This window comes from Saccostrea cucullata, unplaced genomic scaffold (genome assembly GCF_032062105.1).
Source record: "Saccostrea cucullata isolate Sc308-1 unplaced genomic scaffold, CSIRO_AGI_Scuc_v1 ctg276, whole genome shotgun sequence".
NCBI classification, from domain to species: Eukaryota; Metazoa; Mollusca; class Bivalvia; order Ostreida; family Ostreidae; genus Saccostrea; species Saccostrea cuccullata.
Window position 1 is genome coordinate 1 of NW_026930478.1, and position 288,358 is coordinate 288,358.

At 33.8% G+C, this 288,358-nt stretch overlaps 14 protein-coding genes and 1 long non-coding RNA gene across 22 annotated transcripts in view; 8 read left to right on the forward strand and 7 right to left on the reverse strand.

Annotated features, from left to right (window-relative positions):
• Positions 1-3,043: 3,043 nt before the first annotated feature.
• LOC134228739 (uncharacterized) lies at positions 3,044-54,191 on the reverse strand (the record flags this gene model as incomplete). Its single annotated transcript, XM_062710439.1, has 17 exons — positions 54,138-54,191; positions 50,203-50,256; positions 50,054-50,083; positions 48,523-48,555; positions 47,341-47,400; positions 40,642-40,701; positions 40,180-40,257; positions 39,932-40,006; positions 39,611-39,809; positions 31,979-32,050; positions 31,768-31,833; positions 31,450-31,521; positions 10,841-10,921; positions 10,680-10,739; positions 10,484-10,488; positions 3,982-4,113; positions 3,044-3,206 (listed from the first exon to the last, which is right to left on the reverse strand). Coding segments are annotated over exons 7-17 (928 nt in total), but the record flags the coding sequence as incomplete, so codon positions are not given.
• A 13,035-nt stretch (positions 54,192-67,226) lies between these two features.
• Positions 67,227-68,776, reverse strand: LOC134228720 (uncharacterized). Its single transcript, XR_009984058.1, has 3 exons — positions 68,704-68,776; positions 68,297-68,356; positions 67,227-67,454 (listed from the first exon to the last, which is right to left on the reverse strand). It is a non-coding gene; the product is annotated as an uncharacterized LOC134228720 (long non-coding RNA).
• Positions 68,777-82,289: 13,513 nt separating this feature from the next.
• LOC134228723 (AP-2 complex subunit alpha-2-like) lies at positions 82,290-98,652 on the reverse strand. Its single transcript, XM_062710408.1, has 22 exons — positions 98,573-98,652; positions 94,837-94,905; positions 94,452-94,594; positions 93,296-93,489; positions 92,821-93,052; positions 92,250-92,358; positions 91,915-92,137; positions 91,541-91,637; positions 90,914-91,051; positions 90,389-90,496; positions 90,139-90,213; positions 89,934-90,031; positions 89,593-89,722; positions 89,326-89,427; positions 88,943-89,122; positions 86,286-86,476; positions 85,771-85,933; positions 85,309-85,442; positions 85,070-85,186; positions 84,889-84,958; positions 84,544-84,678; positions 82,290-84,327 (listed from the first exon to the last, which is right to left on the reverse strand). Exons 1-22 carry the CDS (start codon positions 98,634-98,636, stop codon positions 84,250-84,252), a joined length of 2,850 nt encoding a protein of 949 aa, XP_062566392.1. The 5' UTR covers positions 98,637-98,652; the 3' UTR covers positions 82,290-84,249.
• A 4,390-nt stretch (positions 98,653-103,042) lies between these two features.
• LOC134228724 (doublecortin domain-containing protein 1-like) lies at positions 103,043-122,676 on the forward strand. Of its 2 annotated transcripts, XM_062710409.1 has the most exons (40): positions 103,043-103,152; positions 104,825-104,990; positions 105,229-105,486; positions 105,580-105,668; positions 106,122-106,163; positions 106,986-107,107; positions 107,235-107,397; positions 107,714-107,819; positions 107,955-108,054; positions 108,154-108,247; positions 108,490-108,656; positions 108,819-108,911; positions 109,036-109,125; positions 109,277-109,363; positions 109,465-109,563; positions 109,690-109,864; positions 110,092-110,200; positions 110,506-110,644; positions 110,980-111,090; positions 111,292-111,471; positions 111,646-111,788; positions 113,256-113,379; positions 113,534-113,618; positions 113,782-113,867; positions 114,059-114,223; positions 114,311-114,557; positions 114,775-114,952; positions 115,274-115,426; positions 116,038-116,229; positions 116,402-116,625; positions 116,849-116,919; positions 117,027-117,180; positions 117,407-117,666; positions 117,852-118,035; positions 118,176-118,307; positions 119,231-119,476; positions 119,761-119,990; positions 120,341-120,490; positions 120,632-120,817; positions 121,024-122,676. In XM_062710409.1, exons 2-40 carry the CDS (start codon positions 104,830-104,832, stop codon positions 121,123-121,125), a joined length of 5,697 nt encoding a protein of 1,898 aa, XP_062566393.1. In that variant the 5' UTR covers positions 103,043-103,152; positions 104,825-104,829; the 3' UTR covers positions 121,126-122,676. The 2 variants fall into 2 exon arrangements, with proteins under 2 accessions (XP_062566393.1, XP_062566394.1); XM_062710410.1 differs by lacking the exon at positions 106,122-106,163.
• A 712-nt stretch (positions 122,677-123,388) lies between these two features.
• On the reverse strand, positions 123,389-130,816 carry LOC134228731 (resistance to inhibitors of cholinesterase protein 3-like). The gene is made up of 6 exons (XM_062710424.1): positions 130,473-130,816; positions 130,130-130,239; positions 128,175-128,321; positions 127,685-127,874; positions 127,043-127,164; positions 123,389-125,099 (listed from the first exon to the last, which is right to left on the reverse strand). The coding sequence occupies exons 1-6, from the start codon at positions 130,636-130,638 to the stop codon at positions 124,833-124,835; spliced, it is 1,002 nt and encodes a 333-aa protein (XP_062566408.1). The 5' UTR covers positions 130,639-130,816; the 3' UTR covers positions 123,389-124,832.
• A 33-nt stretch (positions 130,817-130,849) lies between these two features.
• Positions 130,850-140,522, forward strand: LOC134228734 (CCR4-NOT transcription complex subunit 11-like). The gene is given in 14 exon segments (XM_062710426.1): positions 130,850-130,933; positions 131,788-131,897; positions 131,944-131,948; positions 132,220-132,369; positions 132,577-132,693; positions 133,487-133,519; positions 134,575-134,628; positions 134,751-134,866; positions 135,626-135,779; positions 135,901-136,107; positions 138,296-138,375; positions 138,590-138,659; positions 138,800-138,959; positions 140,259-140,522. Coding segments are annotated over 14 exon segments (1,425 nt in total). The 5' UTR covers positions 130,850-130,895; the 3' UTR covers positions 140,390-140,522.
• Positions 140,523-144,080: 3,558 nt separating this feature from the next.
• LOC134228725 (uncharacterized) lies at positions 144,081-153,404 on the reverse strand. The gene is made up of 14 exons (XM_062710411.1): positions 152,228-153,404; positions 151,830-151,936; positions 151,557-151,706; positions 151,360-151,449; positions 149,984-150,162; positions 149,016-149,208; positions 148,371-148,551; positions 147,977-148,273; positions 147,731-147,775; positions 147,521-147,607; positions 146,741-146,845; positions 146,369-146,527; positions 145,525-145,712; positions 144,081-145,160 (listed from the first exon to the last, which is right to left on the reverse strand). The coding sequence occupies exons 1-14, from the start codon at positions 153,333-153,335 to the stop codon at positions 145,002-145,004; spliced, it is 3,048 nt and encodes a 1,015-aa protein (XP_062566395.1). The 5' UTR covers positions 153,336-153,404; the 3' UTR covers positions 144,081-145,001.
• A 1,393-nt stretch (positions 153,405-154,797) lies between these two features.
• Positions 154,798-186,069, forward strand: LOC134228726 (nuclear pore complex protein Nup160-like). 5 transcript variants are annotated; one of them, XM_062710415.1, is made up of 34 exons: positions 154,798-154,899; positions 158,577-158,673; positions 158,921-159,128; positions 159,533-159,758; positions 160,463-160,541; positions 160,701-160,815; positions 161,123-161,195; positions 161,342-161,430; positions 161,535-161,864; positions 168,623-168,712; positions 169,046-169,150; positions 169,263-169,328; positions 169,425-169,506; positions 169,689-169,854; positions 170,331-170,458; positions 170,775-170,935; positions 171,549-171,679; positions 171,872-171,945; positions 172,407-172,722; positions 174,977-175,109; positions 175,506-175,601; positions 176,294-176,388; positions 176,598-176,694; positions 176,793-176,898; positions 179,174-179,310; positions 179,459-179,488; positions 180,149-180,209; positions 180,345-180,455; positions 180,740-180,866; positions 181,216-181,335; positions 181,982-182,123; positions 182,890-183,027; positions 183,235-183,339; positions 185,782-186,069. In XM_062710415.1, exons 1-34 carry the CDS (start codon positions 154,809-154,811, stop codon positions 185,860-185,862), a joined length of 4,206 nt encoding a protein of 1,401 aa, XP_062566399.1. In that variant the 5' UTR covers positions 154,798-154,808; the 3' UTR covers positions 185,863-186,069. The 5 variants fall into 5 exon arrangements, with proteins under 5 accessions (XP_062566399.1, XP_062566401.1, XP_062566397.1 ...); XM_062710417.1 differs by lacking the exon at positions 179,459-179,488 and adding an exon at positions 179,639-179,668; XM_062710413.1 differs by lacking the exon at positions 179,459-179,488 and adding an exon at positions 179,759-179,788.
• A 5,822-nt stretch (positions 186,070-191,891) lies between these two features.
• LOC134228737 (uncharacterized) lies at positions 191,892-202,704 on the forward strand. Its single transcript, XM_062710438.1, has 12 exons — positions 191,892-191,910; positions 192,004-192,042; positions 192,698-192,774; positions 193,454-193,525; positions 193,743-193,875; positions 194,771-194,865; positions 195,533-195,581; positions 196,040-196,120; positions 198,108-198,563; positions 201,086-201,309; positions 201,747-201,894; positions 202,274-202,704. The coding sequence occupies exons 1-12, from the start codon at positions 191,892-191,894 to the stop codon at positions 202,660-202,662; spliced, it is 1,782 nt and encodes a 593-aa protein (XP_062566422.1). The 3' UTR covers positions 202,663-202,704.
• Positions 202,705-205,305: 2,601 nt separating this feature from the next.
• On the forward strand, positions 205,306-215,845 carry LOC134228727 (protein aurora borealis-like). 2 transcript variants are annotated; one of them, XM_062710419.1, is made up of 14 exons: positions 205,306-205,412; positions 206,339-206,593; positions 206,844-207,046; positions 207,307-207,455; positions 208,233-208,315; positions 209,662-209,783; positions 210,168-210,257; positions 211,797-211,853; positions 212,066-212,210; positions 212,361-212,481; positions 212,698-212,824; positions 213,089-213,349; positions 213,865-214,686; positions 215,100-215,845. In XM_062710419.1, the coding sequence occupies exons 2-14, from the start codon at positions 206,400-206,402 to the stop codon at positions 215,216-215,218; spliced, it is 2,493 nt and encodes an 830-aa protein (XP_062566403.1). In that variant the 5' UTR covers positions 205,306-205,412; positions 206,339-206,399; the 3' UTR covers positions 215,219-215,845. The 2 variants fall into 2 exon arrangements, with proteins under 2 accessions (XP_062566403.1, XP_062566402.1); XM_062710418.1 differs by having other exon boundaries at positions 205,316-205,438.
• A 4,117-nt stretch (positions 215,846-219,962) lies between these two features.
• Positions 219,963-226,565, forward strand: LOC134228728 (uncharacterized). 2 transcript variants are annotated; one of them, XM_062710421.1, is made up of 10 exons: positions 219,963-220,309; positions 220,418-220,503; positions 221,223-221,478; positions 221,857-221,965; positions 222,353-222,407; positions 222,526-222,727; positions 222,979-223,112; positions 223,918-224,059; positions 225,437-226,113; positions 226,342-226,563. In XM_062710421.1, exons 1-10 carry the CDS (start codon positions 219,976-219,978, stop codon positions 226,360-226,362), a joined length of 2,016 nt encoding a protein of 671 aa, XP_062566405.1. In that variant the 5' UTR covers positions 219,963-219,975; the 3' UTR covers positions 226,363-226,563. The 2 variants fall into 2 exon arrangements, with proteins under 2 accessions (XP_062566405.1, XP_062566404.1); XM_062710420.1 differs by having other exon boundaries at positions 225,437-226,565.
• A 413-nt stretch (positions 226,566-226,978) lies between these two features.
• Positions 226,979-234,872, reverse strand: LOC134228729 (arylsulfatase J-like). The gene is made up of 9 exons (XM_062710422.1): positions 234,794-234,872; positions 232,877-232,996; positions 232,462-232,621; positions 231,583-231,695; positions 231,310-231,426; positions 230,920-231,042; positions 230,566-230,698; positions 229,753-229,906; positions 226,979-229,172 (listed from the first exon to the last, which is right to left on the reverse strand). Exons 2-9 carry the CDS (start codon positions 232,991-232,993, stop codon positions 228,455-228,457), a joined length of 1,635 nt encoding a protein of 544 aa, XP_062566406.1. The 5' UTR covers positions 232,994-232,996; positions 234,794-234,872; the 3' UTR covers positions 226,979-228,454.
• Positions 234,873-235,813: 941 nt separating this feature from the next.
• On the forward strand, positions 235,814-250,819 carry LOC134228730 (uncharacterized). The gene is made up of 6 exons (XM_062710423.1): positions 235,814-236,118; positions 236,235-236,323; positions 236,550-236,637; positions 237,434-237,564; positions 237,732-237,879; positions 250,302-250,819. The coding sequence occupies exons 1-6, from the start codon at positions 236,034-236,036 to the stop codon at positions 250,559-250,561; spliced, it is 801 nt and encodes a 266-aa protein (XP_062566407.1). The 5' UTR covers positions 235,814-236,033; the 3' UTR covers positions 250,562-250,819.
• Positions 250,820-265,653: 14,834 nt separating this feature from the next.
• On the reverse strand, positions 265,654-274,726 carry LOC134228721 (metal transporter nramp1 homolog). Its single transcript, XM_062710405.1, has 15 exons — positions 274,576-274,726; positions 274,231-274,353; positions 274,010-274,088; positions 273,669-273,816; positions 273,349-273,487; positions 273,074-273,229; positions 272,553-272,622; positions 271,453-271,559; positions 271,112-271,201; positions 270,988-271,017; positions 269,758-269,978; positions 268,917-268,992; positions 268,506-268,583; positions 266,157-266,189; positions 265,654-265,763 (listed from the first exon to the last, which is right to left on the reverse strand). The coding sequence occupies exons 1-15, from the start codon at positions 274,687-274,689 to the stop codon at positions 265,659-265,661; spliced, it is 1,569 nt and encodes a 522-aa protein (XP_062566389.1). The 5' UTR covers positions 274,690-274,726; the 3' UTR covers positions 265,654-265,658.
• Positions 274,727-286,506: 11,780 nt separating this feature from the next.
• Positions 286,507-288,358, forward strand: part of LOC134228733 (signal transducer and activator of transcription 5A-like) — a 30,268-nt gene continuing 28,416 nt past the window's right edge. Inside the window, 1 exon segment of the mRNA XM_062710425.1 lies at positions 286,507-287,333. Coding sequence (XP_062566409.1) covers positions 286,944-287,333 — 390 coding nt within the window. The 5' untranslated portion in view covers positions 286,507-286,943.

A 288,358-nucleotide genomic window follows, 5' to 3' on the forward strand; every position in this document is an offset into this window, starting at 1 on the left:
AACGTCTCTTTTCTTAATATATCAGTATATGTCTATACATGTATATAAGACTTAATGTTTCACTGTCTAAATGTGTGATTTACGTACACATAGTGAGAGGGTGTAATAAGTTTTCAGAACTTGTCCCAAACCCCTTTGTAATTTTGAATAACAATCAAATCTGTTCAAATCAACTATAATAATATTAATTATTTTTAATCATTTTTTATACCTTTGATGTCTAACCTGTTCCTTAACTTCTGGATTAAATCATCCTTTCCTCACAGAAGGTAAAGCTCAACATCTGACAACCAAAAAACAAGAAATGCATATCAGGGGCCTACAAACACTCTGAGTTTAAAAACATTTTGGGAATTTTAATGAATGAAAATCTCCTTCACCTGAAAATCGAAAACACAGAGAGAAAGAGACAGACACACACACCCTCACAGAGAGAAAGTCTCTTATTTGAAAGTCTTGCTATATTAGTTTGTAAGAGATCGGTATTTGGAAACATGATTCATAATATTGATCTGTAAAATCCAGCAATCCATGGGAAGAAGAGAGATGAGTCATACGTTCTCTGTGTATTCCATATCGATCTAGAGATGAAATTTAACACCAATATTGAATCAAGATATAATATGATGTCCAATAACTACCGTATTGTGCCACTGGCAAAAGCATTGTGACATAGTTAGTAGAAAACTAATTTTATAACAAAAATAAATTGCATTCTCTGTTTTCCTTATAAGAAACATGTTTACAGCTGGAATTTTTTTTTTGGATTGTGGAATATCACGACTTTGTAAAATTGCAATTCATGTACGTCCATGTAACATTATTAACTATACGTCAGCAGAAGTACACAAGAATTTTTTACCAGATGGTAAATTAACACTTATTCTTTTGTACTGACAATTTTTATGCCCTATAAGACAATTTACCGTACAATTTGGCATGATTTTCCTTGGAACTGATATCTCTTATCTGAGAGATATTCCACCTTCAGTAGAATGCTTAAAAATTAGGTCATTAGCTTCACACTAAATGGTGTTCGGATTTCTCGTTTTTCCGATAATGACAAGAGGCACACGGCGGGTGTGACCAGTTGATAGAGGGGATGCTCACTCCTCCAGGGCACCTGATCCAACCTCTGATGTTTTTGGAGGTCCGTGTTAGCTCTGCTCCTGATTTGTATTGTTTCAATGGATTATTTAGCTTGATTACTGTTCGTTATCTCCATATTTCACACGAAGTCAAAAAGGGAAAGGGGGCGTGAAGGTTATTTTTAAATAATATACATCTTATTCAGAGTTAAAATCACAGGTATAGAAATCTGATGAAAAATATAATTATTACATAAAATTTGAAATCGTTATACATTTATTGAAACCATTGCACTTAATGTATACTGAACATACATTTTATGCAGTTATAAACAATTTTTTTTATATATGCATGTAGTGTTATGTTTCTTCTCCTATAGCTTTTTAAAGACAGACAAGACAGTAATTTGTTTGCGAGCAATCTATTTGGAAGGAAAACATTTTTTTCCCGAACATAGACATTAAACATATGTTTCCATAATAAAATGAAGTTAATCAAAACTTCTCAATTACGTCTTACAAATTGAATAGGTTTATGACGAGAATTAAGAACATCAAAGAACTTATTTTATTTACAATTTCTATAGCTAATATTTTAGGAATTTAATATTTGCAACAGTTACAAAAACATGCCCAAAAGTATTTTTTTTACTGTAGAAAGTGTCTATAATATTTCAAGATTTTTGCACTTTAAGACACATCTCCTGCACGCAATGACTTCTAACTGTACTACCTTTATTATAAACCATTGTATACATGACAATTAAAAAAAGGTGAATAGAACGAAGATCGATCTATCCTATAAATTCTACAAAGAATATATTTACATCTGTGAACATAAGCAGAGATCCCCGGACTTTCCTGAGGTGTGATCAGGTGACTATGAGGTGTGATCAGGTGACTATGAGGTGTGATCAGGTGACTATGAGGTGTGATCAGGTGACTATAGAGGAGTAAAGATCCCCTTTAGTTCGACCACCAGCACTGAGCCCTTAGCATCGATCAGGTAAACAGAACATTCTGTGGCCAAATTAATTCGACCAAAATGCAATCGAAGGTTAAAATCCAAATCCAAGGCTGATTTTGAAACAAGATTTTTGAAATTTCTGTAACATCAACTTATCTGTCAGTACTTTGCCTCGGTTTAATCTGATTTTTCTCATAACATGCTATATTAAGTGCCAATTTTAAATAAAATATGCAGGTGATGGCGGGAAATTAGTATATAAATAAAGGAAGTTGATGAAAAAGAATTCATCTGACACGGCCTGAAGTCATGCAATCAAGTTATCTCCATATAATTCAAAATATATACCTATGATATTTATGACTCTTGGTTTTAATAAAATCTGAAATCCGAATTTAGGACACTAATTATCCTTCATATGTCAGTCCTTATTAAAATTTTATTTCTACCCAGTTTTCACAATGACTTCACATATGGTTGCCATTTATATGTACCGAGACGGAGTACAAGTCAATAGCAGACAGCGTATATAGGATCGTGTTCTTACAGTTATGCGCAGAAAACATTCATCCTGATTCGACTGATAAGAAATTACAGTTATTGAAACAAAGGTCGTTGCATTTCATTTCTGAAATATTGAAGCATATCTTCGCAAGATTTAATATCTTTTTTTTATTTCAGAAAATTCTGTCAGTTAAGAATCAGCTCAAATAAATTTGCCCTTTGCTTAAAAATTAGATTACAGAATTCAAGCAAAACTAAGAAACTTAAACCAAAATTTTTTTTAAATATTTAGGAAATTTCAGAAGTGGTAGGCTACAAAGGCTAGTCACTAAAACATCTATTCAAAAAGTAATTGATTTTTGATGTCAAAATTACCTACAAATTCATAGATGCAATTTAAGCACATCCGCACTCGGTGAAATTACCTGTAAGTGAAAAAAAGTGCAAGTGTATACATGTAAATCACTGTACCTGCGCAACTTACTTGTCTGCATCTGATCGGAGTCTGCGAAATTCCGAAGCACTGGAATGTCATCTCCAAGCTGTTGCTTAAGTGATTCTGTGCAGGGCCGATTCCTGGAGCACTGGGCTCTGTTACATCCTATATTGATCCGTGGAGCCCGGCGACCATTACCGCCATTGTTTTCCTAGTATTCCGAAATCAATATGGTAACTGTAGTTTATTAATTAGTCAGCGGATTCCGTAGAAGTATGCAGTGTAACTGGGTGACAGGATTGACGAGTGAATGAAAGTTATGTGGGACATTAATGAGTATTTGTAACAGAAAAACTGTAACTGTAGCCGTAAAGTTGTAACCGTTTTCATTATGTTCATCACATCGAAGAAGGATAACAGAGTCGATGTCCTTTTAAACTAGATACTGTAAGAATATATTTGTCAGGATCTATTAATTTTTCCTCCATTAGAATAATTCTAAAGAAGGTATTCCATAAACGAAATCCCAAAAATCTATACATTGTCCCAATTAGATAAATATACTAAGTAAGATCAAACATTCCTGTGCAAAAGTTTGAGGGCATTGATTTTTTTGGGGGGTGGGGGGTTTCAACGAATAAAAAAAAATGAATAAAATATTTTCAAGTTATTTTTTAATTAGTATATAAACATTACTATGAAGTCCTCAGTCTATTTCTGGATATAAGTAAAGAGAAATTAAAAAGCATTCTGAGAGTATCGCATTATCAATTGTTCACTACCAGCAAGTATAAACTAGTTTCCATTAAAAATTGAAAATTAATGCCAATGTTCGTTTAAATACATTGAGGCAGATCATACAAAAATCAGGGCAATATCTGCATGATTTTGGATAAAAATGTGGAAAACCTTGTGGAACTATCTGACAGACAGGTGATAATCATTAGTAGTTTAGTACTAAAACTATTGAGGAAAGGGTTCTCCACGAGACGCTGTGTCCGCGCATCCGGGCGGGGACGCTTGTTTCTCCCCTTCCCTTTAGCTGCTGACTCAATTTCTTCCCTGTGCCGTTTATTGGCGACTGGTGTTCTTTTATCCTGTACTGGTGGCATGATGCTCTGGAAATGTATGAGGAGGACGGATTAGCTTTTTTCTGTCTTGCTATTCCTTGCAAGAGCATGCTCTTCGTATGAATAATTTCTAAAACGAGTTAAGTTACTGACAAACAAGTTGATGAAGCAAGCATATCAACAGTCTCGTTTTAAGCCATATTTGATAAGTTCTATGGTCGATACAGCGACCTTATCAGCAAATAAAATCTATAATAAAGTCAAATGCTGACTGACTTTTGCATACTGTTTGTTAATCCACTATTTATACACTGAATTTAAGACGGATTTCCCCGTTCTTTCCTGGTCATGACACGGAGGACATAGCGGGTCGGGTGTGACCCGTCGGCAGGGAAGACTCACTCCTTCATGGCACCTGATTCTACCTTCAATGATTCAGATATTCGTGTTTGCTCCGCACCAAAATTTGTATTGTTTAATGGACTTTTCAATATTATTTGTTATCTCGATACATTTCGCTACAAACATGTGCCACAAAACAATTTTGAATTATCTGGAGTTGAGAGACGTCTAAAAACGTGTGTTTACGCCAATTGGTTATTTTGTCTGTCGTTGGTCTGTCTTTCTTTTATCCTGAAGAAATTCTTCAAAAATCATACGTCATTTTTGAATATTTTTTATATACCAAAGAACCAAAATGAATTTTAACTACCATAAATACAAAGATACATGTACATAGCGGGTTCCAGTAAATGTTCAACCAAGCCTTTTTCTTTACTCCTCACTAAGATATTAACAGTAGTGAATGAGAAACTTCAAGAGTACTGTGCAGCAATATATTCAAGAAGCGGTTTAAATCAGATCTGGGTACTTAAAATTCCATGGAACATTTGGACAATTTGAAATCACAAGACTTTACCAAAATCAATGCCTTAAAAACTTACGACTTTTCAACTTTATACACAACCATTCCCCATATCATAGTCCAGGCTTTTTGATATCATTGACAGCTGCTTTTTCAATAACAAGAAGTTCATGGGCCTTATAGGTCACCTGAGCATCATGCAACAACTTTCCAACAATTGAATTTGGTTCATGTTTTAAACTAGACGTCATGGCATTCACAATTTTGAAAGAGGCACCATTACTTTTCATAGCTATACACTTTGCCTGCTTACTTTAGTTACTTAATACCCATAGACAAAGTTATGGAACAAAAAATGCATTTCAACTAATCAGTAATATTCAGCAATAATCAGTAGTGACACTTCCACACATGAATCCCTGACCCTTGTTCCACACATTTCACAATTTTGGAAAAGGCACCCTTGCTTATCAAAAATGCTTGAATAATACCAAGGAGCAGATTTCAAACAACTCATTTTCAGTATATAAGTAGTCCAGGGGGGCAGGGACCATGACATTCACAATTTTTGTTCCCCTTCACCCATGAATGCTTTTTGTCAAATTTAATGGAAATTGGTTGAGTGGTTGCAGAGAAGAAGCTAAAAATGTTCAAATGTTAACACACGACGAATGATGCACACCGCATGACGACGGACGAAAACAGATAGCAATAGGTCACCTTAGTTTACCCAGGTGACCTAAAAATGGAACTCGTAAATTACTTACCTTGTCATTGGTCATTTGTAAAAATATTTTTTATTAAAAATATTCTGATTGTACAAATTTGTGCAAAGTCTTATAGTATTACGTGAAAAGAAAAAAAAAGCACTTGCTGCGGCCTTCAACTCGACATTTTGATATTTCGACGACGTATTGTCAATGAACAATGGTAATTTCCATTCTTATTTCGATACGATATATCCTGGTGAGCTTGAAATAAAAGATACCACAGAGTCTGACACATTTGTTTCATATTTGGATATTTAACTTGAAAAAGACGCTAATGGTAATCTAACAACCAAGCTCTATGATAAACGTGATGACTTGTATTTTTCTATCATCAGCTTCCCTTACTTATGCATCAAAATACCTTCATCACTTGCATACGAGTTTATATAAATTGATTTGATACGCAAGAACATGCTCTACGTATAAACAATTTCTAAAACAAGCTAAATTTTTAACAAACAATTTGATGAAACAAGAATATCAACAGTCTCGTTTAAAGTCATCATTTTGTAAGTTCTATGGTCGATACAATGACCTTGTCAGCAAATACAATTTATCATTGGTTCAAAGTAGGGGATGCTCACTCCTCCATGGCTCCTGATCCCACCTCTGATGTTTTGGTAGTCCGTGTTTGTTCTGCTCCTATTTTGTATTTTATTATGGACTTTTGATCTTAAATACTGTTCGTTATCTCCATATGTTTCATCTCAGAGGCAAAACGATATCTGAAAAGGTGATGAATGCAAAACGATTTCAGAAAATGTTATCATGCAAAGCGATATCTGAACAAGAGGCCCAGGGGCCACAGCGCTCACCTGAGCACATCGGGCTTGAATTTACCCCCCCCCCCTTCCAGGCCTTCATCATTTGAACAAACTAGAATCTACACTACCTGAGGATGATTCCATATAAATATCACTAATCATAGCTTTGAAGTACTTGAAAAGAAGATTTTAAAAGGTTTCCCTATATATCCCTATGTAAAACTTGGGTCGGCCATTTTGGCCCCACCCTTGCCCCGGGGGTCATGATTTGAACAAACTTGAATCTACACTACCTGAGGATGATTCCACTTGAGTTTCATCTTTCCTGGCCCAGTGGTTCTTGAGAAGAAGATTTTTAAAGATTGTTCCTATCTATGTAAAACTTGGGTCAGCCATTTTGGCCCCACCCTTGCCCCAGGGGTCATGATTTGAAGAAACTTGAATCTACACTACCTGAGGATGATTCCACTTGAGTTTCATCTTTCCTGTCCTAGTGGTTCTTGAGAAGAAGATTTTTAAAGATTTTTCCTATATATTCCTATGTAAAACTTGGGTCGGCCATTTTGGCCCCACCCTTGCCCCGGGGGTCATGATTTGAACAAACTTGAATCTACACTACCTGAGGATGATTCCACATGAGTTTCATCTTTCCTGTCCTAGTGGTTCTGGAGAAGAAGATTTTTAAAGATTTTTCCTATATATCCCTATGTAAAACTTGGGTCGGCCATTTTGGCCCCACCCTTGCCCCGGGGGTCATGATTTGAACAAACTTGAATCTACACTACCTGAGGATGCTTCCACATGAGTTTCATCTTTCCTGGCCCAGCGGTTCTGGAGAAGAAGATTTTTTAAAAATGCCATTAATTTTTAACAAATTCATGATTATCTACCCTTGGAAAAGGGCGTGGCCCTTCATTTGAACAAACTTGAATCCCCTTCACCCAAGGATACTTTGTGCCAAGTTTGGTTGAAATTGGCCCAGTGGTTCTTGAGAAGAAGATGAAAATGTGAAAAGTTTACGACGACAACGACAACAACGACAACGACAACAACGACAACGACAACAACGACGACAGACAACGGACAAATTTTGATCAGAAAAGCTCACTTGAGCCTTCGGCTCAGGTGAGCTAAAAAGAGTAATGAATGCATTTTGATACATTTTGTTAGAAATATTTGCCTTGGAACAATAAAGAACTAGTGCTAATTGTAACGGGGACCGTTACAGATGTTCCCCAAACGCTCCCCATCTCCCTTTTGGTGCCATATTCCCTATAAGCTTCATTAAATAAGACAAACTTTATGCATTTGAGACTTTAACAACGTTTACCCAGAAGGGTACCAAGTTCATTAAAATTTTAGCATTGCACGCGTGCGCATGTGAATGCATGTGCGTAATGACCATATCATCTTGTCTACACAATCTATATACTTTGATACACTAAATATTTAAGTATTTAATCCAAAAGAATTAAAGAATACGCTCATTCAAGAGTATTTTTGATTTTACTCATTTCACATGCACGCACGTGCATACATGAGCATGGTGACATACCTTCTTGTAGAAGTTCATTACATCTATCTATGTTCAAAATCCCATTCCGTTTGGTTGAAAACCAAGGGAGTTATAGCTGATTAAAGTTTCAGCCAATCAGATTGCAGCGTACGTTCACGTACGTGTTTTGATGTGCATGGTGATCATACCTTCTTGTAGAAGTCCAATATATCTATCTATGTTCCAAATCTCATCTTGTTTGGTTGAAAACTAAGGGAGTTATAGCTATTTAAAGTTTCAGCCAATCAGATTGCAGCGCACGTACACGCACGTGTATGGATGTGCATGGTGACCATACCTTTTTGTAGAAGTCTATTATATCTATCTATGTTCCAAATCCCATGCTGTTTGGTTGAAAACCAAGGGAGTTATAGCCATTTCAAGTTTCAGCCAATCAGATTGCAGCGCACATGCATGTACGTGTTTTCATGAAAATTGTTATAGATCATGTTGTAGGGTATCCTAATGCATGGCTATGTTCAAAATTTCAAAGGATTTCATCAAAAAACAAGAAAGATTTTGAGACTTTAGTTTCAGCCAATCAGAGCAAAGCACACGTGCATGCGCGTGAGATCTTGCTATTTTGACCATGTCATATTGTCTATGCTACTACTATATCCTTATATTATGAGTTTCAAAGCATTTCATCAAAAAGGTAAAAATTTACGCCTATATCAATTAAATCGGTCATTTCACGTGATGCTCGTGCGCGCTCTTGCACGCACGTGCACACAAAATGGCATGTTGACAATGTCATCTTATCTACATTTATAATATGTATATATATTCTAAATATCAAAGCATTACATCGAAAAATGTAAAAGTTACGGCAATTTCAAGTATATTGGTCATTTCACGTGTTGCACGTGCGCGCTCTTGCAAGCACGTGCGCGCAAAATGACCTTCGTTCCGCAAATCTACATAACATGTCTACTTACCCTAAAAATATTTCACCTTAGTCAGATGTGTAGTTTACAAGATCATTCGCGGACAAAATTTTCCCGAGAAGAAAAATAATAATAATAAGAAACAGAGTAAAAACAATATGTTCCCCAACTTCGTTTGGGGAACATAAATATTAACATTTTGGATAAATCTAGCGAAAAATGACTCTGTCATTTTCTAGGTCTTTACCTCTGACGGGATTCTGATTTATACTTTATACTTTAACAAAACTTTAAGAAGAAAAGAAGAAAAGCGAATCAGGCGCAAAGAAAACTGGATTGGATATTTGGAGTCATAAAAAGACCGACCGTAATCAAAAATAAAAAAAAATAAACTTAAAGAAATGATACAATGTGTTAATAAAGGTAAGATTTCCATGATTCTTGAATTTCACAAGAAATCACATGCTGTGTATCAGTGTAAAAGATAAAGATTACGATCAGTGATCAATCTCCATAAAATGTTGATAATAACATTTGATTTTTAAAGATTTTACAGTTGTTGGGTCATTACCTATGGATCAGCTCCGTAGTATACCATTTTTTTCTACATTTAACTGGTCACATGTTATTATTTCTTTACTTCTTAAATTTGATCATGCACAAACAATATTTTATTAATCTAATTTTCGTAGGGAATATGATAATTTGAGAAACACACAATCCAAGCAGTGTTAGAAAAATAAAAGGAGAGAATAGTTTGGATCTTAGTTATGATCCAGGGGCCTGTTTTACAAAAGAACTTACTAGTACGACAACGACCAAAATTTATTCTGCTTATAACTTACTTAATTGCATTAAATTGAAAATGGCTTTTAATTTTTTTTTAAAGGAATGTAGAAAGATATTTTCATGATAGCAGTTTTAAACTCAATCATTAATTTTGCAAAATTTTACAATCAACTAAAATTTTGGTCTTGGTCGTAAGTTTGTAAAATGGGCTTCAGAATTTTAACTTTTTCGGGATAATTTCATTAAAAACCCTCTCTAACATAAATAAAATTCTAAAAAAAAAAATATTCATCTTTTAAAACATTTTGCAAAGAAATTGTTTATAAACATCACTAGACGAAAAAGTATTATTCATTTTTTTAATGTAACACTGAATATATATTTGTACTTGAATAGATCATCAAAAAGAATGATCATCTTTGTGATAGGCACTCAATATTAAGATATGCTGGACTTAAGTGAAGAAGCAATATCTCTTCGAAAGTAATGTCATGCAACTTCTTCACAATATAAGCAGATACATGAAATCATCTCGAAAAATAAGGACTCTTTGGTACTTTTTAGGTTGTTTGTTACAAAAAATTAGTTATTTTAAATGTATAAGATGGATCACAGGTGCGCGACTTATATTCACATCGTTTTGTAAAATCATCCCAGTAGAGTGTAGTAGTATTTGTTGGAGTACAGTCTTCAAAAACCAAATCACCATTTCTATGACATTTAACAAATTTATCACAATAAAAACATGACTGGTAGTCTCCGTCTCTACGGTCATGACAGTCAGTTACACATCCTGTAGGAAAAAAATAATCCGAATATTTTTAATAATCCCATTTTTGATCGCAGTTTTATTATTACTGATTTAATCATTCTGTAATAAGAAGGGATGAAGACGATAAGTAGGTTTTCACAATATACATTAACTTTATGAGATGCCGATATTTCTCCATACTCTTTTTAAAAAGAATAAACATTTTAACTTACTGATTGCATGATAAATTCTTTGTAAAATCCTCTTGTCTTTCCCCGTCCAGACGTCAAAGTCTGCGAATATTCCATAGAATAGTAAAACAAGACTTTTCCAAACAAGATTTTAACAAATAATCATCTTCAAGATCTTGATCGTAAAACGAATTTGTACTTACCTGCTTTATTTGGCAAAACTTTAAGAATCCATTTGAGGTTTTTATCTATCTTTTTTGACAATTCCTCAATATCTTGTCTCACTGATAAATAGAGAGAGGGAATATATGGAGATATTTAACAGTATTCAAACTCCCAAAGCCCATTTAAACAATACAATTCAGGAGGCGCCGAAACATGGCTGAAATATTGCCGACTCGGCGTTGAAAAATAAACAATCAATCAATCAATCAAATAAGGAGCGGAGCAAACACAGACCTCTTATACGAGGGCTGTTCAATGAATAATGTCCTCTGTGCTCGGAAAGAAGCATCGTTGGAAACCCACGGGTGATCTCGTCTTTACTTATCACCCGTGGGCAAACTAGCTGAAATATCGCCGTAAAATATGCTAATTTGTTGTTTTTAGCCGACCAATCAGAAAGTTGGAACTCTTCAATTTTGAAAAATACGTTTATTACTTTGCTATTTATGGTAAATATTTTGACGCTCGTTAAAACGTGCGAAGTTTGATTTAAAACAATGAAAGTCAATTCGTACAGGTCACTGACATTAATATCCGTCAGATATTATGAAGGAGTACCTCTTTCTACATGTAACTGTAAAATGCACCGGTGAGTGGATTTATCAGCTGTGTTAACTACGGAATGAGTTTTTCATGTTTTTGGCAATGCCGAACATGCATACGTAACGTGAACTGTAATTCGTTGTTTCGCATCGCGACTCTGTGATGCGGCCCATCAAATGACCCATGCATATTTAATTACATACGATGATTTTTCGGCGAGTTTGCCCACGGGTGATAAGTAAAGACGAGATCACCCGTGGGTTTCCGACGATGGGAAAGAAGCAAAAGACGCTTTTCAATGATTACGTCTTAATTATATAACTTAAATATTCTCTTTAATTAAAACACATGTCCGTAACATTTTTATCCAATTTCTGATTGTTGTTAGAAATCATTTTTGAGTATGGCCCATCGTATGTACTGGAATATGACAGATCCTATGATTTCCTGGACTTGTTTCTTCTTTCTCAAAAGTGTTGTTGTTTTTTTCAAGTTTAGAAATGAACCATGTCATAGGGTGACAGACCTGGCGAATAGTGCTGGTGTGACAAAACATTAACTTTCTGTTTATCCCAAAAACACTTTAAAATTTACTCTTCAGGGAGTGTGTTTGAACGCTGTCATGAAGAAATTTAATGTAGTGGATTCCTGTTTCTAATTCCTTCCTCTCATAAACCTTTCGATTTGTTGGCAAGATTTTTGATTTCTAGACTCCTTCAGATTGAACTGCGGCCCCCAGTAAGAATTTGAACAACAAGACCACTAAAACTTAAGAAAATGGCATATAAAAATGTCTTTCTCTTCTTAATTCTTATTTTTACTCTTTTCAGATCTTTGCTGTTTTTGTCAAGTGCATCTTATTGTAAATTTGTTCTGAGGGTTTAAAACAATGGGTTCAAGTTTCATTATTTGTTTGAATTTCACACAAACGTCAATGAAAAAAAAAGTCTGCATTATAATTTTGACATCCCTCCTTTTTTTTTTTTTTAGTTTTTAGGCCAACCTCTTAAAATTACTGTTGTGTTATCATTGACAGTTTTTAATTTTGTTAAAAAATAAAGAAGTTTATCCAGCTTTTTTTTTAAATCTGCCTATAATTGTTGCCCGAACCCCTGGGACCTGTTTTACAAAAGAACTTACTACTAAAACCAAAAACTTATGTTGATTATAAATTTTTGAAAATTAACTGTTTTGGAAATTGTTACCATAGAAACATTCGAAATTCTTTTCAAGAAGAATAAAATTGCAGAATTAAATTTTGGTCTTAGGTGTAAGTTCTTTTGTAAAACGGGCCCCTTTATTACAAAAATGTCGAATAGATGCATATTGATTCACTAATAAAAATTATTTTCTTAGATTTAACAATCGCAGCATAGATATGTCGTGTTAATTACCTTATGAAGTTAAATTATTATTATTAATAATTCAGTTTTAAGATAATTGCAGGATCAAAAGTGAGAGCACTGACAGTTTCATGCATATATTACAATGTTATCTTATAAATATGGAGGTCGGGTCTCCAGAACCAACCGATTCTTTGTTTACAATAAATGTTATAAGTATATAGAAATTACCTTTTCAGCCTTTAATTACAATCGTAATAATTATTGAACAATTTCATGCGAATTTAAAAAAAAAAAAAATTAGTTGAAATATTGAACATTATTTTTACAGACTCAAAATTAAAATCCACAGCCATGTAAGACCATGAAATAAACACATTAGCTCAAGTTTTCTTACCAACCGGCGTCACATTTTTTGGTAAAAGTATATGTCTCTCACATCCTATGATTAACACGATACATGTATTAATGAAAAATGTCAGCTATGGTACTTTTCAGACCAATTATTATACCCCATGCAAAATGTTACGGGGGAGAGAATACAGGCACGTAGCAGCTGGTGGAAGCGCTCCCCACACTTTTTTTCCCCCAAACATCTCTTTACTTTTAAAAAATCTTCATTGAAAGACCACCGATAGCTTCCTCTCCCTTTTTGTTACAGTTAAGCCAAGCAAGGGTGAAGTCGTCTTGTATGAATAATATTTGGTGCTGAAGGAAGTGGGACCTACATCCCCCTCCTCTAAATAAATAGGAGTTTTGTTATTTTTTTCTCTGGCCTGCCCCCACCCCTTTCAAAAACGATGGTATGTCACAATAATATTTAATACTATTGACATGTTTGTATGTGAAGACATTCTCATTCTACTTTTTTTTTATCTTAATAAGAGGGATGTTGCTAAAACGCGTAACGGAAAACGGAAAATAAATCATTTAAAATACACAAATTTTATCAGAAACGGTAAACTTCATCGTCTCAAGCCACGGTCCGGAGTCCGCATATAGCTCTCTCCTACCCGTGGCTGCTTGATCACAAAAAGTGTCATAGTCTTGAATATTCACGCCTCTCTATTGTGACGTCATATTCAGCCAGTGGCATGTTTTGTTTCCATCGCAATTGAAATCAACAACTGACGTCAACAGTATACAAAAAAAAATTCCTTTACTGCGATTGGATGTTGAAAGGTCGGGATAAAGTTCATCTTCCGACTTTGCTTTACTCGCATTGGTCAAAATTTTAATGAGCTACGAAGAATTCTCTCCTCGTTCAACCACGGCCAGAATGGGAGAGGATCGTACATTTTGGCCGTGGTTTGCGACGATGGGTAAACTTATGCATATTTAATCCCTCATTAATAAGTGCAAGTTGATTATAGCCATAATAAGTCTCTTATTCACGAAAACCACTGACATAGCAGTGACGTAGCATCCCTTTCGAAGGGGGGGGGGGGGTCGTCGGAGAAGAAATAATCAATTTACTAGTACCTGAAAAGAACTGGACAAGCGAAAAAAAGAAAACGGTTGTTCTATTCGGAAAGGGGGGGGGTAAATTACAACTCAAACTTCTTTCAGTACTTATTTTTACACTAACTTACTACATCAATTTAACAGAAATTGTTGGGGGTTTCAATGAACATTTCTATAGTGAAAACCGTATGTCTGGAAAAAGAGAGGCTAACATTTGATATCTAAATGAATCATGTTAATTGGTAAGAGAAATAAAAAATCTAAAAAAAATATCTTAAGATTACTGCTAGAGTATCCCTCTCCAGCAAGCTCGGATAAACACCTAGAGTGTAAAACTGTTAAAATTTTATACAAATTAGATCTGCTTTCTATCTATTAAAATCCTGGATACATAGATAGAGTCATAAATCTTAACTGTGGCAAAATTTACGTATCATCTGTACAGTCAATACAGTGTGTTTGGAGGTGGGGGTGGGTATGAATGACCCCGTAAACATTTTGAGTTTCCCAGTTTTTTCTCTCATATTTGAAAAATTGCAACGAAAGAAAACAGTTGAACACGCTATTAAATTCCTTTGCAAGAACTTTTTTTCTTATGTTCATATTTTAATTGCTGATGGCACCTATTCCGACCTCAAACTGCCCCCCCCCTTTCAAGATTCCTGGATACGCCACTGCATGCACAATCTGAATGTCAAAACGGGTGCATGCTTTTTTGTCTTTACAGATACTCAGTACATGTATGCATATACTAGTATTTTTTTTCCTACCGCCATATTTATACAAACACTCAACAACACAAGATATTTCCTTTAGATCACTGGGAGTGTATTCGATTAAGACAACCCGTGTCGCACTAGAGTTAGATATGCGTAACACGAGTTGATCACCTGTGTCGAAGATAGGTTGTTTTATTTACAGATACAACCACAGGAACCTGTCGTTACTTATTTTTCTTTTAACAAAAAAATATATATTAGGTATGGGTATAGTCTTTTTTATTAAAAGGAAAGAGATGTTTGGAAAAAAAAAGTGTGGGGAGCGCTTCCACCAGCTGTTACGTGCCTGTATCCCCCCCGGTAAAATTTTGCACGGGTTGGTTTGAACATATTTTATTGTTAAGATGGTACAACAAAAGGATTGGACACAAGTACTTAATACTTAGAACGTCCTCTCCTTTATAACAATCAATTACACAAAGTATTGTTCAAAAATTAATTTACACTGGAACCAAAGGTCAATACGCACGGGTTATAATAATTGGTCAGAAAAGTACCATAGCTGACATTTTTCATTAATATAGTGTTAGTCATAGGATGTGAGAGACATAATTTATACTTTTACAAAAAAAAGAAGAAAACTTGAGTGTATGTGTTTTTCATGTTCTTACATGGCTGTGGATTTTAATTTTGAGTCTGTAAAAATAATGTTCAATATTTCAACTAAATTTTTTTTTTGAAAAAATACACATGAAATTGTTCAATAATTATTACAATTGTAATTAAAGGCTGAAAAGGTAATTTCTATATACTTATAACATTTATTGTAAACAAAGAACCGGTTGGTTCTGGGGACCCGACCTCCATATTTACAAGATTAATTGTAATACATGCATGTAACTGAAATTCCTCTCACATTTGATCCTGCAATTATGTTAAAACTGAATTATTAATAATGATAATTTAACTTTATAAGGTAATTAACACGAGATATCTATGCTGCGATTGTTAAATCTATCAAAATAATTTTAGTGAGTCAATATGCATCTATTAGACATTTTTGTAATCAAGGGGCCCGTTTTACAAAAGAACTTACACCTAAGACCAAAATTGATTCTGCGATTTTATTCTTCTTGAAAAGAATTTAGAATGTCTCTATGGTAACAATTTCCATAAAGATAATTTTCAAAAAATTATAATCAACATAAGTTTTTGGTTTTAGTCGTAAGTTCTTTTGTAAAACGGACCCCAGAGGTTCGGGCAATAATTATAGGCAGATTAAAAAAAAAAGATAAACTTTATTTAAAACTAAAAAAATTAAAAACTGCCAATGATAACACAGCCGTAATTTTAAGAGGTTGACCTAAAAACTAAAAAAAAAAAAAAAAAAGGAGAGGGATATCGAAATTATAATGCAGACTTTTTTCATTGACGTTGTAAATTTCTAATACAAACGCTGACAAATTTATGCAGAAACAGTTTACGCTTTAACAATGCGACTTCACTTCCCGCCATTTCTTTCACCTGTTACTCCAGGTAAACTGAGGAGTATACTCGCTTAACACGGGTTGATCACCCGTGTCGAAGATAGGTTGTTTTATTTACAACTCTAGTGACTCGTGTAACCCGTGTCGCTTAATCGAATATACCCTTAGTGACCATTGAGTACTAAGCTTTTTTTACTGTAAATGTTTCTTTAAAATAGTGCGAACTACCTCCAAATTGATGCCTATCAAATTTGCTATGTGTCCCAAAGTCAATCAAACATCATCAGTGATGATTTGTTGAATTTTAGCAAACAGATTATTGAATGTTGTGAGTCCTTGATGCCAAGGACGGTGTTGTAGAGTAGGATTTCCCCCATAGCCAGCTTTCTCCCCGGGAATCGTAGTCTAGAGTAGGATTTTTCCCCGAGGGGAAATCTCACACGAGAGCAAATTCCCCCTCTTTTCTTCTCAGAGTAGGATTTCCCCCTTCATTATAGAGTGAATATCAACCACAGCCGCAATAGTTTTGTGAAAAAAAGATAAAAAGGTAAATGAGTGTTTTTTCGACCTATGTTGTAAAAATTTTCTAAAAACATATATAAAATAAAATATATAAAAATATTTCAAATCATAGAATCTCAACCAAAATATGTAGCTTTCAAAGGAAATGAAAACATTCTCAAAATATGATGAAACAAACAAAAAATGGATATCTGGATTAGTATTTATTTTTGGACCTATTTTGGTTGTAAATGATTATATAAAAAAACTTTCTAAAATATTAAGAAATTATAACCTTTTTATTATGTTCAAATTTCCACTTTTCTGTAACCATCTTTATTAATCTATAGATTTTTTTGTCATATTAAATCTACTTAAATTCCATTTTTGTGACACTAAATGAAAAATTAAATATTGTGCGGTTAAAATTGTTTATTTACTTTAAATAGGACTGAATATCAAAGCAATATTCTTTTTCTCTGTAGTGTTTGTACGAGAAAGTTTAAGTATGGAATGAAAATTACAAGTTTTAAAATAATATTTATAATTCTGACATTTGATAAATGGCAAAATATTTATTTTGCACTTGGGTCAAACTATGAAAATATCATTAGGTGTCTTGCTGTCAATAATTATATTTTGTTAAGTAAAACAATTAAGGAGAACACGTTAGCTACTAGTATTATCAGTGTTGAAAAAAAAATCGTGTTGAAAGACAGAAGCCAAGAAAAATCGGATTTAAAATTTTCATGTTTATTTTTCGGTCAATACATCCTGTCACCATTTTGAAGAAGGGACACTTGTAGCAATGTGTCAACCATTCCTCTTCAAAAATAAGTAGAGCAATTATATTGCATTGGGGGGGGGGGGGTTGGCTCTGGGGGAAATCGCACTCTACAGCTACTACACAGAGTAGGATTTTCCCCCGGAAAATGGGCTTTGGTGTGGAATTTCCGTAGGGGAAATCCTACTCTAGAGCCAGATATCAATTCATTTAAGATTTAATCATGAGAAAAAGTCAAGCTTAATGCCAAATGATATCGGTGTATGTCACAGAGTTCAGGACATTGTTTATTAAACAGCCCTCGTAAAAGGTGAAACCAGGAGGCATGAAGGAGTGAGCATCTCCTGTCATTGTTATATTAAAATGATGAGGTTGGTAATGCAAATGATCGTAAAAAATTATCTGTACCTTGATGACAAGAAGATATCAAAATGTGTTTTTTTTTTCATATGCACATAAATCTGTTAAGAGATGAAACTAAGAAAATACTTTGTAGTATTAAAAGCTTTTTAAAACATGTTCATTTTTATACCCTCAGCTTGAGAAGTGATTGGGATGTAAATCTGTCTGTTACGTTCTAGGGTGCCCATCTCTTAAGCGCGACTTCTCAGATACCACTGAATGAAATTTATTGAGATATTCACAGAATCTTTGTTACATAGTGCCACTTTGACCTCCTATTATACTTTTTCATCCGAAACATATTTTGTATTTCTATGGCAAAACATGGACACCTCCTTTTTTCTATATTATTGAAGGATACTCATCTCTTATCCGCAGCTCATCCTATACCATTGAATAAAATTTAATGATACTTTCATAGATTCTTTATTACATTATGTCATTTTGAACCTTTTATTTTTATGCGCCCAAATCGATACATCAGGGGCGTATATTGTTTTTGTCCTGTCTGTCTGTCTGTCTGTTTGTTTGTCTGCAAACTTTAACCTTCGCCATAACTTTTGAGGCATAAAAGATAGAGACTTCATATTTAGTATGCATACTCCACAAATGAAGCTCTTTCAAATGATACCAAGGTTAATGACTTGTGACCTTGACTGTGACTTTTATGTTAAAAATAGCTTATTTGGTCTTTCACTATAACTTTTGAACCATAGGAGATAGATACTTCATAATTGGTATGCATACTCCACTATTTAAGTTCTTTCAAATGACACCAAGGTCAATGACCTTGTGACCTTGACATTGACCTATATGCAAAAATACCTTTTCTGGAACTTTGTTGCTGCCGGTCGCATAATGTTTCACAAATTCATCTTTTTTTTTTCTTTTCTTTTTTTTTTCGTCTTATTACAAATATATTAGAACAATATAAAGTATTTTTTCCATGCCATTTACTCACACTTTCTCACTCACACTCATTCTTTTTGGTAAGTGGCGTTTATATTTGTTCTTATGTGTAGACAGAAAAAAAGAGAGATATATAATTATATATATTTATATATATACATTTCAATATAACTAAAAAAAAAAGTGTCACATATTGTAAACAGTCTATATCTTAATGAGATTTTCAAATAAACATTTCCAGTTTTGCCAAGTATTATCAAACTTTTGCATTTCCAAGTCTTGGCTTGCAATATATTTTTCAACTCTATATTTATTGTATAAGTGAAAGAGAAGCTCCAAGAGGTTAGGCATTTTGCCTTTTTTAAGACAAGAAAAAATATATTGTTTTGTATACATGATCAAGAAATTTACAATTTTGTTGCCTTTAGACAATGGAAGTTCACCTAATAAAATGTTAATTACATTAAAACCGATTCTTTTTGAAGTTTTTTGATAAATGTGCATACTAAGATCACTCCATAGTGAGGAAACCTTTTCACAATTAATAAAAACATGTTGTATTGTCTCAACATGATGTTCACAAAAAGAACAGCTATCAGATGACATAACATTGATTTTTTTCAAATAATACTTAACAGGTAAAATTCTGTGGAGAATTCTATATTGTAGCCATTAGATTGAAGGGTCTTTGGTAGTCTTAAAACAAGTATTAAACATCCTGTCATACACATCTATGTACCATTATGGCTGAGCTCCAAATTTCATTTCTCGACAGAGGTAGGAATAATTATATTTACATATAACTGTTTGTATATAGTTTTAGTATATCTGTTTTGCGAAAGAAAAATTTATAATATTTTGGGCTATATAGAGTATAAGATATTTTAAATAAACTTTTGCATCCAAAAGATTTTATATACTTTGATATTGCACTCATTACACTTTTATATTGCATGATGGATACTTGAATATCAAATTTCTGTTGAAAAATAGCATGAGATAAAATATTTTCTTCCTCATCTAAAAAATCATCAATCAATTTCACACCCTTGTCATACCAGCTTTTTATAAACTGTTTTTGAACCAACTCTAATATTTGAATTGTACCACACAGGAATGCTAGGAAAATTTTCCATGTAGAATTTCCTATCAAACGATTTAATAACATAAAGCATAGACTTAAAAACATCTTGACAAAAACAATTGTTTTGGGGTAGAACACATTCAGAGATAAATCATCACCAAAATCCAGTATTTTTTTTAACAAAGTCGGTACCGTTTATACTTCAAAAATATCTACCCATAGTTTATTATGGCCTACTATTAGCCTTTTTAACCAAGAACAATCCAAAGACATTACAAAATTGCTTATGTCGACCATTTTTAATCCCCCATGCTGATAATCTTGAGTTAAAACTGCACGTTTAATCTTATCACATTTTGCATTCCAAATGAATTCAAATATATCTTTGCATAATGATGAGATTATCTCCCCTTTAGGGGTAGGGAGTGATATGAACAAATGATTTATTTTTGGAATAATTAAAGATTTTACAACAGTGACTCGACCTATTGGTGTTAGAATTCTTCTTTTCCAGTGTTGTAGCATGCTTTTTATTTTTGGAATCTGTATTCCATAATTTAAATGTGAAATTTGTTCTAAGTCGACTGAAAAGTTAATACCTAATAAATTAAAAGTTGTGGAGCCCCAGTCGAGTTTCCATCTAGGATGATGAAAGACCTGATTTGAAAACTTTTTTGAACCTATCCAAATTGTTTTTGTTTTAGAGCTGTTAACTTTTAAACCAGATATTTTTGAGAAAAAATCTAAGGTATCCAAGGCAGCGAATAAAGATTTAGGTGAACCATCAAGAGCAAGAGATGTATCATCAGCGTACTGACTTATTTTATGCTCCTTATCGTGTATCATAATACCCTTTATATTTTTATTTTGTTTGATCAAGATTGCTAGAATTTCGGCACACAGGAGAAACAAATATGGCGCGACCGGGTCACCTTGTCTACATCCTCTCTCTATATCAATCTGTTCTGATAAAAACCCACTTTGTAACACAGAAGCCTTAAATTTTGTATTAAGAATCTTGATCCATTCAATTTTAAATTCACCAAAGCCAAAATATTTTAGTACTTTATAGATAAAAGTCCAAGAAATAGAGTCAAAGGCTTTTTCAAAATCAATCAACACTAGTAATCCAGGTATATTTTTATGGTCAGTATATTCCATTAAATCATAAATAAATCTTGTATTCTCTCCAATGTATCTTCCTTTTAAAAAACCTGACTGAGTGTCTGATATAAGATAATCTAATGTGGATTTAATTCTAAAACTTAGACACCCTGAGATTAATTTGTAAACCACATTTAATAAAGTAATGGGTCGCCATTTTCTTAAAAATTGTCTAGGTTTGTCTCCCTTTGGCAAACATGAAATAATTCCCAATCGTTGAGAAACAGGGAGCACCTTATTGACGAAAATACAATTTATTGACCGACATATAATTTTTTTCAGATCCCTCAAAAAAATTTTAAAAATTCAACTGTATATCCATCACTTCCTGGGGACTTATTGTTTTTCATATTTTTTAAAACTTCAAGGATTTCATCTTCAGATATTTTTTTCCCTATTGATTCGGAAATGTGTTTATCTAATTTTGGAACGTCATGATTTTGAATAATATTTTCAAGATCTAAAACTAGGAGTTCAGAGTCCTTGTTTGCGTATAGGTTTTGGTAGACAATTTTTACTTCATTAAGTATTTTTGCGTGATCATAGATAATACAGTTTTCTTTAAGTTCGAGTTTTTTGATAGTTTTATTTAAATAATTACGCTTTTCCAAATTGCAAAAGTATCTTGTGGGTTTCTCCCCATCCTCGACCCATTTAGCTCTTGATCTTATGACGTGTCCTTCCATTTTTTCTTTTCTTAAGTTTTCTAATATCAATCTTTTTGTTCTATTAGATGCAAATCTATTTTTTCGTCAGACTCTAATTTACCTATCTCTTCTAAAAGTAACATTTCTTGTTTTTCTCTTTCTTTTTTCTTATGGGAAGAATATGAAATAGTAATACCCCTAATCTCCATTAGTAAAACTTCCAGAAATAAGCTATCATCAACATTATCTTCAATTCAAAAGTTATTGGTCCCCCTTTTGCATACTGTTTACAAGTTTTATTGATCGTCACAAACACATCTTGTTTACTTGTAAATCTGATTATTATTTCGGGTCTCCCAGAGCATTTTAAAAGCATGGACTTTGCCATTTTAATCATATTGGAGGCGCTTGAAAAGCGGGAGGGTATATAGTAATCGGTATGTCCGTCTGTAAGTCCGTCCTTCCGTCCGACTGTTACGCTTTGGGGTACCCATCTCTTATCCGCAACTCCTCTCATACCACTGAATGAAACTTGATGAAACTTTCACAGAATCTTTATTACATATTGCCATTGTGCATCTCCTATTTTACTTCTTGATCATATTTTGGGTTTCCATGGCTAAACATGGACACTGCCAATATTTTCATATGGGAGTCGGGGGTATCATTTAGTGAGCTCATTGCTCACAGTACTTCTAGTTTATTACCATATTTAGGCTGCAACAGTTGTGGTCATCGCCATAACTTTCGTCTATACAGATGATCGTTAACCTTCATCATCTATCATTTATCATCATCATCATCATCATCATTAAACACCCAATTTTATGTTAACGCCCCCAAAATCTACCTGATTCAAGATCAATAATTTACCGCCTGTCAATCATTAAAAAAACAATAGCTTCTGATTTGATTGACAGGTCAGCTTCCCGTGCTACCTGATAGTCTGAATTTGTGTCCTTTGAAAACGATTGCCTGGTCACGCGTCAAACACTTTCATGTAGCCGCCTTGTATACATGGGGGTTAAAAAAAGAATCTTGGTAAAATTTTATTTTAAAAACAATTGAGAGTAGATAATTAAAACATGACTTCATAAAATATTTGCTTTTAATCTCAACGGCTATATATTGTATTTTAGATATCTGCTCTGTAGAATTTAGACCAGTCCGTGCACAGAAACGCCGATTAAAATTGAAATATGATAAATAAGAAAAGATATTTAGCACAAACGGCACGGATAAAAAATTCATTTATCCTATGTTTTATCTACGTATATATGAATACAATCTATACCATGTTCCTTTGTAAAGTTCTGAAATGTCAGAAACAGCTAGGAGTTTCGAGATTGTAACTTTTAGTTCGAATTTCCTAACATCTGTCAATACCCAATATTCATTCGAAATTAAAAAGTGAATATACACCGCCAAAGATCAATTCTTAAAAGTATAAAAGAAATCTTGTAAACAATAAAAAAAATTTAAACACACGAACACCCGGAAATGGTGAATATTTTCGACACTATTGTTGATCAGAACGTAGGCAATATTCCTATCGTGGTACGGTACATTGTATATGTTCACACGACGGATAGGCCTACCTACATGTATGAATAGAATATTTTTTTTTATTATTTTGATATTTACACTAGTGTAATTAAAAAAAGATATGTTTACTTTGTAGTTTTACTCTGTGTTCTTTTCTTTAATTTGTCATTTTTTTTTAATATAAAAACTATATTTCTGTATATAATTTTTTTCTTCATTATATATCGCTGAAAGTATTTATAAAAAAATTTTTTTATTGAAATATTTCAATTATTTCAAGTAGTTTCACTCAAATTTAGACACGGAACACGGAATAGTGACCCTGATCACCAGACACAGACTTCCTGTGTAATGCTACGTGTATATAGATTTTTGACATCTTGGGTATTGGGGGTCTCCAGGTAAATAACACCACTGTTACTAAGACCACTCCCCCTCCTCAGGTAACCGTACGGTAAAAAAATTGGGTCTTTAAGGTCTTTCGTTTCCAACGGAAGACCTTATTGTTTTCGTTCGGTTTCTTTTTCTCTATTATTAAGGTCTTCCGTCTCCAACGGAAGACCTTCTTGTTATTCTTCGGTTTCTTTTTCCCTATTATTATTTTTTTTTTCCAACCGATTTTGTGCACGCGATTTCTCAGAAACGGCTCGGCCGATTCACATGAAATTTTCATATGTAATAGATCATCAATCGATCTTGATAGCTTTTAAAGCGTTTTTATTACGTCACTTCCGGTCGTGAGATATGGACAATTTTCTGATTTTAAATTGCAATTTTGTCTGAACTTAGTAGCGAAAACTCCTTAAGATATAAACTGAAGATTAATTGGAGATGATAGTTCATGATTTATGGCGTTGCAGAATCACCTTTTCGTGCGTTGTCAAAACTTCCGGTCGCTACCGGAAGCGAATTTAAAAAACGCAATTTTTCAAATTTTGTTTTTTAATATTTTTATTTTTGATTTGAATAGAGACCCTTTTGCAGAAGCGAAATATGTAATTTGTTTGAAAATCGAAAAAGCTGATCTCGAGATATTTGCATTTGAAAACGCGAAGCGGCGATTCCAATGGCTAAATTGTTAGCGTGTTGGACTGTCACGCGGGCGACCCGGGTTCGATCCCCCGTGTGACCAAAAAATTTTATCATTTTTTCTGTTCGATTTTTCGATATTTTCTAATTTTAGACCATTTGGAACAATATATTATAAACTTTTAAGCATATCTTGCGTAATTAGGGGTCACGAAGGACCAGAATATCAAATCTTTGACGCTTTATATCTGGTAAAGCGGGAATATTTTGATAAGCAATATTGAACAAAAGATGGTCAGAATAATGTTCTAAACAATATGCATACTTTGAATTTTTGTAAAACGGCCCCATTAAGGACTTGTAGGAGTGGCCCTTATATATTTTCATTTAGCATATCTCCACAACGAATAGAAATCTCTGAATAAGTGTTAAACAAAAAATATTCAAAATCACAAGACCTTTATTCGATATCAAGAAATTGGGGCTGACCCCTCAAATTAGGGGCTCAGAGGGGCCAATATTCTTTTATCTATAACTCTCTAATGATCAATATTTTGTTATACATTACTGAAGCAAAAGTATTTATCTTAACGATTTGCAACAATGTATGATAAAATTTTTATCATATGTTACGTAATTAAGGGGTTGCAAGGGACCAAAATGCAATATGTTTTACTTTATGTCTCGAAAAGAGGGAGTACTTTCATAAGCCTCATCAAACAAAAGATGTTCAGAATATCGTGATAGAAATGAGAAACTTTAACTTTAAAGAGGGAAAACTCAATGTCATTCTCTTTAAACAAATATCTCAGTCAAAATCACATCTCATCTTATCGAGAAATTCAACGGAAGACCCACTCGTTGCTCGCAACGAGATCTCATCTAGTTATTAATATTATTCTTCCAACCGATTTTGTGCACGCGATTTCTCAGAAACGGCTCGGTCGATTTTCATCAAATTTTCATATATAATAGCTAATCAATTGATCTTGATAGGTTTTTAAGCGTTTTTATGACGTCACTTCCGGTCGCGAGATATAGGGAATTTTCTGATTTTAAAATGCAATTTTGTCTTGATTTAATAGCGAAAACTGCTTAAGATATGAACTGAAGATTAATTGGAGATGATAGTTCATGATTTATAGCGTTGCAGAATCAAAAAATTTTTATCATTTTTTCTGCTCGAATTTTCGATATTATTTAATTTTAGACCATTTGGAACAATATATTATAAACTTTTAAGCATATCTTGCGTAATTAGGGGTCACGAAGGGCCAGAATGTCAAATCTTTGATGCTTTATATCTCGAAAAGGGGAAATATTTTGATAAGCAATATTGAACAAAAGATGACCAGAATAATGTTCTAAACAATATGCATACTTTGAATTTTTGTAAAACGGCCCCATTAAGGACTCGTAAGAGTGGCCCCTAAATATTTCAATTTAGCATATCTCCAGAACGAGTAGAAATCTCTGAATAAGTGTTGAACAAAAAATCTTCAAAATCACAAGACCTTTCATTTGATATCAAGAAAAAGGGGCTGACCCCTCAAATTAAGGGCTCAGAGGGACCAAACGTCTTTTATCTATAACTCTCTAATGAACAATATTTTGTTATACATTACTGAAGCAAAAGTGTTTATCTTAACGATTTGCAACAATATAAGATACAATTATGGTCATATGTTGCGTAATAAGGGGTCACAAGGGGGCAGAATGTCAAATCTTTGACGCTTTATATCTCAAAAAGGGGGAATATTTTGATAAGCAATATTGAACAAAAGATGGCCAGAATAATGTTCTTAACATTATGCATACTTTGAATTTTTGTAAAACGGCCCCATTAAGGACTCGTAAGAGTGGCCCCTAAATATTTCAATTTAGCATATCTCCACAACGAGTAGAAATCTCTGAATAAGTGTTGAACAAAAAATCTTCAAAATCACAAGACCTTTCATTTGATATCAAGAAAAAGGGGCTGACCCCTCAAATTAAGGGCTCAGAGGGACCAAACGTCTTTTATCTATAACTCTCTAATAAACAATATTTTGTTATACATTACTGAAGCAAAAGTGTTTATCTTAACGATTTGTAACAATATATGATACAATTTTGATCATATGTTGCGTAATAAGGGGTCACAAGGGGGCAGAATGTCAAATCTTTGACGCTTTATATCTCGAAAATGGGGAATATTTTGATAAGCAATATTGAACAAAAGATGGCCAGAATAATGTTCTTAATAATATGCATACTTTGAATTTTTGTAAAACGGCCCCATTAAGGACTCGTAAGAGTGGCCCCTAAATATTTCAATTTAGCATATCTCCAGAACGAGTAGAAATCTCTGAATAAGTGTTCAACAAAAAATCCTCAAAATCACAAGACCTTTCATTTGATATCAAGAAAAAGGGGCTGACCCCTCAAATTAAGGGCTCAGAGGGACCAAACGTCTTTTATCTATAACTCTCTAATGAACAATATTTTGTTATACATTACTGAAGCAAAAGTGTTTATCTTAACGATTTGCAACAATATATGATACAATTTTGATCATATGTTGCGTAATAAGGGGTCACAAGGGGGCAGAATGTCAAATCTTTGACGCTTTATATCTCGAAAATGGGGAATATTTTGATAAGCAATATTGAACAAAAGATGGCCAGAATAATGTTCTTAATAATATGCATACTTTGAATTTTTGTAAAACGGCCCCATTAAGGACTTGTAGGAGTGACCCCTAAATATTTCCACTTAGCATATCTCCACAACGAATAGAAATCTCTGAATAAGTGTTGAACAAAAAATCTTCAAAATCACAAGACCTTTCATTTGATATCAAGAAAAAGGGGCTGACCCCAAAAATTAGGGGCTCAGAGGGGTCAAAAGTCTTTTATCTATAACTCTTTAATGATCAATATACTGTTTTACATTACCGAAGCAAAAGTATTTATTTTAACGATTTGCAACAATTAATGATACAATTTTGATCATATGTTACGTAATTAGGGGTCAGAAGGGGCCAGAATATCAAATCTTTGATGCTTTATATCTCGAAAATGGGGAATATTTTGATATGCAATATTGAACAAAAGATGGTCAGAATAATGTTCTAAACAATATGCATACTTTGAATTTTTGTAAAACGGCCCCATTAAGGACTTGTAGGAGTGGCCCTTAATTATTTCCATTTAGCATATCTCCACAACGAATAGAAATCTCTGAATAAGTGTTGAACAAAAAATCTTCAAAATCACAAGACCTTTCATTTGATATCAAGAAAAAGGGGCTGACCCCTCAAAATCGCTGCTCAGAGGGGCCAAACCTCTTTTATCTATACTCTTTAATTATCAATATTTTGTTATACATTACTGGGGCAAAATTATTCATCATAACGATTTGCATCAATATATGATAACATTTTGATCATATGTTACGTAATTAGGGGTTGCAAGGGACAAAATGCTGTATTTTTTTATGTTTTACGTCTCAAAAAGGGGGAGTATTTTTATAAGCCTTATTGAACAAAAATTGTTCAGAATACCCTGATAAAAATGAGAAATTTTAAATTTAATGAAGGAAAACTTAAAGTCATTCTCTTTTAACGATTATCTCAGTCAAAATCACATCTCATCTTATCGAGAAATTGAACGGAAGACCTACTCGTTGCTCGCAACGAGATCTCATCTAGTTATCATTATTATTAAAACCCCGCTTGAAAAGCGGGAGAGTATAGTAATCGGGATGTTCGTCCGTCCGTCTGTTACGCTTTGGGGTACCCATCTCTTATCTGCACTGAATGTAATTTAATGAGACTTTCAGAGAATGTTTATTACATAATGCCATTGTGCACCTCCTATTTTTCTTTTTGATCCGACACATATTTTGGGTTTCCCATAGCGAAACATGAACACTGCCATTATATTCATATGGGAGGCGGGGGTATCATTTAGTGAGCTCATTGCTCAAAGTACTTCTAGCTATTATTATTATTATTATTATTATTATTATTATTATTGGGTAAAAAGTATCTTTTCTTTGTCTTGACCTATTGTAAAAGATGAGGGCTTATGCAGGCCTTGTCTGTATTTAAATTCTAATTTTTTTAGTGAAATACTTGTAAAGATTTAAACGTAACTTCATTTTAACATCAAATTAATAACAATGATGTCATGCAAAATTACCTTGAACAGTTGGAATTTCGACTATTCAAAACTCATTATGGAAATGTTATCAACAACACATTAATAGGCTCGAACTTAAAAAAAAATAATGACAATAGCCAATATTGAAGTGATCATATAAAACGGAATCTACATGTACCTGATTTATTTGGTAAAATTTGAAAAAGCAATTCCATTCTCTCTTTTATCCCGTTTGATAGTTGTTCCATATATTTTCTCATTTTAAAAAGAGAGACGGGAAAATGTAAACAACGTTGATGCTGGAAATGGGTTTCAAATACATGTATATATATACCCTATATCTTTATTATGACAAAGAACGAGGGTGCTTTTGATTGGCATTCTTCATGATTTTAAAAAGTGATTTGTGTGTATTTTAATAATTACCCCCCTAAATACTAATGTGATAATGCATTGCTTCATTGTCATTTAAAAAAGTAAATGATATGACATAGTATGCGTTACCCGAAAAGAATTTTTTTTTTTATTCGATCCTCACATGGAGCGTTACCTTTAGAAACAATAAATTATTTTATCAGATTAACTTTATGCATTGATTTATTTTAAAATAGAGAAATTCTGGTTTTGTTGCACCAGAAACGAGAGAAATTATTCTAAACTACTGATACTTTAGTATAGAAGACCAAATCGTAGAGATTCAAAGTAGAAATGTTTCATATGATTTATTCCTGTAGATCGAACACCAAATACGCCCATCTTCTTTAAATGCGATCAAATTATTGCATGTAAATACATGTAAATAAAGCAGTAAGTATTTGGCATGATAAGCCTCATCTTTATAATGAAGACATTTATATAAGTATTGATCACAAGGAAATGATCTAAATTTACCTGTATTGTTTGGTAAAATTTGTAGAAGCAAATCCATATTCTCTTTCGTCTTATTTGATAGTTTTTCCATATCTTTTTCCATGATCAAAAAAGAAAAAGAAACATTAACATTTAGATTGGTACTATCAGTTTTCAAAACGGTCTCACGGGAATATATACTGAGTATATTGTCCGTGTTCTTTCGCCGTCTAGGCTTAACAATTTGCATAAAAACATCTATTCTGTCAGCATTATATTTGTATTTGCTGACAAGATCATTGTATCGAAAGCAGAATTTACAAAATGTTAACTTTAAGCGAGATTATTGAAATTCTTGTTTCATTAAATTGTTTTTTCAATGTCTATGCGATGTATGTCTCCCGACTTTAAAAAACTGAATTGAACTAAATTGTTTTTTCAATAGTTCAGAAATTGTTCACACGTTTAACATGCTCTTCTTGCTTGATTTTTGGACAAAAATTCGATATATCTCTGATAAGGGTACATTGCAATATATTTTAGTGAAGTTGACAACGCATTTCTTGATCCAAAACGGTAAACATTAATGCTCCATGCATATTATCAATGATGTAAAAAAAAGATTCTGCTGACCATTAGAAGATAGAGACTGCATAAATAGTATGCATACTCCACTAATTAATTTCTTTCAAATGACACCAAGGCCAATGACCTTGTGACCTTGACTGTGACCTGTATGTTAAAAATAGTTTTTTCGTACCTTTGCCATAGCTTTTGAACCAAAAGAGATAGAGACTTTATATTTGATATCCATACTTTACTAACTAATTTCATTCAAATGACACCAAGGTCAATGACCTTGACTGTGACATTTATGCTAAAAATAGGTTTTTTAGAATTATATTGCCGCCGGGCGCATAGTGTTTCACAAACACATCTTGTTATTTTAAAAAAAAAACATTCGTAAGGATGTATTATTTTGTTTATATAGACAGGAACAAGTTAATTGTAATAGGAATGAAGTGAAGAAGTAAAAGATGAAGCTAACAAACAGTGATTGATCTTTTAAAAAATCCATATACAATAAAATATGTGAAGGGATGAAACAATGACCCCTGGAAATTCCAGACATTAACTATATTATACATTAATAGAATTTTTTCTATAATTATATGAGTTGCAAAAAAAAATTAATTTTTTTTTATCTGGAAACATTTTAAACGGCCTATAATATCAACTCTTTGTATCTGAAGCCGGTATTACTTACACGAGATGAATGACTAAAATGTTAAAAAAAAGTTTGTGAAATCGAGTCGAAGAAACAACACAGAAGAAACAACATTAAAACTTTTTAAATTCTATGCTGAAGAAATAAGTGTCAGACAAACGAGTAATTGATTGTTTGTTGTTTAACGCCCCTCTCGAGAATGTTCACTCATTTGGAGAGGCACCACTTGCTGACCAAGAGCTGTAAATTCTGTCCTGTACTCAGCACTGGCGGCCATTGAGCAGTGAGGGATCTTTTTTGTACCAGCACCTACTATATACGGCGTACCCAGTCTTATTCGAAGGACTGGTCTCCATGTCCCACACTGGTTTTGATCCCGCGGCCTAAGGATAAACTTTTTACTCTGCGCCGCCAGAACAGACTCTCTTACCACTGCGCCACGTCAGCCAAACGAGCTGATGGCATAAGGGGCACGATTGTTATGGATTACAAAGAAAACGCTCGAAACATGAACATTGTAATTCATAAATGTAAGTTTCATTTGACATTGTTAATATTTCTTCGATTACCTAGATTTCATTCGATTTTTTTCTTGGTTTGTGTGTGAAAAATGTGTTTCCTTTTCCCTTTTTTTTTTTGCCGAGCAAATTCCGATTTGTTTCTGATGAATACCTAGCTAGTGCTGAAAATCCTTAATCTGATCTTTTCAAAAATTAAATGAAATAAAAATTATTACATGTATACCTGTTCCTCTTGGTAACGCTTGTAGAAGCAATTCGACGTCCATCCTTGTCTCATTTGATACTTTTCCCAAATCTTTTCTCATTATGAAATAAAGAGATGGATGCAATGATATAGAATTTACAATAACTTCCCAAATACACAGGATAGTTCTGAAATAGATATCTTTATTTAAAAAAAAAAGCAAATTATAAACATAGCTAACTAACATAAAGTATTATACACAATATATAAATATGCATATAAGCAAAGTTGGTAGTCTTTAAATTAAATTACGAATGACTACAGTATTTATACTGATCAAAAAAGGAATATATTCACCTGCTATGTTTGGCAATGTTTGCAGAAGTAATTCGGTGTTGATCTTGTTTGATAATGTTTCCATATCTTTTCCAGCGATCAAAAAAAAAATTAGAACCATCAATATGAAATTGATACAATGTGGGCAATGGGTACAGTAATGGATACCTCTAATTAGACGATGATTATGAGAGAATAAAAACAAATAAATCAAACTTTACCAATTATTTACCTTCTTTAGCTGACAGACTGTCAAAATGGTATTTGTTGTTAATCTTTGTCTCATCAGTAATGTTGTGAACCTCTGCGTTCATGATTTTAATAACATGTTATAGGAAAAAATTAGTATTCATGAAATTTGCATGCTATAAACTGATAAGTTTTACCAGTCATGCTAAATATATATATATATATATATATATATATATATATATATATATATATATATATATATATATATATATATATAGTATAAATCCACACACATATTGTATTGTCAAACTCCTGAAGATTGGAAATGAAACCATTTGAGTTTATTTTGGTGTTGTGATTTTTTTATTATATATATATATATATATTTATTTATTTAAGTGATTGTAACGGTGCGAATTCTAATGCTACATTTTAACGTTATTATGACGTCACAATGGACAATACTTGACGTCGTGCTTATGAACGTTACTAAGCAATTTTATATTTAACTTTTAACTGTCTAGGGAGCCATTAGGCAGAAAGCGCTAACAGTAAAAATGAATTTCGAGATTTGTGATTTCTGACTTTTTTTCATTGGATATATATATATATATATATATATATATATATATATATATATATATATATATATATATATATATATATATATATATATATATATATATATATTAAAAAAAGTAAAAAGAAAACACAAAAATCCTCAGTTAAGCTTTAGCGCTTTCATTTTTCAATCTTCAGAAGCTTACAATAGTATCATAGTAACAGTGATTATGACGTCATGTTAAGCGGAACGTTAAATGTCTATTATGACGTCATAGATACAATATGACAAAAGTATGGGAAAATCACAAGTAATTTATAAAACACTATTAAGTTTTGGCTGAAAAATACTAATAAAATGTTTTTCTTTTTCTTTTTCCCGTCTCTGGATATCAGTGGCACAACTGAGTTTATAGAAAGGGAAAATTTTGAACTGTTTTTTACCACACGCCTCTAGGTGCGAACTTAATTGAATTTGTCTGTATTCGGGTATACTAATGTGTTGCTTATGTACACGTACACGGGCACGGAGAGTGTTGCCGGTTTCACCAATATAATATTCCTCGCATCCAGGACATGTGATGACATAAATGACATTTTTTGTATCGCATGACATGTTTTCTTTAACTCTAAATTCACGCCCATTGAAATTATAGCTGGTCCCTTCTGTAATGTATTCACATGTACCGCATCGAGGGTTCTTACACTTAGAGACTGTATAAGTATGGTCGTTGAATTTGGAAGAACAAAGTATTCTCTTTAGGTTTTTGGGTTGGCGTTTACTGTTGATAAAACGACAATTCTTGTATACGTTTTTCGTTTGTTCGTCCTCTCTAAGTACGTTGTTCAATTCATAAATAATTGAACTCACATTTTGATTTCTCGGGTTATGCGTGTGCACAAATGGAATTATTTCAACGTCATTCGCACGTCGTATGTTTAAAAGTAACTGACCTCTATCGCACTCCTTGGCTTTCTTTATACCATTATCTACAAGTTGTTCTGGATATTTTTGGTTTAATAAATACAATTTTAATTCCTCCAGACGAATATCCCTGATATTGGTATTACTCACAATGGTGCATATCCTTCTTGCGAGGTTATATGGTATAGCTGTTTTAGTGTGATGGGGATGACTCGATCCAAAATGCAGATATTGGTGTGTGTCGGTTGGTTTATAGTAAATATCCGTATTTAAGCTGGTATTATCCTTTGTTACAAGAACATCGAGGAATGGCATTTGCAAATCATCTGTTTCCATCGTGAATTTGATATCCGAATTCATTTGGTTAAGTAGATCATAAAACTCCGTTAGTTTATCGACATCCTCCTCCCATAAGATAAAACAATCGTCTAGAAATCTTTTCCATTTCGACCGTATTTTGTTTGCAGATTCTATCCCCCACAACGTACACAGTTGATCATGTAATTTATGTTCTAGATAACCAAGGGTTAATGTTGCATACTAAGGTGCGACTTTTGTCCCCATTGCTGTTCCCTTTATTTGGAGGTAATGATGGTCTGAAAACTCAAACGTATTGTTATCTAAAACTAATTTTAAAGCCTCTAGGATGAAGTCCGTTGAAACCTGTTGTTTAGAACATCGGGATAATTTTCAGTCCAGAATTTGACAGCTAGCAATCCCAATTCTGTAGGAATATTTGTATACAAACTTACAACATCCAGTGTGACAAGTTTGGTGTTAGAGGTGACATGAGTAGGTAAATGATTTATAAAATCCAGATCGTCTCTCACAAAGCTGGGTACTTTTTGACAATATGGTTTTAAAAGTATATCCAATAAATGACTCAGTCTTTGCGTTGAAGAGTTCGGTCCTCCTACAATTGGTCTGAAGCTTAAATCAGCGGGATCAGCACATGTTATACATATACTATTTTGCTCTTTTATGGCATCCTTAATAATTTTAGACTTGTGCACTTTAGGTAAACCATAGAATTGACTCTCTCGGAATTCAAAGTTTGTCAGGTAGTCCTTTTCCTTATCTGTTAAGCCCTCCGATAGTGGTCCATATACTAAGTTTTTTATTTTTGTAATTGTTTTCTTCTCATGACAGTTGCGCAATTTTTCATAAAAATTATTGTCTTGCAACATTTGTAAAATTTTACTTTTGTAAAAATCCTTATTCATTAAGACGACTCCGCCTCCTTTATCGGCCTCTTTGATTATGATGGTAGGGTCATCGCTGAGGTTTTTAAGAGCCTTTTCTTCTTCCTTAGAAAGGTTTGGTTTAATAGTCCTGGGTTTGTTTGGGAAATGAATATTTTCTAATGTGTCGCAAACAGCATCCAAAGTTTTGTTTCTTCCTCGTTTTGGGTTAAACTTGGATTTGTTTCTTACAAGGTCTGTTTCTTCTGCGTCTATAGACTCGGAATCAGATTCACTGGTATCACTTTCATGAAAATATTCACGTAGCCTGAGTCGCCGAGTATAAGCTTTTATATCCGTTTTAAGCTCTTAATTATTTACTTGAGGCGTAGGGGTGTATTTTAGACCCTTAGACAGTAACTTGATTTCGGAATCCGTTAGTTGTCTATGGGAAAGATTAAATATTTTTGGTTCCATCTTAATTACATTCTCGGACGTGTCCCCGGCATTGCTGTTGCTTATAACTGTAACTTTGATTTTTGTATCTTTGACCTTGGTTCATTTTGCCTCCTCCTGAAATAATTGTGTACCCCTCTTCACATGTATGTTGTTTTTTCGTTTCTGTAAAAGTTTGGTGGTTGTTTATTTGTACCATTTCCTCGGTGATTTTTATGTTTACCGTTATTGTCCCGATTCTGTATGTCTCTGTGTTGCTTAGGAAATGGTCGGTTTTGTGAAATGGCTGAACGAGAACTGTAACTCATGTGTTTAGAGTTCTCGTGTTGATTCATCCTTTTATATTTTCGTTTCCCTGAAATTTCATGTGTTATCTAGAACATAAATTACATGATCAACTGTGTACGTTGTGGGGGATAGAATCTGCAAACAAAATACGGTCGAAATGGAAAAGATTTCTAGACGATTGTTTTATCTTATGGGAGGAGGATGTCGATAAACTAACGGAGTTTTATGATCTACTTAACCAAATGAATTCGGATATCAAATTCACGATGGAAACAGATGATTTGCAAATGCCATTTCTCGATGTTCTTGTAACAAAGGATAATACCAGCTTAAATACGGATATTTACTATAAACCAACCGACACACACCAATATCTGCATTTTGGATCGAGCCATCCCCATCACACTAAAACAGCTATACCATATAACCTCGCAAGAAGGATATGCACCATTGTGAGTAATACCAATATCAGGGATATTCGTCTGGAGGAATTAAAATTGTATTTATTAAACCAAAAATATCCAGAACAACTTGTAGATAATGGTATAAAGAAAGCCAAGGAGTGCGATAGAGGTCAGTTACTTTTAAACATACGACGTGCGAATGACGTTGAAATAATTCCATTTGTGCACACGCATAACCCGAGAAATCAAAATGTGAGTTCAATTATTTATGAATTAAACAACGTACTTAGAGAGGACGAACAAACGAAAAACGTATACAAGAATTGTCGTTTTATCAACAGTAAACGCCAACCCAAAAACCTAAAGAGAATACTTTGTTCTTCCAAATTCAACGACCATACTTATACAGTCTCTAAGTGTAAGAACCCTCGATGCGGTACATGTGAATACATTACAGAAGGGACCAGCTATAATTTCAATGGGCGTGAATTTAGAGTTAAAGAAAACATGTCATGCGATACAAAAAATGTCATTTATGTCATCACATGTCCTGGATGCAAGGAATATTATATTGGTGAAACCGGCAACACTCTCCGTGCCCGTGTACGTGTACATAAGCAACACATTAGTACACCCGAATACAGACAAATTCAATTAAGTTCGCACCTAGAGGCGTGTGGTAAAAAACAGTTCAAAATTTTCCCTTTCTATAAACTCAGTTGTGCCACTGATATCCAGAGACGGGAAAAAGAAAAACATTTTATTAGTATTTTTCAGCCAAAACTTAATAGTGTTTTATAAATTACTTGTGATTTTCCCATACTTTTGTCATATTGTATCTATGACGTCATAATAGACATTTAACGTTCCGCTTAACATGACGTCATAATCACTGTTACTATGATACTATTGTAAGCTTCTGAAGATTGAAAAATGAAAGCGCTAAAGCTTAACTGAGGATTTTTGTGTTTTCTTTTTACTCTTTTTAATATTGTTATCCGATTACTGAGACATTATTTAAATTTTGGATATATATATATATATATATATATATATATATATATATATATATATATATATATATATATATATATATATATATATATATATATATATATATATAAAGCACTAAAATGACCAACGACACGAACAATAAAAATTGTCAAACGTACAAACAGCTATTGATGAGATGGCGGGACATGACAGGCAAAACCTATTACGCTACAAGGAGAAAGACAATAGCGGCAGGGTCCCTCTGGTAACCACATACCATCCCGTCCTTAAGAACCTTAGCGGTATCCTTCAAAAGAACCTTCCAATTCTCCATTCAAACAAACGAATGGCAGAGGTCTTTAAGGAACCCCCACTGGCTGCATACAGACGCCCAAGGAACCTAAAGGACATGGTAGTAAGAACCAGACTGGACAACCCATTACCTAACGGGGGCTTTAAAACTTGCTCTGACAGAAGATGTCTTCTTTGTAAGCACAGCACTGACACAGATAGTTTTAACAGCCCTGTTACAGGCCGCAGCTACAAAATACTGGGGAATTTGTCCTGTCAGACTGACAACTGCATTTATCTCATTAGTTGCAAAGTTTGCTCCAAACAGTATATTGGTGAAACAGGAGATCTCCGCAGGAGAGTCAATAACCACCGCTCGACCATTAGGACCAAAAAACTCAATGAACCCGTTGGGGAACATTTCAACCTTGAGGGTCACAAATGGGAGGACATGACAGTAGTGGTGATTGACCATAATCCAAGATGGACAGATGCTCAGAGAAAAAGCAAAGAAAAGTTCTGGATGCACAGATTGAAGTCATTCCGCCCTAATGGCATTAACAAACTGAATGACTTCACCAGAATGAACGTAAACTAGACTCAATTCCTGATGATACTAAACAAGATTATTCTCTCAATTTAGTGTTAACTCTACAGTTAATTTGCGTCACCAACTCTCGGACAACCCAGAAAACTATTTATTGTTTACTCTTTTGTTTAAAAAATTTTTTTCCCGGTAATAAATCCTAAAATATTTCAAAATTTATAATGGATCATAATTCATATGTTTAAATATCCCTTCTTTATTATTTTTCTTTGATTATTCTTTATTAAGTAAAGTTACGCCATTTTGAGAGAATGAAACAATGTACGATTTACTGATTATCGTAATTAATTAGCATAATTAATTCGTTCAATTATGTAAATCGCACTTCACCCGAGTATACCCGATAGACCGGACGCATTTCATAGCGGTCCGGATTTCTTTCTTTATTAGTGTTCTTAAAAATTTCCAATTCAACAGGTAATTAAGTATGTAAATATCGAGTGTTTAGTAGTTTAGTAGTAGTGCTAGTTGTTTTTGTTTCTCTTTTTCCTTTGTTTTTATGACTTTTTAACTTTTTTCTTTGTCCTGAGGCGTCCCGAAAATTTGACAATTTTTATTGTTCGTGTCGTTGGTCATTTTAGTGCTTTATATAAATTTCCATCCGTGACCTTGTATCTACTTAGTAGATCCGACATCTAGGATATACAGTGTTGTTGGTTTTTTGGTGCTTTATATATTATATATATATATATATATATATATATATATATATATATATATATATATATATATATATATATATATATATATATATATATATATATATTGAAAACCGACGAAACTATGTCTAAAATATTTAAAAATCGGAAATTCATAAACAGTAGGAGGCACGCGAAGAACCTTAGACGAATTCTCACAAAGTCCTCTTTTAGAGAAACGACAGAATTTCATGTGACCAAGTGCCAGGATCCGCGTTGTGGTACCTGCCCGTACATACGACAAGGACAAAGTTTCAACTTTAACGGGAAACAGTTTACTGTTAATTATAACATGTCATGTCAAACTAGAAATGTTATATACGTTATAACATGTTCCGGTTGCAGGGAACTATATATCGGCGAGACGGGAAGTACCTTACGGGAAAGGATCAGAGTACACAAACAACAAATAAACGTACCGCAATATCGCAAACTCAAAGTCAGTGAACACTTAGACGTGTGCGGAAATAGAACTTTTACTGTCTTTCCATTTTATAAACTGCACAACTCTAACACAATCGAAAGACGTGATAAAGAAAGACATTTTATAAGGACTTTCAAACCTAAATTAAATAGTTTAATGTAAAAGAATTGTTTCTTTACATGTAAATTATGCTACTGAGTCACATTTATTGCTTTTTTATTGTATGCTTTGTTATAGCATTGTTCTGTGAAAGTACGGGAAAAATATGACGTCAATCAAAAACTTGTTAACGTTAAGTTATTATGACGTCACAATAGACGTTACCATGAGTATTGTAAAACATCATGAAGAAGAAATGAAAGCGCTTATGTTTTACTCGTTCTCTGTGTTTTTATTTATTTAAAATAATTTTCATATATATATATATATATATATATATATATATATATATATATATATATATATATATATATATATAATTAATGATATTACATGTAGGTATATATGATGATGTACAACAACAAAATCTTTATCTTTGGAATAAATATTCATACATTTTCTCACATTTTGATATAGCCATGACACATTCAAATAAAATGAATAAAAAAAATTCTCTCCTCGGAGAAAAAAAAACTTACTTATAAAGAAAATTTATTCCACACGTACAACATATCTCTGAAACAATTTTAGCAAACAGACCAATTCAGCTTTTCAAATACCTTTGCATAATTTATCAAATCAATAACAGTCTATAATCATGGAATAAACTTTCTAAACACCCTATATGACAAAGTTTCTTTATGAGTGAAGTAATGACCTTGCATTTAAAGCTATTTGATCTCACCATTTCTTAAACCATCGATATGAGTCTTCAGTTCTCCTTTACTGATTAGTTGTTCAACGTCCGAAGGAATGTTCTCTCTCAAGGATTTTGTACTAAATATACTCGCAATGGCTGCCGATATTATAGCACAGACTAATATCATACAAAATATGCCCATGTACTTCTTTGCATGACGACCAGTCTTTTTCGGAAACTCCATCTATCGATGAAGACAAAAAGGTAGAGAAAGAATTCAATGTCTTTATCGGTTTTTTTAAATAGCGTAAGATCACTTATTTAACACGTTTAGATTAAGAAACTTATGAACTGCTTACAGATTACCTGATAAAATATTTTAGCGTCCCTGTTCGTTTGAAAATCGGATGGAGTTTCTTTCAGAATTTCTTGACCATCGTTCTAAAATATTTTGTTAAAACTGCATTTTCAACATTCAAAACAATGTCTTTTTGACACATTATAATTATTCAGAACTTTTTTAATTTGGTGAAAGCTCATCAGAGTATTATTGTAGGGTTTCACTTGTATCTGTTTAAGCACTCTGTTTAATTTGATTACTTCTAAAGTGTTACCATTTGATCGCCTTCGTCTGAAACGGGAGCCTTGGAGGCGATACTATTGCATCTTGCTGGACCGGCACAACGGAGACTCTGATATGTGTAAATGAAAATCTAATGATTTGCTAATAAAAGAATAGGATTTAACTTTATTCTTAAATTCAATTTTAAAGATGACTTTAACGAATGTGATCAAGGTTTTATAATAAGATATCTAAAATCTGAGACTGCATGTTACATGAAAAACAAATCAATGAAAACACTTTTAAATTCCCCTTTCTTTGCCTTTAAATAACATATATTTGACGTCTGAAATAAATGAGCTTGTTTAGCTTGCTATTTGTTCTAGGGTTTCCAAATGTCTGTATTTTTATCGAAACAATTTTAAAGTCAGGTTTGTATATCTTTTTTTAAAAAAAGAAAAGAATACCCTATAATGTGGGGTCTTTCAAACATTTGTCTTGTTTTTAAAATTACCTCAATTTCCTGGTAGGTATTGGACGAAACATTGCTTTTGCTTGATTCTTTCTTAAAAGTCTGAAACACATGAACTTTATTTTTTTAAACATAAACATTTTTGTGATAAACAACTTACGAAAATTCTAAACACAATTCACTGAAGAAGTTTTTTGTAGTTAGCCCTTTTATATGAACAAGCATATTCAGAGAGAATTGCGGTCCCCCGCTTTCGGTGTTCTTGTGGGTGAGATGTCATTTTTTCTGACATATTGTGTCAAATCTTGTCATAGATAATACACATGTCAGATATGAAAGCCCTATTAAATATATATTGGAAGTTTCTTTCTTAAGAAAGGTCTTGCCACAATTATTACATACGCCCATGCGTGAAGTATGAAAGCCCTTGCCCGAACCATTCAAAAGTTATGGCCAAGGTTAAAGTTTTTAAAACGTAGGTCAAACTCCAAGATCATGGTCAAAGTTCTTCATATCCAATGAAAGGTCTTGCCACAAGTATTACATATGTGAAGTATGAAAGCCCTTGCCCAAACCGTTCAAAAATTATGGCCAAGGTTAAAGTTTTTAAAAAGGAGGTCAAACTCCAAGATCATGATCAAAGTTGTTGGTATCCAATGAAAGGTCTCATCACAAGAATTATATATATGAAGTATGAAAGTCCTAGCCCTTACAGTTCAAAAGTTACAGCCAAAGCATAAGTTTTTTCATAAGTAGGGAAATCTCCAAAGTCAAGGTCAAAATGTCAAAGTTGTTGGTATCCAGTGAAAGGTCTTGCCACAAAAAATACATATGTGAAATATGGAAGCCCTAGTTTCTACCGCTCAAAAGTTATGACCAAAGTAAAAGTTTGGAATTTTTGTGTAAAAGTGGGTCAAACGCCAAGGTCAAAGTCAAAAGGTTGATCGGGAAACAACAGAAAGTCCGTATACAATAATGGTTTTACAATTAGTATGAAAACATCAGTCAGTTTTCGACTAAATGATAGATCACATTTGCTGACAAGTTCATTGTATCAACCATAAACTTTAAACGATCCTCTTGAAAGTTAAGATAGAATAGACATAAATCTACTTTGGTAGGCACTTAATAAAAAAAGAATTAAGTAATTTTAAAATAAAGTGAGACAAAAATAAAGCAATAAAGTACTTATTTGCATTTATTTTGTCAATGTAATCTCTGTAGTCAGAGTGAAATTGGAAATAAATTTTACTAAATGTTGCATTTTGTTCAAGGATGAAAGATGGAAGTAGCTAAAAAGGTTTACAATGTGAAAATATTTGAAGATTTGCTAATTTGTTTGACAGTGATGATAAATTTACTCGAAGTGGTTTGACAATTATTTTTTTTTTAAAATTAAAGCCTATATTTCACAATTCCTTACTATGCCTCTGAAATATTGTGTATATGTTAATCTTTTGTTTTTATGACCATTTCTAAGTTTTCTTTATTTGTTGCTTGCACTTTTATGCCTCACGTGAGGCTCTAAAGTTAAATAAAATGTTCAAAATGTAAGTTAAAAAAACCTTGATTTCTGTTTAAAGTACTTTTCTTTGATCATTTTTCCTGGAGAAATATTTCAGGCATCTGTGGAAAATAAACTAGATAAGCTGTGTACTCCTTCATATATATATATATATATATATATATATATATATATATATATATATATATATATATATATATATATATATATATATATATATATATATATATATGTGCTCTTAAATGCTAAAACTGATGAACAATTCGGTTCATATGAACATGAAGCACATTTGCAGCTCTGTTCTGCAGCATGATAATAATAACAAGAGGCCTTTGGGCCTTATAGGTCACCTGAGCATTATGCAACAACTTTCCAGTGATTGAATTTGATTCATGTTTTAAGCCAGATGCTATGGCATTCACAATTTTGAAAGAGGCACCATTGATCATCATAACAATACACTTAGCAGTTGCTTAGTTTGTTTACTTAATACCCATATGCAGGGTAAGGGAACAAAAAATGCATTTCAACTAATCAGTAATATTCAGCAATAATCAGTAGTGCCCCTAAAACACATGAACCCCTGACCCTTAGGCCTTGATATTTGATTAATACCAAGGAGCAGATTTCAAACCATTCATTCATTTTCAGTATATAAGTACAGCCCCCCCCTTCTATGGTACCCCTGACCCTGGGGCCTTGAAATTCACAATTCTGGAAGATATGGGCCCTTGTCCAGCATAACTATATAGGTAGTTCATCTGCTTAATACCCTGGAGCAGAGAAGAAAATTTTCAAAGAATTCATGTATTTTCACTATATAATCAATACAGCCCCGCCCTAACACCAGAACCCCTGACCCAGGGGCCATAAAATTCACAATTTTGGTAGAGGCACTCTTGCTCATCATAACTATGCACTTAGTTAGTTTATTTAATACCCAGGAGCAGAGAAGAAGATTTTCAAAGAAATAATGCATTTTCACTATATAATCAATAGAGCCCCGCCCTAACACCAGAACCCCTGACCCTGGGGCCATAAAATTCACAATTTTGGTACTGGCACTCTTGCTCATCATAACTATGTGCTTAGTTGGTTTATTTAATACCCAGGAGCAGAGAAGAAGATTTTTAAAGAAATAATGCATTTTCACTACCTACTTATTTAGCCCCGCCCTAGAACTAGAACCCCTGACCCCAGGGCCATGAATTTCACAATTTTGGTAGAGTACTCATTGCTGATTACAATCATGCAAACAGTTTGACTGCTTGATGTCCAGGAGTAAAGAAGAAGATTTTTAAAGATTGCATTAATTTTAGTGGTTTTGGCCCCACCCCTCAGGCCCGAGGGGGGCAGGGATCATGAAATTCACAATTTTTGTTCCCTTTCACCCATAGATGCTTTAGGCCAAATTTGGTTGAAATTGGTTCAGTGGTTGCAGAGAAGAAGCTGAAAATGTCCAAATGTTAACGCACAACGCACGACGACGGACGAAAACAGATAGCAATAGGTCACCTGAGTTTACTCAGGTGACCTAATAAAGAGGGTGTGTGTGTGTGTATAGAGCATTTATTACAAATGCCAAATGAGATTACATATTTTACAATTTCAGAATGCAGCAGAAGGTGGGGCCTAAAAATATCCTTCAAGAGGGACAATGAAATTACAGAGAAGGGTCCCATTTAGATCACATAAATTCCTTTATATACATAAATACACATATGTGGCACAATATTCTCATGGCCTTCTCATTTCTATTATTTTTTTTTTTATTGGCTTGCACAAGTATACAAACCAAACTATATATATAAGCAAAACATATAAATACATATATATGTACATGGTGAATTTCTTGATAAGTTCGTTCTTTTACAACAGTTCAAAGTTTACTTGTAACTATGAAAGTTGTTTTATAAAAAAAAGGGGGGGGGGAGGGTCAGAAGTAGTAACTAGTAGAAAAATCAAATAATGTAAATCCTTAGAATTAGCACATAATTACATTTCATCATAATAATAGATGATTTTTTCAAAGTACATCACAGATTTTTTGCCAGTGTCTTTCATATTCCATATATCTACAACTTTGTAATACTTATAGTAACAAAACCTTTTCTATAAAAATTCTGTCTATAATCATTCTTATTAGAATATCAATATTTAATTTTGGAACACTTTTATATTTACTAGCAAAAATAAATTGTTTTACAATTAAGTATTATCACATTTTGTAATTTACATATATTCCTGTTCCCATATTTACCAAGAAGTATAGCTAGTTTGTCAAAACTGCAATGAATCTCAAATTTTTTCAAAACCCATTTTTCAATCCTACACCATAAATCTTTTACTTTAAAACATTCTACAAACAAGTGGTCAATTTTTTCTATGTCACTTAAACAAAATGTACAAGCCGGTGAATCAATTCAACTTCAATCTAAAAAGATAATAATTTATTGGGGTACTTCTGTGTAATATTTGACGAAGACATTTTGATTAGAGTTAAGAACTTCCTGAAAAGGATCTTTACAAAGCTAGTTCAAATCGATTATATTCCTTCCGTATAATCAGTTTCAAAAATACGGCGCCGCTGGAGGACCAGGTAAAAAAATATTTTTATTTGTTCGGACAAATAAGAAATTCGTTCGGACGAATTAGATATTCGTTCGGACGAATTAGAAATTCGTTCGGACAAATTAGAAATTCGTTCGGACGAATTAGTTATTTGTTCGGACGAATTAGATATTCGTTCGGACGAATTAGTTATTCGTTCGGACAAATTAGTTATTTGTTCGGACGAATTAGATATTCGTTCGGACAAATTAGAAATTCGTTCGGACAAATTAGAAATTCGTTCGGACGAATTGGATATTCGTTCGGACGAATTAGATATTCGTTCGGACAAATTATAAATTCGTTCGGACGAATTAGTTATTTGTTCGGACAAATTAGATATTCGTTCGGACGAATTAGTTATTTGTTCGGACGAATTAGTTATTTGTTCGGACGAATAAGACATTCGTTTGGACGAATTAGAAATTCGTTCGGACAAATTAGAAATTCGTTCGGACGAATTAGAAATTTGTTCGGACAAATAAGTTATTTGTTCGGACAAATTAGATATCTGTTCGGACAAATTAGTTATTTGTACGGACGAATTAGAAATTCGTTCGGACGAATTAGTTATTTGTTCGGACGAATTAGATATTCGTTCGGACAAATTAGGTATTCGTTCGGGCAAATTAGATGTTTGCACAAATTATCCTGTAAAGAGAGATATACACTTTATCTATTCAGGAGGATTCATCCTTTTTTTAATACATAAATAGCTCTTTGGACCATGACATACACACGTAGCAACTAGACATGTGATATTAAAGTCGGGTATGTTGATTGTAAATATTCGGAAATAATGGATCTATACCGGTATATATTATAGGCCTAAAGTCTGCCATTCTGAAAGTATATTTTCTGAGAGCCCACTAGTAAATTCAAAGGGTCAGTTACTTCTTATCAAACATCTTTTCACTCCCATCCCTGACTAACACTGGGGTTCCAGTGGTCAGTTACCGCTTCTTTGAAAAGATGAGATCCACTCCTTAAGGTTTTACTCCTACTGCAGGCAATTGGTACGGGAAAAAATTGGCATTGAAAAAGTAAGCCCCCCCACCCCACGAAATAGAACTGTCAACTTTGGGCAACTGTAAAAGCGTATAAACAAAATTAAGAAATGCTGAAAGTGAAATTAAATAGTTTGTTGGACTACATGTACCTCTCCAATAACGGGAGGGGGCTATAATTATGCTCTGAAAATCAATGGACTAGTGAATATACCAGATTGATCGGTTGACCTCGTAATTCACCGGCTCGCGAGTCATATGAACAACCTGGGATCAATACGAACAGGTTCATTTTTGTGAAGTTTTCTAAATTCACAAACAGGAATATTTAATTAAAAACTCAATGAGGACCTTTTAATCATTTTATACACCGCATATGTACCAGATTGATTGATTGAATGTTTTACGCCGAATCGGCAATATTTCAGCTACAAATCGGCGACATATGTATCAGAAATGTATTTCAAAAATCATTCACATGTCATGATTAATAACTGCACGGTAGTGAATATGTACATAAAAATCATAAGAAAGAGATCAACATAAAAACGACTTATCTTCAAAATATTTATTGATAATGTTGTTCATTAAAGTTATTTTGCAAAGAATCAAAATAAAATGAAACGTCTTGGTGCAAACCGCACATTATTCGCGGTGTCCTGATAGTTGTTCACAATTTCTCTAATTTGTCCGAACAAATAACTAATTCGTCCGAACGATTTTCTAATTTGTCCGAACAAATAAAAATATTTTTTTACCTGGCCCTCCAGCGGCGCCGTACAAAAACGAGGTAAATAATTGATAAACACGTTGATAAAACAAGAATAACAACAGGCTCGTTTAAAGTCATCATTTCATAAGTTCTATGGTCGATACAATGATCTTGTCAACAAATACAATTTATCATTGAGTCAAATGCTGACTGACATTTTTCATGTTAAATGTTAGGTATTACTTATACACTGAATTGACGACGGATTTTTCTTACTTCCCGATCATGCCAAGGAGCACACGGCGGGTGTGACCGGTCAGCAGGGGATGCTCACTCTTCCATAGCACCCGATCCCATCTCTGATGTTTTGGAGGTCCGTGTTCGCTCTGGTCCTGTTTTGTAGTATTTTATGAAATTTTATCTTAAATACTGTTCGTTATCTCCATATGATTTATTCCAAGAGCTTTACTGCTGCTGTTTTTTAATTGTTGTCTTAACTTATCAGTTCCTTTGTACGATTGTTTGTTTAGAAATGTGGTCTAAGTTAAGCGCAGGCTTTTATATAGCTCCTTATTTCCTTTCTTGATAAACAATAGAGTAGTACCTTTAGGATACTTGTTCAACGTGTAGGAAACTTGTTCAACAATTCAAGGACGATATGATTGATACGTAATTCAATGAACCGTTACAAGTGTGTTTAACGTGTTCAAATTCTATTTTAAATGGAGTACTGGAGAGGACAAAAACCTTTTGAATGATCCTCATATATAGTATTTAATTTCTTTTTCTTCCATGAATTCTACAATTATATCACTATAAAAGTACACTCTTTAATATTTTAACATAAAAAAAACTCTATAATGTAAAAAAATATATATTTATCTTACTCTGCAGCTGGCATAGCTACTGCTATTAGTACTGATTCGGTGATCGTCTACAGGGCGTTTCTGCAATAAACCAACAAAAGTCATGCATTTTTTTATGATCTTATCCATGCATTTATCATGTTTACACCTTTGAAAGTTTATGTTTAGTAAGAAATGAGTCCATTTTGAAACAGCCAATGATACTTATACAAATATACTTGCTTTCTCCGCTCTAATGCATAGCAGACTAAGCAACTATTAAAATAAATACACATTGTATATTCATTTTGTCAATGGTATTGTTTTAGGTGATTCGAGTCACTCAGCTGTCCTACTGTTGCTATCTGTTTGGTATGTTGTTGCGCATTGTCCGATATGCGTCTCGATTTGAACATTTTAAGCAAATTCTTTTGAAGTGTTGAACCAATTCCTACCAATTTTTACGAATAGTACTTACGAGTAAAAGGGAAGAAAACTCATGTCTCCGACCACTGGGACACTGGGGATGGGGCTTAAACCATTTAAAATGATCGAATATTTAAAAATCCCCCACTTTACATTATGTAGGCAGTTAAGACTGAAACATGATTGTATTAAACTTTGAGCAAAATTATTCACAGGATTGGAGATTCTGACGATGCGGCTCTTAGATAATAAATACTAAGTATTTAGCGATAAATTAATAGCTGCTACTATAAGGGGCGCCTCTACCAAAACTGTGATATTCATTATACTCTATTGACAGTAAAGGCCCTTGGGCCTCTTGTTTATAATTGTTGGAGTTATAGCGATATCTTATCCTTGCATCGGAGCTAAGAACTCGACTTTATTTTTTCCGCCCGATCAAATACTTTGTATATTAATTACTAACAGTAGATAATGTGGTAATGTTGATTTAATAAGATTAATTAATGTGATTAAACCTTCACATTTTGTAATGTTTCCAATGTTAGCATGATAAGCATTTTCTACACCTTATTAATGATCGTACTGTCCACAAGTTAATTCGTAAAGAACACAGCAGATTACATACATTGAAACTTAAAAACTTAAAAACAAGCCATATTGAACAAAGTCAATAATCTTTAAGAGGTTTCAATTTTTTTCAGAACTAAAGTATTCTAGGTAGAAAGCAAAAAAATATTGAGTATTTTTTGAAAATATAAAAGGTGTATTATAAATGGGAATCAAATAAAAACTTACTTTTTTGGAAGCCTTGAATATTTTTGAATGGTACTGAAATGTAATTACATATATTGTATTAAAACGAATTGCTTCTGAAACATTGATGTCACGTATTGGAACTTAAAACGAATATTCCTGTTTTTAAAATGCAAGTTCCAATCCAAAGTCAAGAGATCATAAAGGTTGTTTTCCAAACAAAGGAATTGTATAATCAGGGATTAAAAGAAACTTCCAGTCGTAAAGCTTGCGGTTATGAGGCGTGTACTTTTTATCCTGCAACTACCCCTTGCATTGACCTAATAAGCATAACCTAATAAACCAAAGCTTTATCCGGTCACTGCCCTAATAATGCCTCGTGCATGTGTTCCGAAGTTCTAAAAACATTGTGACGTCATGTATATTGCAATGTTTACGCGATGGCGTCATTGTTTCAACTGCACCACTTGTTTCAACTGTGCCTAAATTTGTCAAAAATAGCTAGTTTTGGACGTTCAAATGTAAAGAATATGTTGCAGGATAAATAAAATGCATGATAACTGTCTTAAAATATAAGTGATATTTGGGCTCGGGTCGGCAGGCCTCGCCCTCTATCACGTTTTCTTACCCTCGCCCAAATATCGCTTATATTTCAAGACAGTAACCATGCATTTTATATTTATCCTGCAGCTACTTTTTGCATTGACCTAATAAAAAGTAACCTAATATGACAGCTGCGCTCAAGGTAAATATAAAATACAATATGTTGCAGGATAAATAAAATGCATGATAACTGTCTTAAAATATAAGCGATATTTGGGCTCGGGTCGAAAACGTAAGAGGGCTCGGCAAGCCGCGCCCGCTATCACGGTTCCTTAGCCTCGCCCAACGTGATAGAGGGCGAGGCTTGCCGAGCCCTCTTACGTTTTCGACCCGAGCCTAAATATCGCTTATATTTCAAGTCAGTTATCATGTGTTTTGTTTATCCTGCAACAAAATATTACATTTGAACGTCCAAAACAAGCTATTTCCGACAGATTTAGGCACATATCTGCAGTTGAAACTATGACGCCATATGGCGTAAACATTGCAGCATACGTGACGTCACAATGTGTTTAGAACGTCGGAATACATGCACGAGGCATTATTAGGGCAGTGACCGGATAAAGCTTTGGTTTATTAGGTTACCTTTATTAGGTCAATGCAAGGGGTAGTTGCAGGATAAAAAAAAAATTGGGTTCAAGGTTAAGAGGTCAAATTTATTCATGCTGAAAAATGTCTTGTCACAAAGAATATAATGAATAATATTACGGCCAAAGTCAAAAGTTATGGGCAAGGCTAAAATTTTTGCAGACAAATTAACAGAAAAACAGAGACAGACAAATCTTGATTAAGTTTGATCCATAGGGGTTTATTTTGTTTTCTTCCAGAAGACATTTTTTATACTCAGAATACAATAATAAATATTTGATTGATGATATACATAGTCAAGCTAAAAATTCAATTACAAATATTTTATAAAACTTTTATATGTCTCTTTAATAAATAGTCTACAACTTTATCTAATACTTACTTTAAAAGGAATAAACCTTCGACGTTTCTTCTGCAAAATAAATATTTTGTAAGAATATTCTACAAAATGTATGTATTTGACAGAGGAATTGAAACCTTAAAAATAATATAAGCTGCTTTTAACAAAAGAAGATCTTAAAATTTTGTCACCTGGCTCTGGGTATGGTCAATTTGACAATTTGTCTGTTGAGTTTTTGCATCGTGCTAAAATTCAAAACAAAGGAAAAAGCATTGAATATGCATATGCATGTGATACCATTTCATACAAAGGAGAGATACATTTTCCATCCACATGAAACTATTAATGAAACATGCACATGTATACTTATCAATATTGTTTCACAGTTTAAAAGCCTTTTTATGTATTTTGAATATAGTGAAGATAGCGAACAGTTATCAATCACTAAAAAAAATTACAAACATCAGTCTGTGACCTGGACAAAAACGGACCCCCTCAATCATGTACCTCTGACCGACGTTGTAAAGCGTCAGACTTGTGCAGATCATTGTTTTTATGCTTATGAGTTTTACTTATCTGTTTGCACTTGACATCTATATGTTGCTTCCCAATGAATCCCAGGTTTAGAAACTATAGGCGTTGGTCAGTTATGACCTATTGTATTGCATGGGGTAATATATGGAGATAACGAACAGAATTCAAGTTCAAAAGTCCATTAACCAATACAAAATTGCAACAGAGCAAACACAAACCTCGAAAATATCAGAGGTGGGATCAGGTGCCATTGAGGAGAGAGCATACCCCTGTCCACCAGACACCCGCCATTGAGAATTCGAGATTTAGGCAGCGTATTCGGGCTTCACAGCAGTTGATTACATGACAAATCAAGTTAATTTTCCAGAGACCGTTTTAACATTTCCGTTCATTTCGTAATTGAAATGCATATGACAGACATCCCTCCAATGAAAATAAACAATTTCAATATCTTCTCGGTGCGTCTTCATTGATTCTCCTCTGCATGGAGTTCATCGGTGCATTTATCTTTCTAATACAGATATTTATTGAACCCTTCCGACATAGCAGCAAAAGTTGGTCAAGCTTAGCCGGGTTATACCGAGACCTCAAATCCTAGAGTCCAGTAAGACCCTATGATTTTCGATTGGAGAAAAAAATAGAATTTACGGACGCCATTTCTTTACAAAAAAAATCCTGACAAACTTTTACTTTTTCCTGGGGGTGATCATGTTAACTAATTGGGCTCACGATGTAAAGTCGACGATCTCACAGACTGATATAGAGCAATGAATTTTCTTTACAGTTTTAGAGTGAATGTAATGATTGTTTATTGTCTCAGAGTAGGTTTCAAGGGGTTATACCATGACGATTACACGGGTGGCAAGATAGATAACCCTATCGTTACATGACATTGTTACGCGCCAACATCACTGTTACGGTTGAAATGAATAAAATGTTCTCTATGGTTGAAAATAAAGTAAAGTAAAGTATAAAGATACAAAAGAATACAAAAATAAAAGGAGGAGGAAATCATTTTTTTTGCACTTTTGCATAAATTTGTTCTTAGATTGGAAGTCTTAGATAGGGATTCTAATTTTTTTTTCATCAAAATTTGATATAATATAAATTACATGTAAATAATTAGTCCATAGATATAATTTTCAGTTTCAGCAAAGTTTTAAGTTTTTATTTGTTTAAAATGGTAAATAAATTTTTAATTTCCTTCACATAATTATGGATCGGAAAGGAAAGTTACCGTTTGCCCTTACGAGGGCTGTTCAATAAATAATGTCCTGAACTGTATGACATACAATACAGATATCATATGACATAAAACTTGACTTTCTCTCATGATTGAATCTTTAATGAATTTATAACAGTTTATGTGACCACTTTTTATCACAGAGTTTCATTGTGAGAAGCTGGGAAACAAGGGCTATTCGAGACATTATAAATGAATGGTAAAGAATCGGTAAACTAGAGCGAAAATAAACGCTTCATCAAAGCTGCTGTAAAACTTGTTAAAAATCCCAAAAATATCCACTGAAATATGTGACATTTACAGCAACCAATGCCTGTTTTATAGACAAATGAGCAGGTGGATGTCAATGATAAAAAATTATATAATGGGCATCAAAAATGGGTATCGTCCTTGCCAACAAAAATTATAACAACTTACGTACTGTTTTCCAAATTTCAACAAATAATACTTGATGATGTAGGATTGACTTTAAGACACATGGCAAATTAATAGACATCACATCGGGGGTAGTTTACACTTTTTTAAAGAAACGTTTGACGGTGAAAAAGCTTAGTACTCAAAGGTCACCCTATATTTTGAAAAATGAGTGAAAACGACGGCGTGTACGAATGTCTTAACATTTTTTTTTTAAATATCAGTAATTGGAGTTATCCACGTTTTTTTGTTTTGTTTTGTTTTTTTTTTTGATATTCAAACTGATAATGAAACTTGAATCTATTGTTTAAAATCCTCAAAACAAAATTTACCATAAGATGTACTTGACCAAAACAGCGAAGGTCTGGCGAGAGCAAAGAATTGCAAGAGCTTAAAGACAGATTTATATGCAACTTTCTTAAATATTAGTGGTATTGTTGTTCAAATTCGTAATCAGGGAGACAGTTTAATTTCTGGAGGAGTCTAAAAAACAAATTGTTTGCAAAAAAATCGAAAGGTTTACTACAGGAAGGACCCAGAATCAGGAATTCGCTACATTAAATGTCTTCCTGACAGCGTCCAAACCCGCACGCCCTGAAGAGTAAAGGGGTTTTCGGGATAAACAGATAGTTAATATTTTTTCAATAACAATATTTGCCAGATCTTTGACCTTTTGACTTTTTTCTATTTCCAAACTTGAAAAAACACCTTTAATAAGGAAGAAACAAGTCCAGGAAATCATTGGATCTGCCATTTTCCAGTATACTAAGGGTCATATACCCAAAATTGAGTTCTAAAAACAATCAGAAATTGGATAAAAAATGTTACGGACATGTGTTTTAATTTAGAAAGATTTATAAGTAAAATAGTGAAGACTAAATCATTGAAAAGCGTCTTTTTCTTCTTTCCGAGCACCGAGGACATTATTTATTGAACAGTCCTCGTATATATAGATAAAACACGTCCTTGGGTTATGTTACCTTTATACCGACGAATACGAATTGAAAGATTAAATTTTCAATCCATGTAACCTTGGTTTTTTTTTTGCACATATCTTTATCGAACGTCAAACATAATATCAGCCAAAATGACACAAATGACAAAAATTAGGGATAACATTGCCAAAAACTACAATGAAACAAACGAAATTTTATATAACATCAAATCTTAAATCTCAGGACAATGACATGATGTTTTAATAGTTATTCTTTTCATAAGATTATATTTACATTTCCAATGTCTTTGTCTAAGACAAAATTACAAATTGTAAATGTACTTTATTTCCCCATCAATGTATTGGCGCGGTTCCAAAAAAAACCACGTGCAGGGCAGAACAAACAGTTAGACAGAAGCAGGGATTGGAGCACGTGGATTGGTGGAATCAAAGCATGTAAATATAAGGAATAGCTGTTTTATTTTTCAATTTCATGACGTTGATCAATCGATTGGCTTGCGTGATAATTTTATGCATAAACGCCTTCGGTGTTTATGCAAATTATCACGCAACCCAATCGATTGATCACATCATGAAATCGAAAAATAGGACAGTTATTCCTTAAATAAAGTTTGATACATGTATTAATATACAATGTATTAAGGACACATGATACAAACAAAAAATGGATGCCTGGATTGGTACATTTGTTGACCTAATTTCATTCCAAATGATGTAAATAATAAATTTCCAGAATATAAAGAAATTGTTAACCTTCAGTGATACAAAATTCTATTCTTCTGAAACCATCCTTATTATTCTACACAAATATTTTTCACTTCAAATTCCATTTTTGTGCAACTTTGGTTAAAAACCTAAAAACTATGCGTTTATTCATTTAAACATGACCGAAGTTGTTATTTTCAAAATTTTTAACAAAAGGTTGTTTGTATCATCTGTCCTTAACCTATCTTCATATTTTGATTAATTGTACAACCCACCGATTCCAAAACCAGTTCGACATAGGTGTTCTGGGTATGTTCTGTGTGTTCTGTATGTTCGTGTTGTTCCTAAAAGGAAAGAATTATGTTATTCTGCCTCCAACTTACTGTTGCATTTTTTTTAATGTAGATACGATATAAAATATATCTTAGAGTAAAATCCATTTATCATTGTGCACTTTTTGAAGCACTGCCGGGTTCTGAAATTTAAGGTTAAAAATTATCAAGACTACTAGACTTTGTACTGTCATATTGTAAATTTTAAATTTACCGGGTGGTAGTGAATACAAAATTTTTAATGTGACAATGGTCATATTGTAAATTTAGTAAATACAAAATTTACAATATGACAACTGTCATATTCTAAATTTTGTATTTACTACCACCAGGTAAATTCAAAATTTATAATATGACTGTTACACAAATATTTTTCCCGATAAATAATCTTTCTAAATCAGAAGTCACACTTGTCTTCTGTCTAAATAAATGACAAGAGTAAAAAAAAAAACAATTCTTCACTCGACAACACTCCAGATCTTGCCTTTTGTCTGCAGATTTTGTCGAGACAATATGTGTTTGAATTGTTTGCGATTTTTTTAAATTAAAGAAGCAAAATACCAACAAAAGCATACATGTACTTTCCACACACGAAACTACTACTAAGTTGAAACTTGCAAGGAAAGCAAATATATTCTTGAAATTAGAGAATGTTAAGCTGGATTTCGTTTCCCCAAAATCAATGGTATCTCCCCTCCATCCCCTAACAACCCAATTCTTGCTTTGTCTAGTGTCCACTGTTAGTAATATAATGTGTATATAGGAAATTTTCCACTTAAAATTACTATCATTTAAAGAAATAATATAAATTAAAGGAAACACAAATAAAACAAAAAGTAAAAATGTACCTATCGCTTCGTAAAATCAAATAATATATCAAGAAATATTAAAAACTTAAAATAACACTATGGAGTTTTCCTCAATAAATCATATATAACTAAATAGAAATAATACGACTTTAATTTCATTGATTGCATGACCACTTACCATCTTACGAAAATAAATAAAATGTAAAAGTTTTATTCCAGTATTTTCTTCTCCCTCCTTAAGCGTCCTGGAGGCTTTTTTTAAAAATTCAATTTAATGCTTATCTCTGTGGTTATGTAATACCTTACTTATTTGTATAAAGCTTTGGTTCTTTCATAGTAAAAAAAGAAGCTAAGGCGCACCTTGGACTTTGTAATATATAATTTCTGTTATCTGTAGATTACATTTATCACCTTCAGTCAGTTTACAGCGAGGAGGGGGTATATGTTGAGTTTGTAATTTTTAGACAAGATTTAAACTACTCGTATAATTGCCAATACTTTGTCATTAACAACAGTCTGTTTGATATTCATATTTCTCCTACAACTTTTTCGGTGTTGCTCGGAGATCTTTCAAAAGATAGACTTTCACAAATCATTGTAGAGGAAGAGGCTACAAAGTTCCATGAGTAACTGCTGTTTTCCCGTCTATTCAATTCATAAACTTTGATTTCATATTGTGGTATTGTGCCTTGGGGTGATGATTTAAACATCAACATGAGGATGCCTCCATATTTATATGAATATTCATAATGATTCCTTATTTCTTCTGAAAAAAGTTTTCTAAGATTTTTTCATGAATAACGATGCAATACTCGTCCTTACATTGTGGCCCCACTCTATCATGGGGCTCAAGATTTGAACACTATCTGAGTATGCTTCTAAATACATATAAATATTACTAATTTCTACGTTAAACTTTGATTGCTCATTGCTGTCCACACTACCCCGTGATCTCGATTAAATGAATTTTGAATTTAAGCTATTCAAGGATATATTTGCAAAAGTTTCATTTATTTGACCTGTTGGTTTTCGTCGAAAAACTTGTTAAAAGGCTACATGCTAATAATTTTTCAATAATTTTTATACATCTCCCTTTGAAAGATGGTGTGGTCCTTCTTTAAATAAACCAAAATCCTCTTCTTTCAATAATGTGTGGCAAGTTTGGTTGAAATTGGCCTAGTAATTCTTGAGAAGATGTCGAAAATGTGAAAAGGTTTACAGACAGATGGACGACAAAATGCGTTTCGAAACGCTCGTGATCTCCAGAGCTTAAACGTGATATGATGACGATGAATGTGTTTAAACATTAAGCATTAATTTAACATGAAGAATTTTACACATACTGTTAAATATACTCATTCCTGTATATTTGTTAAAAATCATGTAATGAACAGAATCATATATACAAAACAGTACAGATTTAAATACTAAATTAAAATGTAATGTGCCTTGCCAATGTGAAGTATTTTCTAATAGGAAATGGAACTATGGAACGGACTTAAATTTTGATTGCATATTTTTTTTCTCTTTTTTCACTGTTTACAACCTTTTTTTCATGGGTATAAGATAGCAGATAGTCATTTATGGTATATAAAAATTTTCCATAGAAGACAGAAATAGTAAAACTTCCTGGTTAGCAATGAGATAACACATGTTGAGTCATTGCCGATCAATTATGGATCTGATAGAAACATTTCCTCCTTGTCAAAAAATGCTGACGATCAAATATATTTCAGGTACCGTGATTAAATAAAAAGAAGCTTTCGAGTTTTTAAAAGGTCTACTTTCAAAGAACAAGTCTTCATTTGTCACTCTTAGTGACAAATGAAATTGTAAAAAAAATACAGCGACAGGCATTTGAAGGGGAAAGACATGCAAGTTTATTGAAGGTTATTGATTCGATTGATATCTAAATGGCGTGGGGCTTTCCCCTTCTTTGAATCGGAAAGTTTTTCACTGATGTTTTTTTTAATTGACGGGTACAACCCCCGGCCCCCTTTTTCAAAAATCAAACTATGCGCCTGTATATAATACTATTTCCAAAACGGCCAACATTGCTATGAAAAGATAAATCGAACAAGGCATACAAATGCCTATATTATTAAATTTATAAAATCCATATTCATTTTGTTTTAGTATTAAGAATATATTTTCAGTTAAAGGAAAGAAACAAAAGGCTCAAGGGTCATATCGCTTGCCTGTACACTCTTGCTGGAAGAAAGCAGAAGTTCGGTATTTAAACGTTCAAAAATAAAAGGGGCCTCAGAAATCAAAATAACGCATTCGATGGAGAATAAAAAAACAAGCTGGATGACCTGATTTATTTCGTCCTCTAATTAGCACATTCAGAACAAAACCACCCAATGTTACAATAATATACAAGTATGTTGAGGCGTTGTGTGGAGATTTCGAGAAGGAAGTGGAGGAGTGCCCGCTTGCAGTTGCATGATATCATCAGAAAAAGTCGACGTGAAAAGAAGAAGTGGCAGACAACATGGGGGAAGAACAGAGTGAGCTCAAACAGATAGGGTTGGAGGACAGTAAAACAAGTGTGTAATTAATGGTCTAAAATGTATTAAATAAAGATTAGTTATCATTCGACATAATAATGGATTGTACTTTATCATTGTATTCACCATAGAATATGCGAAAAGGCAACTTCAAAGGAACGAGAGTGTTAATATCCTTAGTTCACTGAACTGTTACCTCGTTTTAGACTTTTTTTCTCGTACGAAGAGCAAATTCTGGTGTATAGAATCAACTGGGAGACTCAAACTTCATCTACAGGAAATAATGGTATATTGCTAATTAAGTAAAGGAAGTTGAAGGTAGAGAAGTTAAAGTCATCACGTTAATTATAAAGTTTTGTTGGTAGTTTGCCATCTTGTTTTAGTATTATTTCCAAATTTGAAACAAATGTTTCAGACTCTTTTATTTCAAGTTAAGAGGGATATATTGAACCAATGTAAAAGATAACGAGGTGATTGATATCAAGTCCTTAAAATCCAAATATGAAACAGATTTGGCAAAATCTGTAGTGTCTTTTATTTCAAGTTCACTGGGATATACTAAGTCATACATAGTTTTGAATATTTTGATATTCTTAACAAATTTGAATTACCATATCAATATTCCATTCCAAAACTTAAATAACATCCTAACAAACAGATACATAGAGGATTCCAGAAAATGTTCTATACCAAGCCTTCTTCTTTACTCCTCACCAAAATTTTAATACATATAGTACTAAAGAAGAAACTTCAGGAGTAATCTGCAACAATATATTCGAGACGTTGTGAAAACCATACATGTATGCTTAAAATATTCAAGAAACTTTTGGAAAATTTTAAATTTGCAATCGCAAAAGTTTACCAAAATCAACAACATTAAAACATAGTTACGACTTTTCAACTTTATTTTCAACCAAACCACAAATAGATATAAGTACACGCTTTTTGACATTGTTGACAGCTACTAGAGATCGTAAATTTACTGACCTTGTCATTGTTCGTTATCTTATTTCGTGGAACAAAAAAAATTGATTGTACACACAAAAAACTTGAAGTTGATTTTTAAAAGATGCGTTTCTGATGGATAATATCTATTTGGTTTACGGAGACCAAGTCTTCTTACCATCTAATGAAATCCTCATGTGTACCAATTACGCAGTGTCATACGAGGGCTGTTCAATAAATAATGTCCTGAACTGTATGACATACAATACATATATCATACGACATTGTGCTTGACTTTCTCTCATTATTTAATCCTTAATGAATTTATAACAGTTTATGTGATCACTTTTCATCACATAGTTTCATTGTGAGACGCTGGAAAACAAGGGCTATTCCATACACTGCATTATAAATGAATTGTGAAGAATAAGTAAACTAGAGTGAAAAATAAAGCTTCATTAAAGCTGCTGTAAAACTTTGCTAAAAATCTCAAAGAAATATTCTCTGAAATATGTGACATTTACAGCAACCAATGCCTGTTTTATAGAAAAATGAGCAGCTGGATTTCAATGATAAAAAATTATATAATGGGTATAAGAAATGGGTACCGTCCATGCCAACAAAAAATTAGAACAACTTATGTACTGTTTGCCAAATTTCAACAAATAATATTTTATGATGTATGATTGACTTTAAGACACAAAGCAAATTTGAAAGACATCATTTTGGGAGTAGTTTACACTGTTTTTAAGAAACGTTTGACGGTAAAAAAGCTTAGTACTCAAAGGTCACCCTATATTTTGAAAAATGAGTGAAAACGACAGCGTGTACAAATGTCTTAACAATTATTTTAAAATATCGGTAATTTTAGTTATCCACGTTTGTTTGATATTAAAACAGATAATGGAACTTGAATTTATTGCTTTAAACCCTCAAAACAAAATTTACCATAAGATGTACTTGATAAAAACAGCGAAGGTCTGACAAGAGCAAAGAATTGCAAGAGCACAAAGACAGATTTATATGCAATTTTCTTAAATAATAGTGGTATTGTTGTTCAAATTCGTATTCGGGGAGACAGTTAAATATCTAGAGGAGGCTAGAAAGCAATTATTTTGCAAAAAAAATCGAAAGGTTTATTAAAGGAAGGACCTAGAATCAGGAATCCACTACATTAAATTTCTTCATGACAGCGTCCAAACCCGCACGCCCCGAAGAGTAAAGGGGTTTTCGGGATAAACAGAAAGTTAATGTTTTTTCACATTAAAAATTTTCGCCAGATCTTTGACCTTTTGACTTGTTTCCATTTCCAAACTTGAAAAAAACACATTTCAGAAGGAAGAAACGAGTCCAAGAAATCACTGCCATTTTCCAGTATACTAAGGGTCATACCCAAAAATGAGTTCTAAAAAGAATCAGAAATGAGATAAAAATGTTACGGACATGTGTTTTAATAAAAAGAGATGAATAAGTTAAATCATGAAGACTAAATCATTGAAAAGCGTCTTTTGCTTCTTTTCGAGCACCGAGGACATTATTTATTGAACAGCCCTCATAAGCAAATTACGCACTATCATAAGCAAACCTTTTTTTTTTTATTCGTATGAAGAGAATTTGTTTAAAATCTAATCAATGAAAAGAAGAAAACACTTGTGCGGGTCTTCAACTCGTTATTTAGATATATCTACGACATATTATAAATTAACAATGGTTATTTTCATTAAAATATCACAGAGTCTGGCACATCTGTTTGATATTTGGATATTTTACTTGAAAAAGACGTTAATGGTAATCTAACAACCAACCATCATGATAAAAGTGAAGACTTTTCAATCGTCAACTTTCCATGCTTACAGCAATACCTTTATGGATATCTGATATTGCGGTGCTCTATTTGACACAAACTAAAATGCAAGGTTGGAAACGAATGGTCATTTATCAATAAATATATGGCGAAGCAATCAATGTATGTCAGCACATAGTATAATTGACAATACCAAATTCAATTTAACACATTTAATATGTTAGAAAGAAACAAATATAGCAGAAACCATCATAAAATCTTAATTTCACAGTTTTTGCAATGAGATATGCATGGTACAAAAAACAGTTAACAGAATGTGTATTTCAGACCTAGAAAGTGTCGAACAGAGAGGCTTGTCAAAGGAATACTAAGTAATTAAAAAATCTTTCGAAGAAAATCCATCAGTATCCATAAATGTTTTTACGAAATAAAATTATTTTATCAGCTGCATATTGAGTTTATATCTCTCAATGGCTTCGATATGCAAGAGCATGTTCTACGAATGAACAGTTTTTTAAAATGAGGTAAGTTACTCAGTACTAGTATTGACAAACACGTTGATGAAACAAGAATATCAGCAGTCTCGTTTGAAGTCGTAAATTTCGTGAATTCTTTTGTCAATACCATAACATTGTCAGCAAATACAATCTATCATTTAGTCAATTGCTTACTGATATACTTACTTTTAGGTCATTATTAACATTCTGAATTGTGAATGGATTTTTCCGTTATTTCCCATTCATGACAAGGAGCACACGGCGGATGTGACCTGTCAGCTGGGGATGCTCATTCCTCCATATATATACAATGTAGCAGGCGAAGCTTTTTCCCCCTCGAAATCACTAAATCTACATCATTTGGGTAAATTCGACTTATTTTTGCATGGGTTGTACTCTTTATTAGTTTGCATACCAGTATACTCTTATATATATATATATATTCTATTAAACGAACAGCTACTTATTTCGATCTTCAGAAAGAGTATAAGATGAATCACAGGTTTTTGAGGTATAAAGGCATCTCTTATCGACAACATCCCAATAAATTCTCGGGTAGCTATCCTGTTGAGCGTAACTTCATGTTCTTAAAATACCATTTAAACATGTAATAAATCCTTCACAAGTAAAACATGACGGTAGTCTCCATCCACTTAGTCAAGACAGCTTGCATCCTACAGAAAAAAATAGAATTCTCCAAATTTAAAACTGTTTATTCTACTTTACATTGCTGAATTGTATTCATTTTACATATACGTGTACTATGTAATCATTTTTATGCAAAAGGGGTTACATCTAATTATGATGATTTTAATTAATGATTCTCCAAACATTTACTTACTTCTTGCTTGAATTAATCTATGTAAATCTCCCTTGAACATTGAAATCTGCAAATATTTTACAAGATAAATCTTACTCTTAACTACGAGTGACAAAAGAATGTTATATATAATCACAAAAAATGATATCTACCGGATTTGTTTTGTGAAGCAGTTGGATATGCATCTTTATCTATGTTAAAGGTTCTCCATATCTGCTCTGATATACGAGGGTTGTTCGGAAAGTTCGTGGACTTCTGTCATATCTTTTTTATTTGACGTCATATGTTATCAAAATTTGGTAGAAATATTTTAACAATAAATTCAAATAATTTGTATTAATTTTTTTTTAAAAATATCACGATTTATTCAAAACTTCTCCAGATTTTAAAAATGCAAAAATCGGGTCGCGGAGCAGGTCAAAATTTAGTAAATTACAGACAATACACTAAATAATGTTTGTAGTCATATTCTCTGTTAAATGGAGCAAAAACGGAAAACAGCCAAGAAATTCAAATTAAGAATTGCTACATCGATTCGTATTCCAAATTATGGCTTGATATTTTGCTTCGTTGAAAAGATATCAACTTTAGAAAATAGGTAGTCCGTATTGAAAACGACAAAAACAATGACGTTTTAGATCGTCATGGAACACCAGACAACGATGCAATTTTGTGTTTTACTTAGGAAAAATCTCGAATAAACTTTTAATATGTGAGGAATAAAACATTATGTTTCAAGCAATTTTTGCTTGTGTGGACAAATAATACAGACAGTATTTGAGTTACAGAGACTCTGTATCGAATGAGGACAATCTGTGAAGAAACGGTTTAACTGTAAAATTCTGAACAAAAACTTGAAAAAGTTGGAACGTCAAGGAAAGACATACGCGCTTCAGAGTTGCTTATCCTGTGAAAACCGAGTTTAGTAATCAAAGAAATTAAAACCTTTACAAAGGAAATTATACATCGAGAACAACTGTAAAAAAAAAAAAGAATGTCAAGTATTAGAAAAAGGTTTTTAATGAGTGGTTATTGGATAATACTCGGTGAGATGTATAAGGAAAGTATTTTTTAAGAAATCTTGACGCTATGTTTTGTCGTTACATTGCCGTTAACTGTGCACCGCGGGTACAAAACATGTTGAATTTAAAATGAAATAAATTGATTTCTGTGAAATAGAATGCAATGAAACTTCACACGTCAACAAAACATATATTTTTACATATTGTATCGTGCTTATTTTAAATTTCTAGTGAGTAATATAACGAAGATTGACATCGTCCACGAACTTTTCGAACAACCCTCGTGCATTAATAAAATTAAAACTATCTGTATAATTGTGTATCTTGATGCAAGTTTACATTGAAAGACACAAACAAGTATAATATTGTTGACTGTAACTTTATTTTGGATAGAAGCATTATTGATTACATCTGAAAACTACTCACCTGCCCTTAAGTATGTCCATTACAAATTTTCTGTTGAGTAATTGTACCAGACTAAATTTAAAAAGAGAAAAATTACTATATCAAAATTAATGATATCGCCCTCATTTTATGAAAATAAGTACACGGAAATGTTAAAGAATGAGAAGTTCCACAGATTAGTTATTTTATCAAAATATATTTGCATTGGCAATTGTACATCAATGAAAATAATCGAATCCTTTTTCAAAGTTACACTCAATTATTATTTTAAGTATATCTCTTGATCCTTTAAATCAGCTTGTAGTAGTATATTTTTATTAACTGTAACTAAAATTTAGAAGGCATATTATGAGTTTTGCACAATTTTTAGATTTTTTTATCGAGGCTAAAGTAAACAATTGTTGACTGAGTAAGATTTGTTGGAAAACCAAAGTGTTGCGTGAAGCTTAAGTCTGCATGAGTGCAAAATCATATATTGTCTTAACACTTGCTCAGATATTGCCACAACCTATTCACTGCTGACAAACCGTAACACGAACATAAGAGAAAACAAACAATAAAATTCTAGGCAAAATAAAATTAATAATGAAATTTTCTTCAAGTTCTATTTTCATTCTATGGGTCAAAACATAATTTGTGTCTGGATTTACCTTTCAAGATTTCTCCGTTTTAAAGGTATGGTTTGACACAATCGTACCAAAGACTCACAAACAGATTTACAAGGAGCACTTATACATGAACATTCCTCCTTTTTTAGCTCACCTGAGCCGAAGGCTCAAGTGAACTTTTCTGATCAAAATTTGTCCGTTGTCTGTTGTCGTCGTTGGCGTTGTCGTCGTCGTAAACTTTTCACATTTTCATATTCTTTTCAAGAACCACTGGACCAATTTTAACCAAACTTGCCACAAAGTATCCTTAGGTGAAGGGGATTCAAGGTTGTTCAAATGAAGGGCCACACCCTCTTCCAAGGGGAGATAATTATAAATTGGTGAAAAATTAATGGCATTTTTAAAAAATCTTCTCAAGAACCACCGGGCCAAGAAAGGTGAAACTCATATGGGAGCATCCTCAGTAGTATAGATTCAAATTTTTTCAAATCATGACCCCCAGTGGTAGGATGGGGCCAAAATGGCCGATCAACGTTTTACATAGGACTATATAGGGAAAATCTTTAAAAATCTTCTTCTCAAGAACCACTGGGCCAGGAAAGATGAAACTCATGTGGAATCATCTTTACGCAATGTAGATTCAAGTTTGTTCAAATCATGACCCCTGGGGGTAGGGTGGGGCTACAATGGCTGATCAAAGTTTTACATAGGAATAATTATAGGAAAAATCTTTAGAAATCTTCTTCTCAAGAACCACTTGGCCAGGAAAGATGAAACTCAAGTGGAATCATCCTCAGGTAGTGTAGATTCAAATTTGTTCAAATTATGACCCCCAGGGGGTAGGGTGGGGCCAAAATGGCTGATTAAAGTTTTACATAGGAGTATATAGGGAAATCTTTTAAAATCGTCTTCTCAAGTACTTCAAAGCCATGATTAGTGATATTTATATGGAATCATCCTCATGTAGTGTAGATTCAAGTTTGTTCAAATCATAACACCCGGGGATTGGATGTGGTCACAATTGGGGATCCAAATTTTACATTAAAATATATTTTTAAAAGTCTTTCTCTAAAGAATAGCAAAGCCATGATTAGTGATAGTAGTATTTATATGGAAGCATTTTCGGGTAGTGTAGAAAAATAAAGCCAATTTAAGGGGAAAATCCCAAGAACAAAAAAGCTTTGTTTAGTCATATTGATATGTAAGACACCTCATGTATTGAAGATTTAAATTATTCAAATCATGGCCCTTGGGGGTTGGGACGGAAACAATGGGGAATCAAATTCAAATTATTATGAAGTTATACATGTATATAGGAAGAAAATGTTTTTAAAAAATCTTTTTATCAAGAAAAGCAAAGCTATATGATGTATTTATATGAAGGCATTCTCAAGTAGTATTAAAATTCAAGCCCCCCCCCCCTCCCCCTTTAGTAAACTTTTCAGTTATGATCTGCATGATTTGTGCTTTTTCCTAGTCGATATGCTCAGATGAGCGATGTGGCCCCTGGGCCTCTTGTTTAAAGATTACAATACTCATTGTATTTCATGACGCAGATTTGTGCGAAATCTTATGCGTGAAAAGAGGACAACACTTGCTGTGGCTTTCAACGATATATCGATATATCGACGACGTATTGTTAATTAACAATGGTAATTTCCATTCTTATGTCGATACTTTATATACTGCTGAACTTGAGATGAAAGATACCACAGAGTCTTACACATCTGTTTCATACTTGGATATTTTACTTGAAAAAGACGTTAATGGTAATCTAACAACCAAGCTCTATGATAAACGTGATGACTTTAACTGTTCTATCGTCAACTTCCCTTACTTATGCAGCAATATACCTTCATCACCTGCATACGGGGTTTATATCTCTCAGTTGCTTCGATACGCATGCTCTACCTATAAACAATTTCTAAACCAAGGTAAATTATTGACAAACAAGTTGATGAAACAGGAATATCAGCAGTCTCGTTTAAAGTCATCATTTCGTAAGTTCCAGGGTCGATGCAATGACCTTGTCAGCAAATACAATTTATCATTGATTCAAATGCTGACTGACGTTTTTCATACCAATTCTTACTCCATTATTTATTCACTGAATTGACGACGAATTCTTCCGTTAGTTCCCGATCATGACAAGGAGTACATGGCGGGTGTGAACGATCGGCAGGGGATGCTCACTCCTCCATGGCACCTGATTCCACCTCTGATGTCTTGGAGGTCCGTTTTGCTCTGTTTGCTCTGGTCCTTTTTTGTATTGTTTTATGGACTTTGATATTGAATACTGTTTTTGTCTCCGTATCATTCCTTATAATTCATATGAAAAAAGTCAGTCAGCATTTGGTCCAATTATTGTATTTGGTTACAAGGTCATGCATCGCCGATAGAATTTGCAACATTTTAATTCAAAACGAGACTTTTGGTACTAATTGTTTCAATGATATTTTTTTGTAATTAACTTGCCTGTTTTAGGAAAAGTTTGTATGTAGAGTATTATCTTGTGTATCGAATGAACAGAAAGACATGAACTCCTTACTCCTATTAAGGTGGTATGTGTATTTTGTCGTGAGAAAAGCTCAGTTGACGATGGAAGATGTTCAATTCATAATGTTTATCATAATGTTTTGTTGTAAAGTAAACATTAAAAACTTTTTCTCGTAAAATTTCCAAATAGGAAACATATGTATCACACTCTGTGGTATCTTTTATTTCCAGTAGAAAGTAGAAAAGTGGAATCAACGTATGAATGAAAATGAATATTGTTTACGATAAAACGTCCTTCTTAAATGAATGTTGGCTTAAAGTCTATTGCACTAGTTTACTTCTTTTCCAGTAGAAACTTTTCATAAATTTTGCTTTATATGAATACATGCTAATAACTAGGTGCAATAATAGCGAAAGGAATTCTGATAGATAGATAATATACGAACCATAGAAACTTTTAAATAGACATTGTCAATCAGAATATCAAACATCTTTAATATCAACTTTGGTGTACTTATAGTTTTTGAACCAGATTATTTTGCAAATGACCAATGACAAAGTAAGACTATAATATTTAGTTTTACAAGTTTTCCATCCATTTAAGACATTAAGAGAAACCTTTGAAAACCTTTGTCAATTTTCTGGAATGCTCCATTTAAATGTTTTTGAATTTCACTTTGAAGAAGTATAAAATGATATTTTTAAAAACTTCAAGGTATATTGATATATGAAAATGACACAAAGCAACTAATTTCTGCCTTTTATTATGTAGAATAAATACTATAATAATATATTATTTTAAAGAGTATATAGAAATTCTGTTTCTTGCGTACCAAAGTTTCTCTATATGAATTAGATAGTCAATACATTGAATGGCTGATAATTAATATATATTCAATTTTAACCAGTATATTCCTGTTGAACAACACATTACAAAATTATAATTTTCTTCTATATGTTTTTAAAAATACAATAAAAGTGTTAAACAACCCTGTGATCCAGGCAAAGGATGAAGTTGAAAAAATCTTATTCACAGAATTAACAAATGCAAGTCACTGAATTAAATTCTCAAAGGAATTTTAAAAAAAATTTCTGTGACGATTTATGGAGTTGAAGTTGAATTATTTTCTTCGTCAGGTAATACATGTATATACAATGGATCACAGGTGAGCGAACTGAAAAGACATCGTCTTATAAAATCATCCCAGTATAGTGTCCTGTTTGTATAGGATTGAGCACAGTCCCGATTTTCCAGTTTACCGTTTGAACATGTAATAAATCCCTCACACGTGTAACAAGACTGGTAGTCCCCATCAGCTCGATTAAGACAGTCTCTTTTACACCCTGACAAAGAGACACTGGATTGTAAAATTGAACTATTAATCAATTGGTAGAATGCATTTCAACATACTGAAAAATACGGAGATAACAAACAGCATTCAAACTAAAACAATCTTTTAATCAATACACAAATTTTGAAGCAGAACAGCAAACACGGACGTCAAAAACACAAGAGGTGGGATCAGCTCTCATAAAGAAGAAAGCATCCCCTGCCGACCGGTCAAACCGCCGAGTGCTTCTTGTCATGATCGGAAAATAACGGGAAAATCTTTCGTCAATTCCGTGTGTAAATAATGGCCTAACAAGTAAGCCGTCAACTGTATAAGTCAGTGTCTCGCAAAAGTCCTTTAGTATGTAAAATGTCAGTCAGTATTTGACTTGATAATAATTATTTGCTGGCAAGGTCATTGTATCGACCATAGAACTAAGAATGAAACAAGAATATTGTTTTAGGTCATCATTACGATGACCTAAAACAATATTGTTGTTTCATCAGTTTGTTTGTCAATAACTAACCTCGTTTTGAGAAATTGTTCTTACGCAGAGAATACTCTTGCGTATCGAATCAACTGAGAGATACAAACCGTGTATACAGGTAATAAAGGTACAATGTATAATGCTGTATACATGAGGGAAGTTGACGATTGAAATGTTAAAGTCATCACGTTTATCAGAAAGCTTTGTTGATGGATAACAATTAATTGATTAATTATAATGATACATCTACTTTTCTATAAAACGATAAAAAGGGATATCTCTACGAGACGTAACCTTTTACAATACTAATCTTTGTAAACTCTTAAAATAAGTTTTCTTTATTTACAAATTTAAATATTTCAACTTACTCATTGCATGAATTACTCTGTAAGAATTTTTCTTGCTTTCTTCTTTCCAGATATCAAAATCTGCAAATATTTAGAGTGGTTAGTTTTACACTTGTGATATTTGACGGGGGAAAGCTTCTATACATGTTTACCTGTTTTGTTTGGCAAAGTACGCAGAAGTAAGTCGATGCCCATCTTTGTCTTATTTGAAAAATCTTCCATATCTATTTTCATAAATTAAAAATAAAGAAAAATAATACATTTAAGTTATATTAAAAAGGAGATGATGCAAATTGATCACAAAGAAATGCTTTAATCTAAACTTTAAATAAATACTGGTGATTGGGTAAACATTCTTAAATTAAGTAATCCCTTATCTTATTTGTTAAGTACTGCAATGGCTCCCAATGAGCTTACATTGTTCTTACCTTTTTTACTTGGTAACTTCTCAAAGTTGTTTTTGTTGGTAATTTTTGTGTCGTTAGCAAAGATCTGAACTTCTAATTTAATGATATGAGAAAAATATATATCATCTGTAAATTTATTGTTAAAATTCTTTAATTTTCATCTCATTCTTTTTTTAACTAAGTGCTGTTATGTTTGTTTATATAAGCTTGAAAAAAAAAGGTTTACTGTAGAAAAGTGTGTATATATTTTGATACCAATACACATTTTATTAATGTAAAGTATTTCATAATTGTATACATTTTTTGTCCCTGTATATATAAATAGATGTTGTTTTTTTTTGTATATTACAAATTAAGATTCTTTTCTGCATTTAATAAAAAAAGTATTTCAATCCTCGTGATGTTTATTATGCATGTATTTTATTTTACCATTTTGTAAACCACGGATACGATTCATAACGTTCTCGTTGCTAACATTAGGCAGAACCTGCTGCAGGAACTGCCCGCCACTCAACTGTTCATCTACATCAGAAGGAAGGCTCTCTCTTAAACTTCTTGTGCTGAAAAGACTTGCAATGGCTGCTGATAAAATAGCACAAACCAAGATCATGCAGAACATGACCATATATTTCTTTGCATGTCGACCTGTCTTCTTAGGAAGTTCCATCTTAAAATAAAAAAAAATCAAAAATGTTTTTTCGGTTTAAAATTATTAGAATCTGTTCTCTAGAAGAAATTCCGAAATTTCCCCACTACAAATATATGTGATAAATGCATACCTGGTATTGTATTATTGGATGATTGTTTGCACTCGCTTTCCGAATCCCAGGAACTTCAGTACCCAGAGTCTAAAATAAATTGTTGATAAGATGGCTTCGAATACATTGAGTTTGATATTAAGTTAAGGTTAGGTTACATTTTTTTTCCATTTATGAAACCGTGATCATCGATCATTGATAAATAGTTAACTTCAAATACTATGAATTTTGTTAAATTTCTTCTGAACGTATTTATGATATGTATATTTCAAAAAGCTAAAAAAATAAACATTTAAATGAAGCCAAAAAAAAGCAGGGTTGAAAAAAAGATAAAAATTGTCTTCAGAGTTTAATTTTAAAGGTGTTTTCTTCTATAGTAATAAATTTAAAGTTTTACCCTTCGATCTGCACAGTCGGAAAAAGAAGCTTCTGTAGCAATGCTGTTGCATCGTTCAAGTTCGATATGAGGTGTACACTGAAAAATAAATATTTCTCTTTAAATAGTTCGAATTCATGCGATATGCTTTAGAATAACTAATTCTGTAATTGCAAAGCTTAATCATTGATTTAAGTTTAGGTACAGTGAATACTCTCTTTGTACAAAACCACTAGATATATTTTCTTCTGGTTTAGAGATTTAAAAGTATTTAACTTACCTGTTCTATGTCCTGGTACGTATGGGAAGAAGCATTGCTTCTAGCAGAGTCTTTCTTATAGGTCTAAAAATAATTTTAAAAATTAAAAAAAAACATGGAAAAAATGTCTCATTACTATTCACTTACTTGTTTTCATGTTTTGGAAGTTACTAAAAAAATAGGGAAGGTTTTTTCAAAAGTGTGCAAGTTTTTACCCCTTTGTATGGAATTCCATACCTTTGCCATTGCCTAATTTTGCCAATGTTATTTTAATTATTCATACCAAAAATGAATCAGTTTAAGGGATTGCCTATTCTGTTACTTACCTTACAACTCGCATAACTGCTGCTATTTGTGCTAATTCTGTGATCATCCACGTGACGTTTCTGTAACGTGATAGAAATCTATCAAACTTCAATATCGTTTTGTGGGGAAAAAAGTCAAAAGTGCTATGAATTTGTATTGATCAGGTAAAAGGAATACCCATCAGTAAAATTTTGTTTTAAAACAAAGACTTTTAAAACAATATGGTATGAAATACCAATAGAGGAAAAAGAAACTAACGATGGGTTACATTTACTGGTAAAATCATTCCAATAAACATTGTTGAACACCTTGTAGCATTGATTTACATGTATTTCCATTTCTATTTTTTTTTTCTCTGTGCTAACCCTTTGAAAGTTAGGGGAGTTGATTTCTTGATAATTCTACCGGAATGTAAATTGAGCAGGTCGATAGGTCAGGAGCTAAGGAGGCCTAATAATCATGCAAATCTCGTGCGCATCTATCTCTGTGTCTGACGCTAATGAGGCCAAATATGCATGTAAATCTCATGCGGCTGCCTTTGTCAGTGGCGGAGGGCTATTGAAATTGGCATTGGAGTCCTTGTGTTATTTAAATCTATGTCTACATTTCAAAAATCTAAATCTATACAATTTTATTTCACAATGAAATGGAAATATAAGGAATCCCTGTCTACTTAGTGTTAGTACAGTGTGCCAGAGACATCAACAATAGTGGGAAACATGGAATAATTTATGCATAACGGGCTTCGCCCGTTATGCAAATTATCCCATGTTTCCCACTATTGTTGATGCCCTGGCATACTATACTAGCTAGGCAGGGATTCCTTAAGTCACCAGTCTGTCTTAGTTTCAAATTGACTGTCTTAAATGCCTGCTTTACAGCATCGAATATATCGCGTCACATAAGTATCACTTACTTTTCTGGAAGCTTTGAAAATTTTTGAATGATACTGAAAATAAAAAAAATTATTATTAATACAATACCAATTTTCCTCTACTATAAATCAACCGCATATTAATATTCTATTTACATTGTACTTACTTTAAAAGGAATGAATCTTCGGCGTTTCTTCTGAAAATAAAAAGGCAAATTCCTGTATAGAATCAAGTATTTTTTATTGCAGTTATTGTGTTAAATGGACTGCCGCCTTAATTGATAGTAAGATGACTTTAAAAACATCAAAAATAACGCTAAAGATATTTTCTTAATATCATAACATTTTAATCGACTTTTGACGAAGTTTAAGGAATTTGTAGAGGGAAATTTTTCTTTTATTCTCATCAATTTTTTTAATAGATTTTAAATTTTGATAAGAGTTGTAGCACCAAAACAAAATACAATTCATCTATTACCGTCCTAGATAAGAGCGTTAAAAAATATTTTTAAAATGTTAAATAATGAAGTAATTTGAATTCTTTTTTCTTTGAAGAAAATTTAAATTTTTGATATCACAGTTGCCTCCAATTCCATTTTTCCCTCGTGTGTGTGTTCTTTCTTAGCATATTAATTTTTTGTCACCTGACTCTGGGTAGGTCCTACATTGTTTGTTGGTCGTTGTGAGGTTACAGAGTTCTAAAAGTCAAAAAAAAATTATTTGTTTGTTTATTTTACTCTCAGACCATACAATGGTAAATGGGGTGCAGGAACATATTTACATATACATGTATACAAAATACAAAGTCAGGTAAGGAAGAGAAGTATCAAATAAGTAAATGTTACTGAAAGCAGGCCAATTTCTTTTTAGCAAACAAAGACAGCTTTAACAGTGAGTCAACATTTGTGATGGACATAATTTTCTCAAACTTAGTAGTAGTTTTCTCAAACTTAGTAGTATTTACATGTGAACAATACTTCTTATCAATAAGGTTTACACACAATGACGAAAAATATGGACATTACATTACATAATGAAATTCATCACCAAAAGTATTTTTATTACACAAAAATTTCATATCGTAAAAGATCTATCAGAATTAGTCCATCTACAAGCTTAAATATTCAAATGAGTTGTTTGTGTACTAGTGACAACATTTTTTTCTACAATACCAGAATATTGAAGTGCCAGTGTAAATCTTTAAATAAGCGTTGTTTGAAGCCATTTAAGTCATATTAATTGCCATTTATACATTAATACAATCTTGTTACTGTGTGCGAAAATTATGATAATACAATGAAACATATGAATATAACGAACAATATTCAAGATTAACAGTCGATAAAAAAAAATACAAAATAGGAGCAGAGCAAACACGGACCTCCAAAACATCAGAGGTGGGATCAGGTGCAATAGACAAGTGATCATCCCCTAAAGACCGGTCACACCCGCCGTGTGCTCCTTGTCCTTATCGAGAAATAATGGAAAACTCCATCTTCAATTCAGTGTATAAATAATGGACTAACAATTAGTATGAAAAACATCAGTCAGCATTTGACCCAATGATAAATTGTATTTGCTGACAAAGTTATTGTATCGACCACAGAACTTACGAAATGATGACTTTTATCGAAACTGCTGAAAAAATTCTTGTTTTATCAACTTGTTTGTCAATAATTTATGATTCCCCCGTTTCAGAAATTGTTCATACGTAGAGCATGCTCTTGCGTATCGAATCAACTGAGATATATAACTCCGTATGCAGATGTTGAAGATATAATGGCGGTTTGTATATATTTTATTGAATAAATACTATACAAATGGTTTGAACACAATTTCAATCAACTTACGAGGTTCTCACCATAAAATGCTACAATTGTCAATGTCTTTACATAGGAGGAAAGGGTAAAAAAATATTGATGTACAAACATGTTTGTTTAAATCACACATTCTTTACACATGATAAATATATAACAACTAGTATCTAGAGTTTAAGTGTTAGGCTGTAAAAATTAATTAAATCTGCCAGAATCTCATATAAATTTTTGAACTGTTTGAAAAATATATAATTATAATAATTTAATATAATATAATTAGGGAAGTTGACGATTGTAAAGTTAAATTAAAGTCATGACATGACATGACGTTTATAGAGCTTGGTTGTTAGATTACCATTAATGTCTTTTCAAGTAAAATATCTAAATATGAAACAGATGTGTCAGACTCTGTAGTATCTTTTATCTCAAGCCTACCGGGATATATCGTATCAAGATATGAATGGAAATTGCAAGTGAAAGAGGGTTTTTAAATCGCTTACAATAAAGTATTATTAATAAAAAAAATTTCTTCTAAAATTTAAATATCTTTGCTATTTAGAAGTGATGTTTGTTTACTTATACAGTTAAATGGTTGACCAAGCCACATAATTTGGCGAAAAGGTTTTAAATGCAATTTTACAATTCAATAGAATATTTTGAAAAAGTATATCAAAAGTATGAAGTTTTCCTGTTTGCTGCAAAGTTTCTTGTGTCATTTTCAGGATCATTTTATATACATTTTACACAGCAAACACAACGTATCGTAGAGTCGAATCCTACTGGCATTTTTTCAAACTAACTGTTGGGTTATTATTTGCACATTGAATTGTCTACGCCGTCCTAATATGACACGGAGCACATGGCGGGTGTGTCCAATCGACAGGGGATGCTTACTCATCCATGGCACCCTATCCCATCGCTGATGCTTTAAGTGGTCCATATTTGCTCTTCTACCAATTAGTTTTGTTTTCATGAATTTTCAGCTTGATTACTTTTTGTAATTTCCTTTGTTTCTATTTCAAAAAAATGTGTGCAGCAGTGCTGTACAGCAAAACTTCTACCATAGTATAAATTCTCTCAGGCTTATTGCTACACCGCAAGGAATTACCTGTGGGGTGTGGTTTCTACATCATAGCAAAAGATTTTTCCTACATCCACATTATCGGTTTAATTGTGAATTTGTGACCCTTCCATGAAATAAGCGAAGAAACTATTTCATTTTTCCCTGTAGAAATAATTTTGGCATTCAACCTAATTCGAAATGGAAGTTGACGAGTAGCTTTATTGTTACAGATCTCAATTAATTAAGTATTACAACATGTATGCAAAACTTCACATATAAAGATCATGGCATGTGAAAAATTGGGGTACCTGTAAAGTGCGAAACGAAATAGAAACGAAACGAAACGAAACGAACTGAAACGAAACGAAATCTGCCGAAACGAAACGAAATCTACCGAAACGAAACAAAACCTACCGAAACGAAACGAAATCAAGACGAAACGAAACGAAATCAAAACGAAACCTGCCGAAACGAAACGAAACAAAACTTTTAGAATTTTTATATGGGCTATTTTTTTACTTTATATGAAATTTAAATAGTTCAAGCACCACAGGCAATTGTTTCGCTTCAAGTTCCTACACAGGCGTCGGAAGGAAATTGAAAGTTGGGGGGGGGGGGCTTAACCAACAAAAAGGTAAACTCCAGTTTTCAATGCCTTTGTAATATATATCTTTGCAAGAAAGTGGGGATGGAGGCTAACCCCTCCTCCCCGCCGCTTCCGACACCTATGTCATATTTTTTAATATCTTACTGAATAATTTACCTACTTAAAAATTACATCGTTCGTTTCGAGAGACTTTTTACTTGTCAGTTAAATAGTTTAAGACGTCTATGGTCAAGCCTCTTTATTGCAAATCACTCCTTTCTTCCTCCAAAATTACCTCGATAAAAATAGGACCGTATGTACGTAGAAAGGATACACAAGATTTCGGTTGGAGTTACATGTATAATAGAACAAAAAAAACCCAGACACCTTGGAATGGAATACTAAATACTCTAAGTCTCTGGTTTATCCTATGTTTTAAGACATTCGCAATACAACAGTACAGTGACTTTATTTCGACCCTTACATAAACGAGCCTTTACATGTAACACATCATTTTTGATAGATATGTTGAATCTAGATAAATAAGGACTGAAAATAAGAGTAAGATATAAAAAGTAGAAAATAAAGCACATATTGAAACTATACATGCATAGTACGCTCGTGTATATTTGCAGCTTGCGAACACGTAAATGCATCATTAGACTGAGAAGGGAGCATAATTTATCGGTAATTAAATTTTATATTAACAAGTGCTTGAAGTATATGAATTTTATTTGAAGTAAAAAAAAGTCCACATGTAGTTACACATTTATAATTATATACATGTACCTTGATAAAAAAGAAAACATTTTGATAGTGTTGTTTCGTTTCGGCAGGTTTCGTTTTGATTTCGTTTCGTTTCGTCTTGATTTCGTTTCGTTTCGGTAGGTTTCGTTTCGTTTCGGTAGATTTCGTTTCGTTTCGGCAGATTTCGTTTCGTTTCAGTTCGTTTCGTTTCGTTTCGTTTCTATTTCGTTTCGCACTTTACAGGTACCCGAAAAATTGCAATATTCGATCTTTTCCATTTTTATTCTATAATTCTCCATAGTGTGTTGTTTAATTTTTCATTTGTATTGTAAAATTTTTAATTGTATTCTATAAGTTTCCATTTGTAATGAACAAAAAAATTCATTTATATTGTTTGATTTTTATTTGTATTGTTTGATTTTTATTTGTATTTCTATGATTTTCTATTTTGTATTCTTTAATTTTTCATACGTCGTTATGATTTTTATTTGTATTCTATAAGTTACCATTTGTACTGTAAAATTTCCATTTGTATTATATAATATTTCATTTGTATTGTATATTTTTTATTTGTATTGTATAATTTTTCATTTGCGTTGTAAAAATTATCATTTTTTTTTTTATTTTTATTTGTATTGTATAATTTTTCATTTCCATTGTAAAATTTTTCATTTGTATTGTACAAATGAAAAATAATAAAATGCATTGAAACATATGGAGATAACGAACAGTATTAAAGATCAAAAGTCCATAAAACAATACAAAATAGGAGCAGAGCAAACACGGACCTTTAAAACATCAGAGGTGGGATCAGGTACCATGGAGGAGTGAGCTTCCCCTGCCGGCCGAACACACCCACCGTGTTCTCCTTGCCATGATCAAAAAATAAGGGGAAAATCCGTCGTCAATTTAGTTTAAAATGGCCTAACAATTAGTATGAAAATTAGTATAACAATTAGTATCAGCATTTGACTCAGTGATAAATTGTACATGTATTTCCTGACAAGTTCATTGTGTCGACCATAGAACTCACGAAATGATGACTTTAAACGAGACTGTTGATATTCTTGTTTCATCAACTTTTTTGCCAATAATTTACCTCGTTTTAGAAATTGTTCATAGGCTTGCATATCGATTCAACTCAGATATATAAACTCCATATGCAGGTTATATTGCTGCATCACGTTTATCATAGCTTGTTGTGATTACCATTAACGACTTTTTCAAGTAAAATATCCAAATATGAAACAGATGTGTCAGATTCTGATGTATCTTTTATCTTAAGCTCACCAGGATATATCATATGGACATAAGAATGGAAATTACCATTGTTAATTGACAATACGTCGTCGATATATCTAAATGTCGTGTTGAAGGCCAGAGCAAGTGAAAAGTCGAAAAGTCGTAAGTTTTTAAGCTGTTGCTTTTGGTAAAATCTTGTGATTTCAAATTGTCCCAAAGTTCTATGAAATTTTTAAGTATCCGCATCTGATTTTCACCACTTCTTAAGTATATTGTTGCACAGTACTCTTAAAGTTTCTCCTACTGTTTATATCTTAATGAGGAGTAAAACAAGAGGCTTGGTTGAACATTTAATTGAACCCGCTACATGTATGTATCTTTCTTTGTAAGGATAAATAAATAAAAATTGTATAATACAAATGGAATAGATTGGATATTGCAACGTTCGACATGCCATAAAAGATAGACAGCATTTATGGATGCCTGAATAACTTCACCTCCTTATTAAAGACAAGACATAACATTCAGTAGAGGAATAGAAGAGGTCATTTATTTACTAAAATAAATGACAGAATAATCAAACAAGACATATGTATATGTACATACAAATAAGACAAAGCAAAACATAATACGACAAAATAAACAAACAAGTCATACGTTTAACATGTTTAAGTAAACAGATAATACAAAGCAAAACATACGAAACATAGATCACAAGCGATTATGCAATATTTATAAAAAATGTCATGTACATACAAATCTTACATAATATACTGAATATGATTGAAAATATGGGGGGTTGATGGTTGCAAAGCAAGGGTTGCATTTAGGAAAACTTTGTGATACGCATGTGTTTTAGCAATGATAAGGACATTGTTAATTGTGAACACATTTTTGAATTATTCAAAACAGGGGGTGGGGGTATTCTGTGTCCTTAAAGCAAGCAATACCTACCAATTCTGAAACAAGTTCCATATAATGACTTTGGCCATTTTCTTCGTGGGCGTGTTCAGTGCTGTTGACATGTGTTTCCTAGAATGACATTTCTTTATAATTACAGTGTATAATTAAATTCACTGCCCTCGATTTAAATTTTGAAATCATATTATGTGAAAATAGAAAAAAAAATATTCCAGTTGAATTTAAAAAGACAGAATTTGAGAAATTGAAATATCTAAAATTGCAAAGGTTTCCTTGTTTTTTTTTTCTGTCCAAAAAAAATGAATAAAACTGAATTCATTTTCTTTTCAATCTTGATAATTTTTAATATTTTTTATTCACAGACAGAGATATTTTTATGTAAATATAACAAATGTAACATTAGAAAGCAATAAAAGCCATTCATAAAAGTATCATAGTTAACGTGCATATAACTGCCTTCTTTAAATCTCTAAATTGATATCATAGCTAAAATGTAAACACAGTTGATATTTTACTTTGCAAATATATATTTTGTGTTAAATATCATTCTTTACAAAGCTGTATTTTACATACCATTCTTTCCCAAATCCAATAAGTTAAATCATAAATGTCTGTACAGTTTCTGTCTGGTTACGTATCTTCCCAGGGTGTAATAAATCCTTCTTTTCGCTGACCGTTGTTATGCAATAACTGACTGTTAAGGAACGTGAACAGTTGTGTGATTTATTGAGAGTACCTTGACCTCAGTAATATAAATCTTTGTAATCATCTGCATACGGGGTTTATATCAGTTGATTCGATACGCAAGAGCAATTTCAACGTATGAACATTTTCTAAAACGAGATAAATTATTGACAAAGAAGTTGATGAAACAAGAATATCAGAAGTCTCGTTTGAAGTCATCATTCCGTAAGTTCTGTGGTGGATACAATGACCTTGTCAGCAAATACAAAAATATCATTAAGTCAAATGCTCACCAACATTTTTTATTCAATTGTTAGGCCATTATTTATACATTGAATTGCCGAAAGGGTATTTCCCGATCATGACAAGAAGCACACGGTGGGTGCGACCGGTTGGTAGGGGATGCTCACTCCTCCATGGCACCTGATCCCACATGTGATGTTTGTTCTGCTCCTATTTTGTATTGTTAAATGGACTTTTGAGATTGAATACTGTTCGTTATCCCCACAAATTTCACTATATCATGATATTAGACATTGTTCCTCGACCGAATATATGTTGACAACTTACACTATTGTTTTGTTTCCAGTACCGATGGTTGATTTCCTTTTGGGTCACCTGAGTAAACTCAGGTGAGATATGTAAAGATAGCTACTAGTAACTGGCTACTACATGTAGTAGCTGGCTACGAGAAGTAAGTAAAGTTGGCTACTAGTAACTGGCTACTAGTAAATGACTTGATGACTTGAACCTTCTAGTACTTTTTTTTTTTTAATTATGCAAACTTGGGATACAAATGTTGAAATTCTTAAAGTAGCTGGATTTTACACCGCTGATATCCTTTGATATTGCTGATAAAAACAATCTCTTAGCTTTTCCACATGATCTGGAACTGAGGTTACGAAGATATCTGTAGTAATAAACTCAGTTACTAGTACCTTTTGTGTAAAATTGTGCAATTTTGGGATACAAATGTTGATATTCTTGAAGTAGCTGGAATTTTACATCGCTGATATCAACTGATATTAGTGATAAAAACGATCTCTTAGCTTTTACATATGATCAGGCACTGAAGTTATTATGATATCGTTAGAAATAAACTCAGCTACTAGTACCTTTTGTGTAAAATTGTGCTATTTATGGATACAAATGTTGATATTCTTGAAGTAGCTGGATTTTTACATCGCTGATATCCACTGATTTTGCTTATTAAACAATATCTTAGCTTTTCCACATCGTTTGGCACTGAAGTTTCAGAATATATCGTTAGTGATAAACTCGGCTACTAGTAGCTAGCTTTATTTACATTTCAAGTCATTTACTAGTAGCCAGTTACTAGTAGCCAACTTGATAACTTCAGTGCCTGATCATATGTAAAAGCTAAGAGATCGTTTTTATCACTGATATCAGTGGATATCAGCGATGTAAAATTCCAGCTACTTAAATAATATCAACATTTGTATCCAAAATTGCACAATTTTACACATAAGGTACCAGTAGCTTAGTTTATTACCACAGATATCTTGGTGTTATCAGCGCCAGATCTTGTGAAAAAGCTAAGAGATTGTTTTATCACTAATATCAGTGGATATCAGCGATGTAAAATTCCAGCTACTTCACTAATATCAACATTTGTATCCCAAAATTGCATAATTTTACACAAAAGGTACTAAAAATCCAGCTACTTCAAGAATATCAACATTTGTCTCCCAAAATTGCACAATTTTACACAAAAAGTACTAGTAGCTGAGTTTATTACTACAGATATCTTGGTAACTCAGTGCCAGATCATGTGGAAAAGCTAAGAGATTGATTTTATCAGCAATATCAGTGGATATCAGCGGAGTAAAAATCCAGCTACTTCAAGAATATTAACATTTGTATTCCAAGTTTGCATAATTTTACACAGAAGGTACTAGAAGGTTAAAGTCATTTACTAGTAGCCAGTTACTAGTAGCCAACTTTACTTACTTGTCGTAGCCAACTACTAGTAGCCAGTTGCTAGTAGCCAATTTTACTTAATTGTCGTAGCCAGCTACTAGTAGCCAACTTTACTCACTTGTCGTAGCCAGCTGCTAGTAGCCAGTTACTAGTAGCTAACTTTACATATCTACTCAGGTGACCTATTGCTGTCCGTTTTTGTCCATCGTCGTGCGTTAACATTTGAACATTTTCAGCTTCTTCTCTGCAACCACTCAACCAATTTTGGCATAAAACAGCTTTCGGTGAAACCGTGAAGGGGAACAAAAATTGTGAATGTCATGGTCCCTGCCTCCTGGGGCCTGAGGGGTGGGACCAAAACCACTGAAATTGATGCAATCTTTAAAAATCTTCTTCTTTATTCCTGGACATCAAGCAGTCAAACTGTTAGTATGAATGTAATGGGCATTGAGTCCTCTACCAAAATTGTGAAATTCATGGCCCCAGGGTCAGTGGTTCTAGTGCTAGGGCGGGGCTATATAGATTATATAGTGAAAATGCATTATTTCTTTGAAAATCATCTTCTCTGCTCCTGGGTATTTAATAAACAAACCAAATACATAGTTATGTTGAATGAGGCTGCCTCTTCCAAAATTGTGAATTTCATTACCCCAGGGTCAGGGGTTCTTGGGATGCTAGGGCGGGGCTATATAGATAATGTAGTAAAAATGCATTATTTCTTTGAAAATCATCTTCTCTGCTTCTGGGTACTAAATAAACTAAGCAAGTACATAGTTATGCTGAATAAGGCTGTCCCTTCCAAAATTGTGAATTTCATGGCCCCAGGGTCAGGGTTTCTGGTGTTAGGGTGGGGCTCTATTGATTATTTAGTGAAAATACATTTTCTTTAAAAATCTTCTCCTCTGCTCCTGGGTATTAAACCAGTGAACTATGTAAATAGTTATGATGAGGAAGGCTGCCTCTTCCAAAATTGTGAATTTACAGGGCCCCTGGGTCAGGCGTTTTGGTGTTAGGGCGGGGATCTATATAGTGAAAATGCATGAATTCGTTGAAAACCTTCTTCTTTGCTTCTTGGTATTATGCCAATGATATAAGTACATATTAATGATGATGAAACCTGACTCTTCCAAAATGGTTAATTTCATGGGCCCTGGGTCAGGGGTAATTGGGGTAAGGAGCGGGGGGTTACATAGTCTGAAAATAAATTAATGCTTTGAAATCTGCTCTCTGGTATTAATCAACCATTTGTGATGAAATAAAATTTATGATAACATTTCCAGAATTTTAAAATATGTGCGTTCAGGGTCAGTGGTTCCTGTGGGGTGGGGTGCTCAACTGGTTATGAAATGGAAATGCATTTTCTCTTTGTTACTCTGATCTACCTCTGGGTATAAAGTAACCAAAGTAAGCAAGCTAAGTGTATAGCTATGATAAGCAATGGTGCCTCTTTCAAAATTGCGAATTTCATGGCCTTTGGCAATTCAATTGTTGAAAAGTTGTTACATGATACTCAGGTGACCTATAAGGCATGTGTGCCTCTTGTTAATTAATAACGCAAGAGAACCTTAGATACATTGTATGATATTATTCATTTTTAAGTTATTATTAATTTATTTTATTCATATTTTTTTTGATATATTGTTTCTCAATAATTAAGTGGGAAAAAATGTGCACTTAACTTCCGGGTTGATCTGCTGATCTCAGTCAAATATTGATTGGTTTCTCACCATATATTTGTAATCTGAGTGTAAAATTGAATTTCTTTTTAGGGCAAAGTACTGATAAGGTGATTTATGATACCATTTTTTATTACTCGTATTTTGCCTCGTGATTTAGAACATGTCAGAATTGCAGGATTTGTAAATTAAGGTGTTAGTCGGGGGTTACAATACCTGGTGCAGAATCTCTGCGAGAAAAAATGGGGCAATTAGTTACACAGACGTACGTAATTTGAAACCATATTCTTTCAATTTCTCTAATGTAAACACATTTTAGAATTCTGATTCTGTCTTCTCTCAGTAAAACACATGAAATTTTAATTTAACCACTTTAATGAATTATTTATTATGATGTTGATATTATCATCATGATATATATAATTATACAATATACACAAGGAGGTCTAGTGATAAATAATTCCCCATCAACTATTTCATCAATAAATCAAAAGCTGTCAACTTCCAATCACATCTGTCACATGACTCGAAAATCATCTGACCTACTCAGATTTCAAACATCTCAATGCAGAGCTTCCTAAACAATAGATCAACTTATTTCTGCATTTTTAATACAATTCTAGCATCTATCACTTACAACTTTGATTAAGAAGATAATTCTCTTCCCAGGAAATATAATACCTTTTAAGTTACAAGCATTCTACTGTTTATTGCACATGACTTTTTTGTATACAATCTTCTATGTAATGGTACCTAACATCACATTTGGTTATAATTCATGCAATTTGCTCTTGTCCAGTCTGATTAACAGCCAGCTTTTTAAAAACCTGTTACTATTCTGTACTGAAAAAACAATTTATCTATATTTTGATCAGGATATAATTATATCAAAATTTTAAATAATTATATCAAAATTTTAAATATTTATATAATCTTATCCAAGGGTCTCGATTTCACTGGCACCAGTTCTATAGTTACTTACGATATTTGTATGCTTCCTTCTATTGGCCATTAAATGCACCCTTTAAGTTCTCTAAATATAAAGGATTTTAATGTGGATATTTATATGTATGTACAAGTGGTTTCCTCTTCTTCCATTAACTATTATAATCAATGCACCATGAAGAAGCCTTCATTTAACAATTCCAACAACAAATATCCTACAATTTTCAGGTACTAATTACTTTCTTATTTAATGATTGTTGGTTATGGATTGTGAAATTTACCATTCATACATTGAGTATTCATTATCATACATAGAAAATACATTGTACATTTTTGCTTAAATTCTTCAGAAAATCTAGAAATCTTCAACTATAAAAAAGGAATTATGTTTCTGAAAAATATCATCTACTTGGTTTGAATTCATTCTTAATAAAGATAATTCTTCAACAATCATTATGCTTTTCTTTCAGAATTTGTCATTTCCATATTGTTTACATAAAAAGGGAGTCAAACTCTTTAAAAACAACAACAACACACACATGTACATGAACATGTTCATACTCCATATCCAAACTTCTGAATATTCATAAACCTTTGAAAAATTGTACTAAACTACATGGAGAACTCATAAACATAGCTCATCATAGCAGAATGCACCGTAAGTGTTTTAAACATATACTCTTCACACAAATATCTCCTAAAAAGAGGTTTCCTTAATAATTTAGGTAAATATCTGCATGTTAAATGGAATGTATAATACCTTGGACATTGTGATAATGGCAATAGTTATTATCTATAAAAATTGAAGCACTTTACCTAGTATCCACCTTTTATACTTTGCTGCATTTTCCATGTCTACTCTCCCCCTATATAGTTTATGCTATATTATGACAGTGATCAACAGTTAGTGTGGTAGACCCACAATATTTTATCACATCCTAGGATCCAATGCCCAAAACAATCAACAACAAGCAATATGTAATGCATTACATGAACTAAACTTATGTTGAGAGTCTAGGGGAATTTGTAAAGATCAAAAAATATACATATATTACAAACATAAGACATTTACAATTGCAAAAATTTTTTTTCCCTAAAGCTGACATTTAATGCTTTGAATGTATTAATTTAGGAATTTAAAAGTTAAAACACACAACCCATGATACTTTTTCCTGATCATACAAACTTTTACACAACTTAAGACATCACTAGAAAGAAGATCCTTATTATTATCTCTACTCTAGCACAGTACCAAACACGGGACACAAGCTAATTACAACGGCCTAGTCATCTCAGTTCTCTCCCCTGTACAGATTATCTCCCTTTTTTACAGTCCACTGTCTATCACATGTTCTGCTCTCTTGTGTGTGAATTAGAATTGATGTTCCAATAAATCAGCTAGGATATTTGGTACTGGAGGCTTGCTGGCACGTATTGTTAACCTATACATCTGTAAAATGGAACAAAACCCATGGCATCAAATATTAAATCTCTGAATGACAAAATGCATGCATTCTGGGAGAAACTCTGATTAAATTTTATTTGTTATGACCAAAATATTTATTAAGGGTAAAATATTGAAAAGACTTTCAGGACCCATATAACATAAAGAATTGACTGTGGCAAGAAAGTTAGGGATCGACTGTCAGAGCTAATGCTCCCTTACCTGGGCAGCTTTGTTTGGTTCTAGTCGGATGAGACAGCCAATCTGGGCTGATCTGGCGTGAATAATACCAGCAGCAACATAGTTTTCTGGGTTAGGGTCTATTCCTTCCAAGACACTCACTCCAAATCCCAAAATCTAAATTATACATTATGTCAATCAGGAATAAATATTTGATATACATATACAAGTATTACAATAAAAAATCTTAAATCATTTTTTTTCTCGCAAACAATATGAAAGCTGATGATGTGCAAATTTTGCAATAATAAATCTTAGATCTTTTTTGCAAACACTATGAAAGATGATGATCTCTCAAAACACAAGAAGCACAGTTTCCTTGCTTACTTTAGTCTTGTTCTGTTCAGTGTCTATTGGAAATTTGGCCTTAAAAACTTTCTGACATTCTTGATTAGGCCTACAAAGAGAATCAAAACATCTTAACATGTTATATATTCAACAATGTCAAATTAATCAGAAATGCAGTCCAATTCCAGAGCCTGCTAGATTTATTTGACCTTCAACCTACTGTGAAAGGGCCTTCCATCTGGAGAAAAATGTGCCAGAATCCATTTCAACTGGTTCCGAAAATTTGCTACACATTACTGGAAGCTTTAGTTTCAATCTCTGAGAGTTACCATTACACCTAAAAAATATAAAGTTTCCAATAACCTGTTTCAGATTCTAATATTTACCTATGTATAAAACATTCATGTATAATTTACACATACACAGCGTCTGTTTGAGGAGGGGTGTCCGTTTACTTACGTGAAAGAGATAGCTAGAATAGGAGCCTCGGCAAACTCTGTGATACATTCAATATTGATAACCTGTTGGACCTGGGCTCCGCTGTCTATCGTGGTATCTACCGGCTTTTGTGTACATGTGATCTGTAAACCTCTGTTAAGGTCATCTACTTATTTTATTATTCTACAAGAATCTTTGTCTTCCCTGGATTTTAAAGACAAGAGTAACAGTGTTATAGATCATTAAAATTCATGAAAAACTTGATTTTATCAGATGGAAATCTCTGCTAAAAATGATAATAATGAATTTTTTTTTATTTCAATGTTTTCATGAATATTATAGAAAACTCATGAAAATTATTTATTTACATGTACTTTAATTAAAAAAAATTAATTAACATATACATCTGAATGAGAGCTCATTACTGTTCAGTAACCCAAAGACCACTGTAACTAAGTGTATGTAAAGGATATGAGATCCGAGTTCTCCTGGACATTGTGTGTCTACACTGAATCCACTGAACTGGAATGAGGTTTTGTTGCCGTAGAATATCCCCAGTCTCCCAAGGTTCTGACGGTATTCTGACTTCACCCCAATTTGTAGAAGGTCGTTTTCAAATAATACTCCATTATTTTTACAAATAAATCTGGAAAAAACAGCAAGCTTTAAGATAACTTTGTTCTGTAATATCATTTTAGTAGAAAGAAAAATTGTAAAATTAAATCTGTAGATGTAAATTAATTAATCAAATGACATTTTAATTTCATATCATTTTGAGAAAGGCAATTTTAACACAGTACAGACTTAAAGAATTATGATTCATTCAAAAATAAAAGTCTGGACTAAAAATTACACCAAAAAAATTGATTAAAATTTTAACAACACCTAAAGATGATTACGCCATTGTGACTTCAACAGTCAAGATTTAAATCTTCTTTTACACACATACTCATTGATAACTACCACAAATATCTCTCTGTAAACTACAAATGACTTACTTTTTAAAGCTTTCTTCAGCTCCAACTGTCAGACCATTCTCATCCACTCCATTGGTAGATGGCCCTGACCCCACTGTGTCGAAAACGTCCACCAGGAAACTCCCCGCTGAGGGCCCCGTCTGAGTGGGGGCGGGGGAATTCAGGCCAAGTAGGTCGTCCGAGGCCGTGCTGGGATTGGACACTGTAGATAGCTGTAATGCATAACAAGAGGCCCATGGGCCACATCGCTCACCTGAGAAGCTTTGACCATTCTGTTCTTTACCAGATTTCACCCTTGTTATACATAATGCACCCCCACATTACCCCACTGATCATAATTTAGACATTTTGAAATCTACACTACCCCATGATCCTTCCATTGGCACATACATGTATGTTTCAGCTTTTTTGGCCCAGTGGTTCCTGAGAAGAAGATTTTCAAAGATTTTTCTTATATATTTCTATGTAAAACTTTGATTCCCTATAATGGCCCCGCCCTTCCCCCGGGGGTCATGATTCCTACAATTTAGAATTTACACTACCCCAGAATGCTTCCACATAAGTTTCAGCTTTTCTGGCCCAGTGGTTCTTGAGAAGAAGATTTTCAAAGATTTTTCCTATATATTTCTATATAAAACTTTGATTCCCCATTGTGGCCCCGCCCTTCCCCCGGGTGTCATTATTTGAACAATTTAAAATCTACACTATATCAGGATGCTTCCACATAAGTTTCAGCTTTTCTGGCCCAGTGGTTCTTGAGAAGAAGATTTTCAAAGATTTTTCCTATATATTTCTATGTAAAACTTTGATTCCCCATTGTGGCCCCACCCATCCCCCGGGGGTCATTATTTGAACAATTTAGAATCTACATTATACCAGGATGCTTCCACATAAGTTTCAGCTTTTCTGGCCCAGTGGTTCTTGAGAAGAAGATTTTCAAAGATTTTTCCTATATATTTCTATGTAAAACTTTGATTCCCCATTGTGGCCCCGCCCTTCCCCCGGGGGTCATGATTCCTACAATTTAGAATTTACACTACCCCAGAATGCTTCCACATAAGTTTCAGCTTTTCTGGCCCAGTGGTTCTTGAGAAGAAGATTTTCAAAGATTTTTCCTATATATTTCTATATAAAAATTTGATTCCCCATTGTGGCCCCGCCCTTCCCCCGGGTGTCATGATTTGAACAATTTAGAATCTACACTATACCAGGATGCTTCCACATAAGTTTCAGCTTTTCTGGCCCAGTGGTTCTTGAGAAGAAGATTTTCAAAGATTTTTCCTATATATTTCTATATAAAACTTGATTCCCCATTGTGGCCCCGCCCTTCCCCCGGGGGTCATAATTTGAACAATTTAGAATCTACACTATACCAGGATGCTTCCATATAAGTTTCAGCTTTTCTGGCCCAGTGGTTCTTGAGAAGAAGATTTTCAAAGATTTTTCCTATATATTTCTATATAAAACTTTGATTCCCCATTGTGGCCCCGCCCTTCCCCCGGGGGTCATGATTTGAACAATTTAGAATCTACACTATACCAGGATACTTCCACATAAGTTTCAGCTTTTCTGGCCCAGTGGTTCTTGAGGAGAAGATTTTCAAAGATTTTTCCTATATATTTCTATGTAAAAGTTTGATTCCCCATTATGGCCCCATCCCTTCCCCCAGGGGTCATGATTTGAACAATTTAGAATCTACACTATACCAGGATGCTTGCACATAAGTTTCAGCTTTTCTGGCCCAGTGGTTCTTGAGAAGAAGATTTTTTAATGACCCCACCCTATTTTTGTCTTTTCTTGATTATCTCCCCTTGCGAGGGGATATGTCCCTTCATTTTAACAATATAAATTCCCCTTTACCCAAGGATGCTTTGTACCAAGTTTGGTCAAAATTGGCCCAGTGGTTCTTGAGAAGAAGTCGAAAATGTGAAAAGTTTACAGACGGACAGACGGACGGACGGACAGACGGACGGACGACGGACAAAATGTGATCAGAAAAGCTCACTTGAGCCTTCGGCTCAGGTGAGCTAAAAATATCTACATAGCATGAGAATTAGAAAATTCATGTTTTCAATATAATCATCAAAAGTTAGTTTTCTTCCTCTAATTTCTGTCACTTGAAAGAAAAACATGTGTTCAAAACATTCACTTGAAGAAGAATAGGTACATGTATGTGTGTGTGTGCTGATATGTAAGGTACATCTGTTATGTGATGTCTATCCTCAAAAAACAAACAGAATCAATACAATTACACAGGCAACAGAGAAAATAGAAGACAAAATTAAAATTTAATATTTAAATTTTAAATTAAGTAAAATTTAATATGTATATGTAATTAATGAAAGAAGAAATCATGTAACAAGATGTGATTACATTTTAACATGTGTCATTCAACCCTTAAACTACTATGCAGGTATGATTCTGAAGTAATTTCCGCATGTTATTGGTTTTGGTGCAGTCAACAATGTGATAATTCATGAATGCAGTTAATAAATCATTAATAAATACAATGCATTGTGTAGACATGTGTAATGCAAATTCATATTTATGCGAACCACTCAATTCCCAGTGAATGCACTAATTTATGAATACATAAATGACAGTAATAGTAACTCACAGGAGGGGAAGTGGGTGTGGGGGTGGCGTAGGTGTTATAATAAACAATAAGAGTAACTCACAGGAGGGGGTGTGGGGGTGGCGTGGGTGTTGACACTGTTGCTCATCTGAGCTTGTGGCATTGGTTGTTTTGGTTCCTTGTTCTCTGTTTGTTCTGTCACGGTTGGTTTCTTCTTTTTCAGTTTGGCTAAAATTGATGATTCTCTCTCTGGGAAGGGTGGCATTTCTTCCAAAACTGTTGCCTACAATAATCATCAGCAATTGAAGCATCATGTCTCTGACAATTTATCTATGGTATTATACAGGGCAATGCACATGAACATGCTATTTAACATGTACATGTTGTACAAATTTTATGCTCTGTAGTGCTTAAAATTGCATTACTATATCTTCTACATGTTCAATGAAATGTAACTATGACTGACACTCAGAGATAAATATTTACCAAAACATCAGTTGATGCCACCGTGCTTAACTGTAGATACTCCACACTTCTCTGTTGTAATTCAACATCTGAATTTCGAAGATTATTGTCACTTTTTAAAACCTGAAATGAAAACAAATTGCAAATAGGCATTACTTACATGTAAATGCCAAATAAGTACATGTATAATTACTTTATGATAATATTTTGATTTAATTCAAGCCTTTTAAAATCTTGGATAATGACTTCATTTAAAGATGAAATGGTCAAATTTGTAAGAAATCTTACATCTTGAATTGTTGATTTAATCTCAGGAAACAGGTTGACAAACTTGATGTATGTAGACAGGAGTAATCCGCGGGTGGCGGGGCCACACAGATGGTACTTAGAATGTAACAGCTGGAACTGGACAAGTGGACTGCAAAGAGAAAGTAAAACTAGAAAACTGACCACTCAGGTGGTACTTAGAATGTAACAAGTCTCAACTTTCTAACAAAGACATTTTAAAATCTATTTTCATGACAAATAATATAAAATTGCTATCTTAGGATATACCTACAGCGTATTTAGATGCCACATAGAAATGCGTACCTTGGAAAATAAACTATCATAAAAGTATGTCAACTGACCTAGATCTAGGATCCCCTGCAATAAGATTTCCAAACTCCCCTAGTATGTATCCTCCTACTTTGACCATGTTCTCATGACAAGCTGGGGCCTGCAGTGCCTGAAAACGAAACAAAACATCAATAATTCTGTTTACAGATAGAATAAGTTATTAAATTCATGAACATGAATGTGAAACTTCAGGGAGCTAATATCCTAATGACCTACCTCGAACACAGTCTTTGCAGCATACCCTTGTACATCATCCCTATTTATCACAATCTGTATGACTCGGTACCACACCTATACAAAATTTAGAAACACGTTATTTAAGATTAAAAAATGTCTAGAATCATTAATACAGTATATACATGTAGTAAGCATGGTTTAATTTTTTTTATTTTAACACTGAATGCTCAACAGTTTTTTTTTTTTCATTTGAAGTTGTCCAGCATGCTAACGACAAGATCACACCCACCTCCTCGCTGACGTAATCCCCGGAGATACGGATCAGATTCAGTATCACGTCCACGTACCAAGTGTAGTCCACCGCGTACTTCTCTGCCAGAATGGCCACCTTCAGCACCTACAACAAAAAGAATATTACGATTTCAGAAATGTAAAAGTGCTGAATATTTCTTAATTCTACGAAATTTCATATTAAATATTACATAAATTGTACATATATTAGAAATGTACAAATACATGTACTTGAAAATATGATTAATACATACAACTGATAACAATTTCTTCTCCTCTATAAATTATAATTGTACTTAAATTTATAACTGTATTTTTCCCTGTTACTCCTTATTCAAGCCAATTCAATGTCAGAGTTATTCTCACATTTCATTCGGATTCAAGATAATTAAAATATATGTACACTTGTTTAAAGTCATATTTTTATTCTATAAGATCGATTGTATCTCAACACTAGCATTACTTCAATAATGTAACCACCGCTGCTAAAACTTAATTACTGTTGTGTAGAGTATAAACATACCATCTCCTCTCTTATTGAGTAGTCAGCAGTTTCTAAATATTCCAACATTTCCCCTACAATTTCTTCCGCATTTGTTCTGTCACACATGGCGTACAGAAGATCCACTGCCCTCTGTCTCACACTGACGTCTCGCTCAGTCTAAAAATAGAGAAATGAGTTCACAATCACATCCCAAATCAACTAAACTAACAATGTATATACATTTGTGATAGTGTCTGGTCCTTACAAAGTGTCTATCTTTCATATCAATGAAGAAAAGATTTAGCTTAAAAAACATTATTTCTTTAATTTACATGTTATTGCAATACTTTTTTCTCCACTTGGATTCTGTTCTCTTTCAACCGAAAAACTTATATTGAAGAGTGGCAAAGTGGGGGCATGCTTTACAGTAATATGTCATATGTTTTTTTTTCTACTCATATCTTCATGTATGAACAAAAATAAAGCAACAAATTTACACCAATATAAAAGCTCTAAGTTATTCAATCAGCTTATCTTTGTGAACATCTACCTTGATTTTAGTTGAAAAAAAAAATGATTTATGATATCCTTTTACTGTGCCTACTTACAACATATTTATCAAGCCCTATTTTTTTAATAACAGATTCTGTTTGTCTTTGGACTTACCTTTAATGAATTAACTACAGTTTCTTGGTGTTTTTTCACTGCCTCGTGTGAAAATTCAGATGTTGCTAACAAACACATGCTTTCCAAAGCCAAGTATCTGTTACAAAAGGAAAGGTATAGCATATTATTCATTAAAACATTATCATTTTAAATGCATAGGCTCTGTGGTTATCAAATAACATTGTGAATCTTAAGATACTGAAAAAACCCATTCATGAAAACCAATTTCAGCTTTTAGTATGTTAATTTTAACAATATTAATAATTTTTTACCAGACCCTTTGTCTAATTTTCATTAATAAAGTCTTTCTCAAAAATAAAACAAATACATATAACTACAATGAATGAAGGAACATTCAGCCTTGTGTACTATACCTTAGGTTAGTTTCCCTGTGTTGTAGAAATTGGCCCAGTTGGTTACAGGCCCTGACTAGAAGGTTAGGATCACTGTCCATATGAATAATTAGGTTAATTGCTTCATTAAGTACTGCATTTTTGGCATTACCATGCTGGATCTTTTTAGATTTAGGAGGTTCCTGTGCTTTATTTAATATAGTTTCTAAGCACTCTGTTAACCTTGTTCTTACAGCTGGGTCCTCTACAGAAACAATGAAAAAAATGTTCTTTAAAAATTCACATTTCAAATAATTTAAAAACTTTTCAATTTACCATTTAGGTAATTGAAAACCACTCTTTTTGAGATAGCTGACCTGGAGGAGGATAGTTCTGTAGCAATCTTAAGAGTTTAACAGATAACCAGGGAGCCGGTACAAAGTAATAGGTGTAGTCCTGGAGGTCTGTGTACGAAGCTGTCACAATCTGAAAATGAGGGCATTAATAAAACTACTAACTGAAAGAAAATTTTATTTTTTCAGCATTGAAAAAGATTTTTTTATATATATATAAAAAAAAGATATTGCTTGTGTAGTTTTAATCTATTGAATTTGGATGTCAATGGTTCTAAAAATAATGCTATGAAAAATGACAATATCTGAATTGCAGGAAGAGGAAAAAGGAGTTATTTCCCTTATTGTACTACGTTGTTTTACCAAAACTGAACTGATTGTGTTGCCACAAAAAATGATGCGAATCTTCATTAAGAATCAAATGAACAAATTTAAGATTACTCAAATAAAAAGAATTGGAGATAAAATTCTATAAATGTCAAATTACTTGAGTAAGTTGTACATGACTGTGTCTGTGACATTTAATGTCTGACAAGAAAATCAATATAGTTGGTATCAAATAATCAACACAATCCTGTGACTAAGTGACAATTACCCTACTGAGACGGGACACCGCTAGTGAAACGCATCCCTTGTATTCCTCGGGGTTCTTCTTGACCAGAGCTTCAATTAGACTTGCTGCCGATGTGACCACCCCCAGGTGCTGGTCATTAAGTAAGTGAATGACCCTTGATGACCACTCTCCTATCTGAATGTATTCAGGTGACGTCCGCAACAATCGGAGCAGAGTCAGCGCTGCACTCTGTTTGACAGAATCGATAGTTTCACTGCAACAAACACAAACCATTCATCTTAGAGATGTAAAAACAATGCTCAGTCAAGATAATTGTAGATTACTTATCATTAACAAAAACATTAATTTCTAAATCTCTGTGTTTTAATTGTTCTTAAATGTAGACAGATAAATACTGTTCTAAAAATTTGAGACATATGTACACTTTCTATTTTTCTGAAACACACATATATATTAAGACTGAAATTTTCTTAGACATATAGACATTATTCCTTACCCTGTGACCAGGAGTTTGGGGATTTCGTTGCCCAGCCCCTCGGCCATTTCCTTACTCCCAATGTTTGCTGTACACTGGAGTGCCAGGTTAACATGGACAGGGTTTGGACTGGCCAGGTCATTCTTAATGGACTTAATGACCAGCTTTATCAGATCATTATTGGCACTAATCATCACAGAAATAAACAGGTATCCCTGAAAAATACCAAAGTATCTTACTGTATCTACATACACAGACAATGGGAGGAGGATGGATGAAATAAATATTGTCTTTCCTCAGAATAGCTGAATATTTTAATTACTTTTCTGTTTTACATGTAGAGCTTTAACTAATATCAACTTTATATTAAGTCATTGAAGCTACATGTATTACTATGCAAAATTACCAAATTATAAGCTTGGCTAGGAAAAATTTCTGACCATAAAACTCTTTGTGTTGCTTTGTGTGCTTGTTTGAATCAGTGAAATGAATGAAATTTCAGAATACAATTGACAGTGTGTCACTGCAGAACTTGTCTGCTTTTTGTGTAGACTTACAATCTTTTTGTGTAGACGTACAATCCGTTTTTCTGTTATAATAGATTCACTGTTCTACTGTGATACAGTGCAGTACACTCTGTTTTTCTGTGTTTCAATAGACTTACAATCTGTTTTTCTGTATTACAGTTGACTTACACTCTATTTTCCTATAGATAGGGCTTAAAAAAAAAAAGTTTGTTTCCTGTAACATTCCCAAAAAATCAAGGGTCGGTAGGTCGGATTTTCTTTTTTTTTTTTTTTTTTTTTTTTGCTTATGAATGGTCAAACCAAACATCCCCGGACCGAAAATACCAGGTGTTATATTTACAGTGGACACCCAATATGGCATCCAAAATGGCTGCCAAGCAGGCAGAAAACGAACTTCAGAAAGTTGTAGGGGGAAACTGTTGTTACAATAATGATTACTCTTTATATTTAAGGTAAATGTACACCAAGTTGACATATTTTATGTCTCAAATTCAGCTACAAGCTATTTTTTTAAATTTAATAAATGGAATCAGCTGATTGATCAAACTCAGTTTTGATATCTGGCAGAAAAAAAATCCACCCGGGGATAATTTGAATGGGTCGGTCGGGTTACAGGAAACAAACATATTTTTTTTTAGGCCTAGACTTACTATCTGTTTTTCTGTGTATCTGTTGGAGCTCAGTAGATTGACAGCCTCCATGTATCCAAAGTCTATGTCGTGACCAAGGAGGAAAATAAACAGAAGTTTACACACATACTTCTTCTTGTGGTAGCCATCTAGAGTCTTGTCACCTGTGTTAAAATATTAATATTGATTTTAAGTTGGCTTTATGTTTTCAGAATCCATTTATATAAATGTCTCAAAAAAAAAAGAAAAACTTAAAACTGCATCTTAGATGTTTGAAATTTGGAACAATAGTGTTTAACTTATTCATCTAATCATTAAATACTTCTATATTTTCTCAGACTGTTCTAGAAATATATTTAACCTTGAAAATATTTCAAAAAATATTCCAGGCTGACTTTTTTTTTACCTTTGAACTTTGACCTGATGTTGGCCAACTCCTTGTTTATTCTTTTGATTTCAGCCTCTTTACTTTTGCCTGCAAAAATCAGAATGACACAATGAACAGAATCTTTTAAGTGGAGAGTTGTTTAAGTGTTGTGAGTGCCTCATTAACAGGGCACTATACATAAACCACAATACTCTGATGCTAGTGAGCTACAGAGAAACACTTTAATTGATGCCCTTGTCAACATAATTGATAAGTACTTTACAATAAAAGCTACTAATGTTTCTCCATCTCAGTATTCTGACATGCATACCTTCGTCATTTTTCTTGTAACATTTTCCCTTTTAGTCTCTCATAATTCAAATTTGGAAATTTATAAATTCTCAACAATTTAATCAAAATTCAAATTCAAGGAATAGTTCAAGGATTGAAAAGATTTTATTCTATTTCAAATTATCTGCTAAGTGATCATGAAATTTTTTAACTGTTTACAAAGGAACAAGATGTAAATGACCAGGCCTAGAAAAAAAATATGTTTGTTTCCACTTTCCCAACCGACCCTAATTTATAGTGCCGACCCTAAATATTTTTTAAATGCTTTTTTCCCATGATGTGCAAGATTTCATCCAGGGAATTATAGCCTCAACTTTGCAAGCTTTTCAAGACAGAAAGAAGTTTGGATCACCTTTCTATTATAAGTTTAAGTCACAGAAATGCTTGAAAACACCATTTCTTTTGTCATTAATGTTACTTCTAGACATGTTTTGATTAAAGAAGTAAAAAGAAATTTTTCAAAAAAAAAGAAATTGCCTACCTACCTACCTTATATTTTTTCGGCCTGAAAGCAGAAACAAACATAATTTTTTTCTAGGCCCCATGATAATGTAGTACATTTTCCTTCTAAAAGGATATTGATCTTGGTCTGATTTTTACCTTGAATCCATATAATGACAATCAAATTAATGTAATATGTCAACATGCAATAACTCTGGACAAATGTAAAACGCTTTTCAATTTTAGATGATATGTCTTGTAGTCAATTTTTACCTAACACTGACTACTTTAATGCCAACACCCTACTAATTCTTTACTTCAGAGTCTAGATTCAACTTTCAACTGACATTACATGTATGGTACTTGAATAATAAGGACTATAGAACATAAACTCAAAGCTCCCCCAAAAAGCTTTATGACAATTATAAATCTTAACAATGTAGGTTGCATGCAGCATCTTAAATATGAGTAGTAATACTTGTCTTCTTCTGTGAGTAAGTCAAGATTGGTCATTTTTGGCCTCGTAATTACTTGGAAATGGACCTCTTTCAGAAACTTAATCCTGATCAATTATACGCTTAAGCAGAGTAGAGATTTTACAGGCAGTATATGAAACTTCGCTAGCAAGGGTTAACAATCAATGGTTAACATGATCTCCTGAGCTGATCTTTCCTTCTGATGTGTACATGTTATTTAATCAATGACTTTAGAATATCTTTTTAGCATATATATTTTTTAAGTTTTGCTTTAGAGCATTAATACTCCTGAACATATTAACTGTAATGAAAAATCAACAAACATGAACAATGAACCCATTACAAGAGATACACCACAAATAACCCTATTTGATTTCTGTACAAAAGGCTTTCATTAGAAATGAGAATTTTCTGTCATGCAGTACTAGTCTCCCATGATCAATTAGATTCTAACCATCAAACATAAATCTGCACATAACAGTCCCTAGAATCAATACTCAGTTACAGCCTAGAATCTCTGTCCTTACAGCCAGATCAATAGGACTGCCTCAGTCTTACGATCAATGTAGACTGGCTTACCTTATAGCCAGCAATCAAACTAAACACAATATAGGGGTTAAACAGATTTGTTTTCATCACTTAAAATATTCCCTGGCATTGCTCCTGATCTGAAGATTTAAGATATTTGTTTTAAGCAAGAATCTTTTAATTTTATCTTTTTTCTTTAATTAAGATGCTTACGAGTTAAATAGAATGAGATTTAACTAAAAACGATTTTTTATAACCTTCCTCATGAATCATACTTAATAAATCATTAATCAATTAACTGCTTCAAGGACTTTCATGTATTGGTTCTATGTCAGACATTCATAAAGAGAAAATGTTGAAACTTGCTGAACACCTTCTGGTACTTTTTAAAGCCATAAATACAAATGATATTACACTATTAAGTTTTATCATTTTAACTTTTAAGAGTGGGAGACATCAAACTCTTCACATATATAAGTATGTTGTATGTAAATGTTCCTTGTTTATTAACCTATTATTATATGTGCATACCATTTACATATCTATCTTATCTACAACTGTATTAAGGTCACAAAGCAAATTATTACACAGGTTGCTTTCTTAACTGAAAATATGATGATAGAATGTATTCGACTTCCTTCTACAAATGACACAGGTAATTATAAGGATAATGATCCTGCCGACTGTTCCTAATGTCTTAATGATGATAGTGTGAGGAAGAGCACCTGTTACATCAGCTGATCAATACCTGTATACAGCGGAGGGAAATACTATCATCAGCTGATTAATTATTTACCTCTCACTAACAGGTGAAGGCAATGTCCTTACATGTGTAGGAGATTCAAATATTGAAATCATTACCCTGTACTCACTTTCAAGACTTGATTAATATATTCTCAGCAGAATTATATTTTACTTTTAAAGGCTAAGCGATACATGTAATGGTTCACATATACTGTAGAAGCACAAATTTTCGTGGGGATAAAATTTCGTTGATTTGTCATCAAAAATAGTTTCGTGGGCATTTAATTTCGTTGTTTTGAGTGTAATTCCATTCAATATATAGTCATAAAAAATTTCGTGTGGGATTTAATTTCGTTGATAATTGTTAACAACGAAATAAACGAAATTTAATCCCCCACGGATATTTGTGCTTTTACAGTATTTCAATACTCTATTATCTAGTACTAAAAGCAAAACAGTATTGATTAAAATAAAACGAACAAATATAAGTATGATTAACAAATCTACTTTATGAGGCAATAATTTGCATAAAATAGTATTATAGTAAGTAATTTCATTCATAAATAAGCATGTTACCATGCCAATTTAAGGGCATAATTATTCTATGTAGAAATAAAAGCTTGATTTCAAGTTTTCAACATTAAATCTTTGAAAGCATTTTACAATTACAATGTACAGTAAAACTTGTTTAGTATGAACACGGATATTGCGAATTCATGGATATAGCGATGTTTACTTGGATCTCCAACTATATAATTTTACAAATTCATCATACAGATAAAACGAATTACGTATATAGCGAAGTAATTTCATCGGTCCCAGTGAGTTTTACTGTATTTTCTTAATTATTGATATGGAGATATTTACTCACACCAATATTTGGCAAGTTATTTCCCTTACTAAAAGGGTGAAAGATTTTGCTTACAAATTATGAATTTTATACTAGATGAAGACCCTCAGTCCAGGCACATTATTTCCCTTTATGACACAGAGAGTTGTAACCTATAGATATGAATATTGGAGATGGGGACCAATAGTCCTCAGGTGTTATTTCCCCTATAGTTATGGAGAGTTACAGACATTACTTACAGTTATGAATGTTGGAGCTGACTACTAACAGCAGTCCCTTCACATTACCTCCCCTAGTGTTAAGGAGAGTCATTACTTGTCTTACTACAGATGAATACTAACAGTCCCCATGTTTTTTCTCTCCTACTGATATGGAGATTACTTACAGTTACGGATGTCGGAGATGAAGACCAACAGTCCTCGCATATTATCTCCCTTTACAGCAGGCATGATGCCTTGTTTAGATGGACCTAAAAAAAATAATGTAAAAAGCATTTAATCCTAAGATTTTGACTTTTATAACCTTAAAAATAAAATGCTCAAAATACAAAAAAGTTCCAAGGTAAATCTTAACTGAAGAAAAACAGGTTTGTGTAATTACAAGCTTATCATAAAGATCATCATATGAATACTTCTTTCTAACAATTCAAAATTTGGGATTTGTTTAAAATTGCAGACATTACAGACACTTAGTCTTTCAACAAGTACGTCTATGCTACGTTCCATATAAGTATGCACTTGGAATTTTCCTTAAGGAAACATATGTTTGGTCACAGTCACAATGACATTTGAGTACCAATGAAATTGTCAACAGCTATTTTGAATTTTTCATGAATGAGGAAATATTTTCCATGTGTTTTACTTTAATAGATGATAATGAAAGTAATGCAGTATATCATTCATCAGAGCTTTCCAAAGACCTGCTAAATATTGAATAATGTGTAAACATTAGAGATTTCCTTCTAAACAAATCATATTTTTTACTACAGAGTGAATAAAAAGACAATTTAACAAATATTCAAATACACTCAATATCCTGGTCATACATTCCTATCAGGTAGAAATTGAAAGAGTTTACTGTAAACACAATACTCTATATTCTGGATGATGTGGTTGATGCTCATTTATTGTATTTATTGACACCAACAAAATGTTAATGATAAAATTGTGACAATAAGTTTCTAAATGAAATCTGCTTTTGCAATACTATTTGAATATCAAATATTGATAAGAACATCATTTAGGTTAAATATTCCTGATTCCTCCTGCTGTCCAGGACTCCTAAAGTCAGGAGCGGAGTCATAGCAATTGCCCTAGGCTATTCTCACTCTTTAGGCCATCCTTAAAAAATTGTTTTTTTGCGGTAACGCGACCGACTCACCAAAATCCACCCTACTGGATTTTTTTTATGGGTTCAAAAAAAATTTTTTTTTTTTACATATCCATTTTCTAATTTTATCCTATTGACATTTTTTTAAATTGCAAAGAGTTTTTAAAAAATACTGATGTGTTCTGATACTTGAACAATAAAAGATTGGATCATTAAGAACATTTTCTTGTTTGATTAGAAACAAAAGTGAAAATACCTCTGTATAATTGAAATTTAATTCTGACTTTTTGTCTCCAAAAAAAAAAAAATAAGCCTACCTACCTACCCACACCTAAAATGATGAGGCGCGTTACCGCAAAAAAAAAATTTTTAAGGATGGCCTTAAGAAGTTAGTGGATATATCACATGGGCAAAATAATTACCATCGATAATAAAACATCACTTAATGTTTCATACTAAAGTCTGATAACATCTATAATGTTTGCATATATCAGGGAGATTGTAAAAATAACAATACAATCTGCAAACTCCAAGTTCCAACACCTCAATATGCAAAATGGAATTGATTTCTACCATTTCTCGAACAAAAAGTCATCATTTTCTATGAAATTTGCTTTCAATCTTTAGTTATTTCTGACCAAAATCAAAGGGAAATGTATAATTTTGATATACGGTGCAAAACAGAATTTCTTCTCCACGCCGGGGGTGTCACTTCCTGTCTGTAAACATTATTTCTTCTGTCCGTCACCGAGCTTGTCGTTACACAAAATTAAGGAAGGAAGCTGAATGAAACAATCTTTCCATTCAATCTTCGACGCAAAATTACTTCAGAAACTCTCACTAAAACGGATGCAATAAATGGAAATGAACTTACCAACAATTTATTATATTTAATGTTGTAATGTAAATTACTCCCAGTTTTGATCAAATGCAATACTACAACACCAAATATCATCATGTATATTATTTTTGTATTACCTTATCCCAGAAATCTATCGATGCTATAATCGCAAACCACTTAAAAATACAAATATGTTATTTCGGGAGGTGGGTCATCGGCGAGAAAATAGTCGCCATTTGCAAAATTCGTGAATGAGGTCACGACACCCACTTCCAGTTGCTGTCGATATTTTCTGAGGATCGAACCCGACTAAAAAAAATTAGAGTTGAATATACCCCCCCCTTTTCCCCAATCCCCCTATTTTTTCTTTTAGAACTCAGTTATTTTTAAAGTAATGTTATTTAGAATATGAGTAAATGATGTTAAATTAGTTCATTTATGTTAATTCAAAGAAAAAAATGTGATTTCCGAATATAACAATTGGATTGGGATTGGAAGGGATTGGGAGGGATTGGGAGGGCTCTCATATAGTCTTTTTTTCTCCCCCGCTGAAAGTTGGGGATATTTATTTCGGTCGGTCTGTCAGTCCGTCCGTGTGTCTGTCTGTCTCTGTATGTAACTCTTTCGTTACCACGCGATATCACGAAGTTTTGCAATTTTAACAGTTTTACAACTTCCTATCGACCTATGGCCTAAAGAAAACGCCTGCTGATTTTGAGGTCAAAAGGTTTAGCAGAGGCTGAACTAGACACACTTGCTTTTTTGTAAAATTTTGACAATGTAGAATGTGATGTAAACTTGTATATGTGACATTCATTTTGTATTTAATTCCCCTCTAGCACCTTTGGTCATTGTTAAAGTTTTACATTCGGCGGACAAAAGTAGAAAAAATTCAAGACCGTAGGCAGTCAAGATCCTCGATGGCCGAGGATTCTCGCTTGGTATGTGAGTGGAGTCCAGTTCTTTTCTGAAATGTTTCTTTCCTTTTTTTTTTATTTTTACTTTTTTTAATTTACTAAATGTTAGTATTTAGCATATGAAATGAAGAAATGAAGAAGTAATGACGTATGGCGTGTACAAACTAGGGCTGTGTATTGAGCCAAAAATTTCGATACGATACGATACAATATTTTTTAAAGCGATACGCGATATATTGGATTCTAAAGCAAGTCCATCAGAAAAGGCTTCTAATTCATTTTAATACATGAATTTCATAACAATTAAATGTTTTATTACCCATTTTAAAGTTCTTGTCTCATTGTCCTGACAAATAACAATTTAAATTAAAACTTTTAATGACAGCAAAATCAACATAGTCAAATAAAATTCTCTTTGTATTTTGTAATAATTATAAAAACTGAGTTATTTCCTTACAAATTATATAATTATTGAACAGTTTTAATTCAAAAAAGTGAAATATAATCTTTGGTGATTGAAATTCCCATTTTTTAAACAGAATTAAAAGAAAAACTGTCTGTCCGATACGTATTGGAAGTTAATTTTCGATACGATATTATTCTTGAATATCGATACGTATCGATATATCGATATATTGATACAGCCCTAGTACAAACTATCATTGCAATGTGGGAACTTCGTATACACATTTTAAAGATCGAATAAGCAGTACTCAAATCTTTATGCATATTGGCTTTTTTTAACTGATTTGATCAGTTTCAGTACATATATACATATATTACACTTAATAGTTCTGCAAATCCGGGGAGGGGGTTAAACCCCTAATCTGAGCATCATCCTTTTTTCCCACAAATTCTTTGAATCAACTAGTTATTCATTGATAGAATGAATCTATATACATGTATTTTGTTGGTTTCTGAAAATCATTTTTCTAATATTTCTCCAAATGAATAAATGTTAAACATATTTTAAGAAGATAAATAATTACCGGGTAAATTATCTGGTTTATGAAAGTAATTTTTATAATATTTCTCCAAATGAATAAATGTTAAACATATTTTAAGAAGATGAATAATTACCGGCTATATCATTTTGTTTCCAAAATGATATTATTTTGGTTTATCATTTTCAAGGAGTGATTGCTTCCTATGCTCCCATGTTGAAGTGTATTAACACTAGTAATGATAATTAAGATACATTTTATAATCTTAAGCTATTTTAAAATCATTTATTTAATTTATAACTCCAATGCATGCTTTTAATAAGGATTTTTTGCCAATATGTAACAAAACAGCACCTCATTTCCCCTATGTGCATTTTTGAAAATATCGGCCGTTGCTTGGGCCTAAAGTAAAAGGAAGAAGGGTTAGGCACTGCATAAAATAAAATGCATTCAGTCGAAGTAAGTAAAATTAAGCATTCCAGTTTTGGTAATTTTATTCGAATCGATTCGTTCACTATTTGAAGAGAAGAAATTAAAGTTAAAGAAATGGTTGGAAATGCTCAGCTAGACTTTTTATTTCTATTTTTCATGAGTAAATTCAACTATATAAAAAAACTTATGATCTGGAATGTAAGTCGTAAATACTTAATGGCTGACATCTCAGTTAAATCAGTCTCATAAAAAATCTCCCCCAAAGTTGGAGTTAGATGCACCAGGTAAAGAGATCTACTGGTAAACACTTTTTGAATTTCCCGCCACCTTAACAGGTGCCCGGTCTACCTTTTGTGCGGACCTGTTATTGTGACGTAATCACCAAGGAGATAGGCAAATATTTCAATATGGATTCCCTCTCTAGAGAAAGTACACTGAAACAATGCATTGATCGTTACATGTTGTGAATAAAACTTGATTGCCTCATTCCCATACAAATACGGTAAGGTAGCAAGATATTTATGAAACTTAAGTCGTCATTTTGTTCAAGACAAGACAAATAATCATTATTTTAATTCTATAAACCCAATATATTTATCTTTGCAAAAATACATGCAAGTGCTCGTCCCACTAAAAGAAAAAAAACGCTCCCAAAATTAACGTGGCATTTAATGTCTAATAAATTTAGAATACTTGATTTTTTTCTTTACTCTTCTTGAATCAAATAAATGTAATTGCATGATTTTAAAATATTAGTTATTTAGCTTTAATTTAATTTAGCAGAGACCTATACAGGTCTAGCACAATACCCTGATAAAGGTACATAGATTGATGAAGCTATATAGCTTTATCAAGCTATATACCTTTATCAGAGTATTGTGCTGGACCTGCTATATACTGGGTACCTGTAAAGTGCGAAACGAAATAGAAACGAAACGAAACGAAACGAACTGAAACGAAACGAAATCTGCCGAAACGAAATGAAATCTAACGAAACGAAACCTACCGAAACGAAACGAAACGAAATCAAAACGAAACCTTCCGAAACGAAACAAAACTTTCAGAATGTTTTTCAAATCAAGCTATATACATGTAGTTACATGCTGTATATATAATGTGTAACTGCACATGGTCTATTTTTACGTCATATGAAATTTATATAGTTCAAGCACCATAGGCAATTGTTTCGCTTCAAGCTCATACATAGGCGTCGGAAGGAAATTGAAAGTGTGAGGGAGTTGCTTTACCAAAAAAAAGGTCAACCCCAATTTTCAATGCCTAAATAATAAACATCTTTGCAAAAAAAAAGTTGGGGACCCCCCCCGCTTCCGACGCCTTTGTTATATTTTGTCAATATCTTACTGACTAATTTACCTACTTAAAAATGACTTCGTTCGCTTCGAGAGACTTTTTTCTTGTCTGTTAAATCGTTTTAGACTTCTCTGGTCGAGCCTCTTTATTGCAAACCACTCATTTCTTTCTGGAAAATTACCCGATAAAAATATGACTGTATGTATGTAGAAAGGATACAAAAGATTTCGGTTGGAGTTACTTGTATAACTGAACTATAAAACCAGACACCTCGAAATGGGATACTAAATACTCAAAGTTTCTGGTTTATCCTAGGTTTTAAGACATTCGCAATACAACAGTACAGTGACTTTATTTCGACCCGTTCATAAACGAGCCTTTACATGTAAAGTAATTTTAATTTTTATATACATGTACCTTGATTTGAAGAAAAAACATTTTGATAGTTAATGTTTCGTTTAGTTTCGGCAGGTTTCGTTTTGATTTCGTTTCGTTTCGTCTTGATTTCGTTTCGTTTCGGTAGGTTTCGTTTCGTTTCGGTAGATTTCGTTTCGTTTCGGCAGATTTCGTTTCGTTTCGTTTCTATTTCGTTTCGCACTTTACAGGTACCCCTATATACTTAGTATATAGGTCTCTGGCTTTAGTTTATGTATATAGGTATTTAGGATCTGTTTAATTCCTTTATTTTTACATAGAAATAAACAACACATGAATGTCCTGATAACAGCTATTTGGTTTGTTCATTGATAACATATTAAAACATTTTTAAGATAGTAATATACATAGACACTGCGCATTAAGACATATCATTTACCATAAAATTAAATAATATTACTGTATATACTGTACTGTATTGTATATAGGCAAGATGCCAGGAAGACGAGAATCAAAAGGTTCTCCCCGCTCAAGAGAGGGAAGCCTAGCCTTCAGTAAACAGAACACTGACATGGTCAGTTATGAGGATCTCTTGATCGCACAGTATCTGGACGAACTCAGAAAAACCAAGAACAGCATGAAGAAAAGGAGAGAGTAAGTGTAATATATGCAATTCATGTATCAGCTAGGTGCAATACAACATAGAACTGATTTTTTTGATCCAGTGCAAGGGCATGAATTACTGGTAGGTCTTAAAAGTTACTGCCTGTATAAACGGGTTTAGGCTATAAATTCATTCTTTATACTCTGACCTATCTATTATTATCATGGCAATATTTTTATTATCTATAATACCTAAACATGAATTGTATGATTGTATGCTTTGTTACAGAGTACCAGCCTCACCCTACTCCCAGAAGCTCCCTCATTCTGATTTTGGTATGTCCAATCGGAGACCAATCTCTGCCACTGTCCCGGGATGCCCCAGCTCAGGGAGACCAAGTTCTGGTGCCAGGAAACCAAAGATTGATTCCAAATTTATTGCTGACCCAAATCTTTGGGACCCTGCAACTCCAAGATCAGAAAGTACCACCTCTACATCACAGCCAAGGAAAGGGAGACCAGCCTCAGCTCCTGTGCGGAGAAAAACGTAGGACAATTTTATTGCTCATTTAGTTTGTGCATAAAATGAAATGCATGAAAGTAAGTAACAACTCAGTTGACTTCTCTTTTTTGCCTTCAGAAATCGCCCATTTTCAGCTACATCTAACCTGTCTTGGTTCTACAGAAATAATACAAGAGGATGGTCAGCCAGATCTACCCCTTACTCAGGTAAATAAAATCTGACAAAATAAAAAGGATCTAGCTTTTTTCTCATTTATATTTTGTTTTTATTTGTTCCACATGTCTTGATATAAATTATGGTGTTTTGTTCTCAAATATGCTTTTGATAGAAACTCTAAACCAACTATTATACATGACTGCCAATTGTTTTTGAGAACTTGTCCACATCTATGAGCTGCTAATGAATCTTGTGCATATTTATCATCTAACAAAATATAAATTATTAATATAAAAGTTGGTTTACACTGTGTAATTTAATATTGGAGTACGTTTAATGTGATAGTTGGTTTGTTTTGATATATTGATGCATGCTATGTTTTGTTTTATTATTAGTTCCATTAGTGGGATTTATTACCTTGTCTTAGCAAGTTTAGATGATAGAAGCATTCACTAGTTAAATGTATTGGCAGATTTACAGGATGTGGAGTATTTATTTTACAGCATGCTCAGATTGTGTTGGATATGTTGACATGACAAGAAGTGGTATTATTTTTATGCTTCTGTGTTGACCTGATTTCTACCCACAGCCCTGATTTGAGTGACATCACTTAATTTTGTCACTATAGCACTTGTATCATCATCATATGCCCTAACCTTTACTTGCACAGGCAGATTCTTTTCCCACAGAACTAATTTTCAAATATTCTAGGAACTGGGAACAAAATTCACATTAAAAAAATGACTATTTATTGTAACTTTCCATTGAATTAATGAATTTAGAAAGATTTTATCTGTCAATTTTTTTTCATTGTGTAAAATAAGAACTATTTGAAGAAAAATGCCAATTTATCTGGTTTTTATTCGTTCTATCTTTATTTATTTCTCATCAAGTCCAATAATACAATGTTTGTATCTTATTCTATTATGATTTGTATCCCTCCCCTTTCCTCCCAACAACTTAGCACATATCAAAGGTTTGCTTTCCTGCATCAAGTTAACTTCCATGTGTGTTGAGTTTGAAATCTAACATTGATGTTTACAGGTTCTTATTGGTTCAAAATATCAATTGATGGTGATGGTTAACTCTGTTCATTTTGCTTGACCAATCAAGAAAGCTGCTTTTATATTATTACAAATTTATTAGCCATGAAAATGGAGAAAAACTAAAGTTTTGAAATTGATAATGTCTAATGGTTTGATACACATTTAAATCCTTCCACTACTTTATTATTGAGCAGTAATCATGGAAAATGCAAGTTCATAATTCCTCGATTAATTTTTAGTCTCAGTCTCTTTTATGAAGCACTTTTTGCTATTTTCCCCATAATTAACAATGTGTTTATACTTTCACTTAAATTTGAACAGCTTTTACTGGAAGAAGAATTAAGTCCCAGTATTTGAACAAACCCTACACAATCAGATGTCTAGCCTTCAAGAATGGCAGCCGTGAAAACATGTGTCGAGTAGCCGCCCCATCAATGAAAGTGGTAGGAAACACTGTTTATCTAGAAATGTACTTTAAAATATTGACTTATTTATCTTATAAATTTTGGATCCATTTGTTAATATATTTTAGTATGTTCTCTTGGCTCTATTCATAATTTTATCTTTAAGTTTCTGGAGATGTGCACTGAGAGATTAGGTCTGGGGTTCGCCGCCAGACGAGTGTTTTTGGACAATGGAAAGGAAATTTTTGAAGCCTACGAAATTCCTCCAGATTCAGAAGTGTACATTTCAACTGGAGATAATTTTAAGGACCCATACAAAAGTGTAAAGCGTAAGTGTAACTTTGTAACAGAGTTTATTTTTGAGGAGTTTTTAATGATAAGGGTGTTTTGGATGGTATCTCTGACTTCAGCCAGAGTCAGGAGTAATGCACACACAACGACTTACTTCTGAAATTGTTATACCTTTCATTTCTGTTCAGAAGACAAAACCCCAATATCTTGAATGTGAATCTTAAGTAAACAACAAAAGATACCATTATTAATTAGAAATTGAATTCAATCAAGTTTTATTTTTGAGTTGCATCTTTTTGTTAATTAACACATATTTAGTTTTCCAGTCACACAATGTATTTGATCCTATTTTAGAAAACATAGCTATAACTAACGGGGCTAAGTGGACATTGTCTGGAGTGCTTCTACCAGAGGAGGGCAGAAAGAAGAAGACCAAATGTAGAGTGTCTAAAAGAATGAGGTAGGTTACCAATCTGACAACATTTAAAGGTCCCATTGAATATAAAGGATTCAAGGGAAGCAACTCTCACATTATGGTTGAGAAGTCATATGGTGCTTGATATTTCACTCTCTATTATTTGTTTCTTTTAACCAGGGGCCTTCTGGAGAGTAACAGATACAGGATCGTCGTGTACAGGAATGGCTACGCCACAGAACCAATGGAGATCGTGGCTGATATGAGCAACAAAGAGGAGGTAAACATAAATAAATAATGTTTGTCAAATTCATTCCAATATCAATGTTTTAACCTGGTTTAAGCATTAAAATGTTGACACTCTTTTTCCTTCTGACAGTTCTTGATAGCTTGTACTGCCAAGCTAGGACTAACAACTCATGCCAAAGTCCTGTATGACTGGGAAGGAAATGAAATCAAAGATTTGAAGGATGGTAAGATTCTGTGCTTTATTCTTTAGACTCGCATCTCTTCTCATAATTCTGTGGATATTTTGTATTAAATTCAAGTACAAGTACATGTATTTTATTTGATTGATATAAATCATCAAAAATATATATATACTCAGTATATATCTTTTTAAAAACTGTCCATGATTAAATGTTTGATAATGGTATAATACCGAGGAATTATCCACAGTGGTATTAACTTTTAATGAAATCATAATTGTTTTTAGCTCCGTTGTTACATGAAGCAGTACAGGAAGGGAATTCCCCTATTTATGGTCCCCTGTGGGTGTCTATTGGAGAGGCCTTTAGCCCCACAGGTACTGTTCACTTTATCAAGTACCTGAAACGTACCATTAGGGGACAGCTGAAAGAGGCAGTAAAGTACAAAAAAGAGGTAAGCTTAAAAAGTAAAACTGCAAAAAGCAAGCCACCTCTCTCTCTCTCTCTCTCTCTCTCCCTCTCTCTCTCTCTCTCTCTCTCTCTCTCAAAATGTTTTATTTGTTGTGTTAATGAAAAGAATTAGTGGTCATCAGCAGTATTATTTTTATCATCACAGGTGAATTATGCATTAGGGGATGAGAAAGATAAAGTGACTATTACTGACATTCTGAGCATGCCTGAGGATGAGCTGTACACCACACTAGAGTTGGTATGTTACATGTCTAGGATTTTTCAGTCAACAAAAAACTGCATAGTTAACTAAACAATGGAGACCTATTTAATAATATTTGGAAAAAATTTTAATAAATATATTCTCAAAAATTCATTTTTAGGCAGAGCAGGAAGTGGAGAATCTGACAGAAAGTTTGCGGGACATTGAGGACAAACTCCAGAAAATCATGGAACTTCAGCAGGTAGAGGAGGTAAGTTAAGGGGACCTCAGATAAGAAAGATGAAATTTACCTACTTGATGCAAAAGCAAAGGAAGCGAAAATAAACAGGGACAAAAAGGTTTCCAACACACAGTAATATTATTGCATGACTAATGTCTTATTCACTTGTATTGTTCTGTAGAGTGAAGGATCCCACTACAGAATGAAGCATATCAAGGAATGGGAGTTTGAGCACCGCCTGGTGGGAAGAAAAGGCCTTAGACTCAAGGTAAGCAGAGCTCATAGGACTCTAGATATCATACTGATTTTTTTTATTTGTTGGAAATCTTTTTCCAAACATCAGCTAAATCATACATTGTGTCATTACAGGTGTATGAGAATGGGAGTTATGAGAATGACCAGGTGTTCTACTTTAATCTCGCTGGTGCATTACGAGGCACAAACGACAAAGGAAAGATCCTCACAAGGGTAAGGGCAGCTATAGACATGGATTCAGCAAAAGTATCAAGCACATGTTAAATTGAAATTGAAATTCAGTTGTGGAAAGTTGTGTTATTTTTAATGTTAAGATTATTTACTGAATTTCTCTTGCAGCTGTTTGACGATCTGTCGACTAACCATGTGACTGCCAATCCACACAATCCTAAAATTGCTCCCGTGGTCAAGAAAATCTTTGACCAGTATGGGAAAGAGATCACTAATGTCTACGACCTTGAGTACGATCAGGAGATCTGGGTGTCTTTTGGAGAACCATTTATCAACCCATTCAGTGAGTATCAAAATGTCATGTAATATTGGCATTTCTTCCTAGTATTTCTGTAGATTTAGATAGACTACCAGGTAAATATCGTGGACTTAATAAAAGCAGAAAGCCTGGGATTTAAAGATTATTGTAATGTCTTTAAAGCAAACAGTCAAGTACTAGTACATGTACTTTAAAGTATGGAAATTTAATAAGTTTAGGAAATGGCTGAGTAAAACATTGATTACTTTCAGCATACTGCATCCAGGCCATGTTTGAGAAGGCTACAGCTTACATGATGGAAGGTGAGACGTTCATCATCAGGGAACCACTGAACATGGAACTTACCAAGAACCGAGAAACGTTAGTGTAGTCTTATCTCACTTCCTTTATTTAAAGAATCAGAGAATACAGTCCAAGTGATAATTGATATTTCTATCAGAATATGGATTATGAATTGTTAGATCTTTATGCTTAGGGTTTATTTACAGACGTACTGCGATTATTAATTATGAATTGTTAGATCTTTATGCTGAGGGTTTATTTACAGACGTACTGCGATTATTAATTATGAATTGTTAGATCTTTACGCTGAGGGTTTATTTACAGACATACTGCGAGTATTAATTATGAATGGTTAAATCTTTATGCTGAGGGTTTATTTACAGGCACACTGCCTGGGAGGCCACTGTGGGGTACCCAGCCTACGATTACGAGCAGGCCTCCTCCCCGGAATCCCAGTCACATGTTCAGGACTTGGCTCGTATGGCTCGCATTGATGCCAGGAGCACATTCCTACAAGCCAAGGTAGGAAATTATTAACTCTTATTTAAAACACCAACTTCCAAGTCATGCTTATATAAGTATTTTATTTTTATCTCAAATCCTCACATATTTTGAAGTTTTTCTCTGTTCCATTAAGTTTGAGATAACAAAGTTTAAATGAGTATTAGTTATAACTGATTCCACCAATCCTCCAACTTAAAACAAAGTACATACTAAGGTCTAAGTACCTTATTTTCTATGATCAAATGATATTTTGAAATGATTTCTGTATCTTGCACCTTATCTGAGTCCTGGAGATTGTTGATTTAGTTACATGTGGCCAAGATTTAGAGCATTGTATTGTTTTTGTTTTTCAGAATAATGAAAAAATTGTTCTGTACCCAGAAGTGAACTGTTTCAAAAAAGTGAAGAAAGGAGGTCAAACCAAACTTTGGCCTCAGGAGGCTCAAGTCTGGACCATTCAGAAGGTAAGTTCTCGTCGCCTTAACTAAAGTGTTTCTTTCTTGATATATGTAAAATAACTACACTTATGATAAGAGAAAATACTTATGACAGAGTATTAAAATAATTACTATACATGATGCCAAAATAATGTCACAGTATGGTGACTCTTCAGTTTTTCTTTGGTTTTCACTTACTGAAATCCTTTTACTCTTCTGTTTGTCCAGAATGGCTACATCAGGTGTAAGTCTGTACCCCAGCTTTGTCTTGGAGTATCAGACACTAGGGTAGATTTGACCTTGGGTAATGACACAGTGTCTGGGTTTGTTGTAAACATTCAGAAGAAAGCTTCAGGCAACACCTACCAACAGTGGCAGTTTAATCCAGATGCCACTATCACATGCCTGGTAAGAAATATCATTACTAGTCAATTTCTCTTCTGCTTAACTTTTATAATAACATGTTTTGCTCAAATTTTGCAATTTTGTATAGCTTTTACTGAAATCTTGTGTCAAATTAAATCCATAAGTTTTAAACTCATGCAATTCTATCACCTCTAACTTATTCCACTACATTTTCAGGCTCACCCTAACCTAGTTCTGACTTACAATGGGAATCACCTTGGGGACGAGGAAAATCAGCAGCCGGAGGGGATCTTACCGGGACAGTCGGTGTATCTGGTCGTCACCGAGAGAAGACAGAAGAAGGAGGCATCTAATCAGAGGTCAGTTGCGTTTCATGCTATTACTTGTTAACTACGAAAGAAGAACTTCATAATCTGATATTGTTCAGTTTTTAGCTCACCTGAGCCGAAGGCTCAAGTGAGCTTTTCTGATCAAAAATTTGTCCGTTGTCTGTCGTCGTTGTTGTTGTCGTCGTCGTTGTCGTTAACTTTTCACATTTTCATCTTCTTCTCAAGAACCACTGGGCCAATTTCAACCAAACTTGCTACAAAGTATCCTTGGGTAAAGGAGATTCAAGTTTGTTCAAATGAAGGGCCACGCCCTTTTCCAAGGGGAGATAATTATGAATTAGAGAAAAATTAATGGCATTTTTAAAAAATCTTCTTCTCAAGAACCACTGGGCCAGGAAACATGAGACTCATGTGCAATCATCCTCAGGTAGTGCAGATTCAAATTTGTTCAAATCATGACCCCCGGGGCTAGGGTGGGGCCAAAATGGCTGACCCAAGTTTTACATAGGAATATATAGGAAAAATCTTTAAAAATCTTCTTCTCAAGAACCACTTGGCCAGGAAAGATGAATCTCATGTGGAATCATCCTCAGGTAGTGCAGAATCAAGTTTGTTCAAATCATGACCCCCGGGGCTAGGGTGGGGCCAAAATGGCTGACCCAAGTTTTACATAGAAATATATAGGAAAAATCTTTAAAAATCTTCTTCTCAAGAACCACTTGGCCAGGAAAGATGGAACTCATGTGGTAAAATCTTTAAAATCTTCTTCTCAAGAACCAGGTAGATGAATCTCATGTGGAAATCAGGTAGTGCAGTTCAAATTGTTCAAATAATGACCCCCGGGGCTAGGGTGGGGCCAAAATGGCTGATCAAAGTTTTACATAGGAATATATAGGAAAAATCTTTAAAAATCTTCTTCTCAAGAACCACTGGGCCAGGAAAGATGAAACTCATTTAGAATTATCCTCAGGTAATGTAGATTGAAGTTTGTTCAAATCATGACCCCTGGGGCTAGGGTGGGGCCAAAATGGCCGATCAAAGTTTTACATAGGAATATACAGGAAAAATGTTTAAAGATCTTCTCAAGAACCACTGGGCCAGGAAAGATGAAACTCTTTTGGAATCATCCTCAGGTAGTGTAGATTCACGTTTGTTCAAATCATGACCCCCTGGGGGGTTAAAATTCAAGCCCCCCAGTTAACTTTTAGTTCTGATCTGATATGTGCTTATTCCTAGCCGATGTACTCAGGTGAACGCTGTGGACCCTGGGCCTCTTGTTTGAGAGTTGCCCAGTGGTGCAGTGGGAAGAGAGATTGCTCTAGATTTGTGGAGTAAGGAGTAGATCTTTACATCATAGGTTCAAATCCACTGAGTAAAGCGGAGACTTTCCCTATAGAAGAGATCATATTAAATGCGGTTCAATATTTGTGTTGAATACACGTTTCAGCTGTTTTTCTTTTAATTGTTGTTCAACAGAAAGTTTTGTTTTTTGATCAGATTTGCCCTGAAGCAGGAGAGATTTGATAACCTGGGACAGTGGAAGTACAATGACGCCACAAACATGGAGTGGAACAAGAAAGCTCTGTCCTGGCCAGTAAAGGAGGATGGAAATCTGAACGAGGTCAACTATATCTGCTGTATTTGAAATATTTTTGTTGATAACCATATTTTACACATCTCTAATGAACCTTCAAACTTTCTGATTTTTTCTTTTTCAAAAAAAATTTTCACATCATTTATATATATAAGTAACGAAAATGTTATTGGCCTTTCAGGACTATGACTGGCCAATGGAGGGATATCTTCTACCAAAAGCTCCTCCCCTACACAAGCCACTGTCCAAACTCGGAATCTCTGGTAGTAAGTATACTGTACTGTATGAATGTGTGTACAAGGGGTGAATATAACTTGTGTTCTAAGTTTGCAATATTGCAGAGTCCATAAATGAATTTTTAATTTTAAAAAATGGTCAAACATTTCAAAGATTAATATAAAAGTAAAAATTGAACATTTTTATTTACAGTGGCTCCTTTAAGACTCATGACAATGAAGAATGGAGAGAGAGACACCAGACTAGCTATGCCTGTGGTTGGCCCAAATCTGACAAATGTAAATATCTAAATTTATTGATAAAGAAAAAAATAATTTCATATCCACCCAAAAGTCAAAATGTTATCAATTTACTTTGCTGTATACCAACATGGTGATGTCAATAAATAGACAAAATGAATTTGAATTTACCAGAAGATGAATAGATTTTTTTATAAAATAAGGTTTAAAGAATTTTTTCTGATGATTAGATGTTGAAGGACTTGAACAAGGAGAAAGGAGGTAAATCTGGTAAGAAGGCCCAGCACTCAAAGCTTGTGGAGAAGGACGTCGCTGTACCCGAAACAGACAACGTGGAGGAAGACATCAACCTTCACTGTGTGGACAGAACCGTCAGGGAACTGGAATTCATCATGGTACGGAGAGCATACCAAAATTATATGTGTCTTTCTGTTTCTCAAAACACCATGTTCTTTTCTTTACAAAAGTGATTTATTTTTCAGTTTTTGGACAACTGTACGAGCCTGCTTAACTTGCCGTTTGCTGCCAGACGACTTTTTGACAGTAAGGGAAACGAGCACTTCAGTCTAGTCAACCTGAGGAGGGACGACCTAGTTTATGTGTCCTGTGGGGAGGGGTGGATGGACCCCAAACTGTCCAAAGATCAGCAACAGAGGCGCATTCTGTTGTCACAACTCTCTCAAGATATTGCCAAAATCAGACAGTACATTTCACTCCGCAATCCAGAGAGTGAGTTCTAATTATTTTATTTGGCCATATAAGGCTTATGAACATAATAAAGAGACCCATTAATCTCTTTTAATTTTAACAAAACTAAACTGTCTTTTTTTTTCAACTTTTGAGCTAATCCTTATTTATGGTAATTAAGTCTCTGTTTTCACTATCCACAAAGAGTATATAACATTAATTTTTTATTCATCAATAAAAAACTGAACTGTTTTATCAGAGTATGTACTGGAGATGGAGGGTAACTTGGTGGCCAATACACGGATCATCATTAACCGTCAGTGGAATGTTGAGGAGGAGCAGCCCCTCCCCCGCCGTCCCCCACCCACAGAACGCGACAGTCAGAACCTGCGGGAATCCAGGGCATCCATGTTCGCTGAGGAGGAGGAAGAAAACATGTAAGCTTCTGGATTTAGGTTTGAATGTATAAATAGAATATAACATTTACAGAACCTTAGTAAATTTGCCATACACATGAATCAATAACAACCAAAATAAAACACATAAAGTTGGAACTTTGGTATTTCAAACACTGATATCTTAAATGCTCTGGATATGTCAAAGTGATTTGGAAGCTCTAACACCTACTGCAAGTATTTTACCATGGATAACTTGAATCGTTGGATATGTCAAAGTTTTTTTTTCTCAGTTCCTTTGAGTTCAAGATAACCAGATTTGCCTGTACATATGAATTTTGAGTGATTTGTATTTATATTTAGGACCTGTCATGAGATTGCCCACAGAAGATCTGAACAGAGGTTGAACAACTTAAAATGGCCGTGGGAGAGACTTATCAACGTCAGTCAGGATGAGGGATCAGAGGATCCAGACGCCTATAAGTTCACAGACAAGGAGATGTATGACAAATACAAGTAAGTCTACTAAATCCCAGAATTCTTTTTTATCCTCCAGTCATTACCCATGGTCAACATACACATCTGATTCCCTTGTCCTGCACCACCTAGGTTTCTAGGTAAAAGATGATTCAGCTGCCGTTTTATTTATCTGGGACCCCATTTTCCATAGTTGTCTTCGAATGTCTTCATAATTATCATCTAAATAATCTATATTTATTGCAGGGATAAATCAGGAAGGTAATTTATTAGCTGATAAAGACTTTAATGATTAACATTAGTATTTATAGTTTGCCGTAATCTATTTCAGAATTAACAAAGATAGTCGTATATATGTTTAACATTTGCAAAAGCATAAACTATGACCTAATTGTATTTATGTGGGTTTAGTGAAGTTTGTAACTAGTGATGTAAATTATTTGATTGTTGAGTTTAACAAAAACGTGTGTTCATGTACATTTATATCAGTGTGATATTGTACAGTCTCTACCTTTGAAAACTTTATATTTGACTTTTTTTTGTGAAAGTGGACAATCCAAATTTGTCAAGTACCAAATGCATTAATTCTTACCTTATAGGAAATAATTATACAAAAATCTCTTTATAAAATATTTATTAATATTTTTCAGGCCCCAGCCCATCCCTAAGATATCTCGAGACACCCTTCAGAGATTTGTGTATGAGGATGGGTACATCGCCTGTGCAGCTAACCGAACTCTAGTGCTGGGTGTATTAGAACAGGAGGGGCGAGTTAACCCAGTCTTACTGGTAAAACGAAGACCAGATGACATCAATCAGAGATGGGTCATCAGAGAGAATGGGTGAGTTTGTCTGATTATTCTTTTTGTCAATGAAATAAGATTTTAACTTCAGTAACTGCCAGTAAGATATATGGTATTACATGGAATGAAATAATGTACAAGCTATGAAAAGAAACAGGGTTAAATGTCGGATTTGAAAGAATTTTAGACAATGATTACTATCTTATCACAGGGAAATACGCTCCAAGCACAGCTCACAAATGGTCCTAACTGTTGCCATGCCAGCAAATGAACCTTTCTCTGAGGATGAGGAAGGTCGACCTTTGACCTTCAGTGGCTGCGCCGTGACCTTGCAGGCCAGGAAGCTAAATATATATGGCAAGGCACATCAGAAATGGAGATATGACGCAGAGACTGGATACATACACGCTTTCTTTACCAATCCTTATGATAAAGGTACAGTTGTTTATGGATAAGGAATAATAGTCAATAATGAATGTCTTATCATCGAGAATACTCGTTGGTAAGCCATTTTTCAGAGAAAAATAAGGGCCATTCACAGAAATGGAAAAATAGTTCTTCTTTACATATGATTTGATATGTATTCCTATTGACTTTATCTTGCATGTATCTTCATTATTGAATTTGAAAAATTCAAAAGTCATTCATTTTGTTGCAGAGATAACTGCCGCCAACCATGCTGACATTTGTACTTATGCTATTTCACATGACAGCAAAATTGATCAACCAGTAAGTGTGATTGCTTTTAATAAATTTATGTCTTGGCTGAATTTTCAGTATATTTATTTTCATCGAGTTTCAGGCTTCCATGTTTTATATCTTCTCTAATTTCTTAGGGCTACCTAGCAGAAGTTCCAGTTCAGTCCACTTCTGACAGAGTCTCTGTAAAGAATATGACAGTCTGTACTTCCTGTGCCCGCGCCATGAGGGGGCGCTACAAGCTGCAGAAATTACCAGAGAGAACAGAATTTTCTTGTGCAATGGGAGAAGGTAATATTAGAGAAATTCTTTTTTTTTTATTTAAGCATATAGTTGTTTGACAAAAAAAAGGTAGTCATGCACTGAGCTAGAAATCCAACAATTTCGTTTTCTTTGAGAATTAGTTTTCTAAAAGATACAAAATATTTAAATAAAAAATTTAACTACAAATATAAAAAGAAACCTTTTTACAGTAATTTATGGTTTGTATCTGATTGTTAAGTTTTACTTTCAACAGCAAAGAAGCTTAAACTACAGCAAATAGGAAGCTTCCGCGTTTTGAATGGAAAGGTTGACTTGTCAACACACGAGGCTGATCTCACCTTGGAGACGTGGGAAGATACCCTCGGAAAACTGAGAGAGGAAGCCAGTGTCAAGACCATCGCGAAGGAAATTAACGCTGCCAAGACGGTCAAAACCATCAAAATCCTGGCCTACAAGAATGGAGAGGGACGCATGCACCAAGGGGAGCTTATCTGTGGTTCCAGTATAGAAGGGGTAAGAACAAAACGGGCATTCCTTGCAGGAAAGGTTTATTCTAGATATATACTAGTAATTATAATTGTGAAGATTATCAACAACTTATGAATTGCACTAAGCCTTTTGGTGGAATCATGGAAGTCACACATATTTTTATTGTTGTCAGAATGAATTTCATTTTCTGACATTAATATCCCTTGTAGATTCTGAACCAGTGTACACACAAGCTAGGCCTGGCCTCGGCAGCCAGGAAGATCTTTACGGAGGACGGGACTCTGGTGCTGGAGATAGACGACCTGATTGACTGGGCCGTGGAGAACTACAAGTCACTGATGGTGGATCAACTGGAGAGAATCCTACACGGAAAGGAGGAGTCCAACGTGGAAGGTAGTATCTACCTCATTCACAGTCTGTCATTAGCATCTGTCAATAGAATTAATGATGTATTTATATCATCCACAGTCTGTCATTAAAGCTATTGATGAAGAGTAAGACTTATCTGGTGATACAAAATCTTACTGTTACAGACGAGGAGGAAGGAGATACCAAGCAGCCCAGTCAACAGAGCAATGGGGCCCCAGGGGGAGGGGAAGCTGAGCAGCGGGGTGAAGGAGAGGGACAGGACAGTACAGCCGAGGGGGCAGGAGGAGACAATGCTGGTTAGTGACATTTATATTATACTTAACACAAGGTTACAATATATAATACAAGGTTACATGATATGTAACACAAGGACACATTACACTAAACACAAGGTTACAATATATATTATTATACTTTCATGTTAAATACTAAAATCTGATTGGTTTAGACGCAGTTAAAAATCCGTTCTATTACCCTCAGCCTTAGCAACACACATGACAACGGGTAACACAACGGTAAAGTCACATGCGTGGAAATTATGCGTGTATGGTTCACCGTAGAATTCTCAAATCGTCATTTGTGCATTTGAAAGAACCGGAATAAACTTGACGTCAATAAAAGCTTGCCTCCGATGTAGCTTACTTGAAAACAACAAACGACAGACGAAACATGCTTGCGAGTGCAGAAATAATGAAACTTTAGATGATAAAGGACTCTTAGAGTATCAAATAAACAATAAAGAGGTCAGTAAATCTTTTTCGAAGTAGCGTGGAGTTTGAAAGCTTTCTAAACATGAACGTAAAGACGATGACGAGACATCCTAAATCAAAAAGACATTCAGTATAATAAAATAAATCAGCTGTGTCTTTGGAAGGGTAACAGTGGAAAAGCATATCCTAAGGCAAAAAATTGTCAACCTCCGCTGACGCGTGGGTTGACAATGGTTTTCCTTGGGGTGTCAATTTCAACTGTTACCCTCCAAAACAGGCACCATTTATATAATACAAGGTTACATGATATGTAATACAAGGTCACATAATACTTAATACATGGTTACAAGGTCACATGATGTCATTTATGAAAGAAATTTCTCTCTGTTAAAACTTTGTTTGTTCTCATATTAAATTCTCTATCAAAGATTTTAATTTTTAAATTTTGTGTCTTGATTTTGAATAATGACTAGGTAATTTGTCAATTACATGTATTTTATTTATAAAAGAAGTGGATCAGCAAGAGCAGACCAAGGTTCAGGGGGAGAGAGATCAGCTTCTGAGTCAGGTTCAAATCCCTCCTGTTGACGTTATCCTCAGATATCCAATCGAGGTCTGGGTTTCTTCAGGCCAGGAGTTCTTCCCCCCTGAAAAGGTGGAGACTAAAATGGAGAATCGTAAGAAGAGACGTGCTTTCCGATCAGCTGTGTCTCTGGAGCTAGATATGGAAAAGCACATCCTAAGGCAAATGAAAGGTATTTTCTTCCTTAATACATGTACATCCTTTGAACTTTCATATTTAATAGACAATGCATAAAGAAGGCATTTGAAAATACAGACATTTTATAATTAGTGTGACTGATAGATAAATACAAAAAAATTACAAATTCAAGACAAAATCTTTAAAAATCTTTTGATGCAAAATTTTGCATGAACTATATGTAGTACTACACAGGAACTAGATATTAAATGAAAGAGAGATTTTGTTTTTGAAGTTCACAAACAGGAATTTGTAACCTTAATGTATTCCTAATTTCAGGACGTAGAATAGAGTCCCAGAATCCTGGGGAGTATAAGCCTACTCGCAGTAGTCGGCAGCCCGTCATTGTGGAGAACAACTGGCAGGAACCCACCGTAGCGGAGGAACTGAAGCACGACACAATACACAAACTGGAGACTCACCTGGCAGAGGTCAAGGCCGTCCAGAAAGAGAAGATCCGCACAGTCAATGTCAACACAAACAGACGCCTGTACCAACAACCAGACATGGTAAAGAACTTTCTCCCATTGCTGCCATCTCATCAATCCAAAACAGTTTCTTTTTTCTGCCTCATGCTTTGCAAATATTTAATACATTTAAGTGGTTGTAATGGCAAAGTGTTAAATTGGTACCATTGATTTAATCCTTGAAGTGATAAATAAATGTTCACATATTTTTTATGAAAAACATTTATTGCAAAGGGAGAATTCATAACATTAGGTTTTATATTTACATTTAAGTGGTTAACCATATAGTTATTCATTATTTTTTATATACACCTTTATGTGACTAAATCTCTGTGTGATGTCTAGAATTGCTCAATGATCCTTTAATTAATATTCATTGACTTGTCCTTTAGAAACGAGTGATGGTGTTCCCTAATGGGGAGAGTGTAGAGAGAGCAGTTTATGTGTGGGGAGAGACACTAGAGGAAATTCTGGACAATGCCACCATTAAACTGTCACTATGGGGACAAGCCAGGATTATATACAATATGGAGGGCAAGAAGGTACAGAGATCCTTAAATTTCGTCTTATATTAGATATATCTTTTAAAATACAAATAATTATTGGCTTTCTGGTATTAAAGTTTTACTCCAGTGAAATTCCATTCAATTATAAATCTATTTTTTTTATTTGTGCGTATGAAGGTGGAGAAATTCGATGAAATCAACAAGGATGAATTGCTTTGTGTTTCTATGGGGAAATCCTTCAGCAAGCCCAAGAATGCACTCGATGGAATTGAGATTAAGGCAAACTGGGGTCGAGCCCGGAAGCAGTATGGACCTAGTGCTACAGATTTAGTGGTGTCTGCTCCGGTTAACCCCACAGTCAATGTAAGGGCAAAAAAAATATTAGAGATTCAAAATAAGTGGATCAGTTTTGGTGTACAGTGTATAAATTTTGGTTTTATACAACATAAGTTTGGTCTTAATGCCAAAATATGATTTTAAGGATTTGTCTTTTACACAAGATGCAAATAGATTAAACCTTAATTCATAAGTTAACTCAGGTTTGATGGTAGAATTTGAAATTTTTCTAGGTTGATCCATTTGGACCACCAGGACTTGCTCTTCCACCAGCAGAAGACAACAAATCTACCACAACAAACAGACCACAGTCTGCTAAACCACCAGCAACATGAGTTAGCAACACTAGCAACATGAGTTAGCAACACCAGCAATCACATGTGCAACTTCTAGAAAATGCATAAACTTTATAGTGCTTGATAGAAGCTTGTAGAGACCTACCTTTGTTCTGTTTCCCAATGTTAGGACCCTCTGTCATAAGCTTTAAAGGATTGTAGAATATATAATGGTTTCCAATCATCGAATAAGAAGTTCTCAAAGAGCTGAAATTCCGGCATGGACTTGATGTAGAGTTTATGAACAGTGTATGACATGTTCATTTCTGACAACCATGATGTGTTGACAGAACCTTGACCCCATCCATTTGTGCCACTAGTACTTAGGGCAGTTGGTGCCTTAACGTGTCCTTGTTCTTTGTTTTCCAATCCTTAGATTTATCTGCAGCATTTTTTGTACTTAGTATACATGTATGTAGGGGTTGTTGTTTATGTATGACATTGATAAACTACATGTATCTTCATTCAGAGCTTTAAAACCAATTTGTTATGGTTTGTCCAACAAAAAGACATGGAAGGTTGTAAGACCAGAGCACAAGATATATGACAGAAGAAAAAATGAATATCAGGGTACTAATAACGCATATCAACATGTGCTTATTTATGTGATAATTTCAATGCATTTGTTTTATGTGTAAATTTTGTTTTAAGCATTTGTTTTGAAATTAATACATTATTATTTTATAGCATTAATTTATTAATTTTTTTTATGAAAAATTGTCATTTTGTCTGAACATTTCCAAGCATTTTAAAAAGAAAGTAAGACGGTAAAGTTTATATGTACATCTTTAAATTTATAAACAGTATGAATGAGATGATTAGAAGGAATTTTCTTGCATTTGTAATTACATTCAGGAAATGTTCATGCTTCGTTTCAAGAGGGATTTGGATCAAAAAGACATTGGAATGATTTACATAATGATAAATGAAGAAAGATTTTTATGATGCAATTAGTCTCATTGCTTATTTAGTGAATACTCAAGAGTTTAGTGTTGATTTATAAGGAGATCCATTTATAGCTTGACTACACATTGATCTAACTAGCAGGAGAATCTGTCTCTTTTTACACAAGGGTTTCTTGGTTGTGATTTTAGATATTTTCTAATTTTATAACAATTGTTTGTAATAACTACAGTGTACTTTGATTATTGGGACATTTTTTTTGCACTTGTTATCTGCACTTTTTTGCACCATAGCTTTAAAATTATAACAGATAAAAGATATAGGGGCATTTATGAACAACTACAATGGTTTTATAAAAAATATATTTATTATGTATAGATCTGGGTTTTTTTTTTTTAGATATTTATCTTTACTATTGTATTTTTATATCATAAGTATTGTACACTTTTATTGTCCGTCCATTCCAGTTCAGAAATGTTACATAAGAACTGTAAATCTATCAAGTTTCTGCCCGTCCTATAAAATTATTGTATCCCTGTTATAAGCTAGAAATTTTTTTCTGTAACTTTGTGCATTTTAAATTTTTTGGCCCTGAGGGCTAATTTATACATGGATATTGAAAAGGGAAAATAAATAGATAGAGGAATATACTGTGTTGTAAATTTTGATTGAGGTAATGAAATCAGGATGACCTGTCAATCATTATAATTCTATGGAATAAGATATCAAGACAAAGTGGTTCAGTAAGTTAATTTTACTATGCCTTTACTTACATTGTCCTTACAAACACTTTTCGACGAAAGAGATACATATAAATTTTATAAATGGCCAATAGAAAATCTGTTGAAGATGGCAAGTCTACCAGTATATCCGTATAAAATAAATGGACAAGAGATTTGTTGAAATGGGCAGGTATATTTAATTCTCTTCACTAAGTTTATAATACATGTCTTTTTTTCCATACATGTCAATAAAATTTCATAGGAACAATTTTATATGATGAAGTAGTATATATATTTGTTTTAATTTTCACACAGGGTAAACAAAACCATGAAATTTTCCTCAAAACAATAAAATGGTTTTGATTTCCAAGGGTTTGAAACACAGAGGTTAGATTGCATAGACATTATATACGGTTGAGACTTCAAACTCACTTTGACATCCATAGTATTCCAAATATCAAATGTTTACTATACCAACCTTCAACTGCATTAAAGTATTTATCAGATTAAAGCGCTTGCAGCACCTCAAACTAGTACATCTATAATAAATATTTCATATACTGCTTGGTTCAGTGTGTAATGCCTATGAGTAAACTATAATTGGAGGATTATTAAAAAAATGAAAACAAAACAGGATGTAACTTTTAACACAGTTTATTACATGGAAATTTATCTTCATAACATGAGTGTTAAATACAAATAATTTATGATAAAGTGTAAAAATGTTATGTAAATAAAGCAGTAGACAAAGTAAAGAAAATAAAAATGTGTAAACAAAAGAAACCTCAAAACACACAAATACATCTATTTAATAACATGTAAAATTCATAAATAAACTAAAGTTCTTTGGGACTATATGTGCACATATCCTTCTAAATATATTACTGGATATTTGTCATGGAATAACTGAATCATAAGACAAAAAAATAGAACCAATAAATCAAATGACATTGTCTAAGATCAATATCACTGGATGTAGTAAATCAAGGTCTGGCCTTAAAACTCTTATCTTTAATTGGATTTAATACATTAGAAGTACTACAGATGTAAAGAGTTTAGTGATGATACTGAATAGACTGACTGTAATATGAACAAAGCATCAAATAACACCAAAGACATATAGTGAAAAATTGATTAATTCTAGTACTCAGTAAATATTGAAAAATGTGCATATGTATAAAAAAAAACAAACAAACATTGATAATGTATGTAAAGCAGTTCTTGTTGATTTCACGAGACTAAGTAAAATAAAAATGATTGTAGAGGAAGAACAACAAAGGCATGCTGCAGTAATAATATGTTTTCTAAAACAAGTCTATTTGGTCATGTTGAGATTCTATTCAAGGAAAATTATACATTGTTGTATTTTTTCCAGTATCAAATATTTAAAAAATCAATAACCATTGTTATGAACACAAACACATGACATTGTATTTCACAATTAAAATAAATCAATGGGCACTGCAACCAGATAAAAGGATCAGCAGAGCCCATATCTATCACATTCATTTGTTGGTTTTAAATCACACTATTGATTTTTTTTTCCCAAAAGTAAACTTATCTCATTTAAAGATTTAAAAAATACAGTTTCAGCATTTTTTAAAAATCCAACATATACAGAACATGAGACCATCACACTAATTCTATTGAACATAACAAAGCATAAGAAATCACATTTTTGATAGTTAAAAGAAGTTGAAATGTGCAAACACACTGCAAAATCAAATATTTGTTGGTGCATAATACTTGCACAATCTTGAGCATGTTATTAGTGTCACAAGCTATACACCAATCACCTATTCTCCTTAATCAAATATACCCCCCCAAAAAAATAATGTACATGTACATCGAAAACTATCTACGATATGCATGTTTAAGACTTAACCTTAAACTGTACTTTTTGAGCAAGAATTGAATATTGTTTGGTTGTTAATGTCAAATTTCAAAATCATCTTAAGGAGAATACCTAACAGATATAAGCACTCTAAAATTCTAATCATACTGATTGATTGATTATGGAAAACATAGAGTAGATCTGTTTAAAAAAAATTGCACATCACCAAAATTACACCACAAAAAGCCTCAATCCTCCTTCCCCTCAACTTGGACTTTCCTCTGGCGAACCCCCGATTCCTCTTCAGAATCCTTATCCTTTTGTCCATCCAAGAGAATCACTTCCTCTTCCTGTTTGTCCCCCTTTGTAGTTTTACTTTCACTTTGGTCCTCAGCCTCCCTCTGAGTCTTACTTTCACTTTTCTCCTCAGCAGGTGCCTCCTCACTCTCCTCTCCTTTCTGTGAGGACTGATCCTCAGAGTCACTATTTACTTTATCATCTGAATCTACATTTTCCTGTCAAGTGATGAAAAAGTAAAACTGTTTTTAAGACACTAAGAAAATGTCTCAGCTTCCAATTCATGCAAAGTTCAATGGTAGAAGCAACAAGTTTAATATGTTTAAAGTGGACTGCAATATAAAACAAGCAAATTCAAAGAATTGTAGTCACCCACTTTTGGTGTCTTTGTGGGTAAGATGTCATTTTTTATCATGTATTGTGTCAAATATGAATGCCCTATCATATGTCATTCAGATGTTATCATCAAAGTTGATTTTTTTTTTATTAGGTCAATCATGAAGGTTAAGGGGTCAGAAATCATGGCATGCTCAAAAATATATTGTCACAAGTAATGCACATGTCAAAAAATATAATAGTCCTATCTCTTCTCAATCAAAAGTTTTAAGGAAAAATTAGCATTTTTGAAAAGTAGGTCAAACTTCAAGATCAATGTCGCAAGATCAAAATCATAATGTATTTAGAAAGGCTAGTCCCAGGCAACATACAGGTTTAATATAAAAGCCCTACCTCTTCTCATTCAAAATAAAAGTCATGACCAAGGTTAAAGTTTTTGAAAAGTAGGTCAAACTTCCAGGTCAAGGTTACAAGATCAAAATCATAAATGTACAGCCTACTCCGGATATATTGAAATTCAGGGGACCATGCAAATTATTTCAATATATCCGAAATTCAATATAAGCGAAATCATAAAGCCGCCATTTTTACAAGTTCAATCCGGATCCAAAATAAAGAAGAACAAACCCGAACAAATTTATTTTGTTCTCGTTTATCTATAACAGTGAACAGGTTACATAGAATATGAGTCCTTGAAAGTTTAAATATTTCTTTTTTTATTTCTGTTACATTGAAAAGATAATCTTCACCCTCATTATTATTCCCCGATCGCATTTATTTGCGTTTTGAAAAAAAAATAACCGGACTAAAACGTTCTGCTGAACGCTGCTTGTATATCATCGTAAGTATACTCGGGTTAATCCCTTGGTTATTTCGAATTTAGGCATACCAATAGCCATTAACAGCACGCATTTAATTTCAAAGTTATGTTTTTTTCTAGATCTGTGGGGGTTACTATTATAATATTACGTTTAGCTGTTTAGCCTCTATATGTCCGTATTATATACATGGACGCAAAGAATTTAACAGTGAAGAATTTTATTTCGTAAGAACAAATTGCAGTATAAAAACACATAAGGTGAAAACTCAATTATTCACACCTTTGTATATCACCTGGTCAATCAGGCATAATTACTGTCACCAACGACAGCCGCCAGGGAGTACTTCAATATAACCGTTATGAAAACAACTCATTATCACCTGTGGGGACCGATCAGTGGCTTCAATATAAGCGAAATTTCAATATATCCGATTTCAATATAACCGTTATTTTAATGCAAAGAATATGAGAGGCAAAAACTGGGGATTTATTTCTATTTCAAAATAAGCGGAATTTCAAAATAAGCGAGTTCAATATAAGTGGAGTAAGCTGTATTTAGAAAGGTCTTGTCACAGGTAATACAAATTTAATATGAAAGCCCTATCTCTCCTCATTCAAAAGTTAAGGCCAATTCAAAGTAATTTTTAATTCTTTAAAAGTGGGTCAAACTTCAAGGTCAAGGGGTCAAAAATCATAGTGTATTAAAAAAGGTCTTTTCACAGGTAATACACAAGTTTAATATGAAAACCCTATCTCTTCTCATTCAAAAGATATGACCAAGGTTAAAGTTTTTGTGATGGACAAAACTACAGATGGACAGATGGACAGATGAATGAGATCTAATTATAGAGGTTACATGATAAACATACTCCAGTGAACTGTCAACAGGTACACATATTAAAATATCTACCTTTAATTTTACATCAAATTTCACTTCTTAAGCCAAGGTTACAGCACTTGTTCAGTTGTTTTATCAGATTTACAAAATATCTGTTTACTACTTACTTCTTTGGATTCTATTACATCTGTTACTTTTGAGGACACAGACTGCATGGCTTTCAGAATCCTGGCCATCTGTTTCTCTGTTTCTTCTAGTCTTGTTTGAAGAGCTCTCATTTCATCTGCACCTAGAATGTTTAATACAGAAGGGTCCACAATGAGAGCTTTTAATGTTTAGAATTAACACAACATTACTAAGAAACATAAAAATTCTACGGAACATGCTTCTTGACTCAATAAAATTGAAGATATAGATCTCTGCAAATAGTATTGTACAATATACACAGTCAAATATTTTTTTTATCTCATATGCAATGGGTGAAAGAAAAACTTCTGAGATAACGGGGGATTCAAGATAACAAGGTTAAAATATATAAAAGAGTAGTTGGTACTTCCATTTGACTTTGACAGTAACCCATGATATTCAAGATAAGTATGTTTGAGATAATTAAGTTCAACTGTATAAATATCATCAATAAGTCCCAACCGAAAAGTTGCGACAAAAGAAACTAAATTGCATTCTTGCAGTGAGTATTACGTTGAACTTTGTACATCTAAATGTATCTTAAGATGTTTTCATGTGTATTCTTTGTTTTACTATAGACAAAAGGTGCGTGTTTATACATATAAATTGAGCTGCTTTCTTACTGATATTTTTATCATCAGCTTTAGACAATAGGTTCTCCAGCTCGGACAGTTTAGCGCTGCTCTCCTTCAGATCACTCAGTGATGCCTCCTCCACTACAGACCTCTCCTCTGACGTGTTCGGACTTTTGTTTTTCACCTTCCCATATCCAGGCTTTTTGTCATATTCCCCTTTATTCTTCTTGTTAAAGACCTGAAACAATTAAAGTACCTCTAGTAGAATCTTGTTAATTTCCTTATTGATAATTTTTTTAAGCATAAGAATTCCTGAAAAGAGCATTTTTTATGTTCTCAAAATGCTAAAATTATATAATCATGCCCTCATATACATGTAATTATAGAGTATTCAATATTTTCTAACTGGCAGTCCTACAATGCAACCTAATATAACTTCCATTTCAAAAAGCAATAGGATATAAACTAAACAGATGATAGGATATTAAACAAATCATTAATATATTAGGACATAAACATGACTGTGTAAATTCCTTACTTTGACCAGTGTATATATCAGGTAACCAATGATGCCTACAGCGTAAACAGGAAGTACCATTCCCATCATGCCTCCCCGACCACTAGAAGTTTTTGATTGTTGTTTGTTCATTTCTGCTGCATGTCTCATTCCAGGGTGTGGTCCCTGCTATAATGTAAAGATAATAACCAGTGTAGGAAAAAAGTCATCTGCAATATTTCAATGTGATTCCAAGTCAGACGATATTAAATACTGTGCCATTTTTTGGAGGCTAACATATTCAATGTTGTACTCAACCCTAGTAATCAGAGTTTGCTTTATTACATGAAAAACAAAACAGATCAATAAAATAGTATTTTGATTTCATTCATTGAAATTCAGCAACTCATTTGTACCCAGTGCATAATTTTGCACATTAATTTTATAGTAGTGCTATTAAGCAAATCTTCAATTTGCCCTGATAGTGCTAATTGTTTGTTTTGTTTTTTTTTCTTTGACGTTATTGTTATATGTTTTTTGTAACTTGTGGTGGTATTATTGCATCACAATAAATAAATCAATTAGAATTCAAATCAATAATGTTGTGGGAAACTCTCTTTGCTGGTCAATAGTAAACATAGGTAATCAGAGATTACAGAGCTCACCTCAACTAATGTTGTCTTTAAGTAAGGCAAAGTCACACAATTAACCAACAAAAGGTGTACATCCCAAAATGAAAAATATTTATGCAATTTTGATCTGATACCTTGGATTAGACCTATATAAAAACTTCAAACTAGTTCTTTTTCATGAAAATGTGATTAAAATCCAGCATCTGAAGCAAATTTGAGAGTTTTCATCCCTTGATGCATCATTTGTGCAAGTTTGGTTTATACAATGTTATATAAGCCTTATAGTTTCCTGCACCCATAACTTTTACCTGGTCCATTATCTGAAAAATGTATGTCGAATTCAGCATCCGAAGCAAGTCCATTAGTGTGCATCCTAAGATGTATCGTCAAGCAAGTTTGCTCATTATAACCTCATAGTTACTTGGAAATGAAACCTGCATCAAAAACTAACCTTTTCAGTCATCCACAAAATGTAGGTCAGATTCAGCATCCAAAGCAAGCCTGGTAGTATGCATCCTAAGATGTATCATCCATGCAAGTTAAGTCATTATAGGGCTCATAATATCTTAGAAATCAAACCTGCATCAAAAACTTTAACCTGTTCACTCAACCTGATAATGAAGGTCAGATTCAGCATCCGAAGCAAGCCCGGTAGTGTATATCCTAAGATGTATCACCCATGCAAGTTTGGTCAACATAGGGCTTATAGTTCCTTGGAAATGAGACCAACACCAAAAACTGCACCAAAAATGTTAACCTGCTCCAAAAACATTAACCTGGTCATTCCTTTGCTGAAATTGCAGCATCTGAAACTTTGACTTGTACAATGAAACACACTAGAAGCATCTTCCATGCATGTCTAATCAATGTAGGACATAGAAGTACTTAAAAAGAAAACTGCTCCAGAAAACTTAACGTGGGACGCCGACACTGAGGGTATTACATAAGCTCCCCCAACTTCGTTGAGGTGAGCTAAAAATTAAATGTTGACTGTTTCTCTGCATATTGAGAATATATACAGATTAGAGACTTTACTAAATAAGAAAATATAATTTATTCAATCAAAAGTATAGATGTAGTGCATGTATCTTATTATTAAATATTACCTATGTAATATTCAGTGTCTTGAATGATTTATGCATATCTGCAGTTACTATGGTCCTGTCAAAGAAAAACCTGACCATGCATGCATAAGTATATAATTATAAATTGGTCTTGTGGTTCATAATTAAACTTTATCATGGAATCATTTGACTGGAATGACCAGGCTTATATAGGTCAAAGCTTAATCACCAGTATTTAAATGCATAATCAAATCTAACATGTATATACTTATGAAATTCATCTAATTATAAAATAAAATACCCTCATATGCCTTTCGATTTCTGCATCCATATTAGGTGGCATCCCTGATGGACGAGGATTTCCTTCATTTCCTCCTCCAGGGCCACGTGGATGATGAGCTCTAGGGGGCACTGAATATCAGAACAATAAATGCATTTTTTAAAATGTCAACACCTACATAAATATCATCCTATATAAGTTTATAGTATTACATATCATCATGATCATGTATCATATCTGATATCAAGCTCTCTTTCAGTGTTATTGGTGATCCTAAATTTACATCATACTCAAAAACAGAACAATATTTTTCACTTAATTTCATATAAATTTTATAAAGCGACAGTATTTCCTGTAAGATTACTTTTTGGTTGATTGTTCTGTACTCCTCTATCTTTAGTTCTTCCTCCTCCAAACAAGTTAGAGAGAATTGGGGCAAAGACCTTTGGGTAGAGAGTCAGCAAGCATCCTCCTATGGCTACTACTGTGATAATGACCCGTATATCACTCATTCCTGAAATCAAAGCCATATTTATCTTGCAATCAGGAACCCTGCAATAACCAATGTCAACAAAATCGTCTGAACTGTCAAATAACGTTTACTGGTCACGTGATAAATAATCAATTGCCTATTTTAGCCCATCTGTATAAAATTGCTGAATAACCTTCTTTTATTGTATTCAAACTTTTCAGAAAATGTCCATTTTAACCCTCGCAATACTCTATTACTGCAATAACTGAAAATAATAATAACCAAATCACGCGAGAATTGTCACTAAATTTCAAGATGGCGCTCTCCGTGAAAGAACTTGCATCTCTGCTCAGGTAAATATGCTTGTGATTACTTTTATATCAAATTCTAGTCCTCAAAAGTTATGCCGCTGTAAAATTGATATAGCTTTTATTTTTCTTAACAACATTATATCGGCAAATATACGGTAACACACACAAAAAAGAGAAGAAAAATCCTGTCACTATCAAAGGGAAGTAACTCCCTTTCACCAGATTTCTGTTCTGTATCAATAGTCGCATCATGTCTGTCGGTTCACAAAGTTCCCGTTCATTTTCTTTGCAGCGGTTGCACATACTGTTATGAAGATTGGTATACACTATCATAAGAAGATTTATGTCAAGTTCTGTTTTGAGAATGATCATTGACAAGCAATTTTTGACAAAGTTATGCCCCTTGGACTTAGAAAAAATCCAATTATTTACAGTTTCCGTTCATTTTCTTTGCAGCTGTTGCACATACTAAAACGAAATTTGGTATACACCATAGAGATTCATCATAAAATATTTAAGTCAAGTTCTGTTTTGTGTACACTTGACTCTCAGAGCAATTTTTGAATTAGTTATGCCCCTTGGACTTGGAAAAATACCAAATTATTTGCAGTTTCCAGTTATTTTCTTTGCAGAAGTTGCACATACTGAAATAAAATTTGGTATACAGATTATCATCAGAATTTCTAGGTTAAGTTCTGTTTTGGGTACGATGGAGCAATTTCTGACAGAATTATGCCCCTTGGACTTAACAAAAATTCCAGTTATTTGCTGTTTCTGATCAGTTTCTATGTTAATAGACAGAAACATTAATAGCATGAAACATATACATGTACATCAAACCGTGTACAGTACATGTGCATGTAATCAGTAATACCATCATATATTGTAATTGACAGCGTCCTGTCTGAGGACACCACCCAGACTCAGTCATTTGAAAACTTGGCCACTGGCTTTCACCACTACTTTACAAAACAAGATCACTTCAAAGTGGGATCTTCAATAGTGAGTGTAAACATGGGGATTTTCCGTTTTGTCATCACACTACTCTGCAGTGTTAGTCAGCATAACTAAAATATGTTCTTGTTTGTTCAAATGTTAAAAAAAAAGTAAGTTTTAAAAGTTTTATATTTTGAATTTACTGTGTCCATATCAATTTGGTGACATATTATCAAATAGTAGCAAAACATACAAATAAATACAATTGAAAATTTCATTTAATAATGTTTTATTGAATAATTTTATGACTTTAAACACAAGGGGGTGCTTCTAAACGTCACGTTTATTGTAAGAATGAAAAAAGATAAATACATTAAAAGCATCCTAAAAAGGCGTCTAATTGCCAAATATTTCAAACGACAAAATTTTATGACATTTTATAATCCACACAGAAACTGGCAGCCATCTTTCTTCTGTATGAGATGTATCGCACAGATCCCATAGCCGCTAATCCATTTGCCACTGTCTTTGTCCATCTTTTGGTAAGCATTATTAATTTGTTATTTGAAATCTTGCCATGGAAACTATATTTTATTTTGTTTTATCCGTTGTTGAAAGATTCCAATCCACAAAATCTCTGAGCAGGTTGTGAAAAGTATTGTGTATAGATTTATGGTAAAAATGTATTACTGCTGTATACTGTACAGATAAATATATTTTTGATTTAAAGTTGTCATTGCTATATTTAGAATCCTCCCACTGAGAACCAGGAAGCGGGTCAGTTTGACCTCCACTGGGCTATTCCAGCCATCTCCCCCGCAGAGAGATACTTCCTCTCACAACTCATCTCCAGTCCCACCAAAGAGGTACTCACACTTTCTTAAAATATTAGTCTAAGGGAAACTGTTAAAGACAGAATAATTAAGGACTGAATACAATAGCTTCCCAAGTTATACTATGTGGTTTGAGACTTATAAATAAGTAAATTATTTCAACCTACATTATAAAGTAGAGCTTGGCTTAAAAGGAACCAAATTTTTTCCCAAATAATGACTTCAAATTGTATAAAATTTAAAGGAAACTTCAAGCAGTTTGCTAGATTTGACATTCATCAAATTGTGTCATAAGCAACACAGGTTATTTTCTATTTTTTTTCAGCCAATCAAATGCACATTAGAATTAAATTATATATAAGTAAATTAAGTATAGATAGGTGGAAATCTCCCAGGATTCAGTTCTTGATTTGTAGTGTTATCTCCCAGCAGTACATTTATGAAGTGCTAGAGTCTAGACCATATAGCAAGATTTAAAAAAACATTGCTTTTAGTAGCATTGAAATTCTTAAAGTTAAACTTTGTGGGAGTTTGAACTTTGTGGGAGTTGAAAGAAAAACTATATATCCAATGAGTTGAAATATTGATTTTAAAGTGGTTTGGAATTCCAACTGTATTTATGAAATGTCTTATTACAACTTCACTTATTTTTAATTTCCGAATTTCATCTTGCATATACGTGTTACTGATCCAATGATTATTGAGTTGCTTAACATTACTCCGAGTCATAGATAAAGAAATGTTTGCTATATTTAACATTTCCTTTTAAAAAAAATTATCATGCTAAACTTGTTTTGATAATTTTCCTTGAACTTGTATCCATTAGGCTAACCCTTATGTTGCTCACTTCACGTTAATGGTAAGAACAACACTGATAACATTTTAACAGTTAAATCTGCATGTATACACAAGATTTTGTTATTTATCAGATTCCAAGAATGGCAAGTACAAGTACTGTCAGGACTTTGATTTTTGTGGATTTGAAATACTGTCAACCTACTGAACATCTTTTAAATAGCTCTATAAAACTGATGAGAAATTAAGTTATTATTGTTAATAATTTGAATCAAATTGTCTTGATGACAGATCACATTCTGCATTTTAAGTGGATGACATGCATGAAGTAGGTTTAGAGTGTTTCAATTGATCTCCAGATTCTTTTCTCATTGAATGATGCTTTGGTTGTTGGGAAAAGATCAAATATTATTAGAATGCCACTTTTTCCATTCGTGCAAAAGAAACTTGAAAGAGATTACTTAGAGAAGGATTGAATTATACAGTCTGATGCATTCATGTCATTATACTTGCTGTATTTGAATAGATGGTCAACATTTGAACTTTTCCCATTTAATTACAAGGCATTATTAGATTATTTTATGTAATACAATTGTTTTAAAAAGTTACAGCTATGTTGAAAAGTTACTAATATTTTTATCAAACTTTTGTTTAATACACTGAATCATGATTTTGAGATTCATGTATAATAGCAATTTATCAGCTATTGATGAGTTTTTACTCTTACAGATAAAGTGCTTTATATGTAATCATTGTCACATTGGAAATTTTATAGAAGGCCACAGAAATCATTGTGTCCCTCCCTCTGTCTGTCTTTCTGTTCATAAAGATATATTTAGTTTATAGAATATTAAACTGGCAGATTTGATGTTTTGTACAAGGACCAGAGGCTGTGTCTGGTCTCTGTTGATACTTCAGTGACACAGCAAAAAAAAAAAGAATTCGGGTCATGTCTTAGAAATAACATAGAGAGCAAATTAAATGGTTTTGTGATCTGTGGATGCTTTTGTCTTGTGAATGTTTTTATATACACATGTTAAATGGTATCATTTCTTCTGTTCATTTTTCAGTAAAATACAGAGAGTACTTGAACATGTGTAAATATTTTTTTCTCTACAGATGTTCAAAAAGACGCCAACTCAAATTATCCAACTGGATGTCAGTAGCATGCAGGTATGAGCTGTGATATTTGAACAGATCTGTAACAAATTACTGCTTATATCTACATGTAAAGCCCATGGTTCCATTGTAGATCCTGAAAATCATGTAAAAATGTGTTTGACAATTTATTGCAGAACTTTGATGTGAGTGGCCTACAGCTGGCCTTGGCTGAGAGACAATCAGAAATGCCTGCGCAGAGCAAGTCAGCCATGCCTTGTGTAGTTCCTGATCCTGATACTAAGCCTACAAGGTAAGAGGCTATGATCAAGTCAATCATTGTTTATTTAGCTCACCTAAGCCAAAAGCTCAAGTGAGCTTTTCTGATCACATTTTGTCTATAGTCCATCTATCTTTCAATCTGTCTGTCTGTCCATCTGTAAACTTTTCACATTTTCGAATTCCTTCTCCAGAACCACTGGGCCAGTTGCAACCAAACTTGCCAAAGAGCATCCATGGATGAAGGGAATTCATATTTGTTTATATGAAGGGCTACGCCCTCATTCAAGGGTCGTTAATTATAAAATACCCCATCTGTGAAAATTTGGTAGCATGTTTTAAAAAACGTCTTATCAAGAACCACCATTTCATAAAAGTTGAAACTTATATGAAACCAAGCGTATATTACAATTTGGATAAATCATGACCCCTAATGTTCAGGTTCGGCCGCAGTGGGGGATCAACGTTTTCCATAGGAATACATAATAAAAAATCTTTTGCTCAAGAACAACAAAGCCCTGTTTAGTGTAGTTGATATGAAAGCATTTTCAGATAGCGGAGATTCAAATTTCAAAACAGGACACCCTGGGGGTGAGAGTGGGCCACTATGGGGGATCAAAGTCTTGCTAAAGCATATACATGTATATTGGAAAAAATCTTTGAAAATCTTCTCAAGAACAATAAGGCCATGTTTAGTCATTTCTATATGAAAGCATTCTCAGGTAGTGTAAATTCAAATTGCTTCCTCACAAAAATAAGGGCCATAGAGCATTTATATGTTTTTTATTTTTAGTTATGATCATTTTGGAAAGCCTGGTGTAATAAATCCTGATGTACAGAGGCAGACAATTGAGGCCTTACTGACAGGAAACAAACCACCTGTGGAGAACTGCATGATGCCAGAGTTCATCAGACTAGCCCCGCCATTACACATAGCTGAAGATGAGGTATTTTTCTCTATTCAATTTTTCATTGGACTGCTGCAAAGTAGAATAACACTATTGGACCCCTTTTGATCATCATAATCTCTTGTGTTTTATATCTCTCTCATTATTTTTTATTTTGTAGCTGTGTTGGATGAACCCAGTGGATATGGATTATAACATTGCCTGGGATACCACCATGTGTGTCAGTAGTTCAGCAGGTGTGGAGATCCGACGGCTGATGTCTAAAGCATTCAAAGGGGCACTGACTCTACCCCAGCAGCAGCAGTTACTGACAGAGCTGGAAAAAGACAATAAACTGGTCTACCACATAGGCCTTACACCTGCCAAGGTAAACATATACAAACAATAGCTCTATCTACCACATAGGGCTCACTCCTGCCAAGGTAACCACTTATAGCTGTATCTACCACATAGGGCTCACTCCTGCCAAGGTAATCACTTATAGCTCTATCTACCACATAGGGCTCACTCCTGCCAAGGTAACCACTTATAGCTCTATCTACCACATAGGGCTCACTCCTGCCAAGGTAACCACTTATAATATAGGTTTGATCCCATAGAGGCTAGTTCTGCTTAGATAATTTTTTAGGGCATACTACTGCCAAAATGATCAAAGCAAGCTCTGATAAGGGTAGATATAACATGCATACCTGTACTACTGTACTGATAAGGCATTTTGTACTTTTATTACGAAATCTGCATCCAAAGTTAACATTAAACATGTTAAAGGTTTAACACTGCTAAGATAACAGTAGTGTAAGTGCAGGTAAGGACTACTTTACAGAAGCTATTAAAGACTCTCTGCAGCAAAAGTAGCTAAAAAGCCTACTGTAGCCAAAGTTAAAATACAGGACTCTCTTCTGCTACAGGTAAACATGAAGGTGTTAGAGTTTCATATGGATTTTCCTAAATTGTGCCAACTCCTTCATGATTATCAGATTTCAACCACGAGCTACAATGTTGTTTTGGGGAGGTTCACTTACATATGCATATACACATATGCAGACCACAATAATTAGTACTTGTTGATTATTCTTGTAACATTTTTAGCTCACCTCAATGAAGTAGGATGAGCTTATGTAATACCCTCGGTGTCAGTGTCGGCGTCCCAGGTTAAGGTTAAGTTTTTTGGAGCAGTTTTCTTTTTATGTACTTCTTTGTCCTATATTGATTAGACATGCATGGAAGGTGTTTCTAGTGTGTTTCATTATACCAGTCAAAGTTTTAGATGCTGCAATTTCAGCAAAGGAATGACCAGGTTAATGTTTTTGGAGCAGGTTAACATTTTTGGTGCAATTTTCGGTGTAGGTCTCATTTCCGAGTAACTATAAGTCGTATGTTGACCAAACTTGCATGGATGGTACATCTTAGGATGCACACTAACTGGCTAGCTTCGGATGCTGAATCTGACTCACATTTTCTGCATGATTGAACAGGTTTATGTTTTTGGTGCAGGTCTCATTTCCAAGGCACTATGAGCCCTATAATGACCAAACTTGCATGGATGATTCATCTAAGGATGCATACTACCAGGCTTGCTTCTGATGCTGAATCTGACTTACATGTACATTTTCCGGTTGAGTGAACAGGTTAAAGTTTTTGGTGCAGGTTTCATTTCAAAGATACTATGTCAGCCCTATAATGACCAAACTTGCATGGATGGTACATCTTAGGATGCACACTAACAGGCTAGCTTCAGATGCTGAATCTGACCCACATTTTCTGCATGATTGAACAGGTTTATGTTTTTGGTGCAGGTTTCATTTCCAAGGTACTATAAGCCCTATAATGACTAAACTTAACTAGCATGGATGATACATCTTAGGATGCATACTATCAGACTTGCTTCGGATGCTGATTCTGACCTACATTTTCTGGATGAGTGAACAGGTTAAAGTTTTTGGTGCAGGATTCATTTCCAAGTAACTTTAAGCCCTATAATGACCAAACTTGCATGGATGGTACATCTAAGGGTGCATTCTACTAGGCTGGCTTCAGATGCTGAATCTGACCTACATTTTTCTGGATTAGTGAAAAGGTTAGTTTTTTATACAGGTTTCATTTCCAAGTAACTTTGAGCTCTATGTTGAGCAAACTTGCATGGATGATACATCTTAGGATGCACACTAATTGACTTGCTTCAGATTCAGAATTCGACATACATTTTCCAGATAATGGACCTCATAAAAGTTATGGGTGCAGGTCTATTACCTAGAAACTATAAGGCTTATATAAACCAAACTTGCACAAATGATGCATCAAGGGATGAAAACTCTCAAACTTGCTTCAGATGCTGGATTTTAATTATGTTTTCATGATGAAGAACTAGTCTTAAGTTTTTATATAGGTCTATTCCAAAGTATCAAATCAAAATTGCATAAATTTTGCAATTTTGGATGTACACTTTTTGTTGATTAATTGTGTGACTTTGCCTTACTTAAAGACGACATTCGTTGAGGTTAGCTCTGTAATCTCTGATTACCTATGTTTGTATACAATTTTTATTGCATTTACAGCTTCCAGACTTAGTAGAAAATAACCCTTTAGTGGCCATAGAAGTTTTATTGAGATTGATGCAATCCAACCAAATCACAGAGTGAGATTTTTCTTATTGAAAAATGCAAAAAATATTTGTATCTAATGGATAAATAAATTAATGTGTAAAATTTCAAAAAGAATAAATTGGAATCTGTATTTTATTGAAGTTAAAATTCTTGGTTAAAATATCATTTGTAGAGAAAATTCTTACAAGTTTCCTCTCATCTGAAAAAAAAAATGTCTTTTATTAAGAGAACATAATGGTTTTTCAGGTATTTTTCTGTCCTAGTTAACATGGAAATGTCTCTGCATTCTATGGAGGTTGTCAACAGGTTAACAACAGTAAGTATTTATCCAAAGCAGTATATTTGTAAAATTCAAAATTTGGCACTACAGAATTTGAAAGCATCCATTTCCTACCTGAGGACTTTTTCATAATTATGTACCATATTGAATTATGTAAATATTTTCTTACATTTTAGGCTGTAGAACTTCCATCAGAATTCATTCATTTATACATCTCTAACTGCATCTCAACGTGTGAAACAATTCGTGATAGATATTTACAGAATAGACTTGTACGATTAGTGTGTGTGTTCCTTCAGTCTCTCATCAGAAACAAAATCATTGACGTTAAGGTAGGTCCGATGTATTTGTTTCTATTTCACTAGGCAAGAAAGAAAAAATTGTTGTATCAATTTGAATATTTGAAGCTCATCATTGAAGTTGAAATGAGCTTATGTGTCTTGTCTGGACAAACCTTAGAAATCTTTGAGTCCCCTTCTTTTATTTACATGACGCAGTATTCATGTACTTCTTTTTTAAGTCACTTGAATAACTCAGGTGACCTATTGCTATCCGTTTTCGTCCATCGTCATCCATCATGTGTTGTCCGTCTTGTGTTAACATTTGAACATTATCAGCTTCTTCTCTAAAACCACTGAACCAATTTCAACAAAAATTGTTATACAGCATCTATGGGTGAAGGGAAACAAAAATTTTGAATTTTATGGTCCCCGCTCCCCTTGGGCCTGAGGGATGGGGGCCAAAACCACCAAAATTATTGCAATCTTTAAAAATCTTCTTCTACTCCTGGACATCAAGCAGGCAAACTGTTGGCATGAATGTAATGATCATTGAGTCCTCTACCACAATTGTGAAATTCATGGCCCCAGGGTCAGGGATTCTTGTGCTAGGGCAGGGCTATATAAATTTTACATAGAAATATATGCAAAAATCTTTGAAAATCTTCTCAAGAACCACTGGGCCAGAAAATAAACTTATGTGGAAGTACCTAGGTATGTAGAAAAGTTGTTCCAAAATCATGAACCCCCGGCCTCAGGGTCAGGGGCTGGTGTTGGGAATCAAATTTTTACATAGAAATATATAGGAAAAATCTTTGAAAATCTTCCTTCTCCTGGGTTGTAACCACTGAGCCAGAAGTATATATATTTATGATGGAAGAAAGGTGCATGTAGCAAAATGTTAAATTATGATGCCCCCTGGGGTAGGGTGGGGGCATTAGGGTTACATAGAAATCTGAAAAGAAATTAATGCTTTTAAATCTGCTCCTTAGTATTAATCAACCATTTTATGATAAAATTTGCAAAATTATGGAAATATGTGGCCCCAGGGTCAGTGGTTCCTTTGAAGGGTGAGGTGCACAATCTGATTATACAGTGTAAGTGCATTTTCTCTAAAATTGTTACTCTGAACCTTTTATTAGTAAATAGAGTAAGCATGCTAAGTTTATAATTATGATAAGCAATGGTGACTCTTTCAAAATTGTGAATTGTGAATTTCAAGGCCTCTGGTTTAAAACAAGAACCAATTTTAATTGTTTGAATGTTGTTACACGATACTCAGGTGACCTATGAGGCCCGTGGGCCTCTTGTTTGAAAACGAAATGTCTTCTAAAATTTCATAAATTGTCATTTGTAGGATATTTTAACTAATTACAAGCATTTTGTAAAAATATACATGTATTAAATGAAAGGTGGGACTTATTCAGACTTTTAAAATCTTTGGACAGTGCTGACCCACAAAATGTACAGGCCACTGCATCAAGATAGCAACCAGCAATGGAGTGACTGAGAATGGGGGAAATACAGTGAATTCTTATTGAAACATTGTGCTGTGTGTGATGTCCCTCACAAAGTACCTTTTGTGATATTGCAATATCTATATCACAACATTTACCAACTTTTGTATATTGATGTTTATTAAAGTTACAAAATTTCGATTATACATGTACTTTGTTATCAACTGGACAGTACATGTATTATGGTTAAAAGTTCTCCAAATTTTTTGTATCTTAGAAATGAAAATATTGATTAGAAATCTCAAATGAAATAAATTAAAGAGTTATATATGTGACATACATTGGATTATTTCATTTCACATAATCTGAGTCTGAGTTACCTCTGCCCTCTAGAGATCAGCCTGTTTGTCTGATTTTATTTAACTGGAGCATACTTTCACCCATGTCTCCCAGTAAGGTTCAAACTTCACCAATTACTAGTAATGGAATTTGGGTAAGAGTGTGCAGTGACCTTCAATATTGAATATCATAAATCTATGTCACGTGACCAACACATTCATATGACATCACAAAAATGTTATTAAATAAAACCTGATTAAACAATTATCTGAAGTTGACTGCAATTTCAAACAAGGATTAAAGCTGAACACGATTACGTAAAATCATTAAATTTATTAACTTATAATTTATTTACTCTGTTGACCATTATAAAAGGGCAATGACTTAATATATGTTCAGTGTAATCAGTCGACACCGGAGAAGACGGACATATGCTATGCAGCACGTGGTTGCGAGAATAGAAACATAAACTTCGTCTAATGCAGGAAAGTAAGATGCCAAATAAATTTACAATTATAGTAGTGCAGGTCAGTGCAGTATACAAACAACAAAGATAAATGTAACTGCAATAAAATGTGAACAAAGGTAATGCAAGATTGTCCAGCGGGAAGCATGTCTGTCCGTTATCCACGCCGATCTCTCATTTCTCTCTCTCTCTCTGTAACGAATACCCTAGTGTTGATTATCAGATAATGATATCGAAAATGGCATATGCCTATTTACGAGTCGTGTTCAGCTTTAAATATTAAAATTAAAATCAAGCTCAAAATAAAATGTATGTTTTATAGGCATTTTAAGCCTTTTTATACATATTTTAACTACCAGCCACACAATAAAACAAACTTCATTTATCTAATACCCATGGTGTAACATGCAATGACCTTGAACCATTCAAAGGTCAAGGTTTAGAAAATATTTATAATCCTTGTTCAGAGTAAAATTTTCCCAAATAAACCATGGTGAGCATATTCTTCAAAAAGATTTAAATTAATAAATTTAAATTATTCACTTCTATTTGAAGCCTCTAAGAAAAAAGTATTCTGCTATTAAATATGCATCAACTGACAAAGTTTTGATTCTTAGCTAATTATAACTGAAGATTTTTTAATAAAGCTATAAAAAAAAACATTTGTAAGTAGGTCACAATGACCTACTTTAAAAAAATATATATAATTGACTCAAGATGCATTAATAAACAAAGATTGAAGATTCTAAGCCAATAAGTATGTGAGATAGTCAAAAGTAAGTCACTTTGACCTACTTTTTCATCTACATCTTGGTAAAACCAAAATGCATCAACTGACAAAGTTTGATTTTCGAACACATGAAGTACTGGAGATACTTAATTATAGCCATAAAATGTTAAAATTAGGTCACTGTGACCTAATTTTTAGAATGTGCTGTAAGTCAAAGCCCGAAATTTACATCATTGCCGTTTGTTATAAAGTTTGATGATTCTAAAAGCCAATATGTACCGCAACGGAAAATAAAAAGTAGGTCACCATGACCTATGTTTTATGGTCATAACTCTCCAAAACCCAATTTTTACATAACCCACAAAATTTGAGAATTTGCTTTATTTTTAGCTTTAAGATATTTTTTAAAGCTATAAAATGTAAAAAGTAGGTCACCATGACCTACTTTTTGGTCGTCACTCTCCTAAAACCCAAGATGCATCAACTCACAAAGTTTGATGATTCTAAGCTTATTAATACCTAAGATGCTTAAATAAAGCTATAAAATGTCAAATGTATTTCACCATGACCTTTATTACAGTAACACTTCCAAAAACAAGATTGCAATCAATTCACAAAGTTTGATGTATATCATCATTGAATACCTAAGGTACTTAAATATAAGCTAATAAAATCAAAAGTAATTCACCGTGACCTACTTTTTGTGTCGTCACTCTCCAAAATTTTTACTTCCTAATAATTATATAATTTGTCACAAAGTTAATGTAATGAAATTTTGCCTTAATAATTTTTACCGAAGATACTTAAATAATAGCCATAAAATTTCAAAAGTAGGTGAAAAAACATTTTAAGATTCACATTTTTCAAAGAAAGATTCTGCAACAAGTTTGATGATTGTAGGTTAAATCTAATAAAACTTTTATGCCTTTTAATGCACAATGATTAAAACATATGAGTTGAAAATAGTTACTAAATGTAGGTCACAGTATACATGTACATTTTTCATAAAATATTTTTAAGCACTTTTATGCAGCAATTTACAAGATTTTATTCAACCCTCTAGTGTCTGCATTAAACAATTTAAATGTTTTAAACAGGATAAGTCATGTTACAAGTAAACACTATATATTTTTTTATGTATCATGTCCTTGGAACATCAACTAACAAAGTTTGATGATCATAGGCCTTAAAGTGTCAAAAATATGCCTTCAAATCAAAAAAAAAGAAAAAAAAAAGTTCACTGTGACCTATTTTGATTTAAATGATGTGCATAAGTCTGTAAAACATTGCATCTCAACTTACAAGATTTGATATCCTAGTCCTTTTACAAAAGCAAAATATAAACGTTTTTATCAATTGTAAATTTAGGTCAACTTTGAAGTGACCTTGAGACCACGCCCTTTGCCCCAGATTTCATGCCTTTGAACAATTTTTAATCTTCAACATATTCTGATCCTTGTGTGTAAGTTTTGAAAATCTGCCTTGTGGTTCATTGGAGAAGAAGATTTTTTAGCAACCAGTATTTTTGGTTTTGATTTTTCCTATATATCTTCTTGTAAAACCTTATTTTAGTATAAATGGTAGCCCTTGGGCCAAGGATACCCTGTGACAAATTTGACACTGATTAGCCAAGGCGTTCTTGAGTTATGGCCCATTTTCTAAAAAGTTAACGCACACCGCACGACGCACAAATGTTCATAGCATTAGCTCTTTGAGCCTTTGGCTCAGAAGAGCTAAAAATTAACCTTCGATAGAGCTAAGAAATTAAAATCTATTATGATCTTGGCTGTTTGTTTCAATTCAAATACTGTGGTTTCATTAATATTCGTTGAGCATCAATTTTTGAGGATTTCATTGTTGAGCAGATCCACGAAATTAAATGTTCATTGAATTGAGAAATGTGTTATTCACTTGTATAGACAATGCTTTCGTCCACAAAATTGCATATCATCAAAAACGTCCGTGTTACAATATCCACGAAAATTGACAGCAACAAAAATTGATGAAACCACAGTAGGCTTCTTTATTTGGCAACCAAACAAACTTAAGGCCATTTTTACCTTATTTTATATTCCCAAGATGAGCACTTACACTTGGGGGTCATGATTTGAACTTTGAATCTACACTATATCAGGATGCTTCCATATAAGTTTAGCTTTTCAGGTACTAAAGATGATAACTAGGAACTGTTGTATTTTACCGAGTTTATTACAGTAACAATTTAACAACAAGCAATTACAATATTCACACAGACATTGCTGTATATCATCATTGAATAACAGAGGAAAATATATGTCTATTAACATACAATAAGTAATCCACTAGACTACAGAACAAGTCCAAACTATTGGGACTCTGTGTTCATTCCCAAAATTTTTACTTCTTCTAATAATTATATAATTTGTGAAGTACTTTAATCATTAATGTAATGAAATGTTTGCCTTAATTTAGATTTTTACCAGCAATTTTGGAATAATATAGCATTATTTCTAGATGGACGGCGAAACAATTCATTTGTAAGATTCAATTTGGAAAAGAAAGATTTAACACTACCTGTGCTAATGAGGGTTAACATCTAATAAAACTTTTATTGTTTACTGACATAATGCACAATGATTACCTAAAGCAAACAGAGTTGGAAATAGTGTACTAAATGCAGGCAAGCAGCTTAATATACATGTACATGTACATTTCTTCTGAAAATATTTTTATAGCACTTTTATGCATGTCATACTTTTATTCAATTCTAGTGTTCGAATTAAACAAATGTACTGTAAGCAGACGGGGCTTGTTACATGTAAACACTCTACATTTTTATGTATCAGGTCCTTGGAACATCAACTTGTCCTGTTCCAAGAGCACAATTTTGAAGCAAAATATATCAAGTCCATCAAATAAACAAAAAAGATCAAAAACTTCCAATATTTGCCCTATATTGCTGATCTGCATGCAGAAATGTAAATTTACATTGGACAAGACACTCTGCATACAGATCAATCCCTGTAAAACATTGTTACATCTCGCACCACTTGGATGAACAACAGATGATGGATATGCAGTATGTTTCATGACAAATCGGTCTACAATACAAAAAAACAGTCCAGTCTTTTAATGGAGGTCTTGAAAGTTGATAGTTGATCCTGTAAACTCTGAATCTTGAATTGATTGGTCTAGACTAGTGGAAGAATTGTCAGTTAGATCAGAAATTTCACCTCCCAACACTTGTTCATCTGGATATAGATCTGTAACGGTACTAGGAGGGTCATCCTGAAAAAAGATATATTTTCTTTATACCAAATTATGTTTTACTGCTTAGCAATACGAATCCCTTTCAAGATCTCCAGATATTTTATTTTCCAGTAAGTAATATGCAAACTTCCTATAAAATTGTTCTACTACTGTATACAGGGTTATTTTTGGCCCCGTATATGTTCGCCATTGCAAACTTGTCAACAATCTTGTTCCATTTTAAAGTTCTGTATATGAAATTATTTTGTGCTTTTTGAATTTGTCCCATTTTAAATTCACTAAACAGAGAGTATGGTGAAAGAGTTGAAAATAAAACAGGTGAAAATTTCCATGTCATAATTGTTTTTTATGGCAGTATGTATGATACAGTTGGTTAACTTACCTGTAACAGCTGGGTCTGCACATACATGACCCCCGTCTCTGGGTCCCTGAACGTGATTCCCCGTGTAGACAGCGAGTCAGCGGAGGGACTGAAGGTCACATGGTCCGTGGAGGCACTGAATGACGGCGCCTCCTCAGGGGACAGGAACACTGAAGAAGCCTGGGCCAGCAAACTCTCCTCAGAATTCTCTACAAGACCAATATTGTACAGGTATTAACATGTTTGCTACATACAGACAGAGAGACGGTTCTTCATAAAATTTGAAGAGGTTACATTCAAAACTGACTTGCCAAATCTCAACATAAGTGTCAATGAAATACATTCAAACAAACAGAAAGACAAAGTCATGTCAAACATTCACTGAATTATGATTTATCATATAATTAGAAGTAAATACACTGATTCTGCACGGTGTGATACGGGTGATGTCTCAAAACCCCATATCACGGCCCGGTTCGAAAATCCATATCACGTATCGGACCGGCAGGCCAAAAATCCATATCAAACCGGAAGTAACGTTTGTTAAAGATTTAATGTTAATTTACTTGATTTTATTCAAATGTTCATATAAAATAATTCTTTAATGACATCTGTGGTCTTAATTTTTTTTCAGTTTAAATACCTAAAATTGGCTCCATTAGATTTTAAAGAAAAATGTCATAAACAATTCTTCAATGACCATATGTAAACTCTCATATTAATTAAGTATTTTAAACATATGACAAATAGAATACTGCATACTAAAATCCATATCATATGTCACATCAGCCCTCGGGCCCAGCCACTCGGGCTAATATGACATATGATATGGATTTTTGTATGTAGTATTCTCTATATGTCTTACCCTGTTCTTGGTAGTCCTGACTATCGACAGTCGTTGAGGATTTTTCCTTCAGAAGTTGTCTCCTCTGTCTTGCCCGATAACTCAGGTTGTGATTACTGAGGTAATCAGTCCGAGCAGACCCACTGTTATTCTCCAATACCACTGGACTTCCCATACTCTCTGAGAAAGTGGTTACAACAATTATTGCACTTGCACTTGTAAATTTACATGTACTGGAATATTTTTTTTGAAATGATTCTATATGTATCATGAACATTTTTATTAAACATATAAATATATATATATTTAAGAACATATATATATATATCAATTTCATTTTGATTTTTTGACTGATTTCAGTATAAACAGTTAGGTCTATTTCTGAAATCTTACGAGTGTGTGGGACTGTCTGATTGGCTGTTGGCTCAGATTTCTCCAGCCCTGACATCAGCTGATTCAGAACAGCCTGGCTGATTTGTGGAATCTCCCCAGAAGAATCTGAAATATTTTATCTAAGTGTTAAGCATTATTATGTTATAACATTTTTAGATAAGTTTTCCTATTATGTCACAAATGTAATAAGTTTCGCTATAAACCCTGAAAAATGTTGAATCACACCGGAAACAGTTATGCCACACGCCGGAAACAGTTATGTCCCCCCGACGGAAGCAGTTATGTCACCCTCTCGATCACGTTCACGTGTTTTTACGTTATGCATTTTAGCTTGGGTTCGAGATTTTATGACGTCGGTTGCTAAGCAAATGTAAACAACGGAGCGTTATTCTTATCGTCAAGAAAGCATTTTTAGATTATTTGAGTAAGTTTCAATGATTTTAAATGATTAAATTTTTTTTATTTTAAAAATGTCATATAACATATTCCACATGGCTTCTCGGGCGACTATACCAGAATATTTGCCCCTTGGTGACAGGAAAGCCTTCGGCATCGGGTGACATAACACTCCAGGGCTTTCCTGTCACCGCGGGGCAAATATTCTGGTATGTCACCCTCGAAGCCATGTGATATATGTATAATATCATAATGTGGAAATTACATATAAATGAAGTGAAATTAAATTTCAAATAATAGGAGAAAGTACAACATTTCTTTATCACAAACCTTTGAAATAACTGGATTATTTTACTTATACACTAAAATTAAATGTAAAATTACCTGCAGGATTGGTGATGAATTCCAATGGGTCAATGGTCATTTGCTCAGATGCAGGAATGGTCAGCATAGCCATCGTAGTCTTTGGTTCTGTTGATATACATGTATTACAAATTAGTAAGAATCAGAAATTTAAAAATCTTTTCAAAAAGTCAAATAATTCATTTTTTCTTCACTTCTTTCTTTGTTTATTCTTTAATATTGGCTAGGTACCTGCTCCCTGGACGGACTGGTCCATGTTCTGACTTGCTCCAGGGTCTACAAAAAAGCAACATTAAAAGTTAAATCTTTACTCTTTTTTTCTTTGAAAACATGTACATACATGTAACAATCTCTGTTATCTGTACCAGTATTTTTTTAATACACAACAATCTCTGTTATTGTAGCCTATCTTTAACAATCTCTGTTATCTGTAGCCTATCTTTAACAATCTCTGTTATCTGTTTACAATCTTCTTACTATTGATCTGGACCGTCTGGATGACCGTTTTGGTGTCTGTGTTTGAGGTCATCATTCCTATGTCCTGTAACTCCCCGCCCAGCAGAGGCTCCAGGTCCAGCTGAGTGACCTGTCCATTGCTAGAAATGCTGCTCAAGTGTTTCTGGACCATGTGTTCCCGTAGCTTGGACTTCAAAAAGTACTTCTTCATGCAGCCCTCTATAGGGCAGTGATACGCTATCTTCTCCACTTTTTGGTTTTCATGTCGGTTCATGTGAACTTTCAGACTTGTTTTGGCAACAAATTTTGCAGTGCATCCTGTAAGAAAATTCAATTTTTATTCAAACATTTTTTTTTTCAAATTCATTGGAAAAATTCACAACATTAAAAATCCATGAAGAAACATAGTGGTTACCTTCAACAGGACATGAAAATGGCTTTTTTCCGCTGTGTGTAATCATGTGACCTTTCAGGTGCTCTGACCTCATAAAAGCTCGACCACAACTTTCCACTGGACATTTCCACTTACGGAGTCCTGTGTGCTTGGCTTGATGTCGACGCAATTTACTGGCAGTAGTAAAGGCCCATCCACAGTTCTATTTCAGAAAAAGAAATTACTTCAATGTACACTTCACAAGGACATACTTTTAAATTTCTTAAGTACTATCATATATTTATTTTTCCATTTTCAATTATCACAATTTCGTAATGTATTCCAAGTCTTTCTAGTATGAATAGAGTTATTTTATTTTTTATGGTGGTGGACTCATGACTTTTGCAGCTTTTGATAATAACCCATACAACAATAGGCCAACACATAAAACTTAAAAGAGCTTTCAGATTTCTATCTTCAAAGTTACAACCCTTTGCAACTAAAAAAAATTTAAAAAGTTATAAAATTGCTCCAAAGATATTAAACCATACGTGTGTTTTTCTAACTGAAAACAAGATGTATTTTATAAACATAAATCTTCGATCTAAGGGCAAACAAATCCCAAACATAAATCTGCTTATCATGATTCAGACATATTTTAACTATGAAAAGAAAAAAAAAACTTACTTCAAAATAACAGACAAATGGTTTTTCTCCTGTGTGAGACCTGATATGCTGCTTGAGACGACAGGCGGTGGAGTAAACTTTGTTACAACCCTCGTAATTGCACCGAAAATCCCGGTCCTGTTGGTGTGTGCGGGGGTGTGACCCCATACAGTGAGGGGAGAAGAAAGTCTTGTCACACCCATCCACTGGACATCTAACAATGAAATCACTCTCAGTTAAAGTCAGGCTCTTAAAAATACCAGTTTACACAAGAGATGTTTGTAAAACACTTATGCCCCCCTCCCCCCAAATTGGAATTTTTCCAAGTCCAAAAGGGCACAAATGGCGCAATTGTATCAAAACAAAATTTGACCTAGATATTCACCTGATAAATCTGTACACTATATTTCAGTATGTGCAACAGTTGCAAAGAAAATGATTGGAAACTTAAAATAATTGGAATTTTTCTAAGTCCAATGGGCATAACTCTGTCAAAAATGGTGCGATCGCATGCAAAACAGAACTTGACCTAGATATTTATCTGATATATCTGTATAACAAATTTCATTTCAGTATGTGCAAAATAAATGGAAACTGCAAATAATTGGAATTTTTTTCTAAGTCCAAGGGGCATAACTCTGTCAAAAACGGTGCAATCGTACCCAAAACAGCACTTGACCTAGATATTCATCTGATATATCCAAATTTCATTTCAGTATGTGCAACGGTTGTGAAGAAAATGAACGGAAACTAAGTGGACCAACAGACTGACTGACATACCAACAGACAGCAGTAAAGCAATATGCCCTCCCTTCTTCCAAGAGGGGCATCATAATTTTAAACTTTGTTATACTGTTATATTTATGCAATATTGTTCAAAAGGTAACCTTTTACATATTGTTTAATATATACTGTACATGCATTTAATTTAATATCATTTAAAATCTCTTCATAAACATTTAAATCACAATCAATCTTTTCAAGCTTACTTGTATTTCTTTTCAGATCCATTGTGCGTTTTCATGTGAAGGTTCAGCTGTCTACGGTTTGGGAATTTCATGTTACATCCTGGTTCTAAACAAGGCTCACATGGCTTCTCATGAGATTTCTTGTGAGATTTCAAGTTATACGACGTGGCAAATCTCTTACCGCAGTCTGGGTAGTCGCACTGGAAATAAATTTATAAACTTAAGGTTCAGTTTAGAATTAAAGCTACATGTAGATTACATCTTTGGTGAATTGATATTCAGATTTCACTTTACTTATGTAGAAAGCTGTCCAAAAGCAAACTGCTTTTGAAGTGAGTATATGTACATGTACCGTAAATCTGGAAATTTTTGCTGTAGATAAATTTTTAGCAAATTTGCGAGTTCATTGCATTCGCAAAAATATTTTTCTTAAAAATAATTCAACAATAAGAAAATGTAAACAAAGTAATGGTCATTCGCAAAATTTTGAAACATAAAAATTAATCAATAGCATTTTGACCCAGATTCGCAAAATAAAATCGACGTAAAAATTTCCAGATTTACGGTATCACGACCATTAAGACTGACTCTTTTACCTCTAAACAGGTCGAAACCACTAGATTTTCTGACGTCAGCATAAATTTGCATGTAAATTAGCTATCTGTTTACTTTACTCACTGATGAATGAGTCGCAATGCATTGTAGGCTACTACAAGTACTCAGCTGTGTTGAAAATAAAGGGCAACTTAAATTGTCCCTTGGAAACTTATTTTCATTCCTTTTTAGAGATTTATGAAAAAAATATTTAAAATGATGTATAATCTTTCATTTCTATGTTCACATTTACAAAATTTGCTTTAAGAAGCCTTATATCAACTTATTTTACATCGACCTAAACCATATCGTTCAAAGAGACGTACATGTAGGTGCTGTCTACAAAGCATGAAGTTTTTTCACGTGATATACGTGTACATAGTTTTAGACCGCAGTGCAATGTGCGCAAATTATCAAAAAGTTTTCTAAGTACATTTAAAACTCAAAGCGTTTGTATGGTATTCGAAGCAACTGTTAATCATCTAAAACAACTCCAATATTAAATGTGAGCATGGAGCAATGTCTTTGGAATATAATCTTTCAATTTTGACTTATAAAGTGACAAAGAAGAACTATGGTTTTGCCAGTGACGAAGTAATTATTATGCAGTAAACTGACGAAAACCAAGTTGCTATTGAATCGTAAACACGTAGTAGAGTGTCATGCTTTGGGACTCTTTCACTTGATTGGAGAAGGGGTGTGGTGAAGTAATCGTCACGTGTTGAAAACTGCCTTCCATATAAGGAAGTGGTATCGACCTGCTAAAATTTGATTTAAAATGAGAACACAATACAGCTGCTTACCTGAAAATCTTTCCTTCCTTGATGAGATTCTTCATGTCTTTTAAGTTTATAACACGTGGTAAATGCCCAATCACAGCCTGGTTTGCTACACTATAAAAAAAAATTTGAAATATGAACCAAAAGTTGTGTACTGAAATTCTCAACAGGCTTGCTCTTTAGCTACATGCCCTTATAATCCAACATTGTTTTATAGTTACCTTGAAGGGTCTTTCTCCCGTGTGACTCATCAGATGTATCCTCATTTTGGAGAGCTTTCTGAAGATTTTGTCACACCCTGGGTGAGTACAGAGGTACATGTACACCCACTTGTGGGGCCCTCCAGTGGGGTTCTTCAAGAACATGGGAGGCTACAAGAACAGCCATTTCATGTAACATCAGAAGAAGAAAGCATTGAGAAAAGCTTGTTCTTACTAAACTAAATACATGATCTTTAGTCCATGCGACTTTGATTATTAGTGATGCATGCCTACCTTTGTAATGGAGTTGTCCACATTTATCATGGTCTGACCCCCTCCTTCACCGGAATTCGTGGTTAGAATGGTACTTCCTCCTGGGTTAGCTGGCAAAATCAGGAATCCTGCAAAATTAGTGAAATTTCAATTATGTGGGCATATTCTGCATTATAACACCTACTATGTACATAAACCACTCTTCAGAGAAGGACAGTTCTATCTTTATAAACTGTAAATAATGCATTCATGAATCTTTTAATGTTTAGTATGCATTCCAAAATTTAACAAAAGAAGTCAAAACAATTAGAGAGAAAAAAAAGAACATTTATAATCCTAATGGTCTTCACATATCCATATTAATTAGCTACTGAAAATCACTACATGTATCTGAATAATCATAATGCTTGTTTAATCACCAGTTTGGATAGGTTGGGCTTTAGAGTTGTCCACATTCTTTGCCATCTGATTGACATTTACAAGCCTCGTCATGGAATCACTCCCTGGGAGCTGATTGGAGTTGATGTGCAGGAGTTGCTGCCCCTGGCTGGTGTTGACTAGAATTTGTGTAGTATTCTGCACAGGAACAAACTTAATTTCTTGGGACTGTTTGTCATCTGTTTTAGGGTTTTGAATGGTAATGAGCTGATTCTGCACAAGCTGTAAAGTGCCAGATGTGAGATTTGTTGGTGCGACAGTATGCATGCTCATAGGCTGCTGAACTTGAACCACATTTAGTTTGCTATTAGTTACAGTTATTGCATTGTTCGAAGCACTGACTGCTTGGGCTAGTTTAGTGACTTGCTGAGTCTTGCTTTTTAATAATGAAACAGATGAAGAAATGTCAGTAATTGACTTAGAGAAGATATCAGAGTTGTAACTCTTTGGGCCTACTGAAGCCTCAAATTCTAACCCTCTGTCTGGCATACTTTCAAGTTCCTGGGGAGTCATTAACATGTTATTTTTATCCTCAAATATTGAGACATCCTTTTCTGAAATACTTGTACTGCAACCAGTAGACTGGGATTGAGAAAATATAGAAGCCATTGTGGAATTAGACCCAGAAATTCCCCCAGAGCTTGCAGTCGACAGCAGGGACCCATTGGTCCCTCCGAGCAGCAAACTTGACGATTCCAATGGAAGGACAGATCCCTCAGCACAAAGAGGCAAATCTGTCGTGTCTGATAGTGATGCACCAAATAATTCAATCCCATCGTTCCCGCTTGTTGGGATGTCAAAATCTATAGCCTCTATATTTCTGCATCGCGACTTCAACCACTCAGTATTGTTTTCAACTACAGCCCTTTCGTAACTATCTAAATCTACGTCCGATGGCGATGATAGAAACTGTAAGTTGTCGCCATTTTGTATTCCTTTAGGATGTTCAACAAGTTGATCTTCCGCGAGAAGCTCGTTCTTGATTGAGAATGCATCTGGTAGGTCAATGTTTACATCCAGACCCGGCACATGTGTACCACATTGGGGGCCGCCATGTTTTACGTTCACTAGACCCCCTTCATTCGACATGTCAGAGCCCCATTCACGTATTTCTTATGGGGTTCGCCATTACAGTTCAGAGCGCAAGGTACCCTGACGTCACCGGATATGGTGTAATAATCGTGTAGTGCAAACTAAAATGGCGGGAAAGTCTCAATTATTTTTTGTAAACTATCAGTTGGAAGTTTATGTTTTGTAATCTCAGCGAGATGTCATCTCGCTGAGATTATATGTTTTGTTAACCTGACTGTATGGGAATACCGTAAGACGATACCTATATAGAACAAAAAGACAATATTTATAGATGAATCCAGAGTACGTCTCAATCCACAGCCATGAGTCCACACTTATCATATGATATATCTAGCTCTCCAGAATGGAAGAGGATCATAAATCTGACAGTAATTTTGCGACGATTAAAGAATCAAACTTGCTCGTCTTCTACTTATATCCTAAGTAACCGGAAAAGCAGGCGCGGATCCAGGATTTTTTCCAGAGCTCGGGTTATCTGTCTCATTAAAAAGAAAGAAAAAAAACTGACTAAACTTATCCAAAACGTGAATAATCAACTCAGTATTTCGTGGTGGGGGTCTGTTGTTTCAAATGTTGCAAATAATTGTTCTAAAACAGTAAAACTTGATATCCCCAAAAATTTTCTGTGGTCAACAATGATGTGTTTTTGTTAACCTTAGATATAATTTTAGATAATGTGTTTTTTTAAAGGCAGGTAAACATGCAAGTTTTTGAGTATTTATCAAAATTAAGATATTTTGTGACTTTTTTTCTGCAGATTCAACGTCAATTTTCATTTTTTTAAAGGAAAATTTTCAAAATTCTCTTGGCAAATGAATATTTTCAATTTTCATAAGTTTTTATCCAAATATGATATGTTGGTGCATACCGTTAAGGCATTATGGACTTTTTAATTAGTTTATGAGTTACCGTTTTTTAAAATATTCAACTGAAAAAAAGATTAGTTTGACAGAAATATTGACTGTCATTTCACATGTCCATACCAAGGCTTTTTGTGTTTCACTTGGAGGGGGATATGTTTAGAGACAAAAACGGCAAAAATGCTTATTTCTTCAGCAATTAATTTCCAAGTGCTTAACAACTGAAACTTGCATTTTTACTAATAATGCCTAATTTTATATGCATAATGTATATGCATAAAACATAAGAAAAGATTTAAGAAACAATTATTCATATCCAATACTATTTTAGAATATAATGATGCTTTGTAGCCCGATTTCAGTGGGAAATGTCTGCCCCTCTTATTTCAAGAGCTGGAATTATGGATATTTTACGATTTAGCACTGGTATCAAAGCAATTAATCAATTACCATTGCATTGTTCTTTGTATTAAACAAGGATTTTATGGCCATATTGTCAACAATCTTGGATTAAATGGTTGTAAAATGTAGGCGAGAATCGAGAGTTAGGGTGAATAGTTCTTTATTTAATTTCAATTTTCAATCGGGTTCGAGATCCATTGCGTTCCTCATGGCGGAAAACTCAAGAGTAAGATTTTTCAGAGAAGTGGTTGTGCCCTCGAATTCAGGGGCAAAATGGAAAGAATGTCATATCAACACAGGTAATACAATCAGAAATGTATTTAATTATTTTGGTCAATTTATTTACTGGTAGTAGTTACTGAGAGAGTCGATGTCGACAGTATATACCGGCATAATCACTCACAGACCTGTTTCATTTTCAGTTTACAAAAAGTGACCGAAATTCGGTCGACCAGCGAAACTGTAGAGTTTTTTTTTTTTGCTTTGGAAAGAATGAATTTTAGGTAGTCCAAATGGAAAGCAAAATAATTTGACCGAAAGAAAAAATGACAAACAAACAGCAAAATTCCCCAGGTTCATACACTTAACAGGTTGGGCACACACCGCCAAATGGTCATTTAAGCCCCGTTTTGTGGTCATTCGCCCATATCGGCGTCTTTATTAACCACCAAATGGTAGAGAAAAATCGTTCTGTTCACTTCTCTGGATAATCTCAGCGAGATGGGTAGAGACTGAAAATTTGGACTGATGTCTACTACCCATCTCAGACTAGTCCCATACAACGTGATTCGGGCTTTTTTGCTCCGACTTCGGCAGCTCGTTTCAATAAATACAGGCTGAAATAAATTATCTGCCCGCCTCAACTTTTTCCTTTGAACATCCCTTAAAGTGTCTATCACTATAAAACTTTCCTTTCTGACCTTTAAAATGTTTAAATCCAGTAAAATATAAAGTTGTTTATTTTTCCTGACAGCATAATGGCTGTTTGCTATTCATTTAACCTTCGCTGCTGAAGAGTTCCACAATAATCTGTTTCCAATAATTCATACTATAGATCATTCTTATAAGAAATAGTAGTAGTACTAATTATTGGAAAATATAGATATTTATCTGTACTCTCAACGAAAAAATTAAAATTTCAACGTGGACTTTTTTGCGCAGTGTCGTTTAAATAATTGACAAAATCGTCACCTATGTAAACAAGTGTAACGTTTTCTGTTTTAACTTAAAAAGAAAAATTCCCTCCGTCTCGCACGTAGTTGTGCCTATCAATTGTGTTGATCACTTCATATTTCTGTCATCCGGGCAACCGATCAATTATCTAAACCAATCAAAAATGACGATCTTTTCCAAACTTCGGTCAAAAGACTGAATTAACTACGGAGGCCCATAAGTGTTAATTTTCAAAAAGTAAAATAAGAGGAAGGGTAAGAATTCGCTTTTATTTAGTTTATTTCATAAGCAATGGCTTTATTTTTTATACAAAAGCGATATGCAGTGAATTCATGTTAAAATAATCACTCGAAAACCATAATCTTAGAATAAAAACAGGAATAATTGCAAATGTCACTTTGTAAATCTTTTATCCAAAAATATTTAATAAATATGGTAGATACAACATTAGATATGCATACTAAACCAGAAAGGGTCGCACAGAAATCGTAACTTCATCCTAAAAGAAAATCAAGAATAAATATTACATTCAAATGTAGGAAAAGTGAATATTATAGCAATAACTGCCCACCATAGGAATAAGATTCGAGGAGCTCGTGTTTAACGGGATTTTATAAAGATTTATGTAGACGCAGATCGAAAGATCGTTTGAAAAGTTACTTCTCTAGACTAACACCTCTTGTTTATATGTATTTTTTTACCGAACTATACACAACAAAACAATTTTTTGTATTGTTTGAGCTAATAGTTCGGCCATCACGAACAGCTGTGGGTTTCGTTTTTACGAAGTTCCACAGAAATTCCACATGAAAAATTGACTAAATTGTATTAAATGTGCGATGAATATGTTAATTAAAATTCCCCAATGCCTAAGTAAATGCGCTTTTGCTTTATTTCAATGAAAATTGGATTTGAATAAAAAAGACCACCATTTGGTAGGTAAAAATGACGCCGATATGGGCGATTGACCACCAAACGGGGGTTAAATGACCATTTGGCGCTGTGTGCCCAACCTGCTTAACTCAATTAGTCAATAACTGTCAATCAGCTCAACATTCATAAACGCGACAATATACAGTACATACAAGTCACTAGTCAGTTCTTTTTGTTAATGTGCGTCACCTGAATGGGACCTTCACATCCAAAAAGATCTATTTGAATTTCCTGGAAATATGCTATGCTAGCACAGGTGTTGCAGCACTACAGTTCAAATGTGCACAGTATCTAAAATAACAGTCACTTGAACAGCATAGTTAAATATTGCTTGATGTGTAATTTACAAAATTGTTAGTAATCATGTTTCCATAAACAAGTGCACCTATTTCACACCATCATTCATACATGAAATTCTCACCAACAAGCCTCCAAAATAGCATCATTGTGGAAGACTGGCAGTACTCATAATTTCCTCATATCAACAAGGAGTAAAATAACTTATTCCCAGAAATTTTTTGACCAATAAACTGATAATTTTAAGTCTTAGGGTGTCCACCAACTTATTCTAAAGACAAACTGTTTTATTCTTTTCTTAATTTTAGTGTCTTTTAATGGGTATAATGTGCACCACTACTAATACTAATGAAATTAATGCCCTGTATTGTCAATAGACAAATTTAACATTCCTAAGAGCTATTTCCTGCTGTTTGCATAATGTTCATTTTTATGCCCCCCTTCGAAGAAGGGGAGGGCATATTGCTTTGCTGCTGTCCGTCGGTCGGTCTATCGGTCCATTTAGTTTCCGTTCATTTTCTTCACAACCGTTGCACATACTGAAATGAAATTTGGTATACAGGTTTATCAGGTAAATATCTAGATCAAGTTCTGTTTTGGGTACGATCGCACCATTTTTGACAGAGTTATGCCCCTTGGACTTAGAAAAATTCCATTTATTTGCAGTTTCCGTTCATTTTCTTCGCAGGGGTTGCACATATTGAAATGAAATTTGGCATACAGATTTATGAGCTAAATATCTAGGTCAAATTATGTTTTGGGTACGATTGCACCATTTTTGTTAGAGTAATGCCCCTTGGACTTATAAAAATTCCACTTATTTGCAGTTTCCGTTCATTTTCTTTGCAGAGGTTGCACATATTGAAATGAAATTTAGTATACAGGTATTTCAGATAAATATCTAGGTCAAGTTCTGTTTTGAGTACAATCGCTTCCTTTTTGTTAGAGGTATGCCCCTTAGACTTAGAAAAATTCCACTTATTTGCAGTTTCCGTTCATTTTCTTTGCAGAGGTTGCACATATTTGAAATGAAATTTAGTATACAGATATATCAGATAAATATCTAGGTCAAGAAGTGTTTTGGGTACAATCGCATCCTTTTTGTTAGAGTTATGCCCCTTGGACTTAGAAATTCCACCTAATTGCAGTTTCCATTCCTTTCTTTGCAGAGGTTGCACATATTGAAATGAAATTTAGTATACAGATTTTTCAGCTGAATATCTAGGTCAAGAAATGTTTTGGGTAGGATCGCACCATTTTAGACAGAGTTATGCCCTTTTGGACTTCAAAAAATTCCAATTTGGGGGGAGGGGGGCATAAGTGTTTTACAAACATCTCTTGTTCTCACATTGTCTTTTGTAAGTTACATGTAAATATTCTTAATCTTCTTGTAAGTTACCTTTAAATATTTTTAATCTTCAAACGCTAGAATTGGACAATATCAATTTGTTTATAGTGCAAATTTTAAAGGCCACATTTAATATGTATTCACAATTTTTTATATAGAAAGAAAGAAAGAATTGTTGTTTTCAAACTACTTTAAAAATTGTAAATGTCAATATCTATGTTGTAGTTGCTTCAGTCAGCACCTTGCAGGACATCAAAGTACCAGACAGCAGTGGAGGCTACGCGTACACAGAGGGCGGGGTCACAAACAGATTCATTTACTGGTATGTATATATATAACATGTATAAGGCAATGAAGAAGACAAAAGTGTAAAAATAATATACAAAAAGCAAAGAAAAATGTCAACTTTTTATTAAAAATGAAAACTTTCACAGGTACATGTATTAAAACAGTTTATTTCACATTAACATGAGTTTGACATTTGTGAAACAGATATATAAGTAGTGTGTACTTGCAGATCTATATAAGATCAAGGAAAAAATATTGACAGAGTATATTTTTTTAATCAGGAGGACAACTAGTAATATTCTAGAACTGGTAGAGGAAAGTTTGGATTACAACTTGGTGGGTTCACAGATCAGATTTCACTTCCACGACACACAGATCATTGGAGGAATCTCCATTCACGAGTCCCATGGAAATGTTATAGTGTTGGTTGTCACTGCTATAAGTGTACATCGCCTGGTGTTTCCCCATCCAAGTAGACTCCTCAAAAATGTGAGTAGCAATATATGCATGTGAATAACATCTGTGAGTAAGTATGACTTCAAGCTGATTCAAAATAAACAATATCATGCTAATAAAAACAGTACATTATAGAGCCGAGTCTTACATGCTAATTGGAGGTGATCTGTCAAACAGGAAAGGTTTTATAGGGGATCCAGATTTGATATCTTACATTTGCATTCTCTGTTTTGCAGTTTGATATTCTTAATTTCTTTTTAAATGCTTGTATTATTGATTACATTAAATTTTTGAAAGATTTAGTCTGATTTTGTCCCCAGTCATTTTAGAAAATGGAGTTTACATGTATCTTCAAGTAGAAAGTATTTGTCATTAAAAAAAAATCATTAATAACTAACTTATCATATAAGTACTTTATGTCTAATTTCCCTATTTAGAACATTGGATATACACAGAGCAGTCACCCGGTCCCTTCAATCTTCAGTTACGCCTCAGATCTGGAAGGTCTATGGAATAAATATTTACTGAACCATGGAGGGAATTTCTCCTCCCAAATTCAAGGCGCGGCTTCTGCACAGAACGGAGAGGGACAGGCTTTGTTTGTCCTCAGTAGTAACGAGGGGAGTGTACTTCTGATCAAAATGCCTCCCCTTAATGTGCAAGGTAAGGAATGTGTATGCAACTTATTTTTGTTTTAGAATGTATATCCATATCAACATTTACCAGATGTGTTTCGTTGTCTGATGAATTGCTGTTAAGTATGTCATTGCCTTAGATTTTGACGAAACTTTTTAACAATTGGATAGTAAAGACTAAAGTTACATGAAAATACATGTTTTTTAAGGCCATATAAAATTGAAATCTTGGTTCTCAGGCCCGCGCGCATCCGTTTTGAGGTAGCCGCATTGCCGATTTTATTGTATTTTTTATAAAATAAAAAGTTGGTATTGCGGAGACCAATCCGGGAAAAAAAAATCCGACCTCATTTGCTTCGTAGTTTAGTATTCAAATATCACTTCCGGTAGCCATTTAAAATGAGATTTTGGCTACTTCGTTTGAAAATACATTCGAGGACATTACCTACGATGTTTACACGCTGTTAAGCAATGGATAAAGCAGAAATTTTGACCAGAAATGGAAAGTATATCTGTGATTAAAAAAATTATCTTTATGTTAAAGAAAATTCAGAAATTAAAATAAAAAAAAATACCTCCCTCATCTACTTTATTGCCAATAAAATGAAAAATAAAATGCCGCCCTCCCGCATCTGTTTTGGAGAAAATTGGCCTGAGAACCAGGGAATTAAATTTAGATAGCCTAAGTAATATTTTTTATAGATATTGATAAATGGCCTACTTTTTCCCCAGGAATTGTTCAGCAGTTTGAGCTCTCTAAGTCCTCCATGATGCAGAAGCTTTGGACAGGACTGGTGCCTGCAGCCATGAGGTTTGTCTAAAGTGTTCTGTCTTCAATTGAAAAAAGAAATATTCTTTTTTTAAAAAAAACCCTCCTAACAATATTATTGATTGAGATTCAACATGATTGATATTCCAAGGGATAGGCACTTTCAGAAATTCAGAAGTCTTTATTTCCCACTGTTTATAGGGGCAGTCATGAGTCGTTGGAGTCAGCGACTGGACTAGTCATCCATCCCTACAGGGGGGATATGTACATCTTTGCCATCTGTCGGGATCACAGGCTCAGAGTGTGGTCTACCAGGGTAGGTGTTTATTGTGCTTAATGACAAGTTATGCTCATTTGTCTTTAAACATCATATTGAGTCCAAGTAATAAAGAATTTTATATAACCAATTGCATGCTATGCATGCTTATATACCTTGTGAAGTGGATAGGTTTGGAATTCGGTTCAAAGTTACTACCAGTATATGAAGTATATACATTATATATGTATTGACTACCAATCTAATAAAAATTATGCTTCATTCTCTTTTTTTTTTTTTTTTTTTTTTTTTTTGCTGAATGAGAGTGTCATAATTGGAATACATGTAACATTAACCTCTTTTGTAGACCCATGAATGTGTTGCCGTATACAATGTACTGGAGACCTGCCCAGAATTAAAAAATGCTCCACCTGCAACAGGTATGTAATTCTCCAGACATGGCAAAAGCAAGCAAATATGAAGATTATTTTTATAATTTTGTTAATGTACTTTACATACATTTAGGACCTTAAAGGTTTTTCTGTTCATAAAATCTATAAAATTGTTGGACGTGTTTATGTTTTAGGTTCTGGTCATAAACTGGTGAAGGTGATGACTAGTGATGCTGTCAATCTACTTCTCTGTGTACATCTAAATTTTGCCAAAAGAAACCAGGTAACTGTGTCATAATGGGTAATACTTGTAAGTCATTAAAAAATACCAGTATTTCTTAATTTTATCATTAACGATGTATAAACGTGGTATTTGTTCTCTTTTAGTTTTGTTTCCTCCAACCTCAACTTCTGAGTGGTAGAGTGCAGCCTGTTCACATGGCAACAGTGGTGGGCGTGGCTGAGGATCTGATTGACTTCTGTGTGACCTCTGACAAACTCTGGACCCTGTGGACCAACAGCGCGGGGGAGAGTATAGCCAGGGTGTGTCACCTGTCGGGGGACCTGAGGGACGGTAACTGGGTGGAGGTCATTCTTCACCCCTCAGACGGCGGGGAGATTCTTGTCAGCCAGCACACCGACCCACGGGAAGTCTACATGGAGAAAATGTTCCAACCCAAGCGCTTTAGTCTGTATGACATCCACAAAGCACTCAATGTAAGGACTTTTATTAGACAAATCAAGTAAAAAAGTGGAGACATTCACTTCATTGAAGAAAAGTTCATACATGCCAACTTTTGAAAATTCCCATGGGGGATTTAGCGCGTGATGACAATTTTCAAAGCTTTAAATTCGCGACATTTTGTCGTGAAATTAAATGATTATGAAATGATCTTTTTATAAATTTATAATATTGATATCACTTATCAATACAACTTAGGAATTAAGAGGTAGTCCGCCGAAAAACCAGGCAGGGTTGTATTATTAGGCGGCACATCGAATGTGACGAATATTTGATATTTCATTGAAAACAATATCAATGTAGTCCAAATGGAATAATGTAATCGAAGATTTGTTTTAAAATTGCTTATTTAGTAAAATATTCTTTTGTTTCGTGTTTTTTCCCCTATATAAACCATTGAATTTAGGTCAGAAACAACGAACTGTAATTTCCAATACTTATTTAACAGGACTATAATTCATGCTGAACTAAATCTAGAAATATTTCGTCTTTCAGTTTCAAAAATGAAATTGGTGGGCAAAACACTTTTGATAGTAGTTTTCTGTCAAAATACAGAGACGTTTTTATGAAATTTTGCGATGTAAGAGTTATCTCCCGTGGCATCGGTAAATCTGCTAAACACCTTACTATCGAAATCCTAGTGAAATATTTAGAATATATACACAAAATAAAATTATTTAACAAAAAATTACTACTTTTTTTTCGAAATAGAATTCATTTTCGCCTCCAAACGTAATATTTAGATTAAGATTGGCAGTATTATTCAGGTTGAATCCACATTTCCATTGATGTATCAGTGACGTCATATACCTGACTAATATTGCGTCACAATTAAATAGTTACAAGTTTTCCAAAGAAGTTTGTAAATTCTTTGCATAAAAGCGCAAATAAAACGATTAAAAATAAATAATTTCTCTTTTTCTGTTCAATTACTTTTCAGAGTGCATTATCCTACTGTACATGTTAAATAATCATATATTTTTATATAAAATGTATTTTTTTCATGGGCGACGTCTCAGCTAAAAGTAATTTTGTACATGTCCGAGAACTAATTTTTTAAACTGATTTACTAGGCTATGCGTACAAATAATTAATTGTTTATATTGAATATTTCTTATAAAATTGGGATGTGAAGAGATTTTATTTTCTTCTGATTATCAAGGAAAGATGAATATTTTAGATTTACGCAACATTTAATTCAAGTCAACGGAGTTGAGATATTTATTTCATGATATTTGTACACACACACACACACACACAAAAAGAAACACTTGATTATATTTATCTATGCAGTCAAACCAAAGTAAACGATCCGCGGTACTATTAAAAATATTTTATTAAAAGAGTGAAAAATAAGATTTAAAGAATATTTATTGAGGAAAATTACTGTTGAACTCCCCACTTCAATTTGCCACTAAAACAGAAGATTTCGTGGGCGTATTTTTTGTTTTGTATTGTTTTTGTTAGGGTTTTTTGTTGGTTAAATTTGGTGATTGAAACAATCACATACTCACATTCAATATGAAGTTAAAAAGTGTGACCATGTTGGCCAATTCTAAAATGTTTTCCCATTAATGAAAGTTTTTTTTTAATTTGCCGCCTTGCCCCCCCCCCCCCACCCCCCACCCCGTCCCGGCTTTTTGCTTGCGATTTCTACGCTCTTAAATCATAATACTATATATGAAATAACTTATTTTCTTATTAATATAAAATTAAATTTTATAAGATGAAAATATAGGGGAAACGGCTTTTATAGATGACAGGTTTAAAAAATTTGGATAAAGCCGAGATTGTGCACATTTAAATATTTTCTGCATTTAGGTAGTGCAAGTATATTTTCGCCAATGATAGAATTGAACTCTTTAATTCACGAGAGAATTTAAAAAAACTTTAGTTGGAAATAAGATATTTAATAAAGATAAGCTATTTACTCTCAGTTGTTGCATAATGCATGTACAAATACTTGTTTTTTAATACCGAGTATCAAGAAATCGTACAGATGTTATATATGATTGTAATCTTCATGTACGTAAAAGACATTAGTATTTTAAATAAATTGTATAAACATTTGAATCCATGGATAAAATAATTTTAAAACAGTTGACTAACTGAACAGAAATAAAAGACAAGCATATTTTTTTCTGATACATTAAATGCAGAATATTTCTAGTTTTACGGTAAAAACCGATCCCGATTGAAATAAAACCGATCCCGATTGAAAATAATGCAAAATGTGTAAAGTTATAAAACTAAAGACAACTGCCACCCATAAGACATGTACAAAAATAAATCAAGTAATTTTTTGGCCATGTTACAACAAAAGAGCCAAATTTAACATTACAATTATAGTATTTCCTTCTTTATATAATTCCGGTCGGCCAATGAGTTTAATTGTGAAAAATTGTAAAACATAGGTAAATTTGACTCCTTTTATTTCTCTCAATATAAGGGTGCCCACTGATTTTATTGAGTGACTCAAAAGTTTGTACTTTGTATTCATAATAACATGAGAAAAAAATCTGTCATTGAAATGTATTGGGTTTTATAACGTAATGAAAATTGGATAATGAATTCAAAAAGTTACTTGCTAAACTCAGTTTTGGACCACATATTTTTTCCTAAAGAAATATAAATTGGAGTCTTATTCATTACTGGAATTAAAGATAAGAGTCTATGGTATAAATAATATTGATAGACACATCCAGGTTTTGCGTATCTGGTACATATAAAACAAAATAAAAACGTAGTAATTTTTTTTACCCCCATGTTGACCTTTTTGCACTTAAAATTAAGCAATTACCAAAAATAGGACTAGTGGAGCACTAAACTTTTTTTTGATGTTGTCATGTGTAAACACTTGCTGAAATAAGTCTATATGCAAAAAATAATAAAAATCCATGACATGCGATGTGCCACCCATTGCCTGATTTTCAGTGGACTGCCTCTTAATTTAACACAAAAAATGTTTTCTTTCCAAAATTGAAATATTTTTGCTAAAATAGGTACCTCTCTCACTAAAGAAGGGGTATTTAGTTACATATGTAAACTTTTTTTTAGCTCTACTGGTCAGAGACCAGAAGAGCTTATGCGATAGTAATGCGTCCATCGTCCGTCCGTCTGTCTGTCTGTCTGTAAACAATTTTTCAAAATGCTTCTCCTCCTACAGTTTTGGTCCGATTTCAATATAACTTGGCACACGAGTAGACTACACTAAGATACATAATTCTGTGCATCAGTTTTTGATTTCGATGAACGGTGTTGCCGTGGTTACTAAAAATAGAAATTTCTGTGAAATTCTTTCAAAATGCTACTCCTCCTACAGTTTTGGTTCGATTTCAATATAACTTGGCATACAAGTAGACTACACTTAGATACATAATTCTTTGCATCGGTTTTTGATTTCGATGAACGGTGTTGCCGTGGTTTCTAAAAATAGAAATTTCTGTGAAATTCTTTCAAAATGCTACTCCCCCTACAGTTTTGGTCCGATTTCAATATAACTTGGCACACAAGTAGACTACACTAAGATACATAATTCTGTGCATCGGTTTTTGATTTCCATGAACGGTGTTGCCGTGGTTACTAAAAATAGAAATTTCTGTGAAATTCTTTCAAAATGCTACTCCTCCTACAGTTTTGGTCCGATTTCAGTATATCTTGGCACACAAGTAGACTACACTTAGATACATAATTCTGTGCATCAGTTTTTGATTTCAATGAACGGTGTTGCCGTGGTTACTAAAAATAGAAATTTCTGTAAAATTCTTTCAAAATGCTACTCCTCCTACAGTTTTGGTCCGATTTCAATATAACTTGGCACACAAGTAGACTACACTAAAATACATAATTCTTTGCATCGGTTTTTGATTTCGATGAACGGTGTTGCCGTGGTTACTAATAATAGAAATTTCTGTGAAATTCTTTCAAAATGCTACTCCTCCTACAGTTTTGGTCTGATTTCAATATAACTTGGCACACAAGTAGACTATACTAATATACATAATTCTGTGCATCGGTTTTTATTTTGATGAGTGGCAAGGATCATTTTTCTGTTTATTGCTGTTTTAAAGTTTCAAGTGCCAACTGCTACTTTTCTCTTCCTTTGTTTTAAGTATAAACCAGTAGAGCTACAGTCTCGACAGAGACTTCTGGTTTCTACCAGGTAGGACACATAATTTAGTGAAAAAATGAAAATTGTACAATTTTTAATCTTTTTTTTTTCAAAGGCTAAAAAAAATGAGGTTTTGATACTGTAAAGTCATGTTTCTGGAAACATTTTTGAGATTTTTTATTTATATTTAAATTAATTAGAAATTCTAATAAGATATTAAATTTACAGAAATTTATACCACCTAACTAAAAGAGAATTATTTTTTTTTTTACATGCAGTCATTATAAATTTGTCAGACTTGATGGTGCCATGTGGGTATATGTACATACCTAACATACAACACTGTACAATATTACTTTTGGGAGAAGGGAGGGAAAAGAAATTCTAATTGACATACACTTAATTGTTTCATCTGAATTTTTTCATTATATTTTAACTGGCAAACTTTGCAATATTTTTCACTATAGGTGGATAAAATCAGCAGCTATGCTTTGTAGTTTTCTACTTTCGTTTTCAAAAAACGATCTCTTTGGATTCCGATTTTATGGTTTGATTAGTATTTTATTGTCTTTAACTTAATATGTTTTTAATAAAAATGACTAATAGTTATCACGTTAATCTATATTTTTCACCTTGCATACCCCTTAAAACTGACAAGATAATCCCCTAATTGCCCCAAGCTATAAGCTACTTGTACCTGAACAACTGCGTGCGTTCAAGCTTGAAGTGATTTCCAGTGGCTAGACCTAATTAACACCTGCTTAAATAAACAATGAAACCTATCTGTGTGCATTGAATAAACAAGTCTGACATTGTTATCCCGATTGTCAAAATTCAGCGGCAGGGAAACTTTTAAAATCTGAAATTTTAAGGTGTTTGTTTTCAAATCGGGAAATTAGGGCAATTTTTCTCTCCCGATCGGGAAGGCGGGATGAAAGGGTGAAATCGGGAGGATCCCGCCTAAATCGGGAAAGTTGGCATGTATGAAAGTTATTCCAATCACAAATTTAATCCGATTCATGTTATCCAAGCTTTCCAAATTCTAATAAATTATTTATGATTTAGGCCGCTAGAAAAGAAGAAAAAGACAAAAGTCCAACTGACCCAATTCATAATACACATGTATCACCCAGGTCTTGTTAGCTCACCTGAGCTGAAAGCTCAAGTGAGCTTTTCTGATCACATTTTGTCCGGCGTCTGTCTGTCTGTCTGTCCGTCTGTGAGTAAACTTTTCACATTTTCATCTTCTTCTCAAGAACCATTGGGCCAATTTCAACCAAACTTGGCACAAAGTATCCTTGGATGAGGGGGGTTCAAGTTTGTTCAAATAAAGGGCCATGCCCTCTTCCAAGGGGAGATAATTATGAATTAGTGAAAAAATAATGGCATTTTTAAAAAATCTTCTTCTCAAGAACCACAGGGTCAGGTAAGATGAAACTCATGTGTAATCATCCTCAGGTAGTGTAGATTCAAGTTTGTTCAAATCATGACCCCTGGGGGTAGGGCGGGGCCACAATGGCCAACCATAGTTTTACATATAAATACATAGGAAAATTCTTTAAAAATTTTCTTTTCAAGAATAACAAAGCCATGATTGGTCATATTTATATGGAAGCATCCTCAGGTAGTGTAGATTCAAGTTTGATCCAATCATGACCCCCGGGGGTAGGGCGGGGCCACAATGGCCGACCAAAGTTTTACATAGAATTACATAGGAAAATTCTTTAAAAATCTTCTTCTCAAGAATAACAAAGCCATGATTGATCACATTTATATGGAAGCATCCTCAGTTAGTGTAGATTCAAATTTGTTCAAATCATGACCCCCAGGGGTTGGGCGGGGCCACAATGGCCGACCAAAGTTTTACATAGAAATATATAGGAAAATTCTTTTAAAATCTTCTTCTCAAGAATAACAAAGCCATGATTGGTCATATTTATATGGAAGCATCCTCAGGTAGTGTGGATTCAAGTTTGTTCAAATCATGACCCCCTGGGGTAGGGCGGGGCCACAATGGCCAACCAAAGTTTTACATAGAATTACATAGGAAAATTCTTTAAAAATCTTCTTCTCAAGAATAACAAAGCCATGATTGATCATATTTATATGGAAGCATCCTCAGGTATTGTAGATTCTTTGTTCAAATTATGACCCCTGGGGGTAGGGCAGGGCCACAATGGCCTACCAAAGTTTTACATAGAAATATATTATTGGAAAATTCTTTAAAAATCTTCTTCCCAAGAATAATATAGCCATGATTGATCATATTTATATGGAAGTATCCTCAGGTAGTGTAGATTCAAGTTTGTTCAAATCAACCCCCCGAGGTAGGGTGGGGCCAGAATGGCCTACCAAAGTTTTACATAGAAATATATAGGAAAATTCTTTTAAAATCTTCTTATCAAGAATAACAAAGCCATGATTGGTCATATTCATATGGAAGCATCCTCAGGTAGTGTAGATTCAAGTTTGTGCAAATCATACCATCTCTCCTTTAAGGAATGGTTGGGACTAAAACTTTTCAATAATAAACTAATTTCTGCTTTTATGCTAGCCACAGTGCTCAGGTGAGCGAAGTGGCCCGTGGGCCACTTGTTACTTATTCTGTTGATGTTGTTCTAGGTATATAGACGCTCTATGGATGCTAGTGTCCCAGTTGATCTGAACATTGACTCTCTTAAACATGAAGTCACAGAGGCAGTGGAGGATGCTGTAAGTAGTGTAATAAGTTCTCATTGAAGTACTGCAATAAGTACTGTAATAAGTACCACAATAAGTACTGTAATAAGGATAACAATAAGTACTGTAATAGTATCACAATAAGTACTGTAATAAGTACTGAAATATGTTCTGCAATGAATTCTGTATAGAGTACTATACTATGTACTCAAATAAGTACTGTATTAAATTCTGTAATACACGTAAGTTCCATAATAAGTACTCTAACAAGTACAAACATGTATGTAACTGAAACATTTCAAAATTGTTTATAAGAAGCTTAGTAGCACAACACTTTGATATTGAGAGTATCCTTGTGTTTTGTAGATTCGTAATTCTGCCATGGCCAATGAGATTTCAGAAGAGGAGTACTGTGAGTTACAGATGGAGCAGTGGTCCAAGTTCTACTCGGGGGTGGTGCAGTACCAAGAGGTAAAAGATGCTGATAGAGTTAAAATTGTCATGCCAGTAGACTTTTTTCTGTGGAATATTTTTTTGAAAGTTGTATGACTCTTACATACTTGGTTCATAATCTGCATTTCAGGTAGGAGGAAAAATGAAAGGCTATTTTGCAGATTCCAACACAGGACTTGTGTGCATAATCAAGAAGGTACATACTCATATACTACATGTCTGTAAGAATTCCATTGTATGAATAATAAATTATAAGTCTTTTATGTACAATATTATGTTGGGTTGATTATAGGGTGGTTTGAGCTATGTGCGACCTTGTGACCCCATTGAAGAACTCTATTTAGGAGAAGGCCATTGGTCAGCTGAAGATTTAGGTAGGCTAGTTTTTCATGTCCAACTCTCACAGTTTAAGTATGTGTTAACTTTTTAAAGAATATGTATGACAAAAATCCTGTAGTTCATTTGAGAAATAAAAGCACATTTGTACATGTATCTCTTCAAAAATTGTTTCTTTTTTAAAAAGAAAAATGAGATAATGAATGATCTTTGTAATTAGATGAAATTACAAGGAGGGATGTTAAGACACTGGGCAGATGTCTGAGTTTAATCAACAGTAAGATCTCAGAAGAAATGGTGGTACAGTTTGAAGATCAGCTGTTGATGAAGGAACAACCAGAGGAGGCAGTCAGAACTATCGTGGAGGATCTGTTCTTCAACACCAGGTTAGAAAGATGTAGTTACACTCAAGATGGAACACACATAAACATCCATGTTCAGATTTAAAGAAAATGGCTGTATATGAAAATTTCTTTTCTTCTTTGTTTCTTTTTTAAATGACCTTTTTACAGCCTTGTGAATTTTGTAAAGTCAAAACTTTCCAATTTTAGTTGACAATGATTCAGATATCACTTTGACCCATGGTGACTGTTTATCTTTTGAATATTATAAATTTTCTTGCTACTCAAGGCATTTTGATGTCATGAATTTTGAAAATTCATAAATTTTGAAAACTGGCCAAAAAGTCTAAAATGTGCAATTATGCAAGTATATAATTTATATGAAATACATGATTACTGTCTGAATATGTAAACAAGTGTGATATTTTGGCAAGGACAAGAAAGCATGATAGAGGGAGAGGCTTGCTTAATGATTTGTATGTGATTGTTATAATTTGATAATAATTCCGTTGTTGTTACAGTTTAGTGGAGATATCGCTGGATTCCCTGGGAGCCTTAGTACAGAACATACACGATCTCCCTAACTGTCTGATGGTAGTACTTAATTCACTGGATCTTGCCTTCAGAGCTGGCATGGAAGAGGAGACGGGTAAAAAAAATTGTATCTGAAAAAAATCTTGGAAAATTTCTCTGAGATTTTCATTTTTTTTATGTCTCTGATGAAAATATTCTTAGTCTTAAACCAAAAGACTTTGTCTGAAAGAGAGAAACACAGCCGTTTACTTGAATTGTTGTTTGTTGTTCAAGTTTATGAAGTACATGCAACTGGAAGTCAATTTATTGCACTATAATACAGCCATTTTGTCTTCTACATTATTGAATCATATAGTTTATTATCAGCTAGCTTGTAAGATTCTCCTTTGTGAACACAGAATCTTATTCTTCTTTTGGTAATATATTTTTAGATATGGAGAGTGAGCAGCAGCTGATCAGTGGACAGATACTGACCAGTGACTCGGCCATTGACCTGTTGACCACTACACTCCTACAGACCTCTGAGACAGGCTTTAAAGCCCTCAGGGATTTGTTGGTGTTTCTGACCGCGTCCATCAGCTTGGGAGACAGAGTAAGCAAAATTCATCATGTTTAATTGTGGCATACCATATAAGTGGAAATTTTAGCGAGACGCAAATTTAGCGATTTGTTCTTTAAAAATGGGTATTTTATTTTTAGCGAGATGTAATTTTAGCTATATTAAAAAGCTCACTAAAGAAGCCATTACAACTAAATGCAATTAATTTTTAGTGATTTCAGCACCCTAGCTAATAATGCCAAAATTAAATCTTTGCTAAAAACTGCTTATATGGTATCTAGAAGACATATTTTATGTATTGGTTTCAAGATGTAAATGAATAGGATTGCCAGTGAAAAACTAATTACAAGGGGATCAATATTTTGCACATTGTATCAATTGACTGTCTGAAAAATAGAACTGTTTATAGCTGAGAATTGAATTAAAGCTGATTTGTTTTATCTTATGACAACATCAAGTATGCTGTGCTTTTAACTCTTGTTGGGATGGGCATGGGATAAAAGGCAGAAAATATTTTCCTTTTTCCAGAAGTGATCTACATTCTCTCTGTGAAAAAAATTGTAAGAAAGATGTAATGTATTTGAGTTTGCCTTTTACTTTGATGCTCAATGACTTGAATTGTGTATGTGTGTGTGTGTTTTAACAGGATGGTATAACCCCGGAGATAAGCGAGGCAGTAAATGAACTAATTCCCAGAGCCAGCTCCTTGCTGCAATCTTATGCCACACTGAAATGGGCATCTAACAAAGTGGCTACTCCAAGTCATTCCAATTCAGTGTAAGTCGAAAGTCATGAATGACAGCTACAAGTGCAGAGTGAAAAAATCTTGACACTGGTCCTTTCTACATGAGATTCAAATGATTTTCTGATTACTGAAATGGTGTCAATGAATTTAAGTGACATCTGCATTGCAGGATACATTATTTTGATCAAATCTTGACATCTGTTATTACCATGTTTATATTTTAGGGAACTGAACCTTCGTCAGCTGGCCACACTTGAACTAACAGATAACTCGGGATTAACCAGCACACAGAGAGCAGGTTAGACAGTCAGGCTTTTTTTTTCTCTACAGAGGTTGAGAGGAGGAGGAGTACTGACATTTGAGTTTTATGCAGGTCAAAACTATGTCCAAGTCAGTTGTGTAGGAAAAAAAAGGGGTGGGGGCAGTAGTCTTTGTAAGCATGCTTAAAACATCTCTGTTGTTTACCTACATAAAATAACATGTATAAGATACAGTCTGTTTTACCAGAGGATGTAAAAGTATGTAAAAGTATGGTCTGTAGATGTTAAATTAAAGACTGAATGACACCAAGCGTACTTGAAACCAATCACATTGACTTAAATTTATTGATGTATCATATGAGGATGAACTCATCTGTTTTAAGATTCATTTCATCAATTATATTATTTTCAAATTAGTTTTATAAAGTTAGTTTGCCCCCCAAATTTGATTGCTCTTTATGGCCCTGTAATATTTTAGTGCAAACCTTATCTTTTCCAGCAACATCTAATCTAACAGTGGCTGAGCTCTTCATCAGAGGTATTGGTGGAAATCAAGCGCGAGTTAACCTGACTTGTAGAGAGAGATTTCTTGACAACACAAGATCACAGATCTGCAGCTGGGCTGTTCTAGGAATAACCAGACACATTCAGCTATTACTGTGGCCTCTGAATGAAACCTTTGTGTTCCCAGAATTCCTTGCTAGCTGTTGTCAGTACCTCCCTCTTCAGGAGTATTCATTTCTGCTGAATCATTGGTGTGACGTGAACCCAGCCTCCAGGAAGTTTATGCTGGGACTCTGTTACTTGCATTTTGGGTAAGAATTGTCTCCTTGTAGTGATTTTTGATAGCAACCCCTGCAAAATGATGTATGTGTCTGATTTTTCTGTAACGTTTTCATGTTTTCCACCTTTTAATAGCATTTACCTTTGTTCTCAGTCCTAATTCATATAATTTGCATATGCATGTTGGTGTGAAGGATTAACATTTACATGTATTTTCTATATGAGGACTTCTTCAATTTGTCCCCAAGTCAAGTCACCCTCTTTCTCTATTTCCCTTTTGATGGATTCTCATAACTGTTTTTATACCCCCCGCAAACGAAGTTTAGCGAGGCAGTAAATGAATCACCATGTCCGTCTGTCTGTCTGTCTGTCTGTCTGTCTGTAGACGAGATTTTGTAAGTCGAAACCATTACTCAGAAAGTATTGGAAGGATTTGTCTGAAAATTTGTACACATATTATTCACCATATGAAGTTGTGCACCTGATATTTTCATCTTGATTCGATTATTATTTTGAATTTTACAGGTGTTTTTTCATTTTTATTTTGTGGTTTTGTCCGGACCGTTTCTCAGAAACTATTGCAAGGATTAATCTGAAAATTTGTACACTTATTATTCACCAGATGAAGGTGTACACCTGGATTTTTCAACTCTTTTTGTTAATTTTTTTGCATTTAACAGGTTTTATTTTTTATTTTAATTGACTTGTTCATTTTGGGCTCATGTATAAGGTTTGAGATATAGAATCTAGAATATCTGTTCAAAAATACTACAGCTTAAAACTACTCATAAAAACTTAAAAAAAAAGAAACATCATCAAGTGTTAAAAACAGTTTTTACAGTGCACAGAAGATAATGTAATTTCATTTGTCTCTTGGGAATAATGACTGGACATGCATCCAGTTAAAGATAAATTAATGAGTTTGGTGTTGGAAGTTGTTAAGGCATATCTCTTATCAAGTGTGTGTGTTATCTAATCTCCAGGGAATAAGGCACAAGAATTAAAGAGCTCTCTTCTCTTATTCTCTTAATTGTAATTTATTGTCTGTCAAAGCACTTCATTACTGGATGACCAGCTCTTTATTTTCAAAATGCATTTCAAATTGATATATCAAGATTAATTTGATTTTGTATTATGTTTTTTTTTTAACAATCAGTTTGCAGAGTGACATAACACATAATTGCAATATATTTTTTTAATGCAGAAATAAAAAAAATAAAATGAAAAAATAAAAAAAAAATGTTACAGTGGAATTACAATGTATTAGTATTGATGTTTCATTTGGTTGCACCTTTGTTTCATTCATTAAGAAACATGATGAGCAATTATATTTCACTGCAAATTTTTGTAAGTAACATTTATCCATAAAGTATTTTTGAATGGCACCTTCTCTCTTTATTTGTCCCTATTGGACAGTTCTAGTTCCCATTGTGTCACAGTTAAAACACTGGCCATGTCCGTAGTGTTTGCCTGGCTGACCGTTAGACTGCCATAGTAATGTGCAATTTCAATCTTGGCTATTAGGGATCTTGTTATTAGCAAAAATGAATGTTTGATCCCCAAGATTTTTTCTGTAGTGAATTTGGTTTTAAAAAAAGGGGGGGGGGATCATTTCCTCATAAACATTTAAATGTCTTTAGGGCTTAGATTAAATATTTATATGGGGGGGGGTCATTTCCTCATGAACATTTACATGTTTAAGTTTTTAGGGCTTAGATTAAATATTAATACATGTATACATGTTTATACATGAATATTTTTCTTGTGCATGTATTGAAAGGTTGATTTCTCATATTCTTCATTTATGTGTTATAGTATAAAATAAATATAGTAGCTGTTGACTAGAGATTTTGTATGTCTGACTAGAGATTTTGTGTGTCTGACTAGAGATATTGTATGTCTGACTCGAGATTTTGTATGTCTGACTCGAGATTATGTCTGACTCGAGATATTGTATGTCTGACTCGAGATTTTGTATGTCTGACCAGAGATTTTGTATGTCTGACTCGAGATTTTGTATGTCTGACTCGAGATTTTGTTTGTCTGACCAGAGATTTTGTATGTCTGACTAGACATCTTGTATGTCTAACTAGAGATCTTGTATGACTGACTAGAGATTTTGTATGTCTGACTAGGGATTATGTATGTCTGACTAGAGATTTTGTATGACTGACTAGAGATCTTGTATGTCTGACTGGAGATTTTGTATGTCTGACTGGAGATTTTGTATGTTTGACTAGAGATTTTGTATGTCTGACTAGAGATTTTGTATGTCTGGTATTGCAGGGAACCAGAGAAAGCTGCTCAGTGCTACACGGAAGCCAAGGAGGGCCTAGAAACGGAGCCCTTCCTACGACAGAGTCTGCTACAAACCGACGAGACTAGCCCGCGAACGCTGGAGGTTCTGTATTATCTCAAGGTCAGGACTCAACATCTTTCATAAGTACAGCACATATAGTGAAACTATCCAGAAGGTTGTTTAACCCTGTAGATCAGTCACAATAGCTGTGTGCTCCTTGTCAATCAAATAGAAAAATTTGTTAACAATTCAGTGAGATTAATGGCCTAACAATGTGTATGAAAAATCGGTCAACAATTGCCTTAATGTATTTGCTGACAAGTTCATTGTACTGACCATAGAATTTGCGGAATGTTGACTTTAGATGAGACTATTGATAGTCTTGTTTCCTCAACTTGTTTATCAATAGCTTGTCCTGTTTTAGAAATTTATCATAAATCTAAAAATGTATTCATACATGTATTTAGCATTATCCAGATTGTACACCAGTACATGTATTAGGATTTCCTTTGACAGGTTATCAGGCAGTTTGAGGAGCTGGATTGTGCTGATACAGTGGTACATTTGGCCAGGACAGCCATTAGTATTGCAGATGAGGATGATGAGAACACAGTAAGTCAAAAAATACTTCTGCTTTTCATGGGAAGCTGGTTATTTAAAGTTTTCATTCCATAAAGAAAAGAGTTGTGAATTCTGTTCGGAAAATATTTTTGATGAAAAACCTTATCACCCATAAGCGGGTGTTAGCTACAGTGGGATCTCATTATTACGTTGATGGTTTTGATGGTTTTATAAGATAGAACGCTTATTACGTTGAAATTCAAAGCACAAAACCATTTTTTAAATAAAATCTATATAAAATAGCACCGTTTATTATCCTTGTCCGAATATCCCTTAACTAGGTATTACAAAGTAAAAATTTTGACCAAAAAAAATAAAAAATACATGGATAATATAAGTTTTCAAAATTATGTTTTTATGGATTTTATTGGGAACTTTTATACTGAGTATAATGATATTTTACTGTGCAAAAAGGGACATCGTAATAACGAGTCCACATTCTAAATTTTAGAATTTAGAGGTAAGGGCAGATCACTCTAACTGCAGAAAAATACCATAGAATCAGAACTCTAGTGTACAGTGTATAGGGGGTTCTTAATATTTGCTAAGATATGTGAAGAGAATTTTTTCTTGTAGGCAACTTAAAACTTAGATATTGGTCATCCATTATCAGGTGTGTCAAAAGAAAAGTTGCTATTTAAAAAACTTCCTAAGATATTTAGTGAGGAGAATTTTCTTTTCAGGCAACCTTGTGGTCAAAGATGTTTAAATATCAGTTGGAGCTTGGTCACAATGATGAAGCGTACAATGCAATGGTCAGCAATCCAGACCCATCAAGGTATTAAAGATATTTTAATCAATTTAAAGCTTTTCAACTGTATTTTCTATTCCACATTAAGCATTTCATGAGAACCATAGAAAGACATGCGTGGTATGAAGACAATATTGTGATTTCAACTGATCAGGACATGACATTTAAAGAAATGGTTTTCACTTTCCCTGAAAAAAAGGTTTTCTGTCACATGATTTTAATATGTTTGATGACAGGAGGAAGGACTGCCTAAGACAGCTGCTGGTGACCTTGTGTGAGAGAGGTGACCTTCAGACACTGGTGGGCTTCCCATACATTGATCTCCAGGATGAGGTACATTATTTCTCTGTTATTCTTTTGAGTGCAGCTAATTATTTTAACAAGAAGAATTTATAACTTTCTCCCTTATATTTTTGTCTATTGTTTGATAGGTTGTATCTATCTTGGAATCTCGAGCCAGAGCTGTGGACATCACAACACAGAATTACTACGATCTCCTGTATGCCTATTATGTGTCAAGAAACAATTTTGGAAAAGGTTTGCATGGTTCTAGTCAAAATACTGGTACACTGTATATTGTGTCCAACTCAGATTAGAGTTGTTAAGGTACATGAAGACCCAGATTGGAAGGAGGTCACTAATTTGTGAATCTGTGGTTGTTATCACTGAAAAGTATTACCAATACTGTAAAACGAGAAAATTTGGCGCATACGTATTTTAGCGCAAACGCAAGCGGGAATACATTGGCGCAAATAAATTTTAGCGCATTCACTTGTCATAAAAATATACAAATGTGATATTTTGGGTTTTTTTTATCCACACCCGTATTTGACTTTTTGGTTAGTCAAGCACGGAAACACAATAGCGCTTCCGTATATAAATAAATATTCGTCAACTTTACTGTGGTGTTGCAATGACACCGACGTGACACAGTGTTAAAATTTTATTTTAAATAAAAGCAGTGGAGTATTTACGTATTTTATTCAAATTAAAACAATGCATACATTGAAAGAAAGTTAAAAACTTGGATAAATGGTAATATATAGAAGCATCAGGTATAATTCAAGTTTGCAAGCTCAATCGCCATGCTTGATTGCACAAAGTTTTACCTAGAAATATATGAAAATTCTTTAAAAATCTTCTTCTCAAGAATGACAAAGCCATAATTCAAATTTATATGAAGATGCTAATGATAAAAATCAGTTTGTAACGACTACAGGGGTATATAACAAAGTTTTAATTAATATATAGGAAAATTCTTTAAAAATCTTCTTCTCAAGAATGACAAAGCCATATTCATCATATATATATGGAAGCATGCTTAGGTAGTGTGTTTAAGTTTGAAAATCCAACGACCCTTAGGGCGGGGCCAAAATGGTAATCGCAAAGTTTTACATAGAAATATATATGTATAAGCTTTAAAAAACACAGAATAAAAAATAATATTATATGGAAGCATGCTGTAGTGCACAATAAATTTTATGACCCCTGGGGGTAGGGCGGGGCCAAAATGGCCAACCAAAGTTTTACATAGAAATATATAGGAAAATTCTTTAAAAATCTTCTTCTCAAGAGTGACAAAGCCATAATTCATCATATATATATGGAAGCATGCTTAGGTAGTGTAGTTTTAAGTTTGTTAATACAAAATAGTTTTACATAGAAATATATAGGAAAATTCTTTAAAAATCTTTTCTCAAGAATGAAAAAGCCATAATTCATCATATTTTCATGTGTTCAGGTAGTGTAGATACAAAATATGTGAAGGTTGGTAGGGCAGGGCCAAAATGGCCACGAAAATTTTTAAAGATATATATAGGAAAATTCTATTAAAAATCATTTTCAAAAAAATAGCAAATCCATGATTGGTTATTACTTTTGGATTTAAATTTACAATAAAAAGTCCCGGTACTTTTTGACCCTTAGTGCTCAGGTGTAGAACATGGCCCATGGGCCTCTTGTTTTTTTATCCACACTCGTATTTGACTTTTTGGTTAGTCAAGCACGGAAACACAATAGCGCTTCCGTATATAAATAAATGTTACCGTAACTTTAGTTGCAATGACACCGACGTGACACAGTGTTAAAATTTTATTTTAAATAAAAGCAGTGGAGTATTTACGTATTTTATTCAAATTAAAACAATGCATACATTGAAAGAAAGTTACTTGGATAAATGGTAATCATAATCAGGTATAATTGTCTGCAAGCTCAATCGCCATGCTTGATTGCACTGTTTACCTCGAGGCAATAGATGATTGACACGCCGAGAAGCCAAACTTTGAAGATGCTAATGATAAAAATCAGGTAACGACTACAGGGGTATATAACAATATTTAATTAAATTATAATTTGGCAGAACTTTCTCGATCAATCCTACCATGCGCAGTGCTAGTGTGTTTACAAAAATCCAACGACCCTTCGACATTACGTAATCGTGCGTTTCGGTTTGCATGTACTTATGTATAAGCTTTGAACACACTAAAAAATAATATTTTGAAATCTGTTAGCACACAATAAATTTTAGCGCTCAGGTGAGACCCACCAAACCAGTAGTGCCACCACCAACATATTCTCGCTTTACAGTATTAACTTTGATCTATAAATGTTAATACAAAATATTTGTATTTTTGCCGCAAATATTTTTTCGTCTATTATTCTGTTATGTGTTCAGCAGAAAAAAAATATGTGAAGGTTGGTTGCTGAAATTACCACTTAAAAGATTATTCATCTACATGTATATCTAATAAATTCCAGCTTGGTCATTGATGTATGAGCATGTTTACATTGTCCTGTATCTTATTGATTCCAGCTGGGTCAGTGATGTATGAACATGGAATGAGGCTGGGGAGGGAGGTGCCCTCCAAACAGGGGCTCCAAAAACAGGCCCACTGTTACCTAGCAGCTATGAATGCCCTCAGACTGGTGAACCCAATGTATGCCTGGATTGTAAAACCCACCACCAGCAGTGACCCTCAGGTAAGACTCACCACCAGCACCAACTCAGGTAAGACCCACCACCAGCACTGACCCTCAGGTAAGACCCACCACCAGCACTGACCCTCAGGTAAGACCCACCACCAGCACCGACCCTCAGGTAAGACCCACCACCAACACTGACCCTCAGGTAAGACCCACCACCAACACCGACCCTCAGGTAAGACCCACCACCAACACCGACCCTCAGGTGAGACCCACCACCAACACTGACCCTCAGGTAAGACCCACCACCAGCACCGACCCTCAGGTAAGACCCACCACCAGCACCGACCCTCAGGTAAGACCCACCACCAACACTGACCCTCAGGTAAGACCCACCACCAACACCGACCCTCAGGTAAGACCCACCACCAACACCGACCCTCAGGTAAGACCCACCACCAGCACTGACCCTCAGGTAAGACCCACCACCAGCACTGACCCTCAGGTAAGACCCACCACCAACACCGACCCTCAGGTAAGACCCACCACCAACACCGACCCTCAGGTAAGACCCACCACCAGCACCAAACCTCAGGTAAGACCCACCACCAACACCGACCCTCACATAAAAGCCACCACCAACACCAAACCTCAGGTAAGACCCACCACCAGCACTGACCCTCAGGTGAGACCCTCAGGTGAGACTCACCACCAACACCGACCCTCATATAAAAGCCACCACCAACACCAAACCTCAGGTAAGAGATGATGTGACTATATGTCAATCCATAAGGTTTAGGAGAAGTCATGAATAGTAAGGTCACGTCATAATTAACAATGTGATAATTTGTTTTACGTCTTGTAGATGGTAAAGGGCATCATGTCGGGCAAACGTAACATCGAAGGAGATGAAAAAGAAAATCAGAGTAAGAGTTTCTGAAATAAATTTACTCATAACTCATAAGGTATTAATGTATGAAGTGTATTCTAATAGCTGTGTCAGTATGGTATCATATTTACCCATATATAAAAAGATTTAATACAAATAATTGTTTTCACAGCACCAAAGAGAATGGAAGTATTGGAACTGAAAGACATTGAGAAGGAGTTCATGTTAGTTGATGCTCGACTTCAGCTGTTGAAGCATGACACCACTAATTCTGTGGGATCAGGTGAATATTTATAGAAGTACATGTACTAAAGCAAATTATAATGGCCACAAATAATAAACATTTTCATAAATGGATCCAAGATTTCAGATAAGCTGCAGGATTAGGTGGAGGCAGGGTTGAAAATAATTGACAAAAAGAAAAGAAGATTTAAATCACATAATAATGATGGATTTTATCCTACATGTACTTGTGTGGCTTTATTACTGTCAGATTCCATTCTAAGACTGACACTAAAATAACTGACATGCAAAACCAACATAACCTTTCTAATTTTCTTGTTATAGGGCCAACACCAGGAGCAGATGAGATGGTTGGATTACTAGTGAATGCTGGGATGTATGATCGAGCTCTTACGATTTGTCAGATGTTTGATATGAAGCTGACATCTGTGTTTGACAGTCTGGCTCTGAGGTAAGGTACATTTTGCTTAGGTAGTACATGTATTACAGTAATTTATTTTCTGTGAATGAGGATTGGATGTTGAGGACAAATTACAAAGAAATCTCCAACTATTCTTTAAACCCAAAGATGACCGCCCTATCATAAAAACACACCCAAATACAAATCTTAAGATATACAACACAGATACCTTGAAGGTTTATGAACGTATTTTGCTCATAGTTTTTGCAACTAAATATTAAATATTTTGTGGAGATGTTAACCTGAAAGACAACAAAAAATCCTGATGAATGTTGAAGAGGTAATTAGAGGTTTAGGATGTGTTGGCACACATTTCTATAGATTCTGTTTCCTGTTGCAGATGTGTGAATCTTGCCAAAAGTTGCAGCCATTCTACACTAGCAGACAGTACGACATTGACCCGGGCCTGGGACTGGCTCAAACTGAACAATTTGACGGCACCGAGTATAAAGGAGAGCAGGTAAAACAATGCCTTACAAAATAGTATTATATACTGGATGTACATTAATAAAAAATGTGTATCAAAAGGGAAAAATTCTGACATGGGAAATTTTATTTATTTAGACAATACAGCAAAACTCGGTTATAACGAAGTCACTGAGACCTATGAAATTACTTCGCTATATCCGTAATTTGTTATATCCGTAAAAGAAATTCATTAAATTTATATAAATGGGGATCCAAGATGACTTCGCTATATACGTGAATTCACAATATCCGTGTTCGTACTAAATGAGTTTGGTAGCTCTTCTGCAGAGGAGATATCGGTTTTATCTCCCTTGACCAAGAGGCTATTGAGCTTATCTGAATTGTTTGTCCACTTTATGTACCGTCTCTGTCTGTAAGTGCCATCGCCAATCATGTCTGTCAGAGTGTATTTGAATTTATGAATGAACTTGTTTATTTTAAAGAAACTTTGCACAGTTTAATCTTTGCCAGAATCACTGTGCCTATATCAATCAGATTTGCCCCATGGCATTCTTGGCTGAAAGGGAATCAAGTTTCTACAAATGAATGGCAGAGTTGAAATAGCTTTGTGATGTTTATTGACATAAACCATTCTTTTTAATGATTAGCATACTAGTGAAATCCTCTATGTTATACAGTGCTGCAGACACGGCCTGGAGTCTCTTACAGTATTACCTGAGGAGCCACGAGGACAACACAGCACGACTTCACCGCACCATCGTCATCCGACTCCTCTCTCAAGGCTTTCCTCTTCCTTCCTGGCTCGTCAAGTCATACAAGGTATGATACAATGGGTGTGTTCCGCTTACTTGTCACACTTCACTGGACTTCTATACTTCTAGCTCCATGAGATAAAAGTTCATATGAGCTTTTCTAATTAAAAGAAGTCGGTTCACTTTATGCATAAAATGGCCCTGTAGATATACCAATTGACTGATCAACATTTGATTTTCCATTTGAAACATTAAAATACAATAGAGACTTTGTGCTATCATATCCAATTAAAAATTTTCTCCTTCAAGTCCAGGTCTTGGAGAACTGGCTTTATGAAATTGCGATTTTCTTGAATTTTTAGGTAAACAGGAATAATTGAGTACATTCAGTGAAGAAAAATAATAGAAGTGCACTCTATGATGTAAAAAATAAAACATGTCATATAATCCTCAGAAACAGTTCTATCATTTACTAGTTGCATATTTAGATCAGAGCTTGCGCTCTATATTAAATATGGAAAAATAGATTAAAAAATTGGCCATTTTTGTTGACTTTTTCAGGATATGAGGAAATTGACGCATTTCATGACGTCATAATGCATTGACTAGCCAGAAAATTACGTCATTTTTGATAGATACGCAGTCACCAAAGATCTAAGTGATATTTCAATGCATTGTTAACTAAAACTACAATGTATGTAGTTTCAGTTTTTCAGAAATTCACAGGGCCAAATAAGGCAAAAGTGAACCTTGTTCTTTCTCCATTGGTGTCATCAGACTTTTACAGTTGTAACTTCTCAAAACCTACTGGGGTCAATTTTAATACTTTGTAGGAGCTGAACTGGTCTGAGCTTCTGAGGTTGTATACAGATTATGACCAGTTGGAGGATGCGGTCATGTTGACCATAGAGTATGTGGACGCTCTACTGGGGACCTATACAGGACCTGATTGTCCAGCATTTAATATTAAGGTAAATTATCTTCTGTTTTGTGAGGTTTGTGATTTGACCAACGTTGATTAAAGGTGTATATAAAGTCGGGATCTTGGATTACCCATGGGATATTCATTCCTAAATAAAATTTTACCGATATCTAGTAAATCTTAAATTGAAATTATTGTGTGTGGCAATTACTATTTTAGAAATATATGCTCAGTGACATTTACCATGTATTTTCAGTCCTCTCTCAGGCCTACACCTTTAAATAACTGGCTACCTTACACCTGTATAGATCAGTTGTTAAGAGCCCTCAAAGATGTCAAACAGGATATTCTCTATGAGAGGGTAAGCTTGCCTATCATGTTTATTTTATTAGTTATGCACAGTTCTCTTCAGTATCTCATAAGGTAATCCATTGCACAAAGCAAACCAAGCTAAAAATAATTTGAAGTTGAAAAAAAGAACATTTTACCTCATCAGAGATGAATGATCAATTATGCTTTTATCACCCATGAACTGGCATCCTTCTACCTTTTTGTTAACTTATCACATTTTCATTTTCATTGGGATCAAATTTTACATGATGCATGTTATAGCTTATTTTGAATTACCAGATTATATTATAGAACCCCTGAACCAAAAATGCATCAATTATAAAGATGGTTTATAATTTTGAATTTAGTGCAGGATACATGAATCAAAAATAGTAAAGGAAGTAGTGTTAAAAAGCTGAAGAGGGGTAAAACTTTTGCCAGTTATAATTAAGCAGATTACTGGTAGATTGAAAATGTTTCAATCAGTAAACCCCCCCCCCCCCAAAAAAAAAAGGATGGGATTACAGAGTGGATTCAAGTTTATTGATAAAATTGAGAAGGGAGAAAAAATATTTCATATTAAGAACATTGTAAAGCTACATTTTAATACAAGAGGCCCAAGGGCCTTGAATCGCTCTTCTGATAAATTGTACAACCTATCACTTCTATTTGAAGCCTCTAACCCTAAGTATTCTAAGAGCCAAGTTGCATCAACTGACAAAGTTTGATGATTCTTAGCCAATTATAACTGAAGATATTTTAATAAAGCTATTAAAAAAACCATAAGTAGGTCACAATGACCTACTTTAAGATTGAAGTTTTCTGAGGACTCAAGATGCATTAATAGACAAAGATTGAAGATTCTAGGCCAATAAGTATGTGAGATATTCAAAAGTAAGGCACCTTGACCTACTTTTTCATCTACATTCTTGGAAAAACCAAAATGCATCAACTGACAAAGTTTGATTATTCCAAGCCAATAAGTACTGGAGATACTTAATTATAGCCATAAAATGTTAAAAGTAGGTCACTGTGACCTAATTTTTAGTAGATTTTCGAAAGCCCAAAATACATCAACTGACAAAGTTTGATGATTCTCAGCCAATATGTATCTGAGATATTCAAAAGTAGGTCACCATGCCCTACTTTTTGGTTGACATTCTCTGAAAACCCAAGATGCATCAACTGACAAAGTTTGATGATTCTAAGCCAATAAGTACCAGAGATCCTTAAATAAAGCCATAAAATGTCAAAAGTAGGTCACCGTGACCTACATTTTGGTCATCACTCTCTGAAAACCCAAGATGCATCAACTCACAAAGTTTGATGATTCTAAGCTTATAAATACCTAAGATACTTAAATAAAGCTATAAAATGTCAAAAGTAGGTCACCATGACCTACTTTTTGGTCGTCACTCTCCGAAAACCCAAGATGCATCAACTCGCAAAGTTTGATGATTCTAAGCTTATAAATACCTAAGATACTTATATAAAGCTATAAAATGTCAAAAGTCGTCACTCTCCGAAAACCCAAGATGCATCAACTCACAAAGTTTGATGATTCTTAGCAAATAAATACCGAAGATACTTGAATAATGCCATAAAATGTCAAAAGTAGGTCACCGTGACCTACATTTTAGTTTTACTTTTAAGTTGACGTTGTTCAAGGACCCAAGATGCATCAACTAACAAAGTTTGATGATCATAGGCCTTAAAGTGTCCAAAATATGCCTTCAAATCAATTTGAAAACAAATGCCCGCAAAATTAAAAAAGTAGGTCACTGTGACCTACTTTTGATTTAACATGATGTGAAGTCTTAAGATACATCAACTTACAAGATTTGATGATCCTAGTCCTTATAGTAAGCAAAATATAAACGTTTTTATCATTTGTAAATTTAGGTCAACTTTGAAGTGACCTTGAGACCACACCCTTTGCCCTAGGGTCATGCCTTGAACAATTTTTAATCTTCAACATATTCTGATCCTTGTGTGCAAGTTTGGTGAAAATCTGCCTGGTGGTTCTGGAGAAGAAGATTTTTTAGCAACCAGTACTTTTGGTTTTGTTTTCCTGATTATCTCCCCTTGTTTAAGGGTCCCAACCCTTATTTTAGTATAAATGGTAGCCCTTGGGCCAAGGATACCCTGTGACAAATTTGACACTGATTGGCCAAGACGTTCTTGAGTTATGGCCCATTTTCTAAAAAGTTAACGCAAACTGCACACCGCACGACGCACAAATGGCCATAGCATTAGCTCTTTGAGCCTTTGGCTCATAAGAGCTAATAAAAGCATCCTTCTATTGTGTAGTCTACTAGGAGTTGTTGGATATTACTCAGGCTACTGACCAGGCCTGCAGGCCCATGACTTTATTTGCAAATTTTATATTCTCTGCAAAGGAGATTCTATGTATGTCTTCCTAAATTTCCATTTGTAAGTGTTGATGTAATCATGTGATGATTTTCATTTGTAGCTGTCAGAAACACTGGAATACAAACTTGCCAATTACCACCAAAAGATGAGGAATATATCGGACAGATTGTTAATGAGATAACAGTGACTTTCCTGTGTTGTGACATTGTATTCCGTGCAGAAATGAGATGTCATAACTTGGAAGAGAGGGGAATGCATTAATGAAAATGCAAGTGCAATAGGGAGTAAAGATCATTAACTGCAAACTTCTAAAGAACTAATATTTTAATACATGTGTTTTCTATAATAGTTTTTGTATTCAAGTCTCTGAATAAATTAAATGAAAGTTTTTGTTTCACTTATATATATGTCTTCAAGGCTGTGGCTGATTTATTGTTTGTCTCCACCTCCCACAGTCAGATTTGAACCTGCGACACAAGACCAACTCCTTACTCTAAGACTCAAGAGTGAATGTTTTAACCACTGGGCCATGGGGGCAACAGCTTGTTTATTGAAGATCAGACCAAAGACAATTTTATCTGCTTCTGAAAAAATCTTAGTGATGGAGAACATTAATATTCTTTTCTTTTAATGAAAGTTGGGAGACAAAAAAGTTTCGAACATTTATTTGTGTAGTATAGGTAAAAGACATGCTTTCATAAATACAAGTTTATAAAATCAGTTTCACAAATCATCCACTGACAACAGATCTAGTCACATGTAGCTACACAGCCACTGTCTTCATCAAGAAGCTCCATTCACCCAGTAATCTTCCATCCACTCAGTAAGGCTAATCGTCTTCATCCTTCGGCTGCCTGAAGTCAACAGAAAACATTTTTTTAACATTCATTTATAATTGATGAAACATTCATTAATTTTTATAACTGATGAAATTTCTAACTTTTCCTAAAGTGTAATGAACAAATATCAATTATACTTAAAAACAATCTAATTAAAATTAGATGTTGGATCCACTTGCATACTCGAAACACTAACATCTAACAACATCCCACTGAGGGTCACGTCAGAGGTCAAATTTGGAACAACACTAGACTTATTCACTTCAACAATATACAATGATTTTGCAGGCAATTTTTTGATTGGTTGATAAAATTTTACCTCTGACGTAATCCTCAACGAGATTTTGTTAGAAGTTATTGTAGCGAGTATGTGAGTGGATCTAACATCTAATTTTAATTAGATTGACTTAGAAAACATGGTGAAATTATCCTTCAAAAACTGTATGTTTACCCTCTGAAATTATTTCAAAAATGAAATTTCTTATCACATTAACAGATTAATTTCATATTTGTAAGTTTTTCTTTTTGTAAGTAAATACAATGATGGATTTAAAACACAACATCAAGGGCCCAAATAGGGCCTTTAACCAGAGAAGTCAGAACTATAAGTTGCACACCTGTGAACCAATAATAGATCAAATATAAACAAATATGTTACACAACACAAAAATGAAATCTTATTGTTAAAAAGTAAATAAAGAGCACTGCTATGGCACACCTGTCAAAATAGATTATAAACAAATATGTTTGTTTGGAAAACGGAGATATAAGCAACTCCTGCTGACTGTTTACACCTTCTGTGCTCCTTGTCATATATAGGCACACAGAAAAACCTGTAGACAATTCAGTGAAAAAAATAATGGCCTTACAATTCGTATGAAAAAATCGGTCAACATTAGCCTTGATGAAAGACCTCATTGCTAACAAGGTCACTGTATCAACCACAGAATATGCAAAATGTTGACTTGAAATGGGACTTTTACATCCTTGTAACATCAACTTATTTGCCATTAGCTTGCCTTGTTTTGGGAATTGTTTGTTATTGAGAGATTTCCATGGCAAAGAAAATATACTGTTATGCTCCATGGTTTGATTTTAGCCTTATTATTAGGGGAGATAACTCTGTATATCTGACTTACTCTAACAGCCGCTGTTTCTCTACGCAGTTCTTGAATGACCAGGACTAAGGCTTCTGGGTTCACACCATTCTCACACAGACGAACACATGTTGCTAAAGTCTCGGCATCGAGACCAGTATTCAAGAGTTTTGAAATCTCTAACAAGGCTGAAAAAATCAAAATAAAAGCACACTGTATATGTTACTACTATGCATTATAGAACATTCATGAAGCTCATTCAATATGATTTTCATATATTATACTGATACCGATTGTCAGTCATACAAAAATTTTGACCCATTGCTAGCCTAGTTAGAATAATCTGTGTCTCAGGACAAGTCCTCAATGCCATCATTAAACGGATCCATCATTTTAAGGATAGAACATTCTATCTAGCACTGTAGGTGAGACTTAGCTGCAGAACTGTAGCTCTCCAAAATATTGATAGACTAGAGAGCTACAGTGCCATCCATTGAAAAAACTGTATATTTATTGTGCACAAAAAGTGTGCTGTTTCTGTATTAATTCTTCCAAATTCTTACCTCAATTGCAAAAAAGTAAGGTTTCAATAAAGTCCTTACTCCTCTATCAATTACTGTTGTGGTTCACCTCTGTACGAAGTGCGTTGGACCGAATTATCATGCAAACCAAAATGGCAGTATAAATAGGTGAAATTTTCAATAATCTCAATTTCAGGACCAGGAGGGCTATTAAAAACAATTATAAGGAATGTTTTGTTGTGGAAACAGTGAAAGAATATGTTAAGAACACACGGTTCGTAGTATTTTGAAATGAGTTTTAAAAACATGGAGAAATGTCGAAAAACCGCGCACTTTTTTGTGCGCAAAAAAATATACAGTTTTTTCAATGGGTGGCACTGTAGCTTTCCGGTCTATCAATATATATTTTTTGGAGAGCTACAGTTCTGCAGCTAGGTGAGACTATTAGCAGGATTTCTTATGAATGTATTGGAGAGGGCTCACAAAATAATTCACAAATAATTTATTTTTTAATTTACAGAGAAAATTATATAAAAAAAGTATTTTCCTTTATATGGTGCATAATCCACTGGTTTTTCGCTAGTTCAAATTAACAGGTAATTTGTAAACCAAATTTCATTGTCAGCAACAGGTCTAGGAAAATCACTATATTTAGCTATATAGCTAAATCTACCTATATAGGTTTATTTACCTATATAATATAGCTTTATTTAGCTATTTCCGAGTAAATTTCTGTTTTATGGAAAGCAGACAAAAAGTAACATAATGAGGCAGTATTAGTTTTCAACTTTGAAATGGACTGAAAACAATTCACCCCACTTTTAAAAATGTTTCTCCTTTTGTTCAATTGCAATCAAAGATCTAAAAGTTTTGGGGCTATGTATAACAGTTAATCTGTGATTAAGCAGCTATTTAACAGGTTGAGACCACTACCTTATATGGAAGGCAATTTTCAACACATGACGATGTCTTCGTCACACTCCTTCATCAAGTTAATGAGTCCCAAAGCCATCGTCGGTAACCCAGGGGTGATTCACGTCGATTCTCTCTATCATCATTTCCGACATTTTTTTAATTTCATTTCCGACATTTTTTGTTTTCATTTCCGACATAATTTATTTTCATTGAGGAAGCCTAAGGACTCAAAACCCGTGGTATGCGACGATGTCCCAAAGCATGACACTCTACTATGTGTACGATTCAATGGCAACACATGGTTTTCGTCAGTTTACTGCACAATATTTAACTCGTCACCACAAAAACTGTAGAGCTTCTTGTTAACTTTATAAGACCGAAATCGAAAGATTATTTTCTACAGACATTGCTCCATGCTCACATTTAATATTAGAGGTGTTTTAGATGATAAATAGTTGCTTCCAATACCATACAAACGCTTTGACGTTTGCATGTACATAAAACACTTTCTGATAATATTGAGGGGTTAAATAATAATTGCACACCTTCTCCTACTGTCTAAAACCAAGGACTTATATAATACCTGCTAAAACTATGTACACGTATATCACGTGAAAAAAACTCAATGTTTTATCGACACGATAGCACCTATGTCTCTTTGAACAATGGATTAGGCCAATGTATTATAAGTTGATATAAGTCTTCATAAAGCAAATTTTGTGAATGTGAGCATAGAAATGAAAAATTATACATCATTATATCTAGTGGTTTGACCTGTATAACAAAGAAAAGCAGTTTTGGTCAACAAGATAATTGATTGGTAATAATTCAGCACAATGCAAGGCAATCACACTTAGTCATGCCTCATCGCACTTCCAGTGGGGGAAAGCTATCCAAACAATAGAGATGCATTAAAAAGGTTAAAAAGTGTTTAAGAGAGGCAATGTATGCCCTAGGTTGTTTTTAAATTTTAACAAACCTTTTTTAAAAAAAATATCAGCCATAATTTGTCTGCTTTTCATAAAACAGAAACTTATTCTAAAATAGCTAAATAAAGCTATATTATATAGGTAAATATATACATTTGTGGTATCTCTCCATTATATAAACATACAGAGAGAAAATATTTTCAATTCTGTATGAAGTTTGTCAGAGGTCAGAGGTCAATACGTGACAAAATCACATGGCGCAATAATATCTACTGGTACATAAATTATAAAATGACCTGCTCTTCTTGCTTTTCATGTATAAAAATGAATAAAATAAGCAAGTAAAATGATAATTATTTTATTTTAAATGTAAACAAGTATTTCATACAGTTTTTGGGCTATCTATTCAACCTGTGTACATAGAGAAAACTAGGAGCCTAGCATTTGTTTACATTTTTCTTCACTTTTGTCAGCTGCACAGTCTCTAACGTTCATCCTTATTTTTTGGATAGACCTTTGGTTTAATTTTCATGATAAACTTTTATTTTATCTTTAAATTTTACTCACGATAAATGTGTAAATCTGTTGGAAAATATCTTTGCAATCATGTCATGAACAGCTGCCAAACAATCGGTGTTTTCGTAGTTCAATATAAAGCTGTCGCCAGTGTCTCCGTGTTTATCAGTGTTTTACGATAAGTATGCCTTTAGTTACTGAAACCGTAGAATATTTTTGATCAAATTGCAAATTAACTGGCTCGGACAAGTGTCTCAGTCCATCGGATCCACAATCGGCAATCCTCGGCTGACCCATCCATCCCTTTACAGCGACCGAAATTCCTCTAACTTTTTATCATCAAACTTCAGACGTGTTTCTTGTGTCTTTTCAGCATCGATTATCATTTTCACGAATAAAATATTCCCAGACAACAATCTGTTCACTATTACTGATCACAAGTAGCCTTTCACAAAATATTCCCTTCGAAATAGATTCCTTAGTCTAATGAATTTGAAGCGTAACCGCCATGCAAGCCGATTTACACCTTGCGTCATTTTTCAAAATCTACGACGGACGGTTAGTGCAATAATTTAAATTCGAAAATATTCAATTGTCTGTCTCAAATGTATATATAAGTAATAAATAACAAGTTTATAAACTTCAATGGGAATTGAAGTAGGTTGTTTTTAAATCAAATCTTTTTGAGAAGGCCTTCGGCCTTCACAGGATTTGATCACGTGACATAAAACAGAAACTTCAATTCCCATTGAAGTTTATAAACTTGTTATTTATTTCTTAAATAAAGCTATATAGGTAAATTAATCTATATAGCTAAATATAGTGATTTTCCAGGTACCCGTGAATATTCGTGAATATTTTTAAAACAATGGTGAATGGTGTTATGTGTCAACATAATGTCTAATGACTGATCAATTCTTTTTAATTTTTTACATGAGAAAATATAAATAGGCATACTTTCCAACGTTTCCTTGGACGCTGAAGGTTTTCGCTTTCCCGAGTCCGCCATTTTTATTAATATTAACTTGTTCGCAGAATGATTCTACTAGTAGTACTAGAGACCGTTACATCAATAATGCAGGGAATACATTAGAGTTTTTTTTTTTAGTGTTTACCAGTAATATTTATTTATGAGTGTTTGAAGTCTTTATAATTCCAAGTGAATATCCTTTAATGATTCGAAACAGTGTTAGGTAAACTCGGTTCAGTTCGAAAAGGTGAACATTTTAATCTCGATTGTTATCTTCGAACAATCTTGTATATTTCAAAACTTTCTCAGTGCCCGCACACCTAAAGAATTGCAAAATATCGTACAATCTTATCTCTGTCTTCTACCATTGAAATTTAAGGTATAGCTCTATATAGTTCCCCAAACATTACCTAATAAAACGTTATGTATCTCCCTCTGATCAGTGAGTACTTTTCATTAGGATTTTCTAGTTTCAAAATTGATGTTTTCTTTTTAGATCGGTAAGCCTAATATTCATACTTTATTGAACTTTTAGCTATATTACTTCTCTCCTCCCTGCAAAAGTCGTTTGGAGGTAAGTTGATCATACTCTGACTCGATTCAGAACTATTTGTAACTTTCTGTGGTTCAGTATAAATTACTATTTATAGTATCAGTGCGTTTTTAAAATGACGAAATGTTTGATTTTACAAATTTTTCAGAACAAATTGAAATATAACCGTTTGTGATAGCAGGTTGTATAAAATGCTCTGGGATATGATTTACATTTTCGCGGTTGAAATCCTGCAATGTTTATAGTGTTCTGATAGGTAAACTTTTTTCCGTCGAAGCCCTGCCATGTTTTTAATATGTTATGATATATTTTTTCATCGTTGAAGCTTTGTAATGTTTACGATGTTTTGGTAATTTTTTTGAAGCCCCGAAATGTTCACGGGTTGATATTTTATTTTTTCTGAAGCCCTGGTACTATAAAAGATGTTCAAATACCCTTTTTGTTGAAGCTCTACAATGTTTAAGATGTTCTGATATGTTTTTCCCCGTTGAATCACTACAATTTTTAACATGTTCCGATGTCTTTATTTCGTTGAAGCTCTGCAATGTTTAAGGTGTTTTTATACGTTTTTTTCTATTAAAGCTCTACAATACTTAAGGTGTTCTGATATTTACAGTATTTTTTGTTGAAGCTCTACAACGTTTAAGGTGTTCTGATACGTTTTATTCTATTTAAGCTCTACAATGTTTAAGGTGTTCTGATACCTTTGAGCCGCGTTTGTGTAACAGGATAGAAGTATGCAACAAAGGAGAGGTAAGAAATGGTGTAAAGTGAGGTATCGCATGGCTGGTCCAACTTCCATATACTTCAGTTTTCAATCTAAAAGTGCACATTCTTTAAAAAACATCTTTCGGAAAGAAACGGGAAGCACACATGTACTAAATATAGATGTTAATATCTTAAAGAGCCTAGCAACTGAAATGTTGCTCTCACAGAGTTAGTGCAATTCTCTGTTATCCTTGGACTCTGAATAAGGAGTGGTGTTCTCGACGTTGCATAATTATAAAGCGTCTGAAATTTACACAGCCTTTTATTCACTGTTGAAATATACAAGGAATAGAAATCCGGGCGAATGTCAACAAGTGTAGCAATAATCCAATGACAGCGTTTCGTACGGCAAAGAGGTGGGGTTTAAGTCGTCTGATCGTTGTCAACAACAATTTAAAGTTGCTATTGTTATTAATTTCTTAACCAATGAGAATCTATATACATGTATTCGCCATTTGAGTGACGTTACGTATTATAGGTCGCGAATGCCATGCCTTACTGAAAGTCCAAGGATGACTGTAAATTGTACTAATTGATACAAACAGTAATTCAAAGTTAATTCATTTGATGAGAGCAATGTTACAAATGTAGAAGATATCTTCAATGATTGTATTTGAGTTAATGTGAATTTGGCGCCTTATATGCCTCTGAAATATTTATGTAGGTATGTGGAGTACGGCTGTACCGATCTGATAATGGCGATATGAGCTACTGGACAGGCTGTATGTCGTCTCTGGTAAGGATTAGTCAGTGTTATACTTGTGTGGATCTAAAGGGTTCCATCACAAAAATACACGTAATTAAACAATTTCAAGAGTAAAAAATCACATAATATTTATAATTCTTATTTAACAAATATAATGCTTTGATAAAACAAAAAGTGCACAATACTATATGGTAACTATATATATATACTGATAAGAAATAAGAAATATATTGGTAAACCATTTCAGGATTGTACTAAAACTGTAAACAGGACAGTAATTCACCCTAAACGTGACGGATCCTCTCACATCCCGGGTCAGCTTTTGTGTACAGACTGCTGTGTGGGGGATCTTTGTAACAGCGAGGGGTGTGGGGCAGCCGGTGAGTTACAATAAATTAATAACAATTATTTCGGGTCACGGGTACTTGTGGACACCCCCCTTTCGCCGTCGATTTTAACCATGGGACTTGTTGGAATTTCTTCATATTTTTCTCAATTTTTCCTATGGTATACATGTACATGATAAATAAGTGTTAAATATAAATAAATATAATATGTGGAAAAAATGTCGAATAAGCCCTAGGGTTGATAATCGCTTTCCAAAAAAAAAGGGGGGGGGGGGGGGGGGGAGGTCCACAAATGCTTTTGTTAAATTAGTGGTTAAACGAGTAGTATTCCAACCTTTCCAGTACTGACAAATCACAGGAATATTGCGTCCCCCAGATATGAGTATCATCTTCATACAGTTACCATATATAAAAATTAAACACTTTTCTTATCTGCATTGAAATTATATTGCATTTTGCATCAGGCTTACTATAACTTTACATCTAGATCAAATAAGAATCACAAAATTGTGTGTTTTTAATGAAACCTTTAAAATCTGGTCGTCTTAATCGTCGACATCTCTTCCTGACTCCACCGAGTCAATCAATGGTCATGCCTTCATGTCTTCTGTCCTTGCACATGTACTACCAAATAAGGCAAAAATAAATCATTCAGGGGTAATGTGAGAGGTTAGCAGATTAACACCCCCCGGGTTTACTGGTAAATTCAAGGAAAGGATTCAACACAGCATTGATTGAAACATGCCGCATAATTCTGACACATTATGTGTTTGCTTGTTTGAATGTTTTTGTTATTTAACGTCCCTCTCGAGAATATTTCACACAGATGGAATTGCATTCTTAACATTGGTAAGGAGAAAGCCCCTGACTTTTAAATCTTTAGTTGATACTTTAACCTGTGATAACCAGGCCTTGTCTGATTTTCTAGGATACCCCGTCTCCAGAGGACCATTGTGTTATGATTGTCGCGATGTTCACTCCCCTGCCGATTGTCATAAGATTATACCTTGTAGTGCAAATGAGGTTAGTCAAGCAACAGATTTTTAAGATCATAAAAGCGATCGAAGTACCCCTCACAACTATCAAGGGGACTAATAAGGTGACAAATGTGTTACATAGAGTTGTTACCCTTTTCCATATCACATTGTCATCCACGTTCCAATATCAGAGAAATGTATTGGTAGAGGAGAGAACAGGATGTATTGGAAAAGGGTATGTTTTATTATATTTTCACAACTTAGTAATAAAATACAGAACACATTCAGTTGAGAAGAAAGTAAGTAAATAATCATACAGTTACATACATGTACATAGTCTAATTCATCAGATTTGGGTTTGTTTCTACTTCTATTTCAATGCACTTGATCCGTCATTTGAAAATTTGTATTACATTATCAAAGAAACCTTATTTTCAAAAAGTTAAAATTAACTTTAAATTCACCAAAAACTTATGATACAAGTACTGTTTTGTGGTTTAATTTACTAAGGGTTTGATATTGACACACGTGTCATGCAGGGCTGACATGGATTTTCTAAATATACTGATACGGATATCAGCCCCGCAAATCCATATCAGACCTTGATACTAGCTATTAATACAGCCATATCGCATATGCAAAAAACCTGTATTTATTACTAAGTGTGTAATAAATGTTGTTACTCCTCATTGTCATCCACGTTCCTACTTCAGAAATGTCTGGTAGAGGAGAGAACTGTATTCGGTCAGCGGTATTTCACAAGTAGATTGACACTACAGGAGTCAGACATCATATTTCATTACCTGTGATTTTTTACCCCGTGACTTTTGAAAATACTTTTCAAAAAATCAATCATTTTTAAATTCACCATAACTTTTACAGTATAAAAGGTAGAGCTTTATATTTTACACACGTGTATGATATGTACAAGATTTTTATAATGTTATCAATTTTACAATATGACCTTGAGGTTGGCATTAATACATTATTTATGTCCATTAAACCTGACCTTGAATTTTGAAGAGATAGCATTCATAAATTTTGAGCAGTGTCTGTAGCAAGATGTTTCAGCATGCTATAAGATTCCTGGCCTTCATGTTTGACATAATTTTCAAAAAAATTAACTTTGTTGATTACTTTTGCGTGACAAATGATAGGGCGTATATATATATATATATATATAATTTTTAAAGTGATATGGTTATTTTGTACATTTACAGACGTGCGACTCTCTAGTCCAGAATTCACAAAAGAGCTACCTATCAAAAGTGTTGTGATGGGGATTTGTGCAATAACCTTGGGTAATTTAAATGAAAATTGTCTGCTTTAAATTTATACCTTCCCCAACTCCCTTTTGGTGCTTATTCACTGTAAGCTTCATTAACTAAGCTCAAACTTGATATAGACTTTAACTGATTTTTACAGAAGTGTACCAACTTTCTTTTCATTCAAATTTCAGCATTGCACGCATGCGCATGTGAAAGCCTGTGCGTAATAACCATATCACTTTTAATATATTTTGATATTAAATTTGAAGCCTTTAATCAAAAGTATTAAAAAATTTTTTTCAAGTGTATTTTTGTATTTTCCATTTCACGTGCACGCACGTGCATATGAGCATGGTGACCATACCTTTTGTAGGAGTCCATTACATCTTCTATGTTTTAAATCCCATCCCGTTTGGTTGAAAACCAAGGGAGTTATAGCTGTTTAAAGTTTCAGCCAATCAGATTGCAGCACACGTACGCACGTGTATGCATGTGCCAGTGACCATACCTCTTGTAGTAGTCCATTATATCTATCCAAAAATCCCATCCTGTTTGTTGAAAACCAAGGGAGTTATACTATTTAAATTAAGCCAATCAGATTGCAGGCAGTGATGCACGTGTTTTCATGATAATTGCTATATATCATGTTGTAGGATATATATGTTCAAAATTTCAAAGGATTTCGTCAAAAAACAAGAAAGATATTGAACTTTGTTTCAGCCAGTAAGCGAAGCGCACGTGCATGCGCGTGGATTTCTATTTTGATCATGTGATATTATCTATGCACAATATATCCTTATACATAAGTTTCAAAGCATTTCATCAAAAAATTAAAAAATAACGCCTATACAATTAAATCGGTCATTTCAATTTGCACGTGCACGCTCTTGAGCACGTGCGCGCAAAATGACCTTCGTTCCGCAAATCTACATAACATGCCTACTGACCCCAAAAAGGTTTTATTAATTATGAACATTTGGAGATAACAAAAAAGAACCCAGGAAGAAGAAGAAAAATAACTAGATGTGTTCTTGTTGCTAAAGCAACAAGCGGTCTTCCGACCGATAGATGTTCTATGCTGCGTCATCCTATGAAATAGATTTCAGAATGTATTTTTTGTTAACGTTTATTCACAGTAGTCTCTCAACATACATCATGATAATTACAGGTATTCCTCAAAATAACTCAAAAATAGCTTTTAAAAATTGGCAATATATTCCATCCGTGTTTTAAAAGAGATTAAAGTCATTTGCAACTAAAAAAAGACATAAACAAAGAAAAAATTTTTGGAACGCCCCCGCCGGGATTCGAACCCCCGACAGTGCGACAAAGTTTTGTTCGGTCATATCTTTTCAATAGATGCACGCATCAAGATACTGAACACATATTTAGAGTTCTCATAAGACACACTATAAACCCTGTAAATCCTAAAGAAAAATATTGAAAAACAAAAAAGTTGAGAAATGGGACTTTTCGAATTCACTTCCGTTTGCGACCGGAAGTAATAGGACGAAAAATATATATATATATATATATATATATATATATATCATATCTTTAGGCGTTCTAAGAAAACTGCTGGACAAAATGCCTTTTAAAAAACACAAAAATCCCCAAAAATACTGAAGGGAATTTCGAAAAAATGAAAAACACGTCTGGAGATATTCTCATGATGCATCCTCCCTGTAAATATCTTTCAGATCCGTCCACGCACAGCTGAGATAGCTACTATGAAAAAAGAAAAATAATAATAATAATAATAAAAAACAGACGAATAACAATAAGGATGGGGAGTTGAAGACCTTAATAATAAGAAACTGTAAAAACAATGGGTAAGTTAAATAAATTATGACTACAGGAAACAATATTAGCACACGACTATATTTAGGGGGGAGAGTCGGGTAGAATTTGTCTATATGCAGTCTTGTACAGCAATCCTAATGTTTAAATTTCTCTTGAATTAATAGCCATCTATTTTTATTGATAATCATATTTAACATTAGTTTTTTTTAATTCCTAGTTAATTCAGCTGGTGGCTCCACCACTCCTGGTACAGTGACGTCATCATCATCCTCGGCCCCTCCAACCTCTTACCACGTTGCTTTCTTCACACAAAACAATCACAGTGTATCGGGATCGAGGGACTTGACCTTCGACCAAACCGCCATTAATATTGGGGGTGGATATGTCAGTAGCACGGGGGTATTCTTGTGTCCCCAAGCAGGCTTATATATGTTTGCATGGGGCATAGCTTCCCACGGAAGTGGGGTGGACACCAGTTTGATGAAAAATGGTTACCCGGTAGGTGTCGCAGCGATAACTGATCCTAAGGCTTCAGTGGTGGACGATTCGAGCACTTCATTTGCAGTCCTTCGTTTGAATAAAGACGACAAAATAAATGTTCACCAATTTTCTGGAAGCAGAGGCATTGATAGTTTTTTTGCGGGCTGGAAAATTTACGATAGCCCAATAGATAGTAAGTAAATTCAGTTTTCAGAAACTTTATTTTTTAATTTAGCCGGATAAATTGCAAATAAATATTAAATATGTATGAATAACACGCAAATTCAAAGAATTGTGGTCCCCTGCTTTCGGTGTCATAGTAGATGGGATGCCATTATATATGTCATATTGTGTCAAATATTTATACCCTATCATATTCCATTGCAAAGTAATCACAAAATTAAGTTGATTAAAAAGAATTGACCAAACATGAAGGTCAACGGGGTAAAATTATAGCATGTTCGGAAACATCTTGTTACAGGCAATAAGCATGTCAAATATGAAAGTCCTATCTCTTCTCTATCAAAGGTTAAAATGAAAGATAACATTTTTGAAAAATAATTCAAAACTACAAGGTCACGGGATCAAAAATCATATTGTATTGAGAAAGGTCTTGTCACAGGTATAGATGTAATATACATGTGAAATAAGCCCGGTCTCTTCTCATTCAAAAGTTACAACCAAGGTTAAATTTTTTGAAAAGTAGGTCAAACTTCAAGGTCACAGGGTCAAACATCATAGTATACTTGAAAAGGTCTTTCACAAGTAATGTACATTTGAAATGTGAAAGTCCTATCTTTTCTCATTCAAAAGTTAAATTTAAAGTTTTAGTGACATACCGTGACAGTCAGACTAACTGACGGACAGAGAATGAGATGTAATGTCCCTCCGCTTTCGCGAAAGGGGGGGGGCAAAAATGCACATTAACCTTTAGGTTCATCGACCCTCTGAGGAGAAAAATAGCTCTCAATGGAACTATAATGACTATTATTCCATTGAATATCCTTGGCCTGACAGACTTCAAACTTGTTACACTAATTACCGCTGAAGGAATCAGCCATTGATTTTTAGGTCTGACAAGGATCAAGAAAATTGTCAAGCTGAGTGACGATTTCTGTCAAATTCTGCACCGCATGGTATGCTGAAATTGTTCGCATTCAAATTATAGTTTTAATTTCTTGTGAAAAATTATCATCATCGAAACAAAATTTTAATATGAAATTAATATTTTCTGTATAATATCATGACATATATTGTAATATCATTTCACACGAAAATATATTAAAAATCTTATTTCTTCTAAAAGTTATTGAAACTTTAAATTTTTGGATGGGTTTGATTGACACATTCTTGCACTTTCACAAATTTTAACTTTTTATTCTTAATACTTAGGATAAATGTCAATCTTGTTGTGCATTAATAAAAAATATTAAAACTATAATCCAAAAAATTCAGAGTAGAAATGTTCGAAAGCAAAACATACACACAGTATATTGTTAGTCCGTGCAGTTGTGGTGAGTAGACTTTAACGATTGAATGCACCCAGTGAATCGTAAACATCAACAATAACAGCTGCCTTATATTTCATGAGAAGATGGTGCTTTATTATATTATGCTGTGGTTATTTTATATGAAGGTGGTGCTTTATTAGCCTCTTTCCATGTGAACACAAATGCTTCTGTTTATTATCATTTTATTTATGTTTTGAAACGCAAGACTTATCGAAAATCATAGTTCAATATTATTCCAGAGCAAAGTTATTGCCGTTTACGCAAGAAATGCTTGACTACTCCTCCAAAACCGTAAACCGTAGAGGTATGAAACCTTCACCAATGTGCTGCTTGGGAGGACCTTTATATTAGAAAGGATTCGTAAACCCCTTGTTATAGGTTATAATTAAAAATTTTCAAAACTAGAAGTCATTTCATAAGCAAAGAGAAGATGGTGCTTTAGTTATTGCCCTTTGTATATTATGCTGTGCATAACTTCATTGTACAAGTGCGAAAGGATCTGATATTTTATTTGTACTTACTATTAAACCTTATAACTTAAAAACTATAAGACATAGAAGCATGGGATCAATTGTATTATCTACCTACCTTTGACCTTGAATAATTTTTTCAAGGTGGTGCTTTATTATATTATGCTGTGGTTATTTTATTTGAAGATGGTGCTCTATTATATTATGCTGTGGTTATTTTATATGAAAATGGTGCTTTATTTTATGGCCCCTAGGCCAGGCCTGTAGCTGGCTAGTCTGATCGAAATTGGAATGGGCAACATTTATACCGATAGGGTACTGACAAATGAGTTGATTTCATTGGGTTCACTACAACTTATATAAAATGTTGTGGTTGTCATAACGGCCTTGGTTGTGAACAAAACATATCGTTATGTCATACTCGGACTGAATTGTTTGGCCATTGTTTTGATATAAATTTTTATCATGGTTTGCCCCATTTTGCTTGTCATTAGAGGGACCACAGCGGGTGTGACAGGACGACAAGTGATTTACTTCCAGAATCCTCATAGTCACCCGATCCCATCCTTTGCCGGGGATCCGCGTTTTTGTCCTGTTCACGTTTCACGTTCCATTATGCGATTTGATCACAGTTTGTCATCTCCACCTAACTCATGTGGTTTAGTTTGATTTGCAATTATGTCATATTTGTTTTATTCCAGTTGCTAATTACGTTCCATTTATAACTATTGCAGGAAATATCGATGCATTTACGGCGGCTCTTAACCACTCAACTTATAGTTCAACAACAATTCCGTTTAACAGCGTCATCTTTGATAACCGGGGGAGTTACCACACCAGCAACCAATCGTTTGTTGCAGATAGTCGCGGTTTATATGTTTTTGGTGTCACGGGACAACAGACGAGTGCTCAGTACGACGACTTACAAATCAAAGTCAACGGAGCACAAAAACTTAACGTGAGTTTGTTATATTCATGACAAACAGGCCCTCTTGTCTGTTATCACCTCCTCCTCCGAGCTACAGTTTGAAAAAAAACACCTTTGGTGCAAATTGAATGTAAATTTCCTTACATACTTCAAGTAAACTGCTGTAAACTGCTCCAACCCAGGTTATATAGTGTAACTTGGATCGCTATTTAATTCGTTTCTTAAATAACTTGTATATTTTATATTTACATCTAGCACATTCAGATAGCGCTAAAACAAATCTACGCTAACTTCGCTTGCTGAAAAATGAATTTCCGCCAAATATCGTACACGCCAAATATAATACATTTACAGTAATTATAATTATTTGCTGAGGATGCCAAATTGTTATTTGCTGAGGATGCCACCGTCTTGATATGGTTCATGTCTAGTTTGTATCGTACATTGCGTTTTTCCTATCTTCTTAGACCTTTCCTGATTCAGAGAGCGGACATACCGATTCCGGAGCGACGCTGGCTGTATTTAACCTCAATGCTCACGACAATGTTAATGTAGGAGGCCGCAAATGTGTGGGCTACAGGGGCACTACGGCGTTTTCGGGATATAAAATTGGAAGTATGATATGTTTTTTTTAGATAGGGGGTGAAATATACGAAATGTTCTTGTACGTACATAATTATGGTTATGAGATTGTGCTCTATGTTTTCCGAAGAGAAAAGTCTCTCAAATACGATGAAATTTCACCAGAATTAAGGACATTCTGGAAAATGTCCTACTTCTGCACCCTCTAGTGGCTTCCATGTAAGCTTTGAATCTAAATTAGTGCTTATTGTAAAGAAAACATCATTTTAACCTCTTAACCACAAACTATCACAATTTTACCAGTGTTCTGATTTTTAGATCAAATAAGGGGCCAGATTCGGCCGTTATGCTATCTTGTCCTTTGCAGGGATTTAAAAATGCATGAAAATGTTCCATCTTTATTCCATTTCAGACGTATCAACACCCGCATTTACCGCGGTACTCACGTCAGATAGTTCAAATGACGTTGTCCCATTCAGTGACGTGTTAGTAGACACGCATCATGACTATAATCGTTTGAATGGGATTTTCACATGCAGTGTAAGCGGAACCTACCTGTTCACGTGGACGGTCGAGACAAACGGGGCTGAACTAGAAACACAGCTGATAATTCAGAGAAGGGGAGGTTCTGAGATTAGTGGTCCAAAAACATATGGAGAGGAGACCAAAGGAGACGAATATGACAGCAGCACGGGGGTGTTTATTTACGGTCTATCCGTGGGAGATACCGTCAAAGTACGACGTTTGCGCGGGAAAGTAGAGGGAAGCTACTCTTCTTTTTCAGGATGGCTGTTGTTTTAGTTAATGTATGGTGTTGTAAATAAATAAAACAAACAAATTTAAATGTGAGCTTTCTTTTTCTTGAACCTTTAATGTAAAAAAGTGAAGCATAAGCACAGCGATCAGGTCTGGTCTACAATTTCTTACGGAAACACATTGGGAGTTCATACTTCGCATACTTCACAGATATATTTTATAGTGTTCACGGGTACTTGTGGACAGGAACACCCAGGGCTTATTGGACATTTTTCCCCCATAGATTATATCATATTGTTATCTCGATCTTTCACTTGACCTTGACTTCATTTTACTTACATTAGTTTTAAGCTCAGTTTTAAAGAAACCATTCAAGTATTTTTTTTTTAAAATTAAACTTCATATAAGTATACTGATACATACTGATGAAAGCTATTCACTGCTTTAACATTTTTGACCTTTTCTTTGACTTTGACTTCACTTTTCTTAAATTATATCAAACTTCATATATGCTTATGTAAGCTTTTCAACTTCATCAACATTTTTTTTTATCTTGACCTTTCTCAATTTGTGTTTAGTTCAGTTGTAATGAAACTATTCAAGTATTTTTGTTAAACTTCATATGCTTCTACATATTAATGTTTATTTATTTAATCAATATTTTATTATGTAAGTAAGATTACATAATTGGATTGGACATCAGGCATGGCCTATATAAGTCCTTCCCAAGGTCAAGGTTACAAATGTTAAGAATTGCCAATAATTTACAATGATGAAAAAAAATCCTTATTAGTTACATTAATTTCTTTTGTTATCTAAGGTGGGGAAAAAAAAGAAAAGAAAAAAAAGAATCGCATTAAATTATACATACTAATGTACACTGTCAACTGCATCAACATTTTTAACCTTGACCTTGATTTCATTTTTCTTAAATTGGTATTTTGCTCAATTTTCGATAAACCTAACAAATATTTTTTTTTCAAACTTCATATGCTGATATTTTACATTAGTGAGAGCTGTTCAACTGCATCAACAATGTTTGACCTTAAACTTTCCTGTGACCTTGACCTCACTTTTCTTAAATTTGTTTTTTGCTTAGTTTAAAGAAAGCATAATTTGGTGAGAATTTATCATGTATTTCGAACTATAGATTTCATTTTAAAGATACTATTTAAGATATTCTCATCACGAATGCAAATTTTCATGTTGCATTACTAATCTGTATACCCTCGGCGGGGCATTCATGTCCTATTGACATTTTTCTTGTTTACAATACATGCGCAGATTTAGAGGGTGGGGGTCTGGACCCCCTGAAAATTGCAGAGTAATTATTATATGTATATACTTAACCAAATAAAAGTGACCTTGGACCCCACCCTCTAGAAAACGCGGAGCCCTCTTGGAAACCGTGGATCTGTGAAAGTTGGTATATGGAGCTTTAAAATGACCCCCCCCCCCCTTCACGAAATAGAATTAAAAGGAGTTAACTTTTTTGGCCAAGAAATTTCTAGATTGGAATATTGTTTTGACTTGAACACCCCCCCCCCCCTGAAAAAAAATCCTTGATATGCGCCTGCAATTTCATTATAACGTCCATAGAATTTTTTAAATGCTGACTTTAAACGAGGTTACTGAATTCCCTGTAATATCACCTTCTCTGGAAGTATCCCGCTTCGAATAGAAAATTTATTTCAACATCCATTTATAAGGAAACACACCAGAGCACATTGGAATTCCAACAGTTTTTTTTAGACATTACATTCAACAAGCGTTATCAATTTAGAACCATTCCAAGATAAGCTTGGACTTTTAGTAAGGCGTGGCATTCTCGGCGCTACGTAATTAGCGTCTGTCAAATGGCGAATAGATTCTCATTGGTTAAGAAATTAATAACATCAGGAACTTTAAATTGCTGTTGACAACGATGAGACGACTTAAGCTCCACCCCTTTGCCGGACGAGACAATGTTATTGGTTATTCGATGCACTAGTGAAGGGAAGCTGTGTAAATTCCTGAAGCTAATTAATTTTGTAACGTCGAGAATGTCACGCCTTACTGAAAGTCCAAGCTAAACTGGAAATAGTCCTTATGAGGAATTTTTATTTTCTTTTCAGCAATATCAACCTCAGATTACCTATATATAATATATGGTCCAGACATAGCTACATATACAAACAGATAGTCATAGACGGACAATGTAAATTCAAAAATATTTATTTTTAAAATATCTATCATTTTGCCTTATTTAACATCTCTAAGCACTTTGGAGGTTGAAAAGTTGTTAGAATGATTAAAATTTATTGAATAGATCTAAAAGCTAACCTGAGTATCATTAAATGAGAGAATATAGCAGATTTTCAGAAGAAAAAATCCAAAGATGCCGGTCCATAGCTCTCTAAATAAAGAAATAATGGAATGCGATACTTGGCACTCAAAATGATAAATAATGACCTGACGGTGTTTTATGATGTACATTATTTTCACAAGTTGAAAGTCTGGCAGAAAAAATTAACCGAATTACTTTATGGTTCATGATTTAATTTCTAATTTAATTTCATTATAATCATTTCTTCCTACAACCATTACTATTAAGTTGGAAGCTACTTGAATTTGAAAACCTTTCGCCAACCCATTTGTAAAAAGATGCAAGCATTGATACGAATAATTTTGAGAACGATTTAACTGAAATAAATGGCGGGTATTAAAAATAGTTTAATTTTGGACATGTTACGACAAGGGCTATTGTGACAATAATACACTGATGATCAGATGTTCGAGTGTTATAGATGCAACATGTGAGTCTTGGTTGTAGCTGAAAATGGTTAGAGTGATTATGGTTAACCAAACAGGTTGTAGGATGAATGAGCAAGTGTGGAATACAAGTTTATTTTTGGCATATTTGTGTGTATTGTCATTTTTACATGGCTACATCTATCAAACGGCAATATTGATTAAACAAAGATGAAATAATTGTTTTGAAGAGAAAAACATGCTTGAAAACATCATATATGATATCAGCCGAAGCCCTCAATGGCGTATCCAGGAATCTTGAATTTGAAAGGGGGGGGGGAGTTGAGGTCGTGATAGGGCCCTGCTAATTTCGACGGAGATTCTGCTGGGCTAAATATTGTGGGCGTCAGACCAAATATCTAGCCTAGCAAAATCTACACCGAGATTAAGTCCCCACTGCCACACACAAAAAATAAAAGAAAAAAAGATTTATTAAATCTTAAGTATATTTTGCCAGTTGTACACAAATGATGGAGGTTCCCCTTCTTAAGCCACCATTGGCGGCTGGCCCTGAAAATTAACTATTGTATCAGTAAGATTCATGTCAGAACTACGTGATAGCTTAATGCTACAAGATTATCTTGCATTGAATGATTTATGCACCTACTCATAATATCTTCAAATTTATCATATAGCATTTCCACACTAGCCTGTACAATGGTTACCAGTACAATATAAATTTTTATTACACAACATCAAAAATTCCTTTCACATACCCAAGTTTGTCACAATAGTTCTGCCTATGTTCAATAAATGTACTGCAAATTATATGAATAGAGCTTTACTCTTCTGCCCTAAAATAATGTAATAATATAAACATGATAAATATTCTAACATTTGTTAGAGAATAATCTCATTGTAGCCTTTATGGTTGTATATAATGATGAAAATACATATATGTAATCATAACACCTGTTAAATTTTTTTTCAGTCCTAAGATGATCTAGTGCAAATTGATTTAGGTGATATCAAGGGAGATATCATTTGCGAAAATGGACGAAGGTTCTCCTTTAAAGTTGCCGTCTCCAATTTTGTCAGATGAGGAAAATGACCCTGAGGAGGGAAAGCTAAAGATCCCTTTCGGAACCCCAAAAGACTATGCAGCAAGTCCAAAATATGCACCCAAAATCTTCACACCAGGGGCTCATGGCAAGAAAATTGGATATGTGCATCCTCACATGTCAAGGTATTTTCTGTGGGATATTTTTTTCATGTATATCTCACTAGTAGAGAAGGTAGTAAAAAGATATGTCACACAAGCTTTGATTTTCATTAACATTTACTAATTGAGGGAAATAATAATAATTTTTGGAGTAGAAATTGGGTGGCACTCGAATTTTTTATATCAAGAGAATGCAAAGTCGGAAGACTGACCTATGGTTGGAAATTTCCAGAGTTTATAACTTTATTCTAAATTAAGTTCTTTGTCTTTTTAGTCCAAGTCCTAGTCATAAGATGCCAGGTGGTGGATCCAGAAATGAGCTGTTTTTGAGATCAGTACTATCTAGTCCCTATACACATGACCCCCACTCCTTCACACCTATGTCAGCAACACCTGCAGGCATCAGCCCCCGCCCAGTGTTCAAGACCCCCATCACAAAAGATAATGGAAGTCCTGCTGCTCACAAGACACCTCAAGGTAGGGAGGGACAAGAAGTAGGAATGAAGTAACATGTGTAGAGTAAATTCCACAGACTAATAGGGACAAGACAGTTTTGAGTTTTGTAGTCTCTGTTTAGAAAAAAATCAGATTGCTACTGAACCATTTAATTTGGGGGGGGGGCAATTAAGCTAAAAAATATGTAAGGAACTGGTAAAAAGTTTTATGATGGGTATATTTAATTTGAGAAAATTATAGGTTAAAGAAATGTGATATTATCTCTTCTCTTTATTTGATAGGCTCTCGGCCTCCTGTAGGAATGTCGTCCGCAAGGAAGCAGGGGGTAATCAACCCGTTTGATGCGGCCCTCCTGGAGCAGCTTGACGGTCCAGTATTTATGAGTCCGGGGGTGTTTACCGTACAATCCACGCCCTCCACAGATGAAAAGGTCAGATTATGTCATCTTACAATCTCTTACAATCTCTTACAATGCCTTACAATGAAATAGGTGAGTATTGTAAAGCAATAAAGGCAGCTCATCGTGTGTTACATTGTTATTCCCCCCTTGGAAGAAGGCAGGGCATATTGCTGCTGCCTGTCGGTCTGTCTGTCTTTCGGTCCACCATCAATTTCTGTTCATTTTCTTTGCAGAGGTTGCATACTGAAATGAAATTTGGTATACCGATTTTTTTTTATAAGATTGTCTAGGTTATATTCTGTTTTGGGTACGATTGAGCCATTTTTGATAGAGTTATGTCCCTTGGACTAAGAAAAATTACAGTTATTTGGGGGAGGGGGCATAAGTGTTTTACAAAACATCTCTTGTTACTTTAGATTCATTACACAGTAAAGTATCAAATTGCTAATATGTACATGAAGAGCTGCCAAGTCTTTATAGTGCTGGCTTGTCCATTTTCATTGTCCATTTTAAGCAAACATGGAATCTGATTCATTTTTTATAAACACAATGGTAAAATCCACTTACAAACAAGCCATAGAATAGATCTTCAGTGGCAGAGGCTAAGGAACTCTTAACACCACAATTTTTCTTCACCTTATGATGTTGGCAATGCTGATTTAATTTAAAAGAAAAATTCATAAGTTTAAAAAAATTACCCATTAAACATGTAAAAGCAAATTTTATTTTAATATAAATATTTTATATGACCTATAAATGGTTCAGTTAGATTTATTTATCATGTTTATTTTTTCGACCCTTTTTTAGAAGCCCTTCCGCTGGTCAATAGAACACATTGCAGAACTGCATCCTGCAGACATTGACGAAATGCCAGTGTATCAGCAAATAACGTGAGTCAAATTTACATTATTATTATTATTAAAATTTGTTAAAGCACTCAATTTTACATATAGTATGCAATCATTGGCGCTGTACATACAGTAGAATATATACATATGATAAAAAACAATGCATATGTTAAAATATCAAATAAAGTCTAAATAATCACTGGCTGTTTAAATAAAATATACTAGTGTTCACAATTAAATGATATTTAAAAGCACATGTGTTGTAGAACGCCTTGAGATGTCGTTTAAAAATACAGAAATCAGTTAACATTCGAACGTTCGTTGGCAACTCATTCCAAATAGAAGGTCCAGCTACCGCGAAAGACCTAGAGGCAAAAGTTTTGCGTCTTACGGACGGGACGTTCAATGTTTTCGCTGCAGGATTTACGGATCGAATGCCATATGATGATGTTCTTAAACTGAGCATTTCTTTAAGATACTGTGGGCTGTCACTGACGTTAATGCACTTGAAGACAATGCATGCAAGTCTGAATTTAATGCGGTAGTGTACCGGTAGCCAGTGTAGTCGTTTGAGTGCTTCAGTAGAACTATCCGTAGACCTCAGCTTCAACACAAGCTTTGCAGCATGATTTTGCAACAACTGTAGTCTTTTAATGGTACACTCTGGCAATCCGTACAAGACACTATTTGCATAATCTAAATGGCTAGTGACCAGGGACTGTACAATTTGTTTACACGAATCATCACTAAGATATTGGCGAATTTGTTTAATCAAGTACAAATTCAATGAAATTGTTTTGCATTTTTCACTGACAAATTTTTTGAAAGTTAAATTTTCGTCCAGATAACATCCAAGATATTTGATACAAGGAGATGAATTAACATCCGTATCCACTACATTAAGGGAAGTGGAAGATGATAGAGATAACATCTGTTGACTGCCAAATAGTACAAATTCAGTTTTACTAGGGTTAAGTTTTAGTTTGTTCAGATTCATCCAGTCATTGATGGTAACCAATACTTTTTCTAAATTTGTTGTTACACGTTTCTCATCAGCGAAAATCTTCAGATTAAAACTGTCGTATGCAGAGTGGTCATCTGCGTAACCTAATAATGACACACCCGAATCTTTGATGTAATGTTGTAGCGTACTCGCGTACACGGTATATAACACAGGTCTGCATATGCTGCCTTGCGGTACCGAGAAGTCCAGACATACGTACAAATATTGACGCAGTGCATTTTCAGTCAGATTTAAATCATTCTGATATTATTGCTCTTCATGCATTGCCTTCTTATCCTCTGAATCTAAGAAATCTATGGGTATGTGTATATACCAGTTAATGATTTGTAAAAATGGAATCAGCTGTATATTTTGATTTGTACAGACCAGACAAGGAAGTGGAAGAGAGAGCCCAGAAAGCCATAGATAATTACTTCTCTAACAATCTGATAGCGCCCTCTCCGTGGAACTCCAACTCCAAAGGCACAGGGGCCACAAATCTCGTGCGTAAGTGAGAGATAACCAGTATGTTACATACCGTTTAGTTCACTCTGAAGTGAACTCAATTCTATTCAAACTTAAGCTAGATTATCAAAATATCGAAAAAATTTCATGTTTTGTTTGTTTTCCATTTACTTTCCTGTTTCCAGACACATGCTGAAAGGATATATAGGAATTAAAAGAAAGTGTTAACCAAAAAAAAATTTAAAAGAATTTTTTTTTTGTAATATTTAATAATAAAAGTTGGTGAAATGTTACGTTAACAAACAATTCACCATTGTTAATTATTTTGGCCCTGTGTTGGCCTGAAAACATTCATTCTACAAATTCAATTCATTTATTTCCCTCTGGTATCAGATTTCTTCTATACATTTACATTTTTTCATCTAGAGACTCCATTGAAAACACTGGAGCCAGATCTTCAAGGATCCATTCAAAAACAGCTGCCCTTTGTCAGAAAGATCCCAGTGCTGCAAGATGGTAACTCTTCCCACTATATGTTATCAGTTGTATCTTGTATTGAAAGCATAAGGGTTTTGTTCATACTTTAGGCCAAAAATAAAATTAGCTTTGTTTGGCATTGGCGGCCGACTCAAGTTATTCGGTGCGGTCCGGAGAATTTTTTCAATTGACACGGATCATAATTTTTATTATGCCCCCGTTCGAAGAAGGGAGGGCATGTTGCTTTGCTGCTGTCTGTCGGTCCATTTAGTTTCCGTTCATTTTCTTCACAACCACTGCACATACTGAAATGAAATTTGGTATAGAGATTTATCAGCTGAATATCTAGGTCAAGTTCTGTTTTGGGTACAATCGCACCATTTTTGCCAGAGTTATGCCCCTTGGACTCAGAAAAATTCCACTTACCGGTATTTGCAGTTTCCATTCATTTTCCTTTGCAGTTTGCACATACTGAAATGAAATTTGGTATACAGATTTATCAGCTGAACATCTAGGTCAAGATCTGCACCATTTTTGCCAGAATTATGCCCCTTGGACTTTGCAGTTTCCGTTCATTTTCTATGCAGAGGTTGCACACACTGAAATGAAATTTGGTATACAGATTTTGATAGAGTTATGCCCCTTGGACTTGGAAAAATTCCAATATGGGGGAGGGGGGCATATGTGTTTTACAAACAAATCTTGTTTGTTATATTTATGCGGATTTAGGTGTCTGTACGTTTGAGTAATATACAAAATGAGAAAGAATCATGTAAACATTTGATTGATCAAACAGTTTTCATTTAAAAGCATCTATGTGATGTTGGATATGCGTATCACAAATCCAAGAATGGCTGTCGAAAGCGGTACAGCAAAACTCTGTTATAACGAAGTCGCTGGGACCTTTGAAATTACTTCGCTATATCCGTAATTCGTTATAACCGTATAAGAAATTCATTAAATTCATATAGCTGGGGATCCAAAATGACTTCGCTATATCCATGAATTTGCAATATCCGTGTTCGTACTAAACGAGTTTTACTGTAATGTAAACTCGGTATTACACAATTTGTTGACATGACTCTCCATGGTAATGTGTTTTAAAATGGCAAAAATGTACTGACAAATTATACCAGTTTGAAATAGAAATTTTAAGGTACAATGTCCTGTCCAATTTGCTAGATGAAGCTGGTGGTCATGCTTTGATTCGTGCATATGAAAATTCGGTGTCGGCAATTTTTATAACATGTTTATTAAAGGTTTAAAACTATTGAATAAGGTTTGAAAACAAATTAAAACTGGAAATCAATTCCGATTTCGAACTGCAGTTGTTGTTCAACAGTTGGAAACCCACAACGCCTGAATACCAATAACATTTCTATAATTGAAAAAAAAAAATTTCCCAACCTACCGACTCAAACGTATTAAGACTGAGTCGGCAACAACAAAACAACAATATTTTAATTGTGGCCTTATGGAAATTTTTTTCATTTATATACATATATATACATATAGTTTCAAGGCACTTACACTAATGCAATAGTAAGTATAAATCACTGAAATAATTTTTTTTTTCAGCATCAGCTCAGACTATGCTGTCATTACCTGTGAATTTTGATATCAAGGAAGTGCTAGGTATGTGTTTACATTTATAAATCATACCACTGTACCACAAAACAAATTAAACTAAAAGTTCTATCTTCTTCGTTACTTGTATGTCAAAATTTAAAGTGTTAAAATGGATTGAACAGCAGGCATAAATGCATACCTAGTTTGATCGTTCTCTCCATAAAGTGACTTTGCTTGACTTGCTTGAGTTATATAGTGTATGTATGTATTTTTTTAAGGTGAATACATGGTATGTGAAGACACAGACCCTCAGGAAACTTCACAGAAAAAGGAAGCTGTACAGGATGTGTTAAGCACTTCCTCTTTAAGAAGGAAGTTGTTCTTTCATCCAGACAATAGTAGTTTTGCTATTAGTCCTGTAAAGTAAGTATTACTACAGGACTGGAGAAAATAATTCCTAAATATTCGCTTGTTAGACTGTTAGGTTTTAATATTTTCTGTGCATATTGAATTGAACATGCAGAGACTATTCTGTTGTTCATTATAAACAAATAAACCAAAATGTATATTTAGGACAGCCCCTGTGAGAGATGAGGATATAGATTTCATTGGTTGCTCCTCCCCACAAGTATTCACAGCCAATGAAACAGAGGTTCCCTTCCAGCATGCCACACCCCTTAGGCCACCCAGCAGAGTAAGTTGAAGGCCATTAGCTACTCTTGTAACCTAGTACCATCAGTTATTGCTTAATTTTGGTGTAGATATATTGGCATTTTGAAGTAAACAGTATTTTTTGACAGCTAGTTCAATGTTTTCAAATTCATTAATGATAAGAAAATTTAATTGAAAATGCACATGTAGTTGAAGTAAAAAATATCCAAATATCCTGAATATTTCATGTATATTACAGAGTCACTTTTCATCAAGCCCGATAAAGAATATAAAGGGACTAGAAACTCCAGAGATTCAGATCAAACAACAACAAAGAGAACTCTTCAGTTCCCCAGAGTTGTCTCCCATAGTTCATGGACTTGTGTGTGAGTAAAGTATTATAATACATGACTGTTTACATGGGAAAGTCATCCTCTGTATAGTTAGGGGGCTGGAGGGGGAATTTAATCTTTTGTTTTAAATTTAAAGTTACATGTAAAAGATACTTTATTTGGAAAATATGACGTGCACAAGAGATTGATTGAAAATTATAAAGAAAAAGAAAAATTGCAAGAATAATTGGTCTAAAATTGGTCAAAATTATCTCTGGACAGTGCTGAGTTATATTTTAATTGTCTCCCTTGTTTCAGCCACAAAGAGGTCTTCTGGTCTCTTTTCACCCCACGAGAAAATATTTGGAGAGGGTACAGTCCAGAAGAACATGAGTGCTGAATTTGCTCAATCTCTCAGTAGCCCTGAGGTGTCTCCCATTAAGGGTGGCCTCTGTAAGACCCCCCAGACAAAGAGCCGGTCCAAGCTGTCCATCCAGAGTCCAGGGGTCTCCCCAATCTGTGCCAATCCAGGGATCCTGGATGATGACCAGGGATCATTTATACAGGAACCACTGCCAGGTAATTGTTGTGGAATTATATTTGTTTTACTTTACATAATGTAGATAAAGTCAAAGTTTGTTATCCCAAACTCGAAGGGACCAAGGCAAAAAAACTGCTAGATATCCAAGGTTTTCAGATATCTAGAGTGAAAGACTTAAGAAATAGGTAGTTTGGACTTTGGAATCACTTTGACAGTATTGACATATCCATGGATTTTCAGAGAGCAGGTTTCAAAAATATACAAAATACACCGAAGTTCAGCTGTATACTCTTAAAGAAAATTATGAACTTGAAAACAATTAATTTTGAAGCATTCATTTTTATGTTTTTCATTTCTAGTAGGGAAAAACCCAACTTTTTCATTTTCTAAATGGACAACTTAATACTTGCAGAGATAATAAGGGTTTATAAAGGTGATTTCTAAGTTTTCCTACACATGCTGCCCTAATGCAGATTACATCAAAAGTTGATAAATTGTAAAGATTTATATATTTAATGCAGTCCATTGGTACTTGAGACAATTTTTATTACAGATTTTCCCTCAGATGAGTCTGACGTAGAAACAAATACTCCTCTGGCTTCTGATGGTCTCTTAGAAAGCAAACCAACAACAACACGAAAAATTTCCCACTTAGCTCGGCGTGGCCAGAGAAACATTCTTCATGACTTTGAGGAGACTGCTATGGAGTTTGAATCAAACGAGCAGCCATCAAAGCATTTACGTTTTGCAGATGAAATAAAGACATCTAGTTTGCTCTATGCAAAGGATTATTCTATGGAAATGGATGATCATGGCATTGCACCTAATTCAACCAATCAGGACACAGGTTATCAGACTGCTAGTCTTCAATCAACCAATCATGATACAGGATTAGCATCCAGTCAGAGTAACCCATTTTCTGTGACAGCCAATAGTGAGATGCCTCCGTCCACAAACTTGACGTCTTTGTTCAATAAACTCCCAATAGATTCTGTACTACAGGACCCGAATCAACCCACAGATTTCCCAGAATTCATTGCCAAAGAAAATGATGCCAATGCTTTTAACCCTGTGTCTTTGAATAATTTTTCACTCAGAGAGAATCCTCTGATTGAACAGATTTTAGATGTTACTAATCCTGAACAGTTTGGTCATGCTCCATACAGTGAAGAGGAAATTCTGGAGAGAGCTCGCCGGGTCTTGGACATGGTGAACAGGATGTACCCCGAGGTACAGTCTACGAGCACTTCACCAGAGGAAGCATCGATGATCATGAATAAAACTGGGTTGTCTCTTTTACATGAATTAGAACCTATAGTGTCATCAACACCTCAAAAAGGTGGCAAGGGAGATTATTCAAACACAGTCGCAGCAAGTAAGTGGATTTTTTCATGTTATTGCTTATGACATCATTTCAAATTTAGATATATATACATATATATAATTCAAGCAACAACTTCTTGCAGATTTATATTTAATGAAATATAGTGGGACTGAAAATACTCTGACAATTAGGTTCAAGAATTATGAAACATTTGGTTAAAATCACTTTCAAGCTAGATATTTATCTTTATTCTTGCTAAGACTCTGACTGTAGGTTGGATAGACATTTTGTTTCATATTAAGCTTATGAACATGTATTAGATACATGTACCCTGCTATTAAGCTTTTCTATTCACTCCTGTCTTAATAATTTCATTTTCCAACTTACAATAATGTTTTGTGGAAATGTAATATTCAAAATATATCACAGGGAGAATGGATGAGTACACTTTACTTCATTTCCAGGTGAACAGGCTCTAGCTATACTTAAACAAGCTGGGGAGGACTTGGCCAAATTCGGACACATGCTCTCCTCAGTCAAGACGTCCATGGATAGCAGCAGTATTCCTACCCAGCCATCTTGACAACTGATAAAGAAGCTAAATCTTCCATAGAAATCCAGGGAATGTATTGTTTATAATTTGTACGAGTTTATATGTCGATGTTCTTTGTCCAATATATGTTGTATGCATTTTCAGATTGTATGTGTCGATTATTTATTTCTTTTACGTCAAAATGTGCCAAATAAAACATTATTGTTGTCAGAATCATGTCAACTTTAATTTGTTCAATGAAAGTAACTCAAATCAATTCCTTTCTCTATTCGTTTCAATTTTTTGGTATGAATGATCCATTGATTAGTCATATTCTTGACAGTAAATATTGTGATTTGCCGAGTTGAAATTTTGTAGTTTGCTTTTCTTTTGCATATATTTGAAATTCAAATTTCAAATGAATGAAAGTGTGATAAATGAGTACCAGTTTTAATTATAAGTAAGCATATTCAACATTTACCAAACTACCGGTAATTCAAATCATTTACAGACTAAATGCTATCTTTTGTTTGTATTTATTTCCCCTTTTTTCTGCCGTGTTTCTGTAGTTTAATTAGATATATTTTGCTCCATTTTACTACAGCATAAAGATTAAGCCAATTGTGTGTACATGTATAATATGAATAAAGATGCATTTTAATGATTTTATGATAGAAATGATTAAATATTGAACTCTGATAAGTTGTTATTACTTGGTGAAATTATAAACATTGTTTACTTGAAAGAAAAAGAAAGAAAAACTTTTTACGCCCTCCTTCAAAGAAGGGAGGGCATATTGATTTGCTGCTGTCTGTCTGTCTGCCGGTTCATTTAGTTTCCATTCATTTTCCTCTCAACCGTAGCACAAACCGATATGAAATTTTGGATACAGATTTATAAGCTGAATATCTAGGTCAAGTTCTGTTTTGGGTACGATCGCGCCATTTTTAGCTCTACTGGTCAGAGACCAGAAGAGCTTATGCGATAGTAAGGTGTCCGTCGTCCGTCTGTCTGTCTGTCTGTCCGTCTGTCTGTAAACAATTTTTCAAAATGCTACTCCTCCTACAGTTTTGGTCTGATTTCAATATTACTTGGCACACAAGTAGACTGCACTGAGATACATAAAATAGAGCATCGGTTTTTGATTTCGGTGAACAGTGTTGCCATGGTTACTAAAAATAGAATTTTCTATGAAATTCTTTTAAAATGCTACTCCTCCTATAGTTTTGGTTCGATTTCAATATAACTTGGCACACTAGTAGACTACACTAAGATACATAATTCTGTGCATGGGTTTTTGATTTCGATGAATGTTGTTGCCGTGGTTACTAAAAAAAGAATTTTCTGTGAAATTCCTTTAAAACGCTACTCCTCCTACAATTTTGGTCTGATTTCAATATTACTTGGCACACAAGTAGACTGCACTGAGATACATAAAATAGAGCATCGGTTTTTGATTTCGGTGAACAGTGTTGCCATGGTTACTAAAAATAGAATTTTCTGTGAAATTCCTTTAAAACGCTACTCCTCCTATAGTTTTGGTCTGATTTCAATATTACTTGGCACACAAGTAGACTACACTAAGATACATAAAATTGTGCATTGGTTTTTGATTTCGATGAACAATGTTGTTGTTACTAAAAATAGAAATGTCTGAAATTCCTTTAAAACGCTACTCCTTCTACAGTTTTGGTCTGATGGCAATGGCTTCTATTCTCATCCTTTTTTATAAGTACAAACTAGTAGAGCTACAGTCTCGACAGAGACTTCTGGTTATAAGAGTTATGCTCCTTGGACTTGGAAAAATTTCAATTATTTGCAGTTTCCACTCATTTTCTTCGCAGAGGTTGCACACCCTGAAATGAAATATTGTATACAGATTTATCAGCTGAAAATGTAGGTCAAGGTCTGTTTTTGGTATGATCGCGCCATTTTTGTCAGAGTTATGCCCCTTGGACATAGAAAAATTCCAATTATTTGCAGTTTTTGCTCATTTACTTCGCAGAGGTTGCACATATTTAAATAAAATTTAATATACAGATTTATCAGCTGAATATCTAGGCCAAGTTCTGTTTTGGGTACGATCGTGCCATTTTTGGTAGAGTTATGCCCCTTGGACTTGGAAAAATTCCAATTTGGGGGAGGGGGGATAAGTATTTTACAAACATCTCTTGTTAATTTTAGATGTATTACAGAGTCTTGTATTATTAAAAATCAATAGCTTATTACCCAATTTTTTTAAATACTGAAAGTATATATCATTACTGATCACCAGTTGACGAAATGCTGCAGTGTAACTGTCAACATCCACTCACATTCTGAGGCATGCAGAATCAACCTTTTCTGATGGTATGTCTCTGTAAATGTAATCTGCCTCCTTCCCGGAGTTTCTTGATTTCATTGTTGAGTTACAGTGTATTAGAATCTAAGTCCTAATGAAATATCTTTAGTTATTCCTATCTCTGACGGACAACCCAGTAGCCATGAGCGAATCGTACATTTTTAGGTTTTTTTTTCAAGAAAGTACAGCCCCTACATCCAATTTACTACACTGGGGATAGGTTCCGTCATTTTGTCAGTGCCTATAACGCAATCGAAAATAAGGTTTAGATTTATGTAACCATTCCGTTTAGTCCTCTTAACGGTTTTAATTTCGTGCAATACGGAGGCACCCATTTGTTAAAAAAGCTTTGGATTTGCATGTATATACACTGTATATCGAGATATTCATATACATCTCATTAACAATTTCTTTTTCCATTTATAAAGATATAGATGTTTTAAAATTAATTTCTAGTACATGTATATGTATGAAAAGATATATTCCCCATCATAAAAAAAACCCGGTATAGCATTGCAAATTTATGAATTACGTTTCAATGCATTTAATCAAATAAATTTCCGACCATATTGTACCGATTTTTTTTTTGTGTTGTTGTAGAACCATACTGATGGGAAAATTTACAGAGGCCATGGTACGCTCATTATGTCCAACAATCAAGGCACCCTTTCAGCATTCTAACGTAATTTGTTTGATTTGCGTTGTCTACAACTATTTTGAACAGCTATTGAAGGCCCTATTATGGCCTATATATATCATTTCACCTTTTTACACCCCCTTTTCATTTTGACGAGTGTAAATATATAGGTTTATTTTAACCGAAATTGTTTTTGTTTTTTTTACACTGACGGTTGTATGATAGATATGTTAATAATATAATAATTGTGTGTGTATATTATGATGAATTTTGTTAATTTTCATGAGTAGTTTGAATGAAAAAAAATCTTTTAAAATCTGTTTAAGGTTTCTTGAAACTTTTTTAAATTAAAAATATTAATATTTTGTAGTAAATAACTCTTAATTTTCTCGAACTTTACAAAATGTTCCATTTAAAAAAAACCTGTTTAATGATGAAATAATTCATGATAATGCATAAGAAATGGTTCGCATGGTGTCAGAAAAGCTTGCCGAATTTCGCGGGAGATAAAATCCACTAATCACGTTCAACATTACATTACAACTTTAGCCAATGAGATTTCCCAATCTGTCTGATATGTGGAATGCCTTTTCCCTGCAGACGAGAATGAAATTTACATTTCTTCTATTTGTAAAAAAAAAACACCACTGCCTGTAAATAATGTAAGTTTGTAATCTATGACAAAAATGTACATTTTTTATTTAGGAAACGGAATCAATTACGAAATTTCTTATCAGAAACGACCATATTGATAATATGTTTGTGGGGTACCTCACTCAGTGACTCAGGATCAGGTGACCTATTGCAATCTGAATCCGTCGTTTGCCGGTCTTAAACTTCAAACTTAAAAAGAAAATCTGTCCTGATCAAGCACTAGACCATTTTCAACAAATTTAGATTGTGGGTCCAGAGCAACCACACAAAGTCAAAGGTGTTATTTTCATGGTTTCTGGGACCTTGGGGGCCGGGGATGAGGACAAAACTGTGAAAAAATTTATACTTTGAATATTATTGACATACAACATGAAAGATTCTTTTATCCAAAACTTTGAAATTCATGGTCCAAGGCCAAGGGCCAGTGATACTCTCATTAGAGAAAAAGACAGGTTTTTGGGGTTTTGCCTAATAGTATAGACTCTGTTTAAAATCTAAGATGCAAACAAATTGTCACTCTTTACTTGACTGTTTAGTTGACAAAATCCCTGCCTGATCATTTTTTATGTCTTTTGGATAGAAGTAAGGAGGCCTTGACTCCAGACTATATAGACTTATATTCATGGCTCATCATTCCCGGATCAAGGTGTTCTAATGCTAAGGTAAGACTGTTTCATTTTTACATTACTGAAGAAAGTTATTCTCCTTTCACTCATATTCAATTATGATAATTAATCTCTGATAATTAGCATTTGAATAAAAGAATAACCAAAAATAAATGACTGTATTGATAAAAAAGATTGAGAGTTGTTAAATGTTCAGGTTGTATGTAGAATTCCAAATAAATGAATAAAAATGAGACAAGAATACTCCATCTTTGTTGTACATAAAATATTCTTCAAAGGCCAAAATAGGTCAGTATGGGAGAGTATAAAATGACTTTTATATATGTGCCTATTATAAAGCATGATTTTTAATGGAAATAGCTAAATCTACTCTATGATTTGTTAACTGAATATTAGTCTTAAGACTAATTTTTGTACTTTGTTGATCCCTAATCATTATGATATTTCTCTTGCTTTTGGGCAACAAATTTATCTTTCTTCTATCTTTTGTAGTGTTAGGAGGCAAAATGTAAATACACTGTACAGATAAAAAATGTATATTACAGGTAAGATGAGTTCTACTGATGATATTAGGACTATTCCTGAAGTATCAATCAATATTCACAGTTCCACCACTTTTCATGGATTCAAACGTATTGAACTTGCCAAAAGATCAAAGCCAAAACGAAAGCTGAAATTCAATGGTCAGCATTTCACTCTAACCCCAGTTAAGGATTGTGATGAGGAAATGCATTTCCTGAAAATAATTACAAAAAACAATCAGAAAAGGATCCATGTGTACCCATCCATGAAGTCCAAGAAAAAGTACAGAAAGAGGAAAGACAAAAAGAAACTGAGACAACAGTATTCCATCCCTTTTTTATCGATTGATGAAGATGATGATTGTAAGTTACAATAAATCCTCTTAAAGTTTCTCTAAACTTCAAATTTTGTGCCATATGTCAATGATGTCATGTATGTATGACGTATTTTCCTTGTGTGTAATGTTACAGATGAATCTGAGGATGAAGAAATGACGGAAGAGAGAAGGAAATGTATTCAAGAAAAAGTTATCAATGGCAAATTCTTGTTTACCAAAGTAAGAAGAATTCTCAAATTTTGCAATGAGGTTTATTGAATCCTTTTGCACTTATATGTGGAAGCTTTCCAGGGTAGTGTAGACAGAAGATTCTAAATTCTTAAAATCATGGCCACTGGCCCCTGGGATAGGGTAGTGTCACAATAAGAAATCAAAGTACTGTTTTGTGTTAAAATATATAGGGAAAATCTTTAAAAATCTTCTCAAGAACCAGTGGGCCAGAAAAGGGGAAATTGTTTGGAAACTTCTTGAGGTATTCTGAGGTACTGTACATTATAAATGACAAATCATGGTCCTTAGGGTAGGTTGTGGACACAAAAGGGTTAGTTTTACAAGGAAAAATATAGTGAAGAAAATCAGGGACAAAGTTGAGCTTTGTGGCCTATGGGTCTCTTGTTACAGCACACACACCAGGCTAGTGTGCAGTGGAATGACACCAGAATAATGCCATTTTTGCCTTTAAAAACACAGACAACAGTCTTTTTTAAAATAAGATTAGTGTTTTACAGTTGGGGCTTCTTGAATCAGTGGGTCTGTTTCTGAGTACATAAACTTATTAAAATTCACTCTGCTGCATTATCTCATAATTCGACATTTCTCTGACAGTTGATGTTGGCTAGAAATAGATGAAAAGTACTTAAAGCAAGTTAGTATGGATAAAAGGAAACAAAATTTTCATGGTCCTTTTGGAGCAGGTTAAAAAGATATTATTTTTGCAGAAGGAAGAAAAAGATATCCATGAGAGGGCAGAGGAATATTGTAGGAGTGTAACTGCAGATATTTATCATTTTGTTAAGCCCGGAGGCTCTGAATTATGTTGTCCAGAGCCGTGTTTCATTGTAAACGTGGACGGATCTGTGAAGGAGTTTCCACAGCCAGCAAAAAGGAAGAAGGGGAGCTACCTCACTGACAGCTGTTATATTAAAAGTCATGATTTTCTGGACCCCTATGACAACACCAAAATGCTGCCTACTGGTATAGAATATTATTATGAATAGGCAGAATAGCCATATTTTTTTTTTTACATTTTCTTTTGCCATGTATGTATGCATAGAAGTGGCAAGTAATGTTGATTATGACCCCGATGATCTTCCAACTTTTTTACCCTCTGTTTTGCATTAGATAAAAGGCATGTTCTGTTCCCCATAATTAGCAGCTTGACCTTGCTATTTCAAATACAAATCAATGAATGGCAGTGTATTCCAAGCATGCTTTGCATTCATTTCTTCTGGACATCAGCATGTAATGTTTCAGTCTTTCTTCAATTTTCTCAAGAAGTTAGTATACTAAAATGCTGAACAAAATGTATTGATTATTCTCTTTAAAACTGTTTTATAGCCTATTTTTCATAAGGTACCAGACTATTGCGGCCAACAAGAAAGCTAGTGGAAATTGTGGCTAAAGTGCTCCATGACAGTCCAGATGGCCTACTGCAAGTCCCCCAAATCTATGCTGCTCTGCAGTGAGTAGAACTTCATTACTTTTTATTAGTTTCTTCTCAAAAAGGAAATTTAAGAGCTAGAGGTTATTGAAATCAAATTTTCGGTTGGTGTCTGTAAAGCTGTCTGTCCGAATCTGCAGTCATCTCTGGACCAAAACTTTGTAAAGGAGAAATATTGAAAGCTCATACTTGACCCAAAGATTGCTATGGTCTAAGATTTGTCATTGATCTAACCCAAAGTTCTATAATACAATGTAACAGCTAAGCATTGAATGTGAAGAAGAGTTCAAGAAGTCAGATGAATGCTTAATGGTGCATCAGTGATTGAGAATAGAAAAAGATGAAAAAAATATTTAACTTAGTTACTTGTTATAGCTTTATTTAAATTTTTGCTGTATGTCTTTACAGGAACAAGTATCCGTACTACAGATACATGGACAAACCCAGTATCAGCAGCTGGAGGGTAAAGTCTGTCATTAGCAAAGATTCAGTCTAATATCTTTCATGGCTTTTAAAAAATATCATATTATGGATCATGTATGATTGAGTGATATACGTGTTGAATTATGAACATTTTACAGTCCTCCATTCGCCATGCTTTGTACCAGAAGTGGTTTAGGAAGATCAAGTTCTCAGTCTCACAGATCAGATGTAAAGGTTCCTACTGGGCCCTGAACACAGATGTCGACCCACCAACATTTAGACCTCCCAGCAATGAAAGGTCCTCACAGCCAACAAAAGACATTGAATCACCAACCCAAGAACACAATCCTGTTCCGAAAAGTATATTGAAGCTGAATATTCTATACCTTATTTTTCTTTTAAAATTTATATATGTAGAACTTTGAAGCCAGCCCATTTTTTTCTACATTGATTTCCCCAAATTTTGAGAGGGATTTTCTTTCCTCCACCATCTTTGATAATACAAATGTATGTGCAGATTTTTCCTTCTGAAGTTAAGTCAGAATGCAGTTTTGAAAGACTTTGGAGCTACATCATGTTATAGGACTGATTATTTTCTGTTTTGACTATAGGAAAAAGAAGATCAAAAAAGAAGAAAAATGAAGGGAATATGTGCCGACTGCAGTTCAAACCCAACGGAGAGCTGTTAGAAATGAAAGAAGATACAAAGGAGGGATGGAATCACAATGTTACCAACAGTTTGGAGGTATAAAAATGTCTCAAAGCAGTTATAATCCTAAGGAAATGAATAATAAATTGTCAAGTGATGATTTATGCAGTTGTTTTGCATGCACTCTCTCAGATGAGAGCTCAAATGAACTGCTCTGACTCATGCATCGTCTCAAACCATGGCTAAAATGTACGATCCTCTCCCATTCTGGCCGTGGTTGAATGAGAGGAGAATATTTCGTACTTCATTAAAATACTGACCAAAGCGAGTAAAGCATAGTCGAAAATGAACTTTGTCACGACCTTTCAATAGCCAATCACACTCAACGAAATATTTTTTGTTTACTGATGATGTCAATGTTGATTTCTATTGCGATGGAAACAAATCAAATATTGTCATTGGCTGAACATGACGTCACAGCATAGAGGTGTAAATATTCAAGATTACAACTATTTATGTGATCAAGCACAAACGGGTAGGAAAGCTACATGCAGACTCCAAACCATGGCTTGAGACAATGTGACTCATGGGGTATCTTAAGTTATTGCGTCGTAGAACCAACCTGAAATTTCCAAAATATTTTAACTTTTTCATAGTGAAAACATTTTAGAAAGGAATTACTTGGGGGTTGATTACACGACGGATAACAAAATTTTCTCCCCCAGTGTGTTCTGGTCTTAACTTTCTTTGCTCTTTGATTTATCATAAGACTAGTAACTTCAGGCATGTGATTTTGTTTTATAATGGTACATGAAAACAGACTTGCAATTGAAAAAAAAAATTTGGTACGATTTCCAACTCAACTCAAAAATACCTGTATTATGACTTAATATTTTTATAGGCACTTCTGAAGGTAGCCAAACAGTATGGACTGAAGATATCTCTGACTGCTACCCCCGTGACAGAGGAGAGTGATGTGAGACAGAGCCCAGTACATCGGTGTGACCCAATCCTCTCTAGCTGGCCTTCATCACATCTAAATGGTTTGTAGTTTGATCAAGTTTTCTTGTAGTTTTTTAATTGAATTCAGTGATATCAATTTCACAATTTCCATTTTCTATGAGAATAATAATCATGGGTAATCAGAGATTACACAGCTTAAATCTATGTTTGTTGTCTTTAAGTAAGGCAAAAGCCCCACACTTAAACTTTTATCTACTAGTATGCATATCCCTAGATGCATCATCCATACAAGTTTGGTTTGGGTAGGTCTAATAGTTACCTTGATAGGACCTGCTCTAAAAATTTTATTGTAGTTATTCAAGAAAAAGTTTCATAAAAATATTTGAAACTGACCATAACACTTTAAGAAAAGTGAGTTCAAGGTCAAAGGAGAGCATAAGAAATTTGATTGCACTTTCTTGAATGGTTTCTTTCAAACTGAGCTTAACATTAATTTAAGAAAAGTGAGGTCAAAGGAAAGGTCAAGGTCAAAAAATTTTGATGCTTTTGACTAGCTCTTATCAGTATGTATCAGTCAATGAAGTTTGATAAAAATATCTAGAATATGTTCTTTGAAGCTAAGCTTTGAACTTAGCTAAATGCAAAGCAGGCATAGGAAGTTAGGAACAAACCGAAGGATGAATTTAAGGCAGACATTACAAACTCTATATGCTCCTGCCATATTCATGGTGGGGCATAAAAAACAAACTTGAAACTAGTAAATAGAAGATATACAGTATACAGGGTTATTTTCTTCAAATGCTGTTTTTGCCCATTAAAACTTTCAAATAATTTTTCCATATTTTTTGCTCACCTGAGTCGAAGGCTCAAGTGAGCTTTTTTTGATCAAAATTTTCTGTTGTCTGTCCTGCCGTTGTCATGTTGCAAAGTATTCTTACGTGAAGGTGATTCAATTTGTTCAAATACCCTTTCCAAGGGGAGATACTTATAAATTAACGGTAGTGAAAAATAAATGGCATCTTTTAAAAATCTTCTTCTCAAGAACCATTGAGCCAGGAAAGATGAAACTCATGTTGAATCATCCTCAGGTGGTGTAGATTCAGGTTTGTTCAAATCATGTAGTATAAATCCCCTCCCCGTAAATTTTTCAATACTGAGTTGATTTGTGTTTTTACCTAGTCCAAGTGATCATGTGAGCAATGTGGCCCATGGGCCTCTTGTTGCTTCTACCTATTAGTACCCAGTTGCTCAGGTGAGCAATGTGGCCCTGAGCCTATTGTTCAATTTGCCCAGACAAAGCTCTGTTAAAAAAATTATACTGTGTTATTACAATTTGCCCCATTTAGAATTGGCCTACCTATGAGTAGAATGAAAAGTGCAAAAATAAAACCGGGATAAATTTCTCTGTCTACTGTAGCCATTTTTTATGTTTTATATTTATGAATTAAATTTTCTAGCTTCTGGTGGACCAGTAAATTCTTTTTGTGAGAGTGACCCAAATAATGCAAACTATTCATCTGCAGCAATAGACAACCGAGACTTTGAAAAGGAATTTGTTTCCAACCCATTGCTACACAATATCAGCCCATGTTTCTCCAGTATCAATTCATGTTGTAATGAAGCAAGCTCCTCTAGATGTGACTACATTATGATTCCATCATTCAGTCCATGCTCCAGTCTCAAACAGATGCACCTTTCAAAGAAAAACCAAAGTCATACTCAGGAAATGCTAGGCAACATGAAAACAATTTTCACCGACTCAGAAACATTGTATGTGAGTAAAAATGAGGATACCACAGACTCATATATTGATGAGCGATTCTCATTGCAAGACTTAGAGGAGGTTGAAGAAAACAGTGAAAGTGAAGAGTTGTTTAATGCAGTAAACTCTATTTGTGATAACATAGACGACCATGATCACAGCAGACTGCTTGAAGGAGATATTTTAAGGGGAGGTCACACACTGCCTGAGTTCTGCAGTATTCCTCAATCCTCAGGATCAGAGGACCGAAAACTCTCCCCCTTTCCTAATTCTGGAAATGACTTGACACAGGACAGTTCCCTGGATGATTTTCTCAATAGCGTGCTGAAAATGGGAGGAAATCTGGGGGACACCCCATTTGATGAAGAGCAGGTAGTTGATGATTCTCTTTTTGACTTCTCTTTGATTAATGAGGACTCTTTCTTCCAAAATTGCCAGCTTTTTGATGAGCTTGACAGTTAAAATGCAGAAAAAAATGTTTGGGTATATTCTAGTTACTCATTGTTTATTTTGTTGATTTTAGTTTGTATCATTGTCATGTTGTTATATTCAGTTGCTATACCTGTTGTATAATTGATAATATTAATGCTATGTTTTCAGTTCTGGCAATCATTAGTATGAGCAAATTCTTCGTCCACTAGAATTGCAAATTTGGTAAGTTGAGCGAGCATGTGTAAAATACATTTTGTTATATATGCATGCAACTATAGAGAGCATGAAACAAATTCTGCATGTACAATTTCCTAATAATATTTATATTGTAAAAATAATAGTATGTATATTAATAAACATTTTGATAAATACTTTTCTTTTTCATGTGTTTTTGCATGGTTATGTTTAGAGTCCTTTGAATTGCATGCTAAGTGAATATTTAACTTATCAACCTAAGAGAAAAAATAATTAAAAATGAGACAGACGAGATGGCTCCATCGTGGTACCTATAAATAGTTTAAAATGTACCCAGGTTTGATCTACTGTATACAGGATTATTTTCGCCCTTTCACTCTTGCAAACCATTCTGCCCCATTTTAAAATCGCGCAGTCACAGTTTTGTTTAAGAAATTATACTGTGTTGTTTTGATTCGTCCTGTTTGAAATTTGCCCACGTGTGAGAAGGGCGAAAGGGACGAAAATTTCCCTGTATACAGTATATGAATAAACTCAGTTCATCTGTTTGTAAACATGTCTGCATGCATATCTAAAGGATAGGTCTAATTTATGCTATAGAAAATCAAAATATATTTTGTACCAATTTATTTATTGCATAATACCCAGTTCAGTTGTACATGGATTAATAAGGTCATTATTATTTGAACACAATATTTTATTCTCTTGTGTCGACTTTAGAATATTTCATCTCCTCTGTCCTAACAAATTTCAATGTTCTCTCTCACTCTTTCTCACTTCATATCCTTTATGCCACTTTGGAATTAATAAAAAGCTCCACATAAAACTAAACCTGTATATGATTGGGGGAAAAAAACCGGGATCATGGGCCACAATGCTCACTGATTAAACTTGGCCCTTTTCTTAGAAAATTAGATTTTTTACCTGAGGTTACTTAAACATTACTATTCTCAATACTGTAAATCACTTTTTATTCGCGAGAACTTTATTTTCGCGTAATTACGCGAGACAGTGTGCTCGCGAAAATTAAATTCTCGCGTATAATAGTATTCCTTAAGATTATATAGAGCAATAACCACAATTCGTGAAAATTTTGTCTCGCTAATCAAGAGTCAATGACTATCACGTGAAAATATGGTGTCGCGAAAATTTAGTAATCTACAGTAATCTTGGTCCTGCCATTATTGTGATGAAGATTACTAAAAAAATTTCTTCCCATAAATTCCTATGTAAAATTCCCTTGTTGTGGCACCATCCTACCCCCTGGGGCCATGATTTCAACAAACTGAAGTCTTTTCCTATATCTGGAAGATTTTGCACAAGTTTCTTCTTTTCTGTCACATTAATTCTCATTCACTTGATTTTAAAATGAACCCAAAATATTTTCCTTTTCTTGAGTATCTCCCTTTAATGGGATAATGGGTGCTTCACTTGAACAATTTTAATCCCATTTATGCTAAATGCCCTGAGACATGATTGATTGACACTGGTGTGGTTCTGGAGAAGAAATCAGGGATGGGAGAAGTTAAGAAAGAGAGATGAACGATGGACAATTTCAATTGGAGTTTTCTGCTCAGGTGAGCTAAAACGCAGTAACAATGTGTTTGAAAAAAACAAGATAAAGTACAGCTCTATAAAATTTCCTCACAACCTCAAAAAGACTTTCATGTAGTATATTGTACATGTATAGAATATAAACATCAGCATTTAAACACACATACATGTATTGCAGTGTAAAGTACTGAGATTCTAAACCTTTATTGCAAATATATGCTTAAGTATTTATGTAAGTACAATCATAATAGTTCAATTTAATTTTAAGTTTAAAGCTCAGAGGCTTCAAAAATACAACCATTACAAAGATTATTAAAAAAAAGAGTATGTTAAAAAAAAAAAATTAAGCAAAAAATGCTGCACATGATTTCATTAATTTCAAATTCAGAAAATTTCATTGTTCCCTGAAATACAAATGTAGATGTTAAAATAAAAGATAGAAAAATAAAGTGTTTTCTTTACTAAAAAATATTTTTTTTATGATTTTTGGAATCAAAATCACATTTCTTAATTAATTAGTCTGTCCTGCCTATTAATCCAGCCATGGCATCCATATGCCTCCATGGTTACGTGGGTTTCCAGCTGGGTCAAATGGCTTATTTCCAGGAGGTACCATCATGGTTTTCTCATACAATTTAATTTTGTCCATCAGGTTGGACACAATTTCCATATGACTAGCTGCTATGTTGTTGTACTCACAAGGATCTGATGGTATATGATACAAACATGGAACTTTATTGGCCTGACAGTTTGTACTGGCATTGAAAGGCTTGGTTCCACACTGAATTTTTACTGGTGTTCCATGACTGAAATTAAATGACTGAGGTTCAAACTCCATTTCCTGTACAAGTCTCTTTCTACTATTTTGTTGAGAAATGTCAATTCTGGCATTACTGTTCGAGTCTGTAGAGACTTGGTATGGGGGATACCAACCATCCCAGCCCATTACAGGCCCATATATTAGTTTGTAATCCCCTACTCTTATAGCACCTGTTTTGTCCAGAGGGTCTATGTTATGCAGCAGTTCACTCCTGACTGGCTTGCCATTCGTTTGTAATACTTGCCACTGGTCTACTCCATACAAATTTTTAAGATCCCCTGCCTGGCCCCCAGCAGCCGTGTACAGGGTTGGTAACCAGTCCGTCACATGGATCATCTGATTGGACACGTAACCTCTGGACTTTAACAGAGGACTAGATATAAAGCCAGCTCCTCGCACTCCTCCCTCCCACAATGTGGCCTTGACACCTCTAAAAAATAAAAGCGCTTTATCATACGTTGGAAATTTTCATATGTTGATGACCATCAGTCAAGGTCAAAATTGTTGGTACCCAAAAGGGATTCTTGTCACAAGTAATACACCTGTGAAATATGGAAGTCCAAGTTCTAACTGTTCATAATTTATGGCCAAGGTAAGTTTTTAAAAGTGGGTTAAAATCTAAGGTCAAGATCAAAAATATTTATACCTACTGAAAGTTCTTGTCACCATAAATACACGTGAAAAATATAAAAGCCCTACAACAATTGTTCAAAAGATATGGCCAAGGTTAAAGTGTGGTAATTTTTTTTTTTGGCTAAAAATGGGTCAAACACTGAGGCCAAGAGGTCAAATTAAGTGGTACCCGAAAAAAGGGTCTTGTGACAAGAAATTCGCCTGTGAATATGAAAGCCATAGCCCCACCCACTCAAAAGTTAAGAGCAAGGTTAAAGTTTTTGCACACAAATAGACAGACAGATGGATGAGAGGCCAAAAACCCCTGAATCTTCTATTATGGAGGCATAAAAATAACAATATACATGAATTTCCCAAATGTTTGCTTCTTATTTTACCTTAGAGGAAAGTTGCTGGCAGCATTACCATCAAACCCATTAGCTGGCCCACCATTGTCTGTTGTGAAAACAATAATGGAGTTTCCATACATTTTCTTGTCTTTAAGTGTTTGCACTATGGACCCAACAGCATCATCCAATGCAGAAACCATAGCTGAATTGAAGAACAGATTTCATATTATTTTGTGACAGTTATCTTATAAGATTGAAAGAGACATTTTAGTGATATTCATGTGCAATATGCACAGGAACAAATATTTGGTAGATGAAAATTTTATGGCTTTACATGAGAATGTTTACAAGGGGTAACCTTGTGATTTCAAATCACTAATAATCTGGAATTACATCTTCATGTGCCAAGGGTTTTCCGTCCACTTAACTCCTTACAGGAAAACCCTTCACTTGCGAAGATGTTGGAATGAATACTCTGATCACTTTTCATTCATGATAAGTTTTTTTTTGTGTGTTATTACACAAGATAGTCTACTCACAAAATTATCATTCTTGCATAAATATTAGTATTCCTAAAGATGTAGAGCAGTAACCACAATTTGCGACAATTTTGTCTTGCTAATAAAGATTAAAATTTAATGTCTGTTTAACAAAATAACATGTCACAAAAATTTAGTAATCTAAAGCGTTCTTTTTTTAATGCCTCAGTTAATTTTAACATCCATGAGTTTCATTTTAATTTTTCCACAAAATTTTGTCCTCTATGACTTCTGCTTCTCTAGTGTAGAAAATTTCCATACTGAGAAAGATATCATTAATATTGATGTTACATTTAAAGTTATAATAATTTAATATATATACCAGCATATGTTCTTCTTTCTGTATTTTTGATGTGAGAGAATTTCTTTATGTACTTTGTCGGGGCCTGGAGATTTTTCCCACTCGGGAGATTTCCACTGTGGACAGCTTGGAAAGGCAGGTACAGAAACAAAGGCTGGAAATTTGCTAATCTTTGTCAGTCTAATACTTCCCCACAAAACACTTATCATATTTTGTCATTTTAAGAGACTAATGTAAATATTATATCGGACATATTTTTATTAAAAAAGAATGTATCCATGCAGCAACTTTCTTCTCTTCAATTCATATTAGGGTTTTCCTCTCCCTCAATTTTTAATATTTTTTTTTGAATGATATTTCTTCACTTTCACTTACTTCTGATGTGTTATGTTTCTGTATTATCATGTTGGCCTCTTGTCTGAACAGGTCTGTTGAGTACTGCCCGATTCCTGTAAAGTCCACAGTTGAGTTTCTCCAAAAGTCAAAGCCAAAATATTCCTGGAATGCAAAATTCTTTTCACTGAGAGAATGTAGCATGCACAGCACTAAGAAAAAGAGGACAGGATACCAAGCTTTGTTTAGTGTGGAATTTCAAGTAGTACACAATCATATGTGAAGACACTTGAAACAGTAGACTTAATTTACAGTGATGTCATACAAAGTGTGTAAAAATTTAAAACTGACATTTTGTGTCTTAAATAAATGTAAATGAAATGTCTTTTTTTCCACCTCTTATCATATTTTAGAATTCAGTTGATAGTATACCTCATTTGCCTCTGATGTATGATCATAATAGTCTCCACACCCAAGATAATATCCATAGTGGGTCTCAAAGCCTCTGTACAGGGGTGTAAACTCTTTTTTATGAAATCCAAGATGCCACTGAAATAAAAAAGATGGGCAAAATGATACAGAAAAAGAGCATATTAAACTACAATAAAGGAAATGGATTTCTTCCCCCTTGCCACCACCAACCCACCACCATTATTTGATTGTTTTTCTCTGATTTACTGGGACAGAAACGTACTAGTGACTGACCTTGCCAATCATGTGCCGCCTATAGCCCAGTTTTTGGAGGTACTGAGGCATTATTGTTTCGTTTAGGGGTAGTCCATAAGGCTGAGAAGCGACTATTACACCGGACTGGAGACCTGATAGAATAAACATTCCTTATTTAACACTCCATCCCCCAATCTCAAAATAATTTTAAATCAGGTAAAGTGAACTACAATCTGAATCTATTCTCTAAATACTGTAATTGTGCAACATATGCTGACATGGAAATTATGACAGAATATCGTCAAGTTATTAAAAATGGCAAAGTTTCCACTTGTCAACTTTCTGACATCCATTTCCGGTAAATTTTTGTAAAATAAGGTAATGGTCAGACTTTCAGTCTTTAATATATCTAAATTTAAAGTTATTTTCAAAGAAACAAAGAAGCTTTTAGTCGGATAGGTCTATGTGGTGTGTATACATCACTTATTTTGAACCTTTGGATTAGTGATCTCAAAACTTATGGGTATTTCTCTCATGAACAGTCCTTTATCCTTCTACATGTACCACCTGAATGTGCATCTAGGTGCAATATAATTAATAAAGCCTTTAAATTGCCTAAAAAGCATTCATGAAAAAATAAGTAATTTGATTTGACCTAGATCTTAAATGAATGACAACAGAATCTATTGCTGTCTTCCTCTAAAGCTTTGTTCAATTTTACATTTAAAATAGTTACATTCAATTAAATTACCTGATTTAGTGCATTGATATATATACTTAATGTTTATTTCAATAGACTTAACCCTTTTGTTATTTTTATATTATTGTCCAGCCATTGAATGAATAGAAATTGTGATTCTGCAGAATTATTACCCTGTCAAAAAAAATATGTTTTCAGTAATAGAACCGGATACATACCTGTTTGAATAGGGTGCCTGCCAGACATCAGAGCCCCGCGAGTGGGGGTACAAATCGGGGACACATAGTAATTATTGAGAATTATTCCTCCATATGCCAAACTGTCTATGTTAGGAGTGGGGATCTGGTTTGATCCATGGAAACTCACATCATTATAACCCTAAAATAGCAAAATATAATATATAACATGTTCATGTGATTATATCCCTACAGATGAGATACATGTATTACATGCTCATTTCATTATAACTCTACAGTAAGAGAAAACACAGTCAATTTATAACAGACAGCTAGAATTCCAAAATATATTGCTTTTTCACTGGTTCATTTGTGTAAAACAACTGAAAAACATGTATAATTATAATGCCATAACTTGTTCTCTCAAGTTATTATGATAAAATAAAAATATCCTCACCAGATCATCAGCCACTATGAGGATGATATGTGGTCTGGTTGTAGCTGCAGTTGTAACATTACACAAAACAACACTGAACAGAAACGGAAGCAATGGTCTAAAGCATTTCTTCATCATTTTCTACAAAAAATTTGTCAATAATACTAGTAAGACATGCAGGGATCAACTTCATTCTAATCTGACTATTCAGTGTATTTTTTTTTATCTCATGTTATTTTTAGTCTTATTAAAAAGAGCTATTGATCCAGATAAAATTCAGTCTTTCCTAAGGCAACAGCTTGAAGTTGAAAATCACATACAGTGTAATACCAGGATCCCTGATAATAAACAATTACTGCATCCACAATATTATTACCATATTTTCCCTGTAAATTCCTTTATATTAAGCTCTTTGTGTGCTCAAAAAATCTACTCCGAGTACTTAACGAGGCCCGATCTAGTTGAACTGCGCATACGTTTTAACGCAGCGTCGACTCAGGCACGTCACAGTACCCTTGACTGCCGTCACAATTGAACACAATAACGTCACAATTAAAATGACGTCAAATCGCGCTAAAATGTTTCGCTGATCCTGCATACCTGGTAACTCTATAGACTGTACATGTTGAAAGCTGGTATTTCTATTATTTACATGTTTTTTTTTTAAAATATTTTTTTTAATTGATAAACAACTTTGGAACATGATTTATTTTGAGGTATTAATTTCTTGGTACATATTCATTAATTTTACCTTGTTTTATTTCAATTTGTGAGTTAAAAAAACAAACACTGCAACCGAATGTAAACGATTTTAGTCTTTCTCCGTGAACATGTTGAAGTCTTTATACACACCTTTTTTATTGAGGACTTAAATATGCATGAATTAGCTTGATTTAAAAAAAAATCAGTCTATGAATCATTTAAATGCAAACCCCGATATATTTTATGTTTCTATATATTACATGATATTAGTAAAATTCATTTCTCGCCTTTTACCCCCCCCCCCTTTTCATGTATAACAACGTCGCGTATAAAGAAAAAAAAGAAAGCATGAAGAGAAAATTATTTCAAAATGTAAGAATTACTTATTTTTTAGAAAATAATACAGTATTGCAATCGTTTGTTGATGTTATGTACACCCATGGCGACTTATTTCATGTCTAGTTGGATAAAATAAGTGCTAATTTTGTGTTTTGATATGCCCACTTTTCACTGCAATAAAGGCTACCTTCAATTTTCTTTTCATTTTTTATAAGAAGAATGAAAATTGCATGATATATTTGAAAACCAAAAATTTTCATCATGTATTTTTTTTTATTTTCAATTTCTTTGTTTATTGGAGGGTTTTACTATGTCATTGTGTATAAAAACACAAGAAAAGGTCCATATCTTGACAGTGCCCCCATTTGACTACAACGAAGGCAAGGTAATAAAATTTCATTCTAATTTTTCTTAGTATAATACATACAAAAATATTTCCAAATATTAAATTTTTTTATCATACCGTTTTCGTAATTTTCAACTAGATCGGGCCTCGTTAATTTGAGGGCGAGTAGTATCGAGAGAAAGATTGATAGAGAAAGGGGGAAGTTAAGTAATGGGGGGAGGACAAGTTTTACGTGATGAATCAGACCGAGATTTAAACTTGGACCGCTTGAATCTCAAAGACACCAGACTGACTGGCTCTTCCCTGGCAGATCTTTCACCTGTCCTTCCATGTTTGTAAAATATGGATATAATTACTGATTAAAACATGTGAACATGTAAAAGTTCTACTAATCCTAACACAAAGTGAAACAGTTCAAAACTCTGACCAAGGTTACAGGTTTTGCAGACAGGCGGATAGACAGAAATTATATGTCCCCGAATCTCTGTTTTTCATTATGGGGTATAAAAAATTGCAGGTACTTTACACTTGGAGCTGATTGGGTAGTATACCTGTCTTCCAGTCGGACCGTGTTGTTATTTTTTTTTTTTTTTATTTTGTCAGCTGACTTGGTGTTTCTCGATCCCGAGCCTAATAAAAAAAGTAATAAGAATCCTATTAATGTACTTCATTGTGCAGGGATGTTCAATAGCTATATTGTCATTTCTAAAAATATTTATAACTTGCAAAATACGTAACATGGCCACATTTCCACCGATTTTTATACTCAATGATACAGATTCTATAACAAATTAGGTTTTTAACCCCCTACAAATTGAAATATTACGTGCATATTTTTTTTTTTCAAATAGAAAAGCATTCAATAACAAATGACTAACTAAATCAAGGGGAATATGATTTTCAAGCAAAGACAACCAGGGTTATTTATCACCGTTTGTAGGGTAAATACATATTTTTAAAGTACTTCTACTTTACAAAAGTACATAAAGTGTACTTGTGTACATGTCAAGTTCAGGGTTTTGACATGTAATTAATAAATATCCATCATTATGCATCCCCACTTCGCATAAAATGTTGAGAGGAGTAGAACAGACACCTTTGACTTCGAAAGAGACTTTCCACGGTTCAGAAGACAAGATGCTCAGACAAATACACCAAACGGCAGCGTTCCCCAATGTCGCTCCTCTTTACAACGACCTAAAAAAATCTAAGCGCATTTCATGTTTTTCCAGAAAATGCTACGGTTCTTTCGTTGTTAGAATTATTTGAAGCTGAATTTGAGCGAGCCTCAAATATATATGTAGTGTAAAAGAAACAAGCAGCTTTTCAATGAGAGGTGCCCCCGCACGCACGTATTTTGTTTGTAATAAGGATCAAAGTTTTATTTCCTTTTTAATTATTTTTCATAAAGTGAATGTGGCCCCATCATTCCAACCCCAGGAATATTCTTGATCCGCCCTTGCGACGCAAAGCAATGCTTTATTTTTTCATAAAGTGAAAGTTGCCCCATCATTCCAACCCCAGGAATATTCTTGATCCGCCCTTGCGACGCAAAGCAATGCTTTATGTTCGTCTATTGGTGCATGATTTTGTTACATTTATGTCAAATATTTACCATCAATAAAACTGTCATCTATAAAACCACAGATAACCGAACATGCATCTAAACCCTATGAATGGTCAGAATGTTGATAATTACACGACATTGTGTAGACCTTGGTTTGGAATTCCAATGTAAGTAGTAACACCTGTACAAAAACCACAGAAAACACAGAACATGGTCAGAACACGATGATCCACTGTCTTCTGACTTCTAATGGAAGGGTATTGTGGGCGCTACTGGCCTTATACAGCGTTATACCTGGAGTTATTACAGGTTTGTTGATATTATTGTTACTTATTATTAATTCTAGCATGAAACTTAATTGTTGACTCTTTGATCTGTTGAAAGTAACCAACTTTAGTTCATTAAACCCGCATATTTTTTGCTAGTTTATTTTAGCTGCCCGAGAAGTTGGGTGAGATTTGGCGACAAGTGCTACTTCTTCAGCAACAATCAAGCTTCCTGGGCATCTTCATCGGTAAGAATTCTGATTTACTAGTATTTCTTCTTCATGCTCATAAGGCTTAATGTTTTGAACATATTTTATTGACCATCAAATGAGTTAGAAATAAGTTCTAACCCCCACCCCCCGAGTAACGCACGAAAAGGAAAAGTGGATTATTCAAACTTATTTAATTTTTAAAAAGTTGTCAATTAATTTATTTTAAACATTGAAAAAATCATCAATGGATATTTTTGGTCAGTATGTGTGTGCCGAGTTGGGAGGGACTCTGGCCCATCTAGAGACGAAGGCAGAAAGTGATTTCCTGGAGGGGATTGTGTACAATGAAGGTAAATAGATATAACACTTATAAAATACCAGTACTCTATTACAATAACAACAAACTTGTAATAAAGATTTAAAAATGAAAAGATGTGTTTGTGAAACGCTATGCGCCCGGCGGCAACAAAGTTACAAAAAAATATTTTTAGCATATAGCTCACAGTCAAGGTCACAAGGTCAATGATATTAATGTTATTTGAAAGAACTTTAGTAGTGGAGTATGCATACCAAATATGAAGTCTATATCTCCTATGGTTCAAAATTTCTGGCAAAAGTTCGAAAATAGCTATTTTTAGCATTAAGGTCACAGTCAAGGTCACAAGATCAATGACTTTGGTGTCATTTGTATGAGCTTTATTAGTGAAGTATGCATACCAAATATGAAGTCTCTATCTCCTATGCTTCAAAAGTTATGGCAAAAGTTTGAAAAAGCTATTTTTAGCATGTAGGTCACAGTCAAGGTCACAAGGTCATTGACCTTGGTGTCTTTTAAAAGAACTTTATTAGTGGAGTATGCATGCCAAATATGAAGTCTCTATATCTCAAGGTTCAAAAGTTATGGCGAAGGTTAAAGTTTTCAGCAGACAGACAAACAGATAAACAGACAAACAGACAGGACAAAAACAATATACGCCTCGGATCTAACGATTCGGGCGCATAAAATAAAAAAAAATCATGTTAGTAACTACGTTTTACATTTCAAATCATAATCACCATTCATATTAAATCGATGAATCAGCATTTTTATCTCTCTCTCAACACTGATGATCGGAGGGGAATATGAATCTTTATTTTTATTTTCAGCCTACATCGGGTGCCTCAATGACGGACCCACTAGGCTCTTTGATGGAGATTTTCACTACAGTAAAGTAATGACCAATAAATTGTGCATACAAAAATGCAGACAACAATACTTCAAGTTTGCAGGAACACAGGTAGTAAAGAAAACTAAGATGATCTGTTACTTCTGTTAATAATGAACAATTTTCAACAATTACGTATGCTCTTTTATATCAAAATATGCGATGCAATATTTTTGCTTTAGTTGTACGTAAGACATTATTACTGGAAACTCATTGATGGTCGTCCTCTTTTCTTGTAGTATTTTGGACAGTGTTTCTGTGGTAACACGACGTGGGACAATTTTCGAAATCATGGCCAGTCCCCAGAGGAGGAATGTAAACTGCCTTGTTATGGAAACAAAAGGGAGAGCTGCGGAGGACATTGGAAATTATCCGTATATTTAACAGGTACAAGTACTAACTTCACAATTAGGTTAAGAATGTATCTTGTCCGTGTATACTTTACGATATTCATTCCATATTCTTTTTTAAAAAAAACCTCTACAATGCAGTATTTAGATAATCTGAAACATGATTCTCCAATATCTTTATTACCGTCTTCCTTGGAAGACGGTATTGTATAGTTGAAGTTTTTTACAGTCTTCGGACTATGCACTTCCTCTCTTTTGTGATTGGTAGAAATTGCATGATGAGAAAATTTTCAATTATTTCATTGGTTGAAATGCTGTTCAGGGCAAGGGAGATAACTTTCTGATGGTCTAATTTTCGTTAAAATTAACAATTTTGCAAGATTTCCAATCTTAAAAAAATGACAAAACGAACAACAAAATCAGCAGTAATTATTTCTTAATAACATGATATTTTTTAAATAAAAAGGTCTCTTTATTTTCATTATAAATAAAATTTGATAGTTATTGCTTGCAGGCTTTACAATTTGTTATTATTCTTTTCCCCTTTCTTGTTTGAAGAGTGAATGGGAATCAGCCGAGATTTGCCGAAAGCTCTCGGCCAGTCAAAGTTTACGGAGATGACCGAGCGACAACCGTGGTAGGGCTAATGCCCGTAAAAAGCTAATACAACATCAAGAAATTCAAAAGAATTATACGGCCTGTTAAGTATAGATCTGTTTACTGTTTAAAATTGTTGCTAAAGACGGTAAGCTTTTTTGAAAAGCTCTACTTGTACTTTTCCTCACCCTTAAACTGTAGCCTAGATGGAACATCATTACCAAAAAAGACATTTCGTCACTATGGATTAAAAGTACTAGTATCTGTAGGTATCAGTTGGATGTTGAAATCTCGCATTATACGGCTTAGGGACAATATGAAATCAATCTATCCTCCCGTTTCCAATAATTCAGAAGTGAAATAGATCACATGTTTAATATACGCATTGTTCCCATATAACAAGTGACAATGTTGTCTTTGTAAGACTCGTGAATTTATTCATATTTTAAAAGAACTTTTGATTTATTTTTATTGTTGATAATCCAACAAATAATCAAAGTTACTTTCAAATGAAGGATTTAAAAAAAAAATCAAAATATCAACAGTACTTAGAATGAAATTTGAGGAGCACTGTGCAGCAATACTAGTGTGTCCGAGAAGTGATGTTCATTAAATGTACTTACTTAGGCCTCTTCATGCCAGGTGGCACATGAAAGAGCCACACAGTCCCTCCACCCGATCCTTTCCTTTGGTTTTGTTTCTATTTCCTTCCATATTCGCCTAATCTCTTTCAGCTTTCTCTCCGATGTTCTTCGCCATGTTGTTTTTGGCCTGTCTCTTTTTCTCTTGCCACCAGCCATCCAAAATATGCTCTCCCTGGTGATGTTGTGCTGGTCTTTTCTGATCACATGACTGATCCATCTCCATTTCCTTCTTACAATTTCTACCACAATGTCTGGTCCTAAATATGGTTCGAGGCGTCGATTCACAAACACTCTCAGTTTCCTTGCAAGGTCTTTTCTGAGCTTCCAGCATTCTGATCCATATAATAATATACTGATTTTACATAACTACTGAAGATCCTGAGCGTTGTCCTAATGGTCATATAGGATGAGGTCCAAGCTGGTTTTTTTAAGATGGCAAACACATGACGTGCTTTGTTGATTCTTGATGTTATGTTCCCGTCAGTACCTCCTGATGTTGTTACAATGCTGCCCAGATATGTGAAGATGTCTGTATCTTTGAAATGCTCTCCATTTACTTGTACGGAGTTGTTATTCCGTGAATTTATTATCAATATTTTTGTTTTGATTAAGTTAATGTTTAAGCCTAAATGTCTAGATGTTGTATGGTGTTTGGTTGTTTTCTCCTGGATTTGACGATAGTTGGATGAGATGAGACATAGGTCGTCAGCACAATCCAGGTCATCCAGTTTGTTTTCTATTCTGATGCCATTATCCTTATCTCTGGTGGATTCCCTCATGGCCCAGTCTATGACCACTAAGAAGAATAGACATTTTTCTCCACACTGATGTCAAGTTGTGCTTTGTTGTTATTGATTTTGATATAGGTGGGTGATCTAAAATGTTCTGCCCATCTTTCCAAGACGTCTTTGTCCTTGGAAAGGATGTCATACTGGTCTTTCACAACTTTTGAACTGTTGGTAAATTGTAAGATATCAGTTTGGTGATTTTATAGAGTTCTTGAATATTTCCAGTCCTTGCTGCTTCTTCAGCACTACTCAGATTGTCTTCTATACGCTTTCGTTTGTATCTCCTCCCACTGCTTTTGACCTCTTTATCCTTTTCCTTGTACGATTTTGATAGGAATTCCTGCTCTGAGTTGTCTTTGCAGTTTAGAATCTTTGATTTGATCTTCTTTCTCTCTGATGAGTCTATGTATTAGGTGTTAGCCACTCTCTTTTACACTTTTCCTAAATCCCAGTGTCTCAGTTGCTGCTGAAGCTAGACACTTTTCGTAAATGTTGTTTCCATCGTTCATTATCTCTAATGCAGAAAATCTATTCCTCAGCTCCAGCTTAAAGTCTTCCTTTATCTCAGGTTGTTTAAGTTTGTTCACTGCAAACTTCCCCCGTCCTTGCACTTTCCTCACTGTTCTTAACTTAAGTTGTATTTTGGCACGTAGGAGTATGTGATCACTGTTAAGGAGGCTAGGGGGTCAACAGATTATTTCTTTAACCACCAGATATAACTTATTTTTTTTTAGATATTACATCTTAAGCTGTCAACTAACATTTAGCAAAGAAAAATTTCATAAATTTTAGTTTTAAAATTTGATCATTTTATTGTATCTTTTTATGGAGCTCTTATTCTAAAGGAGATCAAAATAGTCTAAAAATGGCCACGGCCACCCAGCCTCTTTAATGTCTGCACCTCTTTACGTTCAGGAATTTATGACTGATCTCCTCCATCTCTTGTTGATCATGATGTAATCGATCTGATTCTTTGCTCTAATATCTGGAAAAAATTTGGTATACTTGTGAATGTCCTTCTGTGCAAAGATGGTTTTACAAACCACTAGCATATTCATCTTACAAAAATCCATTATGCGTTCTCCATTTTCATTGATGCTTCTTTGTCGCTGTTATCACTTCCAACTTTTGCGTTCATTTCTCCCATAACTATCATCATATCTTGTTTGGAGTTTGATGTAATATACTCTGCAGTTGGTTGTAAAAAGTATCATTTTCGTCATCATTTGCATCATAAGTTGGTGAGTAGCACTGGATCACACTGATCTTGATGTGTTTTGAATCGAACCTAGCATACAATATTCGGTCGTTCACTGGGTATCACGTTAGCAATGTCTTTGGTGTTTTCTTGCGCATCATTATTGCACCGCCACTCTGGTGATATCTTGATCCTTGCCTGAGTATGTGATGGTCCTTCCACTAATACATTCTAACTCATTTTCCCCGAGCCTGTTCAACGAGCTTCACTTATACCCAGAATGCTGCTGTAATAATGCCTCATCTCTTAAACAATCTGTGCTGTTCTGCTCCTTTCAAACCTAGTCCACACATTCGATTCTGCTATGACGATGTTCTTGTTTGGTCTGAGAGGGTAGCTTCTCAGTCTAGTAGTTCTCTGCTGATTTTCCTGACTGGACGTCATGCTCTCGTTTCCGATGTTACCCACTGAAGAACCAGGTGATACCTTTCTCCGTGCGTCTGTTTCTGTAGTCAGTGTTTGCCACAGGAGGGGTGGATTGCCCAGTACTCCAGGCGTAGCCCCGTTAGCCGGCTTAACCCGTTTCCACCTACGACAGGGACGTGGGGCTTAGACTCATCAAATGTGAATACTTAAAAACTTCATCGAACTTTTTTGAAAATTTGAAGCTACAAACACTTTCAATAACATGAAAATCAAAAAGCAAGTTTTGAAAAAAAAAAAAAAAAAACTTTTTCCAGATAGAGTAATATCCAGTAATTTTGACATAGTAGAAACTGCTTTTTGAATAATAAGAAAAACCTTATTTTTCATTGATCATCTCTTAGAATGTCTTGTTGAAAAATATTCTGACTGTACGAACACGTGCTGCAAAGTTGATATCAATACGATGCTGTGGTTTCTGATTGACAGTATCTATGTTGTTTTGAAGAAAGAGTCTTCAATCAGTGGGATTTCCATGGTTATCAACTGCGTCTCAATATAAGCTGAGAAAGTTTTGTATGCATATGAAGCAGAATTTATTCAGAAACTTATGCATGAACAGAAGAAGTCTTTTGCCGTGGATTTCAATAAAGCATTTTAATATATCCAAGAAAGTCTACAATTACAAATCCGCGAACAGGCACAAAATACGGACAAAAAAAATCCAAAGATGGCACAAGGAGCCCGTTTTACTAAGACCAAAAATTCAAGTTGATTGTGAAATTCTGCAAAATTGATTGTTCTCTTTAAAATTGCTATTACAAACATAAATTACTACATTTCATTGAAAGAAAAAATAAAACCATCACCGTGTAAAGGGGCACATGCGGGGTTTCGGTTAAGTAACATGTGGTTGCAACTCCGAAGCGGTGATTTTTTGCATTTGGAAAATATATTTGTAACTTTCTTTGCTAATGAATTCTTTGGAGCCAAATGACTTGCACAAGGGTTGTAAGAATGTATTACCTACCAATTTAGTGCAATGGGCTGTTTGAAAGCGTTACTGATTATGCTAACACTTCTGGACAGTTCAGTCGACTGGAAAAAGTTGTGGTGTCGCTGATATTCTTTGCTCTTTTATTTTCAAAAACGGACGTTTAAAGCTCATTTTAAGGATGATAGATAAAGATTGATACAAAAACAATCCATGCAAACTTTTTTCTCCTTAAACAATCTCAATTTCTGTAAGAAATATAAACTTTTGTGACCAAATTCTAATGTGCCTAACGGGGTTTCAAGGTTTTTAACATAGGGGGTTTCAACTCAAAGGTTTTTTCTATGTTTAAATCTTTGTTTTCTTTCAAGAATATGGATTTCGTCCATTCACCACGAAGAAAAAGTGAATGGTCATGTCTTGTATTAGGCAAAAGGTTTATTTATCAACTAGATGAACAGAAATGAATGCTCACTCAAGAGGCAGGTTGCCTCTCCTACACAAGAAAATAGATTTCCCTGTCGTAAATGTGGGAAGGAATTTGCACGTAGCATGGGGGGGCACTTCTTCAAAGCATAACTTTTTTCTATTGAAAATCTGCATTGAACCCTCCCCCTTCTGTTGCAGTATCGTCAAATAAGGGTAATGTAGTACATGAATAAAATCTGGCACTGAAAAAATTGAACCTACCCCCTCCCCCCCCCCCCCCCACGCCTCCTTCAAATAAAAATCTTTTCGAGTTTGGACACTTGTTTTTCTTTTTGTTTGTTGCAGGGATTTTTGGTAAGTATTTTTTTCTCTACATCTTTTTTTTTTAAAAACAAGAATGAGTTGTCCCTGTTAATGTTCCTCTCGAGCTTCTTTAACAGATTTAACATTACAACCTCCTACCCAGATTTTCTAAAAGGAAACCCAGTTCCATGTTTATGAGACGCAATGTGCCTCTGATGTGAAACTGATTTATTTGATTGAACGCCATTTTTTACATACACGTCTTCAATGGCGTTGTACAGTAACTGTAAAAATTATTGACATAAAATATATAAAAAATATACATGGAGAGCAACGGTTAAAATAAGTTCCTTGAGAAGGGATTTTTTAGATTTGTTTTTGAAATCAATAGATTTTTATTGTATAATATGCAAAGGTAGTTCGTTCCATAAATTTTGGTGCGATGGTACTAAAATTCTTGTTGCTGAACTATTCATGTCGCTGAACTTTTTTCGTACCTTCAATGGGACTGTATAACTGGGAAAAACGCACATTTTTATCTGAATTTTGTTTTGACAAAAGTTTAATTAAATGTTCAAGTGACTGGACAACTAAACAGTTACACATAAATGTCAGAATTTTGAATGGTATCCTAAATTTGATATTGGAATTCTATCAGCATTCAAATGCTATAAAACACACCAAACCTTGTCACTGAGGGATCGAATACATAGTAGGAATTCTATGCATTTTCAACACTCTTCGAACACATACGGCTCTTACATGTACATCTTTTGAGCACAACAGGTCTGAAAGGCGCTAAATTCAGTAGAAATAATAATGAAATTTACGGTTATAAAGATAGAAAATTAGAGAATGCTAATATAAGCATTGGATTCTTATTTTTGGATGTCGAACGTCTTATAACGTGTCACTTGTTATCATCCTGCGATAATTTATCATAATAACACATTTTAACAGCAAAATAAAATTTTCTAAAATGCAGCTCTTATTGCTTTAAATTTTTAGCATGGCCTGGCACTATAATACAACCGACGATATCAAAAAATAAGAATTTGAAATGCTTACGTCTTTGCATGCAGGTGAAAAACAAATTTTTTGCCTTCCATATATCCATTCACTTTTTCTTCGTGATGAATGAGCCAGGAATCCATATTCAAAGATTAAAACATAGAAAGACTTTTAGTTGAAACCCCAAAAGGGTAGGTTTTTCAATGAAGAATTTCAATAGAAATAAAAGTTATGCTTGGAAGAAGTGCCCCCCCCCCCCCCCCCAATCAACCTGCCTCTTGAGTGAGCATTCATTTCTGTTCATCTAGTTGATAAATAAACCTTTTGCCTAATACGTGACATGACCATTTACTTTTCTTTGTGGTGAATGGACAAAATCCATATTCTTTAAAGAAAACAAAGATTTAAACATAGAAAAAGCCTTTGAGTTGAAACCCAGGGCTATGTTAACAAACCTTGAAACCTCGTTAGGCTCAGTAGAATTTGGTCACAAAAGTTTATATTTCTTACCGAAATTGAGATCGTTTAAGGAGAAAAAAGTTTGCATGGATTGCTTTTGTATCAATCTTTATCTATCATCCTTAAAATGAGCATTAAACGTCCGTTTTTGAAAATAAAAGAGCAAAGAATATCAGCGACACCACAACTTTTTCCAGTCGACTGAACTGTCCAGAAGTGTTAGCATAATCTGTAACGCTTTCAAACAGCCTATTGCACTAAATTGGTTGGAAATACATTCTTACAATCTGTGCGCATGTCATTTGGATAATTCATTAACAAAGAAAGTTTACAAATATATTTTCCAAATGCAAAAAATCACCGCTTCGGAGTTGAAACCACATATGTTACTTAAACGAAACCCTGCATGTGCCCCTTTACACGGTGACCATGGTCATTCTAATGTTAAATGAAATTAGAAAGTTATACGCAGAATTAATTTTTGGTCTTAGTCGTAAGTTCTTTTGTAAACAGGTGCCTAGAAGGGGAAGTATCCCTTATTGACTGGTACGCTATTAGGTCTAACAATTGAAAAGACACACGTTAGCTAGATGGATTGAAAAATTAATCGAATTCAGAGCTTGCTCTAGAGTATCGAATACTCTAGGAGACAGTTACTCCATATTGCAGATACGAGGGGGTATTAAAAAGTTCGTGGACTAGCGCCATAAAATTAAAACCGCTTTAGGTACATCAATGGATTTTGAAATACTTAGTTAACATAATCTTTTCTATGTATGAAATAAACCACAAATCATAAATAAATTTTATTTTTTGATAAATTAGTAATGTTTTTGTAAGCAATGGTATGTCAAGGCGGCGCAACCTCGAAAACGACGTTTTTTCAACCTAAGTGTAACTGAGAAAAACTCTTTTGATATGATCATTTGACATCCAAATATTCCGTTAATTAAGGTATGTGTCGGGACAATTGTTCCATAAAATATGAAATTTTCACTACATTCTAAGTTCTATGAAATTTTATCGTAAATTTTACACGGAATGTCCAAACAAATGAGGCCTTGAAAATGACGCCAAAAGGTGGTAGGGGTTTCTGTTTCCAACTTTCTATTAAGTTTTGCCCCTGAACAAACGAGTGTAGACCTAACATATGTTGAATCTGGCTACAGAGAAATAAAATGCATCAAGAGTACTTGTCTTTTCATGTCAAAATAGATTCAAAGAGTAAATGGATACACAGTTAATGTCGATTTGCAGTCAAGGTGTGAAAAATCAATCACGTCAAAAATGACGTTGATCATGTGTTGTAGATATTGAACACCCAAAAGCAAAATATGCCGGTACAATCAAGCGCGGATCGCTCCCCATGTATTAATCCATTCGGAATATTATATTTAATGAAGGCCACTGTTCATGACATTTTAAAGTCATATAAACAAAGCGGGTTTAAGTCCTTACTCGGCTCCAGGGAATCTCATCAAAAAGTGTATGAGGTAGAAGAAGCGGACATTGAAAAAACAATGACGTTATCGGACGTCATGAAAATAAACGATGATAGCGCCGGGTGATCACATAATGTCGTTTTAAATTTATAATAATTTGGCAAATAATAAACGTATCAGGCTAAAATTTTCAACATTTCTTTATTTTGTGTTGTTTTATGTTCCATATACATTTTGAAAGCACAGACTACATAGTACTAATTTTATAGCCTCAGTCCACGAACTATTTGATAACCCCTCGTATAAGCGGAATATCACTAAATAGATAAAGATGTTCAAGACTGAAACGATTATTTTTGTAATAAGTCATCTAGTTTTTCATCAATTTAGCTTTTGAGCCTCTATTTTTGGTAAAACATTTAAATATGAACAGATGTGGCAATCTATGGCAGACTCTATGATGTATTAATTATTTCAAGTCCACTATAGGATATATCGGGTCGACATATGAATGAAAGTAATGAAAAAATTGTTCATGCACAACGCAAGAATCCTTGTAATGTAAACATTGAGAGTGTTTTTGTCTAGAATCAGGATGGTTTTTAACAAATTGTTAGTTACCAATCACAAGACATACGAAAATTTGTTCGATTTATTTTTATTGAAGAAGCAGTTATGTATGACATCAAGCCTAGCTTTTATTTAGCTGCAGATCTGTAGCTCTCCGAAAATTATATATTGATAGACCGGAGACTTCAGAAACAGAGATTTAAATTTTTTGAAAAAACTGTATATTTATTGCGCACAAAAAAATGCGCTCGGTTCTCGATTTTTTTCTCCATGTTTTTTAAAATTGTAACCTCAAAATATTACTAACCGTGTGTTCCTAACATATTCTTTCACTCTTTCCACAACAAAATATTCCTCATTATCGTTGTTAACAGTCCTCCTAGCCCTGATATTGCAATCATCGAACATTTCGCTTGTTTATACTGCCATTTTGGTTTCAAAGATAATTCGGTCCAATATGCTTCGTTCAGACGTCAACTACGAGAGAACTTGATAAAGGAGAGAGGAATTTTTTGAAATCTTCCATTTTTGCAATTGAGGTAAGAATTTGGAAGAATTAATAAAAAATCGAGCGCACTTTTTTGTGCGCAATAAATATACAGTTTTTTCAATGGGTGGCACTGTAGCTCTCCGGTCTATCAATATTTTTTTTTTCGGAGAGCTACAGATCTGCAGCTAAGCTTTTATTGTGAGGAATGATTGTATAAATCTACGAAAATCGTATGTTGGATGATACTGATTTTAGAAAATGTTGATGATAAATTTTTTAAAAGTTCTTTGGCGTTTTTCAGAACCCACGCATCTGATTAATAAATCTTCTAGAATTACTGTAACACAGAAGTGTCTCATTTACGGGGGTTAATTTTTGTGAGGACTAAAGGTGGAGGTTTTGAAGTATCTATGAATAAAAGCTTATATTGTCAATATTGATAAAACGCCATCGTTATACATAGGAATTGAAGGCCACATCACGAAGGCTGTTCTTTTAATGTAGAAGGTTTTGAACAAAGTCTGCATATAAAGTGAAAAAAAATTGTTTTCATACTAAACACCTGCTTTCCGGTGGCTACACTGGATACTGTCAAAACGGAATTCTAGAATCTTTTAGAATTCAAATTTAGAGTATTTTAAATTTTTTAAAATGTCATCTTCCCTTACTTATGCAGCAATATACCTTGAATTCATCACCTGCATACGGAGTTTATACATCTCAGTTGAGTCGATACGCAAGAACATGCTCTACATATGAAGAATTTTTAGAACAAGTTGCAAAAGCAAGAATATCAGCAGTCTCACTTAAGCTCATCATTTCATAAGTTCTTTGGTCGATGCAATGACCGTGTCAGCAAATACATCCTATCATTAAGTCTAATGCTGACTGACGTTTTTCATACTTATTGTTAGACCAGTAATTATACACTGAATTGTCAGCGGATTTTTCCGTTATTTCCCGATCATGACGAGGAGCACACGGCGGGTGTGAACGGTCGGCGGGGGATGCTTCTTTCTCGTTTTCTGTATTTACTGATTGAAAATCAAATTATAAGAAATGAATTAAATAGCAACAAACGCTACACTGCTATAACCTGGGTTGGAGCAGTTTACGCTTTCTTATAAACAGCTTCGCGGTTACTTTAAGCGTAAACTTGATTATCCGTGGATTGATTGATTGTATGTTGTTTAACGTCCCTCTCGAGAATTTTTCACGCATATGGAGACGTCACCGTATGGCAGTGAAGGGCTTCAAATTTAGACCTATACTCGGCACTCAGGGCCATTGAACAGTGAGGGTTCTTTATCGTGCCAACGCCTACCGCGACACGGGACCCACGTTTTTTAAGGATAAATAACACAAACAAACTTTTTTTCAGAAATCAGCATTATTTCTCATAGATTTACATTTAAATTGACAACCTGAATAATGTTTACAAAGTAGAGTGGGAGAATTTTATGAGATTTTGTCATAAAATTAAAAAATTGTGCAAAATTTTGTATGGAATTATATATAAGGCAAAATAAAATCTCAAATCTAAACACCAAGGAAAACCTACGATTTCTTTATATTTCAGGGATTTATTATTTATATCAATACAAATCAAAATCAGTCAAAAAATATATATCAACCCGCGCATCCATTTTTTGTTTGTGGTAAGTACCCTTAAGGTCATATCCGAAAGACTCATGACATTCACTTCTAATGTCAAGCGTTTAGCAAAGGAACAGTCACTACCTATGTTTACGTCTTAGGTTTGACACGGCGTCGCGAACGAGAATTGAACCTGGGCCTCCCGATCACGAAGCGAAAGTTCTACCACTAGGCTACCGTGACCGGTTTCCTTAAGTGGAAGTACATATATCAGAAGAAAGTTAAAAGAATACTGTAAACCAACTTTTATTCGCGTGCGAGAAATTTTCGCGAAGTTCGCGAGAGCCTCGTCATCTGAAATTTTTCGCCGCGAACCGGTTCTTAAAGTCGTAATTTTATGTGTTTATTAAAAAGTAATAAATAGGCTTTCTCGCGAAAAACACATGAATAGTAATTATCCCCTGTAATTCAAAACAAATGATTGTGGAAGTACATATATTAAAAGTTGGTTTACAGTATTTTGAACTGTTTTTAGAGCAAGGTTCAGAAGATATCTTTAAAAATATCCTTTCTTTGTTTCCAATGCAGTATTATTTAGAAATCATCTTTTTTCTATGTAGTTTGCAGACCCTATTTATGGTTATCAAGAAAAGTGAATCCTCATCAAAATTTTGGGGGTAATTTTAGTTTGAAATGCCTTTATACACCCACTCGTCACGCGAAGGCATCTTGAAGGTACTTTGACGTTTCAATGTAAATCCCTGTTGTTTCAGTCCTTGCTTATACGGAAGGTAAATGAACAGGAAAAGGCTTTCTTGTGATTCGTCAAAGCTATTGAAAATAATCCAAGGAAATAACTTTGCATACACGTTTTCGAAAATTGATTTTGCGGAAATGAAACTTTTATTGTCAAAAAATAATAAATTCTAGCTATAGTAAAACTAAAACCTAAAAAAAAACAAAACATGCATTTATTTATAGGCCTTATAATTATTCTCTGAAATAAAAAAAATCGAACATGACAATTTAAAATTTTTAAAATTACTACGTTTGTATGCGCGACCAAGATTTTGTCACAAGATAATAAGAATAATATAAAAAAAAATTTCATACGAAGATGTTTTGATTGTGATATTCTGCATTACAAGTTGTTACATTTTTTTCATTTTACATTGAATTCTACATTTGTTTGAAGAAAATAAAAATATAAATAGGTGTTGAAATTTTGGTTTACTAAATAAACATTAATGGGCAAATCATATAAATGGAACAAAAAAATAAAATCTGTTTATTCTGAAATACATTATATACAATCAGTCATATGTTTATTAGTTATGAATACACAAGTTCGAATCAGCTTCCAAGATGTGGATGGAGCACCAATTGTTACTGATCAGAATTATTTTTCAGTGGTAGTTTTACATTTGCAGGTAATACATGTACTATTAAACGAAAGTGAAATTTTTCTTAATTCTAGTAACCCGCAGGTCATATATACTTGTATGTTCTTCACAGGTGGCCGGAAGCACTGGGTAGGGGGAACAGATATGTTGGAGGAGGGGAGGTGGATTTGGTTTCCAGGTAACACACCTTTGACGTACACTGACTGGCTCTCAGGTGAACCCGACAACCAGCTTCACTCTTCCTTAGAGAAAGAGCATTGTATATCCTTGTCTCCAGGTGTGTACGGATCGTACAAATGGAGCGACGAAATCTGCAGCAAACACTTGTTTTTTATTTGTGAAAGAAGTGCAATAAAGACACGCCATCGTTGACATTATATTTTGCTTTGTAAAAATAAGGAACTTTGACTCATAAATATTTGATTGTCTCGTTACTCATGAGCGTTTAAGATCAGATAGATAAATTTAAACCTCGGCATAGTTAAGAACAAAACAATGATTATTGAGGTAATGTACTGAATATGCTGAATAATGAAAATCAACTGTGTTTGTAATGGGTAGAGAATTTCATCACAGTTATTGCGACTTGACTCTTGACAACAAAATTGTGCAATAAATTCTGAATAATGAACGAAGTTTGTGCATGGGCGTTGTTATAAAGTAACTCTGTGTAGGAGGATAAGTTATTTGCAGAACAATGTAATTTGTTATAAATATGTTAGAAATGTTACATGTATACTTTATTATTCGTAATACTATGGAATGAATATACAGGGGGTTAAATTGAACTTGAACTTGGACATATATATTCAGAATTCTGTTGACCTTGTTTTCAGATTATTATCTAAATTTCCGAAAAAATTCAGTCTAATTTAAGATTTCCAGATTTGATTTTCGTCGTAGACCCCCGGAATTCACAGGAGTAGGAGTTGAAAAAACCTTGAAAAATATTTTTTTGAAAATCTCAATTTTTTTATATCAAGATCTATAGATTTATAAAATCATATTAATGAAACATTCTGCGAAAATATGCAGAAAATGGCAAACATTTGATTATGTTTGGAATATCATATTGTCATTTGTAATACCGGGTAGTAAAGCTATTCTTGGTATTTTATTAGCGCAGAAATGACGGGGTAGAATTGAATTGATGCCTTAAAAGTTTAAAACTGGAGAAAAAAAATCCATATCAAAACATGGGTATTTATCCTATTGATAGTGAGAAAGCAACATGTGCCTTACAAATCCAAATGTATATACATCAGAATTATTTTGTTTTAGATATTCAACTAGGCCAAAAAATGAAGTTGGAATGTAACACACATTGATTGTTTCTCGAAAAAAAATAATAGATAGAATGAAAAAAGCTAAAAATTCAATGAAACAATACAAATCAGAGGCAGAGCAAACACGGACCTCTAAAGCATCAGATGGTGGGATCAGATGCCATTAAGGAGTGAGCATCCTCTGCCGACCCTTTGCACCCGCCAAGTGCTTCATGTCATTAATGGGAAATAACGGAAAAATCTGTCGACAATTCAGTGTGTTAATAATGGCTTAACAATTGGTATGCAAAACGGTCAGTCAGCATTTGGCTTAATTATAAAATGTATTTGCTAACAAGGTCATTGTATCGACCATAGAACTTACAAATGATGACTTAAAACTAGACTGCTAATATTCATGTGAACAAGTATATCACTAAGTCGTATTTTAGCTGACGTGTTTCATACAAATAGTTAAGCCTCTAATCAGGTGTGATCAGTCAATAGGGGATGCTCACTCCCTCTAGGCATCTCGTCCCATCTTCTGAATTCAGATCGCTGTTTATTATTTTCCTCTTTTTCATTTTACGTCGCCGTCGTATTTACATGTTTTATATTTGAAATCCACGACAAGAGACTTCTGTTGTTCATGCAAAAGTTTCTGAATAAATTCTGCTTCGTGTAAATAAGAAAACTATCTCAGCTTCTGACGGGTGGAAGGTATTGATCATGCGCGGATCTAAAGGGAGTCCGGGGGGAATCTTAATCGCCTAATATTTAAAATTATGATTGTGTGTATGCAGATAATTTCAGGTAAAGCAAAGCAGAGTTATCAGCATTTCTTATTAACAAGTAGATCAAATTTACTTGTATACTCTTCAAGGTGGCCGAGAGCATTGGGTAGGGGGAACTAATATGTTAGTAGAGGGGATGTGGATTTGGATTCCAGGTAACACACCTTGATTGTGCACTGACGGGATCTCGGGTGGGCTAAAAAGCTGAGTGGAGTGGAGTCGTGGAGTCATGGAGTGGGGTCGTGGAGTGGAGTCTGTATCATAACAGTACAGGAAGTTTGAGAACAAAACAATTTCTTTTGCATACAATATCTCCCCTTCATTGTCATTTTAGATTTGTTTACACTGTAGCAAGAATGAAAAAAGAATTAAAAGAAGTGTATGTAGACAAAAACTAACGACCTTTAACTGTCTAACAGAAAATCACCTAGAAATGCTTTACTAGGTAATATATAAACACTATCTAAACTTAGTGAACTTTTTGACCTTATTCGCCAATCCCAAACAGGCAAACCTAGCAAGAGGTGTTGACAGCTTTAATATCAAACAGAGAAAGAGCACTGCAGAACTGATGACAACTACATGATTATAAAGGCACATATTTTTAAAAAAATAGGTTTCACTATTAAAGATATCATCTTTGTTGGAATTTGAAGGTCACAATTTTTTTTTTTCTGTATCTCTATCTTTGAATATAAACATATATATCTAAATATTTACATGCATATATCCCTTTTAGGAGACATGCTTCAGAATATAGGTGTTAATAGACTCGACTGACAAATACATATCATACAGCTGTGAAACATAAAATGGATATTTTTGAAATGTTTGCTGAGAAACTGGTGTTGCTATGTCTGATTTTTGAAACACATTTTAAACGATGATGCATTACTTATTTTTCAAATTTTTAACCTTTGTTTCTTGAAGAGGGACTTGTGATACTTCATTCTTATAATTAGTTTTGTCACCCGCGTGGCACAGTGATTGGAGTGTCTGCTCTGAGTCGCGCAGTAAGGAGCTGATCCTTACATTATGGGTTTGAATTCCACTGTGGGACTAAATAGAGACCTGTCTTTCAGATGAGAACGCAAACATCAATGTCCATTGTACTGTGTCGCAGTAGTTACTAGCACGAAAAATACCCTTCACTGCTCAGTGATCAAGCATAGTACGAGTATAGGACAAAAATTACAACTCAATCTCCATCTGCTGAGGCCCACTCGATTGGGACCCTTCTTATTCCAGAATAACCATTCTGTCTGCTCGATTGGTTTGGTAGGGTAGACTTAGAAGGCCTTCTCAGCCTTCCACGTCAGAGATGGAAGAATAGCTGAAGGATAGCATTCTAATATGGCGTCAAGCGGTTTGGTGAAAACTTGGGGGATTTTTATTATTGTAAATAAACCAAACTTAAAACAAAATACAGTTGCAAAAAAATATTCTTATCATGTATGAAGGGTAATTCTGTTAAGAAGCATTTTTTCTGTTGTGTAATTGCAGTAAAATCAACCATTGAACACAGTTTCATAATTTACAATGTAATATAGGGTGCAGATTTGAGCTGTAAATAGGTCCCTGATTTGATCATAATTATTTTTCTTTTTTACATGCTCTTTAATATTCTTCTGTCTCAGACACTTGATGTTTTAAATCTTTCTTTACATAAATAAAAAAAGAAATTCCCAATAGTACTATTATATTAAATTAATTTTTCCACTCTTAATTATCTCAAGTTTCCCTTTCGAACTAACATTTAATGCTTAAAAAAAGGATTTAAATTCTTGAAATTCAACAACTGCAGTAATTCAAAACATTGCAGATAATATTCCATCCTATTCAATATCCTTCTGAACACTCGATTTAGACATACATATTCCAACCCTTCCAACATTCCCCCCTGCTTCTAGAAGGGTCCCAATCGAGTGGGCCCCAGATGATGGGGTCTAAATATGAGTTCAAATTCTCGAGAGGGATGTAAAACAACATACAATTAGTCACAAAATTAGTTTCACCAATATTTGATCAAGCTTATTTTATAATGTGACCAGAACAAAAATTATACATATCATAAGTAATGGGGAAAAATAGTGCTTTCGTTGTATTTTGCTGGTCAATATATAACATGCAGTCAATAAAGAATTTAAAAGAAAGTTTATCCCAATAGCGATGTGCTGAAATGTATTTGGTTATTCAATTTCATTTTTAAAAAGATGACTAGTTCAAGCAGGATGTTGTCAACTTTGTGTTGTTGTTCTTAAAACAATGGTTTGCTACAATGTACAAAATATTCAATGATTTGACAAAAAATCATTACATTCAAATCAATTTTATTTTATTTTACTTGTTCTATATAATGCAGTAGCTTTCAATCTCTATCTAAATTATTTTTTAAAAGTAAAACTATCTTATTTAATTGTTTGTTATTTCTCATTTTGTGTAAATATTTACAACTCTGCTTTTGGGCGTAGAGGTTAGCAGGTATTGGTAAATTGTAGGAAACACTAAAGAACGTTACTATATAGTAGATGTAGAGCTATGGAATTCAAAAAATTACTCAGGTAATCGAAAACAATCCCTCCTTTCCTTTTCAACTCTATATGCCCAAGCTATAGCTGTCTGTGATCATTGAGAGACTGTTACAATAATAGTTCATATATATTGTAGATGAATGAGAAAATGGGGGGGGGGATTTAACCTTCAAATGTCAACACATCAATGGGAATAACTTTTTGTTTTGAGTAACAGAGACCAAGTGCACTCCCATCCCAACAGGCTAGAAGTGTTGACAGATTTAATTACTGTGCTTTAAATGCTTACTCAGTTGTTGATTGTAAATAAAAATTTGCTTGAAAAAGAACTGAATTAAGTGGTATATTGCTTTTGTCAGCAAAAAAAATCTAAATGATGTCACCTGTTAACTTACACAAACTAAAACAAACAAATGTGTTACTATATCTGCCCCTCCAACTACAGTATATATAATAATTAATCAATAAGATATAAATAACTTAGTTTACAATACATCTTTATGATCAGAAGTAACCAAATACATTTGTACATTTCTTCACATCGCTATAGGGATAAACATTCATTTAAAGTCCCAATGAATTCTGTCAAAATGTTTTCATCAATAATAAATAATTGCCTCAATGATACATATACTGGTTGATAGACTGCATGTTATACATTGATCAGCAAAATAAAAGGAAAGCACTTGTTTTAGGGTGGGGACATTACTTATCATATGTATTAATTTTGTTATGAGTCACATTTATAAAACAAGCTTGAACAAATATTGGTGAAACTAATTATAGGTATAAAACAGCTCCCTTTTCACAAAACAAGGGTAAAATAATTTTATTTAAAGTTAATTGTGTGTCATCGTTTAAAATGCACAATTTGTACTTTAAAATGAAAAAAAAAAAAACACAAGTTGTTGAGCTCATTTCAATAAATATTTTACTTTTTAAGGTTTTCAATTCCAGTAATTATATTTATTTTAAGTCTAGTAATTAATCCTGGTCAATTATTAATCTTCAACAGATCCAATGGCTGATATGTATTTATCAGTCGAGTCTTAACACTCTATTCTGTGGCATGTTCTCTACTTTAACCAGAAAAGGAAGATACTGTTAAGAAGATATAGATACAGAAAAAAATGTGACCTTCAAATTCCAACAAAGGGGCTATCTTGCACTTTAATAGTAAAATGAAAAAAAAAATGTGCCTTTCTCATTAAATTGCTGTCATCAGTTCTGCAGTGCAGTGCTCTTTCTCTGTTTGATATTAAAGCTGTCAACACCTCTTGCTAGGTTTGCCTGTTTTGGGATAGGCGAATAAGGTCAAACAGTCTTGCTAAGTTTAGATAGTGTTTATATAAAGCATTTCTAAGTGATTCTCTGTTTGACATTTAAAGGTCGTTAGTTTTTGATTGCATGGACTTTCTTTTGTTTCTTGTTTCATTCTTAGTACAGTGTACACAAACCCAAAATGACAATGAAGGGAGATATTGTATGCAAAAGAAATTGTTTTGTTCTCAAACTTCCTGTATTGTTATAATACAGACTCCACTCCACGACTCCACTCATGACTCCACGACTCCACTCCACTCCACTCCACTCAGCTTTTTACCCCAAGCCTTTCGGGTGAACAGTCACTTCCTTACAGAAAGAGCAGTGCATGTGTAAATGGAGCGACAAATTAGCAGCAAATTAACACTTGTTTCAGATTAAAGAAGGAAATGCTATACAGAATGTCACCACTGACACTATTTATATTTTGTTGACAATCAAGTAGAATAACGAATAATTGTGCCCCATTTTAAATTGACATGTTTTGTATTTTAAGCAAAATTTATTCCAGAACTTTTTTTTTTTTACCGTAGTCTTTAAATCGGGATACATAAATTATATTTAGGTTTCCTAAGAGTTCTGGTATCAACAATTTCTGTCATTTTACTTTGTGTATTGGTTGTTGTAGAGTCCTCAAAATTAAAACAAGAAAACATTGATGTAACCATCAATTGTCGCCCGGGAAATATATAAAGTAAACAATGAAAATGAGTCTTGATCAACAATCTGCTTTGATATGTGTAAAAAGGCATACGTCTAATTGATGGAGACGATAGTCGCAATTTTTTTTTAAAAACTTGTAGTCGGATAAAAATCAATAAAAAACGATACCATTTTAAACTTGATCAATTCCTCAAGTAAATGTTGGCTGCATAAAATATAAATTGAAGTTAGACATACGCATCATTTATATTTAAAAATGTATTAATTTTCAATTTTTGAGTATAAAACACGAACTATATGCAGAGTACGTTTTTATCCGAGAAGTAAAATTCGATGTTCTAAAAAAAGGGGCCTGTCGTTGTTTCGATAGTAAATGATAAGTAACTTTATATATTAAATATGAAACACACATATATTTTTACAAATTCACTTTATGGAAGTAAATATATTATGCATCTCGTAATTTATAAACAGAAAGAACATTCTGATTAACAATCTTTTCAATGTTTAGAAAGCCTTTAATTCTGCATAACTACTCCCACCCCAATCCCCATACACCAACACTTAAACTTATATGTATAGAGCAGCCCGGTCCTCCGGGCTGCAATAAAATTAATCACAATTAAGATAATATGATTTCCTATAGGCTTGAATCATTTCCTTTTACAACCTACAAACTGTAGATCTATAATAAATCCTTTACATTAAAAATGCTTTAGTAATTATAGTGTAGATATTTTGTTTGACGAGATAACTTGATTTTTCTATGTAAAATCATACAATGACGGATTATTTAGGTTTTCTTAGTTCGTAAACGTTTATACTTGTGTTCATATTATTTCAATGTTTTCTGTGAAGAAATCAAACAGAGGAACGCTACAGTATATACACCTGGCAACAATGCACTTTGAATTTTACTTTTAATAATCCTATTTGTCTTTAAGAACAAAAATATATTTTATCATATTCAAAAATATATCAAATTAAATCACACCCTTTTAACCTTTCATTTCCCATAATTGACTTGCATTGGAAACGTTCCGTTGTTTACGTTTAGTTCACAAATGTATGAGTTTGATCGATCTTGTTTTAACCAGTTGAATGTGGTCTTTCTAAAAGAAATTTTATATGCAATATATGTAATATGCGAGGTAATTATTATGTAAAAATGAGTTCGAGTTGCACTGCTTCTTTATAACAGACTTGAAAAACATTGATTTTGTCACAGATAATTAGTGCATAACAAATTTAAACAGAAGTCAGGTGCGAGAGTACTCTTCTACAGGATCCACCAACCAGTACTATTTACAAAAATAGCGGATCTAAAAAATTTAAAAATAAGTGGGACTCTACTATAAACTCTTCTGTAAAACTGAGAGAAGAAGATGGAAAGTTTATTCTTTGAAATAAAGATATGCTTCATCGTTTAAACCGTTCTACAAGCTTATTTTTTTTAAGAGAGAGAGAGAAGGCAGCTGTCAATGATATATATATATATATATAAAAAGCCTGAACTTTAATTTATCGTGGGAAATGGTTGTGTATAAAGTTGAAAAGTCGCAAGTTTTTAAGCTGTAGATTTGGTAACATTTTGTGATTCCAAATTTTCCAAAAGTTCCAGGGAAATTTTTAGTATCCCCATCAGATTTACACCACTTTTCAAATATATTGTTGAACATGCACAGTACTTTTGAAGTTTCTCATTAGCTATTGTAAATATCTTTATGAGGAGGAAAGAGACTTGGAAGAACATTTAATGGAACCCGCTATGTATCTTTGTTTGTTTTGTAGGATTTTTATTAAGTTTTGGAATCCAATGCAGATATGGTAATTCAATTTCATTTTGTTTCTTGGGAATATTTAAATCATTCAAATTTGGCATATGATTGTGAAGAATTTCCATCTTAAAAAGGGAACTGTAAGTTGGATTACCACTTGTAGAATTAAATTCCAATTCCTCTAAAATACAATTTAAATAATGAACCTTACAAACGAAGACAACTTTGTTACGTGCACTTGGTGTGTTAGCTGGGACCTGCACACAGGGATCGTGTAATCTATTTAACTCTTTTTTTTTCATTTCTGAATTATCGAACACTAAAGAATAGATGTTTTTTTTTTGTATTGCTCCCCAATTTTTGATTTAGTGCAAGATTTTAAAATACATCTGTGATACATGTAATCCATTCTGAAGAGAATTATGTTTTAAGTAGATTATTTCAAAAACGTATGGCAGAATAAAGATATCCCCTGTGTGTTCTTTTTCTTTAGCAGTAATATAACTGCGAAGAACATGTCATATGATACATAACTTATTTGAAATAATCTAAAAAAAACCCTCTACAAATGGTTTGTAAAAGTTTACTAGAAATAGGTCTTAAAGGAACCTAAAATTAAGAGTAACACATCTTACACATATATCATGGCATTTTTAGGCCACCTGAGTCACTCAGGTAACCTATTGCTATCTGTTTTCGTCCGTCGTCGTGTGTTTTCAGCTTCTTCTCTACAACCACTCTACCAATTTCAACCAATTTTGGCATAAAGCATGGGTAAAGGGGAACAAAATTGTGAATTTCATATTCCCTGCCCCCCCCCCCAAGGCCTGAGGGGTGGGGGCCAAAATCACTAAAATTTACGCAATCTTTAAAAATCTTCTTTACTCCTGGACACCAAGCAGTCAAACTGTTGGCATGATTGTAATGAGCATTTAGTCCTCTACCATCATTTTGAAATTCAAGGGTTAGGGGTTCTAGTACTATGGCTGGGCAATTTAGATAATATAGTGAAAATGCATTATTTCTTTGTAAATATTCTTCTCTGCTCCTAGGTATTAAATAAACTAAGTACATAGTTATGATGAGCAAGAACGCCTCTTCCAGAATTGTGAATTTTATGGCCCAAGGCTCAGGGGTTCTGGTGTAAGGATAGGGCTCTATTGATTACATAATGAAAATACATTAATTCTTTGAAAATATTCTTTGCTGCTCCTGGGTATCAAATAAACTAACAAAGCACATAGTTATGATGAGCTTCCAAAACTGTGAGTTTTATGGCCCCAGGGTCGATTTAAGATTCTGGTGTGAAGTCATGGCTCTATTGATTATATAGTGAAATGCATTAAATCCTAGATAATCTTCTCTGCTCCTGGGTATTAAATAAACTAAGTGCACAGTTATGATGAGCAGGAATGCTTCTTCCGAAATTGTGAATTTTTTGGCCCCAGGGTCAGGGGTTCTGGTGTTGGGCGGGGCTCTATTGATTATATAGTGACAATACATTAAGTCTTTGAAAATCTTCTTCTCTGCTCCTGGGTATTAAGCAGATGAAGTACCTATATAGCTATAATGAGCAAAGGCCTTTCTTCCAAAATTGTGACAGAGTTTCAAGGCCCCTAGCTAGGTGAGGGGTACCGTAGAGGGGGGGGGGGCTCTACTTATACACTGAAAATGAATTGATTGTTTGAAATCTGCTCCTTGGTATTAGTCAAACATTTTTGATAAACAATGGTGTCTTTTCAAAAATTATGCAATGTGTGGATCTAGGATTAAGAGTTCATGTCTGATAGAGGCACTACTGATTATTGCTGAATATTACTGATTAGTTGAAATGCATTTTTTGTACCCCTACCCTGCCTATGGGTATTAAATAACCAAACTAAGCAATTGCTAAGTGTATAGTTATGATTAGCAATGGTGCCTTTTTCAAAATTGTGAATGCTATGGCGTCTTGTTTAAAACATGAACCAAATTCAATCATTGGAAAGTTGTTGCATGATGCTCAGGTGACCTATAAGGCCTATGGGCCACTTGTTCATATTCTCACTTCTATAGACTAACGATTAGGGTGACATTGTTGTGTTTGACCAGAAAGTAGAGTAAAGAACTTTCGAAAGGAGACTATTGCTTTGTTGTCTTGTATTAACATGGTAATAGTACATGTAGCAAAATAAAAAGCAGAGTAAAGGCTGACGATTTCCTATGTCTCTCGGGGTATTTAGGTTTCCTGAGAGTTTCCTGGGGTCCGTTTCACAAAAGTCCAAAAACTTAAGTTGATTGTAAAATTTTGCAAAATTAATGACTGAGTTAAAAATCGCTATCATGAATATATCTTTTTACAATCCTTTTAAAGCTGTTGGCACCTGGTATTTAAAGCCTTAAACTTTTTTGTCAGGTATATTTTTAGATTTTACACATACAGCGTAATTAAACATCAAATCAAAAAATGGGGGTCAATATGCTTCTTTTGGCGCTACAGTACATTTAATATGATGTTTTTGCGCTGAAATTTGTGTCTTAATTAAAAATGACATCTTCGACGTTTTCCCTCCAAAATTCTTATCCAAATAATGCATGGAACAAAATAATCTCTAAGTCCATTTTTAAAAAAAAATGTGACTAAGAAAAAGTTTCAAAGTGTTTTGCATAATCAATTATTTGACCTTTCTGCACACACAAAATGTGATTTTTCTGGCATTGAAGATTTTAAAAGCAAGAAAATTATTTTACAGTCTTAAACTTTTGCTGAATTTAAGCAGATAGGTCAAAGTTTTTTTTAAATATTCAGAAAAGAACATTAAAATGGGGGTATATGGTGTAAAATTTTAGACATTACTAAAAAAAAATGTCAATTTTATATTAAAATTGGCTCATTTTTTTCCTGGACTTTCAGAATATATTTACTATATGTATATTTGTCTCAATGCGTTCAAAGAATTCTTAAGAAATAATTTAATAGATATTTCAGAACCAGCATAACACAATTCACCGAAGAAAAAAAAAACAGCTTTGTGTGCAACCAGCATGAAAATAGGAATCTAAAATTAACAGTACTGTATTTAGTTCCAAAGAGAAAAATTGATCACTTTCTTCTTGAAAAAAAAAACCCTCCGCCACAAAACATAGTTCATGGCTTAACCCTACCTTAATGGAATTCATTCGCGTTTCTTTCATTATACTAGTATTCTTTTAACAGCTTTAAAACTTATGACTTTCCAACTTTAAGCAGACCTATTTTTGTATTCATATGAAGCAGAATTTATACAAAATCTTTTGCTAGAAATAAACCCACTTGCTGTGGCCTTCAAGTCAACATTTAGATATATCGACGACGTACTGTCAATTAACAATGGTAATTTCCATTCTTATGAATATACGATATATTCTAATGAGCTTGAGATAAAAGATACCATAGAGTCTGACACATCTGTGTCATATGCAGATTTTTTACTTGAAATAATTTACTTGTTAATTGTAATCTAACAACCAAGCTCTATGGTAAACGTGAGGCCTTTAACTTTTCTATCGTCAACTTCCCTTACTTATGCAGCAATATACATGTACCTTCATCACCTGCAAACGGAGTTTACATATCTCAGTTGATTAGATACGTAAGAGTATGCTCAACCTAAGAACAATTTCTACAACGAGGCAAATTATTGACAATTCTACCAAGATTATTGCCGAGATCAAAGAAATGCCGCGGACATTATTCTCCAATAAATCACGAACGTCATCAAAAAATTATAAAACCAGAAACACGTATCAAACCTGAACAATTCAAATGCATGTTTGGCTGTAGAATGAAATACTTGTTTATACCACAGTATAAACAATGTAAATTGCATTAAGTTGCTGATGAATGTCGGTTCTCATAGCTAAGCGGGCCTACTCCACGGACCTCCCTACACATTTAAACAACGTGATTTTAGTCCCAACAAAGTAGTAAAGCAGGAACATGATTTTGTTATTGTATATTCATTAAAATTAATCAATACATATTACGAACAAATTTGTAATTTTAAAAGGCTATTTTTAATGCAACGAAAGCTCAAATCGTCTGCATTCCATACGCTGGTAAGCAAACAAATTTTCCCTCTGGTGTTAAGTGGAACAGCGAAATCGAGACATGGTGACCTAATTCGTTTCTCTACAGAGGAAATGATCAGCCGTGTTTTACCGATCTTAGCAGAATAGAAATAAAGTCCTTGTTGTCGTGAATGATGCAGGATAACCTCCTTGGTCTCGAAATGTTGTTTGAAATATAAAAGCTTCGTCTAACGCCTCGGCTTTTATCTTTCAAACAACATTTCTCAACCTCGGAGGTTATCCTGCAACATTCAGGAAAACGCGGACTTTATTTCTTAAACAAGCTGATGAAACAAGAATTTCAACAGGCTCCTTTAAAGTCATCATTTCGTACGTTATATGGTCGATACAATGACCTTGTCAGCAAACACAATTTATCATTGAGTCAAATGCTGTCTGACGTTTTTCATACTTACTGTTAGTCTAATATTTATACACTGAATTGACGTCAGACTTTTCCGTTTTTTCCGATTATGACAAGGAGCACACAGCCGGTGTGACTGGTCAGCAGGGGATGCTCATTCCTCCATGGCACCTGATCCCACCTCTGATGTTTTGGAGGTCCGTGTTTGCTCTGCTAAATTGAAAATGATTTTAATTCACAACCTTAGGGAGGTTCGATCCTGAGCTTTTGAGCAGATTTTGGTCTGGACCTTTATTTCTAAAATTCTGTATCATTTTTAAGTTCTAACATTAAATCTGGATTCTACAATGCAAATTGAACTATATGAAACATATGAAGATAACGAACGGTATTCCAGATTAAAAGTCCATAAAACAATACAAAAAAGGAATGAAAGTAAGAAAGCTATAAGCAGAATAAATTTTGCTCTAAGTCGTAAGTTCTTCTGTAAGATGGGTTACTGGTTTCAACAAATTCTTACTGTTATTCTTAAGAAATAACAAAGCATCCTTCTTTAAATCTGTGTATTGGTTCATCTAGATTTACACAGTTTATCTCTTCATCAAGAAATGAATTAGAAATCTGGTCATGAATAAAGAAAATAAATCTAAAATTACCCATATAAGGAAACCGCCAAATAATCTCTTTATCATTTTATAGCTCGTTTGCAGTTTAGCAAGTTATCTAGTTATTATTATTATTATATATCGTCGCACTGGTCGCTTTTTATGGCATAAAAAAACCTCTTGCCCCAAAGCATATTTATGGGAGTTTCTTTCAATTACCTTGAGGCACTGTGAACCAGAAAATGCGGCATCTTTTCTGTATTAAGAGATTACAATCGTATCTCAATATTCTTCTCTTTTTTCAAATTGCATAATTCTGAGTTTTTGATATGTCTTACTGGCAAAAAATTCGTAAAAATCCGTTGATAAAATCTGCAGAAAACACAAACCAATGCATTAATACAGTCCCTTTCAGTAGCAATGGAGTGAGTTTCATTACTTTAGTATAACCACTGGTCAAAAAAATCAATGTTCCTTTGATATCATTTTATGCAGAGCATTTTTAATCAAAATGCAGTACTTTTGTTTGGTTCTAAAAGTAAACAACTCTTTTAGTTTGTAATTGCTTTTATAGGAAGAAGAGTTATAGGAAACATATGGAGATAACAAACATTATTCCAGATCAAAAAGTCCATAAAACAATACAAAATAAGAGCAGAGCAAATACGGACCTCCAAAACATCAGAGGTGGGATCAGGTGCCATAGAAAAATGAGCATCCCCTGTCGACCGGTCACACCCGCCATGTGCTCCTCGTCATGATCGGAAAATAACCGAAAAAACTGTTGTCAATTCAGTGTATAAATAATGGACTAACAATTCCTATGAAAAACGTCAGTCAGCATTTGACTCAATGATAAATTGTATTTGCTGACAAGGTCATTGTATCGACCATAAACTTACCAAATGATGACTTTAAAGGAGCCTGCTGAAATTCTTGTTTCATCAACTTGTTTGTCAATAATTTACCTCGTTGTAGAAATTGTTCATAGGTAGAGCATGCTCTTCCGTATCTAATCAACTGAGAAATGTAAGCTCTGTATGCAGGTGATGAAGGTATATTGCTGCATAAGGGAAGTTGACGATAGAAAAGCTAATAAAAGTCATCACGTTCATCACAGAGCTTGGTTGTTAGATTACCATTTTTATACGTCTTTTCAAGTAAAATATGTAAATATGAAACAGATGTGTTAGACTCTGAGGTATCTTTTATATCAAGTTCACCAGGATATATCTATCGACATAAAATGGAAATTACCATTGTTAATTGACAGTACGTCGTCGATATATCTAAATGTCTAGTTAAAGGTCACATCAAGTGTACATTGTTAAAGCAAGCAAACACAAAATTCCGTTTTATAATTACAACTAAGGCATACTTAACAATAAGTACCAATTCTCTGCTTGATATCCATAATTATGGTTTTTGCGGATACATGTACTATTTTTACTGCAAGTAAATATTCTCTAAAAATATATTATTTTGAAAATTTCTAAATGTTATGGTCACAGACTGTTTCTACCGGTTTACCATCTATTATCTTTCTCAACAAATGAACAATTTGACGCATGAGACTTAATCAGGGTTATTTAACCCTACCCTTAAAAAGTAAGTAAGGGGGTTCGTCCTTGTGTTCTTCCGTAGGTTTACGTGATTTACTCATCCTACAGACTTTACACGGGTACGCTCTTCCTCCGCGCATGTCCAGTAGAAAAATTTATTACAACAACCTTGAAAATACACATTAAGTCGGGTGTTATTTGTAAGTTACAAAAAAGGTAGACGAAGTGTCAGTTTGTGATAATAATTATTAGAAGGAAAATACACCAACAGTAAAGAAGTGAGACCTGTTCAAGTATAAGTCTGACAATGTGAACGAAAAATTGATACGAAATCAAGTCAAAACTTGTCTCAGCTGATGTATTCTGCCACAGAAAATAACCAGGTTGTGATTATAACAATGTGAATAAAATTAAAATAACTAAGAGAATTAATTATTTACTTAACAAATAGATAACTTAAGTATAATATCAAATAACAACTTAATTAAAGAAGTGCTACAAGGCATGGACATTGTCTGGTAAGTAAGTAAGAGAATTTCTCCTCAACATTTCTTCTATGATAAGTTCTTCTCTCCACCCGAACGTCCTGGCCAAGTACATCTACATGTAAAATGACTTATGTAAAGATCAACATTAAACAGTAAAATCATATTCTCCTGGCTAAGTATATCTATATAGAGAAAAAAATTACATCAACATCATAAAAGTTATAATTCATGTTTACAAGGAAACGATGGCGTTTAGGGTGAAATTACAAATACATGTACACATGTCATTAGTATGTTTAATATTAGAGAATATCTACTGATGGTAATAATATTGCTAATTCTTAAAGATTTTTAGGAATACGGTTGAATTTATTTTGATTAAATCACATCCTCAAGAATGTATATAATATATTACAGAAGGCAATGTTTTGTTCAACTGACACTTTGAATGCAGTTATAAATTTTAATAAAATAACTTTTTTTATATATCAAGTAAGCAACAAACCTTTATCTTCAGTACTTTTCCAGGTCCTAGAGCCTGAAATCAAAGTAGTTAATTAGCGAGACTTTATCTTTTAATGATTTATTTATTTATTTATTTTTTACATGCTGTTGGCAAGCATGGATTGCTGTGACAACAAACAGTGCAAAGTTTTTCTTTCAAAATGATGATTCTTGTTATGAATGCGTGTGTAATTAAGGCTAGAATATTCATCAAATGTTCTTTGATAATGTTCTTCATAATGTCTCTACTTATAAGCTCTAAATTAAATTATTTTGGTGCAGAGTTCGGAAATTTGAAAACTGTCCAAGAAATAATTAGTTTTTATGAAACTACTTAGTTCAGCTGAAAAAAAAACTTTTAACTTTAAAATGTAATATAGTTTCAACAAAATTTCATATGGCTAATATTGTTACTTTTATTGCTAATTTTCAGCGATATCTTGTTTTATCTTAGATCTATTAAATATTTAATATATCTACGATAAAAACAAGATATCGCTGAAAATTAGCTATAAAAGTAACAATTTTAGCATTATGAGTATTTTAAAAATATATCAAGATATCGATTCAAATTAGAACTTGTACAAAGCATATGATTTCAGCTATTGGAAAACAAGTTTACGAAACAAGCATATTATCAACAGTCTTATTTAAAATAATCATTTTGAAAGTTATGTGGTCAATACAATGGCCTTGTCAGCAAGCAGAGTGTTTCATTCAATCGAATTCTGACAGACGTTTTTCATAGCAATCATTAGATCATTATTTACATGCTGAATTATCTACGGATATTTCCGATTACCCAGTCATGACAACTAGTGAGGCGCGGATGTGTCCAGTCGGCATAGGGTGCTCACTCATCCATGTTACCTGATTTTAGTAGTCTGTGTTTGCTCTGCTCACGAATTGTATCGTTTCGATAGATTTTTTGGATTAATGTTTTATTTATTCAAAGTTCAAGGACATAAAGTTAAGATAATTGAACATTTTTTTATTTGTCTTTTAGGGGAAGTCATATAATATGCCGCGTTTAGAAGAAAAAGAAATTCTGCTTCCTGCCAAATGCAAATAATCTAACTTAAAGGCAAAAAGTCAAATTTAAGTTAATATGTAATTTGTAACGCTGTCTAATGAATATACGCTGCCAAATATCAAAAGCATAAATTAAATTATTCATGAAGAATTCATGTTTAAAAAATCTTTCGTGACAAAAAGTGTTTTTGACTCTAAAGTCAAACATCACACTCAATAATGATGAATTAGGATAGACATGTTTGTTTTGATGATACCCTTATATCAATAATTTTACGATGAATGCTCAAAAATTTTATATAGATACGAGTGTATGTAAAGAACATTATATTTCTGTGTTTGTAAACATGACTTTCTTTGCTAGCATTTCTTTGCAAAGCACTCATCTAATTTGTATGAAGTCTTGCTTGTTTGATTTTGGAATTCTACATTAAACACTTAGATCATTGCAATGCAAAGTGCAAACAACACATAGCATTTAGTTCCATTTTAAGAATGGTCAAATTAAACAAGGCGAGGATCAATTTCCCCGCTCTGAAAAAAAATATATTTCTCAATTCTAAAAGTAGTATTTTTTCAAATTTTTATGGTTTATATCATCTTTTACACATCAAATTCTGTATTTCACTGTTTAAATAATTCATTAATAATTTATTTTTCACTCATGTTTTAAGACATTTGAAAACAAAAAAAGAAAAAGCTTCACTTGTGATTCGAACTCTCTCCAAAGCGCAGGTTTGGTCCAAGACCAACTGCTTAAACCACTACGGTACGAAGTTTATGCATTACTGACGTCTTTCAGAGTGATTTAAATGAACGGGTTTGTTGAAGTGTAAATTTTTTCAGAAAAGTTCGATTTTCATATAGAATGGGTTCAGATTTCATTTTTTGGACAAATGAAATAGATTTCACATTAACGTTTCCATCATTTAAGCGGTCACGAAAAATGGAGACTTGACCGATTCATGTTCAAAATTCGTTTTTATAGCACTATTAAGCCCATTTTCCACTAAATATTCTGAACTGTCAACTTTGAAATAAAGATTATCAAATTATAAGTCCTTCAGTAAAATAAAATAATAAGATGTTTTGAAGAGGACATTACTGAAAACATGATTTTAGAAAAATATAACTTTTTCTGTGAATTTTGAAAATTGAGAAACATTTTGTCTCAGAGCGGGGGATTGTACACGCCTTATACGCCCTCTTTCATTTGTGCTATTAATGTCAAATTAAACTAGACTACATTTCATGACTCGATTTCTATTTGTCTTAAATTCAAAATTAATAGTAATTGCAAATAAGAATAATAACTTACTATATAAGCAACAAATAAAGAGTAAATGATGAGTATGACGGACGTTACAAGATACGTATACCAGGCCTGGTCAGAACCCTAGGACGTCAGCCAAAAAAAAAAAATCATGTATAATTCAATTTATCTGTAATTATTTTTTCAGCATAATTTTCAGGATATCGTGTACATTTGTTGAATGAAATCGATTTTCTTTTTTGAAAATTGAAAAATAATGCACTTGGTGTATATTGCATTCAATTTTTTTCACTGAACAATAATGAATTTTAGCATGTGGAATGGTTAAAAAAAAAAACCTTCATCATCTTTTTCAAATCAATAGGAGAAGTGAAATGCACCAAAAGGTTTACAATCTACAATGTAAGAATACTTATGTTTTGAACACTTTAACAGGTTTGATTGAAGAATACGTACCACAAAGACGATAACTAGGAAGAAATTTATTCCCATAACCAACACTGCCAGCAACCAAACTATAGCCTTCATGGCCCTGTGATCAAATGATACAGTTTTTTAAATGAAGAAAACCAAAGCATTAAACTAGAAAAAAAAAATACTTATCATAGTTTAATTATTTCATTTCAAGACGAATTTTGAAAATATTCAACAATATCAACAATACAAATAAATAATATGAATATAATAAAAGTCTGTAGTGTATTAAACCGAAAACTTTTGGTTCCTGTATTTTACTTCTTTTTTTCTTTTTTTTTAAATCAAAAACAAAAAAAGCGACTTAGACCAAAAACTTAAAGTGACTGTGAAATCTTCAAAAAAATAATGATTTCTGCAAAATTTAACTTTGTTATTTCTTAATTATATAAATGAAAAAAGAGACTTGCATAATTACATGTTTCGATATCAAGATTCTAACACATTTTTATGTCATAAATAGGACTATGTACTTAATCATTGCAGTCCAAATGTTGCAAAGCCCATGCCTAGATAATATTTCAACATCTCATTGCTTAGTGATCCCTACATGCTATGACTTTTTAATTTAAATGACTCTTAAAACACAACAATAAAAATATTATTTTGATCATAAATTTGGCATAACATATTTTCAAGTACAAATGTAGATTGCCCAAACTGCAAAAACACATTATGTTCCTTTCAACTCGTGGTAAATATTGAATTTGGTATTAAGCATAGGTGTTGCTTGTTCGAGGATGTTTTACCAAACATCAGGCCAACTGAGTATTGCTTTTTCAAAATCAACTTACATTTACTTCAATTAAGAAATGGTACCTACTTTCCATTCTTGAATTCTTTCATGATTCGTTCACTACTGGTAAAATGTAAGACTGGTAAAAGGGCGAATGGTAACTGTACACTCTGAAGGACATTTAGCCAATTATTCATCATGTCAAGGTCATTGGTAGCTAACAGCGCCACAGCTATAGTAGGACCCATCGCTATGGATCTCGTCAATAATACCCTCTTCCACTTTGCCCACTTTATCTGGATGAAGCCCTGAATTAAAAAGAGTGACTATAAAGACTGGTCAAATTCAGAGTGTAAGTTACTTTGTGATAATCGTTATAGCTTATCTTTTCTGTCGTGAATTTTGTTTTATTTACGTACATAGCAATACAGAATTATCACCTATTCGATTCAATGCGAAGTAACGCAGAGGTCCTCAAAGTAGGCAAGCTATTGACAAATAAGTAGATGAAACAAGAATATCTACATTCTGGTTTTAAGGCAGCATTTTACAAATTCTAAGGTCGATACAATGAGGCTACCAGGAAATGTTACTAATTCTTAAGTTTACGCTCTTTTTCATACAAACTGTTCTTATTACTGGGAATTTCACACAGAAATGCCTGCGTATTCTCGTTTGCCCAACTTTGGCATGAAGCACATAGCGGATGTGATCGATCAACAGGGAATGCTTATTCCTCCAAGACACGTGTTCCAACCTCTGATGTTCTGTGCTTGTGTGTTTGCTCTGATCCATTTTGTATTGTGTCATTTGACATTAAAACTTGATTATTGTTTGTTATTTAAGGAATGAAGCTTATTTCAACTTTTGTGATTGTGCAAAATTTGCAATACTGTATTCTACAATTTAATATATGTAACAGGTGTATTGTTTAATGTGGAATAAATTTTTAATGCTAACTGAAGAAGCATTTTGATTCATTATGTCAAAAGAAAAAACTCGACTTGACAGAAAAGGCCGAGTGATTTTCCGAAAGGAGTCGTTGTTGACAATTGGTTACATGGATGATGACTATTAAGGTCCTGTAATTGATCCGACAGAACAATGGTTGTTCTCAACGTAAGTCTTAGTAATGTAGATCCTTATATGTGGGTTTTTTTCCCTTGGTCATTTTTGATGAAAAAAATATTTATATATGTAAAAAGTTTTACCGTGATGCTTAAAAATATTTAGATTTGCTGGAGACAACCTTTTGTATGGGAAGTGCGCTGATAAAATATAGGTGCATGGAAACTTAAATCTGTAGTTTATGTTTACCTCCATCACAAACTGACCAGCATATGTTCCCTGAATTGAGAAAAAAAAATTACAAAGTATTAGTAATTTTGCATAAATCTTAGACGTCTGAAAGAAGATTGATTTATCTCAATAAAACACGTACCGTCATAGTTGAACTCTGTCCAGCTGCAAGGATGCCCACTCCCCACACGATTTTCATGGCTAAACCATAGTTTTCATATAACCAATCTCCCTAAAGAAAATAAGGAAATCTAGCTTTAGTCTGAATTAAAAATTAAAGTGGAAAAGTTTAAATCACTGAAAATAGTCAAGAAATTGTCATGATGGACATATATTTTGTTGTTACATGTATTTCATTTACTACCCGGGTATTTTTTGAAATAATATTCAAAGTATATACTCGTTCAGTTCCGATCAAAATATTACAGCTATAATATTATATATAAGTCATTAAAATAATTCCAGATTGCTAGAGTTGCTTACCGCGACCTTTAGGCTGGCTGTGTCGGCGTACTTAGGTTCTGAGAAGGCTGCAGCAAACACGGACACCACAAACAGGTTGACAAGCAACGAGACAAATAGGGCGATAGCTTCAATAACAACAGTTTATTGTAAGCAAAGCCAAAGGTACAAACAGAATGGTAGTGGAATAACAACATTGAATTTCTTTAAACTTACAAGAAAAAAACACCAATGTCTATTTAAAATACCCGACCTACATTTGATTTCAAACTGACTAAAAATCTACTCAGTTGTTTTAAGATAAATGAGAATATTAACGCTGCGCTAATTGATTCCTTAAAGATATACTAAGTTTATTTTTGCAATTAGGTGCATTTGTTCTTTGATGTCACTTGGAATAATAAATCTAAAACGGAAGCCGTATGCTTGGCACTTCAGTTGAATCTACGTTATAAAAAGGAGTGTAGAAATTGCTTTGATCAAATTACACAGGCTGACTTAAACAAAAGAGAGTAATTCACAGATTCAACACAGATTAAAAGTGTAGAACAAGCATTTGAAAAAAAAATTTCACTTTTAAAATCATAACCTATAAGCAAACTACTTAGATACAAGTTTATTTGACTGGATTACCTCTTGTTTTTTTCGGAAATGTCAGATTGAAAAGAATTTCGTTAAATTTTATCAGTGTTATATATACAAGTTCCTCATAACTTTGAACAGTTAATGCTAGGGCTTTCATACTTCAAAAGTATATTAAATGTGACAAGACCTTTCACTGTTTCGATCAGTGGGTATAAATATTTTTTTTACCTTGACCTTAGAGTTTGATCCACTTTCACATCTCAGAGGCTTTCCTGATGACAAGACATTCCTTTGGAAACCAACAATTTTTACCTTTTGACCAAATCCTTAGAGTTATACTTGCATTTGAAAAAGCTGTCAGACGGGGGCATCAGTGTTCCATGTCACAAACACGTATTTATATATCTTGTTTTCGTGGTGCACTTTGCATTTCGTGCTTTTAACAAGCGATCTAATAATTACAAGGAACTATTTTGTGTGTTTAATGTTTTCTTTTACACTAGCTATTCATTGAGGAGATGACAAGTTCTACGTACCCGATTCTATGCTGTTGTATTTGATAGACTCCTTAATCTCAATTCTGTCCGTTCGATCTATGATACGAGACTGGACAAAAAAAAATCATTTCATTATCAATTAAAATAAAAGTTTGATATGAAATCTGACGTTTTCCTGGCACGTATTATCAAAATTGTGAGAGAAGACTGAAAAAGGGCAGATATTTCGGATTAGTGTCTTTTGCGATGCATATATACATAGTTGTAATTTTATGTTGCATTGAGAATTGTTATTACATGTACACCAAAATGCAATTGAATTATTTAAAAGATAGCTATTCAGTGCCAAAAAATCTCATCATATGGTCGTTGATTTTTTTTTTTTTTTGATTTCGCATGTTTTTCAAAAACTTTGCAAACACGAGCATATTCTTTACAAGACTAATTAGGCAACAAATTGATATTGCCAAGTAGACTGAATTACAAAAAAAGACTACCACTTTCTTGTTGAGAGCCTTAAACTTCAACAATTTAAACTTGACTAGTTCATAAATACTTACTAATACTAAAGAACTGTGGAGATAAATATTGTGGGGCATGATGACTGCTCCCACAATTCCAACCAATTGTTGTATGGCGTCCTTATTACAATCCTGGCACCATGGAAACCATAGACCAATCAGAATGTCTCCCTGGTCAGGTTTAATTCTGATATACTGCAAAGAAAAACAAATCAAATTCTGCAACCAAAATATCAAGTTCGCTGTCTGATGTAATGGACTCAAAAAATGCAGCCAATATAAAGACTTAAAATTATAATGCAGGATGAATTTACAATATAGAGAAAGGCTCCAGCCATTATTGTAATGAGGGAACAGAAGAACGCCTCCAACTTCCTTAATCCAAACTGCTCCAAGAAAAGAAACGTGAATGTGTCAGCACCAGTGATGAGAACGCCAGCCCAAATGGGAATCCTAGAAAAAAGGCGGGAAATCTCTTCATATACCTAGTTTTCTGAATCTTCATGAATTTTATATTCTTGATATCAAATATGTATTAAAGTGTATACACGTATTATCAATCTTTGTAGAAAACTTTCCATTAAGGTTGTCACAATTAGATCTATGTGAATCGATGGTCAGAAGCATTCCTTACAATTTGTTGGAGAGAAGATTTATTGCAATCGATGATCCAATGACTTCCTGTATGTCACTTCCTATAATGGCGATCTCCATCATTAGCCAAAGTATGTACCGTGGAATTCTGGGATATTCCTGGCGGCAAACGTCTGCGAGATTCATTCCTACAAAATAATTAATCAATAACTAATAAACAAATGAAAAGAAACATCTGAGAGAATAATTGCGTCCAAAAGTATTCAATATCAACCAAGACCAACTTATCTCAGGAAGAATTTAATAGATAAGTATCGCTGTCACACAAGAATACAAAAAAAATTGCCAAAGCTCGTTTCCATCACATTACGGAAAAATTACCTGTGACACATCCCAGTCGGGCAGCTAGTAACTGAAGCATCAGTCCCAATACAGTGGACCACATCAACACCCATAACAACTGACAAAATCATGAAAGAGTAGTGGGTACAATTTTCTTGTGGAAGAATTATGAGTATAAAAATTTACGAAGGCTATAACTTCAGCATTACCTCTTTTTATTTAAGAATTCAGTGTTGGTTGTGGTAGGCTTTCAGTGTTACCTTATATTTTGCAATGGCTCCGGCTTGAAGGTCAGATTCTATGTTTCCAGGGTCAAGGTAGGCTATGCTCATCAGAAACCCGGGTCCAGTGTAGGCCCATAACTTCCGGAAACTGAACGCTTGCTGGAAAGATATATGTCGATTGACCAGTTTACAATTTTAGTACAGCACAGACCTCACCAGATACCGGGCGCTCAAGGCAAACGAACAGTTACAACCTGTTTTTAATAATTTAAGATTGTCGCAGCCGGGACTTGAACCAACGATTTTCTGAACATGAAACAGTTTTGTGGAAAGTTTAATTTATACAAAGATAGCAGATCCTGATTAAATTGTGCAACTTACCCCCGTTGATTTTGGAACCCTGACTTGACCAGCAGCTATCTCGAACCCTCCTCCTTCCTTCTGTATACTGGTATTACCGGGAACATCTTCCTCCAGTGTTTTATACTTCTCCATGCTTTGCTTTATTACGCTCCGGAATCCCTACTGTATGAGAACTAAAATTTGTGCATGTGAAAGTCATGTGCAAAAGTAACCACGTATCTTTACTCGTACTCACATATATTTACTCATTTGGCTAAATATAGACATTCACAGCATTCACAAAGCAAATACTAGTATATATAGTGGCTAAAGTGAGTATGTTGGATTAACTACTGTAGCAATTTTCTTTGAACTCGAGGAACAGTTGTCGGATACATCCGGCGATACCTCACAATACAATCGAATTGTGGGCCCTATGACTTTGACTCAAGCTGATATGAAAAAATACATTAATTGTGTAAGTATTCAGTGAAATTACCGGTATATTGTGAGGACAATCAACTTTACCTCAGTCATTATGCTCCTTCGTCTTCTGTTTATCCCCAATTTTTCATAATAGTACTACATATGTACTAATAAGTGTGTCAGGGTAGATAAAGTTTTGGGTAGATATAAGTCCGGATGCAGTAAGATAATGCAAACTTTCATACAAATGAGAGATACACAAATAGCTACAGGTCAATGTACACATCAGGCGACTTCATCACTATGCGTGTTAACGTTAATGGTCAAGCGGTGCATTTTTGACCATCCTTAAATTACGAAACTAAAAATATACTTGAAAAAAATTTTCATTTCATCCATTATATTAATTATGCTAAAATTATGATGAAATTAAAACAGTGTGCTGAAGTACGAATTTTTGATTCCATGGTACATTTATCCGTATTTGCTTAGGTATTAGGATTAACAAAGGCTGAAAGAGGGCGAAAACTATTTTCATAATGATAACTTTAGTGTTAACCATTGTTGATTTAAATTATTAGCTACCAATTCCGCAGACCAACCACATTTGCGACAGAGTTGTCAACACGGTTTTTCGTTTATTAGAGTCAGCAACAAGTTGGCTACTGGGACTGTTCCTGGTGATGCTAGTGAAGTTTCCTCGTAAATAATACCACGTCATATATATGGCACGCCAAATTCACAAAAATGAGATAAACCTAGTTTCACAATTGATAAACTAGGTTTATCGACTGTAAACTATAGTTTACAAACCGTAAACTATAGTTAACGATTCGTTAAGTATAGTTTACTATGGCACGCCAAATTCACAAAAATGAGATAAACCTAGTTTCACAATTAATAAACTAGGTTTATCGACTGTAAACTATAGTTTACAAACCGTAAACTATAGTTAACGATTCATTAAGTATAGTTAACGATTCGTTAAGTATAGTTTTCATCTGTAAAACTATATTTAACGATCGTTAACTATAGTTTACGAATGCTAATCTAAGTCTATCTGTCTGAATAAAGCGTTAACAATAGATTTTGTTGATAAACATAGATTCACATTTGTAAACTATAGTTTACAATCGTAAACTATAGTTAAGAGTTGTAAATCATAGTTTCACAAATCGTGAAACTATATTTATCAGATCGTTAACTATAGTTAACGGTTTGTAAACTATAGTTTACAAATCGTGAAACTGTATTTATCAGATAATCTATGTTTTGCAATCGCAAATGATTGATTTCGGTGTTAAGTATAGTTTACGGTTGTGAAACATAGATTATCGCGTTAACTATGGTTTACAGATGTGAAATATAGATTAACGTTGTTAACTATAGTTTACGGTTTGCAAACTATAGTTTACAACCGATAAACCTAGTTTATCGATTGTGAAACTATGATTATCTAATTTTTGTGAATTTGGCGTGCCATATTTTTCATCCGTAAAACTATATTTAACGGTTGTTAACTATAGTTTACGAATGCTAATCTAAGTTTATCTGTCTGTAATAAGCGTTAACAATAGATTATGTTGATAAACATAGATTCACGTTTGTAAACTATAGTGTACAATCGTAAACTATAGTTAAGAATTGTTAATCATAGTTTCACAAATCGTGAAACTATATTCATCAGATCGTTAACTATATTTAACGGTTTGTAAACTATAGTTTACAAATCGTGAAACTGTATTTATCAGATAATCTATGTTTTGCAATCGCAAATGATTGTTTTCGGTGTTAAGTATAGTTTTCGGTTGTGAAACATAGATTATCGCGTTAACTATGGTTTACAGACGTAAAATATAGATTAACGTTGTTAACTATAGTTTACAGTCCGTAAACTATAGTTTACAACCGATAAACCTAGTTTATCAATTGTGAAACTATGATTAGCTCATTTTTGTGAATTTGGAGTGCCATACATATGAATTAAACATCTATTTAGGGGATAATACTTACTGCTGTCTCTACATAGTGTTGCATATTTGGTACAAATGGGTGCTTACTTGGCAAAAGAGTATCATCTGAAAACAAGTGTTCATATGAAGTCATGCCCAGAACCCTTGGTGACCATTATATAGCAACCAAGTGGTACCATAATTCAGCTGTAGTACTGGAGTAACCATTGGTATAGGCTTGGGCTGTTTTGTCATATGCCGTTGCAACCAAATACACCATTGTTTAACATTGGTGCCAAAGACAACCAATGGTAAAATCGATATTTGTACCATTGAATGGAAAAATTGTGAACTCATCCTATTGTATTTTACGTTTTGAATTGACTCCTAAAGAAGATGTGTCTGTGGGTAAAATTGATAACCCTGTATGGCAACTCAAGGACAGTCAAGGCCAGGGTTAACGTTTTTAAATATAGGTCAAACTCTATATGGTCAAGAGTTCAAAAATCTTGATAGTCAAAGAAAGATCTTGTCACAAGGAAAACATACTAGTATAAGAAATATAATTGTTCTGTAACAAAGTTGTTTGCTTGAGAAAAATTTGTCTCAAAATTCTTTTTTTTTTTTATTTTTGGAAAAGAAAGATATTTGCAAATTACATTTTGTTTACATTCGCAAATTATTTTGCATAGCGAATCCTTGGTTCATACAATGAAATTTCCCAGTTGAAAATTTCGGAAAAACATGAGATAAATATATATGCCAATTTAGGTTTTTAAAAAAAACAGTGAAGTGGAAAATGTCAGGAAATCTAATAGCAATAATTTTTAAACAGCAGTTGATTTTATTTGAACATTTTATGACATTTTGAAGCAGTTTTTAAATCACAAGATAGTGACTGTTTTTAATATTTTTCTACATATTTTGATGAAATACAAAACATATTCTTTGAACGTACGTCTGAGATTAAATCAACCACAGCCTGTTATATTCGATGGATGGGGCTGTATAATTGTCCCCCGCTTTCGCGAAAGCGAGGGGACATTAAATTTTATTCGTCTGTCGATATGTCAGTATGTCCGTCCGTCACAAAAACTTTAACTTGGGTCTGTGACAAGACCTTTCTAAATACGAGTACAGTTATGATTTTTGACCATGTGAGCTTGACCTTGAAGTTTTGCCTACTTTTCAAAAACTTTAACCTTAGTCATGACGTTTGAATGAGAAGACATAAGGCTTTCATATATGACCTGTGTATTGCCTGTGACAAGACCTTTCTAAATATACTATGATGTTTGACCCCGTGACCTTGAAGTCTGGCCTACTTTTAAAAAATTTAAGACTAAAATTTGTCATAACTTTTGAATGAGGAGATATAGGGATTTCAGATTGAAGAAGCATATTACCTGCGACCTTTCTAAATACACTATGATTTTTGACCTCGTAAACTTGACCTTGACGTTTGACCTACTTTTCAAAAATATTACCTTGCTCCTGACTTTTGAATGAGAAGACATAGGGCTTTTATATTGAAGCTGTGTATTGCTTGTGACAGTACCTTTCCGAATGTACTATGATTTTTGTTCTAGTGACCTTGTTCTTGAGGTTTGACCTTATTTTCAAAAATGTTAATTTTTAGCTCTACTGGTCAGAGACCAGAAGAGCTTATGCGATAGTAATGCGTCCGGCGTCCGTCCGTCTGTCCGTCTGTCTGTCTGTCTGTCCGTCTGTCTGTAAACAATTTTTCAAAATGCTACTCATCCTACAGTTTTGGTCTAATTTCAATATAACTTGGCACACAAGTAGACTACACTAAGATACATAATTCTGTGTATCGGTTTTTGATTTCGATGAACGGTGTTGCCGTGGTTACTAAAAATAGAAATTTCTGTGAAATTCTTTCAAAATGCTACTCCTCCTACAGTTTTAGTCTGATTTCAGTATAACTTGGCACACAAGTAGACTACACTAAGATACATAATTCTGTGTATCGGTTTTTGATTTCGATGAACGGTGTTGCCGTGGTTACTAAAAATAGGAATTTCTGTGAAATTCTTTCAAAATGCTACTCCTCCTACAGTTTTGGTCTGATTTCAGTATAACTTGGCACACAAGTAGAATACACTAAGATACATAATTCTGTGTATCGGTTTTTGATTTCAATGAACGGTGTTGCCGTGGTTACTAAAAATAGAATTTCTGTGAAATTCTTTCAAAATGCTACTCCTCCTACAGTTTTGGTCTGATTTCAGTATAACTTGGCACACAAGTAGAATACACTAAGATACATAAATCTGTGTATCGGTTTTTGATTTCGATGAACGGTGTTGCCGTGGTTACTAAAAATAGAAATTTCTGTGAAATTCTTTCAAAATGCTACTCCTCCTACAGTTTTGGTCTGATTTCAGTATAACTTGGCACACAAGTAGAATACACTAAGATACATAAATCTATATATCGGTTTTTGATTTCGATGAACGGTGTTGCCGTGGTTACTAAAAATAGAAATTTCTGTGAAATTCTTTCAAAATGCTACTCCTCCTACAGTTTTGGTCTGATTTCAGTATAACTTGGCACACAAGTAGAATACACAAAGATACATAATTCTGTGTATCGGTTTTTGATTTCGATGAACGGTGTTGCCGTGGTTACTAAAAAAAAATTTCTGTGAAATTCTTTCAAAATGCTATTCCTCCTACAGTTTTGGTCTGATTTCAGTATAACTTGGCACACAAGTAGAATACACTAAGATACATAAATCTATATATCGGTTTTTGATTTCGATGAACGGTGTTGCCGTGGTTACTAAAAATAGAAATTTATGTGAAATTCTTTCAAAATGCTACTCCTCCTACAGTTTTGGTCTGATTTCAGTATAACTTGGCACACAAGTAGAATACACAAAGATACGTAATTCTGTCTATCGGTTTTTGATCTCGATGAAAGGTGTTGCCGTGGTTACTAAAAAAAAAATTTATGTGAAATTCTTTCAAAATGCTACTCCTCCTACAGTTTTGGTCTGATTTCAGTATAACTTGGCACACAAGTAGAATACACTAAGATACATAATTCTCTGTATCGGTTTTTCATTTCGATGAACGGTGTTGCCGTGGTTACTAAAAATAGAAATTTCAGTGAAATTCTTTCAAAATGCTACTCCTCCTACAGTTTTGGTCTGATTTCAGTATAATTTGGCACACAAGTAGAATGCACTAAGATACATAAATCTGTGTATCGGTTTTTGAGTTAGATGAACGGTGTTGCCGTGGTTACTAAAAATAGAAATATCTGTAAAATTGTTTCAAAATGCTACTCCTCCTACAGTTTTGGTCTGATTTCAATATAACTTGGCACACAAGTAGAATACACTAAGATACATAATTCTGTGTATCAAATTTTAATTTTGATGAACTGTGTTGCCGTGGTTACTAAAAATTGAAATGTCTGTAAAATTGTTTCAGAATGCTACTCCTCCTACAGTTTTGGTCTGATTTCAATATAACTTGGCACACAAGTAGACTACACTAAGAACATAAAGAGACTTTATCAACGATCATTATTCTATATATTGCTGTTGTAAAGTTTCAAATCCCAGCTGCTAAGTACTCTTCTCTTCCTTTGCTATAAGTTCAAACCAGTAGAGCTTCAGTCTCGACAGAGACTTCTGGTTCCTTATTACAATTGATTGAGAATAAATAGGGCTTTCATATTTGACATGTGCATTTCCTGTGACATGCTACGATTTCTGACCTCGAGACCTTCACGATGACCTAATTAAAAAAATCGACTTCGGCATGACATATGAAAGGACGTTCATATTTGACACAATATGCCATAAAAAATGACATCTCACCCACAAAGACACCGAAAGAGCAGGGGCATAATTCTTTGAATTTGTTTCAGTTTTTTGGGATTTTATGCTTTAAATGTACATATTTGCCTTTTTGAGGGTCGACTTTGATTTAGTGGTGAATAAACATATTTTTTAAAATTATTTTATACTGGAATGAAGAAAAAAGGTCGATATACTAACTATGTACATGTATATTGATTCCCTATTTTCCTCTCTTTCCTTATTTTTTTAAAAAGAGATTTCCTTTATATAACTAAAGGTAAATTTATATGTTTCAGTACCGAAACTTGAAAGATGGAAATCCCCGACTCGACTAATCGACGCACTTGCACAACCTATATGTATTTAAACCAAGGAGATATGAAACTAACAGTAAGTAAACTTCATTTTAATTTTTTTTTTAACATAAAGTTATGCTGTTTGAGGTCTGACAACACGTTTCTGAATAACTCTTTCGTATATCATATATCACAGGTGCTTGAGGACAGGACCCCCCCCCCCTCTTTCGATATAGACCTCTGGGCTTTTTCGACTTTTTTCTCATAAATAATCTTTCATTGACATATCTGTGATAGATTTATACCAAAAAATCGAAAAATTACCTAAAACAAACGTTCTATAAAATCTACCCTACATTCTATATATAAAAAATCAACAAGGTGTTAATTCACATATAGAGAGGGTGGGCTAGAAATTTTATAAAATGTTAGTTTAAGCACATTTTCTGAATTGATAGGATAGATTATATCACAAATGTGCCATCCATATATAATTTATGTGAAAAAAGTCTAACAGGCCCGAGGGTCTATATTGGGGGATGGGGTGGGTCGATCCTGTCCTCAAGCACCTGTGATATACATATAAAAAAAAAACTTACATACGTACACAATTTTTTTATGTCTTGTAATTTCTATTGTTTTCAATATTTCCACGGGCACCTGAATTGTTATCAGTCAGTCGCTCAATATGCCAAGTATCGAAAAATTCTACCCCTCTATATATAAATACATTTTTTAAATATAGAGGGGGTAGAACATTTTTCGATATTTGGCATGATATTGAGCGTCTGGTTGATAAGAATTAAGGTGTGATATATCTTACAATGAAAATCCATCAAAAACTAATTCAAGTGATTTCCAATAGGAGTATGCAGGTAAGAGCATTCTCTAGAATTTTGCACGAATGATTGATCTACTAATGTATGTTGGGTTTATTTTATTTGTAGCTCTACTGGTCAGAGACCAGAAGAGCTTATACGATAGTAATGCGTCCGTCGTCCGTCCGTCTAGCTGTCCGTCTGTCTGTCTGTAATCAATTTTTCAAAATGCTACTTCTCCTACAGTTTTGGTCCGATTTCAGTATAACTTGGCACACAAGTAGACTACACTAAGATACATAATTCTGTGCATCGGTTTTTGATTTCAATTAACGGTGTTGCCGTGGTTACTAAAAATATAAATTTCTGTGAAATTCTTTCAAAATGCTACTCCTCCTACAGTTTTGGTCTGATTTAAATATAACTTGGCACACAAGTAGACTACACTAAGATACATTATTCTGTGCATCGGTTTTTGATTTCGATGAACGATGATGCCGTGGTTACTAAAAATAGAAATTTTTGTGAAATTGTTTCAAAATGCTACTCCTCCTACAGTTTTGGTCCGATTTCAATATAACTTGGCACACAAGTAGACTACACTAAGATACATAATTCTGTGCATCGGTTTTTGATTTCGATGAACGTTGTTGCCATGGTTACTAAAAATATAAATTTCTGTGAAATTGTTTCAAAATGCTACTTCTCCTACAGTTTTGGTCCGATTTCAATATAACTTGGCACACAAGTAGACTATACTAAGATACATAATTATGTGCATCGGTTTTTATTTTGATGAGTGGCAAGGATCATTTTTCTATTTATTGCCTCAGGTCCCAACTGCTACTTTTCTCTTCCTTTGTTTTTAAGTATAAACCAGTAGAGCTACAGTCTCGACAGAGACTTCTGGTTTTATTTCATTTTATTTTTTGTGAGGAAACCACGCATGCCCATAGAAAGCAGGCGCCCATCGGCATACTTGCTATGCCAGGGGTCCTGACTCAACACGTTGCAGTTATCAAACGTGTTGGCTCAGGACCCCTGACGTCGTAAGGAGGAGGGGTGCAGATCCTCTCCGCTCTTTTGGTGAAGCTCACTATGTTTTAAATTTTTAATTAGATGCTGGGTTTGTTTTTAGAATCATCGATACGATATAGTTTATAGCAGGCGGGTCGCAAAGATTTTCAAATTAGCCAGAAAATAATTCAGTGACAAGTAAAACGGCGCATAAGATTTGAAGATGAGAGAGGAGTCAATAAAAGTATTTTTTGTTGAGACTTCATCATACTGTGAAAAAAAATTAAGGGGTACGGACCCTCTGATAAGAGATATAACTTTCAAAGTTTAAAATATGAATACCATTCATAGTTTTCTTAATCAGTTTCCTAATTGAGACCTATGAGTTGTCAATTCGATGAAATCGAACCCAAGATAGAAACATTATCTTGTATTTCTTTTGCCAAATTCTTCCCAATTGTTTAATCATATATTTATCCAAAAAAAAAAACAAAAAAAAAACATTTAAATCCAATTTCAAAAACCTTATAAATTGAATAAGTTATATCTTTTTAAAGACCATTTTAAACATGGTTTAATGTTTCAAGTACTAAATACAGAATTGTTGTTAGTATTACATTTTTTTTTTCAAATGAAGAAATATTTAGAAGAAAGATAACTCCTCTTCACAGATGTATTTTTTTTTCTTACAACCACATACAACGTGATATTCTGACTTAGGAAGCAGTGCTGTATGATATTTTCTAAAATGATTTTAATAGATATGATACTAAGTATTGTATTACATGTATTTTCATATACACACCTCATGTTTTAAATTTTATGATGTGATAATAAATCGTTACTCCTTCTGTCCTCTGTACATGTAAGGTCATTTCTTTATATACTGATCAGACATAAAAATCATTTCTGGAAAAATAAGCCGCGCTTCATACTTCAAAGTATTTTCCATGTGGCTCTAATGTTAAATATTGTTGTTTATGAAAATCAATATTTAGAAATTAAAAATTTTGTTAGTGAAATTTGTAGCAGAGGATCGGGGCCCCTTAAAGGGCGCTCATTGAATGAAAGTTTCCTTATTTAAGGTCTTTCCACGCTTACAATTTTGATGGTTAAAAGTACAAAAATTGAATTTTTTTTCATTTAATAAAGTTTAAATTTACCAATTATTTCAAAAAAATGTATATAAGTTACCATATCATTTTAAAAGATGGGAGACGTAAATAAACAGAAGCACGTGTCAGCATAAAAAATTATTCATTTAGCAGTATCATAAATATTATGTAAAAAATGAGTCAAATGCATTTATGATGCTGAAAGTTCCTAAATACTTGCTACTTATAAGATACTTTTGAATTGTGAATATCATGGAAACTATTTTACGTTAGAAGTACAATATAAAGAGAATGCCTGAATGAAGCTACCTGAGCAGGAATTATTGCCCTTGTCAATAATTTTTAAAGATTGAATAATTGATTAAATAGAGGAAATATGCAATTTTTAAATTCTTTTACCAAACAATATTTATCATTACATCTATGGAAAATCATTCTTCCAAAAGATATTGTTCTATTGGGTATGAATTTAATTTAATAACATTTTTTATTTTTGCAAAAACCAATGACGTCACAGGATCGAGGGTGGAATTACCTTAATTAATTGACAGCAAAAGGTCATTTTCAAAAAGGGAAATGCAAATAAAATGCAATATATATATACAGCACTTTATGTGCAATAGATGCATGCATTCTTTTTTTTTTTTAATTCAACCCTCCTTCAGCATTCCTTCCCGAATAACTGTGAACATGTTGATCTGAAAGAATCAGTTATTGATTTCTTAAATTAGTTTTGGTATATCAGTAATGAAGTAATCATTTTTTAAAATGGACGTGTACGTTCAATTATAATTATTAAACTTAAAAATGTTTTTTTCGATATAATGTACCATATATTTTACAACCGATGAAGCGGGAAAAGGGGAGGGGAGAGTTCGAAGACGAGCAAATTTTAAATGAGGTCATTGATGATTATGTAACCCGCCCCCATCTTCTATTTTTTTTAAAACTTGATTAACTTTGGTTAGTTGATACTTAATTCATAACATGAGTGGCAATGGAGAGAGAAGGACTTGTCCATTCTGAAGTTTTATGACACTCTCTACCATCGGCCCATACAATATCATACTTGTCTTTTAGTGTTATGGGCTCTAAATTAGAAATAAAATGTTCTGTTCTGTTCTGTTCTGTTCTGTTCATACATTCACTGAGAGAGGAACGAATGCCAACTCTGAATGGGAGATTGGTCTTTATAATGAGGCTTATTAGGGTTATATTAATTAAATAGAAATATCCCCATCACAAACATTTATCCTTATAAATGTAAATATAAAAAATGCAAAATGCAAAAAGTCACTTTCTGACCTGTCAGTGTGCTTTACTTTAATAAAATGGGTAAGTTCCTTTTTTTCTTGTAAGTTATAATTATAGATCCAATAATAAATATTCTGATTGTCTGCAATTAGTCACAACCGTTTCTATCAAAACGAAAGTAACCAAGGTAATTATATCTATATGAAAATATAATTTCAGCCACTTGTATAGCGAATTTTATTGTCCTTATTGAAATTCTATTTGTGAGAAAGTTTTTATATTTACAATTTTAATTTATATTTTTTCGTTTGTTGAGTTTTGGTGCTTGTTGTTTCTTTATTTACCATACATTATTTGCATATTTGGGTAAATAGATGCACCTTAAGGCATACTTTTTTCATTCCCAGTTAATTTCGCTCCATATCAGACAAGAATAAGCGTGGATAAAAGAAGAAAATGAATAAATATTTTATTAGCTTAACAGAAACTATTAATAGCTAATCACTTATTTTCTTTATTGTCGTTTATTTACTGTAAAATATTTAAAGCATTGGGCCTACATGCAGAAAGAAATTGTCAGGATTTTTATCAAATGAGTGTTTCATTTCTTGTAAATTCATTAAAGTGAACCATTACTTTTTATTTAAGCGTGTACAGTGTGGTGATGCACTTCTCAATGTCAAACTTAATCACTCATGTTACATTATCCTTAATATAGAATTGTAATCAATGTTATCATTTTGTAATAACATGGGCTTATTTTTATTTCTCAGGATTTTTATCAAATTATAAATGCTTATTTTTATTTCTCAAATTATAAATGTACAAAAATATTAACGTTACTGTGTAAGTTTACATTAGTAAGAAAGATCCGAGGGGGGCTGAATGTTCAAGGGCACGAAACACTACAGAAGCATGGATGCTCATTTCCAAGAAATGAAGGAGACAGCTGATTCTTGGAAATGAAAAGGATTGTCGTTTACAATAGCTAGTGGAAGTCTAATTGAAATAAGGTCAACATATTTCAACTTCACCCTTAGCATCTTCTGACCAGGCGTCAACAGCTCTGCAATTGTTGTAAGTGATAGTTCGTATGAAAGCTAAAAATTGTAGGTCTACACAAAAACAAACCAAATAAAACTTGTTTACATTGATGACACAATAGTCCAGGGGTTTTTAGTTTTTCCGAGTAATTTTACAGGATGTGCGTTTGCAAAGTGGGTGGGAACTTGTTAAAATAACATATCATGATCATATGTGCATCTGAGCAATGAGCCATAATATAGGAATCCCCTCGCTATCTTGACATGGTTTAGATATTTTAGTAATAAGGCATGACACCTTGAGTTTTTCATCATTACAGTGATATACGATTAAGTGTGTGGTTGACTTTGTGGCCTGTGTCGATCAAGGTCTGGGAGGTTTTCAAGCCTCAGTCAATCACTACCATAGAAACACCTCCTCAGGAAACACTGTTTTGTGAAAAGGAAGATCTAACAGCGCATTGTTTAGAAACTAGTTCAAGTGATATATTGAAGCATCCCAGGAAACAAATGTTTCCTGTATTTTGATATTGCATAAATCTGGAATCAAGGAATTTCCAAGCAGTTGCAGTGTTAATACTGCTGTTCGCATTGTTTTCATTTGATAAGGACATAATTTGTAGTGATTGAGTTTTGTGTTACATTAAAACAATGGAAGGTAGTTTTACTGCTCTTCAATCTCCCCCTTGCTCAACTAGCATGTACAGTAATGGACAGCCAGTGTGTGAAATGTTATATAGCAGGGTCAAGCTAGAGCCAGACACTCACTATCCCTCTAATGGCTATAGCAGGCAGACAATGAGACCTGACCATTTTCCAGATAGTTGCAGACAGAATCGCTATAATGGGCATAATCTTCATATGGATTGCTTAAGACAGGACAGTTCATCTACCTTTTACTCAGATCCCCAGAGATCTTGCTCTAAAATGTCCCCCCAAATTGGTGGTAGCCCCCCTGGCTATTCCTCTTATCCTGTCTATAATAACAATTCTATGGAAAATCCTCCGTCATGTGCATTTGGAATGCAAAGACCAAGAAAGGTACGGTAACATAATTTTCTTTGGTGAATATAATAATTTAATCAGGGACATATTGATTTATACCTAGTAATGTATGTACACTTTGCTTGTACTCTAGAATAAAAAAAAATAGATGTAAACTTTAATTTAAAATGTTTTTAACTTAACGATAATGTACTTTTCCCAAATTTAAAGTGTTAGTGGTTTTCAATTCATCTTAGAAGTATATTTTCTTTTATTTGATATTTTTAGACTTCCTGAAATATTTTGATTGAATCATTTTTTTGATAAGGCTAAAAAATTATTTGACAATTCTGGAATAAAACCTGATCCTTGAGGTTTGAGATGTTAGACATCTGTGTACAAGCGACGCTGATTTATTTATAACATTTGGAAATGTCATGACTCAAGGTGACACGGCAATTGTGGAGTTTCCTGTCTTGTTTTCTTCCTTCAAAGTACCTGTTATTGTTGTAAAGCTTCTCATTTACAATTTTCTGAAAGTTCATTCTTATGTTAGTTTAAGATTTCTACAGACCTGAATCTAAATTATGTTTTATTACAAATGAAGCTGATTTTTTTGAGGGGATATAAAACTTTGAAATCAATCATATAAAGTAACAAAATGTAAAATTTAAGATCAGCCTAACCTTGTTATCTTAAACTTGATAAGACCAAGATAAAACTTCAAGATATCTATTGATTTAAGATAACCAAGGTAAAATACTTTATAGATAAGTGGTTAGGACTTCTTAACCACTTTGACTTATCCATGGTATTTTAGATATCAGTGGTTAATAGATATCAAAGTTCAACTGTATTAGAAATTACTGTATACAGGGAAATTCTCGCCCCTGTTTTATTTTTGCCCTTAAACAAAAATTTTGACTGGGCGATTTAAAAGCGGGGCGAAAAATTTTGCAAGTGTGAAATGGCAAAAATAACACTGGGTGAAAATAACCCTGTATACAGTATTCATAGTTTATGATGTAGTTAAATGTTTAAAAAGTTAATAAATTGTTTGTCAGTAATTAAGTGTTTATGAA

Bases quoted from the DNA above. Each gene is read 5' to 3' on its own strand.
- LOC134228723 (XM_062710408.1), bottom strand. From the start codon at position 98,636: ATGCCTGCTGTAAAGGGAGATAATATGCGAGGACTGTTGGTCTTCATC. The intron at 92,359-92,820 runs GTAATTGTCACT...CCTCATTTTCAG, and splicing joins CGGTGTCCCGTCTCAGTAGG to ATTGTGACAGCTTCGTACAC. The intron at 86,477-88,942 runs GTGAGTTACTCT...TATGCATTACAG, and splicing joins CCACCCCCACACCCCCTCCT to CTATCTACAGTGTCCAATCC.
- LOC134228724 (XM_062710409.1), top strand. From the start codon at position 104,830: ATGCCAGGAAGACGAGAATCAAAAGGTTCTCCCCGCTCAAGAGAGGGA. The intron at 108,912-109,035 runs GTATGTTACATG...ATTCATTTTTAG, and splicing joins TGTACACCACACTAGAGTTG to GCAGAGCAGGAAGTGGAGAA. The intron at 119,477-119,760 runs GTATTTTCTTCC...TCCTAATTTCAG, and splicing joins CATCCTAAGGCAAATGAAAG to GACGTAGAATAGAGTCCCAG.
- LOC134228731 (XM_062710424.1), bottom strand. From the start codon at position 130,638: ATGGCTTTGATTTCAGGAATGAGTGATATACGGGTCATTATCACAGTA. The intron at 128,322-130,129 runs GTATTTTATTTT...TTTACATTATAG, and splicing joins AAATCGAAAGGCATATGAGG to CAGGGACCACACCCTGGAAT. The intron at 127,875-128,174 runs GTAAGGAATTTA...TAATTGTTTCAG, and splicing joins TGATATATACACTGGTCAAA to GTCTTTAACAAGAAGAATAA.
- LOC134228725 (XM_062710411.1), bottom strand. From the start codon at position 153,335: ATGTCGAATGAAGGGGGTCTAGTGAACGTAAAACATGGCGGCCCCCAA. The intron at 148,274-148,370 runs GTAACCACTATG...ATTTTCTTACAG, and splicing joins ATTTTCATGTCCTGTTGAAG to GATGCACTGCAAAATTTGTT. The intron at 146,528-146,740 runs GTAAGATTTCAG...CCACTTTCTCAG, and splicing joins TCAGACAGTCCCACACACTC to AGAGTATGGGAAGTCCAGTG.
- LOC134228726 (XM_062710412.1), top strand. From the start codon at position 154,809: ATGGCGGAAAACTCAAGAGTAAGATTTTTCAGAGAAGTGGTTGTGCCC. The intron at 159,759-160,462 runs GTAAGGAATGTG...CTTTTTCCCCAG, and splicing joins GCCTCCCCTTAATGTGCAAG to GAATTGTTCAGCAGTTTGAG. The intron at 176,899-179,173 runs GTTTGCATGGTT...TATTGATTCCAG, and splicing joins AAGAAACAATTTTGGAAAAG to CTGGGTCAGTGATGTATGAA.
- LOC134228737 (XM_062710438.1), top strand. The intron at 192,775-193,453 runs GTAAGAAATGGT...ATATTTATGTAG, and splicing joins AAGTATGCAACAAAGGAGAG to GTATGTGGAGTACGGCTGTA. The intron at 195,582-196,039 runs GTAGATTGACAC...GTACATTTACAG, and splicing joins CGGTCAGCGGTATTTCACAA to ACGTGCGACTCTCTAGTCCA.
- LOC134228727 (XM_062710419.1), top strand. From the start codon at position 206,400: ATGGACGAAGGTTCTCCTTTAAAGTTGCCGTCTCCAATTTTGTCAGAT. The intron at 207,047-207,306 runs GTAGGGAGGGAC...TTTATTTGATAG, and splicing joins TGCTCACAAGACACCTCAAG to GCTCTCGGCCTCCTGTAGGA. The intron at 207,456-208,232 runs GTCAGATTATGT...ACCCTTTTTTAG, and splicing joins CGCCCTCCACAGATGAAAAG to AAGCCCTTCCGCTGGTCAAT.
- LOC134228728 (XM_062710420.1), top strand. From the start codon at position 219,976: ATGAGTTCTACTGATGATATTAGGACTATTCCTGAAGTATCAATCAAT. The intron at 222,408-222,525 runs GTAAAGTCTGTC...AACATTTTACAG, and splicing joins CCAGTATCAGCAGCTGGAGG to TCCTCCATTCGCCATGCTTT. The intron at 223,113-223,917 runs GTATAAAAATGT...ATATTTTTATAG, and splicing joins ATGTTACCAACAGTTTGGAG to GCACTTCTGAAGGTAGCCAA.
- LOC134228729 (XM_062710422.1), bottom strand. From the start codon at position 232,993: ATGATGAAGAAATGCTTTAGACCATTGCTTCCGTTTCTGTTCAGTGTT. The intron at 232,622-232,876 runs GTGAGGATATTT...TTGCTATTTTAG, and splicing joins TCATAGTGGCTGATGATCTG to GGTTATAATGATGTGAGTTT. The intron at 229,173-229,752 runs GTAAAATAAGAA...TTTATTTTTTAG, and splicing joins GCCAGCAACTTTCCTCTAAG to AGGTGTCAAGGCCACATTGT.
- LOC134228730 (XM_062710423.1), top strand. From the start codon at position 236,034: ATGATCCACTGTCTTCTGACTTCTAATGGAAGGGTATTGTGGGCGCTA. The intron at 237,565-237,731 runs GTAGTAAAGAAA...CTTTTCTTGTAG, and splicing joins TCAAGTTTGCAGGAACACAG to TATTTTGGACAGTGTTTCTG. The intron at 237,880-250,301 runs GTACAAGTACTA...TGTTCTTCACAG, and splicing joins ATTATCCGTATATTTAACAG to GTGGCCGGAAGCACTGGGTA.
- LOC134228721 (XM_062710405.1), bottom strand. From the start codon at position 274,689: ATGGAGAAGTATAAAACACTGGAGGAAGATGTTCCCGGTAATACCAGT. The intron at 274,089-274,230 runs GTAACACTGAAA...TGATTTTGTCAG, and splicing joins GAGCCATTGCAAAATATAAG to TTGTTATGGGTGTTGATGTG. The intron at 268,993-269,757 runs GTAGGTACCATT...ATTTGATCACAG, and splicing joins AAAGAATTCAAGAATGGAAA to GGCCATGAAGGCTATAGTTT.